The sequence below is a fragment of the Brachypodium distachyon genome, chromosome 2 (assembly GCF_000005505.3).
Source record: "Brachypodium distachyon strain Bd21 chromosome 2, Brachypodium_distachyon_v3.0, whole genome shotgun sequence".
Taxonomy (NCBI): Eukaryota; Viridiplantae; Streptophyta; class Magnoliopsida; order Poales; family Poaceae; genus Brachypodium; species Brachypodium distachyon.
The window spans coordinates 45979834-46255183 of NC_016132.3; the positions used below are offsets into that span (position 1 = coordinate 45979834).

The window sequence follows — 275350 nt, forward strand, 5'->3', positions numbered from 1 at the left end:
CCCAGTGCATGGGCACCTCCTGCACACCCCCAGGGCCGGGCCTACGTTCACACTTAAACAAATTTGACTCACTTAATATGGGACGGAGGGAGTGCGTGCACATCAGAGCTATGGAGACATTGAAGACGCAAAAACGTTGCATACAAAAGGAGAAGCCCAAATATGCAATGAAAAATTTAGTGCGGATGGGTGCTCACGCTTGCAGGCCTCCTCGCTCTCGGGCTCTATATTGACTGGCCGTTGGGCTGGGCCAACAATTAAAAAAGCTTCACATATCGATCCGGGGTCGATCGACTAGCATGGGTTCTAGGCTAAAAAAAAAAGACTAGCATGGGTTCTGATTCTTTGCCCTAAAAAAGGGTTCTAATTCAAAAAAAAAAAGACTAGCATGGGTTCTATCTTTGCTAGGGTTTTCCGTCCGAGCCGTTATGTCGGTTTGTACCTTAGGCATGATGGGCAGGGTACTAATTTGAACGTGAATCTTTTTTTTGGCAAAAAATTGAATTTCAATTTAAAAACCATGTAAAAAATTATGCAGTGTGTTCTTGTCGACTATATATGTATGTTGGTACCAACATTAGCGCAACAATTAATTAATCTTCTTTGTCTAAAAATCCAATTATGTTAATGGGACCAATTATGTTAATATGTGGTTAGGATGGGAAATGTGAGTTTAGAAGAGGAATTTGTGAAGGATAAAACATGGAAATTTGTTTTAAGACTCGAATGGGATATTGACGACAAATATATTTGGAAAATGGTGTAGAATGTTTATACGCATACGTGTTTGATCGGTTGGAGTTCATAGATAGTTGCAAGAGAGGATAATGGAAGTAAGGATAAACGACCGAGATCATTTCTAACAAACAATTCATTCTGATGCACACGCGCCTCCTTCATGTTATTAAAATTGTTCAAATTTCATATCCAATCTCTTCTAGATTCCGGTTCCCACGAAACCAAACAAATGATTCGGTAACCCATCTTCCATATATGAGAGAATTAGAGAGAGGGAATTGGTTCCCTCTCCCTAATTCTCTTACAACAAACAAGCTATAAGATTGTAAATGGAATACATTACTAATTGGAATAACATCGCAACATAAGTCCTTGACATGCGGACCTTTGCTCTTATGTTGCTTCTGTGAGCACGGAGGGGTAATACTCAAAACGACAAGATGTTCATCACAAGCATTTGACCCTCCTCAAGTCAACACTTTGCGCAATGCTCTCCCTGGATATCCCGGTAAAAACTACCACATGCATAGACAAGATCTGTCGTGGCTTCTTATGGAAAGGAAGGACGAATGTGATTGGAGGGCACTGCCTTGTGGTCTGTGATGTGGTTTGCTCTCCGAAGGAACTGGGTGGACTTGGTGTTCCCAATCTGCGGCTGATGAACTCAGCGCTTCAGGCTTGTTGGTGTTGGTTAAGCCACACGAAAAAGTGGAGGCCGTGTGTAACGCCCTGGCAGCTCTCCAGGCTTCAAGACTGGCCCCACAGACCAACACATGTCTTTCCAACGCACTTTGTCCTCACTCATGCGCTCCCGGGAGAAACTTCCCGGTCGGTCACCCATCCTCAAATTGCTCTTTGCGGTTACCGACATGTGCGGGTCAGGTGTACGGACATGAGGACATGTGCCGGCACTGGACGCATATGGGCGTGTGCCAAGAGGGGACAATCTGGCTTGGCATGTGACTGACGAGGACGTCAGGTCCTTTGAGGAGGGGTGTGTGTGACACACTGACCTATGGCTTAATAGGATTGATAGAATACTCATATCAACAAGGTATACCTTCTTTTCCGGGAGCCCATCCGAAAGAAACCTCAAGGTTAAGCGTGCTTGCCCGAGAGCAATTTGAGGATGGGTGACCGACCGGAAAGTTTCTCACGGGAGCGCATGAGTGAGAACAAAGTGCGCTGGAAAGACATGTGTTGGTCTGTGGGGCCAGTCTTGAAGCCTAGAGAGCTGCCAGGAGTGACGCTGGGGCGTTACACCGTGGCAGGGTCTTGCGTTGGACGTTGCGACTGTTTCAGTTGATATATTCGAAGCTGCAACGTCAGTGACGCTACGCAGTGGGCATGAGACTCATTTTTGGGAGGATTCGTGTATTTAGGTCACGAGATTGTAAGACTTTTGCGCCTCTTCTGTACGTGGCAAAATTACCATATACATGGTTTCTTTCGGTGGCGGAAGGGATCGAGGGGCACCCGTGGGTGAATTCTGTCTCACCTAACTTATGCTCCAAGGGCATCATGGAGTTACTCTCCCCGTCGGAGCTTGCTGGTCAGATTAATTTGACGGATGGCGAGGATTCTTTTGGTTGTACTTTGTCTCCCTCGGGCACCTTCTCGGCAAGATCAACCTACCTGGCTTTCTTCACCGGGTGGTTCGGCATGGATCGTGCGGACCTCATCTAGGAATCGATTGCGCCGGTGAGATGTAAATTTTTCATCACGCTCGCATGCAGGCGGAGATGTTGGGCGGCAGATCGGTTGCAGAGATGTGGTCTTGACCATCTTGCGAGATGCCCTTGTGCGATCAGGAGCAAGAAACAATTTACCATCTCCTGCTTGGTTGTGTCATGACTCGAGTGGTCATGGATCGAGTGGTCTAGACGCAAATTCGGACCAGTTGGAGCAAAGAGAGATGGATTCCGATGGCCTCTTCCTGCATCTCAAATTGGTGGCATGAGGTGGATTCTTCGGGCAATGAGCGAGTAGACATCGCCACTGGAGTTCTTTGGTGTTTTGGACGATCTGGACGCATAGGAATAGAGTCGTTTTCGATGGTGCTAGGCCGAGCCCTAATGTTATCCTTGTCGATATTGATAGAGTACTTAGTGTTTGGTGTTCGGCTAGGCTGTTTCTAGCCACCAGTAGTGACGGGGAGAGAGAGTGGAGAGACAATGGATGATCATGCAACCAAATCTTGTACTGCTGCATCGCAGCTTCCTTCTTTAAATTGATGGTGCACCAGCCTGGTGCACTCTTGGAAAAAAAATACAAGCATTTCAACAAACACCTCGTGTGCATGGAACAAATCTGAATCAAATCCAACAAATCTGCAAAGACCGAGTTGTCCAACCTGCACACCATGATAACAGATGCAAGGATAGTTTACTAGAACATCAATCCTCAACATAATCATCCATATATAAAAAAACACAAGTATGATTTGCCTCAAGTGCCAACTCAATCAAATATTATCCAACTTGAGAATAGATGCCAATAGCAAGTATAGATGATGGCCAACAACATATATAGCAAGAGAAACACCAAATCAAGAGAAGACATAAGGATTTACGTGGAAACCCTTTGCAAGGAAAACCACGAGCGGCGGCGAGCAGATACTTCAATATGGAGATGAAGAGTACAAGATGAAAGCCAACAAGGATGGAGAAACTTCAAAAACCCAACAAACTCTCACAAATTTAGGTTGATTTGGTAGATCAAATACATGTCCTCTCATGCTATCTCTAGAGCTCTCAAGAACAAGAAGACCAGGGCCGTCTCCAGGAATTGGGGACCCCGGAGCGAAACTGAATTTTTGTTCTAAAATTGAGACAACTTCATATAATTAAATCATATTTGCGTTTACTTATATAACTTCACGATTATAATATGCCTTATTTCACACAAAATCTAAAAATATAGCAGAAACATAATGATAGTATAGAAGAGAAGATCAGTCTGAGCCTGAAATTAAGACCAAAGCAATAAATCCCGAGAGATTAGCAGATCAGTGCAGCTGCAACAAGCCAGGGAATCGGTGATTATGGCGATGGCCGACGGCACAAAGAAATCGACGAGTCGACTCAGACGAGAGCCTAGGCGCCCAGGCCTGCGAAATCGGGGATTATATGGACGCAGGATTGCCAACTGCGCGGATCGTCGATCGGGTGCAGGCCGCAGGCTTTAAGCGTGCGTGCAGCGCGTGCAGCCAACAGGGAGCAGACCAGCAGGGCCTGATCAGGAGGAGGCGAGGCGGTGGGCGAGTCAAGCGAGGCGATGGAGAGTCATCGATTTCCCGTGCAGAGGCAGTCAAGAGTGGCCCGATGGCCTTCCCATGCGTGATGAGCAAAGGCATTTGTTTTTTTTCTCGATTAATAGCATGACTACATGCCAGAGTTGGGGGCCCCACAATTTTGGTGGCCCTGAGCGGTCGTGCATCCTGCTCATGCCCATCGACGGGCCTGAAGAAGACAACGAACTTTCTGTCGTAAATTGTCAAGCAACAAATATTTTTTTAACCGGCTCTGATTATGCGTTAGTAAATAGTAAGATGAAAGAAAATTCAAAATACTAGGTACAATAGCCCCTATGGGCCCGAAAATATCTCGAATAGGAATTTTAGGATTCGATTCTTTTATTGCATTGGGATGTTTTGAATTCTTGAATAAACCAATTCGAAAACAGTTGGATGCCGACAAAATCATCAAAGATTGGTAGTCTTTATTTCGATTCAACAAGGTGCCAATAGTTTGACTTTTGATCAAAGGGAGAAGGCTGTAAAGGAAGTTTTGCAAACAACCCACTCAGCTTCCTAACATGTGCAACAAATCTCACTTCAGCCCCCACATGACTAAACATTGTTTTACATGATAAACAAGCCAAAATGACTCTCGATGATGATTTTTTTAGGTGTGGTACTCAAATGGTAAAATTAGGAGCCGGATATCATAACTTCTGTACCTGCAAACAGGGCGGCGTCACTTTCTGGCTCGCCTGAATCGGTTGGTAGGGGAAAAAGGAAATGCCTCTCTCATGGCTAGCATCCAGGATTTCCATGGATACATGGCCACTAATAAAACGTACTGAAAGGCTGTCAGATTTGGACGCTCTAGGAGGGTTGGTTTATAAGCGGATTACACCCTGTACAGTAGGAATATATATACCTTTCAACTTTCATAGCACCTTCCCGAATTCGACCTCAAGAATCAATAAGAACGACGCTCCATACATATGATCAACTGTACAAAAGTTTATCCAGTGTGGCGATGAGTACATGTATCATCGCCAAAAAAAAAAGTGATTGCATGCCGTATCTTGTAGTAGTAGTACTTAGATCATTGCAGTACGGTACTGGATGCGAAATGCGCAATCTCTGGAAGAGCAGACGGCCGGCGCTTCTGATCTGCCGATCATCCAGATTTGCCGGTGCCGACGTGCATGCGTGCCAACTGCGAACAGGTTTGCTCAAACCCTCTGCCTCCACGACGCACGAGTGTTGGAAAATTAAACAATTTTGAGAATAATATTTCAATGAATAATTTTAAAATATAAATCATGATGACAGTAGCAACTAACAGATGCATCTCGAAAATACTAAAAGTATTAAACAACCCAACGAACAGCAATATGAACTCGCAGATAATAAGTAAACAACAGATCGAATCACAATGCACGTACTGTTGCAGTGGAGAGGAAACCGTTGCTGTTGTGTTCGCTTGACGAAGTTGTTGACAAACAAGACGGTGGCGCATCACGCACCCGTCGGTTCGAGAAGACAGACGACCCGTGGTTGCAGGTAAGCGAGCAGTCGCACGGAGCGCTTCCCAAAAACCTTATTCGTCCTCTCCCGTACATGATCGCAAAGACGAAAAGTTCCGGAGACCTGCTCTCCCGATCGCTGGTGCACACCGGCGCTTGGGATGGAGTAGACTACGACGACGGCGCAAAAGCGAGAGACAGGCGAAACCCTAACTCGGTTGTGGTTCGTACGGATCGGAGGAACGGGGCGGCTGTATATATAGTCACGCAGGTATAGGTCGGTTCGGTTTAGTAAACCTGAACCGACTCCACAAAATCTGCACGCGTCCGTAACAGATTCCAAAAATACCTCGTGCGCGTGACAAAAACATAAGAAGCCCGACCTCGGCATGGCACAGCTCGAATTCGAAATCGATCCACGAAACGCGGCGCGCGTCGAGGCGAGGCGAGGCGAGGCGAGGAGGAGGAGGAGCGCACGTGGGGATTTCTCTTGCTCACTTGCTCAATGGGTGAGAAGTAACATCTCTTATATGTTGGTCTCACTCACTCTAAACTAGCAAGGTGGGACTATTTCCATTCCCACTCTCCTCATCCCACTTCATGAATGAGCTTTTGAGATTTTCAGAATTTATTAAAATTGGGCTTGGGCTGATCAGGCCCACAGCACCAAATTCTAACAATCCCCCACCAAATCTCAAATACCCATTTAGAGATTTACCTGTTCTCGCTAGTTGATTATATACTAGTGTTTCAGCAGAGACTGTTAAGTTGAACTTCTGCCTAAAACTTTAAGTTACATCCATCCACACTCACAATGGACTAAGCCTTGAATTGCAAGTTGGCGTGAAATAGTTTTCACTCAAAGTCAACTAGTACTGGGCTATCAGTAGTCTACCCCGCGGGTGGAGCATATGCGTCGTACTCCGTGATCTCTTCATGAGTTACTAGAGATCACCCAAATCTCATAGACTGCGACGTTAGATAGTCGGACTCATATAGGTGTGTTCTTTTAAGAATACTCTGTAGGACAGCATCTTTCGCTACGCATAGCCGCAATGAACACATGTAGGTGTGTAAGGCATGTCGCCAACCTGCCTTACAGCAATTTGAGAGTCGCACATCTTCACATAGAGACGGTTATAACATACTCTACTCTGTTATACCGATAGCTTCGTTCTTCCCATATCCTATTTCACGGGATGTCCGATCACATAGGTTGGGTTACCACTATGGTACAACATTCATGGGTCTCAACCCCATCTCCTCGATGCACTCTCTATCACATTACGTGATAGTCCCTTGGTAAAGGAATCTGCCAAGTTTTTCTCTGTTTGAATATATGTGACAATTATCACTCCGTAGTTTTTCAATTTCCTGACAGACTGCACACGTCTCCTCACGTGTTTTTATGACTTCACGTTATCCTTTGAACTGTTTACTTTAGTAATAACCGTTTGATTATCACAGTTCATCAGAATAGCCGGCACTGGTTTTTCAACCACCGGCAAGTCCATCAGAAGATCTCTCAGCCACTCTGCCTCAAAGGTGGCTGTATCTAAAGCAGTAAGCTCCATGATACTACACCACCACTAAGTATGAAGGCATACCCGATTGTGGTGTGGAGATCATCTGCTTCAGAGATCCAGTTCAAATCACAATATCCCTCAAGCACAGCCGGATGCCCTGAATAATGTATCCCATAACTCATCGTACCTTTTAGATAGCGCAATATCCTTTCTAGTGCATGCCAATGATCTATGCCCGGGTTTGTCGTGAACCTACTCAATTTGCTCACAGTAAAAGAGATATCAGGACTCATAGCGCTAGTGCTACCTCCGTCCAACAATATGAGGCATATTAGACTTCGGTTGACCAAGCCTTTGACCACAAATTACTTCATGAATGTGTGACTAATGTGATCAAAATCATAACCATAAGCAAATATCCTTGAGCAGGAACATAATGAATATGAATCTATACCATATAATTATATATTAATAGAGTAATTTGTGGTCAAAGCATTGGTCAAAGTAAACCTAATACGCCCAATATTGTTGGACGGAGGGAGTACATAAGGGAATCGATTATTTGAGAGTATCTCAATTGATTTTTCCCTCCTCCATTGTTCTTTCTGAGTATCACGCTAGGGTCATACAGTGTTGGTGAAGGTTTGCTGTCAGTAAAACCGAAGCGACTCAAGACCTTCTCAACATAGTTGGATTGCAACAAAGTAATTCCACTCTCATCTTTAACCAGCTTAATGTTAAGAATAACATCAGCCTCTCCAGATCTTTCATATCAAAGCAATTTACGGAAACGACTTGACCTCATTTATCACTTTTATGTTTGTACCAAAAATCAGAATATCATCCACGTACAAACACAAAATAACACCTTCACCCTCACCATGGCGATAGTACACACATCTATCAGCCTCATTACTAACAAAGCCTGCAGAAGTTAAAGTTCTGTCAAACTTCTCGTGCCATTGCTTAGGTGCTTGTTTTAGTCCATACAAAGATTTTAGTAACTTGCACACCTTTCTCACTTCACTCTTTATCACAATTCCATCTGGTTGTTCCATGTAAATTTCCTCTTTCAACTCTCCGTTAACGAAAGCCGTCTTTACGTCCATTTGATGAACGACAAGACCATAGGAGGCAGCCAGGGATAGTAGTACTCGAATGGTAGTAAGTCTATCAACGGGTGAATAGGTGTCAAAGTAATCTTCGCCTTGTTTCTAGGAGTAGCCTTTCGCCACAAGCCGTGCCTTATACTTTTCAATAGTACCGTCAGGCCTTAGCTTCTTCTTGAACACCCACTTGTAGCCTACTAGCTTACAATCGTGGGGTCGTTCAGATAGCTTCCAAGTCCCATTAGAAAGAATGGAGTCCATCTCACTCTGGACAGCTTCTTTCCAGTCATTTGCATCCAGAGATGCATATGCCTCTGCAATGGTTTTAGGAGTATCCTCTACAAGGTACACAACGAAGTCATCACCGAAGGATTTTGCAATCCTTCGTCTCTTACTCCTGGAAGGAGATTCGTTGTCATCCTTCTCAACATCATCCTCATGATGTTCAGATTCATTATCAGATGTATTACATTCAGGTATGCTAGACTCAGGTAATATTTCAGAAGAAATTCTAGCAATGCTATGCATATCTTTCATAGGAAAAATATTCTCAAAAATGTTGCATCACGAGATTCCATAATAGTATCAACATGCATATCAGGTACCTCAGATTTAACTACTAAGAATTTATAACCCACGCTCCACTAAGCATAGCCTAGAAAGATACAATCCACTGTCTTCGGTCCGAGCTTGCGTTTCTTGGGAATTGGAACGTTGACCTTGGAACTACTAAGATCATGAGTCGGATAGTTCTGTGTTTGTGAAAACGAAGTTGGCGAGACGCATACGCCACAACTTATTTATGATCTTGGAAGAGAATGGCGCCTAGACCTTAGTGAGAAACATCTCAAAAGATCCGAAAAGAGCTTGAAGAGTCTAAAGGAGCTAGAACTAGAGAAGGGTATCCGAGTTAGGTTACAATTCTGGGAAAAACTGTGGATTAGGAAGCTTATCTTTCAAGATATGGAAACTCATCGCACTGTGAGGTCCAAAGGAAACAGTTATCCTTTTTGAAGATAATAGCTAAAGGAAGGCGACCTTTGGGAAGTTAGAACTTCAGGAAGCCAGAATTTACCTAAATTAAACCACACATCGGTCCAACGTAACAAGAGCTAATAATAAGAGTGGTCGATATGGGGGCCAATCCATCTCGCACCCAAACTATCAACTTTGTACATGAATAGGTGGATTGAGCAACTTAACTCTTGGAATTTACAAAGGCAGAGAGATGGTGCAAAAAGCTTGGATAGAACAATAAAGAGATCTTCAGCAAGATATGATGTTCTTCGGATTGGAGTGCTTGAGGACGTCGTTGAAGAGGACCACGAAGAATGTCTATTCCAAAAAGACAAAGTTCAAGAGACAGTAGAAGGTTGATGAAGCATTGGTGAGACCAAAAGACATGAATGTGTACTCGTAAAGACCAAAACGAGTGATGGAAGGAAGTCTTTGGAATGTCCTCATTCGGATTTTGAGTTTATGGTAACACATTCTCAAATCAAGTTTAGAAAGAGATTTATGCACTAGACAGCTGATCAAAAGATCGTTGATGCGCGGGAGATGATACTTGTTCTTAATTGTACGCTGATTAAGAGGACGATAATCAATGCACATGCACTTGGTTTTATTCCCCTTCTGCACAAACAGAGTGGATAAATCCAAGGATAAGAACTAAGTCGGAAGTAGCCTTTAAGTTCGAAGTCTTCTAATTCATTCTTGAGCTTTACAAGTTATTGGGGAACATCTTGCAAGGCCGATTGGAAAATTGGAGTTAAACCTGATTCTAGTTTGATAACAAACTCGACTGCTTTGTTAGACGGAATGCCTAGCAAATCTTCAAGAAAAACATTCAGAAAGTCACAAAACGCCGGTATAGGTTCAAGAGTTGGAAAAAACGAGAAGCAAGAAAGTCAAAGCAAGACAGATTCCAAACGGAGGTTAAGCTTTGGAAGTCTTGATCTGAGCTCCGGGTGAGAACAAAAAAGAAGCTTGGGAAAAAATCTAGATGCAATTCATACACAGAAGAATGCTCCAGGGATTGGAGAGGTTTGTTTGCCAACTTTTGCATAATGCATGAGTGACAAAACAAGAAAGGAAAGCGACCATAAGTGACATTGCAAAAAAAAAAATGCCAAGTTATAGTCTAGTTCCAAGTTGTACCACTGATACAAAGTCGTACGCACAAGGTTGAAAAGAAAGATCCGAGTTCATCAAAAGATAAACTTGATCCATAACATCAATTATGCATCACATCTCGCACGGATAGTAGTACACAATTGCTATGGATACATGAATCCCAGTAACGAGGATCAAGCGTTACGCACACATTTGGAATTGGCTGTGGTCTCATGGTAAAATGAACACCGTAAGGCGTTTACTTGCCATAGAAACACGAAAGATGATGGGTGTAGCTGTGAGTATGGTGAGAAAGCCACGCTCAAAGATAAAACCACCAACATCAAGCAACTTGTTGGAAACGAGAACTAGGGTTTCTCAGGGTAAAACACATCCTTAAAGAAAAACCCGACGTCTATAGTAAATAACAATCAAACAGAGCATTCCATTGTCGTTCACGGGTGTGACCAAGCTAGAAATGCAAATTCTGGTTGATCCAACCTTCATCATGTGCAAACTTAGCTATGCTCTCAACATAGATCAGATGATCCTTAGCCTCTTTGCACAATCTGAAGTAAAGTCTCCCTTCATGAATGTATTTCCTAGGAATGCATTTTGAAAACTGACTTCTCCATACTGAGGTACTTCGTACGCAGCAGGGTAAGGAAGATGTGGATGGCATGACAATAATCTCAACGATATGATCCAATGCCACGAAAAACATGAAGTGGTGTTGCGTCAGACGGCTAATCGTCTTAGATGTAAACCACTACACAATACATATCCTGGTTGAGATCAAGGTAATCTTCGTACACAACGTACTAAGATTTCCAACAAAATCCGATGTAATCCAAGGCATCGCAAAATGTAGCTGGATGACAAAAGATATTGACTCAACGGGCAAAGGAACAACATGTGAAACAACCAACCTAGAAGAAGGCGATCCATGAAGTCGTTAAAAGGAAGGCAAAAGCCAAGGTAGAAAAGCAAATTCTATAACAAATATAGAATGCCAGAAAGAGGCTGGAAAGAACAGGTTGATGTACTCATTGCGTTACGCGGCATGGCGAAAAGACCAGCGTTGTTCTCGCAGCGAGTCGAATCGGACAACCTGACGAAGTCAATTAAAAGAAGACGAAGCCATCTAAAAAGAAGGCAAGTCGGGGAGTCAAGAAGAAAAGAAGGAGACGAGCGAAAGAGAAGAAAAGTTTGGTCTATAACACCTATAGAACCACCAGCTAGAAGAGGAAGTAGAAGGTCTTCATCTGTCTTGAAGCAAAAGAAGAGACGAGAAAAGACACCACCTTAGGAACTACAGGAAAAACCAACAAGATACTTATTTTGCAAAACTTAGGCGAGAGGGAACTTTTCGGAAAACAAGAAGGGTGGGTGGGTGGGCAAGAAAAAAAATATAGCCTATTTTCACATTTTTAAATAGTTTAGAGGAACAAAATAGATTTCTAGACTAAACTTCGACCAAAAGTAACCAGGGAATCCTACAGTCAGTTTAGCTCTGATACCAAGTTGTAAGACCCCGGGACCGGAATTATACAATTTAGCCCCAAATTGCTAACCTTTGCATAATTCAAGGCTCAGGTTCTTAACCTACTATAAACACTTTAATACATACATGCATTAATGTGCTCATCGCAGGGTTTTGCAACATGAATATCATTACCAAAACTCTACAGAAGACAGTAATTACAAAGCTCATACAAGGAGCAGAATAACAATTATTACAAACAGAGGACACATGTCCCAACATTTCATCATTACATCAGCGGAAGTCGAATTATGCCCGAGTACGGACAAGAATACAGCATGGCCTGAAGAGGCTGGAAGCTGGAACAAAACCCGCCACGAGTCTCAGAACCCTGATCTGGATCTCCTGGCTAAACATCGAATCCAACGTCGTGCTCCACGAAGAAGCTAGCGGCTCACCTTCTCTGCTGGAACCTCTGAAGAAAACAACGTTGCAAAGTAACTGAGTACAAAGTACTCGCAAGACTTACGGGGCGAACTAATCTAATTATGCAACAAGTCTCAAAGGATGGATAAATATGTTGGGGTTATGCAGCAGCAATATATCTAGAGAGACACACTAATGACATCATCTAAGTAGAGGATAAGAAGCGTCTACTAAGTGAGGTGATTAACCTATTTACTAAACACCAAACAACACAATCCTCATATCACCCCCTCAATACCCTGTCAGGAAGCAATCCAAAGGACACTCACACTTAAACAGTTTTAAGCATATCCATGATTAAGGCTAATTACTACTCAAGTTTTTGAGATTAAGTTGGTTAAGTTCTCTATGATCAAGTAATGACCAACCAAGTCGTCCATAACTGCGGACACGGCTTTCCGAAATATTTATCCCTGCAGGGTGTGCCAATTACCCGTACACGTTCGTCCAACCCTTATTGCCACTCGAGTAGGAACACACAAAGACGTGTGTCGGCAGGATTGGACGACACGACGTTTCCAAGCCCCACAACTAATCCAGGGGACCAACCCAACTGAGTCTATCCGAAACGCGAGCCCGGCCGAAGTGTCGTACGGACTCAAGAGTTGCGTGGACAGCTGGTAGTGGTTCAGGGCCCGCAGGATGACCACTCCAGACTAGTGCCGCAATCCTATATGAATGCAAAGTCACCAACAAGTCTCCACGAATCTCTGTGTGCATGCAATGCAAATGTCAAATGGAACGTCCGAACTATGTGGCCCCTGGAAGAGCTGAGGATCAAGTACTAAGTCGAGAGGGAACCCATATATTCTCCCACGAGCGGTTAGCGCGAAGTTTCTTGGATCGGCGAAAACGAGAACTTAGTCCTTAGGTCGACGCAAATGGAACAAATCACCAATGCGTTAGAGCACGGCCTCCTATCGTTGCCTTGTTACAGTTTAATATCATATCACAGTTTTAAGAATGTAATTAAAACATAAAGTAGCATGTGGATGTAGCAATTGTGGAACCCCAGATATAAGGACAGTAGACTCGCAACTAAGCATGACATCTAATGACCAACTAGGACAACAACAAACATGTGACATGGTAATAGGACAAGTAACAAGACATAGGGCAATAAGTAGCGCTGACTAATAAGCTATGCAACCTAGAGGCATCGTGACAAGACTGAGATCGTAACTTAATGAAAGATTGAGGGAGAAGCAATATGTAGAATCAACATGGTCAAGGAATAACTGCTTGCCTAGAGTACTCAATTGCCCGGAATTGAGCAAGAATCCTGAAAGAAGAACACAAGTGTAGTCGTCGTCGTAGGAACCGAAGACTAGCGAGGAAGAAGCAAATACACCACATAAAGGAAAGTATAAGCATACAAGATACACATGGTAATGTTAAATGCGCAATCCAAGGATGATGCATGACATCTTAACAGCAAGTGAGTAGATGATACACTAATCATATTAAATGGATTGGAATTCCTAAAGCAATGGAATTCCAACTCCATAAGCAGGAGGTAAGGTGTTTCATACTAAACAGTAGGTTACAGTTGCTCAACCATGAATGACAATGCCATGAACAGGTTCGGCAGGTCTTGGTGATCAAAATGCATATAAGGCTTACCAATTTTGGAGTTAGAAAACAACTTGTATGAATTAAACAAGTTTCAAATGGATTTAAACTACTGTTTATACAGATTTGAAGATATCAAGTTCAAATGGAAAAACAAATGCCATATTAATATTCCTTGCATTTTTCTGATCAATTTACATATAAAGTTTTCATGATTCGGACAAGGTATGCAAAAGATATGATTTAAACAAGAACACTACAAAGAAAAAACAACTCGGTCGAGGTTGCACACGCCGGTGGCATGGTTGCACACGCCGGTGGCATTGACGTACCTGCAACTAATATTATCGATACAAACAAGGACATCTCATACAACACATGCATATCATCGATCGCAACCTACGAGCCTACACCATGGGACGGTCGCTCGTTATACCTTGGACACGTGCGATGTCGCGATGTAGAGAAAGTAGCCAACGTAGACGAAGTAGTTGTAAACAATGTAGCCGTCGTAGGCGAAGTAGTGGTTCACGGCAAGTGGTTCAAGGCGGTGTTGGTCTCCACGGTGTCGACCAAGTGCGGCAGCAGCAACACGCGTGGACGCAACAGCGAGGCGACTCGACACGGAGCGACAAGCGATCAGCAGCACAGCGGCTGACAAACGGGGCCCACACATAAGGAAAACATTTTTAGAAAAACAGAAAAGAAAGGGAAAAAGAAGAAGGCCACGGGCATGCTGTACTTGGGCTTGGAGACGGCCAGAAGGGGGCTCGGCTTGGGCTTGGCCACGAGCAAGCAGAGCAGCACACGGGCAGCAGGACAGGGAGGGGCTGGTCGCGGGCAGAGCGCCTCAAGGCAGCAGGCGCGGCGACGGGGAGAGGCGGCGTGGCGCGCGCGTGGAGGTGGCGCCGGCGCATAGGGGTTCTGGGGCGCTGGAGGTCGGCAGCGAGGGGTGCTTCTCGCCGGCGGGGTGCAGCAGGCAGAGGAGCAAGGGAGGCGGCGCTCGGGGAAGGAAGGCGCGCGGGCCGGCGAGGTGGAGGTGCGGGCAGGCGAGCGACGGGGAGAGGCGGCCAGGAGCAAGGGGAGGCGCCGGGCGCGAGGCGAGGTGGTGGCGGCGGAGCTCGCGCAGGGGCGATCGCCGGCGTGGTGGAGAGGCGCGGGCAGTAGGGCTCGCGGCAAGGAGCTAGGCGGGGAGGAAGCTTGGCGGCGCGGGACAGAGGAGGCGCTCGGGCGGGGGAGAAGGCCGCGGGGAAGGGAGCTCGACCAGGGAGAGAGAGAGAGGGGGGGGGCGGCCATGGAGATGGAGCAGTGGCAGAGAGGGAGGCGCCTGGGTGAAGGAAGAAGAAGGGGAGAAGGCTGGCGGCGGAGGAGGAAAAGAAATAAAGAGAAAGAAAAAGAAAGAAGGGATCAAGATAGCTTTACGGTGGGTTTGGCTTAGTGGGCTTTTGGGCCAACAAAAGTCTCAAACAAAAATACGGGTTTTATTAATTTATATTTTCGTGACAAATTAAGAGACGAGAGGCTAGGTCTAATAAAACTCGGAAGTAATTTGTTAAACCAAAATAGAATTTCTACAAAAATAGTTTTAGGCTTTCGCACACGCGAAAAGGCAAGCACATTAAAGACAGCTTCGTGCAAATGAATATGGTTTCATGTGACATGATGCTAATGACATGGCAATATATCGATGATGACATGAGCATGACAAGATGATGAAGATAATTAAATTACAAAACAGTCTAAAAGAGCTTAAAAGGAAAATGGTTGGTCTCGGGCCGTTACAATGCATCACGTATATCGATGATGACATGAGCATGACAAGATGATGAAGATAATTAAATTACAAAACAGTCTAAAAGAGCTTAAAAGGAAAATGGTTGGTCTCAGACCGTTACAATGCATCACGTTCCTTAACCGTACGATCTTCCCCGAAGTAAACTTCAGATCGACCGTACCAACACCACGAACAGCTGCATGCGACCCGTTCCCCATCAAGACGGTTGAATCTCTTCCATGCTGGTAAGAAGTAAACAAAGAGATGTCCGAACATACATGAACATTAGCACCCGTATCAATCCACCAACATGGAGATTGAAACACTGAAAGAACAGTAGGTAAAATACCGTACGTGTCAGTGTTGCTAGCGGTCACGACGTTGACAGTCTTCTGCCCCCTTTTTCCCTCTCCGATCTGCACGATCAGGATAGTCTATGGAAAAGTGGCCGAGCTCTCTACAGGTGAAACAATTCATCTCGCCTTTGTTTACTTTCTTCTTCTTCTTGAATGTAGTAGTCTGCGCAGGCTTGTTGTTGTTAACAACAGCGGATTTCTTCACTTTGTTCTTTCCGTTGCCGCGAAAATTCCTCTGTACCATATTGGCGTTAGACGGAATATCAGCAGCCTTCTCAGTGGTGTCCTTAGCCCGAGCTTTCTCTTCAACATCAAGAGACGCTATCAGTTGTTCAACTTATCTCCTGGCTCTTGTGTTTCAGAGACGTGGCAAAACTTCTCCACGCAGGAGGTAACTTTGCAATAATGCATCCAGCCGCGTACTTGTCGGGCAATTCACACTTGAGAAGCTTGAGCTCTCTCACAATGATCTGTATCTCATGCGCCTGTTCAACTACAGAATGGTTATCCACCATCTTGTAGTCGTTCAGCGACTCCATGGTATACAGTTCACTGCCTGCATCAGTTGCACCGAATTTAGCATCCCGTGCATCCCACAGCTCCTTCCCGTCTTCTATGTGCGTATACACATCACAAAGACGGTCAGAAAGAACACTCAGAATGCATCCTCTAAAGGCCACATTGGCATTCTGGAATTTTTTTTGAGTTTCCTCAGATAAATCTCCCTCTGGTTTGCTTTCTGTCACGCATAATACTTTCAGAATCTGCAACCAGAGCATGGCCATTAATTGCCATCTCTTGAAGTACACCCCGGAAAATTTATCCGGCTTCAATGCATCGGCTAAACCCATAGTTAAATCAAGAAATTGCCTACAATAAGAATTTTGGATTGTTGGAAAATTAAGAAATTTCGAGAATAACAATTCAATGAATAATTCCAAAATATAGATCATGACGACAGTAGCAACTAACAAATGCATCTCGAAAATACTAGAAGTATTAAACAGCCCAACGAACGGCAATATGAACTCGCAGAACATAAGTAAACAATAGATCGAATCACAATGACATACTGTTGCGGTGGAGAGGAAGCCGTTGCTGTTGCGTTCCCTTGATGAAGTTGTTGACAAAGAAGACGGCGGCGCGTCGCGCACCCGCCGGTTCAAGAAGGCATTCCCAAAAATCTTATTTGCCCTCTCCCGTACAGGATCGCAAAGACGAAAGGTTCCGGAGACCTGCTCTCCGGATCACTGGTGCACACCGGCGCTCGGGATGGAGTAGACTACGACGACGGCGCAAAAGCGAGAGACAGGCGAAACCCTAGCTCGGTTGTGTTGCGTACGGATCGGAGGGACGGGGCGGCTGTATATACAGTAGTCACGCAGGTATAGGTCGGTTCGGTTTAGGAAACCTGAACCGACTCCACAAAATCTGCACGTGTCCGTAATAGATTCCAAAAATACCTCGCGCGCGTGACAAAAAGATAAGAAGCCCGGCCCCAGCACGGCACGGCTCGAACTCAAAATCGATCCACAAAACGCGACGCGTGTGTTCAGGCGAGGTGAGCGGTGGAGGAGGAGCGCGTGTGGGATTTCCGTTGCTCACTTGCTCAATACGTGAGAAGCAACATCCCTTATATGTTGGTCTGACTCACTCTAAACTAGCAAGTTGGGACTATTCCCATTCCCACTCTCCCCATCCCACTTCATGAATGGGCCTTTGAGATTTTCAGAATTTATTAAAATTGGGTTTGGTCTGATCAGGCCCACAACACCAAATTCTAACAGTGTGTACGCGACAAGAGATGACCGAAATTATAGAGTCGGAGTTTTAGGGCTGGTTTGCTTTGTGTCCCAACCCACCATGCCCAATCGATGGCTCCCCAAATCCTGGGCGAACGAATTCGTCGTCAGGTTCTCGCCCGCATGTGGGCACAGAAATGAACTGACGCGGGCGAAATATTGCACACCTCGCGTAAACCAAAGGACAGCCCAGGGAACCGCGGGCGTACCGAATATTGACTGGGCTGGCATAGTCGCTAAGGAGCTGTTTGGTTTGAGCTCATAGTAGCCTTGTCAAAAATTTGGTTGAGGATTTACTTACCCATGTGTTAGCCAATTTTGATAAAAATAATGAATTAGAATTGTTACTGGAGATAGGCTTGCTAACGGAGCGTGCCCGCGCAAGAGGCGGATGGCGCTGCGCGTACCGCGTGGCGCGTGCGCATGCAGGAGGTGATGGGAGGGACTGAGGGAGGCACCACGAACGCAGGACACGGCCTTCACTTCACGGGCTTCCACGCGGCCCTCTCCCCACATGGACATGCGGCGTACAGGAGCGGATGGGACCATGCGTGGGCCGTGCTACTGCCGGTGCCTTGGGCCTTGGCTCTAACCACGTTCCTTGAGCATCTTCTTACAGGTACGAACGGCGCGTGTACGGACGGCGTTTGTGAGACCTGGAAAAACCGTTGGAGTTTTCAGCTCGGATCAGCCGTGGTGTCATCGCTGCGCGCGGCCCTGCAGCTCGTGCGTGTGGGTGCCTGTTTATCGCGTATAGAATGGGGCGCCGGGTGCGCAACCAAGAGCAAGTCGGTTGGATTAATTGGTTGCAACCAACGACCTACAGTACGTATACCAGCTAGCTACAATGTCGGCACGTCGTTCCCATCGGCATACGGCATACCGGGGTACAGGAGTACAGGACGTACTGCCTCTCTTTTCATTCCGATCTCCCCATGTGCCTCCACATGCGAGCCAATGAGTTTCCGTCCACGTATCTTGGTTTCAGAGTACAGGAAGCTTGCCACGGCCAAATGGCTAGGTACTACAGTTAATCCGGCTTCGGCATTTGCGTAGAGAATGTGAAACGATGCCTAGATGGCTACAGTTAAGCATCATCAATTGCTGGTTATAATACATGCAAATGCGTTCCTTTCCTGATACGCAAGAGAACAGATTAGTGCACCATTGCTTTCTCATACATACGACTTTGCTGGGAAGATATGGTATAGGCAAAAACTAAATACATGGAGTGCCGGAACAAACTAACTTTTTCAGGGGATGCATCATTGCTTCATCGTATATCAGAGAGGGCAAGGATGGTATAATTGCTTCCTCATAATCTCATCGGCTGGTTGCGTCATCGTTGACTTGGATGCCATCTCCAGCGGAAGACCCATTTAGCGCGGACTGGTCAGTTGGATCTAAACGGAGAAAAATACGTTCTAACGCGGCGATCTATTTCGGTCACCGTCCGCTTTTTTGTCCATCGCGATCCATTTCTGACTCAATTTTGGTCCAGGTTTTGAGTCTGGATGGACATAATCTTTGCACCGCGTTTGTCCTTTTCTGACCCGCATGTCTGTGACCAATAAAGTGGACCAAATGGGTGACCGCGTTGGGACACTAGCAGTAACAAACGGACGGAAACCGGACAACTGGTCCACACCTGTTGGGGTCGCGACCCAACTGATCTTGACCACTGACTTAGGTCCCGTGACTGGAGTTGCCCTTGTCTCTTGGTATAATGTTCTTAGAGAAATAGGAATCCTCAAATTATTAACAAATAAAAAAAATCTTAAAAAATGTCTATAATGATCGATTGAAAACACCAATAAATTCGTATTGTCCCCTTATTATTTCTTTAATATATATAGTATTATATCTTTAATATATTTCATAATATATATATATTTCTTTTCTATGTATTAGATTATTCGTCCGAGCTATATCAAATTGAAAACATCTGAAATCAAATTCAATATAGAAATTGGAATCAACTCTTAGAAAAAAGATTTGCGAATTAGAGAAATAAAAAGAAAGTTCAATAAATTCAGATCGAGGAAATGAGGATGTACTCGTTGTTTAAGACGTGAAATGAGGATGTCCGGTAGGAGCTCCATTTTGTGGCTCCCGAGGCTCGAGATAGATTTGGTAACACTGCCGATGCAACCGTACCATCATCTTCTTTCCTTCCCATGTGAGGTGCCAATAAATGTCCTTCTCTCCTTTCCCACCGACTTAACTAATCACAACTTTATACGGTGCAGCTACATAGTATGCTCACAGAAAGGGGCATCAATCACTCACTGACAGTATTACTGTTACTCTGCTCGTAAAGCCTTGTGAGTTTTGATCCATTTAAGCACCCACCGAGCTTCGCCTCACCACCATTGCCATCCAGAAGAGAGAGCCTAGCTAGCAGGGAAGCACAAAACACCGAGAAGAAATGAGGCTTCACCATGGAGCAGTTGCTCTGCTCGTGCTACTCTGCGTCCATGGAGCAGAGGCCGCGGGAGGCGGGTTCGTGAGGGCGCAGGGCACCCGCTTCGTGATCAACGGCAGCCCGTACTACGCCAACGGGTTCAACGCCTACTGGCTCATGACAATGGCCGCCGACCCCGCGCAGAGGGGCAAGGTCACCTCCACGCTGAGCCAGGCCGCCGCCCGCGGCCTCTCCGTCGCCAGGACCTGGGCCTTCAGCGACGGCGGCAGCAATAATGCGCTGCAGTACTCCCCCGGCAACTACAACGAGAACACCTTCAAGGTCTGTCCGTAGCAACATTGTTTGCTTTATTTACTGAATCGTTCGTTTACTTGGATTATTTGACACTTCAGTTATCGATAATTTGGCACTTTGTATGTTGCCCGTGAGTATATATCTGTTCTTGGGGGGTGCTTGTTTGAGACTGAATTTTTTTGCCCTGTTTCTGATTCTTTGTCCAGGGCTTAGATTTTGTGCTGTCCGAGGTAAGGAAGCATGAGGTTAAGGTGATACTAAGCCTTGTGAACAACTATGACAGTTTTGGAGGGAAGAAGCAGTATGTGAACTGGGCAAGAGCGCAGGGGCAGGCCATCGGGTCTGATGATGAGTTCTTCACCAACGCTGTTGTTAAGGGCTTCTACAAGAACCATGTCAAGGTAAACATGAATAAATTAATCCTGAGTAATTTCCAACGGGTCGTTAGATATAAATTGGCACCCTACTAGTGATTTATCGTATCTTGGCTAGGACCATTACGAGAGTGAGTTTCTATCTTCCTTTGTCAAAGAAAAGAAAAGCTGGCAGAAATTATAAGATTAGCTCCACAATTGGAATACGAGCTTTGATCTTGGGAACTGTGCTGGCAAAATATTCAATTACAGTAATACGGAGTACTGCACGATGGCATTGCTCGAGGTCGCGATAACGGGGAGACATATAAAAAACTGGTCTTTCAAATGGCGCGTGATGATGCGCAGGCGCCGCTAAAAACAGTTCACAAGAAACTTTCAGAAAATATGGTATTCTTATTTCTTATCCAGACTCCAATGCAGCTGCTTTGAGTTGTACCAGTGCTTTTTTTTTGTGCGGACAGAACACGGTCACAGTGTTCGTCGGTGCACAGAATGAACAGTGCAAGGGGTGTGGGGGTACCAGTACCACGCTGCAAACCTAGCTAGTACCCCCACACCACGGTACCAATTGTTGTAAATTTCTTTCTGAGAACGTTCCACACCACACGCTAGTACTTTGTTTCGAAAAAAAAAATGTTGGATGCGTCTGGAGTCTGGAGTCTGTATCTCGCTGACGACTAGTCAAACATCACTGGTTGGGTCAGCGGTTCAGCACCGTCAGGTGCTCTACTGTCGCGGCGACACCATGTTACGCTATCTCTGAACTTTATCGACCCTCCCGGCAGGCTCATGACAACTTTGCTCTGCTTCTGACTTTTATGTTTCTCTTTCGCATCATGGAACCGAAGACCGTGCTGACCCGGGTGAACACGCTGACCGGGGTGGCGTACAAGGACGACCCGACGATCCTGGCATGGGAGCTGATGAACGAGCCCCGGTGCCAGTCGGACCTCTCGGGCCGGACCATCCAGTCGTGGATCACGGAGATGGCGGCCCACGTCAAGTCCCTGGACAGCAACCACATGCTGGAGGCCGGCCTGGAGGGCTTCTACGGCGCGTCCTCCTCCGTGAACCCGTCGGGGTACCTTGTCGGCACCGACTTCATCGCCAACAACATGGCCCCCGGCATCGACTTCGCCACCGTGCACTCGTACCCGGACCAGTGGATGCCGGGCTCGGACGACAGCGCGCAGCTGGGCTTCCTGGGCCGGTGGCTGGACGCGCACGTGGAGGACGCGAGGGCGAAGCTGCGGAAGCCGCTGCTGATCGCCGAGTTCGGCAAGTCGTGGAAGGATCCGGGGTACAGCAGCGCCGTCCGGGACGCGCAGTTCGGGGCCGTGTATGCTAAGATCTACGAGTCGGCGAGGAAGGGCGGGCCCATGGTGGGCGGGCTCTTCTGGCAGCTCATGGCCGACGGCATGGACTCGTACGGGGACGGCTACGAGGTCATCTTCGCGGACGCGCCCGCGTCCACCACGGGCGTCATCACCACGCAGAGCCGGAAGCTCAAGATGCTCGGCAAGGCGTTCGCTAGAGCCGAGCGGGAGCGGAGCGCCAGGGGGAAGGGCGCCGGCGGTGGTGGCAATTAAGTTCGTGTGTGTGTGTTTCTTTTGTTATGTGAGTTAAGTTCTCCTCGAGATGATTCAAGGTTATTCATCCGGGAGAGAAGGAGTAATACTCCATATGTGTCATCCTCCCGACGTCTTAAAAGGGCATGCTATTTTATTCGTTCTTGTGGATCAGGAGATGCCAATCCTGTAGCGAGTCATGGTGTAATGCTGCCGGTAGAAGGAGCAGCCGGTGTTATACTAATCGTACCGTCTGTTGATTTTATCGTCTATCTTAGTACAAGTTGCTCGCTAGGCCAACACAAACCTTATGGACCCAACTGAAGAGCCTGCCTTCATTTCATCATATCCGACAAACCAAAGCAGGCTGGTTTATTACCTCACACATTATTAAGCATGGATGACATATGCACATACATGCTCGACGAACACCAAAACAAACTGAAAAGCTGCATGCTCTGTGGCTCATCCGGTCACCATGGGGACACCCCGCCGCTATGCAGCCTCCGCGAAGCCAACTTTCAGATTGCCATAGTCAAAGACGGTGTGGTAGGCTCCCATGAATATATCGCCTAAGATCCTGCGACGGCAACTTCTCACTGTAAGAGTCAAGCACAACAAGTTCTTGGAGCCTCTTCAGTATTCAGGACGTGTTAGCACAACAAAGACACGCAATAAATCTCAGAAAACAAGAAAAACCTTTTTTTTTGGAAGGAAAAAAGAAGAAAAACTTGAACACCTCTTACAAATCTGAAACAGTCGAATATCTTACAGTGCTTGTGCTAGTAAAAGGAAAGAAACCACGAGAACGTAAAAGGTGCATAATTTTACCAGAGAGGACCACGGGGAGGAGGAATGTCCACAGCTGTGAATCCACTAATGCACTGGGTAGCAACTCCCTCACCGACCTTCAGGATGTACTGAATAACAGAAATTAAAAAGTGAAATAAAATCAGTTTGGTACAAACAAAATGGGAGTAATAAAATATGCATAAGGTAATAAACATAGAGAAGAACCGGTACTTGTTCTGGTGTGAGCACAAACTGTTTACCACCTATGGAGAAGGCGATGTCAGGCATGGATGCAAGTCTGTTGCAGTCCACGGATGATTCTCCCATAGGGCTAGGAAAACTATCACATAGCTGCAGAGTTGGACCAGTTTGACAAAGTTTACAGAGCTATGTTACAATATTATTCTTGCATTGTATTAGAAGATAGGAGATATACCTGATTAATGTACTGCAGTACAAACTCCTGAGTTTGATTCTGTGCAAGCTGGTGTTGCATCCATACAACAGCCATCTCGCACATATTGCATGTAACTTTGCTAAAGATATCATTCGACCCCCAAACTTTATCATCTACCACACTTTGAATACCAGCGCTACCATTCCATTCCATTACATAGAACACAAGTCAGCAATGAGTAACACTGACACCCATCAGCCATCAAGACGTCAGGAAAAACAATGTGAATGGTATAAAACACACAAAACCAACTTCATGCAATTCAACACTTTCACGATAAGATTGTACATTTTCTCAGAACCAACAATGGCAGCACACGAACTCAAGTGACCACTATTACGTTACTGCGGGTGAAATACTTTATATCAAAAGCACATGAGTTCCACAACTCATACCTTACGCCATGTGCACCGTCAAACGTACATAGACCGACTGAAGAACATATTTTTTTCCGACTGTATCTGCATCGAGACCGACAAAAGACTGGATTATATAAGGCAAACATATGAATAATCAAACCAAAAAGCAAGCTAATGAAATGCGCAAACCTGCTTTAGCAGGAGATCTAGGATTTGTTTCCCATACTGAGAAACAACTGCCTTGCACTCTTGGCTAACTACCCCAGTTGCACCAATCTTTTTATTTATCTGAGTAACTATCGCCTGCATATTTTCATATTGCTTCACTATGACGCAAAGATTATGCTAAAACTGGAAAACACACCAGAGCAGAAAATATCAGGCATAGCCAAGGATAGTACAGATGTTATGCTTTAGAGGTTCTTTCAGGTTCTGTTTTACTAATCTTCACATTATGTAATGTACCTATTGAGTATACAGTGCTTTTTAGGAGCTTGCACGCAATTGCTAAAGATATTTTTACATCGTTTAAAAGTAGTTCGTCATTCCCACAAAAACATCTAGTTCACTATAGTACGCTTGCCCTTCAAGCGTGATTACCTTCATTTTCAATCAAAGAGTACCTGCAAAGGATACAGTTTACTTGTTACAGTACACATTTCGTGTACGAAAAGGTAAAACTTGAGGCCGAAAGCGTAGTGACCTAAATGATTGCCAAGGAACGTCTCATTTATGTTATCAATAAATCAAGGGTTATATGCAGTAAAGCCCTTTTATGGGCATAAGAGCTCACAACATACTGTGGGACCAGAAAGCAACGAAGTTCCTGAATCTGCCATTGCTGCGCATCCATCTTTACAGAATCCTAATAACACAGAGGGTATAACCAAAATGATTATAAACATTTTGCATTTATATACGGGTATGCTAAGATAAGGATTTGTTTTTGTTTACTTTTTGGACAAACCAGTACCTGTGGAGTTTCCTCCAATCAAGACATCACTCATATCAAACTGCAGCAAGTGAGTCAAAATTTATCAGCACATACCAGTTACTACTGCTTTTGCATTCAGAATTTCGAAATTACTAAACTAACTGAAGGAGGTTAACCTGCCAGTATCCCTTTTTAGGGACAGGGACATATGTATGATTTCCCTTGTGATGACTAGGATCAATTCCCCCAAACACAATTTCTCCTCCTTGTCCTTCACCAGCATGTCGGTTGAACCAGAATGAGAAAATGAGGTCACCAACCAGACCTTGGCTAACCATGTTATACCTATAAATTTGCTTCTGATGTCAGGTATAATATAATATGGTTATATGCTTCACATCTAAGGGGTCTGCAAAATATGCAATTCTATGATGCCAATGAATTAGTAGAACCCTCGGTGGTCGGTGCAATGTTGCTACTCTGGCCTTAATGATAACCTACACAGATAAAGGAACAATATGCAGTGCACATGAAGGAAAATATTCATCTCTAATGTTACACCATCACCAAATAGGCAGAACTGAGATACTGGGATAGACAGCCTTGCTCACCAGACAGGTACAACATCTCCTTAAACCCAAGACCTAGAATTCCGTCGAATTTTCCAAACATGAAAGTTATACTTGGTTCTCCGGTAGCTTCAATAAAATCCTAAAGGGTAACACAAAAAGCAATAAATTCTCAGATGGGGCGCGTGAACACGTAAACTCAGATAAGTGTGCACTAGTGTTACCGGCACTAACCTGTTTTTTCACTACTACACCACCAACTTGCACACTGTCCTGGCTTAAATAGCCAGAAATCGCACCAGTCCCATAATGAATTTCCACATGTTTTCCTGCCAAGGGGTCAAATGATTATATCCATGAACTAAATTTGATTGCTACAATTTAATAAACAAAGACATTTTGCTTGCCTGGATTCTAACTGAAGACAATACATGAACATTGTGTTAGGGATTACAGCATGTTATGCCACACCTCTCTCAAGGATAACCGGAAGAGATACTTGATTTTTTTTTTACTCTTCTAAATAAAGGTGGTGGGTTATTAATTCTCCTTAAGCACACTCTACAAAAGAGGTAAGCTGCACTCTTAGCAAACATGCAAGTTTCTTAACGGCGAATTTTTTGCCTACAGCCTACCACAAAAATCTTCTATGTTATTAGTTTTAAATTCCAAATCTGTCACGGTTGAAATAATGTACTGACTGCAAAAGAGCTGAATAAATGTTGAAAGAGCAACTTCTTTGTAACCAGAGACACAGTAATCAGCAATGACGATAATTCCAGAAAACCAAGACATATGTACCAATGACAGTTATTATGGCTGAACACCCCATCAATACCTGCATACATATTTTCTGTCTTAGATGTAACATCAGGAAGTTTCAGTTGTACAAGAACATCGGTAAGAAAGTAAACTTAGTTTCCATTCATGCGTAATTGAGATAATAAAAAACTTGTGACAATAATAATTACTGATAGTAGCTAGGCAGATAAATTAGAAATATAACACCGATTGCCAAAAATAAACACAACGTAAACAATATTGAGCTCGAGAAGATATTAGTAGGAAGGCTCATGGCACAAGCCATTCTTCTTATACGTCTTGGACTGACCGGCGTTGTACCTCGGGTGGAAGTAGCATGCAATCTGCAGCAAAATCATTTTTTCAGACACTCCAAATTAGCACCGTAACAACCAATCTGAGTAAAGAAGAAAACCATAAGCCGCAGCAGCAAGCAAACACGGGGCGCACCGAGAAGTAGCAGTTGGAGGAGGGCACCCAGAGGTTGGCGCTGCCGGTGTCGAAGATGACGGTGAAGTTCTGCGGCGGCGTGCCGATGCCTACCTCGCCGTAGTACTGGGCGTTCAGGCAGTTCTTCAGGGTCACACTGCCGCCCTTCGCGGCGGTCGACGGCTTGGAGGAAGCACCGGCGGAGGCGTCGTTGAAGACGTGGCCGTACCGCCGCAAGAGAAGGCGCTGGGCTTCCTCTCCGGCGGCGAGACCGTGCTCATCGACCGGATGCTTTTTCAGCGCGACGCGGACCAGGCCCTCCGCCGGTGCGGCGAGGAGGGCGTGGAAGAGCACCACGGAGAGGAAGAGAAGGAGGAGATGGTGGAGCGCGACGGCACCGGGGCCAGTTCCCATGGTTGCGCTGCGAATCACCATCAAATGCAAAATTTGTTTGGAGTAATAATAGATTAGATTAGATTACATAATGAAATGTTCTCCTGTCGCAGCAATTTCACCAACGGAGATCGAGGGAGAACTCACCACGGGGAAGATGGCAAAGGAGCAGAGCAGGCGCCGCGGAACACACTGTGAGCTTGCGAAGAGTGGAGCGCCTGCCTACATGCTACATGTGACGATCTATAAACTCGGCGGGTTGCCATAATTAAGCCCAGAACATTGCGACATAATTCGTCCACGCCGTTGGATCCTCCAAGAGCGCCGAGTGAGCCGTTGGATTGGGATGTTTTGGTGATCAGGCCCACGAGTCCATCGTGATCGATTGGAAAAGTGAGTAACTAGACCACCGTGGAGGTCACTCAAGAAACAAGGCTTCGAAGTTTGTACTATCCTATCGTCCGAAGAGATCAAAAGTGTTATCCAATGATCCGAAGAGATCAAAAACAGTTCATGACCCACAAGCAAAAGGAAGAAGACAATACCTTTAACGTGTACTTGTGGTCGGAGAATTGGAAAAACACAAAGTTCCAACAACAAACTCTCTTCGCCTTCGTGGTGACGATCAGCGGATCCTCCACGTCATGTCGAGACAGAGATAAAATGAAGGATGTGGGCTGCAGATAGACTTTAGAGGAGGGGTTGGCCAAATTGTGGCCTTTGCCAGCTATGCATGAGGGAGCCAAAATCAACGACGCATCTTCTCTTCAATTGCAGGTTCTCGAGGCAGATTTGGAGCTAGAATAAAATGTGGCTGGCACTCACATTTTATTAAATATGGACCGATGGAACGGCTTCGACTCGGACAAAGATTGGTGGCCCTCAGTTCTGAACATTCATGGCAGGCTACATGTTTCTTCTTAATTAATGAAATATGGCAAAGTTTTTGCCTTGGTTTCGACAAAAAAATCCAGTTGAGTTTGAAAACCATTTCAGAAACTATAGGTTGATAAATTGCATCTTTGTAAATATAATTTCAGCACCAACAATAGACTGAGAGTTGATTTTTACAAGGTTAGAGCATCTCTACTCGTCCCGCCTGGCAGTTTTTTCGGCCGTATGGGGGCGCCGACGCAAAAATTAATTTGAGGGCCCCCCGCTTCCCAGCCACGCCTCCAATACTAAAAATTTATCTTGGCAAAAATTCATTGAATTTGCGAACATTCTTCAAACTAGGCGACATTTTATTAAACCCGGCGACATTTCATTGAAATTTGTAAAAAATTACAAAATTTAAAAAAATTAAACTTAAACCCTAGTCGTCGAGGCTTTTGATCCAGGAGCTGTCACTGCTGCTGTCGTCGTCAAAGTTAATGTCGCCGTCGTCGAGGACGATGACGCCGGGCTCCGGCTTCACCTTCGTCACCACCGCCTTCTTAGCCGCCGCCGATGCCTTCTCCTTCGCCGCCTCGTCCTCGCGCCAGGCTTGGATGTCGGCCATCGCCTCCTCCTGGCGGGCACGCTGGGCGACGCGAAAGCCCGGGAACTCCTCCGGGTCGTCCTCGCGCCAGTACTCGAGTGTGGCACTCGTACTCGGCCTCCGACGCCCATTCTGGCTCTGGCTCTAGCTGGACTAGCCGGAGGTGGTCGCGTGGCTGCGATGCGGCCTTCCACGCCCGGGAGGAGGAGCCCGAGCCGGGGTGCGTGCCGCCGAGGAGGAGGAGGAGGAAGAGCCACTGCCTAGGTAGCGGTGCCGGCCGGCCGCTATACGAGGTGCCCCGGCGTCGAGGCGCGACTCGTTGCCGACGACGACGTGCGCCATCACCGCGTCAAGGGTCCGGCCTGGCTGTTGCCAGAAGGTGCGCCGGCCCTCGATGTTGTTCCGCACCGTCGGGTGCGGAAGATCCTAGACGCGGCGCCGTTGCTCCGCCTCAAAGAACGGCGCCTAGGCGGTGATGGTGTGGCGGTCCCGCTCCGACATTGCCCGCTGCGCCTCCGTCCGCACGCCATAGTAACGGGCGGTGATGGGGTCGCGACGGCTCGCTCCCTGCAAGGGCAGCACGACGGGTCGGCCGCCCAGGCTAAGGACCCAGCCGGTCGTCAGGCGATAGTCTGGCCGCGCGGGGTAGCCGGCCCGCGCCAAAGCCTCGGCCTCGTCGACGCGCAGCCACTGGCGGGTCCATGGGTTTTCGTCAGCCATGTGGAGGGGAAGGGGGAAGGGCTAGAGAACTGGCGAGGGCGGCGAGGAGAATGGTGAGCTCTCCGGTCCGGCGCTGCCTTTTATGGGCGCGGAAGATAACCCGCCAGGGGTGTGAAAACAGCGAGAAATGGCGTTGGGAATGCGCGGGGACGCGCCGCGTGGAAGACGATGAGACATGATGACGCTTTGACTCGGCAACCGTCATAACTCGCATGGGAAGTCAAGGCAATGCCGATGATTGCGATAAATGGCGTCTGACAGGGCGGGCCCGCTGCAATAAAACGCTTTGCCGGCGCCCGCGCTCGCCTCCCCGTGGGTTGAGTTCGTCTTGGGGCCGCCGGCAAATTTATTGGGCAGTACCGGCGCAATTTTGAAAATGAGGGACACGGCTGGATCGGTTTTTGGGCGCCGACGTCCTCAAATTTTGTTTGGGGGCCTTTGGGACCGCCGGTTGGAGATGTTGTCTGACGCCGAGAGCAGACGGGGTCATAGGGAATGGTTTCGAGATAGGGGAGAGAGCTCTGTCCCGTCTTAGTGAACAAAGAATTCTTAGAGCATCTACACTCGTCCCCCCCCCTCCCCCATAAATCATCCGGCGCATGGCCATATGGGGGGCGTCAGCACAAGCAATTCGTTTGGGGTGGAGCCGGCACCCAGCCGCACCCCCCAAATTTGGTTTGTCTCACCGACAGAGGTGGCACGCACTGCCTTTTAGCTTCATCCGGTGCCCCGCTAGCCCCCCTTTGGTGACTATTGGAGGTGCCGACTAAATTGATGCGCCACGCTGACGAATGGGTGACTTTGACAATGTCCATATTGGTGGACTTGTATCTAGGAAAGATTTCGAGTATATGTGTTGGCGAACTCGTCGGCTAACAAGGACACAGGGAACACGGTTTACCCAGGTTCAAGGCCCTCGATGAGGTAATACCCCTACGTTCTGCTTGTCCGATCTGTATTGATGAGTCGGTTACAATGGGGTGCCGCGGAGGCTAGAGCCACAGATTCGATCTGGCGACTGTGTCTAGGCGACTTCTAACTAAGTTGGGTGTCTCCTTGGCCCCCTCCTGGTACTTTATATATGCAGAAACCCAGGTCTAACGTAGAATTCAAGTCGGTTACAATAAAAAAATATACTCTAATTAATCTTTCTTATCTTGAGTCGCAAAATTTAACATGTAAACTCCTGAAGTAGTAGTAGGCTTAATTATGGGCTCCCAGCTGGACCGTAACGGGTATACTCGACTCGACCGCGTGGTCAGCTACCGCGTCACACGCCGGGTACTTTTTGTTTTTAATGTGACGGGCTGGGATGTTTTTTCGGCGCCGACGCCCCCGTAAACCGAAAGAAAAATCCGCTTACATCCGGAGACGCATAAGGCCGACTTTCCGCCTCCTCTCCCCAAATCGAGACTTCTCTGCGACTCTGCCCAGTCGCGTGCCCTGCCACTGCCCAGCCCGCGTCGCCACCGATGAGCCGCCGCGCTACGATGCACGCGCGGCTCCTCCTACCGCTTCCCTATGTATGCGAAGCGCGCAGTGATAAATTTCCTGGCAGTTCTGTGTGAGCATATCATCGAACACCTCCCGTGCGCTATTAATCGGCCTCATTCTAATGCCTGTGCAGGCAAATGCAGCTGCCGCTTCCAGTCGATCTCTCGCCCCCAAACCGCTCGGCCGCGGACGGTACAGGTAACCTGTTTCTTTATAGAATTTGGTGGCCTTACTCTGAATTCTCGACAGGGGTCCGTCCTGTCGGGGGATGGTTGTGGATGTAGCGTAAGCTTTGATGATATGCCTAGTAATTCAGAGCTTTCAGTAACATCAAATTGATAGATGTATTGGTGTATGGCTAGTTACCGTGGCAGGGTCATAGAAATTTGGCACCTTTTCCCAATCACCTAGAGTTGCAGTCCATACCCTTCCTTATTTACGAAGTACGGAGTACTAAAATATGCTCGATGTGCTTCTGGGCACTTGTTCTGTTCATATTGCAGATGGAACTTGCAAACAGATTTGCCCCAGTGAGTATCCTGTTAGTTCAGGGTTTTAGGGAACATCAATGTTGGGCTTTTAGCTAGCAAAATTTCTCAAGCTCTGCATACGATTTCGTGAACTCATGGTTAATGACCAAAGCAATTGTTCTCTGTCCAAGCTCCGTTGTTAACTGACTTAGTTTGATAGCCTCATATCCTTTTATTTATACTTAGCATCATGCTGATTTTTACGGTTTACCTATATTTGGCATCATGCATAACTGAGTGGAGACATTGCTATCTATGCAGTCCTCATTATCAGATGTACACGCGAGGGCAAGATGAAATCAAAATGAGCAGAAGATGGTGCCATGACTCCCCTGAGAATCAAGGTGATATCCTGATGCACTAGCCTCTTGAAAATTGCCCCCCAACTGTTAAAACCTAAAGGGATTCATCTTGAGCTGATTTGTTGAGAATATTATTATTGATGCTATGGGACATGGAAATATCAAGCCAGCTAAATTGTCTATGATATCCTTCTCTTGGTCAATTCAGATATGAATAAACTAGTTTCAGTTGAATTCTTATTTACAATGTAAAATAATATAATGAAATCAAGGACGAACCTGGTCCTAAGTAGGGAAATAATATAATGGTCATGGAAACATCTATCATAAAAAATGTGAACAGAATGTTTCTTTGCTATTTATGGTTTTGGCACCATAAGAAAATTCCAGAGTTACTTCTAGGCATTGCTGAAATAGCATTAATATTTCCAGCGAAGTTGATGAGCCTTTGATGACATCTTCTAAGTTGGTAATGCCTTTTGATCCTTTTCCCCACAGTGTGTCCTTCATAACATGGTGGGAATGATTATTTGCCCATCACAAATGAAGGAGGTTTTTCTGGACCTAGGTCCAGCTAGGGTAGAAACTTTTAGAAGTACCACACACTATTTAGGGCTAAACAATGAACATCAAACTAAACTATTATACAGCCCTAGGCGGGCAGATGCTTTTTTGGATATCAATAGGCTACACAACGCCGAGGTGGTACAGTAACAAAAAGCTCGGGACAAAATTAAAAAATTATACTCCCTCCGTCCCATATTAAGTGTCGCAACTTTGTTTAGATACGCATGTAATAAAGCAAGTTGGGCTACTGGCACTGTTTCATCATCATCTTCCTTGTTTGATGTACTTGTGTCTGCCTGAACCTTATCTATTGCCATCATCGTTTGATTTCCGCTATTACTTTGGCTGTTATAAGAATTGCCAGCGTTCTTTTTCCGGTACCATAAGATCTATCGCTGGCCATTAAGAAATCGTTCCTGAATTAGGATATGTCACACTACCAAAGTATCCCTCTGAACCTTATCAAGTGAATGTTCTGCTAGCCTACGCTGAACTATTTGGCTAAAATCCCAACTAAGAAAAGGGTTATTATTAGTACTTGTGGTATTTTCAGAAAATATACAAACAGTTCCACATCTTCAGCATTTTTATTGACGCTTGCTAAGTTGCTATACTGAACTCATATAGAATGACTAGAGAAAGGACAAAGTTGGTTTCAGAGAATGATTTTCCACAGCCGCGCACCTTTGATCTGAGCAGTATCCCTAGGTGGATCGATGGTTGATCGGACTCGGATCTAGCAGCAGCGCAAACTTACCGAAGATAAAGGGGTGATAAATTCACTTCGGCATCCCTGCCTCGACACCTGCGCGTGCAGCCTCCTCTATTGCAGCCTACCGCCCACCTCCTGAGCCTGTGAAGAACCTCACCTCCTCTACTCCCGTCAGACTCAGACCAAATCACTCCACCGTGAGCCTCACAACCCTCCTCAACATGGCGGCTCTGCTGCTGCGTAGGCTCGCCGGTATCCACCATGGCTGCATGCCGCTCACAGCCGCCGCCGCCGCCGGTGGAGTCGCGCTCTTCTACTCCTCGTGGCTGCCCACCTTCGTACGATGCCTACTCTTGCCTCGCCTCCATTTCTCCTCCACTGTTTGCTTCGTCCATCCCTAGGCGTTGCTAATAGGGGGAAGAAATTGAAGATTTTGCACTCCTCCCGGTGTCCCATGATTGCAGGCGCACCTGGAGGAGAGGGGGGAGGAGGCCACTGCTAAAGTTGGTGAGCTGCAGCCCATTTGTTTTCGATCTCTCGATCTAGGTCTCTGGGTCACAAATAATGTGTGCATCCAGTCCAGAGGAGCAGAACTCTGTCCACTTACTTAGGACAGCATGAATTCTAGAGGCAGAGGAACATCCATAGTGTAGCAAAACCAAAAAAAGGGCAAATTCATTTTTCCATATGCCCATTAAAGAGTTAAGTGATTTAGTTTTATATAAAATACCTGTAGACATGCAAAATCATTGAAGTGGACAATCAACAATATAATCAAGGCATATCAACTTGAGGGATGCAGCGGCCGGGAGGTTTTGCCTTTTCAAAAAAAAAATCAACTTGGGACGGAATATTATCAAAGGCTTGACAACTTTCGGGGGAAACAGCAATTCTCAGTCTTGTGATTATGCTCCTAATATCGTACTTTGTGATTCTTCAGTAGGAAAGAAAAATCTACGTGAGGACTGCATATTCCTGTCTGCCCTTGCTCAATGCTTGTCTAGTTAATCTATTGACTACCTGTGAAACTAATTTGGCTGCACTCTGCAGTCCTGTAAACAAATTGAGTGTGCATTTGTATTATTGCAGAATTAGCAAAGAAGAGTTGTGTTCCATGCAATTCAAAGGATGTACATTCCATGTCAGAGGATTCTGCTAAAAAGTGGCTAGATCAGGTTTTCTTCTATACGTCATTGTAGTAAAAAAAACTTGATTAAGATCAGTGTTCTTCCATTGACTGGCCCTTAAAAGCAGGTGAATGGTTGGGAACTGAAAACTGAAGGTGGCATTCTGAAATTACACAGAGCATGGAAGGTGAAGAATTTTGTAAAAGGGCTTGAGTTCTTTCAGCTTGTTGCTGCTATTGCTCAGGAAGAAGGTCTCCCTTTACTGTGCTCTATTCTACATATTGGCATTATCTCATTATTCACTATTAAAGAAAATCAATGGGAACATTGATTGTAATGGTCAACTGACTTCACTCTTACAGAAATTCTTGAATTGGTTGCTCTGTAATTGGCCTTTTGGTTTACATGCCTTCTGCATCCAGTAAACATATAAGAATATTGTTAGCACATTACACTATTACAGAAGACAGCAAGTCGAGGTATTACTAACTATTATATGTTTGCTGTACGGAGTATAAAACTATTATATGTTCCGTATGGTAGTATCTTCACAATGGCAGTAATTGCTTGTGCTCCTAACTGAACTCGACATAGTAGATAACACCCTCACCAAGCTTGGGAAATTATCCTATAACTGTTATGATGATCAACAAATGACTCCAAGGTTTCTGAAGATATATTTCCCCTGATATATCCCTGGCGTCACAATCAAACTATTTTTGTTCCAACTATAAACATACAAATTACATTAGCTCTAGTTACATGCTGCAGTTATACTTAGCATTACGGAGATTTTGTTTTATATGTCTCAAGGAAAATACTATCGAAACAGGTCATAAAACTGTATTAACAGAGTCCAACAAATTTTGGGGCATTCATTCTTTTTCAGTATCAGTGAGCAAAATATTGTTAAATTGGTATGCTTTTCCAGGTCACCACCCAGATCTTCATCTTGTCGGTTGGAATAATGTGAAAATTGATGTTTGGACTCACTCAGTCAGTAAGTGTTTCATATGGTTATTTTTGCGAATTTATTTTGATTTCCATGTGGTCATTTAGACAAATTAAACTTCATGTTTCACCTGTACGATTTGAATATCTTATCTTAGTGAAATCTCTTTAAAAACCGAGGCATTTACCTTACAGCCCGTTTGGCATCCATCATTTGGACTTGTTTGGTTGGCACGGAATTGGCCACATGAATTCAATCTCAAATTCCATGGAATCACATTATAACTAAACTAATCCAATTCCTCTCTAAAAGCCATCATTTCTCTGGAATTGTTTCTCACTCTACAAATCCATGTGGTAGACAAACATGATTTTTTAACCCAGAATTCAAATTCAACCAAATGAAATCCTATAAAAAATTGGATTTCATTTCATTTCTAACGAATGAAATGAAAGGATGGATGCCAAACGAGTTGTTAGTATTTTTCACAATGAATCGTACCAAGAACTACGTCAGTTGATTTTCGAGAGAAAGGGGCAGAGCTGTTATATCAGATTCTTAAATCCCTGGGACCCAAAAAAACAAATTTTAGCTGCACTTTTATTTTCATTTTGAACAATGATGGTTTACTAGTTGATTCATTTGCTGTTTTAGGAACCCTTGCTGCTGAACAGTATGAACGATTTTAAAGCTAAAAGACCATGTACTATGCTGGAACACTTTTGCCTTTTATGCTTCAGAAGTCATTGTTATGGTTATGAGATTTATTGACATCTTGATAAGATAACTGAGATGTTAGAGGACTGTCTGTCTTGTGTCGATGAAAGGAAATCTAATCAGAAGTCATTGGATCATGGAATTTTTTTCCCTACATAACTAGGTGCTTACTGCATGTTGGCTGTTGGCCTTTGTCATGATAAAAATTTCTAGGGAAATCCAGTGAACCTAAAATGATTAGGGACCTTCGTAAAAATGCTGAGTGGAGATATCAAGTATTAAAGGTTTATAATCGATTGTTTAATGCGTCTGCAGGAGGTTTAACAGACAATGACTTCATCCTTGCTGCAAAGATCAATGATCTCAAGCTAGAAGGCCTTTTGAGCAAGAAAAAAGCTACTGCTCAAGAGTAGCTCTGATGAGTCAAGCAAACGATCCTTGAACTTCTAAGGCCCCGTTTGGATTGCAGTATTTTCACAGGAAAAACGTAGGATGTGTGATTCCTATGGAATTGAAACATTTGGGCCGTTTGGATTGAAGGAATAGGTATGAGAACTTTACAGGATAGGAATCCACTTCCTTTGCTTTCACGGGAATTGCACAGGAATATAAACATCCACTGGCATCTCTTTTTTTCACTCGTGAGTGTAAGACCGAGGCTGCAGGTGCATTGTGGGCTTGTGACATACAGAACCAGCCCGTACTGAGAGGAGACAGGAAGAGAGGGAGGGGAAGAGATGAAGATGTGCCAATTAATAAAATATGATTGTGATTCTATCAACTTGATTAGGAAATATGTCCATGATCTTCGGGTTAATTGGATCTATGCCACTTTCCATTTCACCGGTTGGTGATATGTCATTACAAAAACTTGACTTAGAGAAATGCCACTCTAAATTTCTTATACCTTCATCAATACCATTCTGTCCATTTAAGACCAATAAGTGTTCATAAAATACATGTATTTCAGCGTGTACAACAGTATTTATCATAATACCCCTATTTACAATGTTTAGCATCACGTTCGAGTCTTCAGGCGTCATAAAGGTTAAAAAAAATCAAATTTCGGCACAAAATTCAATCTTCTCAGAAAAATCTATAAAAATTACAGAAAATAAAGAACAGTAATATGAGTCTATCGTTGGGGACGAGATATGAGGAATGCGTGGGGAATAAGAGAAATAAAACTATTTGACTTGGTATGGAAAAAAAATTGTTCGTATGGAGCTATGTCTATACGTATTTAGACAGTATAAAAAAAGGCATGAATAGAGGTATAAAAAAGTTAGAGTGGTATTTCTTCAAGTCAAATTTTTTTAATGACATATCTCCAACCGGTGAAAATTATAATGGCATAAATTCAATTAACCCATGATCTTAATATATTTTTTCATGTGTTCCAAACTTTCATGACAAGTTTTCTATGCAAATGCAATCATTATCTAATATAGGGAAAATGAAATGATTAATTATACCTTATTTTATGCTTATGTAGATATATTACCGTGTTTTCAGTTTTCTGAGTTCCAAACATGTTTTTCAAAACTTTCCTCTGTTTTTGATTTCTCTGTTTTGCACATGCATTCCTTTCTTATCCCTATGTATTTTTCTCTTCCCGTGTTTTGAAATCCTTTGTTCCAAACGGGCCAACTTGTTTACCCCAAGGAATTCCTGTTTATATCCCTTTGAAAAGTTGTGGAACCGCCTTTCCAGAATACAAAATTTCAGGTGCTTGGACTGAATGTGACCTACTATCAGATATTCGGATGCATCCTAACTCTGTTCAACTTGGGTACATGTCTGCATTTTTTCCTGCTGAATAAATTCAGTATTTCGATGGCGGCATGATTTGTGTGCCAATGGTTTAGTGTGTCACCAAGTATTTTTGCGTTGTGCGTTGTGAATCGCACACAAGAAGATGTGGTAAATAATATGGAACCTGCTTAGTTTACCAGTTCACCTTTACCTTAGTAACCTCAAGTATGAGTATTCATGTTATTTATCGTGCAATTGTGTCACTAGATATTACATATATGAATTCTTGTGATTGTAAGCGTAGCTGTATATATTTTGTAGAATTGTGTGGTTTTACTGTATACTGCACCTGCGTGCTGAGGCAGGAATATTTTAGAAAAGAAGTCTGCTTTCACTATAGCTGGAAAATCTGGAATACCTATAGTGAGTTACATTTGCCAATTCATGAGTAAGTTTGCACTAAAACAACGACAAGTATTTAGAAACGGAAGGAAAACAACGACAAGTATTTAGAAACGGAAGGAGTACTGTATAAAGTATCAGAGCTGCAAAATCGTTTGTGTGTGTAGGTCGTCGTGCTATCTCAGCCTCTTCTTAATATAAAGACTTTCTTCTAGGCACTTTTGGAGCGTGAAGCAACTGGAGAAGTGAAGAGCAACACCCTGAAAGCCTGAAACCCTGCAGCTAAGCTAGTACTATTCTGCAACTGAGCAGCAGGACCTTGACTTCAGAGACATGTTCGAGATAAGCAGCGGGGGCAGCGACAGGTAGAGTGAGGCAGCCATCAAGAACACTCGCACAGGGTATAAAAAAGCAGCTCCTGTTAGATGAGTTAGTACTTACCGTTACAAGACAGCAGCTGTAATCAAACGACAAGCTGAAACTAGTCCCGGAACACACTCAACAAGTGAAAAGGAAGAAAACAAAAAAACAAAAAACTGACACGCTTCCAAACTATAGAACGCGTCATCCTCTTCTCGGCGCTCAAGACGGCAGGTCAGCTAGTCTGCTCACTTTATGGCGCATGCCAAGCTAGATAGCCTGGCAGCTTAAAAGAGGCTTCTCCCGCAGAGCACAGATCCAGGTCCTAGTAGCTGTGCTGCCATATCTGGTGTGATGGCTGAGACGGGGTGGTCTGGGAGCTGTTCAAGCTTCCCTCAGTAGGGTTCTGCAGGCGCTCCTGCGGCATGCCAGTCTGCGACTGGTAGAAGCTTGGGTATCCAAGACCACCATACTGAGAGGGCTGCTGCGCCTGCCGAAAGCCACCCTGCGTGTTCTGGCCTTGGAAGCCATAGAAGTTGCTAGGTGGAACGGCTCTTGAAGCAGCAGCTCCATGAAGCCACATTGCAGAGTTGTCGCTCTGGAAGGAGTCACAAACAAAGAATAAAATGAACAATTCCTCAGGGGTACAAAAAAATAGAAAGTGCGCCAGAATGTTAGAAGGTAGACAGAAAGAGTGTAGTATAGCACCGTTTACCTGCTGTAAGGCCATGTAGTGATTGGCCTCTTTGAACTGTGTGCTTAAAGCTTCATCAAGTCCCATAGTTGTGCCTGGGGAGGAGGCACTCTGATTTTGGCCGAAATTCGGAAAGTTTCCAAAGCCTCCATAACCAGGGACCACAGACGAATGTTGTGGTGGGCTTGTAGCAGGAAGGCTGCTCTTGTATTGTGGCATTGAATATTTCATAGCAGATCCAGGCACAGCAGCAGCAGCAGCACCGCCAGATTGGTGGAAAGGTCCATTATTAGCATATGCTTGCTGGAAGGCTGGTGGTGGCACGTAGTAGTTTTGAGGCAAATATGGATAGCCAACTAAACTCGCAAAAGGCCCCAGGGCAGCTGGCTGAGAGTAAGGATGTACAGGCAATTGCTGAGGGTGAGGTTGCCCTGACGGAATGCTTGTACTGGGAAGATTTTGTGTAGCCTGAGTGTTGGAGAAACTCCCTGGGTTCAAACTCTGCCAAGACATTTAAGAAGAAATAGAACTCAAAAATAATAACAGAAATTGAAATGTCAGGACCTCAATGTCAACAAAACACTATGATCAAAATGAGAGCAATCCATAAAACCAAGACTATGCCTAACCACTGATCCTTCACACACTTCAAGCAAAATAATTTCTATAAACATACTGCAAGTTCATGGAGTAAAGGGGTTGGTCATGGTCCATGTAACTCAAAGTCTATACTTCAATGGATTCTCCAAATTATCATGGAGGTGTACAAATGACTCAGATCGTGTTATTTCTCTTTTCCCTGCTTGACCACCTCTTTTCACTTGACGTTTGGAACTGCTCCTTTAAATTACAGAAGATGATTGCAATATAAAAAACAATATAGGACAACCTTTCAGTTATGATATGAGAAAAATCGGTTGGGCAGTTACCAACTACGTTATGCTTATTCCTACCAAAATGTTTTAAGTTCTACACAGAAAAGATGCCTCTTGGCGCTCTCACTGTATCATATCCATTAGATTTTGCTAAAATAAAGAGCACGAGTTATTGGTAGACTTTTTTGAAAAAGAAGCTCTTACAATCTAATATACTTACTTCAGAATAAGCGCATCAACATAAACGTGGAAGCAAAGTCAAGACTGAAATTACCTCTTGCATGGAGATTGGTAAACTGGTAGTTGGGAGAGCTGGGTTATAGTTCATAGCTGACTGTGTCGATAGAAATGGTGAGAAGTCAAAATCCCGGTGAGGGGTAAGATTTGACCCCAGCAAGTTGTTTTGCAGGGAGTTTGCTTGCTGTAAGAATAAAACAGGAGGAAAATAAGGAACGTAAAAGGCAGAAGGAACAGCTTGAAATTTAATAGAAAGACCACAGTAAATAAGTAAAATATATGAAATCCCATCTCGGTCGTTACTGTAAGAAATTGGATGCTGAGTTTTTTTTTGAGGGAAAGACTGTAGGGGAAACCCCTAAAGTATAATTGTGAGCACTGGGATTTGAACCCTGGTGGGTGGAATTGTTCACTCACAACTTTACCACCACACCAAGAGGTGTTTCTCATTGGATGCTGAGTTTGAGGACTGATTTATTTCCAGCTGCTTTCGTATATTAACAATCATGTTATTTAGGAAGCAGAACAGCTAAGGTAGAGCGAACAAGTAAAGAAACATGGCCAGAGCAGCCCACAACGACAACAACATTAGAACAACTTTTACCAGACAATGTTGACCAGGCAGACAGAAAGCCTTCACCATTATATGTTCCCACTAGTGATCCAGTAGCGCTAGCGTTTACATACTACATAGAGCTATCCGTGCACTAATTAATGTGTCACATGAAACTAAACCAGCATTTTTTCATCATTATTTAAAATAGGCCAGAATTCACATTAGTCATTGATGGTAAAGTAGTAAGTCTTGTACAGGCAAAAATCTGGTTTCATGTCCAAGTGCAATAAAGGTTTCGTATGCCAAAGCTAGAGTCCAACATTTAGTTTACAACATCAAGAAGGTGAACATGCTAGGAATGAGAAAGACCATTTGTTTAGTTTCAGTGCTAACTGCCAAGCAACCAAAACAAGTTAGGATCAATTTCCAACTAATTTATCTAGGAATCAGAAAGACCCTCTGCAGCTTACATCTCTACTCTCGTTTTCCTCAGTAATAAGCTTATATTAGTGCCAGACTCCCAGTTCATGGAAGTTCTGCCATGCCAACTTCAGCAAGTCCCAACTTGATGAAAGTTTTATATTAGTGCCAGACTCCCAGTTGGTACATATACTAACAGAAAAAAGGTGAAATAAAAAAAACTGCTACCATGTGAAAAGATAAGTTTTATTTGTTTCCTTTTAGAATGAAACTACCCACTACGTATCCGATCCAATTTTTGGGTAAAAGACAGTATACCAGCAAGTTTGAAAAATGAGAAAGCTGTTGTGCTTGTGTGTTTCCTTGTTCCATTAGAGTTGGCTGTGTTGTGTTCGGATAAGCATGATCCGAAACTGATTGCATGTTATACTGAAGACCGGACACATCTAGAGCACCCTGTCTCAGCGTATCAGGCTGTGAAACTGAAGGTACATCGATATTGTCCATGTTAGTACCAACTCTGGTCTCAGCATCCTCATTTGGTGAGGAATGTAGAGTACCATTGTCATAGTAATCTTGATTCCTGCAATAAAGGTCTCATAAGACGAAATGCATTGTGTCATGAACAGGGAAATCAGCAGGAAAATCATTTTTACCTGACATCTATTTGATCAACTGAGAGTGTGTCATTTGGGATAGCCACCTCGTCCACATTGTATTTAGGGACCTTGGATGGAAGCAACCCAGAGAAAGCACCAGATCCAAAACTACCAAAGCTCAGATGTGCGCAGTCTGTATTTCCAAGTTGTAGATGATCGGGGATTATAACAGCTGGATTATCTTCAGATGAATTAGCTGTAGTTAGATCTTCGCTTTGCAAGTTCAGATGCTGAAAGTTTGTTGTAGCCGATTCGACATTAACAGTGGACACCTCAACTGCGGAGTATTGCGTCAGAGTAGCTATTAGTAATTATATGTTGAAGTCATACAGAAGGCAGTGTTAAAGGCAATAAGGGTGTGGCATCAAAAGTTACTTTTGAGAACAGGCATGTAAAAGGGACCAAGCAACAAAGCCAGCAAAGCTATATAGAACATTTGTGTTATTGTGTATGCAACATGTAGGAGTGTATTAACACAACTAGAAGTTCAAAGGTCCTAAGAAAGAGAATGCAATTTTTTTTGGAAAAGGTTACTTTGGCAAGAGGAACAGGGGGTAAAGAAGTACTCCCGCCGTTTTTTAATATAAGGCGTGTATTGTTATTGTTTAGCGCGATTATTAACGCAACTCCCCACCGCGCGGCCTGAAACACTCCATGCACAGTCAGGCGCACGCACGGTCTCAACTGCCGCATGCAGTTGTGCAAGAACAAAAATCTGGACCACTCATCAATGACCCACCGAGCATGCATGCAACCAACTGCCCAACCTTTTCTCCATGGGAGCAGGGCAGGTGCGACTTTTCAGTTAGCAGAGAAATCGCGCGCGCTGATAATTCGCATGCAAATTGCGGCAGCGCGGGGAAGGCAGTTGTGCGCCTTATATTTAGGAAACAAGATGAAAATTTTATACGCCCTATATAAAAAAACAAGGGAGTACCATTTAGTTAACTGGTAGGCTGTTTGCAAACCCAAGGACCAGGGGTCTCTATGGCTTGAAGATTTAGGTATCGTGAGCATCTGCTCGCTGTGCAAGTAGTTGTGGGAATAGAAAATGGGGTGAGTATGGAAAGAGTTAGTTAGAAATAAATATTGGAAGAATTTCACCCTTACACAATGTAAAGCTGGTGCTGGTTAGTCTCACTTCTGGCAGGGCTTGATGAAAGTAGAGGATCTTTTCTTTCATTTCTGTGGGAAGATAGTTGGGAATGGTCTTTAAAAGTTAATGAACCAGTTCACCCAAAAGATCAAGCTGATGGGGAAAGCAGGGCAATCCATTTAGGGTGTGTTTGGTTTGGTGCCAAGATGTGCCATGCCACATTTTTAGTCATCGACCAAAATTTGGTAGTTGTTTGGATGGTTGCCAACTATTTGGCAAGCCAATTTTCTTTAGCCAACTCTAGTTCAAATTTTTGGCCAAAGTTGGCCAACTCAAGGGCAACCAAAACTACAACCAATTATTTGGCTTGCCAAATTTTATTAGGGCAAGTGTGGGCTCAAACCAGACACACCCTTATACTAACACTCCCCCTCACTTGTGGCTCCCTCGGGCCTAAACATGGACCGAAAGTGGGCTGCAATTTAATTGTGCCAGCCGGGTCTTGAACTCAAGACCTCTTGGCTCTGATACCATGAAGAGTTTCATGAACCAAACCAGTTCACCCAAAAGCTCAAGCTGATGGGGAAATGAGGGCAATCCACTTATAATTCAACAGTTAAGACCAGGTTCTGGGAGGATCTTTGGCTAGGTGAGGTAGCTCAAGACAAAGTATGCGTGACTTTGTAATTAAACTTTTTATCAAAATATTAATGTAGCTGTAGTTTTGAAGGATGGACAGGGGTGCACCCATTTTAGGAGAACTTTGCCAGATTAAACTGCTGCTATGTGGCTAGATTTACAGCAGCTTTGCAAGTCTGCTTCTGTTGCAGCTTTGAAATCTAGTCAGGTTGCTTGGCCTCGTAGAAAATTCTGGTTTGTAAAAGTCCCACTGAAAGTAAAAGCTTTTTCTTTTCTGATCCCTGAGGAACTCCTTTCTTAGTAAGTACAACAATGTAAAAAGAGGCTGGGTTGGTAGCACTAAATGTATACTCTGTGATGCTACGGAGACTGTAGATCATATTTCTTTTTTTCCATTGCTCCTTGTATCGACATGTGTGGGGCGTAGTCAAGTGGACTTTTGTCATTATAGCTTGCCTGCTTCTTTTGGTGATATTTGTGGATGGATAGATGGTTATTGAGTAGAGTGAAGGCATCTAGTTGCTGCAGGTGTTACTGACCTAGTTCGGTCCATATGAAAAAACTAGAAATGCAGCACGTTTTAAGCAAGTTTTTCCTCAGGTTCCTACTAATGTTGTTTATAAATTCTCTCACTGGTGTTGTACTGTGCTGGCTGGTTTACAGAAACAAGGCCGTCCAATGCACCAACGCAAAGGATGCAATTGCTATCCAAAAGTAACAGTTCATGTTTTTCGCAGGCACCAAGGTGATCGAAGCACTGGATTATAGGCTTGGAGATGGCAGAGAGGGAGTGTCGGCTTGACTGTGGTTTAGACTAGTGTCTTTTGTGCACTGTGCCTGAGCTGGACTTTTTTGTTCTCTCTCATATCACCGAAGCCTCCCTCTGGTTAAACTGTCGAGCCAAAGCCAACTACCGCTGCTGTAACGCCACAAGAGATCCAGCGAAGTGGACGGTTCAGGTATGGTCCTCCAGGCAGCAACCCCAAATATTGCACATGGAATACTCTTCGTGCTTACAGAGTGAGACCACCCCATCTCTCCCACAGATTCTTGCCACATAATTGGCTAAGTGAGGGTTGAGGAATCCTTGGCCAAAAATTGGCAAGCCAATTCTTGCCCATGTTTAGTAGGGCTAGATGCAGCATCAACCAAAAAAACCTTACATTCGTGAACTAAGGTTTAGGTATTGCATGATCAATTAATTCATACTTAAGTTCAGTTTACGCTGAACCATGTTGTGCTGAACTTGTTCTATAGTCTGTTGCAGTAAAATAATCAAAACAATAAGGAAAAGCTGGTTAGCCAAACGACGAGAAGAGCCAAAAAGCTGGTTTGGCAAAAAAGATCACCATAATTTACTGTTCAAAACCATAATCTTATTTATACATATATCTATTTAAGACTCCAAACAACAAGGGTCGTTCCATGTAGCTACAGTTGTAAACCCTCAATCTGTAAATTCTAACATTACTTTGAAATCATTGGTCTTGATATGAGAAAATAAAGTGCTACAACATACTCATGCAATATCAGTTTCAAGGTTGATTCTCATCTATCTAGTCAAAGCGAAGATAAACTTCACAAAGAAAACAGTAAAATATACTCATGCATTGCCATTGTGTTCAATTTCAAACATTTCTTTTAACTCAACATTTTACTGCTGTATAAATTATAAACAACTTTAAAACATTACAGCGGACAAAGCCGAAAGTGCAAATTTGAGCAATGAGACAATGACTGATTTGGTTTCTTATGCAAAGGCAATGCCACTACAAAAAAGTTGGCCTTGGGAGCCGTTATAGTATGCCTGAGTCCATGTTATGTGTTATCTTACCACAACAGCTATACACTTCATTCTCCAAGCACTACAGGTGGTTGGATGATTTGGGTAGGGGCACAGAACATCACACTAGCAGTTGGAGGACTATTTCATCATTTCCTACTTCCTAGGACAGCTATAAGACAAGAGAACACATAAAGGATACTGAGATCGTTCTCTGTATTATGGAACCTCCAAAAAGTATGGGTGTTTGTGATGGAAAAAGTTGGAACACGATGGTATTGATTTTATGGGCAGAGAATTCCAGAGGGAGTACGCTACGGAAGATATAAGTTTAATTCGGAATGATATATGTTTAGTTAGGAAAGAGATTAGTTGAAATAGGAAAATAAAGATACGGTTTGTTAGGGAAGTGGGGATTCTATTCTTAGAAGTCAAGCCTTTCCAATAAAAGGGACAATATGTACACATTATCAGTTAAGCCTGAAATGGTCAAAGGAACAAACTAAGCCTCAGAGCCTCTCATCCACATCAAGGACAAGCCCTGTCAATGGATTGTTGAGGACAAGCGCCCTAACCCAGCCTGTGGACCTCTACCCTACCATAATTACCTTGTTGTGGATCAACGTCCATAACAATATGTTTGTCACAAGATCTATTTATTTATTGAACAGACACCATGGGTGGGAAGGGGGGTGGGGGGCAGTAAATTTCAATTAAGCACGCAATATTTACAAGACTTGCGAGTTGAGTTTCATACTAACCTTCGTCATCATAGGAATGCACTTGAGATTGGTATGTCCTTGAGTTCTGCAATAATCCATCACTGAATTGACTAGTGTCCTGAAGACTTTCCAAGTGTCTCGCAGAAGGCATTGCTGTTTGCATTACAGTTGAAGTGTTATCTTCTGCGTGAAAATTTTCGTGTAAGTTAATAGCATCAGCAACCAGCACTGATGACTCCAATGATGCCACAGACAACAATGGGTCACCAGATGTCTCAGGGAGTGTAAATTGACTTTGCGATGGTGGTTCATCCTGTGGAAACCAAACATTTTCACGTGTTTGGTGGCTATCAGCAGAAGCATGACTAGAATTCACAAATTGAGGAATAGGATCTTGAAGAGACAGAAATTCCTGGTCAACCGTTGTTGGGAGCGCTGTGCTTGCAGATTGGTTTGTGTTATGGTTTGTTTCACATGAAAAAGACAGGTTTTGACCAGCAAACGCTTTGTCTGTTGTAGACACAGGCATGCTAGAAGGCCTTCCTTGAGGTCTGCCCATTTTAACAACATCAGCCATTGACATCTGACCAGGCACCCCATACCAATTCTGCTGAAATCCTGATGATGATTGCAATGATCCATCAGGAACCACATCTTTGTTAGAACTACAACACATAAAGCAAAAAGGATTAGGTACCCATAATACAAATAAAACACAAACAGATGCAGCAGAAACTTAATACATCTAGAACCTTTGTTACCTTGGAACTGTTTGCTTTTGAGCGGCATTGCTTGATGGCACACCCGGTCCTAATATAGATGACCTTGAAAGCATGTTATCTGGTTGGATTGAAAATGACAAATAGATTATAGACAAGAAATAAGTCCATTTTACCCCCCTTAACTTATCGCAAAGTCCAAAAAACACCCTGGACTCTGAAACCGGGTATTTAACCCCCCCCCCCCAAACTTTCAAAACAGTGCACCCGACCCCCCCCCCCAACCCTCCTCTGGTGTTTTGCTGTGTTGAAGGTGGTTTTGACCCATTTGACCCAGCATCTTCCTCCTCTACTTCCTCTTCTCTCTCCTGAGCCACCCTCCCCTTCTCTCGCGCGAGCCCCTCTGCCCCTCCCTCTCGCGCGCCGCTCTGCTCCTCCTCTGGCGCCGCCTCTGCTACTGCCTTCCTGCAGCCCCCTCAGCTCCTCCCTCTCACTCGCCCCTCTGCTCCCCCTCTCGAGGAAGATCTGCCACGAGTCGCTGGAGGCAGCTCCGGCCTGGAGGCGGGTCTTGACGGCGTCGATCGGGAGCAGCGCCATGTAGGTGAAGGCCCTCGCTGTGGCGCCCGCGCAGGCCTTGATGGCCGCGCACGTGACCGGGGTTGGCACCTGCGCCTCCGCCTGCGCGGAGCCGCAGGGATGGAGAGCGAGGAGGAGACGGCAGCTTGAGGGGAGGAGGAGCGAGGCCAGGCCGGCGAAACGGGAGGGGAAGTCCTGGGAACAGCCGCCAGAGGAAGGGAGCGTGAGGTCGGCTTGGACAACGCCATCTCCGCTTGCCGCCGGCGCCACCCGTGTGCTAAGAATGTGAGAGGAGTCAGGCTCAGTGAGGGGGATACATGGACGACTTGTGCCAGCGTGGTAGTTAACGGGTCAAACCTGTAGCTACTAGGGGGACTCTCACCTTCTAATAGATGAGCTTCACACTCACCTTCCTCTCTTTCTCTTTGGTATGTTAGTGTCTCACACACTAACACACAAGATATGAAGCTACATATATTCTTCTCTAGGCAATACAAGCTTCGCTTTCTTACAATGGGGATACATCCTTCTATAGGCTTTCTAGGTCGGTTACTGTTCACAGAACAGTAACATCTAGAAACTACTACAGCCTGCTCCTTTACCTATTCAAAACTGACTTGAACACTGCTACTCTTACTCATACTCTTACTTCTAGAAAGACTCCTACATACCCTGGATACTTCTAGACTAAGCTAGCTCCATCTACTAACAACTACTAGATTCTTCTAGACACCACAACTTAATTATGACAAGATTAGTACTAATAAAACCCACTTTCAACACAGCAGAACAGCCAGATACAAGGCAGAGGGGGCTCAGGTGCCCGGTTTCGAAAGTTCAGGGGCTAAAATGCCCGGTTTTAGACTTCAGGGTGTTTTTTGGACTTCGCAATAAGTTAAAATGGACTTATTCTATAGTCTATAGACAAATATAAAAACTCAAAGATAGAAACATTTTTTTATCTTACCAGCTCCGCTGGATACAGACTGAACTGAACTGCTTCGGCCAGTACGATCTGCGCCGCCTCTAGTAGCACGACTGTTTGTGTTAGTTGCTCCTCGAGATCTTGGCTCAGATGTGGCTTTAGGAATCTGTGTGAAATTTCAGTACATACTATTGTAAGTTCTCAAGTCTAAAGCACGGCATGGTAAATCAACAATTAAGAATTGAGTTGCATGTATAAACTTTAAACACAAAAAATTCTATCATCAGTCAATAGGTTAAATATCTGACATATTGACCGATTTTTATTGCTTTTATTCATCCTAGTAAAATGAAATTATATAGTCAACAAAATAATAGCTACACTCCTTCTTTCCATTTCAAGAGCTGGGAGGGCCTACTAGATAAGATTAGCTACAAGGTAATAAATGGCACAAATAAAAGTTGAGTAACATAATCAACTGACCTCCTTTTTCTTATCGCGCTTGTTCTTTACCTCTTGAAAAGTATCTGGAGAAAAGATGGGCAATATGTGATGTGTCGCATATAAGAGTAGAGGACTATAGGGACCATTGTATAAACATCGTATCAACCTCAGCATGTTGCTCAGAAAAACATTGTATTGAACAGAGGATACATGTTTTCAAATTGAAAAACCTGCATCCCGACATTGTACATTAGACTGAACAGGGGGATACATGTTTTCAAATTTCACTGCCTGCATAAAAAAAAATTATACCATCCAAAACATGCCAGGTAAATCAAAGAAGATTGTTCATGTAATTTAAAACATGAACTAGATCAGACAACAATTTGCTCTCAATACATTTTCAATGTCCGGTCATACTCTTGCATTATCAAAGATTTGGTGATGTCAATATTTCAACAAAATTAAAAAAATTGTGGTAACTATCAGTCTGTTATTACAACATTGACACAAGATGCACCAATGGATTAACTGGACGGAAGTCTCAAACCATATGTCACTTTAGCCTCTCAGCAGCAAAGAAAAAGACCAAACAAGGGAGCAGACAAGAAACTTAAATATTTATCCACAATTCTGGTTCTGTTTTGGCCAGGTTACGGGCATGTATAAGCTTTGTGTGCAACATAAACAGAGGAAACTTGAACACCTTAATGAAAATATGAACTTCTGGTGTTGAAGTACAAGACTAACCACAAGACCCACAATATGTTTCATTCCAAAAAGAAAACTGAGACAAAAAGACCTGTGCAAGTTCATCTAAATTCTGGATGAGGTGAAAGATATGGAATTACGGGACAGAAAACATCGAAGAGTGGAACCAAATAGTTTAAATGATATGCAAATCTAAGTGAACTCGTCAAACTTTCTGAAAAACTGTCATGATTCAAGGAGATCCAAGCTTGGCAACCTGCATGGCAGTCTTGTTTTCAGATGTTGTTAAATGTTAACCATTTTTGTTATCATGGATTCCCCCTACCCTAGTAGGACAAGGGTTTACGTTGTTAGGCCCTAAGTACAGGTCAATAAAATCTGGGTTCTGGCCGGTCGTGGGTGTTCCATTCTCCATTGCAGTCACTTGAAGGCTTTGCCTTCCATTGTCTTCTCATCAATCAAGCCTTTTTTCCTCCTTTACCCTTAGGGTAAACTCCATAATCCCCATCAACCAAATCCACTTGCAATGCAAATAACTTACAGATTGTGATTTCTCCTATTTCACTGAGGAGGCACCTACCAGTTCCCTATTTACACCAGCGCTTGCAAATATAAGCATATAATCCATCCTCTGTATACAACACAAATATCTGGGACTGCACTTTTGCTCAACAACTCTAGGATTTTATCGGCCTGCAGTGACATCGAGATATCTTCTTGGCAATGGGAGAAATTCAGAACTTAAAATATGCTGCTCAGGTGCCTTTTTCCATGGAAATCCTTGTCCTCTCCACATGGTGCATCAGATAAACTCGCAGTGACAAGGTACTCTAGGATGCACCTCTATCATTGGGAGCTGGAGAATAAAACTCAAGCTTCTTACTGGAACACTCATAAATAGAATTTAGCCCAAGTACAGGCAGCAGTTCAAAGAGTGGCAGGACCACTATTTGTAATTTTGATTTTCTGTTACTTAGTGCATAAACGTTTCTTAATTTAACACAGTTCGTCAGTTCCTACTGCTTTCCGTTCAAAAAACTGAAACGCAAAAAGGAGCGGAGCACATAGCAAGAAGAAATTTGTCTTAACCGGAAAGGATCTACCCCATCCTAAACGAGAGGCCTGAACGCAAAAGGTACAGTGCAGAGGAACAAATCTTAGTAACAGCGGTCCAAACTGGAAAGAAAAGCACTAGCCTTTCCTGCCACTAGCGTGCAGTACATTCGGTGACGAACTCCATCAGCACAGTAAAAAAATCGCCATAATCCATGTGTTAGAACTTAGAACGGACAAGGCACGTTTCCTCTAATCCATTCGCACAAACACTAACCCAAGGACTAACCAAAGCAACCAAGACGCAAAAGTGAAACTTAAGGGGTGCGGGGAAATTAAGAGGAGGGGAGCAGCAGGAGATGAGACCTTGGGAGAGGAGGCGGCTGACCGCCTCGTCGGGGTCCATGCCGCAGTCCCGCAGCGCCGCGTAGATCTCCGCGTCGGGGCGGTTCACGATCTCCTTCAGCCCCTGCACTAGCTTCCTCGCAGACGCCGGCACCGGTCCAGCCAGCGCCGCGGCCGGCCCCCTCCCTCCCACTCCACCACCACTCATCCTCGCCGCCGGGAACCGCCGCCAAAACAGTTCCTCCTACGAGGCGCGGCGCGGCGAGCGCGAGTGGACGTGGGCTGGGCTCACAGTAGCAGCCAGCAGCGCTTCCTCCGCTTCGGCTCGGTCTCGGCTCTACTTCCGCTCGGACGCTCGGTGCTCGCTCTCCCTCACGCAACGGCGGCTAAATTCCAAAACCCTCCGTGCCTCCCCTCGCCTAGCTTTATATACCTAGATGGGGTGCGATGCGGGGGAGAAGAAATGGATTAACTCTATTAAAAAGCTATAGTTTCCCATTTTTGTCCGCGCCTAAGCTTTGCTCCTCTTCTCTAATCTCTATCCATCCGCTTGTACACCTGTCCCAGAGACGTGGATGATTGGAGAATTTCTTAACCTGGCAAGTGGGGACAGATACACAGGGTCCCACTTGCAGTCTCTGTTTCGGTGGGTGCACCACAGTATTACGTGGCTGTTATAGTGGACGCGAAGACTCAACGTGGACGGGAAAGTTGCGCTCCGAGGCAGGCTACCATGTGGGGCAACCAGTCAGTGTCCCCACGCGTCACTGAATCGTGAGATAAGCGTAGCTGTGGGCTTATTCTTGGGCAGATGACGATCGGGCCGCCTTGGCAGTGTCAGACTTGTACGAAACTAAACATTTTGGGCTCTTTTTGGGTCAGCGTACGAGAGATGGGGAAGTCAGCGAGATTCTTCCCCTCTTTCGTTCCTTGCGGGTGTGATGAGAGGGTTTTATTGACGAAAAAACGGTGGGCACTGCGTGCATGCCCCTGTAGTGTGCAAATTAGATGAGTTTCTTTCCGAATTTGGTCAGATTCCCCTCTGTTCCTTGGGCTCTTTCTTCCTCTATTTCCAAAAAGTGTTTGATGCCAATAAACATTAGTCTTCTGTAAACAAAAAACAAATACAAAACATTTTGACATCGTGTGAAATTGCCGTCCCAAAACATAATTTATGTGCTTTAGGGACTTAATGAAAAATAAAGATTGTGTGGAAAAATAGTGTTCCTCTGATCCTAAATTGTTTAATTTGAAGTAAAACAACGACAATAATTTATGATTGGAGGAAATATTTTATTTCTTAAACTTTACCCAAAAAAGTATTCCTTTTTTCAACCATGCCATCAGTGTTTGCACATTTCCAACAAACAATTGGCATGCATAGCACGCAAGACATATTTTTTTAAAATGGTTTGAGGTGTTGAGTAACTACTAGCACATTCTGGATTAACTATTCTCCTTTAGAGTCCTAAATTACTGACACCGCCGCCCAAGAGGTACTATGGTAATATATCTCACCCTGTGTCATTGATATGTAGGGTCAAACAAATTACAAGGATAGAGCCAATCTCTAGCACTACAATGTCTAGTCGCTGGGAACATGCGGATCGATCGACCGAAGGGAGATAAATGGTAAGACATCCTTGAAAGTCCAATAGAAACTACATATGTCAATTCAATGTCATGGCATTGCTTAGCCCAAGAGCTAGCTTGACTCGATCTTCATATGCGCATAGATGACGGTGCTAGGTTGACTCGATATGCAGCTAAGCAATGCCATGACATTGAATTGACATATGTAGTTTCTATTGGACTTTCAAGGATGTCTTGCCATTTATCTCCCTTTGGCCAATCAATCTGCATGTTTCCCAGCGAGTAGACATTGTAGTGCTACATATTGCCTCTGTCCTTGTAATTTGATTGACCCTACATATCAACGACAAGGGGTGAGATATATTTCCAAAATACAAAGTAAAATGAGGCATTGATTAAATTTCCCACAATTTTGTTCCAATCTGATGTTCCCTGAGTAGCCTGTGGCAACCAGCGGCGGAGCGCCCTGTATGGCAAGCTATGGCCTCTGCCACACCTTGATTGGGCCGGCCAGAGGACGCAGCTCCAGTCTCGTACGACCCGGTTGTTGGCTCAACGCTATTAACAGGCAAAAAGACCTGTCCGGCTGTCCCAATCCCTGAATACAGAGACCTTCCTCTCAGTGGTTCTGCCTCCTCGTTTCGTTGTCACTGGGTCTCTGCGTGGCTGCTGCCGGGTCTATCCCTCTGTCCGCAGATGAAGGTTGCACACACGCGCACTGCGACAGGGCGTGTGATGTTTTACAATTTTCTATGTATGAAAAGTTAGTACTATATGTGGGGTAATCAGCTCTGTATGCTAAAAACAAGAGGTTTACACTTTGAATACCCAGTGCTAATATTCTGAGCCCGCCCCTCGCTGTAATTGTTCTTCGTACCAATATATTCGATAAATTGGCGGTGAGCGTTTGATTAGGCTTCACTTAGTTATGTATTTTTTCTATCAAAAATATGTTTGCGCACGGATTATATATATTGCCACGTCAATGTAATATCGTGTCATATACTTTAGCGTATCCGTGAGGCATTGTTCACATCCCGTGTTATCGGTTTCGCCACACCAAAATTTTAGTTCTTCCTCCGCCACTGTTGGCGACGTGGCACTCCTGTTCATTTTGATCATCGATGGGTACAAAAATTTAGCTTGGTAAGTTGAGAATTGGATCACTAAGCCTGTCATGAAAAGCACTTGCAAAATATAAACTTTTCATAATTTTTCACTTACGGTAGCATAAAAAGAAAAACAATGTCAAAAATACTGTCGCACCATGAAGTATATCTGTTTACCAATGGAGGAGCAAAACGTACTGCTATATTTTTCTCCAACAATTTTTTTTTGCTGGGCAAACATGATAAGCACACTAACGTCAAATCAAAAATTTGCATGGTGCAAAAGAAAGGGTATAGAATCTACGAAAAGAAAAGCCAAAAGATCCAAAATTCCTCTTCCACTGCCTCCGCCCGCGGTCCGCCTTTCGCAACGGCCAACCCACATATCCCACATCCGCTCTTTCCTCCTAGCACGAAGCAGCGGAGGTGGAGCCAGCAGCCCAGCACCATCATGCTACCGCTCTCCTACGCGCCACCGCACGGGCGACCGAACCGCAGCCCTAGCCACAAGCCCAAGCCCCAGCAGTTCGCTCTCCCCTTCCCCGACGCCCTCCGCGCGGCGGCAGCGGCGGCCGCCATCTCCCTCTCCCTCCTCGCCGGCAACAACGCGGGGGCAGCGGCGGCGGCGCTGGAGCAGCCCGCGGAGATATGCCGCGGCGGGGACGGCGGGGGGAAGGCAGAGGTGAAGGCCGAGGCGGTGACCAACGAGCAGCTCGTGGAAGAGGCGTGGGAGGTGGTCAACGAGGGCTTCCTCCCCGACGCTGGCAGCCGCCCGTGGTCACCGGAGCTGTGGCTGGTAATTTTCTCTCCTGGCAATGCGGTGAACCACCTTTTCAGTTTAGGGGTTCAACACCGAGTACCATAATTAAAGTTCCAATGCACATCGTAGCCGGAATGCTCAGATTATTGATAGCATACTATTCTTCTTAGATTTCATTTTAATCTCTCTTAATCTGATGCAGCAACGGAAGCAAGATATTCTCCAAGGCTCAATCAAATCCCGCTCTAGAGCCCATGACATCATTACGAAAATGCTAGCTAGCCTGGGTGATCCGTATACAAGGTTCCTGCCGCCTTCGGACGTAAGTTATTTACAAGTAGTACTATGCTATGCTATTGACATGCATAGGGCGAAACATGAACCTGTTAGAGGACTAGCACCTATCCTTTTTAAATTCATTTACGGCTCAGCATAGTTTATAGTAATGTTTAGAGCCAAATTCAGGATGAGCTCGTAATTTTGCCCCCCCAATCCACTAAGGTCATTACCGTTTAGTCCTTCGTGATCTATGGCAGCGATCAACAGTGCCACTAGCACTCTAGTTCCATGACATTATTAATTACAAGTGCCAAAGTAGATATAAACCAGACATGTTGTTCCCCTTAGATGCAGTGGCGGTGTCAAGATTTCAATATGTGTTGTCAATTGAAGCTTGTGATATTAAATATGCTTAACATGAATGTTGTACTTTTGGTTTTGCCAAAAAGCTGTGTGGCCAGTTGACCACACAGCTTATACGTAGCTTCGCCGCTGCTTAGATGTCAGCACAAAAGTATCAATACAGATCTTCTAGAATAAAGTATGGATACAAATCAGCATACAGTTTTGTTCTATCATTCAATCTGGAAGCAAGAGTGTCATGTATGTTCATTTCAAAGACTCATGTAGATCACATTGCCAATCAACCATGCTCCACAATAAAATGTGAATTGGACCCTTAGTGTCATTTCATGTTTTGTATGGTTATTGGTTGGTAACTTTGTACATCCTCTGGTATAGGGAACCTTCGGTTTAGACGCTCTAGGAATGCAGTGCCATCTTATGTTCCTTACTCCCCTTGCTTTTGCAGTGATGATAATGCAAAACTATATCGTGTTGCCTTTCTTTGCTTTACTGTTTTCACTCATTGCTGTTTTTGTTGCTTTACTGATGTTATTTTGCATATGATAAAACAATCTGCTGAAGTTCTCAAAGATGTCAAAATATGACATGACGGGGATTGGATTGAACTTAAGAGAGATTTCTGATGACAATGGTTCTTTAAAGTTGATTGTATTAGGCCTAATTCTGGATGGTCCTGCTCACTCTGCCGGCGTTAGGCAGGTATTAACTGCTAGACATTTATACCTTTCTGCATTGATACTTTGTTTTGTTTTTATATATGAATTTTCTTTCTCTGTAATGCTTACAGAACCAATCATGTCTCATTTTTTGTTCTGTACTTCTACTAATGAACCTTTTTACAAAGATGTTCTCTTAGCAGGCAGTCAAACTGCATCATATGTGAACAATTGGATATGAGCAGTATTTGACTATATATTCCCAATTTAAGATGCTCAGTTGATGAATAATGTTGACATATGCATGTGCTTATACCTTATGGAGTGACCAATGGTGCCTCTTTTTTGTTCTAAAAAATAGCGAGTAATAACACCTTTTAAGTTGAAAAGGGTTAATTGGATGGAACCCAGTCTGTTCCATATTATGTATGTGCGAACTTCACTTTCAAACATGGTATATCTAGCTTTAGCTGCTTTTGTTCCACTGCTAAACTTGCATGTGTCGCGAAATGTTAACTAATGTCAAGTTTTGTTTAGACTGTTCTCAAAATTTAATTTGAAAATAATCTTTTTTGGTCATTCCATACCAGATAACACTGTACTTCTTACTGTTTTCGGTTGCTGGTAGCCTGGGAGGCTGGGATTATCCTATAACCTAGTTGACTATGATTATTTTTTCTCGTATACACTTATGAAATTTGGTACTCCCTCATCTGGTTTTGATAATATGCACACATTATCTAATCCTTTGAGGTCATTTTATCTTTTATTTAGGGTGATGAGCTTTTGTCTGTCAATGATATTGATGTAAAAGGTAAATCCGCATTTGATGTGTCATCCATGCTGCAAGGCCCAAAGGAAACTTTTGTTACAATTAAGGTCAGGAATAATCTTATGAGCACTGTATTTGGATCTGTGTGGCATCTCTTTGTGCTCCTTATCTTCTAACTATCTTATTCTTTCTTATATTATGCTTAGGTTAAGCACAGTAACTGCGGCCCTGTTGAGTCAATGAAGGTGCAGAGGCAAATGGCTGCACGCACTCCAATTTTCTATCGTCTTGAAAAAAGAGAAAACGAGGATTCTCCTGTTGGATATATTCACATTAAAGAGTTCAATGCAGTGGCCAAAAAAGATTTGGTCAGTGGTGTGTTGCTGGTTTGTTAACCTTATCATCTGTCATTTTTATATCTGGCTATTGTTATTTTTATAGATAATTATTGATATTCTAGTTTTTGCAAATGGGCGTCTAGTGTCAAATTCTTAGGTATAAATTGATATGTATATATCCAAACATATAAATTTGTAATTCAAATTTCAAATTGAGAACATTGGGGGAATTTAGAATACTGCTTCCCCTTTTGCAAAATGAATATTCGCTAAGATGCTATTTCTACTTACTATGCATCTTTGGCATTCATGTAATTCTTTTGACAATACGATTATGGATCTTTCTTGTAGATATAATTGATGTTGCTAGGGGCATATGGGAAGTTATGTCCATTTAACATTACTTTGTCTTTTGCAGCATTAAAACGTCTACAGAATTCAGGTGCCTCCTATTTTGTTTTGGATCTGAGGGACAATCTTGGTGGACTAGTGCAAGTATGCCATTCCCCTCCACTCATAAATAGATGTCATTTGAGCACAGCAACTAAGGAATGTAGATCCAAGACTATATTACTTCCTCCGATCCATAAAAAGTGTCGCCCATTTTGTACTAAGTTAGGACAAATTTTGTACTAAGTGGACGACACTTTTTATGGATCGGAGGGAGTACCTTCCTTCAGTAGGTCACGAACTGCTCTCGGATGGTGTGGGTTACTCTAGTCCATAATTATAGATGACCCTGAAAACAACCATGTATGAATGTGAATGAAGGAAATAAACAGTAAAAAGGTCACCTCGAAGTTGTAGACTAGCATGTATTTGGGAACAAAGTTTGAATGCTAGAATGGTTGGTATGTCTTTAATCTGTTAGAACTAAATGGTGTTTCGTGGCGTGTCCTATTCTGTTGTGAAGCTCATGAGTTACCGTAACTTCCTTGAAATAGTTTGAGAATTGTCCACATGGATTAGGAAAGAAACTGTGAAGATATTATTATTTTGGATGGGTTATGGTTATGCCGTCTGATATTTATGTTGATCTTGAAGGCTGGGATAGAGATCGCAAAGCTCTTCTTGAACAAAGGAGACACGGTATGGATTCTTCTTTATTTTTCAACTTGTGGTTGCTTTCCTGCCATTCTTATAATAATGGTGCATACTTATCTTAATTGAGTCAAGTTGGTGCTAGATCATTGGTCATTGCTTTAAACTGCTCTTCTTGTATCCACATAACTATTCAATTAAAAACCTCTGGGGCTTGTCCGGAATGGAGGAAAGTGGAGGTAATATTTGAGGATTTAAACCCTACAGAAAAATTTGCTATGCATGTGTCTGGAATGTAAACTGGAATGAAGGAATGCCACCCTAGGATTGCTATGAAATTCCTATGGAATTACTCATTCCGAAGGAAATTTGGACAGAAATAAGAGCTTTCTGGGAACTCATGAAATAATAAACGGGAGTAGGAGAAGTAGAGGAATGGTAGTGGATGCCCAGACAAATTGAAGATCGAGGAATTGCGATACAGCTGTTTTGCTGTTCTACATGAATTCACAAGAAAATACTTCTTGACTACATAAAGAAGATGCAAGAGAAAGAGTGATCTTGCTTTGGAATGAGGTTTAAGCATGCTAACAACCCTACAATACCTAGAGGATCCAGTTTTCAGTTTTTTTTTAAAATGTGCCTTGATAGTAAGAACCGCCTGGTTTCGGGTGCAGTAAGTTTAGTTCAATGGTTGACGCTTTGATCATGTATAAAGGGAAAATGTATACTACCTCTGTTCCAAAATATAAGGTGCATGTCATTTCCTTTGACCAAGAATTACTCTAGTGGTGAAAGACTTATGCCCTGATGGAATTTTTCAGATCATTTATACTACTGGCAGGGATCGTCAAGTCCAAAATACAATTGTTGCTGACGGTGAACCTTTGGTTACCACTCCTCTGATGGTAATGTTTTAAATTTTACTTATGTCGATAGACCTTTTAACACTTGAAGAGGCAGTAGCACAACATATCTAAAGAAGATACCACTTCTTACGCTGTTTTGCTAAAATGTGGAAGTTCGAATACGTGAGTTTACTAATATACTCCTCACTTCCTAAGACCTCACCACACTAAGGTTGCCAAGGTCACTCTATCGCAATTTTGCCACTTTGACATACTAAACTTGACAATGTGAGGATCCATCAGGCGTGGATTATTTCCGAGTAAATTCCAGTTTTTACCCCCTTTGACTTTTTGACAACAATTACCCCATTTAGTGAAAATTCCTTAAACTTACCCCATTTAGTGCAAAAGTTTTGACATTTTACCCCATTTAGTTTTCGTTGGGTCTATTCGCCATGTTTGAGCTCTAGGCTAGCTTGTCGCGATTGTAGGCGATGCAAACATGATGGCACAGAAGCTGAGGCTGAGCGGATCGAGCTAGCTACATGCAACATCCATCGATCAATGGCATGCGTACATAGCAAGACCTAGCTACGCTGCTGGCTTGCTGCTTTCGCTGCGGCCACGTGACAACAGCTCGCTTGCGTTGCCGGAATGTCGTGCTGCGCAGGGACGTCGCCACCATCGTGAAGATGGCCGCTTGCTTGCTGGAACGTCGAACAGGTTGCGGTTGCGGCGATAATTCGCTTGCTGCCGGTGCTGATGCCGGACGAGACGAAGTTGGCTGCAGTGCTTTCGTTGTGGTAGTGAATTTCGCTATAACCCGCTAATCCTAGGCTGCGTCGGCCAGGTTCAAAGGACGAGCCGGCGATGAACCAGCCTAGGTGCCCTTGATCACAGCGTGTGCGCCCAGCAACACACTCCCAAGTCGCGACGATGCGGAGGCAGGCAGGCACGAGGCCCGCATGGGACCAGAGCACAATGAGCAGAGCGGCCAGCAGCGTCAGGTGGAGCGCCAGGCGGCCGGCGTGGAAGAGACGGTCATTCTGCATGTGCCTGCAAGTGAGCCCAACCTGTCAGAATGGGGTTGAAAAGAACTAAGTCCATTTTACCCCCCCTCAACTAATCGAGAAGTTCAAAAAACACCCTAAACTATGAAACCGGGTATTTAACCCCCTCGAACTTTCAAAACCAGACCCCTGACCCCCCTGGCCCTGTTTCCGCCTGGTCTGGGAGGTTTTGACCGGGTTGACCGCCACGTTGGCTGCCTCTCTGGCACTGCCACGCTGGCAGGCGGGCTATCTGAGCCTGTCTTACCCCCCCCCCCCCACACACACCCGCGCCCGAGCCCGTCTCTGTCTTCTCTCTCGCTCAATTCTGTTCTTTAGCTCCGACGACCAGAGGAACCCTTGTTCGTCGCCGTTATTCGATTTGGTTTTCCTTCTCTTTCCTCTGCTGGTTTCCCCTTTGATTTGTATGTAATCGATTTGATTTGCGGGTAGATGCCTGACTTCCTTGAAGAGGGGGAAGATTGGCCTGGAGCTGGGGTATTTCAGATGATGGATGAGCGTCTCTGCGGTGGTTCCAGGAAGAAGACAGAGGAGCATGGCCTGAAGAATGAACTGAGGAGGACTGAAGAAGAGAAGTTGAAGCTGGAGTTTGAATTGGCCTCACAGGACCTGAGGATTGAAGAGCTGGAAAAGGAGGTCAATGACCTGCGAGTTGAACTGGAAGAGATGAGCAAGAAGTTCATGTATGCTGCGACTGTTGCTATTACACTTGCTGCAGTTCATGTGTGCCTCTTGAAGCCAACGTTGTAGTGCCAGAGAGGCAGCCAATGTGGCGGTCAACCCAGTCAAAACCGCCCAGACCAGGCGGAAACAGGCCCAGGGGGATCGGGTGTCCGGTTTTGAAAATTGGGGGGGGGGGGGTGTTAAATACCCAGTTTCATAGTTTAGGGTGTTTTTTGAACTTCTCGATTAGTTGAGGGGGGTAAAATGGACTTATTTCGGTTGAAAACCTTAAATGGGGTAAAATGTGAAAATGTTGGCACTAAATGGGGTAAGACGAGGGAATTTCCACTAAATTGAGTAAATGTTGTCAAAAAATTCCAAACCAGGGGGTAAAAACTGGAATTTACTCATTATTTCTTGATTTTTATCCATACCATAATTATTTTGCACTTTTTTTATCGGACTGATACTAGGAATGGTTAGAACTAAGGAGTGTCAAAGGGTACCCTGAGGGTCAAAAATTTGCAGCTCTAGGAATGGTATAGTGCAGATTTAGTTTTCTGTTATAGCAATTCCACTAGGCCCTAGTTAGCTGTATACTTGTATTTTACTGAAATTTCGCCGGATCGTGCCATACATTTAATATACTATAAACAGATCTTCAGACTCTCATTTGTATCTCACCTGTCAGCCCACACCTTCTGTCACAGGTACTAGTGAATAGCAGAACAGCGAGTGCCAGTGAAATTGTAAGTATGAATTTTGTCTCGCTGGTAGTATTAGAAATCGTAACAGTAAGAGCTCACCAAGACACTTGATTTTTCTAGGTTGCTTCAGCACTTCATGACAATTGCAAAGCTGTTCTTGTTGGTGAAAGAACTTATGGCAAGGTCTGAACCACTCAAATAGCAGATCATATAGAAATGTCTGCTGTGACCAACAGGCTTATACCATGTCCTTTAATTCATATGTGACCGAAAGTGTCTATGGTGTTTCAGGGATTAATCCAATCTGTATTTGAACTTTATGATGGGTCCGGTATTGTTGTCACGGTTGGCAAATATGTGACACCAAATCACCAAGACATCAATGGAGATGGAATAGAACCAGATTACCACCGTCTTCCTGGTGCTATTCACATCCAGATTTTCTTTTGTTACACTCAGCATGCAATGTAGCTTACCCCTTGGCTACACTTTCTCTTATGATTAGGTCTAAATGAAGCCAGAGATTACCTCTTGCGTTGCGAAGGCAAGAAACTAAGCTAAGTGAAGTACTGTGTTCTGAAGCTTTTCACGCAGTAAGAGAAACTCTATTTATGCTTGCCTATTTGGTTTTATTGTGTGTTCCCTTGTATATAGTACTGTACTATTTAGGATCGGAGGGAGTAAATAGAAAAGACCGACATGATACTTATTTTTTTTCTTTTGAAAAGGAGGATGAAACCTCCTGCCTTTGCATCAAAATGATGCACACAACCACATTTTATTGAGTTATTAGCAAGCCTGACAAAAAGAATACATCGATCAAACAAGCCAAGCCACCAAACTATGCCTACAAGCCTGATGAAGGGGTGGCTATTATCGGGGCTGCATGCCCTGACCGCATACCACCTCCTAACATCGAAATACAGAGGCGACAAAGGCACAACCGGTCTAGCAAATCATCTGCGTGTGCTGTCTGCTCATGCTTAAGAATTAGCCGCCATCGTCTTCCACCAACCCATCTTCAAGACAAGGAATTACAACTTGCAAGGCCTGGCATCGACGATGCAAGATAGAGCCACCAACCAACATGCGACCATCAGCCGAGTTGACTTCTTGCGACGCATGATACTTATTCCTGCCTAGCATAGCAACAAATATGAATCCAACTGGCCGAGTTGACTTCTTGCGTTGTAAAAGTTGTTAATGGGTAGATCATAGAGTACACACCCTGGCTGTCCATACTTAAGAGCCACATGTGCCCACCCTCCAACAGGCTCTAAACTGACGCAGAAAACCTGGCCTGATTCTCGACTGGCTGTTGATCGATTGTTTCCATCTCATACAATATCTCTTTCTACCTTCTTGGTACTGAGTATGTATCTAAGGATCAACGTAGCTGGTGCTTATAATAGTGTTTTGAATGCCTCTCTTTCGCAGGGTGGATGAACCGACACTGTTTAGAAGTACGATATAGAGCATTATGCTTGAGGGATTGTACAATGATGATCTCTCGGTGGCGCGCTGATATCACACGCTCTGTATCGACGCGTCAATGCAAGCTTCTGCAGATTGAGCATGCCCTTGAATTCACTGGTGCTGCAGCTCGGAAGAGAACTAGAGAACGCTTGGAATGCATAAGTGGCATGTCAATCATGATTGCACTGGCATGTGCTGGATTATATCCAGCAACCAGTCTGTAAATAACTTGCAATCTGTGTACCATGGATGGCGTTCGTTATTAAAAAAGAGCAACTCGGATTAAAGCATTTTGCTAAGATCCCATCTAGAAAACTTCTTACCTTGTTTCTCTAAAGTAATGAACGTCATTTAGCATGGCTGGTTCATATATGCCCTCTTTCAGTCTTTCTTCTAGCCTGGTCAAGTTACGACAAACAGTAGTTTGGCGCTGACATAGGGTGCCTGTTCATCCTAGCGTCCGGCAGCTCCAGCCTCGACGACGTGATGGTGACGGACCTTGGGTCCTTGGCTGTCCGCGGTTTTCCGTGAGCCCGTCGGTATTTTCATGCCCTCTCTCCAGTTATGCAGAGGATGTTTTTCTTTTCGAGGTAGACGCCCGTGAATTATACAAATCACACTTGCACCACCGCACACGAGAGTTGTTGACAGTGCTACTGTGCTAGGTGGCAAGCAAATCGTGCTTTCTTCCATCTCCCATTCTCGAAGCACCCACTCCAGTCGTGTCTCGGTCCAGTCGAGTCTCGGGCCACTGGGCCGTTCCTCCCTTCTTCCGCGATTCCCTCAACACCTTCTTCCGCGATTCCCTCCCCCGCCCGGCCGCCCCCCTCGTGCTCCTCCCATCCGCGGAACCGGAAGAAGAACTTAATAAGAAGTGCCTGAGTTGACATAAAGGGGGCGGCAGAAGCTTAGAATGCGATTATCGCCGGGGCAGTTGTGGCGCGGAACTTGAAAGGTAGAGTTCGATTCTCCTGTCGGCAGTGTCATGTTCTGAAACTCTGAAGATCATGCCAGGCGGCAGCGCTACTGGTGTTGTAGCCAGTGCCGCGATCTGGTCCCGCCGAATTCTGCAGCACATAATCTGCTCGATTTTTATTTTTTACTTTTTGCGGGGAAGCTGCTCGATTTTATTTTTTTGCTGGGAATCTGCTCGAATTTTGCGTTACCTAGTAGGAGTAGTACCACTTCGAAGTGCTTTTGTTTGGTTGCACAGCAATAACCCCTATTGTTCTTTGAGCATTGCGAGTGCCTGTGAACTGATCAACACGCTGTGTTGTATTTCTCCGAGGAATCAGTATTAACACATGTCACATATCCCCTGATGAACGCACATTTCCCCCCTTTTACAGGCAGGTAGAATTGAAAGGAAGATGACTGATGTGGAGGGGCAGCCGCCGCCTCAGATCAGCAGCAGCATGTCTAAGGTGCAAGACGGCAGTGGTGGTAATCCAAATCTTGCGAAGGAATGTCACATTCTGGGGAGTGAGCTTTGGACCAACGGGCTCATCTGTGCTTTCGAGCTCGTCAAGGGTCACAGGAAGATAGTTCATCACAAATCATGGCCAGCAATTGAGCTCGCGCAGGAGAAAGTTGTGCATATGAAGAAGCACAGAGGTAGGGATGGGCATCATGTCGTGAACCCAACACCAGATGAGAGCAATGTAGTAGAAATCCCTGGCCAGACGGAGTTAGGTAACGATCCTTCTGTGCTCAAAGATAGGCCACCATATCCTGCGGAGATTCTCGATCACAAATGGGTGCCGATTGGATGGTCTAGGATTGGCGAGCTGATCCAAAGGGTTCAATCAGATGCAAGCTGGGAGAATGAACAGGTGATGATAAGCGACAGTGAGGATGATTACACTGTAGCTGATGTTGCGGCTCCGTACTGGCAGCGTCCCGGGGGGCCTACATGGTGGTTCCATGTCACTGCAGGCCATCCTTATGTCGACGCATGGTTGAGTAGTGCTCACTGGATGCATCCGGCTATCAGAACTGCACTGAGAGATGAAAGCCGACTGATAAGTGATCGGATGAAGTACCTTCTCTATGAGGTTATCTTTCTCTTTCTCATTCTAATATATACAGGTTTTCTCTACCTGCAATCTGTTTGTGATACAATAGCTTCTTAATTGGTTACAATTGAATATCCTGCTGTATTCTCTCAAAAAATAGAAAAATAAATACCCTGCCGTCCCTGCAGCCTGTAATGTATGCACATTTTCTGCCCGCAGTTCTATACTTGATATAACTATACTGATTCCCTTGATTTTTGAAGTGAATGCAGTGTTCAACATTTTTTTGAGCTAACTATTAAGTTCTGATTTTTTGTTGACATAACAATCAAACTGTCGCCTAATTGGGTGGCTCAGTCCAGCTGTGATATAGCTAAAGAACTCATTCTAGATTTTTCAGGATCACAGGAGACAAGTAAAGAACACTTGGATCGAATTACATCACAACTAAGGTTGCATTGTGTCCCACCTACTATGCCGAACCCAGTCTGCAAATAGCTTGAGATCTGTGTTCAACAAGTGGTCTTCACTATAAAATAAAAGCTTACAGTAGTGGCTCGAATTCAAGTAATTTTAGCTTTTTTCACAGGTTTCCATTTGTAGTAGGTTCTATCAAACTAGCAGTCTATATTTGAAAATATTGCCAATACATGTAACATTATGAATTCTATGCATCTGGTCTTCTGAAAACTGTCCATAGACAATCTTGGGGAAAGGCAAATTCACATGTTTTGGTCAAACTGTTCCACGTTGTTTTCTTCCCAAGTTCTAATGGCTGATGTCAAAATTAGTACTTTGCTGAACTATATTGACAATGCTGTTTTCAATATATTTAATCCACTTCATCATATGTTACAAAGAAGAGTGTTACTCTGATGAGGATGTGTTTAATAGTTCAATGTCTAGAATATCCTATGTTGATATGCTGAATATAAGATTTATTGTATAAATTCTGTTTGCTATTCAGGTCCCAGTTAGAGTTGCAGGAGGACTGTTATTTGAGCTTCTTGGACAGTCAGTCGGAGATCCGAATCATGAAGAGGAAGACATACCCATTGTACTTCGGTCTTGGCAGGCCCAAAATTTTCTTCTAACTGCAATGCATGTCAAAGGTCATTCACCCAACATAAATGTTTTAGGAGTGACTGAAGTGCAGGTACCAACTGAAGCTTGTTTGCTGTAAACTTTCATCTTAAGATGCTAATGGAAATCTTGTCCAGGAGTTGCTTATTTCTGACGGAAGTCAGACGCCTAGATCAGTTCATGAAGTAATTGCACATTTGGTCAGTCGTCTTTCACGATGGGATGACAGGTACTTTTGGCATCTTATCATAACTTTTCTTTTTCTCAGTATGCTGGGTTTAGGATTAATCAATATCAATAAACTAAACATTCTTCCATGTATAAGTGTGACCATATGGTATTATTTTTTTACCAATTTGAGCGAACGATAAGATAGGTTTTGAAAAGAGACCCCAATAGATTGCTTTGTCTTCTGTTTGCAAATGGTGTTAAACAACGGAAATCAAGCCCCTCTAAAAGAACCCCGTAGCATTATCTTAACCTTGGATTGGTGATTAGCCTATGGCTGAGCCACACCCAAAGGTCACATGGTTCCCTTTATTTTCATAAGTAAGCATCCAATTCTAGACAGGGACTTGAAAACTAGCTATTTGATCATACATTCTCCCTTTATCTGGTAATCTTGTTAACATTACTGAAATGGCACTATCTAGTTTCTTAAAAAGGAAGATGATTCTTTTTTTTGCTTCAGAAAGATTTTAGTTTCGTGATAAGATGCTATGATAATTTGGTAATCTGCGCATTCCTGAATATATGTTTCTTTATTAAACTGTATGAGATGCGTGATTGCAACCCGACAGTATATAGATACATATATTAATTTTCGCAATGTGAGGCACCAGTATGCGACCTTCGATGGTTGATCCCTGGTAGGCAGCCAGCATACCTTGCTGGGATGACCACCCGACCTGAGCTCGGTTCTCTTCCTGAATTTATGTCATTCTAGATTTCGAATTTTTGTTTTCTCAAATGCATGCCCTTCTATGTTTCTGCTACAAGTTTGCACCACTCTTTCCTTCTATTCTACTTCCCTGCGTAATGCCATGGTATTTAATATTTTGAATTCCCAAGCATCATTATTTCTGAAGGGAATTCAGTGGTGCAGATCATGCACAAACTTCAGGAACATTAACTAGTACGCACCTTCTTCATCCAATCCAAAGGACATGTTGCATATGCATGGTGTGAAAATTGAAACCAAGTACCCATGTTAAAGAAGATATTAATTGCGCTTGGTAATGATTAAATAAGACCAATTTGGTTTTTTCAACAAGTGTCTTGGTTGAAGTGCAAAATCCTAAAGCAACATGCTTTTAGGAACGGAAGGCATACTACTAGTGTTTTATTATTGACCAAAAACCTGCTGCCTCTGTTCCTAAATGCATGCCGGTCTAGGGTTTTTGTACTTCAACCAAGACACATGTTGAAAAGACAAAGCTGCCCTCGCTCAGTCATTCACTAGTGTATTTCCTGCTGAACATAGGCAGCTTCACTTGCCACACGCGCGCAACATATCCTTCGAATTGGATGGAGAAGATGTGCAACTAGTTAATGTACCTTGGAACTGAATGGTGCACACTAGTAAATGTCCTTTATTTCAATCATGCCTCGGGAGTGTAAAAATTTCACATGCCATGGCGTTGTGAATGAGAAGGGTATAAAAGGGGAAGAACATAGATTGGCATGTATTTATGAACAAAATTTGAAAGCTAGAATGACGTATATTCAGGAACTGAGCAGGTATTTATTTTTTATTCATCCGGGTCTTCCTATTCCTGTACCCGCAACTGTATTCGTTGTTATATATGAAAATACTGATGTCTACTTACTTTAAAGATACTGACAGGTGTGTAACTTATGTTTGTGTTCTTCCTCAGATTATTCCGTAAGTATATCTTTGGGAAAGCAGATGAAATTGAATTAAAGTTCGTGAATAGGTAAGAAAACCAAATGAAACATGTTTCAACTGTCAATGCATTTATTTGAATTTATGTGTCGGCATCCTAAAATGGGATGATTTATAAAATTCTAAAGTAACAACTGTTATTTATTGATTAAATTAATATTCAAAAATCCTACTAACAGGAGAAATAGTGAAGATCTGAACCTAGTCAGCATCATATTGAATCAAGAAATCAGAAGGTTAGCAAAACAGGTAAATATGTTAGTACCCTACTTTGCATTTTCTATATTTTGTATCATCAAAATGCTCACTCAACATTCGCTCAAACAACTACATTGGAGTGGCCGTTAATCCCTTACTATTGTGTTGAAATGTAATACTCCCTCCGTCCAGAAATAAGTGGCGTCGATGTGTATAAGAATCTATACAAATCCAAGTCACTTACTTTTGGACGGAGGGAGTATAAAAGTTGGATCAGATGAATCCTATCAGAAATTAGGATTATATCTGGAGACTTCTGATTGGATACTGGAGGATATTTAACATATGGTTAGCATATTTAACCTGATGAAGCTCTCACAGACAACGTGCATGCTTGGTATTCCCCAATTGCTGATATTTCCCTGATCTGGAACATATAAGAACATAAACATCGCTGCTACAGGTGATCAGAGTTAAATGGTCGCTACACGCAAGGGAAGAGATCATACTTGAGCTTCTCCGACATTTAAGGGGAAATGCCACAAGAGCCATTTTAGAGAGAGAGAGGAAATCTGCACGGGAGATGTTGGAGGAGCAGGAAGCTGTCCGCGGTCGTCTGTTCACTATTCAGGATGTCATGCAGAGCACAGTTCGTGCATGGTTGCAGGTACGTGAGTTCTTACATATTTCAACACTATAATTTAGCTATGCCTGTGTTCTTCAGGGATATCTGATCTGAAATTGATATGATGACAAGAAATTCCCCTTCTATTTCTATAGGATAGAAGCCTTCGTATTACCCACAATTTGGCTGTTTTTGGAGGTGGCGGCATAGTTCTATCCATAATCACTGGCCTTTTTGGAATCAATGTTGATGGCATACCGGGAGCTCAGAATACTCCGTATGCTTTTGGATTGTTTGCTGGACTTCTTTTCTTTATCGGAGCCGTCCTTGTTGGCGTTGGACTGATGTATCTCGGGTTGACAAAACCAGTGACCAGTGAGAAGGTAAACGTGAGGAAGCTGGAGCTCCAGCAGCTGGTTTCAGTGTTCCAGCGAGAAGCAGAACAGCATGGCAAAGTCAGGGAAGGTCTCAGCCGACATGGCTTGTCATCGGGCTCGTCTTCAGCCTCCCCCGGTGAAGGCTATATTCTGATTTCCTGAGGGGACAGATGTTGCCAAGGGGGAAATCCATGCTTGAAACTTTGAAAGAGAGGCTTAGGCCACCACCGTTTGTAACCTGGCATTTTTTTTTCACTTCTTATAAACATCATCGCTGATTTGTTTTACGTCCTCATTCGTTTTTGTGGCCGTTGATTCTGTTTTCTCCGCTCGAATCTTGACACCCCCCCTCGGTGGCTGCTGCTTTGTCGGCTCTTTGCATCGGCCTGTTGCCCATGGGCGGTTTTGGGCTGGACTGGATATTTTCGTTGTGGGTTTGTGTTTTAGGGTGGGCCTGTACGTCGCCTTCTTTTTTGAATAGTGCTGGCTTCGAGAGCTGCAGCGGTGGCTAGGGGCGGTGGCTTTGCCGCTTCGGTGTGGGTTGCTTTGGGTGGCGGCGGCGGTGTCTCTTTCACGCCGGGAGTTAATGGCGAGATCGAGGGGAAGGGATGCCGCAAGAGAAAGCAGCTTCGTCGCCTCGTCCATGCTCAAAATGTCCCCTGAGCTTGCATGTGTGTTGCTACTTTTTCTCGTTAGTGTTGAAGTATGAGTGGATTGTCTCATCTTTTTCATGTCTTTTGGTTGTGTTGACCAGTGCATGAAGCTTTTCATGTTATCAAAGCCACTTTCGATCCATGTTTAGTCTTGAGGGAGCCACACGTGAAGAGTGTTGAAGTATAAGTAGATTGCTTGGCTTTTATCATCATATCGATCTTTTGGTTGCGTTGGCTAGCATAGTCAGGTCTATTTTTGTCCTCAGCAGGTTCCTAATCCTGATTTGATTTCTGTCGCCGGTGGTATCTCCATGTGCATCATGAACTGGTCAATTTGACGAGAACTACTGTTTAGTCAATTTTTTAGTCCGTAGTCTTCAGTTTTAATTTTGAGTTCCCAGTTCTATTATTTGTCATTAGTCTTCAGTTAAATTATTTCAGTCATTTTCTCAGTCAGTTAGTCTGAGTATTTGTTTCTTCCTTAGTCAGTGTTAGTATCATGTGATACTTTAACTGAAACTTGTGTTTCAGTCGTAAGTGTTAGCCTATCATTTTCTTTTCTCGGTGTGAGCATTGAGTAATAGTTTGATTAGCAAGTGACTGTACAAGCTGTTAGTTTTAGTTTTAGCATTGAGTTTAAGTTTCAGTCCTCACACACACAGCACAGACAATGTATAGTAATCACTGATTATCAGTCTTCAGTGTGTGTTTGTCAGTTTTCTTTTCTCAGTGTCAGTCCTAGTATAAGTCCTAACTGATTATCAGTTTCAGTGTGTGCATGTGTGTTTGTCTCAATTTGTTTGCCCTCGTCTAGTATACAATTTTTACTTTTTAGTTGCATTGAATTTTGTTGTTTGGGTCTGCTTTCTGCTTCGTCGGCCTCCGTTGTTTTCCCTTCGTTTGATCGGTCCTCCCCTCTGTCTTTTTTCCTTCTGTTTTTTTCCTCTTATCGTTTTTTTTCTCCTTTTCTGCAGCAGGGGGCTTTTGTGGTTTCTTGCGGCTAACATACAGGCCGGTAGCTGTGTTTTGGACGAGAGACCGGTGCGTGCCTTTGTTTTTAACGACCCAGAGGTTGCTGGCGGGCCGGGGGGAACAGTATTTTTGCGGGCCTGGACGAGTGTTGCGGGCCGGGGCACCTATGGCCGGGCACGAGGGGGTGGGATACGTGGAAGAACGGCAGGCTGTCCAGCTTGGCAAAAAATCTGACTGATGCCCAAATTTAGACTTCTTTTTTTCTGTTCCTGTGGGAAGTAAACCGATTCCTGCGAGATTCACATGTTTCCATCGGGCCGTTACGTAGAGAAATAGACGTGACACACCGTTATAATTGATCTAATACATATTTTAGCTGAGGAAATCGAGATAAAAATAATAATAGAAATGTATCGGTACGATATGAGCAACAGGTTGGTTCCTTTTCTTCGGGTAAATCAGCCAGAAGACACCGTTATTTTCCGGCCTTTGGTGAAACATATCGTCGGATTGTGCCTTTGTCCAATATCTTTATAATTTCGTGGTCATTTGCCACAACACACCGCTTAGTCTAAAACGGAAAGTTTCATTTATTTTTTTCTCACAATACAGCTAGACCTGAATATTAAACCTATGATTTTATGGACTGTTATGGTTCGACTTAAGGCTAAATGCTGAATAATCCTGTAATCAAATAATCTCCAAAATTAACACTTATGTATTGCCTTTTGTGGCCGAATTTTCAATTAGAGATTTTGTTCAAAACAGTCATCCTCCCAAGGAAAAGGCGTCCTCCAGAGAAAAAAAGTCAAATTTTACGTTATGAGCTAGACGTTGTGTCGTGGCAAATGACCACAAAATTATAATGATGCTGAGGACACATAACCCGACGGTTTGTTTCGGCAAAAGTCAAAAAATAAAGATGTGTTGTAATCAATTTTCCCTTCTTTCTGTAGTTGGCGTTGCCTGTTTCTTATTGCTGATGGCTGATCGACTGATGGACCGGAACCCCAGCCTGGTATTATTCTGGCCGGGAATTGATTTTGTTATCCAGCCTCAGATTGGAGCCAGCGTTGTCGTAGCTAGCTCCAACGGTTTGGTTGTGGTTACAGGCTTGGACCTCGTTGCCGGCTGCTCTCTTCAGAGGCGGTGTTCTGGAAATGGTATTGTGTGATCTTATTTATTTTTGTTACTCTCGGGGTTCGGTCAAGGTGACAGAGTGGCAACATTTTTTTTAAGTAAAAGGAGCAGATCTTCCGGTTTCATTAGGAGAGTTTTTACTGTCCCTGGTAGTCTTTGAAGGAACTGAGTACCTAACAAATCTGGCCGTCCATATTGAGAGGGGTAACTTAGTCCTTTTGACTTGACAGATTTGGTAGTAGATTAAATCGACCGCATCACACGGCTTGCAATGGACTTGATCAGCCACCGCCGCCGTCGACGCACTGGTCCGGCGTTCATGCATCGTCTTGTTCCCCGACCAGTCGACGTTCACACCTAGCTAGGTCACCTGCGTCCCGTGGCCTCCGTGTGGCCGCGAGCGACCGCAGCCGGCAGTAGACACATACTATCGTCCAGCTCTTTGATCAATGTCTGTGTCGGTCACCTGCTTGCCCCTGTTCCTGATCGATCATTCGTCTTGGTCATCGGGCGGGGATGCAGTCCCCCATGATTTGGGGATTAATTAATTAGGGTTTAACACAGCGGACCCTTGACACAAAACGATGATTGAGAAAGATCTCCAATTTTTTTCTAATTAAGTGAATTATAAATTGGTTTTTAATTAATTACTAGACTAAAATGTTAGTCAAATTGCGATTTTACCCCTAACATCAAGGTAATCTTTAGTTTTTTGAAAAGATACTCCCGGAGACTTGTGATGGAGTACCATGCGACGTTAACCATTAGACTGGGAAGGATGGACGGCTCATATTCATTTCGGGGTACCGTAAAAGAGCTCTTCGTTAAAGAAACCAGATGTATCATAGTGGTTCATGCAGTTTGTGCGCCTGAAAATAAGGAGCCTGGCTTGCTTGAATAGTTGAAATGGTGCGTACATTTTAAGGAGTGCACGTTGAATGGGTGCGGCAAAAAAAGCGACACCAATAGTTAAACACCAATGATTAGCAGCAGTCCTTCAGAAAATGAGGATGGTGGCCAAACTTACAAAACAAGCAGGCACTCATCATTGGCATCTGTAATCATGTTGAGAAACAAAAACTAATCACCAAGTGCAAGGACCAAACAAACATATGCCTTTCAATTGTAGCAAGAGTGAAACATGCAAATGATTAGTCACTGGCTGGCGCCAACTAATTTCCATTCCCACAAAAACTAACTGGTGCGCTCCAGGTGTTTCTGCTTATTAGGTTCTCGAGCGGAAGATCACCCTGCATGCGCATTGTGTGAACACTTTTCATGAAAGTAAACTATACAGCTTCTCTCACATGGCACGCAGACGAATTTATGCTCTTATGGTAGAATTAAAGACCAAGCTGCTATACACGGGCAACGGAATCCGGTATCTATAGTCATGCATTTGAAATCAGTTCCTCCTGTCAGAGTGATGAAGTAAGGCAACGAGAGCGCTTCTATGCTCCCCTGAAAGAAGACTAAGCATACGCTAGCGTAAACGAGTTGAAGGACGACTCATCCACAGAAAAAACAAACAGTGAGGTAATTCTTTCAGGGGAGTATAGAAGCAATCCTCTAAAAGGAGGAAAAGAAATATACAGAAATGAGCAGCTTGCTCCTAACTGAATTTGCAGCCTGCAATATTTGCAAATTGTCAACCTGTTTGACTCACTCTATTGAAGTATCCAACATCGATCAAATCAGCTGTTACTACCAAATGACTTCAGGGGTCCTATTTTTTTGTGCTTGTTCAGAATTGTAGCTTCAGACGTCGGCACTGTTTGACAGCTCCTCTAATGACTGCTGCGACTCGATATCAATGCTGCCCATCTGGCTGTGCTTTTTCAGGTCCTTCCATTATCAAAAGAAACATGTAGTTAGTTATGTACTGATACGAAAGTTAAAAGCTCCAAGAATGAAACTAATTTGTGCTAATTAGACAGTAGAAGAACAGAGAATATGGATTTGAAAAGTACTTCGTGATATGCTTTCTGAACGGCCTCAAGCATTTGGACAACATGGCTCATCTTTGGCCTCTTGTCAGCATCAGGATCAACACACTTCAGGCCAACCAAGATAGCTCGCTTAAGGGCACGTTTAGGTGGTTTAATCTCAAGGTTTGGGTCCACGACCTCCTCTGCCCTCTTATTGCTAACCATCATTTTAAGCCACTCTACAAGATTCGCCTGAGGCAACAGAGAAAAGAGGTGTAAGAACTAATACAGAGGCCGATTTGACCAAATTACTTGAAATGGGAAAAGTTCTAAGCTGTACCTCATCTGCAGGCTTACTGTAATCAACTGGATCCCTAGCTGTCACACATTCCAACAACACAACTCCAAAACTGTAAATATCACTCTTTTCATTCAGCATCCCACTATTCGCATATTCAGGTGCAACATACCTACCATCCAATTAGGAAGAAAATCAGATGCCTACAAATGAACAGTAGATAAAATTTGTAGTGGGGGCAACGAAGAAGGGGGTAGAAAGGGAGCTATACCCATATGTTCCCATCACTCTTGTATTGATATGGCTTGCATCGGAATCCAGAAGCTTTGCTAACCCAAAATCAGAAACCTTGCTACTGAATTCATTGTCAATTAAGATATTACTTGACTTGATATCTCGGTGCACGACTTTGGGGTCTATGGCTTCATGAAGGTATGCGAGCCTGAAAATTCATGAAATAGGCATTAGCCTGTAATAATCAACAGGCCCAAGCAAACATTTGACTCCTGTTATTTGTTAAGCATGATATCAGGAGATAGTTGTGAAAGAGGTCCACATCTACGAACTTACGCTTTTGCTGTCCCAAGGAGAATCTTCATACGGCTTTCCCAACTAAGGATGCCATGTTGAGTCATGGCTCCATGAAGCCATTGCTCTAGGTTGCCATTGTTTACATACTCGTAGACAAGCATCCTACAGTTGACAAGAACAATGCTTATTATGGTTTGGAGTTGTTTATTTGGCCAAAAAATGAAACTACAGGTAGAAAACGGAGTAGAGTCATGAACAATGTCCTCATGGCATTGTTTATCCATTCTTCATTGTGATTATTCAGAGCACAGAGTCTAGTACAGCTATGATGATGAACTTGCACAAGGTTGATGCATTATGCATAGGAGAGCTCAGAGGCGGAGCCAGCAACAATCTGAACCACGGACTAAGTTCTCCTATGCAATAAATTTTGATGATCTTTTTTGGATTTTCGAATAACCATTCTACATGATTTTTGCTCAGGCCTACGGCTACAGTCCCAGCTGCCCTAGGCCTGTCTCCACCACTGGGAGGGCTAGTTCTAGTAATTTTCTATAATATTTCAAGACGGAGAGCAAAATAAAAGGAGGAAATGTGTCACCTATGTATCCCTTCCACACAGTACCCCAGTAGCCGCACCAGATTCTTATGCCGAACATGACCTATGGCTTCAACTTCGACTCTAAATTCCTTCTCTGCCTGCCCTCTGAAAACCAAATTAACAGGTTTTAGCTCTCTAAGTTAACATCACAGTAATTCACTAAGATAACATACACTTACACGTTGTTAAGGATCTTCTTCACAGCTACCTCAGTCCCATTCATCAGTCGACCTTTGTAGACAACTCCATAGCCACCCTCTCCAAGGATATTGCTCTTGGCAAACCGATTTGTTGCGAGCTCAAGGTCCCTCAAGGTAAACCAGTGGCCCCAGCCCAAATGAGATAACTCAGGCAGGCCAACCAGCGGTGAAGCTGACGCATGTCCATATGGTGAACTGCCTGCCCTCTTTGGACCTGAGCTGTTGTAATCTTCAGAGTACGAGCTTCCAGCCTTCTCTATGTTGTACAATGAGCTGCATTGGCTGAATGCATCGACATCAACAGATCTAGTCTCTGCCAAAGGTGGTACACCCTTCATTTGTGTATATTTATCATGCACTGGCATGAAGGATACTTCGGTGCCATTCAGACTTTGTGCATCAACTCTATCAATGTTGATTTCCTTCGACACAATAGGTATCTCTGTTTGCGATGTGTTGTCGAATCCTTTCCCTGTCTTCTTTTTCCTTCTGATGGAAAGCCACAATACCATGATGAACAAAATTGCCATCAGGATCCCAATGCCAATGGCAATCAAGACCCATACTCTCAAACTAAACACGGGTGTTGTCTGTGATAATGCTTCACTGATGGAATTGTTGGGTGACGACATATTCTCTTCAGTGAGTCTGATGACCAATTGTTGAGATGTTTGCGTAATTCAGAATCCTGTGCCGATTTGCCAGCAGAATTTACAAACTTATCCTAATTGATTTATCTGCATAAGAAAAAGTACATTAGCCAACCCTGGAATCTGAAGTAGCACATGCACAAAACTACAAAAGCAAAGGGTAAAATTGTCTCTACGAGAAAAGCTGTTGCACATGATAGCACAATTCTTCCATTCTGGGAAAGAAATTATGGTTTGCATATTACTAGACAAAACTAAAAATGTTTCCAAGAAGCAAACTAATCAACCAGCAACATGGTCATTGCAAGATGAGAGACCACCAAGTACTCATGATGAACTCTGAAGTCTGGACTGTTCATTCAACATTCAACAACCACGCACAAATAAAATAAATAATAAAACCAACTGCAGCATCAGGGTGTCTGAAACAAACAATCTGGACAATGTACACGGAATTTCAGTTCTGCCGACATCCCAAACATACCATAAATCACCAGACCCAACACAAACCAGACGAACAAGTCAAATCCTTAAGAGACAGATGCGGATGGGTCCATGAAACATGAACGGGAGAAGAGATTACCTCCACAGGACGTCTAATCCAGTCCCACTGGACAAGGATTTCATCAAGAACTCCAGCTTCGCCCTCCCCTTAGAGCTAGAAAAGCCGGGCGCTTGCCGGTCGCTGCTCCCCCCTGTGTGGAGTGGTACCGAAATGCGGAGACGGGAGACGGGCAAGTGACCTTTGCTTCTTTGCGGGAGAGAGGAAGCCGGAAAGACGAACACAGCACACACGCTCACACATGAAGAGAGAGAGAGTAAAGGGGAAGCAAAGGTTGAGGGGAGGAGGAGGAGAAGAGGTTGCAGTGTTTGGAATTAAAGGTGAGGTGGGATGAGGAAAAAGATGGAACCCATTAAAAGGGAGAAGGGGTAGTTATTAGGAAATAAAAATTGTGGAAGGGAGGAAATTAATGCCGGGGAATGCATGTGGCCGGTGAGGTCAGATTAGAGAGGGGAAGTCAAACGTCCAGGGGCTTTGCTTCGCTGGCTCCTCCATGGAGACGCAAATCCTATTGGCAAAATCCCATTTCGGAGGCTTGATTTTACCACCACAGACTCTGGTTAATTATGGGGACAATAAATGGCTTCCTTTACTGGTCTTAAGACATACAGTATGTCGTTTACCAGACGACTTCATGAAATTCACATATGCGTTGTTGTTTTTCTTTCTTGCCTGGGATTCTATTAGTAAGTACTTGCACACTTCCTCACAAGTACAAAATTATTGGTCTGAGAAAAATAACGGTTTAATTTGTCCAATTTTAGAAAGATATCGAACTGAAACGTAAAGAACGATGAGGTGGTCAACATTTTGGTCTCCTATGGTCAAATCAAGTTTGAGTTGGGTGAAAAAGAAAAGACTATATCATTAATTCATTATGCCCTCTCAAAATGCAACCAACGGGAGGAAAACACTCTCCACCCGAATGCATCGTAGGGTCTCTTTGATTCACATGGTTTTTAGTGCAGAAGTTTGCTTGAAAAATTAGATGTTAGCTATGGTCACAAGAAAAATAAAGAAAAAAATCATGAGGTTGTTTGCAATCTTGTAAATCAAACGAATTGTATATGAAATTTTCATAAGATTGGAATGCTTCGATATTCCATTGAATAAAGTGGTCATAAAGAAGCAGCAATGCCACTACTACACTACTCTTTTCATTCCTAAATATAAGATGTTCTAGTTTTATCATAAGTTTAAAACTCTAAATTAGTTTTATTAAATTCTTTAGTGTATATATCTTCATAATATATTTATTTGATATTGTAGATATTAGTACATTTCTCTATTACTTGGTCGAGCTTTAAAAAGGTCTGACAAAAAAAAGAGTATATATATCTTATGTTTAGGAAGAGACCGGTAGCATTAAGCTTTCCTATTCCGTTAATCAGGGCGACTCCAGTGTACGGACGCAAAAGGGGCACATTTTGTGTCTGTTTTGGTCCGTTTGGGTCGTGGCCGGATATAAATCCAGCCATTGTCCATTTGGGTCGCAAGGTGCGCCCAACTGGGCAACCTATAATTTAAAACTTCATAATTTATATAGAAAATTCGAACTTACATAGATTTAGCTTACTACGCCATCTACTCGGATTCCGAATCCAAGTTTATGACCTCCTGTTTCGGGGTCTAGATCTCTGACGATGGCGGCGCGTCATCCTCCGCCAACCATGGAGACCATTGCTCCTCCTTCACGTGACCCTGCCGCCCCCTCGTTGGCGTGATGCGGAGCCGACCTCGTGGTCGTTCTTCCTCGCCAGCCACATCTTCTTGGGAGCCATGGCGGTGACGGTGTAGGGATTTGGGGGAAGGGAAAGTGTGTCGGTAGGGTGGGGAAATGGGTCAATGTGCCGCTCAATGTGGACCGAGAAGCGAAAAGGGTTCGACCAAAGTGTACGAGCGGATGCGGCGACGTTGCGTTTATCTGTCCGTGAGGACGCAAACCCTACACAAATTTGGAGCCGGAATGCGTCCTCGGTGACACAAAAGCGGACGCACCAGAAAATGAGTCCAGCGCAACGTTTTGGTCCGGGCAGACCGAAATGGACCAGTCCGATCAAATACTCGCTCCGTTTTATAATTCTTGTCGAAATATTACATGTATCTAGACTTCATTTTTAGACAAATTTGAGACGAGAATTATAAAACGGAGGGGCATGTACAACGCTGGAGACGCCCTCGCAGCATTACGCATTTTTCAGCCTACACGGTCCGATCCGATCCGACCCGATCGATCCTACCGTTTTCAGTTGCTCGTCTCGAAAGGCGAAGTGATCGACCGAGCTGGGGATTGTAGGTACGTGTCGTCGGGGTGCCTGCGCATGCGTGGTAGCTAGGGTGCTGTGCTCTCATGATTCCGGCGGTTACAGGGGTCAGTACAGCATCTTTCGGTGCGGCTTCAATACGCCTCTCCATGACCCTTTCCCATCACCCCTTTTGCCCATCACACAACGCAATTCGCAAGGACCTGGCTCCATCGCCTCTCGCTCGCTGGGCTCTCTGGCTGCTCCTTTTTCCCCTTCTCTATCAGTCTTGGTACTCGACAAATGTCGCCCTCCCATCGAAAGCTCGCTCGGTTAAGGTTTGTTGCGCTCGATATATCACACGCTCGGCTCGTAATATGCCTGTAGCTGTCCTCACTTTATTGCCAGACCAGATCAGTGCCATGCATGCGTGTTTTTGCTTGGATGGTTACTCCTCCCATCATGGTCCCTTTCTTAGCCATAGCCATAAGTTGCAGTTGCCGTAGCACTTAGTCCCGGATGCAATGATCGATAATCCTGATAAAGGGATGACATGCACTACAGTTCATAGCCAGGGGGGGCCCGGGCCGGCCGGCCGGCCGCCCACCGTGCATGCATGGCGCGTTGCCTTTCTGGCAACAATGCAGCTAATCATCGTCGCCAGTTAGCGAGCTACAGTAGCTCGTACCAGCAAAATCCAATCCTAAAGTATATCGTTTATACGAACTCTGTTGTCCACATCACCACATGCTTATCGGTGGGGCAGAGGACGTACGGACCTGGTCGTGGATGGAGCTGGACGCGTACTCCTTCGTTCTCCATGTGTTTTATTCTCCCTTCTTGCCCCCGAGCCCCCGTTTCCGTTATGGAAAATGTGCAGGCCACGGATCGCGGGAGTTGGTCACCTGCACGCTGCGGTTTGAGAATTAATTTTGTTGTTTTTAAGCGGCGACCGACGGGAACCGCGATCGAATTATCGAAATGGATGGCAGAGAGCCCGGCCGGTGTGCGTGTACATGCATCGACAGTAACATAGCCGGCGGGCGACCAGAGATCGGTGTGGGCAACATGTCCATCGCGCGCGCGGACATCGATCGTGTGTCGCACCTCGATCGATCTGAGTTCCCGCAATCGTTCCTCGTGCCAAAAAAATAAATCTCTTTGTGTAGGCCATCAGACGCCAACACATAAATAATGCTAGTACTCAACTAGTTTTATGTTTGGAGGCGTACTTGATTCGACCGGTAGCCATAGCTTAATTATCCGCCGACGGTTTATCTAGCATGCAAAGTCTTCCCATGACAGCCTGCTTGTTTAGGGAAAGAAAGACCATGACGACTAGCGAAGCAGACCTAGCTAGGTTAATTAGGTTAGGTGCATGCTTGTTGATAATTTGAGATCGACGGTATAACGATTTTAAACTAGTCCATGGACAGACAGTTCGCGTCCAGCTGATGGACGCTTTTATAAACAAACATGGACTGGAATGAGGCCAGTTAATTCTGCGCTCTTTCCCCGCCATGTGCCGGGGGGAATTTTCGGCTTGTCGCCGGCTCTTATTACAGCGCCATCTGATCATCACCGATCTCTTCACATGCCACGCACCGCGGTTAGTTGAGTTGGCATTGTTTGTTTATTGGGCTGCTTGATCTACAAATTGAGTTGGATCAAGCTGGTGTGGAATTTAGAACGGTTTCACTGGTAGACAGCATCTCAGTACAGTATAGTATACTCGCAAAAATAAATAAATTAGAGTACAGTAGAGTAGTATGAAGCATTCTGGAACAAGAAAAAAAATGTCATCCGTAAATCACGCGAGACCGCAATTATAAATGGAAATGAGGCCCACGTAGAAGCCCATACGGAGGCCCGTGAATTTGCCTGGCACGCACCAGTCCGGTCACCGCCGCGTCCCAGATTTCGATAAACGGGCTGCCACGCGGCCTGGTCCTTCGCGGCTCTCGGCTACCGTCGCCCCAGCGAAGCCTCGACGGTTGCCACGTTGTTTTCCAGACGGCGCAACCTGCGCCCCGCCGCACGTACTACTGCTCCGTTGTCGTATAGTCCGTAAGTTCGAAGAGTGTGCAGTGACGAGTTAAGCTGTCCACTTCCCAAAGTTGCATGCGATCGTCATCTCACCCATCTTTCTTCGAAATGTCCATCTCGCTCCGCCTCGCCGTCCCGCCGTCGGCGGCCGCGCATGCGCCCACGCTACGCCAGCCACTGAACACGAGATCCGGTAGCAATGCCATCGCCACCGCCATCGGCCCGGTCGCGTTTCAGCCGCCGCGCGCACTCAGGTCCGGTCCTCCTATCAAATTTCTTATTGTATGTACCACACGGGTTTCGTCGATCGCGTCGTCTAGCTCGACAACAAAATGCCGCATAGCTCGCGTCGCCAAGGCCCAAGGGGGGTCGATCGGTCGATTTTCCTGGATCGGAACTTCGGAAGACACTAGTAGCCTTACGGTTTCCCCATTCGTGATGGGTTTTCTGGCGATATGCAGGGGAGCTGCGCCTGGAGCGTCGTCGTGGTGGCGCCGCCGGGGAGACGCCGCCTTGTGCTGCGCGTCGGCGCACGTCAGCGCCGAGACGATGCAATGGGTGTCCTTCGCTGCCGCAGCGTGAGTACTCAATTCAAACCCATCTTATAATCTTCGGATTTGCCAGGGAGCAGTCGCCTGAGAAATTTATTTTCTCAGTCGACGCCGGAAACGTACATATATAAGTAGACCGAATGATCCAATTAAAACAGCAACATTTAATTGGTCTGATGGTTTGTGGCTATTCAGTCCCTTGCATAGGGCGCAGGATCGATTCTCACCATGGTCCTTTTTTCTTTTTCTATTTTTGTTTTCTAATTTATAACTCGTTTCGTTTCTGTTTTTAATTTTCATTCTTTCTTACCTTTTTTGTTTTCAACTTTATATATGTGCACTAATGTAAAGTAGTAAGAGTGAAATTTTAAAATTGCACGTGAAATTAGGTGCAATTCTAAAAATTGCAAGCAAAATTTTATGGGCAATTTAAAAATTGCACGTGAAATTTTATGTGCACTTTTAAAAATTTCATGTGAAATTTATTTAAAATTTTATTTTTGGTTTTTAGTCTATGGCTTCTTCTTTTTTGTTTTCAAATTGAGCGTCCACCCCAGGGCCAATTCGTATGTCAACAATATGAAATATTTTTTATTTAAAGAATATTTTTTTGCGAAAAATATTTCTCCCATTTCACCTGCAATTTTAGAATCGCGCATAAAGTTTCACCCGCAATTTTTAGAACCGTTCATAATGTTTCACCTGCAATTTTTAGAATCGCGCATTAAATTTCACCTGCAATTTTTAAAATTTGATTGTTACTAATTTTTGTTGTCTTTTTTCCTTTCTCCGTGGCGTTGGTTGTGCTGTGCAAGTGTGCTTTCGTCAGGATCGATCATTTTTCTAATTTCAAATTTTTAGCACCGTTTTAAATTGTGTAACAATACACATGAGAAGCATATAAGTGAGGGCTGGAATTATGTTACTATTACGACGAATACTCAAACTCCGAAACACGCACGCACTCACACACACAAAAAAAAACACCCATGCATGCATGTATCTTTGCATACTTGCATGCATGCGAAGAATTCTGAAGCAGCAATTAAGCTCACCCTCGTTAAGCACGGACGCGGATGCTAGGCTGTCGACCGAGAAATAAAAATTCTCAGTCGACTGAGCCCTAGTCAGTCTCACATTCGGATTCGGACGTCCCTGTAATCTTATTTAGGACTACTCCATATGCGGTATATGTATATCTGTAGAGTTATATGGGATCTTGATAACATGGGTTCAGATCGTGCAATCGATTCAGCTGGTTCGAAAACGGTGTTAATTTCGATTTATTAGCCACTAACTCAAAAGTTGCAAAAATCACACGGAAATCAAAAAATAGTACTCCCTCCGTGTCATATTAAATGACTCAAATTTGCCCAAATATCAATGTATTTATGCCTAAAAAGCGTCTAGATACATGTAATAGAAAGTCATTTAATATGAGACGGAGGGAGTATTAATTTCGATTTCAGTTGCAAGCATGGTTCTAGCTTCAAAACCGTAACATGTAGGGTTCTAATTCTAAGAAGTGTTATTTTTGTCTCGTCCTCTGCAGTATATTGATGCTTGCTAGAGGCACAACCATACAGAAATCGTACCTTGTCCCTTTCATTGCTCTACAAGCACCTGCTGAGGTCATCTCATGGATCAAGTAAGGTGCCGCCACCATTGGCAAAAGATAAGAATAATTTCACTTTTACATTTGTCGTAGCGTCTCTGCTGCCGAGAGACATGACCTGCTTAATTTGTCACATCAACTTTCGTTGCCAGGGCTGATTATGGTCAGTGGACCGCTTTTATTGGGCTTCTTCTGCGTTTGGTATACTTCATTCCAGGTACAGCAATAGCACTACTGATGCTTTTACGATATATTGGATTTAATATGAGTCGTTTATTTATTCTGATCTAATGGTTAATATTAAGTGTACTCCATTCTCAATCCCACGGAGTACTAAGTCAAAAACCATCGGAGTACTGTGAGTGGGAGGACAAACTTGTAATTCCGTGAAGGCATTTGGATTTTTCTCATGGTCACTGGATTTTGGTTTGCAATTAAAAAACTAATGTGTTCTGTCCGTGACCTAATCAAGTCGCCGCCATCCACAGCAGTGCCGGCGCTTGATTGGGTCTTCGCTGCGCCGGCTGAGGGGACGAGGCGGCCGGCGCCGCTCTATTGTGCAGCCGCTGCATGGCGAGGCGGCCACACCGGCGGAGGGACGAGGGCGCTGCGCCTGGGGCAGACGAAGCGGCCGAGCCGCTCGATTGGGCCGCTGACGCCTCAATGGCCGCTACCCGCGTCGTTTCCTTGCAGAGATCAATAGCCCTATTCTGCACACAAACTTCATACGAAGTAGTACTCCGTACTAATTAGCTGCATGCAAGTAATTCAACGGTACATAAGGATTGGACAAGTCAAGAAACCTCAGGAGAAGTCAGATTTTCTTGTTTCTGCTATTTGTACTAATTCGCACCAGGTAGACATGGAGATCTCATCGCTTCATCCAGAGTGTCACTTCGTCCAGTGTCATCGCGCCAGACAAACAGTGTCTAACATGGCGAGCGGACGGCCGCGACGAACGGCGGCAAGGGCGCCGAGGGCCGGCGCGGCTGCTCAATTGGAACGCGCGGGCTGAGGCGATGCTGGAGATGGGCTGGGGGCGGCGAATCAAAATTCGATGGGGTTCGTCTGACTGGACGCAGACGCACCGATTAGATTAGAGGGTAGATTAGAGGGGAAAAGACCAAATTAATATTTTGCTATCAACGGTTAGATACGTCTGGTACGTATGGTTTTGGAATACCGGGTACCGTAAAAAAACTCTTGTTTGACGTGTTTCCTTTTGATCGTGATGCTGTGTACCTGTGTTTAAGAATTGTTTCAACATATGCCGTTTTCTTGATGATACTGCCTTGGCCTTCCCTCAGCTTCTGTTAGCCAAAATCCATCTATGGAGTATTTGACTTGGTTATATACTACCTGCAACTTTACTGTTCCAGGTGAACTGGAGCTCCCATTGTTGACGATGCTGTTTGTTAGCATTGCTCCTCACCGATTAGCCAGCTTGAGGTATGTATGAACAACTTTTCAACCTGGGATCTCTCCCCAGGTTGAAAAGTTGTATGCTGTCGTGACTTGTTCACAAATACAATTCATAGAGATTTCTCACATAACCTGTCTGATCTCTGGACAGGGGAACTCAAGACTCTGTAATAGTGTCCTTGGCAATAGCAGCTTATCTCGCACTTCAGCATTTCACCGCCGCCGGAAGCGTGAGGAAGGCCTTGGATCGTGGCACGGTAGTAGCAACCTTGTCCGTCATCTGCATCACGCTTATCCCCCTCTTCTTCTTGTTGTGATTCCGGTCAGACTGTGAAGCGCGAAGCCTAGTTTGTTCCTCAGGCATGGTGCAGATGTTGGCTTCTCGATCTTCTGAGAGAGGATAAATAATGTGATCACAGTTACCCGGGCCTGCAATTCAGTTCTTGAAAAGCCATTGCAGTGTGGAGATGTCTTGGGACGCTACCGTCCCAATAAAAAGTTTTTGTGCTAGCAGAATCAGGTTCTGATGTATATATTGGTGGTTATCAGTATACGTCAGTTCAGAAGAATTTTTAATCGCTACACATCTCTGGGAGAAGAAAATAGAACTAAGACAAAAGCAGCAACATTGTGATTCTTTTTTGTGCTTCGCGGATGTTAAATTGTTAATGGCTTGCTGTTTGAACCAAAATCACGCTTATAAACGCGGCAGAAGTACGAAGTAGTAGTAGTAAACAAGAAGCAAATACACCATATAATCCAGGACGTCTAGAACCAAACAATTCTTTCTCGAACGTGCTTCCACAAGAAGACGGCAAGATAATGCAATGATTAGATTACAGGATTTGGTATGAGCATTGCACCCTCCAACGGCATGGTCAGGGAAATAAAAACAATATTATCCTTGCCAAACGACCAAAGAACAGGTGAGGAGGGGCCGGCGTTCGTTCACTCCTAAGAAAGTGAGAGATACAACGGTTGTCAAACAAATAAAAATGCTATCCAGGTCTAATTACCAGTCTTGAGACGAAATTCGGGGAAAGATGACAACCAAGTACCAACCAAACGAGATCGCAAGTTCGAGCACGAATCCACTGCTCAAATCGATCCAAAGGGCGAAAGGCAAGTTAGCTTTCCCGCGACGCGACGCAACGCAACGCGGAGTATAATAAAACACGGGACTGATTCGGGTTGTCGTCTTGGGGACCCATCCGGACCAGATGGGCACAATGGCAGATCCCCACGCAGCGTATATCGAGATGCCACCACCGCCACCTCTCTCGCCCTGTGACTCCCCCACTCTTCGTATCCGTGGCATCTCGGCTCCGATCGCCCGCGCCTCCCCTGCCCGCCTCAACGCCGCCTCCCTATCCGGTAAGGCCTGCGTGCCTCGTTTCCTATCCATCCGGCGTTGCTTGTGTTACTTGTGCCCGCGGCGGCGCTAGGGGTGCCGATTCTGTTGTTGCCACCGCCCACCGGGATGGATGGATGATTAGGGAAAGCCTGATACGCAGGTGATAGAGCAATTACACTTTATAAGTGATAATGATCCTCTGGACGGCAGCTGCTAGAGTTTGTGTTTCATCTTCCGTGGATTCACGGGATACAAGGGTTCGTTGTTGACTGTGGTTTCTGCTCGAATTTGTTAGGGTTCCAAGTGTGCTTCCGTAGCACACTACTGTACTTGTTTTGTTTAGGGTATGCAGTGTTAGCGAGCAACTTGAATAACAGGGTTTCCCTTTCAAAAACAAAACAAAAAACTGGGTTGGAATTTGAAAAATTGAATGCAATACCAGCACTTGCATTTGGTATCTCTGTACCGTACCGTGCTTTTCCGGACTATATGAAACTGTTGGATTCTAAAAATACAGGAATAGAAAAAACATAAGATTGGGATGTCATGACATGAGTCAAAAACCCAAATCATAGGAATTTCTTGAGATGACGATGCTTCATACGAATTTTGCAAAAAATGTAGTGAGAGAATATGCTTGCAAGAAATTAAGGAAAATTTCCACGAGATGTAACCTCTTGCTACATATGAAACTGGGGTGTACGAATAATGGTGCTCTTTGTCTTAATCCTTGGATCCAAAGGGCCTACTATGTAGGAGTAACAAATCCTATTGAAATCCTACAAAAATCCTGTAAAAATCCTTCAATCAGAAAGGGAGTATACCCAACTTGGAATACCTCCTTTGGTCCGTATCTTGATATCATCTATTAAGTCAACATGCTGCAAGAATGGGAGTGCAGTTAAGTGCAGTCTGGTCCAGGTGAATTTGTGCTACTTTAGGAAGCCATGTCATGCGTTTGGCTTGAACTCCAGAACTTGACATGTTGCCATGTCGTTTGTCGAAATTAATGAGATGCTCCGGTGAGATGTATGCTTACTGCAATTCCCCTTTGCTGAATTAGGATAGAGGATTGACAGGGTGTTAACCATGCCAACTGTTTGGTCTTTGCAGTAACAAATAATGAAGCAAGGCTTAAAATTAGGATTGCTAATACTTTGTCTAGTATATGGAAAGAACAACGAAAATATAATAAGGCTAGTCATCCTTCTTCACATGTTCTTTCAATTTCTAAAAATGGCATCTAGTGTTAGTGTTAAATTAGTACTACCATTATTTAATCCATGACAAACTTAAGTTCTGTATGCCCTCGTGTTATTTTTTCACCGAAAACTGCAGGAGATGCTCTTGTGTTATTTAGGAAGCAAACAATGTTGATGACCTAAAACCTTAATTTTGTTGCTCCATTTCTGGCCAAGTCTTCCTATAGTGAAGTTGCCTTAGAATTTACACCCCCACCCCACAAAGAAGGTGTCGTAAAAAGATCAAGTGCTCAACCATGGTAACTTTGTGATCCATATCAATGGGTTTATCCTGAAAACACAGTTTTTTTAATCATTTTCTCTTAAAACTATTATTCCCTCCGATCCATAATAAGTGTCTTCGATTTAGTACAAAATTGCACTAACTTTGTAATAAATCCAAGACACTTATTATGGATCGGAGGGAGTAGTGCTTAGTGAGTAGTAAATCTTTAAAGGCTGCTTTCAACTAAATGTGTTGCTGATGTATGTTTTTTTGAATCAGTTTGTTCTGTGCAGTTAAAATTCTCATCAACATACCACAAGAAGGCAGTATGGACCTATGAAGATATAACTACGTTGCTATTTATAGAACCCCGTAGTTCTCCGTGTCTTTGATTAAATGTGTAACAATCTTGCTGCGACGAACAGTAATCTGACACTATTATTAGCCCCCTTATTTATTGATGTTTACCTGCTCACCTTTTGGAACAAAGGAAACATCTGCTTTGTTATTGAAGAGTTAAAATATTTTATTCCTTGTATATATATGTTAGCTAGTGTATATGTCTTAAAAAAATCTGGTTTCTACCATATATGTGAACAATAAATCGCAAAATTGAAAAATCTTATCTGGCAGCTTAATTTCACCATGTCTGGAACGCCATCTGACGTTGCAACTGATCAAGCGAGGCTTGCGGGGGATGTTTCTGATGAAAAGGTAGAAGAAACTCAAGACCATAATGAAGGGACGGGCATGCCCTCACCAGAAGAGGAGGTATTGTCTTTTCGTTGTGCCATTTATTATTTTTAGTGTGTATATAATATTCATGTGATCTTTTGTCAAAATTGTATGGCCGCTATTTTTTTAGGTTGGTGATAATTGTATGACTATTTGCAGGAGGCAGCGATCAAGAAAAAATATGGAGGAAAAATGCCCAAAAAGTCGCCACTTATATCTAAGGTCAATGATGCTCTCGTATAGTGTGCACATAGTGTCTTTTTTTTTCTCCAAGGAAGTAGTGTCTTTGTTTTCACATGTAATCTTTATTTAATCTTAAATGCAAATATCAGGACCATGAACGGGCTTTCTTTGATTCTGCTGATTGGGCTTTAGGAAAGGTAAGATTTTAATTTGTTGAAAAGCTAACTGAACACGGTATTAACTGGTCAAGAAATGTAAATAAGAAATGCATTTATAACCATTTCCTTTTTTTTCTGCCTGCCACAGCAAGGTGGAAGCGCCAACAAGCCCAAAGGTCCCCTTGAAGCTCTTAGACCAAAACTTCAGGTATCGATACTAACGGTCGCCAGATGCAAAACTTCTGTTTATGCTTTCAGTATTCTGTTCTTAGTATAAGATGTGTGGTTCAAAGATCTGATGCTCCTTACAATGTAAAATAAGTGGATAACAACCAGATCATTCAGTTTAGCACAGCTGTGCAAAGTAGATTGTGGGGACTGAGGAGGTAGACATGATGCATCCAATATGCTCCCACTTCTTGCTTGAGGCTTAACAACATATCTTTCATCACTGTATGTAGTAATGGTGAAGTCAACTTGCAGTACTTCGTTGTGTTCATTTTTTCACTTCACTTTCTGAATCCACTTTCAGCCTACTCAACAAAATGCACGTGCCCGTCGATCTTCTTATGCATCTGGGGACAATGACGGTACTCCTTCTCTGTACATCATGTTACATGGATTCCTTGTGTTTGTATTTTCAATGCCGTCTGTTACAGAGTTTTTCTATCATGTAGAGACTTTGAGTTTGCCTGCTGAGGAGTTGATCCAGAACGATGACCCCATTGAAGACAAGAACAAGGAATAAGTATAATATTCCCCGTGCTTCTTATACACCAAAAAAACGCCATTTTGCTGTCCCCGCCAAAACTGTTGCCTTGGCAATAAGTAGCGCCGGTGCTCCTGGGATTGTCTCTTCAGTTTTACCTGTGGTATATCTAACGTCTACCACATTCAGCTGTTCAGTCTTTCCGATACCTGAACCAGCTAGGAACGAATATTTTTATGATGGTCATGTTGTAGTACTAGATGTGTAAGAAAAAATAATGGAACTTCATGGGAATCACTATGATACTGTTGATCATTCAAATGAAATGTCACCTTTGCTATCATATGCTAACGTCCTTCTTTTGTGGGCTCGCAAAAAATGACATGTCTTTGGTTTGGCTTTGATAGTGTGGCATTTTATCAAACAAAAAGTCATGGCATTTTATCAATTTTTACTCTTTGTGACCATAGTTTGGTTCATGCCTTTTTGTTTTATCAAATAACAAACTACAGTAAATGCCTTCTGCATGCCCCGGGCCTTCTTATTAGACCGTGTGGACTACTGTTATCTTCCAGGAACAACTCCATAATTGGGCTGTGTTGAGAGTGAAAGTCATCGTACACCCGAGAAGAATAACACCCTGATGTTTTTTAAATAGATTTGGTCGCCTATGTTAGAAAGAGCAACTAGTGTCTTGCTCGACTAGTTGCTCAGGCCATCTACGACTTCTCGAGTTAACCTTGTCGACAACTTCTCAAACTTAACACTAGGGGGTCCCAAGGTATCTCTTGGGTCCTTCCTAGGCTCTTTCCGTCAAGTTCATTCAAGTGATGATGGAACGACTCACACATCCCTTGTGAGGTATTTATAGTCTTCAGTATCTACTCCCTCCACTCCTAAATTCTTGTTGTTGTTTTAGTATAAATTAGAACTAAAACAACGACAAGGATTTAAGAAGGGAGGGAGTATTACAAAAGACCATATATGTTTTTTGGGGTGAAGGTAGAAGCGGAAGATTTCCTAAATCATTTTGGAACCCCTCTTATTCTTCAAATGCTTGAATCTTTTCTGGCGTGGCTTGATTCCTTGACGGGAAGAGACGAGATACAAAATAGATGGGCCTTGCTGTCAAAATAAAATGAAATAGATGGGCTTGCTGTCAAAATAAAGTAAAATAGATGGGCCTTGAAGAGTGTTAAAAAAAGACGAGCATGTAACCTGTTCGGCTTCGTAGGCTGTCAAGTGAGATGGTCGGCCCAACTAATCTGTTCCGTCCCGCTTAACGTAAGCGAGCTCATTGGGGCATGTACAATGATTGACAAAACTGTCTTATCTTAGGTGTTCCACGTCATTTAGAAAAGACAACAAAACATGTTGTACAATAGGTTATCTCTTAATGTTATATCTTAAAATTAATGCTTAGATGAATAAAATTAACTAAATAAATGCTAAGAATAGGTGAAATCTAGTACAATGGAAAAATTGCATTATATTTACCTTATCATTCTTGTGAAGAGATCAAAGAGATCATCTCTTAATTAAGAGAAGGCTTGTGTCTTTTCTTCATCTCTCTCTTTCACATCAGATTTTATCCTATGTGGCACCGTTAAAAGAAGGCTGACGTCACCCCATTATACACGCCTTAGCCATTACAAAAGAGATAGACAGCCATCAACATTTTTATTTTTATGAGCAAATGGGAGAAAGACCCAAAGAAACAACCATTCATGGGTGTGGTATGATTTTTCTTTGCCATAATCTACTAAAACTTGCGCCACCTTATTATCCACCCTGCAAATCAGGTGCCATTTTCTCCTTTTCTTTGCCAGACCAAAAGCAACTGTTGATTTCTAAAACTCCTTTTCTCCCCCACCCTATCTTGCTTCCCTGCTTAGGGAAATCCTTAGGTCATAACAATCCACTCGCACCGAGAAAAACTCCTTGGCCAAGGAAAGGATGCGTCGAAAAAGAGTACTACTCTCACGAGTGCTCGTACAGTGGTACTCCTCTGTATATGTGGCAGACAAGGCCACACGTCGCGCCTAGGCAAGCAAAAGCGCACGCCCGCAATTGCGTCCGTGTACCCGCGTTATGGCCGGGCCGGGCTCCGAGAGTGTATCGATCCATGCATTAAGTAACTTGCTTTCGATAACTCGAGAACGCATTATCGTTCCATCATTGAGGGGCGATAATCGACGACATGTGTGGTGTGGCTTCGACTCGAAGAAGGTTTCAGCTAGCGTTGGCGACGCGCGTTGCCTGCATGCTAATTTCACAGCGATCAGTTACTCTCAGCCTAATTGCACGGACAAGTAACCCGGCCGTATACGGCCACGACAACTTGTTTCTCGATCGTTATTGATCGCGTCCCTTTCTCTTAGAGACTTCCAAGTAATCATCACACACAAATCATCCATGCGTGACGGCTACACGAATGGACTGTACAGGGAAAGAACTCTTCGAAACTGTCAGCTAGGACAATAACCGAGGGAAATCGCTCTTTTTCCTACGCTTCACAGTTTAATCACAACGATATCGTTCTCCCATCTGATCCAGACATTAGAAAAAAGCCATAGGTATATTGGTCGCACTGCTGGGCCAGTCGGCAGATGGATCCCCAGGAACCCACAGCAGGCCCACAGACTTAGCAAGGAAGGAATGGAATTAATCATGCCACGAAAAGCATCCACCAACGTTTGTGCCACTAATCTAGAAAAGGTGAAGGGCACTTTGATGGATGGATTGTCCTGTAGCCATCAGAGGAGTGCGGCTATTCTAAAAGTACAATACTGTACATGGTTACATGGGAAGAAAGGAAGATCGAATGCATAAGGCATGGCACCAATCAGCGAAGGCAAGTGGTAGATGCCTGCATGGGGAAATTGTAGCGAGGAACATGCGTGCCAATGACACCGGCCGGCCGTGTCTAGCTCCAGGTGTCTCTTCCTTCGTGCTATATATTTGCGCTCGTGCACCATAGCATTTTCCAAACTCTCGAATTGCCCATGCCGTTGCTTGTTCTCAGTGTCCGGCCATTTTAACGGCAGAGTTTTCGTTTTACTTGCAACAAACGGTCCCGGGAATCGATGGAGGGGAATCGCATGCTGTCCATACAAGGCAGCCAGGCAGGCAGATGGATATGGATAGGCTCGCCGACGTGGATCCCATGCTACTATAGTAGTATCTGCATGCTCTGCTGCTCGATTCGATTTGCTGTCGCTGTCGTTTCCCTTTCATTTTGGAGCCCCACTGTCGTAACTGCCGTGCCTGCCCGGGTGCGGCAATAATTTAGGGGTTTTGACTGACGTTGATCTTGGGTCTTGGTTCGGGTTAGTGTGTGTGCATTGTTTACAGGTCACTGTCCCTCGTGTCGAGTTGTTTTCAGTTTATATTTGTTGAGTAACACGTCAGAGAATCGCTAAATTATTTAGGAGTATCCGGACGAACCAATGAACCACCGTGAGTCCATGACAATCAATCCGGCCCTGCACCCAGTGTCCCAGTCGATCAGCAAGCCAAAGTATACCTTAGTACGACTTCTTCACCTACCCTGCATACCAATTCCTGAGAAAATGGAGCTACGACTGCGGGGACTCGTGTAATTACACAACTCAGTAATTGTTTCTTTCTGCTTTTAGGTGGCGACGGAGACTGCACGAATTCATTCGTTTCAAGGACCTTTGAATCTTCCAGATGAGATGTGGCGCCTTCCCTTTGGATCTTGTACAAGTGGGGCGCTCGTCTTTATATATATGGCCCGTCCATCGGCCCCATGCTAATGTCCTGGAGTACAATGTAACACACACCATGCTTGTCACTGGAAGCTCCTGATGGCGTATTGTGCCTTTATTAATTTATTTTCTTTCTTTCTTTTGTTTGATGGGTACGACTTTGAATCTGACTAACTGATTTGCCCATGTAATCAAATGTGTTATTGGAGTCCCTGGAAATTAGTTGCGCTCCTTACATTCATTAACTCAAATGTATTCTTGGAGTCCCTGGGAATTAGTCGCGCTCCAGACATTCACGTGAGGATAATTTACGTACTAGTACCATCTAACTCCAGACATTTCACAAGGGCCCCTAACCACCGATCTAGGCACCCTTCCACTTGTTGACGATAGATTACGACTTCACCTCTATTTCATGATATATTTTTTAAAACATTACTACACACAACCATGATCGAGTATTAAGAAGTATCAGTTAATCTAGGCACTTAGATTAAAAAGGAGCTCTAGAATCGAGGAATATCAAACATCGTTTACTTGTGTATCGTCACATTCACATGCCGACCCTTTTATCTAAAAGAATCTTCTAATACATTCACATGCCGACCCTTTTATCTAATAATTCATCACAGAAGCTCTAGAGTAGTAAGATTGCTATCAATAAACCAATAAAGGCAAAAAATTGAGAAGAGAGTTGAAACCCAAGACTTGCTTATGAGATTATGATTTGATCAATCACATAAATCACGTGTCCATAGAGTTTATTTTTTGTCAAAATCTTGATTAAAGAATGAGCACCACTTCACGTGCTACATTTTTGTATGATTTTTATACAATTAAATATATCGACCGTCCATAAATAATCTTTGCAGCACTAGGCACCACTCATCATGTCATGGTACGGTTTTTGTAAGGCATGCTGTAGTATGCACATATAGTGTTTTTGTTAAAAAAATTTGAAATACAACATTTTATATTGGGGGGAGCAGCATCTAATAAGCATGGTGCACTGGTGTGTGCATTTAAAGAGAAGCTGCGGTTTGGCAGACAACTATTAGGGCACGTTTGGTTCCTCGCATGGGACTTGGCCCGCAGCCGAGCTGCACAAACGGGTCTGTTTGGTTCCCTGCATGGGCCTCGGCCTGCACCCACACTGCATTGCAGCTGCAAAAAACAGCCTCTAGCCTGCACGCTAGAAACGTCCGATTCGGACGTTTTTCTTTATTGCGGTTACCAATGTTTGATCTGACAAGTTTTTTCTGTTCTTTCGCTATTGCTTTCTTTTCGTAAGATTTACCCTAGGAGACTCAATTTTCGCCTAAGAATTACATGATAAATCAAGTGTCTTTTTAATAGATGATGTGTATCTATTATATACGAAAAGCAATATGAGGGGTACCGAGGGGAGGCTTCACGTTGATACACATCACCCCAATTATGCCGGTCGTTGGATCTTACATCTAACAGTCCAGATTTAATGAGAGGGTATGTTTGATGGGCTATCAATAAACATTAAATAGTTTCAAGCCCAAGTAGGCCCAATTTGTAGAATTAGCGATAATTAAATGTATATCTGATGGGCTATAATAAACATTAAAATGATTTCAGACCTATTGGGCCCAATATGTTATAATCGGTGGCAGTTAAGTTAAATTTGTTTTTATGGTGCCAAAGGAGTCTGTTACGCGACGGCATTTCAACATTATTTTTCAGTGTTTTTTTTCACATGTCATGAAAATATTAAATAATAAACTAAGTCTATTAGTCATAATATATATATATATATATATATTATATTAAAAGCAAAATGAGGGGTGCCGAGGGGAGGCTCCGCGTTGATCACATCATCCGAATTAATTTAACGTGAAGCAAACACATCATGGAAGCATCTTTTTTAACCTAAACGAACTCTTACATATCACGTTTATTTTTCATAAAGTCCGCGCTGCGTGCCTTCTCTGGAGCCGCCACACTCGCTACTGGAGCCGCCGCATGCTTTTGTTGGTAACGAGATAGGCCAAGCTTTGGAAGGGAATCGTTGAGGCCACGTCCATAATGAAAATGTCTGCAAATATGCATGAACAAGATTGCGGTGCAACAATTCATTGAGATCAAACAAACTAATACTACACCAAAGTCTTATGCACTTTTGGTGTCCTATCATCATTAACTGGATCTTTTACATTCGGTAGTAATTAGCGATTTAACACAGTGCCATGTAAGAGTTCGGTGGTAATTAGTGGTCTACTCTTCATCTCTGCGTGGGTGGCCCATGCAAATACTTGCAGCTTGCACGGGCGCACTCGGAGCACCGTTGGCCGCATGGTCACTGATGTGATCAGCCGCCCCAGCGCCATCGTCCGCTGCTGTCATGATCCGTCATCGTTGAGACGCCATCAGGTCTTGCTGTCGTGATCCACGGCTGCCACAACGCTCTATCAGCCGCCACCTCGCTCGCTCGCTGCACAATGTGCCCGCTCGCAAGGAATGCTTGCCGCATCATCAATCAAAAATAATAATTAAATATTAAAAATATATAAGTTTGTGATCTACGTTTAAAAGAAATTTAAAAATTATATAAAATAATATCACACAAAGTAAAATGTAGCAAACGCATAAGTTCCTTATTCAAGTTCAACGCTTTTATATTGCAAATAATGTTAATAAAACACAAATCTGTTGATAAAAATTAATGACAACCTAATCTACAATATAATGTGTTATTGAATCAATCTAATGATGCAAAATGTTTCATCTTATCATTTTAGAAGATTTGTCTTCACGAAAAACAAATAAAAAAGCTATACATATTTTGGTTAAGTAAAATATATAAGAAATCAAATATTTCATTATACAAGTTTAACCGCGCAATTTGCGTGTGTCACCCCAATTATTTCCAGCTGTTAGATATGAGATCTACGACTCCTACAAGCAATATGAGATGTACGGAGGGAGCCTTCACGGTGATCCATATCACCCAATTATTTCCAGCCGCTAGATATGAGATCTACGAGTCCAACAAATCGTTCGTTTGATTTTACGTTCGGCTGAACCTCTAAAAAAAGCACTGAGTACAAACTAACAACAGGAAGCAGTGGCGGGAGGCGCCAAGCACAGCAGCAGCCGAGCTACAGACGAGGGTGGGAGTATGGGAAGGATCTCACAATTTAGGTACTGAAACTATATCCCTTAGAGCCTCAACTGTGGCGCTGGGCACAGGGTTAGGCAGTGCAGGGGTGCGCACGGAGGCGCTGTTGGGCAAGCGCGACATAGGGGCACGAGCAGAGCCGGTGCAGGGACCACGTGCGCAGGAGGGGCAGGGGTTGTGCAGAGGGCACGTGGCGGAGGAGCGAAGGAGGTGTAGGGCCGTGAGCGGAGCCGGTGCAGTGGTCACTGGCGGAGTTGGGGTTCAAGGATTTGATGGGAAAGTGAAATTGGAAGAAAAAGAGACGATGAAAATGAGTTATCAATTCATTTTTTCGTGGGTCCCATCTACGTGCAAATTTGACATCATTGCAGAAAAACTAAAATGTAGCATCAATGTCAAATTGGACCTATGTGGCAAATTTGGCTTTTGTCACGCCGTGGAAGCTCATAGGTATACAAATCTCATGTCTTCGATTTTAGAAAATACGATGAATAGATACGTATTGGACAAAATTCAATATCAGTGAATTATACTCCCTTCATAAGACCTGCATTGAATTTTATGCCAAACTTTGACGAACAATTCTAGAAAAATGTAGGTATATAAACGTTATACTATTGATTTTTTACAATATGAATACAACGATATCTCTTTTGTGTCGCAATAACATCGTATTACCAAGTAATGTTTCGTCAAAATCCCTTATAAAATTTCATGCAGGCCTTATAAATCCGACTAGTGGGAATATACCAGTATAGTATGAAAAGGAATCAAAAGAGATACAAAATGAAAAAGTCATTAACACACGTAAAAGAAATAATACATCAACGATCAGTGGGTCTAGAAGCGCGGGCTAGTTATACTAAGAGCAGGGTCTGAACTCTGAAGATACAAAGCTCCCAAGAAACGAAGTCAAATCACAAGTACTGTACATAACCAACCGGTCATTTGGCCCACCTTAACAAATCACATAACCTGCCGCAACAGCTACCACCATCTACTCAAGTGATCGACGGAGGAGAATCGGCCATGTAGTAAATTAAACTCTGCCCTGACTCGCGCTGCACCTGCAGTCACCTCGAGACCAACTTACGCTGTCCCGTCGTCGCTCTCGGTCAATGCGAGCAACAACAAAGCAGAGGACATCGAAACCCAACTTGGAAACACGATCGATCCAAGGATGCAGCCGCAGCGCATATAGCTCGTCCGTCCGTTTAATTTGCACCAGTTTGTGCAAGTGGCCGCACCCGCACCCACGCCCTTCCAAGGCGCCGGTCCTCTTCTGCAGGCTTCGCTGTATCTAGCTCGCTCGTCGGCACGTTTCGCCTCGCGGCCGGCGGCGTGCCCTGCCGGAGAGAGACGGCGCGCGGAGGTCAAGCATATTCACGTCATTTGTCGCGTCGCCCGCGGATCAACGGTGAGAGCAACGTGACGCTAAAGAAATATGCTACCGGGGATGGGGACACGTACGGCCACTCGTCCGGGGCCTGCACTCGCTCCCAGGCCGTGCGACGGTAATGACACTCGAGGGCAGGCCAAAGGTGGGTGAGATGTGGTTTGTTAAGCCAAAACGCACCGGATCCGGACGGGGACATGGCCTTTTCAGCAAAAGCGACAGCTCGTCTGCTCCGTGGTGCGGAGACGAGAGGAGAGGAGAGCAACCGATTTGTCCGGTTCTTGCCAATTGCCATGCGCATGTGATAGTGTTGTACGAGAGCTGTGGGTTCGGAGAAACAGGGGTTTCGGTGCCGGCGGTCACCAACGGAATGGACGGACTAGAGCTGTGGTGCTGGTGAACCGGTGATCCATTTGCAGGAAGCTATGCAAATCCACCACGTTTCTTGTAGCACGATCCATGTTTTTAATTTTTCAAATGGCTGTGGGTTAAAAGAGGCCGTTTTCGCTTTGTCGCGTGGAACGATGGAAGTCGGACCAACGTGCAGCCGTCGTACTTTGTCGAAGTTACTAGTACGTATCACAACATATATATACAAACTTTTACTATTCCATGAAACCAAAACTCACACACGTGTGGAAATGTATTATATACGGAGTACATACGGTTTCTAGTGTCTACATGACAAAGTAACTTCAACTTTGGGTGACCGATGTAGCTATCGAACAGAGGCAATAATTCCTTGAATGATTGCTTCTTCGTAATGTGACAACATTGAATTCTTAGTTATATTTAGTCAGACAGAAAATGCCCGTGAAGACTTGATTCGTATGCCACCGCGAGCTAAACAGAAAGGACTCAAATTCGAGTGATGTAGCTGTAGGTATTGAATACTTTGATTCGTAAACCCTATTGAAGAGGGACAATAACTCTTTGACTGATTAGTTCTTCGCAACTGATCACTAGCCAGACTTCGATTGATATAGGAGTCGAGTTAGACGAACAACATTTAATACATTGATCTTCTGCTTGAAAAAATACTTCTTCTCCTTCTTCCATTTCAGGTCTGAGAAGCAAAGCAGCAATTGGAATCTTCATGCACGATCAAGGAGGGACACAAACAAGCCATCTTCATCCAAGCCTCTTCTTTTGCAGAGTCCCCATTGCAAGCTAAAACATAGGCTCTGAAGTTAGCGGCGCGGATTGGAGCAGCTTTGGGAGTGAGCCAACCTAATTTCCTAAATGATAGCCAAGTTCTTGCAGAAGCTGCCGCGAGAAAGGATCCTAGAATGCAACCAGGGCGTTGGATCATAAAACCAAATCTGTTTCAATTTCTCAATCATACTCAAGGAAGTGATGCAAGAATCTTCAAAATCAGAAGAGAGAATAACAAGATAGCTCATAAGCAAACCCAGGATGCCTACAACTTTTATGACCCAGGGAATTGCTTATACCCTTGTCTAGGATCAAAGCATAGATCTTCTGATTGCCCTGTAAAAGCTGCTATCGGAGCTTTAAATGTGCAATGTTGCACATTGTTGTTAGTGACGTGTCTTTGGTGAGTTAATAAATGAATGTTTTAATGGTAAAAAAAAGAGTTGGACGAACATATTAAAAAAAAAAACAATAACGTGTCACTTTGTTGAATGTGCGACGTCCATTCTAATTGATTATGTACACGCACACTAGCAAGCACCTAACTCAGCAGGCATGGACACGCCTAGTACAAGTGTTGTCCCACGGCAGCAGCAGACAATTTAATTTGTTTTGTGATGCAACACAATTCCTTTGTGTTGCAAAACATTTTTTTTAGTTACGTAGTAACCGAATTTATTTACAGGCCCTGTCGAAAAAATTATTTACATGGAAATACTCCATATTAATTTTGGATCCGATTATTTTTAAACTGGATAAAGCTTCAATTGAAAACTTTTAGTGGGCCAAATACTAGCTGATGCTAGCTATGCTTGCAAAAATGATCATTTAGGCGATAGCTAATGTAAATTTCAGTAAGCGAATAAAAAAGTAAATTATGCGTGCATGTATGTAGCCAGATTTCAGAAAGCTTTTTTGGTCATACCTATTTCTATCGAACAAAAAGTATCATCATGACATGTAAAATATTTTTATATTACAAATTCCAATACATAAAAAAAAACTTAAGATGTTCTCAATGTGTATTTTTTAATGCTTCCTATGTTTAAACATGTTTTCTTCTCAGGGTGAAATGTTTACACGGACTTCCAATTCCTAGTCACCCCACCAATAAGAACAATGAAACGAATATAGCACGTGCATGCATGATTAACACCACATGCCACGCCCGATTATTTTTGCCATTTATATATGTCGGTGATGCTAGACACCTTATCCTGTTAGGAGATGGAAGCAATCCAGATCTACCAACCGATAATTGCGATACCTTATCACCAGCGCGGCACACGAAACTTCCCACGCAAACCGGCAAATAGCAAAAGGAGATTTCCCCTGCGGAAAAAGCTTGTAACCAGGTGAGATGAAACAAGCAAAATTGGTTGCTTGCGTTCCACGCCTTCTCGCACACTGAAGGAGTCTGCTTCGCCGGGCTTACCGGGTCGCCGTCGACGCACCGGCCAGGCCAGAACCAAAATACTCACCACGAACGTCAAAGCGCCCCGCCTCCGAAAAGGAACCCGAACCACACGCGAAGCGACCTGCCTGCCCACCACGGCACGCACTGGCGCCCCTCCAACGCAAATCCTGAGCCAAAACCAAGCTGAAGAAGCTGCATCCAAACAAAAACCCTCGCCCGGTCTCCGTAAAAGCTCACATGGCGGGCCACGGAACCGAGAGCTAGACATACCCCCACCGCGCGGCTGCTGTATAAATTAGAAAAAAGATCTCCTTTTTAACGCCAGGCCGTAGCGAGAGGGCAATCAGCGAGAACCCGATCGAGACGAGATAGAGGAAGAGGAGGCAGGCACACGGCACGCGGAGCTTCTTGTGTTGTGTACTTCTCTTTTTATTGACCACCTTTGCCCACCCCGCCCCCCCCCGCCCCACACACAACTCATATCACAACACCCCCCATCTCAGGCCCGCGAGTTGCTCAGTCGCAGCGAGGCCGAAGGCCACAAGAGCGGGGCGAGCGTTCCGGTTGGGGGTCGCGATCCGTACCGGGGAGAGGGATCTCTCTCTTCTCACGCGCGCGGGCGGGCGGGCTGGCGTCGCATGCGGCGGCAGCGCCTGGTGGCAAATGCGGGTAGGTTCGCGGTGGTGAGGAGGCGGCCGAGGACGAACGATGCAGACGACGGAGCAGCAGCGGAAGAAGGTGAGACACGCGCAGGGACCCTCGATGCGCAAGGCGGACTGTGGTGTTTGTTGCGGGGTGGTTGGGTTTCCGTGACGATGTGGGTTGTTGGCGTTTGGAAACACGGGGCGGGTTGGACCTTTGGGGGAGGATTTGGGCACTGGAGTCGAGGGTAAATTGAAGTTTTCTCCCCTTGATTTGTTTTGATTTGGACGCCCACGGCCGTAAGGATTTGTTCTTGCCATTGTTTCCCGCAACCTTTTCTTCTTTTCTTGCGGAACGCTCCGTGTATTGAGGTTAATTTGAGTGGATTTCAGCTTTCTAGTCGCCTTGGATTCTATGTTCCATGCATCTGCGGAAAGAGCCTTTTTTTTTTTGCACTCCTGTTCCTGGATCAGAAGTCATCTGAATTATCAGAAGGTTCTCTCTTGGATTTGCTGGTGGATGCGTTCCTGATAATATCTGAAATCTTCTGGCGTTGAACAGCGTCTTCTTTTGTGCCTCGGAAGGAAATGATATTCTTATGCAACTTTTCATGTTAGTCGAGTACTCATTGCTCCTTGCTTTTATCCCTTGTCTAAAAATCTAATTGCTCCTTAAAAGCTTGGCGAGACTTTCTTTCAGCCTCTGATAATCAATATCAGAAAAGAGGATGGTTCAGATGCAAATTAAGGGGTGCCACAAATGCGGTATTAGATTCGCTGAGTAGATATGTTTATCTAAACTCAATTCAGTGGTCTTCTTACCGTCCTTTTTCTTGCAAGAAAATGATAGCCAATCATCTTAATTCTGCCAGTGGATTAGGTTGTCAGTATATTCTATGCCCACTCGGGAGGCATATTGATATAGATGGTTTTATGCCCAAAACACTTCCTTAAAGAGTCATTCTTGGGGTTATGTGAGCATCATTCACCTTTGCGTTTAATCAACCCTGTTTTGCTCATTGCTGGAGACCAAGGAGGCTTGCACCGGACGGGGAGGTGTAGCTATCCTATATACGATCGAGTCATCCAGAAGCTACCGAAATCCAGTTCTTCGTGCTAGAATCCCTGCGAGTTAGGTGAACACAGATGATGATTCTGCTGTTTCAGTGGTTCGTTTGGTAGGAACTAGGAAGTAAGCTTCTATACAAAGGATTGCACGTGATCTAGCTGTTTTATTGTTGAGTGTTATATTGAGGACTAGCAATTCATTCGGACACCCTGGGATTAACTTTGTGGTATTCTCATCAAATTTGTTTCATGCAAAGCTTTGTGTCATGAGTATGTTGGGTATTCGATGTATTATCAGTTTATCACCCGAGGTTTTATCAAAGAATTAATAGTCTGAACCATTTCTCATCAAATTTCCTAGTATATTTTTTGGCAGGCTGGGCCATCTGACATTTAGCTTAATGCTTGAGGCAGATGTTACTCAGTGAATTGGGCCTTATTTCTATCCAATGCTTGTCTTTTGTTTGTTTTGTAAAATGTTTTTCCGTTCTACAGTGTTAACTCGATTTGTTGTGCTTCTCTCAGGGTTCATCGGAGATGGACTTCTTCAGTGAATATGGTGATGCTAACAGATACAAAATTCAGGAAGTCATCGGTAAAGGGAGTTATGGTGTCGTTTGTTCAGCTATTGACCAACATACTGGCGACAAGGTGGCAATCAAGAAAATACACAATATCTTTGAGCACTTATCTGATGCTGCTCGGATACTCCGTGAGATCAAATTACTCCGGCTATTAAGACATCCTGATATAGTAGAGATCAGGCATATAATGTTGCCTCCATCCAGGAGAGACTTCAAGGATATTTATGTTGTCTTTGAGCTCATGGATACAGACCTCCACCAAGTCATCAAGGCTAATGATGACTTAACCAAAGAGCACCACCAGTTCTTTCTCTATCAGATGCTTCGTGCTCTGAAATATATCCATACCGGTATGCTACTCTAGAGAAATTGAGACCTGAGTTAGCATATAGTTCACAATATTTGTGTTACAAGTTTTGCTGAGTGTCCAGGGATGTTTCGTTCTAATTTACAAAACTTCGGGACAGAATATCCACACTTGAGTATTGGTGTTTTCTTGTGCTCCATTAGGGGCATACACTTTAGTATTGGTGCTTTGTTGTGCTCCATTATGATCATACACTATTTGTAGTAGTGCAGTCAGAGATTCAGACACAAATTCCACAGTAGTGCTAAGTGCAACCCAATAACCAAGGCCAACATACTTGAAATTTGCCCTTCCCCATTAATTATGTACTTTGTTGGTAATTCTACCTGAGATTCTGATATGTTGGCTAAAATTGACCTAAAAATATCTCCCACTTTATTTTGCACCTTTTGTTGACAAATGTACTCTTTATTCGCATTTACCTTTCAGGCCATCATGATTATTTTCTACTATTCATTGTTGAGCCATTAACATTATTGCCTTTTGAAGTCTTTTACTTCCAGTTTAAACTGCATGCTCATACTGTTGTCTATGATCTGACTAATAAGTATGTTGGTGCAGCTAATGTTTATCATCGTGATTTGAAGCCAAAGAATATATTGGCAAATGCTAATTGTAAACTCAAAATATGTGATTTTGGTCTAGCGAGAGTGGCATTTAACGACACTCCTACAACTGTATTCTGGACGGTATGTAAATGTTGATAGAGAACCATGTACTGCGTCGTCTTCCAGATTAGATTCGTATCCAAGGATACTTCTTTTGGAACTTAATTTTCATCTTCTATTCATGATTGTTGCAGGATTATGTTGCTACTAGATGGTATAGGGCTCCTGAGCTGTGTGGGTCTTTCTTTACCAAGGTAATTAGTCTGCACACCTCTGGTGTTGTTTGTTAGAATATTGGGTACACTATTTCTTCAAGCAATATGCTCCGTGCCCTTACTGAACATGCAGTACTGTTGAATATCATGTAATATTCCTATTTGCATAATAATAATAAAAGAAGAAGAAAAAACATCGTCACAGCTTATAATGTTCCATTCAGGACGCTAAATTGGTTTTGTGTGCAGTATTCACGAGCTATTGACATATGGAGTATTGGTTGCATTTTTGCGGAGATTTTAACTGGGAAGCCTTTGTTCCCTGGTAAAAATGTGGTTCACCAGTTGGATTTGATGACTGATCTCTTGGGTACTCCATCACTGGACACTGTTTCCAGGGTATGCCTTTTCATTCACGCCTAATGATCCAAAGTAAGTTCTCCCTAAATGTCAAGCGTTAATATTCCCTTTGTAACTGCAGATTCGGAATGAGAAGGCAAGGAGGTACTTGAGTAGTATGAGGAAAAAACAGTCGGTATCGTTTTCTGAGAGATTCCCCAAAGCAGACCCTGCTGCACTCAAACTTCTTCAGAGACTTTTAGCATTTGATCCCAAGGATAGACCAACTGCTGAAGAGGTAAGTGTCTTTTAGTGAAACGTTGGATTCAAAAAAAGGTGTTGAAAACATTTTCATTCTAACGATCTTTTCTTGATCACATAATCAGGCGTTAGCTGATCCATATTTTAAAGGTCTTGGGAAGGTAGAGAGAGAACCATCCTGCCAGCCAATAACAAAAATGGAGTTTGAGTTTGAAAGGAAAAATGTGACCAAAGCAGACGTAAAGGAACTTATATTCCGGGAAATACTGGAGTATCATCCTCAACTTCTGAAAGATTACATGAATGGAACTGAAAAAACAAACTTCCTATATCCTAGGTTTTTGCGATAAGACCTTTTGATTTTTCATTCCGCATTACCCTTTTTTATTCACATCTGCTGCCAATTTTCATAACTGATCCATTCTTTGTTGTGCCTATGTATTATGAAGTGCCGTTGACAATTTCCGGAGACAATTTGCTAACTTAGAGGAAAATGGAGGGAAGGGTGGAGCAGTCGTTCCACCAGATAGGAAGCATGTTTCGCTCCCAAGGTGACAAGAACTTTTACCTTCGGTTTACAAAAATAAGATTGCATATGCTGCCATTTTCTGCTTCCGGTTTAAAAAAAGATTGAACTAAATTAAACAACTAGCTCATCTTTGCATGGCTAAAAGATGTACTTTGGCCATCTCATAGTACTTCAGATTTGCTTTACATGACAAAAACAGGTAGTCAGGAACATCACAACAAGCTTGATGATTTGGGGTGATAATAGTTACAGAGTCTGCCCTTTTAAATTTGCTACTGACAATTACTTTGCAATTTTCAGGAATACTACCGTTCATTCTACACCCATCCCTCCAAAAGACCAAAAATATTCCCAAGTTCCCCAAAGGATTCCAACAGGTAATAGTTCCCCCCAAGTAGATGCCTAGTGTTGCATTCTTCAAATGAAACCAATCCAATATGTATTCCTTCATGCAAAATTCCCAGGTAGACCAGGAAGAGTGGTTGGCCCAGTAATACCGTTCGAGAATTCAAGCACTATGGATCCTTACAGTCAACGAAGGGTGGCGAGGAATCCAGTACTGCCTGCAGCTGCCACCAATCTATCAGCATATGCCTACCGAAACTCAGACAATTCAGAGCGAGAGCTTCAGCAGGAACTTGAAAAAGATCGGATGCAGTACCATCCGATGCAGCGGTTCATGGATGCCAAGATGGTATCCCCTGACTTGAGGTCTACCTCATATTACATGCCAAAGGGTGTCCCGAAAGCTGATGTAGCAGAAAGGAGTGCCTTACAGTCTAACATGATGCAGGGCATTGCCCCGTTCAATGGCATTGCCACAGTTGGAGGTGCCTTCAATAAGGTCAGTGCTGTTCAGTATGGAGTTTCCAGGATGTACTAGTGCAATGGCCACTTCCGAAATGCTTGGCTTAGCTCTGAAGTAATAACATGGAAGAATCGAAATACTTCCTATGTTACCCTATCAGCCGAAGATTCAGACAGTGGATGGATGGTCTCTCATCGAGGAGGAAGTTGATGTCTGGTAAAAGAATTTTTATGCAAGGACAACCATCCTGCCAATTGATCCACCTGTTCAAGAAAGGAATGGCATCAGTTATTTGGGGCTGATGCGAAAAAGGGGAATTGAGGTGAGAAGACGTGTGGCGTCTATGTATTCAAAAGAAAGGGAACATATGGAAGTAATAAAAATGGTGATCTCCTGTACATAAAATAACTTGATTTTTCGTATTACTGCTGGAGACAGCTTTCCTTGTGTTCCACATTCGTGTGGCCGGGTGATTTTGTTTTTCTGGGTTTGAATTACTTCTAGAGGAATTCAGTGTTGTAATACTTTGGAGTTAGTTTAGATCTGTAACAGAATAACAAAACCAAACGCCTCTAAGATAGAATGTTGATGGCCGAACATTGTTCTTCTGAGTTCTGACAGTAATTTGTATGTGGACTGAATTAGATGATCCTTTCAGAGAACATACACTTGCATGAACACTCGCATCACACTTGGACTGCGTCTTAAAACAGTAGTTGCAGCATACAAACAAAAAGATACCTGATCTATAGTGTGTGTGAACTTCTTTTGAAATTTAACTTTGACCATCAATTATGTCAATAATATGTAGGTCATATGAAATAAACAAAATACTCTCCGTAGAGGGTAGTTTTGTTTTTCCTAAGTCAATTTTGTTTGAGTCTGACCACATTTATCGATAAAACTTGGTACGTACAATACACTAAATATTGTGATCAATATATTAGTATTGATTTGATATTGTAGATTTTGATATTTTTTATCAATGAATATAATGACATTGTAGATATTGATACTGCAAAGGACAAAACTAAGATGTCTACCTTCACGGAAAGGAGGAGGTATACAAGTGGAACATCTTTTGAGTATAAATTCAATGATATAATTATTTTGGCACACAAATATGTATCTTTGGTCTAATAATAAGTGGTCAAAATCCTCTAAAAAATGGTCAAAATTGAATTTTGAAATGCATACACGTCCACTAAAAATGAACGAAATGAATCTAAATTATATAGCTCTATCATAAATGAGTAGATCTATCATATAGTTGTAGCAACTATAATTATTTTCTCTAGAGAAGAAACATAAATCTAGGTTGTGAACCAAAATTAAAAGGATGTAGATAAACAGAGGGATGGTAGAAAGAAGAATGAGATATGTGACCAATAAGTATGACCTTTCAATTGTGTCGTAAAAGGCAATGTGATAAAGCATCAATATACAAAAAATAACACGGAGTTCACAATCATATTTTGAAAACTAAAATTTTAGAGCAATAACTAAAGAGCCACTCAGGTTAATGAGAAGATTTACTCAGAAAGAATTTTTGGGAAGCTCCATTGCACTTTGCAGAGTTCAAAACTGACCACTTAAGGAGAAGCAATGGGAACGACACAACTTATGTCTTTGTAACGTATGCAGTGCAAACTATCCACGCGGACCATCGGATCTAAAACGTGTGAGCGGATTAAATGTGGAAATCATAACATCCATTTAAACATGTTTTTCACATAACCCTTTGTATTTACCTCATGATGTCATATTTTTTATTCTCACCTCTCATCTGGATCACACTTAATAGATTTGATGGCCCAAGATGAAAGTTTGTAATCAGCTTTCCCCGAAAAAAGAGTAAATTTCAAGAAACCACAATTCTCGGGCAAGTTTCTCACAAAACCACACATTTCGTTATTTTCTTTGGAAACCACATTTCTTCGGACTGATTGTCTGAAGTGTGGTTTTCCAAAAAAATTAACGAAATGTATTTTATTTCATAGCAGACCACGTGCATTAAATATGCCGGACATACGGTGTCAGTCCAGTACACCCAATAGTTGTCGCGCGGCGGAGCTGGTTTACAGCGTCTGGTGGAGTTGAACCCAACAAAATCCATCAAATCATTCAGTAAGTTAGCTCAGTCATGCTTTGTTAGTGCAAGATTACACCCCTAGACAGTAAGCTGAACCCAATGGTTCTCTAATCTAGCATCACTACTCCTTCGACACCCGCACGGTAGATGCGGCTAGCAGTCCAATTCGGTAGCTCTTCCATAGCAAATCATGCTTCCACTCTGGTGTGATATGACAAATTCTTGATTGGCACATTGTACCACCAAATATATATACTATTCATTCCGATCCAAATTACTTGTCTACGTACGTATGTAGATAAATTTACACAGCAGCATAAGATGCCGGCTTTCCAGCCAGAAGACTACTTAAGAAGCAACGTCAAAATCATTACGCATGAAAATTGCGGCCCACCGTCCCACAGACGACCATGCCAGCCAGTCAAAACAGCATGAACATCAAATCAACAAAGTTCCCCACACATTGCAACGAAGAAATTTGGAGGTTCATTTTCATTTCTAAAAGGTTTCTATGTACAACATTCTATAACAGAGTTGAAGATATATACAATTCACGAGGAATAGCTCTGGCACCAAAATTCTTGATCCTATGAAATCAACTCGCTGTAAATAAAATAAGAAAAAAAAACAAGTCTCAACTAGTGCAGTCAACGTGTCATGTGAGTTCTTGTTCCTCTATGTGAGTAACAAAACTATTCCTAACACCCGCCAGAAAACCTTAGCAATTATCCTTTGTGTCGCCAAACTTCTTCGAAATTATGGGTCGAACGTCATCCGCAACAGCAAGTCTCTCCAGAAATGGAATCAGCTGAGGTAACCCCTCGTCGGACGGGTCATTATACCAGCTCTGTATAGGTATACCGTTATTCACTTGCAACTGGAAAACCTGCATGAAGCACAGAAGTAGCTAGACAGTTATCAACCATTGTGACATTGCGTAAGCAAGGCAGTGAACAGGAGATGTAGGTTCGACTATTGTGACATTGCATAAGCAAAGTACCAAACATATAATGCAGCAGTTTTTGAGACACCTAAGTACTTCAAACAAGTGGAAACAGAATTAAAACCAAGTAAGTGCAGAACATTTTATCACAGAATTTTACCTGTGGAGTGTTGTCAATGATGACAACCTTTGCAAGGTCAACCCCAACAACAGTCAGATCCTTTGTGTAGCCACTTTCCGTAAATACACACGACTCACGGAAAAAACGCTTACAGAACAATGTCTTCTCTGGATCAAGCCTGTCAAGCAGCTGATCTGCATAAACACTTTGGCTGGCTGTGAATATAACAACGTCAAACATCTCAGCCATCTTTTGGAGGAAAATGTGGAGATGTGGCCTCTTCCTCACATATACAACATGTTCTTTCATATCAAAGAAGACTGGAAAAGTAAAATCAGCATCACTACAGTGCTCCATAGTTGAATGAACAAGGGTTTCTGCACAGTAGGAAAAAACAATAGATTATTCTCAATGCCAAGCAAGAAAGTTAAATAAAGATACTAACTCCTTGCATGCCAGTAACGTACCATCCAAATCAAGCACAAGAGTGACCTTCTTAGTCCCTTGCTCTTTAGATACACAAGCAGCATCTGAACTCAACTCGCTATAATCAATAAGATTAGGCAAGTCCTCCTCGTCCACATATGGATTAAGCCACTCTAACACCTCCGAGCTACTAAAGCACTCCCCAGCAGAGTTATTATCGCTCACATTCCCCATTGATGAGCATGTTTCATTTCCAATACTGGCTTCTGCGGTGCTCTCATTAAGTGGGAACACTCCACATCTGCCAGTCATGTCTATCAATGCATCAAAGGGTACAAATTCATCACATAATGCACTGTAACTGGCCAGGAGATCAATTGGAACATCAAGTAAGAAAGGGAAAGCATCATCAGGATTATAGATGTCCAACAGGCTGCAACCCTGATTTAGGCCCCAGCTTCCTTCATTATCATTAACAGTACAAATATCGTGCAGTGAATAATTGGCATCTTGATCTGCAAACCCTGCAATGCAAAATTATAAATAAACATACACATAACAGGTTAAATCTTGCCTTTTGAGCAAAACATGGGTATTCTTATAAAATATCGCATTCGAAGGCTGTGTTTTTGCAAACATGGATAAATAGACGTTGCGTAACATAAGAAGCATATACGAAGTATTAGATTTCCCAATTTCCCGTAGAAATAATTTAAAATGAAGTTCATTAGGGGAAGAAAATAGGGAGATAACATTTAGATTCAGTTTATACGTCACTGTCGAAATAGGCAGATAGATAGATAATGTACAAGCACTACATGAGAAGTGCTTAATGATGTATGGTACTCCCCAGTTCACAAAAAGATGGAACTTTGGACATGGATCTAGTGAAACTCTAGAAGTTCTGACTACCTACATCTTTAAAGCATATTTTAGATTAGTGGCTGAGAAAAAAATAGATTAGACACCTGGAGATAATATGTGCTGATTTGTCCAAGGTACTTCCATGTATCATAATTTTGTTAGCTTTCCTAATATGTTATAATACAAAACGATTGTACAATTTGCATTTTGGAGACTGGTGATGTAGTTTTCTGAATTGGAGGGAGCATAAGATTCTCTGAGATGATATTTCCTTAGGAGTTAGGAAAGATAACATCATTCAGATTCAGTTGCAGTCAACACCCGGTCACCATGTGGTGTTTAATTGTTTTCCCTCCTCTAATACAATGGACAAGCAGCTCTTGATTGTCAGAGTTTTAGGTGAAGACCAAATACATGTGGACAGTGTTAGATATAAGATAAGCTTCCTAGTTTTGCTCCACTATATAATGTTGAGGAACACTGAGGCCACCCTAAGACTAAATGGCTTCACAAAGGTCAAATAGTAAAATGCCATGGTAAAAGATGTGGTTCTGAACAGGTGAACTTATCCTGACTGCTGATCTGGTGGGCCGTATCAAGGAAAAGGTATGATCTGCTTCATTAGTTGAAAATTTGAAATTAGAATCCTCTTTCCCCAATGCACATGCGCCAGCGTCAAGTTAACTGTCAAAATTTAACCCTGATGGTGCTAGATGCAAGCTCTTGTCGTTCTAATGCATAAAACCACACCAAGGGATACAAAGTACATTGGCTATGAACAAAAAGTATCACTTAGATAAGCCTGATTCATGCACCTAACAGAGGTATACCACAGACATGTGGCATGGATTTTTCAAGCAAGAGCTGCAGTGAAGCTATTTTTTCAATAATAATTTTAGTTACTCGATGACCATGAAGTATATATGTGAAATATACATCAAATGTACACCTGTTAACCTCATGATATCTCCGGTTCTATGATCCTAGTGTCATACTCAATCCCAGCAAAGATACAAACAACTGGAGAGGCAAGGGTTCTACTTACCTTCGTCAACATTATTTACTGCATTCAGCTGAGATATGCTGCCATCATTATCAGACGTAGAATCAGCTGGCGAAACCACCGCTTCAGATATTACATCCTGTAAATCAATCGAACAATTATACTTTGCAAGAGATGCTTCCAAATGATAACAACATAACGATGCTGATATGAAGTGTTTTGACTTCTACAAGACTGAACATGAGAGAATACACAAAAGTAACAAAGCACTGTACAAACTGCCTACACATTTATTCAGATCATAATAATACCAAACAAAGGTGATGCCTTGTATCCTTTACAAGTACCATTAAAGAAACTTTATCATTTAACCGTAAAAAGTTGAAGAGCAAGGTGCAATGACAACATGCAGGAGGTAAATTACAGAATCTATTATCAAACGTTGCCGGTTAGAAGTTGCACTCTTTTTCACCGGACATGGAATTTGTCAAGACACTAAGAAAGCAATCATCCAAACATATTTACAAGCAAAATGAAATGAAATTCAAAATCCTGTAATAAGGTCGTCGAGTGTGCCACGCCATCATCAGTTGAGATGACAACACAGCATCATTAACGCAAACACCTAATAATGACGCAAGTGTCAATAGTACAAACAGGGAAAGGAATGTGGTCCTTCGGCAATTGATCAAGAGACCACCAAACGAAAGTATTGAACCCTAATGATTAAACACAAAGTTATGTGTAAATTATTTTATCAATGAGTCTGAGAAGAGATCAAACGTGTCCCAGAACCTTGAGCAGATCAATAGATGTTCCTCCAAGTACAGCATGCAAGCCAGCAGCTTCCGTGATACCAGTACCCTGGCCAGCTAACGGAGGTTCCGGATCTGCATCTGGAAAAAGGAGACTGTCAATCCATAAAAAAGATACAGCAATTCCCTAACCTTCAATCACCAAACCATGCATGACATAAATTTAATGTTCTTCTTTGTTAAGAAATATCACATGTAAAACCACCTACACAAAGATAACACACTAACACTACTCATCATCAACTTTTTACCCTATAAATGTCGAAGTGAAATTTTCCAAATATCCCTATTAACTCTCCTTCATGTTATACGACAATTTCGTCCAATTTTATTCAAACCATAGTTTTTGTATTGGTCATAAATGCCAAGTATTTAGAGGGTAATAGTTTACAAACTGTTGAGGACATATGTAGTACCTAGAAGAATAGCAGTGAAAGGGCAAAAATTCTTGAGCATAAAAAAGAACTAGAATAAACTAGTACAATATACGTGCGTTGCTACGGACAAAAAGAAAATAGACTGCATATTTAAAGAGAATGTAATCGATATTTATTCTCATCTCACTAATTTGTGCCAAATCAAAAAGTGATACAGTCTGAAGGTGTGAGGGACCACCGCCACCAGCTGAGTCTTTTTATAGGAGTAAAGAGAATGGAGCTCCATTAAAGGGATTTTTATTCAAAACTTGCAGAAAAATCTATGCTCATAAATTTATTGATGAGAACAAGACAATGCATGCAGATGCATTCACGTCTTTATTTGAGAGAAGACCATGCAGTGACCTACCATGATGAGGATCATTGTAAAACGAGTTCATCACAGCTGCCTGCTCTAACTCATCAACTTCAGAGTGTGAGATTTTCATAGATTTCATTGACTTGGTGTCGACCTCATTTCCAAAAATGTCATCATCGAACTTCCTCTTCATTATGAGTGCGGGCATCTTGATCAGTGTTATGTTCAGAGTATCAAAACTGTCTGCACATCCATGACAGAAGTTAATAAGGACTACTTCCATAAAGATATAGTACACAGAGGCTTTTCATACAAAAATATACAAGCAAATGGAAGCATAACGATTCCATGAATAAATGCTAGGATGTGATTTTTTTTATACGGAGTACTCCCTCCGATCCATAATAAGTGTCTCAGATTTTGTACTAACTTAGTACAAAGTTGAACCAAGTCTGAGACACTTATTATGGATCGGAGGGAGTATAAGAGTTCAAACTTCTACCTATCCCTATTCAACATGAACCACTGAGTTGGTACATTGATGCCAACAAAACACTAAACCACAGTAACTTTGCACAATAAACTAAAAAATCAACACCATGCTCCTGCAAGACTGTAACATCCACACCTAAAAGTGAGTAAACATCTTTAGTAACTACTATGTGCAAAGCAGGTTGATCTGAAGTTACTTGGAAGTAGCAATCTGGACTCTTTCAACCTAACGCGTGCGCATCACTAGTATCAGATTCATCACAGAGCACATCATCGACCCCAGCATCACAGATACCATGAGGTGTGAGTAAAGATATAGTTCTGTGTTACCATACAGGTTAGCTGGTTCATACTTGAGTAAAAGCAACCGTGTCACTGCTAGGTTGTGTACATGTGAGTTAATATTGTGCAAGCCAACTTCTCCTTACTCTCCCTCCTAGCCCATACAAATAGTGTATTGCCAATAATTTGAGTGCAACAAATAAACAAATAATAGTTGAAATGTCCAAAGCATCCAACCTTGGTTGATCACATCAGTGCAACCAAATGAATCTAATCAAGAAGACTGCTACCAAGAATGTAACCAACCAATGTGCATCTACCGCAGCACAGCTCACTAAAAGTGGCAGCATTACAAGTCTGTACACACATTAATACCCTCAACATTGTACAACCCTCCTGGTGCCCATACTGAACCTGGATAGAACTCGTGATAGCATATAGTATAACGTAAACCTCAAAAGGCCTGCTTTTGCGCGAAGGTGTCGTCTCAGACAGTTTGCACCCTTCATTAACATATTTCCGTTACTGCTCTTTTGCTTACACAACATGGCAAAAGCAGTATCCTTTTACCAGCAAAGGAGGAGGAACCGTAGAACTGGTTAAATTAGTATAGTTTGTTTGTTAAATTGCACTAGTACACAAGTATACACATAAAAACCTAGACATATTAGACATGATTAAATCAACCAATTATTTTGTGCTGCGCAGTATCAAAGGGCAGCAAAATGTTGCATATAACCAACAAGCTAGAGTAAAAGATTTCGACACAAAAAATCATGTGTTACAGACACAGTTTGGAGGAGCTAGATCTGTAGCAAAACATCTGTACATAGAATCAATGAACGGCATGTGCCTCAAAATTTCATGCAACGGAATTTCATCACAACAAGGTAACTATGTAGATCACATAAAACCAAAACGAGAACCTATACCTGTTAGGAGTAAGTAAATTCAGGCACGGACAATTGTTCAACCGAATTATCTTTTTGAAGGGTTATTCCAATTAATTTTTTACAATCCCCTACCAAAAAACAGCTTTTAAATTGAAAAAAAAGAGGAGTGGAACTCTAACAAACAAACCCTAAATTACTGCTCAGAACACTCAGATCACAGCTCTGCACTAGAACCCCACAAGCTCTTGAGTCAAATGAGAAATCTAGCTAGAAATTACATGCTCGGCGCGATTCGACAGACAAAACTACTCCGTAGGTAGACAAAGCAAAACAGCAAGGTTCAACCCGATGGAGAAAATAGAAATCACAAACTAAACCGAAGATGGGAGGAGAAAACGAACATCGCAGCTCCCACAGTCTAGCGAGTCTGGAAGAACCAAACCCCCCAAATTCCCAATCTGATTCAACACCCAAATTCACCGAAATTGTTCAAAAATCTCCACCAAAACCCAAACCCTTCCAGCTAGGACAAGGGAATCCCCGGCGGCATCCTCGCACCACAACCTCGAGAAGAACCCCTAACACACCAGACCAAATGATTTCTACATAATCGAGCAGAGCTACTACCAGTTGCTACCGTCTTTAACAAGGCCAGACCAAATCCAGGAATCTAATTCCGCGAAGGGGGCTGCGAAGCTTACAGAAATGATAGTAGCGCAGGTCAAGCTGTCCCGCGGCCCCTCTCTCTCCCTCTTCCTCTCTCTCTCTCGACCTCTCCCGGAGGCGGACGAGGGAGGGGAGAGGGGGAGGAAACGGAGGCAGAAGAGGAAGAGGCAGCACCCAAATCACAAGAGAGGAAGAAGGGGAGGAGAATTATGAGGGCTCGGTCTCGAATTTGGTAGAGACTAGAGAGCAATTGTCCCCCACCTCCACTAGTCTTACCCAGCATAACTGACCTGTGGACCGCATATGTGCAGCGGGCCCATATGTCATTGTGCAAAAATGCAGCTGTGGCTCGCCGTGTTGGGTTTCCCCGAATTTACCGGCTTCCTACGTGCCCCACTTCGCTACCTGGGCTAGACTGCGAGAATTTGGGTTCCGGGTCTCTGATGCGCGGGTCCGACGTGGAGTTCGCCCGTGGTGTCAGTGAGAGAAAAGGCTGGGCGAGATGTGTGGGTTGGATTACGGCGGGTCTGAGGGCTTGCGGCTCGGAGTAGGGCTTGTCAGGGCCGACATGTCATAGGAAGGGTTTGCGTGTCGGGGTTGGTGAAGAAGGGTCAAAGCTGCGGGGGCACGCGGATGGACTAGATGAAGCTCTTGGGGGTGGAGAGGGGTGATCTGAACCGTTGGTGTGCGCAGTGCAGGTGACTGAGGTCTGAGTCATCGTTGGTCTGACCCCATCACGTCACCCCTGTGGGAAGAAAGACCAGGGCGCGTACAATGGCACAGCGTCAAAATTTTATTAGCGATGTCACGTGGGATAAAATCTGATGTGGAAAAGAGAGAAATGAAAAAAACCAAAATCTTTTTCTTAATTAAGAGATGATCTCTTCACAAGAATGATAAGACAAAAATAAGGCAAATTTTTCATTGTACTAGATTTTGCCTTTTCTTATCATTTGTTTAGTTAATTTTATTCATCTAAGTATTAATTTTAAGATATAACACTAAGAGATAACCCATTGTACAACATGTTTTGTTATCTTTTCTAATTGAGTGACACACCTAAGATAAGGCAGTCTTATCAACCATTGTACATGTCCTAAGCGGTGCGTGCGTTGGGTCCGTGGAGCTCGCAGTCAGTGTAAAACCTTCCAAATGATTGTTCGTTAACTCTCATTTCACTTCTTTTCTCGAAAAAGATAACTCCACTTCTTTTCTCGGAAAAGATAACTCTGAATACACTTCTTTTCTCGAAAAGAGACTCTGATTACACTTCTTCTACCTCTGTAATCCTTATTTTCACCATCTACACCACGCGCCATGGATGTCCTTCGGTCCTTAACACCAACCCCTTCTTCTTAGAGCGCATCCCCGCCACTAGCATCCTCACAACACCTTAGCAGTTCTCGAGCCATTCCGGTAGCACCTTTCGGACGCTAGATTAACTCGCCTGCAATTTCTGTAGTGCCAAACCAACAGGTGTCCCTCCTTCTTTCTAGCTCATCTCATTTGGTGCTTTTTCCTTTATGAGCGTTAACCCAGCTCCGCGCTCGAGATGTTGGCCCGACTGGCACACTCTTCTCCAAGGATTTCTTTTCGGAGCCCTTTGCATGTGCGGCTTTGAAATGTTCCACTAAAAAAAACATGTACTCCCTCCGTCACATATTAAGTGGCTTTCTATTACATGTATCTAAAAACATTTTAAGCATAAATACATCCATACTTGGACAAATTGGAGTCACTTAATATGGGACGGAGGGAGTATATGTCTCATCCGTCTTTGCGGCGGTCGATGCACTCCTATCCTTGATACGCCACTACTGTCAGATCTGCATGCATCTTTTCGAGCCTCTTCATGCATTGTTGCAACAAGATCTCTTTCATACAATCAGAAACACATGTTTCAATCAAACACGAAGACATACCTCGATAAACCGAGACAATATGAATCACAAGTTTTTGTCGTTGTGCCTTTTGCCCATGAGAAACCGATGGCTATGATTGAAAGCGCTAGTGATTTGCGGGTGATGGGAGAGAACGTATGTCCCAAGTCAGACTTTCTAATGTTCAACTAAGTTTCATAAGGAAACAAATTTTCAAATAGAGGTAATTGCACCACTGGCACGACAATTTGAGAGGTAGGAGCATTTCAGTCCGACAAGTTGCAAAATGAGCAAAACTAGTCTTGAGATTTGGGAGCACTTTAGTCCAATTAGTCTGAATGGACACGTGGCAGCAACATAGAGCCCGTGAAAAATTCACAAAAATGTCCATTGAACTGGAACAATTTGTACCATTAATCACCTCCTGATAATCGCCAACAAAAATCGATCACTCAATCCCCATGGGCCGGAGCAGGACATCGGGGAAGAGGCGGACAAGGCGGCAAAGACGGCGAGCGCGTCCCGCAGGTCGAAGCGCGCGTGGTGGTCATCGGAGGCGGCATGCGTGGTGGCCGGGAGATGGTAATGAGGAGCTCGCGGCCGGACACAACATTTTAAATGACCGCAGGGGGTTTTCAGCAAAAACACAAACTGTTGGGTCAACTAAACATGACACGTGTCAACATCTGATTGGTTTAGACCTCTAAGCAATTCGAATCTCAACTTGTAGGACTAGTTTTACTCACTTTACAGCTTGTTGCAATAAAATGCTCCCACCTCTCAAGTTGTTGGGCTACCAGGCCCGTATATTAGCAAGGGCAGAGTGGCCGACGGAACAGGGCCTCTAATTTTTTGGGCCCCAAAATTTCGTTAAGTATATGTATTAATTAGCATGCTGGGTTTTCTAAAAAATATTAGCATGCGCATACAACCATTTCAAGCTCACGACTAAAGAAACTAACTATTCTAAAAAAAACTAAAGAAACTAACGCATATGCTTCCTAATCGCTTGCTAAATCTCTAATATGATTTCTTCATGCACATTGGCCTATGCTACAAATCAATCTAGCGGACACCAATCTCTACTCTAGTTCACCAGCATTTTTTTTCGTAATTCCACTTTCGAACATTAGGATTTTCCAAACATGTGGCCGCATTTTATGTTTGGCACATGGGCCTCTGAATTCTAGAGACGGCCCCGTGGGCTACTGGTGCAATTACCCTTTTCAAATACATAGTATTATCTTAAAAAATTATAGACGTGTATATATTCATGTGCTTCGTGCGCACGCATTATTATGGGAAAATGATGAAATCGTGCATCTGTATGAAATTTTTTAATGATTCAGAAATTATGTTTCTCACGACATTGATTTTTGTTCCGACTTAACAATTATGATTTTAGTGTTTAACGGACGTTGCTTTCGGTGAGAGTGACGTACATGTCAATAACGAGACGCCTATGATAATTTTTGCAATCTCAAAATGATCTGCCGACCTTTTTTTTAAAGGAAATGATCCGTCGGACTAGTCTCTTGAAAATGTTAGTAGTGATAGGACGCGCGTTTTCCGTCTAAAAAAATGAAGACGAAGGAATCCAAATCGCAGAAACAATGAAAAAAATCTGATCCAAAATTAGTCTGACAGGTCATCGTCGTTATCTTGTGGTAATCTGATCTCAAACAACTCCTCTGCCGTTGACTCCGTCCTTTATCGACTGCCGAGAAACACATCGACGACACAGCTGAGCTCCCGCGTCTGTCACCCATGGCTCTCGAATCGCGCCTCCGCCTCCCACTCGCCAGACCAGCTCCGGCCACCGCTTTTCTCTCAGGATCCGTCTCTAAAGCCAACCACCTACCTTTCTCCCTCAAACCCGCCTCCACTTCTCTCTCCGCCGCCAATGCGCCACCGCCCGTCGTCGTCGTTGGCTCCGCCAACGCCGACATCTACGTCGAGGTCGACCGTCTCCCGCTCGTTGGCGAGACGGTTGCCGCGCGTGCCGGCCACAGCCTTGCGGGCGGGAAGGGCGCAAATCAGGCCGCCTGCGGGGGGCGGCTCGCGCTGGGGCCCACCTACCTCGTGGCCCGCGTGGGGGACGACGCCAACGGGCGCCTCCTCGAGGGCGCCCTCGCGCACGCCGGCGGCGTCCGCCTCGACCGCGTCGCGCGCGCGCCCGGCGCGCCCTCGGGCCACGCCGTTGTCATGCTCATGCCCGACGGACAGAACTCCATCATCATCGTTGGCGGCGCCAACATGGAGGGCTGGGCCACGGCGGTCGACCCGGAGGACCTGGACCTGATCCGTCAGGCTGGCGTACTACTGCTGCAACGGGAGATACCCGACTGGGTCAACATTCAGGTTGCTCAGGTGGTTACTCTTACTCTAGCCCTCTCTCATCTGCCCAATTCTGAGGTGTTCATCACGTTAGAATCGATCTTATCAGGGCTCGTACTTATTAGAATTCCGTCTACTAGAATGAAGATATGATCAGTTGAAACTTTATTCTCTTTGTGCATTTAGTTAATTGCTTTCAACTCAATATTTGAACGATTGCTACTCCTCCAGCTCTTCTGGAAATTTGTGAATGCTTCTAGCTTGGCAGTGTTTTGGACACAACAATTAGAGGAAATGTGATAGTGTGTTAGTATGATGTGCTTATTAAATTATTACAGATTAGTGACTTGTATTTCAGTGAAGGAATGTGTTCGGGTGCTATTAGTTGTAGTTGCCTAGTTGGTATTTACTCTGTTGATTTAGTTCGATGAGTGTTTTGATGTGCTATTTTCTTGTTTGCGATTTTAATCTGTCGATCTAGGCACACAAAAAACCTTCAACTGTATCAAATGAATGATAGTACTTCCTCCGTCCAACAAAGGATGTCTCAACTTTTGACTAAATTTGAATGCATCTATACACTAAGTCATGTCTAGATACATCCAACTTTGACAAACTTGAGACATCTTTTGTTGGACGGAGGGAGTAGCAATTTATGAAACACAATGAACATGAGCTATGTTTCCTGAGTGGAATACACAGTCTTCAATAGAAAAACCATGACACAGGATATAAAATAAGTAACTTTAAATGTTTTTGCAAAATTAATTAGTTCAGTTGAACAAGTTGATTACCGAATGAGTGTCAGCTGCAGAATCAAATAACATGAGATAATTTCACTCGTAGGACCGGTCGAATTAATGAAATTCAGAACTGAAACAATTGATGGCAACACTATGGTGTTAGTCAAACGTGTGTCACACTATGACTCCTGCTTTCATTTGGAACTACTTTACTGCATAAACCTAGAACGGAAGAGCAAGTGTGAGATCAGATAATCTCATCAACTATGCCCAACAACAAAATGGATATGACATTGTTAAGGAGAAAAGGAAAATCGGAGGGGTCCAGGTTACCATGCACCAAACATGGCTATGGGACACCTATTAAGGTGATATATCATAATGTGAAGGTCAAGGTTTATTTTACTACCATCTCCAGTCTTCAAATAGTTGATGTTTGGGACATTGATACGATATACGAAATGTAAATTATTAGTTTCTACTACAATATAGTTGTAAAATTTAATAAAAAATGGTGTATCATGCAAGTATTTTTCAAGACAAATCTTTTCTGTGATTTTCACACTTGCAGCCAAAAGAATTTAAAAGTTTGACCAAAACTATACCCAAAATGTAATGTTATCTTCATTTGTTGTTGGGTATACCTATTAAGATTTCCCAGTGCCACAGTTGCTCTCAATTTAAATGACAGTAGAGTAGTTTCACTTAAGAGGATGAGCCATGGGACACATGTTTTGTTAGTAAATCTTGTGCACACAGCTGTTTAGTTTTCATTGTTTCTGTTTAGAGTAATGGTCGACCAACGAACTCATGGGGTGTGCGAGTCTTAGGCGTGATTGCATGGGTCAATGATGAGGTTGTTCACGTTGTGCCGACTGCCGAGTCCAAGTCGTAGGGAAGCGTCGCACCAGCGCATGCATGAAAAAATGAAATCGTGGGATGGCACGATGTTCTCAGCATGTGATATGTGGGCGCGATCCAAGTTTTTGGGCAACGCCATTGTGCGTATAAATAAAGGGAAAAACAGAAAAGCCTTAACTTTTTACGTGGCACAAATCCACCTCGCACAGAGTCTAATCATCGCTGAAATCCTGAGTTGGTCTGACATGTTTTACTAGCACCGTGGCATTGCCATCACATGTTTCAGTCATGGGTCTAGTATTGTGATGGCTTTCCACGTAGTATCACATTTTTTAATGTGTTGGATGTTACAGATGGTACCAAACATCAAGTCTCGCTACACTGGTTGTGTTTGGCCTTGTAGCAGCTCACGGCATGTGACGTGTACCAAGGGGAATTTCTGAGCAGAATGTTGCCCATGTTGTCATCCCTTTAGGGCGCGGGGTAACACCCAACCTGAGGTAGCATGGCACCAGTTTACCTATAACGCATGATCGCCAAAGAGTAGCACTTCTGTATTAATCCTTTCAGGCAAAGCGAGGGCAAGAGCTCGAGAGAATTTGTACACATTCTTGACCGCCTCTCAGTGGGCTGAGATTTTAGTGAATTTGGAAACATAGGGTGTTACACCAAATCTTGTTGTGAAAAGTTGAAGGTGCTAGCTGTCCCATCCTCACCTTGTTCTCTTAAGTGACTTTGTGTTGTGCACTTGTGATTGCTGAAAATACTACTAAATTTGGGCATTTTTATATGCTTGACTTTTTGGGTGGGAATTAACCTTACATTGGTGTTCTCGTGCTCTTCTCATAAATCACATGATTTCGAAGCAAAATAATTTCATGCATGCTGTTTGTTAAAAATGGCCTGGTATAAGTTAGGATACATGGGAATAAAATAGGGTGGTTCACTGAGCTTATATTTGGGCTAACTGTGATCTCTTTGGTTCTGACCCAGCTATAGTCCTGATTTGTTCACATTAGTGTCTGACACCATGGGCCGCATTGGACTCGTGCTTCTAACCTGGATGATGAATAGTTAGATCATTCTATCTACTTTGTCATCTTTGACCTCCACTTCCTCTTCTAATCTGGATGATGAATAGTTAGATCATTCTATCTACTTTGTCATCCTTGACCTCCGCTTCCTCTTTGAAAGCTGCAATCCTGTTGTGCACACACATAATTGCTCAGCAAGGGCTATCACATTGCCATCCACAACTTCATTGTTCTTTTTGTCAATTTATTGGACATCATCCTGTGCACCAGACACTTGAAAGAACACAATTGTTCCAACCCAACTACCCTCACTACATCAACTTTGATTCATTTAGGAATTGTCAACTCGCTCAGTCACCCTCCACCCTAAGGTCCCTAACTCTGTACGTGTGTGTCCTTATGTTGGTGTGATTGTGTGTGAGGGGAGGGTGGAAGAACTGGAACATCAGCTTGAACAAAACAAGAAGCACTTAAGGCTGGTGCATTGTTCATTTGTTAGAATTGTAGCATGTGGCTTTCCATGGCCTGGAGGGTGCCAAAGGCCCTCTGACGTACAGCGATATGTAAATGCTATCATGGATCTGGTTTGTGGCAAGCCCAGGCCCTCTGACGTAACAAGGGTTGGAAATGGAATGTGTGGAAAGTGGAAGCTTAACTCACTTTAGACTTACAAACCCACGAAGCCTATTGTATTGACTTGGCATAATGTATTGTGCAATATTTGCTTTGGCCCTAAACCATTCAGCACAATCTTGTCGTGCTAAATAAAAAGTTGTTAGCATGTGGAAAGAGCATCCAAATATGTAATATTTCCACTGAAGTCCATAGAGGCAACACAGTTAAGTCTTGGTACTGTAAGAAGTACCAATATTTTGTACTTGGAGAGGGAGAGCTAATCGTCATATAGGATAGCATAATTTTGGAGAAACTCAGTTTGATGTGTATGTTGTCACGGGGCTTCTTCTATGGTTTAAGTTTGTATGTTTTCTCCTATTGGAAGGCTGTCTTCTAATTGCCTTCAGTTGAACATTTGTGTTGCTTATGTGTAGTCCAAGATATACAACTGGGTATGTAGTTCTAGGTATTATCTAATATCTGCTAAAGTGCTAGTCGAGTAGGTGGCCCATGTTATTTGAATGTAAAATAAACTTGAGTGAATGTTATGTGACTTGAGATAAGAAGTGAAGTAACTTGTCATGTTCTTTGAGTTTCTTTCAGTCTGAACTCCAAATGTAATGGTCTCTTTGTTTCCATGACCGAGTCCTCGGTGAAAAGCCTTCAGAAAAAAAATGATAGTGGTGCATAAGGAATGATACTTTTATTTTTAGTTCTTGATATCTCGAGCATGCTTCCATGCATGCATATGTCAAATGGCAAATTCCCGTTTAAAACAACATAATGCAATTTTGCCTTTTTCTAGCTTATGATCTTAAAGATTCCATTTGGATCAATTGGTTTGTTTTCCAAATATTAGTCCTCCATGTCGACATCCTTAATGCTGATCCATTGCATCGCATTTGTAGGTGTATCTAAATGTATAGACAACATTACAGACACGACATTCAAAACGCATGGTATCTAGCAATGATCATAAATCTGTTGTGCATTTGTACACTTCCGTATTTAAAGAGATCCAAACTTTTGAATTGTAAAGTAGATTGTTTGAAATGCAGGAACCATCTTATGTTTTTCCCTTTATTTATGTTATGATTACAGGGTTCCTTGGTAACAAATTTAAAACTTCTGTTGTCAGGCTGCAAAAGGTGCGGGTGTGCCTGTTATCTTGGATGCAGGTGGGATGGATGCTCCTGTCCCCGGAGAACTACTTGGGCTGGTGGATATTTTTAGTCCAAATGAAACGGAGCTAGCACGCTTGACTGGGATGCCTACAGAGACGTTTGAACAGATCAACCAGGCTGCAGGAGCATGCCATAAAATGGTGAAACGTTTAAATTCAATATATTTAACTTAGTTTCTCTTCATTTCCTCTATAGTCAACAATACCTTCTAATTTAGGTGCCTCGTGCAGTTGTCACTAGTTAGTTAGTGCTTATTGCTCCCTCCTTCCAGTTATATAAGGCTCCCGCTCATTTTGAGATTCAACTTTGACCGTCAATTGGACAACTAATATGAAGTTATTCACCATAAAAATTATACCATTGGAAACTTCTTTTGAATGCAAACTTAATGGTTCGATTTTGTGCACATAACTCTCATTTTATTGGTCAAGTTGAGGGTCAAAGTTTCTTGAAATGCATGGGTGCCCTACAAACCTGGAAGGAGGGAGTTTTTTTCCTTTTGGTTAGTGATGACTGTGGATTTTAATATTTATCTGTCTAATAACCTTTATTAATGATGTTATGACATATATATGAAAATAACCATCTCTAAGGAGTGTGCCACCTTCCTTTCTCCCTTCCTGTATGTCTGTGTACATGTGTTTCCCATACACCTGTTAGGACAGCTGACTCCTATCGTTCTTGTTGGATACAAATATCAAGGGTGTTGACTGTACCTACAGATGAAAAAACTGCTAGATAAACTGTGAACATATATACAGTCTACATACAAGTGAATGTTGCTTATTTGCAAAAACTATATGGATTCTGGATCTTTATTTACTAGTTTACACGATAGTGTGCTAATAAAATAGTCCCTCCGGCCTGAATTACTTGTCTCAGATTTAGTACAAAGTTGTACAACGACAAGTAATTCCGGCTGGAGGGAGTAATAATAATTCAGCAAACTCCTGTAATCATTTGCGCACTTTGGCCGTGCCTAGGTGTTTTCTTTGATGCCAGTGGTCCACAACTACTTTAAGTGGCCCTAGAGCTATGGAGTTGTAATAATTCTGGTCTGCTATCTCTTGGCTTTTTGTATGTGCACAAGTGAGTTTGGTGAAAGTAGACTTCTTTATCCTTAATATAATGGGAACATGTTACATTAGTTACTTGGTTTAGAATGCCAAGCTAACAAATGGTAGTGGCTAGTATATAACCTTGGTAGCACAATCAGAAAAATATCAGCAGCATCTGATCACAAAGTGCTACTGGCCAGAAGTTCCGTACCAAGTTTGACCCACGGAATCTATGTGGTTAGTTCATTGGATTCTGTCTGGCTGATGTATAAATAGGTCTAAATTAAGCAGTATAATTAGACAGGATATTGAAGAAAATAAATGTAACTTATAACTGATCTAGTTTTTTTCTTTTTACATAGCCACCAAGCGATGACCTGCAGTTCTCTGTGTTTTAGGTTATAAAATTCACCCTCGTTCTTGGTTTTACATTACAATACTGAACGGTATCCAGGCTTCATATTCCACTTTAAGCCGCCAGTGCGAAGATTTCAACTGATTGTTTTCCTGTTAATTACCTGTCGTTATTACCTTGATTGTGGTTTCTTTACTAGAACTTGTCAAATTAGTTCTCTTGTTGGCTACAAAGAGGATAGATCTCCTCCATATGTTCTGCTGACGAGATGCACTATTATTTACGATGATGGTGATCTTATACGGAAGTTTTGGATGCCTTAAACATGAGCTAACAAGAATTGATGTTATTTTCTGTATGCAGGGTGTCAAAGAAGTTTTGGTTAAACGTGGCTCACAAGGATCTGCACTGTTTGTTGAGGGAGAGGACCCAATTAGGCAGCCCATAATACCTGCCACAGAAGTTGTAGATACTACTGGTGCCGGTGACACCTTCACCTCAGCTTTTGCCGTAGCTCTGGTTGAGGGAAAGCCTAAGAAAGAGTGCATGAGATTTGCTGGTACTAAACGCACCGTCATATCAAAATTTGATTCTGATTCATTAATATGTTGATTTCAAGCTCTTTTTTCCCCTTGAATTTCAGCTGCTGCTGCCTCACTGTGTGTTCGAATAAAGGGAGCCATTCCTAGCATGCCTGACAGGAACGCTGTGATGAGCCTTCTGGAATCTGCGCAAGTTGAATAACTGCAGAAATTCTTGATTGCTTCACTATATCCATAATCATCAGCAATAATGTGAGTTGTTGAGATTCAATCTCCTTACCAATTAATCTCTGATGTATATCCGTAGTGTCAGATTATGGTATAGGAAATACAGTACTTTGAACTACCGAAAATAGTATTGCTTCTGCAGTCCTCCGTAGAAACAGGAACACTGATTCAGGAGTTATAGGTCTACTGTTATTCTTAGGTCTTCCCGGTTATGCCACAGCTCAACTATTAATACACATTTCTGTGTCCTTGTCGACCTCAATCTTTCCTGTGGTTAGACCTCATTAAATTTCACAGAATCACAACACCCTGAACGTACCAAGTTTTGGAGCCCTGTCAATTCCAGTATCCTTTTGGTAGCAAACATTGCTGAAGCCAAAGTGTTCGTCAGGTGTCACTATCTACCCTCAAATCTAACCAGCATTTATTATCTTTCGCAGGATTGCTCGGGCACCCGGAACTCGATAAGCTTGCTTCTCCGATAGTACCCTCTTGTGCTGCCCCCAATAATATGTTAATCTTGAAATGGAAACGCATTTCCCGGTGCCCATCCAGAGTTAAAAAAAGAAGGAAGGATCCCATGTGCGTTCATCTTCTCTTTTCACATAGTACCCCGTAGTGTAGCCTGTAGGTATTGACGCGTTGTGAATACAATGAACAGTTTCACATTGGCGTGGAGCTTTCAGACGGTGACTCTGATACAAGTCAATTCATAATCTTAAGCCGGCCGATGTTAACCACTCGCTGCTGCTGCTGCTGCGAAGATGGATCAATCTTCATCGTTTCAGTCAGCAGCAGCCATCGTGGCCCGTTGCAGATCACCGTTTTTTTGCTCCCTGTCACGGCCAGCTTCGCGCAACTGACCGTTGAAAAGTCTCGCTGCTGCACTGTCGCTAACGGAGAAGCAAACGCACGCACGCACGGCTCTGACCGACTGTTGGGCCGATCTTCCAGCATCCGAGGGATCCATCCTGCGTCATCCAACGTTTGATGCGGCCTCGCCGTACGACGCCGACAGCCCCATTTCTCTCGGCCTCATCTCTCTTTCTTTCTTTTTCTTTACTTCGCTTTCAATCGAGTCTCAGATATCGATCGTCCTGGTACTGGGACTGGAAGGGAGGAGAGGAACGGATCGTGTCGTTCCTTTCCTTTTCATTTTCTGCTACTGTTGTGACGGAGCCATCGCACGGCTGCTCGCAATTAAGCTCCGGCCGGGGACGGCGGTACCTTTGATGGGCATGCATGGTGGCCACTTTAAGTCTTTCTGAAGGCTGCAACCCGGAACGAAACCAAACGAAAGGAACGAATGAAATCGCCGTGGATTCATAGATCGATTGATGCATCCAACAGGCCAGGCCACGTCGCTTTCGCAGATGGCTTAGAGATCCAGCTTCCTCCTCTTGCAATGCAACACCGTCGCCTAGTTAATGCCCCTTGTCTTGTCACTACCTATCTATCTATTTATGGGACTCGACGCCTTCGTGTCTACTGGAGTACTAGCAGCTAGCCTTTGCATACACTTCCGTGCAGCCATCGCATACGTGCAGCGGCACGAGATGGAATCCGGTCAGACGGTCAGTGTAGAGGGGTTAAAAGGCGTACAATATACTTGACCGTAGAGAGCTGTGCTGCTGACTGCTACGAGAGCCTACGGTACGATCTCTTCTATGCTGGAGTACTTTGTTTTGGCATTATATACTGGGAGAGCAACATTGTTTGATCTGATCGGCCTGGCTTAATTGGCTGGTCAAGTTTCCGTGTCAACGGCGACGCGAGAGCTCTTCTAGCGGCCGCCCAAAGTCGACCTTTGGACGTATATACGCCGTCGACGCCGATGGCCGTTGAGGAGTTATAACGGTGGGCTTGACTTCCCTTGCGTTCAAAGGTACTACTAGCTCCTATTGTTGAACCCGTTTGTTGAAGCTAAGCTAATTAATGGTCGACGCGACGGCTGCTGCCATCGGTACGGTGTTAATTGCTAGTACTCCCAAAATAGTTTCCAACTTAACTACCCCATATACAATTACAAACACAGATAATGCTCCGTACGTCGAGTGAAGCCTATACCTAAAAGTTTTCTGGAATTTTACGAATTAGACGCCTACGAATTTTGGAGTTTTCTTCAGCCAAAAAGTGATCAAATTAAGTACAGCTGGAGTAGTGCTCGACGAGTGCACCTTTCTCCGGTGAGTAGTATTATAGGAGTAGTACCGTATAGTAGTATACTATTTTTGTTGTACTATTCTTGTTGACGTACACGGCTATTGGGGTGTGGACTTTGAACACGAGTCTACGCCGTATTTATTTATTTTGTGCCGGAGAAAAAGAAACGATCCACCGATCGCCCGCAAGTTGGTGCACACCTTGCACCGTGTCCTTTAATGCTTTTGACCTTCTAGTAGTCCGGCGGGTTCTGGTATCTATCAGCGTTGGCCATGTTGCGTCCCTGGACTTCCAACCAAACCCTCGCTAGCTCATCTCTAATTGTAATCTTCCCACGCCTGGGCATATCATGAAAGCATCGCCGTCCAACACAAATGTAATTGTAAGTTTATAACGACTAATTGTACCATATCTTACTTGGAAATTAATTAAGACAAGAGAAAGAAATTAAGAAAGATGTTCACGAAGCGGTTGATCAACCGACTGGCAATTCAAGAACAGCCTCCATCACATGCAAGATCTCACAGCGTTGAGGTCTTGAGGAGCTAGAGTACAGACTACAGTTGCACTCTCGATCCGCCAGTACATAAAAGGTACTTATACGTATACATAAATGCGAAAGGAAGCCATCAGAATCAGCTGTGGTTAGTGTTCAAGATGCCAAGACTTCGTCAACTGACTCAACTTTGCATCAGTCCACGGAGATTAATATAATTTGTCCATCATCTCCTCATCTCCTTGATTAATTACTAGTGGTAAAACAAAGGCATCAGAGAGCGATCATGCATTGCATCGCCTTGACGAGTTCAGTCTCTCTAAAGTACAATCGGATATGTGCACTGTGCATGCAAGCATCCTTGCCTCGCCAATTAATGGGATGGTCACCAAAGTAGATTTCCTCTCGATGGAGATCCTTTAATTAAAGAAAGGTGAATTCTGTCACATGTGTATTAATGTTTCTTCCTAGACCAAGTTTGCCGAACGTACTGGTACTTATCCCAGGGAATTAGATACTCTAAAGAATCTTTGTGTCTGAGACCGTACTCTCGGCCTTTGCTAGAGCACCAAGCAGCGCACCAATTATAAGAGGTGCCGGGTTTGTCCAGCTGTTTTTTTTTTGGCGACTTCCAGCTGAAATTTTTGACTTTGTACAACTACAAACCAGCAGGTTTCTTTTTTTCCCTCGAGGAACCGACAGAAGTCTGCCTTTCGATTAGACAAATAAGCAAGTTTGTGCAATAAGGCCTTGATAAAGGTTAAGCCAAAGCTTTAAAAATAACGCGAACAAGTCGCCGAAGAAAAAACTACAAGAAAAGCCACATTATAACCAGAGTAAGTTCAGTTTTTTTTCGAAAAGGGGGAGCTCCCCGGCCTCTGCATCGGAGCGATGCACACATCCATTTTATAACCAGAGTAAGTTCAGTAACCTCCCGAAACGTGAGTCTCTTGCCCAAAGACTCATCGATTATGTTCTTTCCAAATGTTCCATAAGGTGTAGATGGATCACTACGCTTACCGGGACCGCTATCATTGTATTTGGCCGCCAGGTTCGCATACCACAAGGAGTTGGTGGATTGGGGAGGCGCCACAGTTGGGGTAAGGGGGAGGCGCAAGCGCGTATGACCGGCGTCCAGACAGCCCTGTAAAAGGGGCAGTCTATGCAAAGGTGGGAGACCATCTCGTCACAAGCCAAGCATAAGTGGCAAGTAAGCCCATGCATCCATCTTCGGATCTCAAGGTTCTTCGCCGTTAGAATTTTTCCCGTGCTAGACCAGCCACAAGAAAAGCTTATTTAGGCTGAGTTTACCCTCCAAATCTTATTCGGAAGGAGAAAAGGTGTGTGATGGACAAAGAATTGTGTAGAGTAAGCTGAGCTGGCAGAGTTTTTGCCCGATCGATGACAGAGGACGAATGAGAGCGTCTTCGCGAGCGCGAACGCGCATACCTTCGCAGGATCAAGTGTGAGGGGCGAGCGGATCAATCCATCCCTGAGAGAGATGACGAGGAAGGTCGCCTGGTTACTGATGATTGGATTGCGAAGAATCGGTGGGCGAGGCAGTCATGGGTTGCGGATCATGCACCTATGGAAAACTTCATTCGCGAGTGTCTTCGTAATGATACATCAGCGGGCTCCGTCGATCTTCCGTCCCGGATTCCGGAGGTGATGAAGGATCCCTTTGGTGGTTCATCTCAAAGTGCGGTGGAAGAGGCGGCGGAGGCGAGGGCGAGTACTAGGGTTGGTACCCCGCCAGGGATCCATCCAGGGACTTCACCGGTTGTTCCGTCTCCTCTTCCTGTTGTTGATTTTGGTTTTTTTCCTCGTATTCCTCGTATTCCTGCTGGGTGCAGATCGCCGGTGATTGTGGAGCCATGGACCTCGCACAAATTGGGGGAAGATCCACCATGGAAGCGCTCCGAAATGATGGCAACTACCTTGCGCGGAAAGGAACATAGCCCTACTTTTTCGTCTTTGTGTTCTGATGGGTTATGGCCGTCTGAGCCCAGCCCATCAATGGCGTTTGCGGACGGTCCAGGGCGGATCCATCCCGGGTCGCCAAGGCATAGGACACATGTGGTGGATGGGCGACACGTTGCTGTTGACCCGTCTACGATTTCTAACCCCAATTCGAAGCTTAGTTCTCTTCTCGGTTTCCAGCGGACGTGCGATAGTCCTATCCGGCAGCAATTCAGAGGGGGTTGGTTCATCCCACAACAGAAATTCGTCGCTCCTGATCTGGATTTCGAGGGAGATACTGCTAGGTGGCCACAAATTGTTGGACAGCAGGGTGGAGTTTCGCCAAGCCCTCCCGTTCCACATCCCGCGTCAAGCTTCGCCACAGTGGTGCGGATGCAAGGCGATGGGGATTGGCGTGGCAGCAGAGGTGGCGGACAGATAGGTGGTGGATCTATGGCTGGAGGACCGGGCGGTTGCGACCATGGATGGGACGGTTGGCGGGGACTGCCGCCTTCGCAGTTTCCCATGGAGCCGCCGTTCGGGGAACAACAATTTGGACGTGGTCAGCACTTCGGCGGCGATGGCTACGATGGACCATACCAATATCTTGATCCTCGTGCAGCACCCTCGGGTATGTTCCCACCTTCGGCTCAGGATGTGCAAGGATCTGGACCATGCTTCCCTCCTGCTCAGATGGGAAGAGGGGGGAATGGGCCGATGAATCAGGGGCGGGGAGAGGGGCGAGGGGCCGACAATGGAGGAAGGAATGGTGCTGGTCGAGGCTTTGGTCCAGGTTCTGGGAGAGGAAGTCAATCTGGAATTGGTTCGAATCGCTTTGGGGGATCTTCTTCTTCTGATGCTGATCAGGCTTCAGCTATGCAGAACAGGAATTTTGGGTTTCCACAGGGGCAAACATCTAGTGGAAATAATGCGCAATTCGATCGTAAGAATGAAGGTGGCAGTTCTAAACCTCTGGTTTGCTATAGATGTGAGGGGACAGGACATGGGGTTAAAGATTGTAAAGCTGCGCTGCTGTGTGACTTTTGTACCAAGACTACCCACTTGTCAAGCAAATGTGCTCTGTTAAATCAACCAAAACCAGTGGCAGCTCTTGTAGGCTGGGCTAAAGAAGGACTTCAGTTGTTTGCTGCTAGAACTGAAAAAAAGTGGATAGCGATGTTAACAAACAGCCATTGCTCTGGTTAGTATTCACTCTGGGGATCAGACTGGGCTTACTGTACAGCAGCTGGTGGACAGTTTTGCCATTATGTTTCCTTGGGGTTGGAAATGGAAAGCTAAACCTTATGCTACTGGCAGCTTCTTAGTCAAGTTTCCATCTGTTCATCGCATCATTGAGTTATTAAGATGTGAGTATATTGGGTTGGCAGGTCACAAGGTTGCTATCAAAGTGACTAGATGGACTAACACTTCGATGGCCAAATATAAGATGTATGTTGCTTGGGTAAGAGTTAGTGGGGTGCCTGAATCCTTATTGCACTATGAAGTTTTTTGTGAAGTTGGTTCACCATTAGGGGTTGTGAAAGAGGTGGATATGAGCTTATACAGAAAACAAGATATAATCAGGATGAAAATTGCTATTAGGGATCCTAGTCTTATTCCCGGGTCACATGATATTGAGGAAGATGGATATATTTATGACATCTTCTATGAGATTGAGAGCATTGTTGAGATGGGGGGGATCATGAAACATGGAGTGCTTCTAAGCAATGAGGATAGAGATGCATATGTTAGGGCAAGGACTGAGTGTGATGGGTTGCAGAAAAAACAGAAAAATGTTGAGCAAAGTGGGGGTAATGTTAGTAGTGATGGGGTTGCTGCCTATAACACAAGTGGTGGACAGGGGCAGAGAACATTTGGAGCTAGTGGGCTTAAACAAGTTTCTGCTGTTCAGATGATGGATGCATCTCCAGTACTTACTGTAACAAAGGATAAGAAGGCTGACAAGACTGGACATGGTCAGACTACTGAGGGTCCTCACAATGTTAACCCTGTTACTGATGAGTCACTGTTACACAAGCACGTTGATGTTGTGCATGAAGTACCTTCTATTCCAAAGATCACTTCTGATGTGGTTCCTAAGTTATTTGCCTCTGAACTGAAGATTGTTGGAGATCATGCTGACGATAGGGCTAAAGAAACTGATAAGAAAACTAAGAGTGTCAAGTTTGTAATGGCATCCCCTGGAGCTAAAGCTGTAGATCTGATCAATAAAAAACATAACAAGGACTGTCACATGTTGGAGCAATTCCATGACACTGACAAGGAAACAGAGGAAGAGGTAGAAGAAGAACTTGATTATGGTGATGAAAATGATCCTGACAGCTATGCCAGAAAACTAGATTTCAGTACTCAAAAGATTAGTACTTTACAAAAAGAGTTTGAAGCTGGCCTTGAAGAAGGCAATGAGGAGGGTGAACTGAACATAACTGATTCACAGGAAAACAAGAAGAATCAGAATCCTGAGGTGGTGATCCCTACTGATACCCCTTTTTCAGAGCTGGGCAAGTTTCAAGTCAAATCCAATGCAACTGGATCTGGGACTGCATATGTTGACATAGTTAAGAATGGTCAGGGGGTTGCTCCAAAAACAGGAAAAGGCAGAACCAGACTGTTAGAGGAGGGGAATAGAAGGAAGAGTGGAGAAACAGGCAGGCTGATGATGTACCACATCAGAACAGGGCAGAGGAGCTTCTGAAGAGAAGAAACCTGGAGTTCTCACCTGGTAATTCTCATGTTCCACTTCCTAATGTTTTGTTAACTAATTCTACTCCTGTTCAGTTTCCTAGTGTAGATACTAGTGTAAATATAGATAATAATGCTGAGTTACAAGATTTTTTGGTAGATAAAAATGGTGTAGCACTTCCTTCTGTGCTTTATACCAAAGATGAAACTCCGGTAGACATAGCAAATAAACTAGGAGTTAGTTTGGGACGATCTGAAAAGGAGGTTGATAACTGTATTAGTGTGATTAAAAATCTAGAAGCTGCTAGATGTAATATCTTTATGGCTAATCAAAAAAATTAGACTTTCAGGCTGTTAAGAAGAGAGCAAAGCTGGATGGCTTTGATCCTAAGGATTTTGAGGAATTATTTTCTGATGGGGATGAGGCTGATGATTTAGAACTGGATAGCAGACTAGATGATCTCTTAGTTTTAGGATCTAATCAAAAAGTTCGTAGGAAAGGTTCCCCTGGGATTGCCAGTGTGAAACCAAAGAAAAAGGTAGTTAGGAAAAAGAAGAAAAATTAATTATGATAGGGATGTTTTGGAATGCTAGAGGCTTAGGTGAAATAGAGAAGAAAAGATACCTGAAGGGTGTCATATTCGATGAAAAGTTGGATTTTTTTTGTATTCAAGAGACTAAAAAAACTGTTTTTGAGGATGTTTGGCTGAACAGTTTAACTTGTAGAAATGTTTTTATTTGGTACTGGGCAGCATCTAAAGGAGCTTCTGGTGGTATGCTTATGGGAATTAGGGAAGATAAATTCGAAGTAGGTAACTTAGAAGCTAGGGACTTTTATACACACATGGTTGTGTTAGACAAGGAGACTAGATTCAAGTGGAATCTAGTCAATGTTTATGGTGCACCCCATAGTAGGGATAAGAAGAACTTCCTTCTGGAATTATTACAAGTTGTCCGTAGTAATGATTTCCCCAAGATTATTGGAGGTGATTTCAATATTATTAGAAGAGTCAATGAACGTAATAAGACTAAAAGGCTGCCAAAATGGACCTTCCTTTTTAATGCAATCATTGAACATTGGGGGCTAAAAGAGCTTGAAATTGCAAGTAGGAATTTTACTTGGTCTAACAACCAGGTTGACCCACTTTTTCAAAAATTAGATAGGATTCTTGTGAGTTTGGACTGGGAAAGAAAATTTCCTTTAGCTACTGTCAGGACTCTGTTAAGAGGAGTTTCTGACCATGCTCCTATGATTTTAAATACTGGGGACGTAGTCCCTCTGAATCAGAAATTATTTAGATTTGAACTAAGCTGGTTCACTAGAGGGGATCTGTTAGAGGTTGTAAGAAAAGTTTGGTTGACAGAAACTAAAGGTAAAGATAGATTGGATATTTTTCAAGGGAGGCTCAGGAATATGAGGAGGACTTTGAAAGGCTGGAATATTAACTATGAAAGTTTCTTTAGGAAAGCCAAGAAAGAAATTGGAAATCAGTTAGATATAATAAATAAGAATAGTGAGATCTGGGGACTGTCAATTGAAACATATAACTTGAGAAACCAGTTGCAAGCTCAGTACAACCACATTATTAGAGAGGAAGATATTAAATGGTGTCAAAGATCTAAAGAAATTGATCTTTTACAAGGTGACAGTAATACTACATACTTCATGGCTAAAGCAAGCGGAAGGAAACGTAGGAATAAGATTTTTCAACTTGTACAGGATGAGGGGAATATCCAAGGTGACAAGGAGATCCTCCTCTATGCTACAAACTTTTATAAAGAGTCGTTTGGTCCAATAAATGACTTACATATTACTTTGTCACAGCCTTTAGATATGGTGCTTAATGATGGGGATAGGATCATGCTTAGCTCAGATTTTACTTTAACTGAAATTAAGGAGGCTGTTTTTAATATGTCTCATAATAAGGCCTGTGGTCCTGATGGATTTCCAATCGAATTCTATCAACGTTTTTGGCCACTTGTTTGCAATGACTTGCTTCTGCTTTTTAAAGACTTCAGCACCGGGCTCCTGGATATCTCTAGACTCAACTATGGCATTATTACTTTGCTCCCCAAAGAACAGGGGGCGAACAAGATTCAAATGTATAGACCAATTTGCTTATCTAATGTCAGTTTCAAATTTTTTATTAAAGTAGTTAATAATAGAGGTGCTTTAGTTGCTGATAAAAGCATTGTAGATACTCAGGCTGCTTTTATCAAGGGTCGATACATTTTAGACAGTGTGGTCATGCTACATGAAATTTTAGATGATTTACATCACTGCAAAAAACCTAGGGTCCTATTTAAAAAAGACTTCGAGAAAGCTTACGACAAAATTAATTGGACCTTTATGTTTTCAGTTCTTAGAATGAAGGGGTTCCCAGACAAATTTGTGGATTGGATCATGAAATTGGTTACTGATGGGAAGGTTGCAATTATGGTTAATGATCAGTTAGGCCCCTATTTTAAAACTAAAAAAGGACTTCGACAAGGGGACCCCCTATCTTCTTTAATTTTTAATTTAGCTGCTGACACATTAAATGTTTTAGTTCAAAGAGTGGAAGACCAAGGTTTGCTCAAAGGTTTAGCTAGTGATGTAATTGGGAACGGGATTTCAATTCTGCAGTATGCAGATGATACCATCTTTCTGATGGAAGATAATTTTGAATTCGCTAGAAATCTAAAGTTTATTCTCTGTATGTTTGAACACCTGACTGGATTGAAAATTAACTTTCATAAAAGTGAGGTTTATTGTTTTGGAGAGTCTGTCCAGAGACAAGATGAATATGCTAAAATGTTCTCTTGCCAACGTGGTCAGATACCTTTCAAATATTTGGGGATTCCCATCAAAGATAAACGTTTGTGCAATACTGATTGGAAATATATTGAGGATAGGGTAGAGAAAAAGATGAGTGGCTGGAAAGGTAGCCTCTTATCTATGGGTGGTAGGCTCATTTTAGTCAAAACTTGTCTAAGCAATGCCCCTAGTTATATGATGTCCCTACTTAGGATCCCCAAGGGGGTTAAAAAGAAATTAGATTTCTTTCGTGCCAGACTTTTGTGGCAGGAAGATAAAGGTAAAAAGAAGTACCACCTTGTGAATTGGGATGAGATATGTCAACCCAAGGATCAAGGTGGTTTGGGTGTTACTGATTTAGATGTCAAAAACATTAGTCTTCTCTGCAAATGGCTTTGGAAACTTGAAAATGAGGAAGGAGATTGGCAGGAGGGTCTCAGGTCAAAATATGTTAAAAAAGGTTTGTTAGCTGCTTGTAAGCCAGGATGTGGGCAATCACATTTTTGGCAAGGTCTAATGCAGGTTAAAATATCTTTATGAATTGTTGTAGAAAGATAGTGGGTAATGGAGAACGTACCTGCTTCTGGGAACATTGAATAGGAGATATGCCTCTTTGTAAAACATTCCCTCGACTATACAATTTAACCTACAAACACTTTGTATCCATAGCTGAAGTGGTCCATTCAGATTGGGGATGCATTCGTTTTAGGAGAGCTTTACGAGAGGAAACTAGGATGATGTGGATTGAATTATTACAGCTTTGTGGAGATATTGAGTTAAGTAATGAACATGATAGATGTTTCTGGAAGCTTACGAAATCAGGGATGTTTTCAGTAGGGTCTTTATATAAATTTATTAAAGATCGACAGGTACAGATCGCCTATAAGGATCTATGGAAACTTAGGATACCTCTTAAAATTAAAGTTTTTAGTTGGCTCGCTATCAAGAACAGAATCTTGACGAGGTATAACTTGACCCACAGGGGCTGGGCTGGATCCACAGGTTGTGAATTCTGTGGATCGATGGAGACCGTAGATCACCTTTTTTTCCAATGTCCAGTGGCTCATTTCTGCTGGTCTGTGGTGGGCTGTGCATTTGGTCTTAGCAAAGTGCCACAGAACATGTTAGAGTTAACTGAGTTCATCCTGGAAGGGAATAGGGGAACGATTAAGAGCCTTAAAGCATGTGGTGGGGCTGCTATGTGCTGGAGTTTGTGGAAAGCTAGGAATGCTTCTTATTTTGATAAGAAACAATTAAGCAATCCTATTAACGTAGCGTTTTCTGTATGTCATTGGATGCTGGCTTGGGCCGGGCTTCAAAAGGGAGGTGATAAAGACAAGCTGAAGCAAATGGCGCATATCCTGTCGACGGTAGCTCATGAAGTTTACCAAGCGCGATATGGCAGGAGACCAACTGTCAAACGTATTGCATCCTGAAGAAAGTGGATGAGATATGAAGACCTTTTTCAACTATTTTTCTGCCTTATGGCTAATCCATGTAATAGGCCTAGCTTTTGTTTTGGCACTATCAACACCAATGGTTTCATTAATGAAACCGGGAGCGATGCTCATTTTGCTCTAAAAAAAAGAGTATTTGCCCGATGTAGTCTAGTTCCAGCAGATGAGTTGGGTGTGAGGGGTCCACGGGGAAGTCCTACGATAGGCCCCAAAGCTTAGAAAATCCTCGAAGTTGGGCAGGGGCAGAAAGCCTGCAACCGACAATGCAACCCATCTGTTATTTTGCAAGTCTTGGTTAACCTATCTGTGTTTCATGGAATTGATTTTGAACAGCTTCATGTCCCGGTTGCCCTAATCTGTGTATCTCGCCACAAGCTTGTCTTGTTTCCGTCAATGGTGGTGATGGTTGTAGAGGCGCAAAAGAGGGCCATGGAGGTAACGGTAGTAGTCGGTAATTCAATTCAGACCCTACGTAAGAGCGCTTAGGGCCGGTCCACTGCGCAAGATAGGGTTTTCCCTATCCATCTCTAGAGTTTAGATCAAGATCACGTGCGGCGTCCATTCTGTTCCTCACTTGCAACTCAAATTAGACGTATGTATATGAAAATTTTAGAAGTATACGGAGATGCTGTACTTCATCGAATAACCACGACTAAATAAATTAGTACTCCGTAAAAAAAACTAGCCATGACAATATTGTTGATCGAGTGTAGCATTTGGGGAAGGGGGAAGGCTTAAAAAACGACGTCCCATTCCACTGAAATAGCGAAATGTCCTATACCAGCATATTTAATTGGCCTACTCCATATAGTAGATCGACCACAAGCTAAAATATCTGTGAATTAGTAGGAGTACTATATTTCATGCTACGTCCCCTGTATATGTGACCGGTGCACATTGCATGGAACCAAATTGGGAAAACGTCAATCATTAATTCAACCGACGAAATAGCAACGCCCATCAGTCTGCTAACTACTCCAGTATTCTAAATCGAGCTTCGTTAATTAGCACGCGTAAGTCACACAACATCGATCACACACCCCAGCTTGGTTCGAACTCCTAATATAACGCCCAAACCACGTTCAAATTAGGTGCATGTATGGACTCTCTCTCTCTCTAACTACCATATAATTCTGGCAAGCATGGAGACCCTAACGTGCATGCATCAATGATTCTATGTCTTTGGGTCTGGGTATTTTAGTTAAGCCAAAGAAAGTATACGTGCCCGCACACGTCGAAGTTTTTATTGCATCAATAATATGTACAGTAACTTTCACACCGGTCCATGGTAGGCAGGTTCACATCACTATGGATGAGTAATGCTGTCTAACTAGTGGTAGCTAGCTATAGCTTGGAGCGACCTGGTCAAGTAGTGATCTGTAGTACTTGCAAGAAACAAGCAGCAAAACGAAACCTCACTGCTTTTCAATAACAACTCTTCGTACCAACCACACGAACAATCCCATCACGAGTTCATGACATATGCTAGCTAGACAAGATATATCGTTGTGCATCTTCTTCTTGCCACAGTTGCCACCAATGAGCGAGCAGGAAAATCTACCAATTTTTGGTTCACCAACGCAGGACTTCTCCATGCATGCACGGTCGATCGGTCAACATGCAACAAAACCTTAATGCTACATACCAAAGTACTACTCCAGAGTGCAATATAATGCACGAGAGCTGGGGAATTAGGAGTAAATTAATTAATGGAGCCAGGAGAAACTAAAGGAGAAGCATAAAATTATCATCAAGCTCATGCCCACGGCAACAAAGTGCAATGCACGAGAGCTGGGGAATTAGGTACTTACATGTACAAGAACTACTACTACTACAAGCTAGTCACTAGCTAGATCCATGGAAACGATGCGAGACCCAGAAAAACCCCGTGCCATCTCGCCGCACGCACAGGATCGATCAAAGGGAAACAAAACAAGAACACCAACCCAGCTGATCAAACAGGTGACCAATCAAGCTAGGAAAACAAGACCGATCATCTCGATCGGGGTGCAGGTGCTGGTGGCCGGCCGGGATGTTAATCGAACACAGCAAGAAATTAACCAAACCTCTGCTTATAATTATGATCTACTATCGGATAGCTAGTTAATCAATGAAGCTTCCCGTATGGCGACGAAGGAGGCTGGTTACTGTTGGCGCCGTGGATGAATGAGGGGAGCATGTCCTGGAGGAGCCCGAAGTCCTGCGACATGAAGTGCTGCATCTGGAGCGACGGCGGAGACGACGAGGCGGCCGTGGCGAGCGCGCTCCCCACGCTGGTGCTGACTGAGCCGCCCAGCTGCTGCTGGCCGTGGCTCATGGGCGGCGCCATGGCGCCGTGGTGGTGGTGCGCGCGCGGCTGCAGGAGGCCGCCCAGGACATCGATGCCGCCGGCGCCGGCGTTGCGGACGAACGGCGAGCCGGGGGCGCCGCCGAAGCCGAGGTGGCCGCCGGCGCCGTGGAGGTGCTGGTGGTGCAGGTGCGCGGCCTGGGCGGCGAGGAGGTGCGTGCTGCCGCGGAGCGCCGAAGGGATCGGGTGCGTGTGCTTCCCCTCGTACGTGGTGATCACCACCGCCGGGTCCTGGAACGACCGCTCCACACGCTTCTTCACCACGCACTTCTGCGTCGTGCACCGGTAGTAGCTCCTGCACCAAACCAAACACCGTTAATCATCATCGTTATCAGCAACGCCAGCCACTCTCGGTCCCCTCCATCAGCGGTGCAACTTATACGTACCTTGGATATGGGCTGTTCTTGACGGCCTTCTGACCGTACTTGCGCCACCGGTAGCCGTCCTCGAGGTGGTCGACCTCGCTCTTGGTCATGAAGGCGAAACGCGGCTGCCGCGGACGCTTCTCGCCCTTGCCAGCCTTGCCGCCCTTGCCCGCCGCCGCCCTGAAAAAAGATTTTGCACATATGTACGCGTGCCGTCAGAGATCATCATCAGATCAATCATCAGCGCAAGCAAAATGGCGGAATCGTATGCCATTTCGCTTGCTCGCTATCTGCGCTCGCTGCATGTGGCAGCGGCATGGTCGTCGCATGCATCCAGCTAGTACTACGAACACGCTAGCAACACGGCCGGATTCGCTACGGATTTTGTTCATACTGCTACGACTCTACAAGAGATATACGTGCGCGTCCCGTTCAAATTAGCATGGTTGTTGGCGAAACCGACGTTTGCTGCCTCGTCAGGACGAGAGCTAGCTATCGCACATGGTTTTTAGAGCTTCACACCGTCTGCCCGCTGCTGCCCTTTTTTGCTGACCCCTTTTTTCGCACTTGGGATTTTCTGGCAGATCGATCGATGCGTCGAGACTGTACATGCTACGTCTACACGTAGTGCTAGGTTGCACCAAAAAGGAATCTGACCAAATCCTTTGCGGAGGGAGGAGCTAGGATCTCGATTCTTAATCGGGTCTGGCTTTATTGGGATATTTTCCTTTTCCTTTTTTCCTTTTTGGAGGTATAGTATGATCTTGGCAAGAAGATGCGCGCATATGGCCGTGGAGATCGAGAGAGAAGTAAGACGAGCAAATTAAGAAGGAAAAAATTACAAAAATGTAATTGGTTCTTGATGATCAAGTTGGAACTTGGAAGATCAAGCAAGTAATCAGGAAAGCAAAGCGAAGACAAAGATCAGTGTTTTTTATTTTATTTTATTTCTGCGGCGTATGAGGTAAGTGTGAAACCCTAACTATGTTCACACCTTGGCCAGCCAAACTACCTTAAAAGAGGAATAAAGAACACAGAGAGAACAGAAAGAAGAATGAATGAATGACCATGAAGCAACGCAAGGAAGCAAAATCTAGCCCCACACATAAACCATCTGCTACCAGCACCCAAATCATGCCCCAAGAACACACACAAAAAGTGCTCTAGATAATCTGATACGGAGTACTACTAGATCAGGAACTTGCCGCCCACAGGACCCAAAGATTTCAAATCAAACACAGAAAAAATCAACAGAGAAATTAATGCGGTCCAACTCACCCTTTCTTGCTCTTGTCACCTTCATCGTCGTCTCCCTTGCCGCCCTCCCCGTCGCCTTCCTCCTTCTTGCACCTCCCCGCCGAGTCTCCCTGATCCCCCGCTCCGCCGCCGCCGCTTCCCCCTCCGCCTCCGCCGCCCGCCTCGCTCGATGACGAAGACATCGACGACGTCGTGTTGGGCGTCCCGCCGCCGGTGCCGCCGCTGGGCGTCAGGGCGCCGCCGCCCGCCGCGTCCACCACCTGCTCCATCTTGACGACGTCCTCGACGACCGGGAGCTCCAGCGCCCGGCACAGCAGGTCGTAGTCCATCGCCATGGGCGTGCCCGCCTGCAGGTAATCAGCGAACCACGACGCCTGCTGCTGCTCCTGCTGCTGATGCTGCTGCATCCCGCTCCCCGGCCGCTGCGCGAACAGCGACGCGAGCTCGTCGTGGAACTGGAACTCGCCCGACATAGGCGCTATGCTAGCTATTTTGCTGCCTCCCGGCCTCTCTTGGAATGAGGAGATGGTCTTTGGTGATTCTTTGCGCGCTGGCTTTGCTCGCTCGCTTATGAAACGGAACGGAGAAGAGGGATCGAGATGGAGGAGGAAGCAGGGCTCTACTAGTAGTGGTATGGTGGCCGGTGAAGCTAGCTGCGCAGTGATTAGTGAGCCAAGCCAAGACAGCGATGGGGGTGTATGTGTGTATGTGTGGGTGTGCAAGAGAGAGAGCTCCTAGCTATATCTTGGTGATGCACGGATAGAGACCTGCGGGTGATGTATAGAGAGAGAGGAAGATTTGTTGGGTGGGGGAGAGGATTTATTTTGTTTCCCTTAGCTTTTTGGCTTTGCTTTTGTGAAAGAAAGAAACAAACAACTGCTAGCTAATTGATTAGGCCCAAACGAGATGTCCATCGCTTGGCCTCTTCCTCCTCCCTTTGGTCTTTTCCTCTCGTTTTTAGCCACGAATAATCTATGCTTAGACTTCAGACCTAGCTAGGACAGCGAGTATACTATACTCGTATAATGCTAATGTAGAATTGATAACGCTGTCAAGGTGGGGGTGGGAACGGTCCACGGTCACGGGGCGGGGGGGGGGTGAGTCAGCGGCGTGCACCGGCGGCAGCCGGTCACGTGGGTCAAAGCGCGGCGCCGCGGTCAATCGTTCAGACGCACCGGGCGTGACACGTGTACGTCGCCCTTTGACTGGGCCCCACCCCCCGCGACGTGGACCGGCGGCCCACGCCAGCGTGACGCTGCCTTGTCTGTCTCCCGTCCGATCACGAACTGACGGCCGCTGATAGCTGGCGGTGTGGGTACGACGGGATTGCGGGGAAGGCTCCGAAGCTGCTGCGTCGACGCATGCGATGATGAGACCAGGGGGAATAACATGTGGTGGGCCAGGCTGGCAGGTGGCGTCCGGTCAAGCTGGCAGGTGGGGCCACGGTCGCGCTTTCCGTTCCGGAGCCGGTGCGTCGCTCCGAGCGTCGGAGCATCGGGAAATGCCTTTCTCTCATAGTTTACGGCAAGGTGTGGTTTAAATGGAGCAGTAGTGCTGGAAATCTAATCATTCAAAAGGGATCACAGTGACAGGGGACCTAGCTAAGACTGTTTGGTCTCTGCTCTCGTTATGTCCTGCAGCCGGCGCGCGGCAATTATGGATAAGTGCATGCTACGCATACCATGCACCGGCCCCGGCCGGCCGATCGCTAACCCCATTTCCGTTCTGTTGGAGCGTGCTATTTAGGGACAAAGCACTATTTATGTAACCAAACTTTAAGAGTCCATTCGTTTATCTTGAAGTGTTCGTGGAGTAGTAGTAGTATCTCATTGCAGGAACAAGATTCATCGGGCCCTCCATGAAGTGTGTGAATCCGAAAAGAAAACGCCAGATGTTCAGCTCGTGCACCGCCGGAAAAGCGCCGGCTTAGCTGTATTGTATACGTGGGCAAACAAACGGCGTGGCGGTGCACCTGAGGCCACTCCGCGGCACCCCAACGGAACGGCCCGTGTGAAAAGCTAGCGCAACCCGCAAAGCATGGAATCCACGGCGTCCACGCTTATACACGCTAACGCCCGTAAACACCGTGTCCTGCTAATAAACCAGGGTATACTAGTACGAAAGCCGCAACGGCGGCGTCTGCGCGTGAGCGAGGTGTGAACCGGCCGGCCGCGCGTCATTCAGATCGATCCGGTGCGGGCACTTGGCCACGGTGCACATGCCCGATCGATCGACTTGGATCTGATCTGACGCGGGAGGGAGGCCGGGAGCGATCGAGAACAGGAAGCCCACGCAGCTAGACGCAGACAGCGTGGTGGTACGGTACGGGGAGGACTGGGCTCGGGCGAGGCCGGCGCGGTGCATTTAAGGCGAGGCCGGTTCGGTGTGGTGGGGGCGGTGGTTTGGTGGGTGCGCGCACCTGCTTTTTGTCTCGGAAAGCCCGGTCCAGCCGGGGGACTGCGACGCCCTGCCGCTGGTCGGTCCCTGGTCGGGGTCCAACCCGAACGTACTGCCGCTGCCCTACGTCACGTTTCTCTTTTTTTTTTTTTTCTCTATACTGCCCTGCTCTGCACTTGCTGATCGGTAAATTCGCCGTGCCGTACTGCGGCCGTAGTTTTTATGTTCGTTGAGAGGCCGGGGGGACGTCGACGGGTAAGCGCGATAGATAGAGATTTGGGTTCAGATTTGTTTCGCAGCAGGTTTTGACGAGATGATGACACCGGTGTTTGCGTCGGGTTAGGCAAACACGTGGTCGAGCACGGCCAGGTGTATCGTTCGCCAGATTGGATCTTCAGTTGTCCTAGTTTTAGTCAGGTCCATTCTATCTGATACGTGGGTCCCACCTGTAAAGAATATTGTCAAATCGCTTAATCATTACGGGCTTGTTGTTACGTTGTGACTGAAAATGTGTGCTTTTCCGAGCAAATTAGCAAAAGTGGTGACTGCGTGAGAAAACCATCCCGATATGTGTGGTTTTGTGAAATAATCATCATTGTTACAAGACTAAGCAAAAAGAGGCAAAAATATACATATCCGTTCAAACATCATCGAACTCGTTGCTAATGCGACATTCATATAGGTTGAAAAAGTCCCCGTGAGATAGTACTCCCCCCAATTTGTAATATATCCCATATGAATGTCTGCACTTCGAGGACCACGTCCGCTCGAACCACGAGCGCAACGTATGGCGTGTTTGGACACCCCCAAAAATCAATTTTTTTTGCTTGGCTTCTCCTCCATGATCGCCTCTGGTGCGCCGACCGTCTCCAGCGCAGGGGCTGGCCCAACGACTACTTTTGCGCCCTTTGTCGCCGCAACTTAGAAACCTCGCATCACTTGTTCGTCGAGTGTCCCGGTGCCCGGCAAATCTGGTGCGAGGTGGCTCTCTGGCCCAACTGTTCCGGCATCATCACCGCTATTTGACATGCTTCGGCTTCCATTGACTCCTTCCACGAGAGGATGATCTCCGCCACTCAGAACGAGCATCACCAAGGGATCAAATCCATTTTCATCCTCATCTGTTGGGCCATATGGCGCGAGCACAACTCCAGGGTGTTCAACGACAAGGAAATTTCGTTTCGTCAGATTTGTTGTTTCATTAAGGATGAGGCCCGCGAGTGGGCTTTCGCGGACAGCAAGGGCCTTAGGAAGTTACTTTGGGAACCACCTTGATTTTCTTAACTTTTCCACGCCTCGGGTTTTCTTTTCTTTTCTCTTACTCATTTGGCTCAGGGCAGCCTTGTAATTATTCCCTCTGTCAATACATCGAAAGCCAGCGTTTGCTGGACCTTTCAAAAAAAAAAGTTCGAGAGGGCGCATTTATGTTGGTAGGAAGCATGTCGCTATATTTGGTGGATGCCATGACAACAGAAGTTTAAACTTATCGGAAAGAGCCAAGCCCAAGTCAAAATCGCAAATCTGAACATGCACAAAGGAACAAGCGCCACATGATACAAGGTACTTTTGCGCCCAATAAATTTTCATTTGACGATCCAATCGATAGGCGACTACAAATTCGTCAAACGAGGAGGCAAAACCAACCAACAGCTAATCTGCATAATGTAAGTGTAAAGCATATGCGTACAGCTGCGACCCTGACGCGGGTCTAAATCTTTTAAAATCCTGTGCAACACACCCTGTGATGACCTGCGAGACTCATGTTGCTGTCCCTGTGTGACCCGCTACAGCCTTTGTTTGACTTCCTGCAAAGTCTTTCTGGTCCTGTATATTGTTTGTAATCTGAAGAAAACGATATGAAAGTCTGATCCTGATCCATCCATCACTACCTGTACTTTACTCCAAGTTGCTAGCTTAAAATATCGGAGCATCTCACCTGCTCCTCATGCATCCTGACGTACGGGGACGATTGAGTACCGGTCAGTGTACTGAATTTGAATATGTGTCGCGAGCCACGCACCGCAAAAGAAAGAGTGTACGTACGTAGAAAAGATTCTAGTGCATGTTTTTAATTAGCTAGCAGTACTCCAGAACCCGAATATAAGAAGGAAATATCGACCGATCGATGTCTGTGGTCTAGCTGCTATAGTTCAAAATATGCACTCCACTGTATTAATTAGCTCCACGCAGTTTGTGTATCGACAAAGACAACCTGATCTAGCTCGATCTGCCCCAGGCTGTGGCCCGGTCACAGTCGTGAGTCCATTCCTGGATGTGCTCTTGCTAATTTGTTTCGGTATACGCCTGATAATGTTGACTCCTATCGAGGCGGTCGCCGGTCGAGCACCGTTCACCGGCAAGAAGCCCCATGAGATATCGGATACCTCTCCCATATGTCCTCTGACCGCTTGACCGATCGATCGCCGATCGGGTTAATTGGGCACAGGCACTCGGGCAGGCTAGCAAGCGTGCGGCTCCTATACATTTGGACTGCTGCATGCGTCCCTCTGGCGCGCACCTCCAATCCAGTCGTCCGTACGCCCGCCTTTCCCTAGATCTGCCATTGGGCGCTATCGATCGATCCTCTTTGCGCCGCGCGCCGGCCGTACCTGACGGCAGTGCAAGCGCCTCTCGTAATCTATCGGGCCGGGACGCACGCAACACGTGGTTGGTATCCCTGCCGCGCGCGGGCACCATTGGCAGTAACCCGCCTTAAATTCGGCCGGGCGTGACATGCGCCGAAACCGAAATCAGCTCACGTGCGTGCGTTAATCCTTCTCCCTCCATCTCAAAGGAAAATTTGCTCGCAACCTAGACTACGTACGTACGACCCGCTAGCTTGGAGTTTATGCTAATGTTCATGGTGGTGTGTACTGCCTCGACAGTTTGTAGTAAGTTAGCACCTCGAGTATTTGGGTTAGTCTAATTAATAGGCTCCCTCGGGATGATTCCGACTGTTCTTTAATTTCCTTCTCTCTTCACATGTTAAGAGAGAGATGTATAGCCATCGAAAAACATGCATGCATGTGAAGAGATCACGTACGCAAGGCGGCCGGGTGAGATATGTTTTGCCGCGGACACGAATGACTAGTGCACTTGGTTGTGCGTATAGCTAGCTAGCTAGGTTGCCAAACGCAGCAGATAGCTAGCACTCGATGTTTGGTGGTAATTAATTCGTGCATGCACATCCGTGGCGGCAATACCTCCGCAATCAACTCTGATCGTTGTACTTATTCGGCGAAAGGTTCATCAGAGGAGAAAGTTAAGTGGTATGGAATCATAGCGTCAATTAGCAACTTGATAAATTCCGCCTGCTTCTAGAGGAATTAGTCGATTGATTGGTTAATCAGATAATAACCATTACTTTTGTTTCGGTCGTGGGAGGCAATCGGCAGGGGATCCTGGCTTTACTTGTGCCCAGTCGATTGAAGTAGACTAGTAGATGCATTGCTCACGGTCACCCTAGTGGATAGAACTTTGATGCTTGCACGGCATGAAAGAATCAACAACTGGAGAGTTGTTTAATCTGTATGGGCTTGACTTGATCTGGTTAGACAGACCTAACCGGGTCAAACGCAGCTCTTGGACCGCTAACAAGTTCAACTTGGACCAGTGACCTCGGCCACACATGAGCATGATGCCATGCTGCTATGCCATCGTTAATCCAGACTTTCTTTGGTATACTACCGTTTAACCCTTTCATGTATACGTACGTTTGACCATGTTTCACATTTACTAGGAACGGCTAGCCGTGCAATTACCAACATGCCGGTACAAAGTGTCAACCAATTGCAGCTAACCCTACATCGATCGGTAAAGCATCACTTCTTAATTGCTGCGGCAAAAAATAACTACGTTGCAATCTTGTTGGTTCAAGATTCACATGATACACAGCCATGTACTACGTATGTACTCCCTCCGATACTAAATTGTTGTCGAAATATTTTATGTATCTAGACGTTTTTTAAAAATAGATACATCCATATTTGACCAAATTTGAGTCAATTTAGGATCAGAGGCAGTACTATTTCCGTCTGCGCGAAGTTACGCTGGCTCGCATAATCACTCGAACCTTCCCACGTTCAAGCGGCACTCCCCTACGGGCAACGTACCAGGAACCGTATTCAACGATGACAACATCGGGACATTGCCATTTTTCTCTCTTAGAAGCACGTTTTGATACCGTCAATCAAAAGATCCAAAGCTAGCCTACAAAGGTTGAAAAAAATGGTCATGTCTGGGTTTCACCATGCATGCCGCTCACTTTTCCGACTAGAGACACCAGCTTGACTCGGTCAGAGTTCCGGCCCTAATTAAGCTAGCCTCGATGGTCATAGAAAAGGAAAGGTGCCATGCAAGGTATATAAGCAACCATGCAAGTGGTGGAGTCTGATAGGCTGGGAGACTCCAAACCCGCTAGCTAGCTTACCCCCATCGTCCATCGAGATAACACATGACGTGGAGAAAGGGTGGGCTAAAGCCTTTTTGCAGTCTGAAACGTGCTTTTCTGTTCATCCTGAAAGTGATCTGAGTTGGGAGTTGGAACTGCTGGCCTTGCATGGCCTTCCCACTTTTGGACTCAGCTTTTTGGCAGAAGATTTTGCATGGATCTCTTGGATTTGGTTCCTTTTCTTTACCTCCTGGTGGTAATGGAAAATATCATGATATGCCATGCTGAATGTTGGTTTGGTCAATCAAGTCATGGGGAAGGTAAAGGGCCATGGGGCAAAGGGTATTTCTGTGCTGACCCACAGATGCACATTGTTGATTGATTCCCTTTTGCATCATCAGCCAATTGAGCCCCGACGAAGCTTTTGATCAGGTCCAGCCTCACGTGATCAATCTGTCTTTACTCCGAAGGCCTCCGCTGTGCACATCACAGCAACACAACCACACAGGCAGTGCAAAAAACTCATGTAATTAAATCATATTACAGAACTCACGAGCACACGTGAAAATGTTAATTTCTGGGGTTGCCCAGAAACAAAACGAGCTTATGCACGAAGCTGCTACATGAGTATTACTGTATCAGTTGTCAAAGATCGTTAACAGAATAAGAGTGGACTGACCACTGATCGTGTAGTTTCTTTTAATACGGGTAGCAGGTGCATGGTGTTATCACAGATAGTACAATTTTGTTGGGACCCTTTTGACTTGGTCTGAAGATCAATTGGGTGCATCAAGGAGGGACAGTGTTTTTATACACATAAAGCCATTTGTATTCGGTGTCTTTCTCTCTCTTTCCCGGTCACAGAGAATCTTCTCACATAAGTCCCATTCAGTCTGTTCACACTTTACCGGGGGTTCCAATGATGACCTGTGCTCAGATCAGAAAGTTTAAGAGCAGAAATGGCTTCTCTTTTGTTTGTGTCCTTTTCTTTCCTTCTTCGATTCAATGCAAGATGTTTCGCCCTATTTATATGTTGCCTTCCTAAGATTATGTGAAGCACGAACTGATTGTATCACTGTAAATAAGATTGCCCAAATTCAAAATTGATGTCAGTTTCGAAGTCTTGTTAAGCTCCAGGCCGTTAGAACGGACATGCGTAATGGGCTGAGGAACCTTTTTTTCTTTTTTTGCGAAGGTATGGTAATGGGCTGAGGAACAACTACTAGTACTAGTTGCAAACTCCACTGCGCAATCATACTGACCTAGTACTGTGTGCTGCAGGGCTACCTTCGGCTTATCACGTACTCCTCCAATTCATGAACAGCGTCAGATGATAGGCATGGCTCCTAGGCTACGACCTCCTTTCAAAGAAAATGCATGTCACTCGATCGCTCCTGACTTGCTTATCTTTTCCCATGCACGCCCGGGAAGGCAGATTACTCGATCGTGTCTCGGGTCATCATCGGCAGAACAGCGATCCACCACAGCACTACCAAATTGTGAATCGGGCCGGCTTGCCGTATTACCGCCCAACCACTCGATCCGATCGTGAACAGCATCGGCTGAGCTCCCGGCCAAACCACCGATTCATTCACACGAGAATGTAGCTGTAGCGAGTAGTACTTAGTACTTGCCTACGATGACGCCAGGCATGTCCTGTCCACCGGCGCGCGCGCGCAGACATGCAGGCGCAAGTTGTGCGCCATAATCCGACGCGAAAACGCGTCCCGGCGCGCGGGGATCCATGCATGGCAGACGCGCATGCTGCGGGTCCACGACGCACATGCATGCCGCAGCAGGCGTCCACGCCATGCCACGCTACGCGAGGATGTCAACCCTAGCTATTACTCTCTCCGTTCCGAGTCACGCACTCATTCTTTAAATCGTCAATTTAACTAACTAAATATAAATTAAATAATAAAAAAAATTATATTATTAAAAAGTTCTTTCGACAACCATCTAATGATGTATTTTTTGTTAAGAAACACATATTTAATTAATCAAATTAATGATTTAGAGACGTTTGGGTGCCAAATATTATGAGACGAAAGAAGTACCGAAGGTGATATGCCATTGCAAACTGCAAGGTAACAAAAGGAGAGGAGAGGATCGATTGAGTGGATCTGCCTTCTTGTCCGGCCTGTGAGTTGGTGCCCGGCCCGCGTAATTCGTGGCATCGTGCATCATTTCGTTCTGCATTGGTTTCTGGAGCGCTTTGCAGCGGGTATCTGGTCGAACCGTCCGATCAGCACGTAGTGTACATAGCTTTGCGGCACTGGAGTATACTCCAGTTTTTTTGCAGGTGTGGTGATGGGCAAGGGGATTGGGTACGCTGATCGAAGCGAGTGCGAAGTCAAATGCCCCAGTATTTTAGTACACGCCGTGCTTTTGCCGGTTCGTAGGGTGTTTTTTTTAGAGAAGAATCTTGCCTGCTTGTACTGTTATGCAGGAAGTTTGGTGTTTTCGGAGGGCATGATCCGGGTTTGCAAGTCAAAGTGCTGTCAGCATGATGGTCGTTTCCGGCCTCGTTGGTTTCCGTGAAGTCTTTTCGACCATGTCTCCTGTGGTTTCCTCTGCTGGCACATATCCTCCGTGTAGTAGCAGTGTATTTTGTTGAGTTTTGACATTAGACAACCGAGGTCAGTTTACACTTTACACAGACTCACATAACCAAAAAAGAAACATGGCTGTCCATATTCTACGGGATTTGCTCCGTAGGAGTAGTAGTACACCGGAGAAACGTGGAGCGGGGAGACGAGATTTGTTGGTAAATGATGTGTTTCTGCTATACTGTTGAAGTGTTCGGTCATAATAACCACTGCTCAATACTGTATATAAAAACAACATGCAAGATCAACCTCAGTACGAAAATCATAACAGAAATGAGGATCCAATTCCTGTGTGGACGCATACTACGTCCCCGACTCTTTTTTTTTTATATAGAAACACGTCCCCGACTCTTAAGCATGCTGTGTTTTAAGGCCTCACCACGTCGAGGATCAAATTTCTGGAGGATGGGCCAGAAGCCCAGAACGGCATAAACATTAAGGAAAAGTTTTATTGGTCTTGGCCCATACCATACCTCATTGAGAATGGCGATGCTGGCCCAGTCGTTCTAAGATTAGTTAACACGAAAACGAATTAAGATATCTTTCTTTTTTTCGGATAAACGAATTAAGATATCAATGGAGCCCGATCACATTTTGGGATTCCTAAAAGAGGACAAATGTGAATTCAGTTTTTGAATACAGAAGAGATTGCTTACCACGATTCCTACGAGTGGAGACGGTGAGAAACGTGTATCCGGTTTGCAAAGAAGGTGGGACTAGAGCATGCTCCAGCAGAGGTATCAAAGAAAACCAGAGCACGGTGCACGCCTGATTTATAGGAGCATATATTCGACGAGTTCATTCATAGTGGACGGATAGAAATATGCTTCCGCTAGATTGATGCGTGACATGAGTCCTGCCGATCATTGCCTGTAGGCCGCAGTTCGTTTATTTCACTTTCAATCTTCATCAGTCGGTGGCACGGCCCAAGAATCCCCATGTCCGCCCGCCAGCTGAGAATGCACAACTTTGGACTTTCGACGATTCCTCCGGTGCGCGGCTCTCGGGCCTCCGCGTGAATGTCTGGAGGTTTTGATGCGACGCGAGTAAGAAATCTGCACCGCGGAACGTGTCTGACGGACTGTAGCTGTAGCTGGCACGTTGGAACGCTATACCGCCCGCGTGTGTCTGATTTGACCCGATCTGAGATTCTGTTCGATGTTTGGGGTGCATATGCGACTGACTGACGACTCAGGAGGATTTGAGTCTCGCGAGTTGAAATACATGGCATATTTGCTTCCAAGTCCTGACTGGCAGGCGAGTCTCCGACCTGGCTGGTAGCGGTTAAGGCTTTCGTATCGAATCTTCCAGTCTTTTCGTTTCTAAATAAAAAAAATCTTAAATTTGTACTAAGTTAAAATTATTAAACTTTAACGATTTTATAGAAAAATATATCAACATTTAGAATATTGAATAAGTATATTATGAAAAATAGATGTCATAATTGGTAGCTCACTGGCTATATACTTGGAGGCTGCTACTTCGAACGGTGACCAAGGAATCTATGAAGTCCCTGGCCGGGTGCAATCGGCCAGAGACAGTCACATGAGAATTCTTCAACTGGTTTAATTAGGTGGCACATCGGTTTTAGGCTAGAAGTTGTTATGATCTATCTTATTTCTCATTCTGGACTATAATCATTGAGTTTTGTACGATGAATGGATTTTTAATGATATAATGGTTGTGTGTATTGATGAGGCCGAGAGAGTTTCCTCTTTTTAGAAAAATGATGGATTTAATAAAGCTAATTTTGGTAAGTTTTCCATAATTTTTAAGAAATGTTTAACTCAGAATAAACATAAAACGTTTTACGTTTAGAAAACGGAGAAGGGATTACAAATTGTACTGGACTGTAGAACGTAATAATACTTTGCGGCGGACAAGAGTCACACGACCCCGGTACCTAGACGTAGAAAGATTTGTTGGCATGGAAGAACAAGCCTAGTTAACCTAATTATCCCGTCGAGCTAGAAATCACAAGAGTCGCTGTCAGGCTATTATAGCTGTAAGTATGCGTCCATACATATGCTTCGTGCTGGTGTAGCTGGTTCCAGCTGCTTAGACATCGGTCACCGATGAAAGACACCGGCAACAACAGATGGAGGTGTTTGTGCCGCGCCAGCGAATTCTCCATGGAAAACGGACCAAGAGCATGCACACATCTTTCGAAGAGGCGAACGGGCCAGTTATGGACTTATGGTTACGTCAGTGACAAGGAGATGGACGTGCAGCCATGTGAGCGGCCGGGCGGCCCGCGCTGTTCTTTGCGGTGATGAGATCCGAGTTTTACGGGCCGATTTCGATCTGCCCCGAGATTATTGCTGATTGATCGCGCCACATAGCTTCAGATATGTTGTTAATAGGGTGCTGCTCTGTAACGAGTACATTCGGGAGAAGCAGAACCAGCCACTTGCTTCCTTCCGGGGCATGCAAGTGCTCCCAAGCGTGGTTCACCAACGGTTATCGTCGCTCGAGGCTACCTAACCTAACCACGACACCTTTTTTTTTCTTTGACCAAACTACTCCCACAGAACTCTCTGCCCCGACAATAGGCAAAGCCCCGGAAAACAATCGCCGTGCACAAATCGCGAGAGAAGGAGAATATAAAAAGGTACTGTGGGTCTGCGTGCACTGCTGTCGTGCGCGGCCAGTTCGGCTCCAGCCCGGCAGCCGCCCTGGCTGAGGAGTCCAGCGCCAGGCAGCACTCGAGAACCATACCTGGTGATGCGGCTGACCTGCCGCCTTCTGGCCCAGCTTTTCGGTTGAGAGTCCAGACATGCCCTGGCCGGTGTCCTTGAACCTTTCACCTGTAGCCGTCCGGTGAACAGAGAGGAAAGTGGTACAGTATTAGTGCAGAGTGCAGCTGGTCGATTTCTAGAAGGCACGTATGTGCGATATGACAGCTGCATGAGTATTGCACCAAATCATCTCGACGTGTTGCGTCGAAATTGTGTATGTTACCAAGTAGGAGTACTATGTACATATCGGACTTGGTTCCAGTTGAGTTGACGGTTGCGAATAATACCAGCAACAAAACCCTTTACAGCAGGAGATGAGCTGTATAAGTACATCTGTTGCATATATGCCTTGCACACAAAGCAGCTCAAATAGTAATAGCGGTCTTCTTAAAAGAGCACCAAACCACGGTGGGCTTTGTCACGTCCTGGCTGGGATTGAAACGGTCTCCTTTATATTCCCGGTCTCCACACGTCCATAACCTGCACGTCGTCCCAACACCCCCACGTCTCCGTCCCGTATGATACCCGTACTTGAAATCTTCTTCGCCTAGGTCTCTCCTCCCACTCTGCCACGGCCATGGGCGACGGGCCGGACGTAGCGCCGGCGATGGATTACGACACAGCCACCGGCGCGCGGCGGCGCAGGGGTTGGCTCCGGCGGATGATGCCGCTGGGGCACTACTCGCCCATGGGCCTCGAGCTGCACGGGGAAGCAGCGGCGCCCACGGTCGAGATGGCACAGATGCCCCAGGCCGCCGCTGCCGCCGAGGGCAACAAACCGCATCGTCGCGGACTGCTGCGGCGGCTGATGTCGCAGGAGGGCGTGCAGCGGCGGTGGAAGAACCTGGGAGCCGGCGGCGCCTCGAGGATGGCCGCGCTGTCGCGATCGCTGCGGTGGAAGCGGCTGTCGTCGGGGCTCTCCGTGGGCCTCAAGGGCGGCTGGGCGACGGCGCTGGTCGACACCGTCGCGTTCCGCGTCATGTACGTGCTCGAGGCCATCGTGCTCGGCCTTGCGCTTTCCTGCTTCTTCTGCTGCTGCGGCTGCCAGATATAGATTAGCCTTGCCTTGCTCTGCTCTGCCTCTTCCTCTGATTCTTGCAGGCCTGCAGGGCCCTTCTGCTTGCCGTTGGGCGTGTAATCTTGTCAGATTCCTTCGATCATTCTTTTGTTTTGTTTTATTATGTTGTAAAGTCTCTGTTTCTTTGCACTTCCGTTTCAGCTTTTGGTGCTTCTAGCAATCTCAAAAACACTTTTCCCGATTACACATGAAGCTGAGAAGCACTTTCGGACGTGCTTTTGGTGGGGCTTCTAGCTGAGAAGCATGCCCGGAGATGCTTCTCAGCTTCATGTGTAAACGGGAGAAGTGTTTTTGAGATTGCTAGAAGCACCAAAAGCTAAAGCAGAAGCCCAAACAAACATGACCTAATTATGTTAGTTCTCATGGACATGAAAACTAGAAATAGAGTAAATTGTGAAAAAATATAATTTTTCTTGGGGTGGGATTAGGTTGGGAAAGCACACCGCTCTGAATTTTTATTGTACAAAACACACCTTTGGCATAAATTATAGCTCCGAGTCCAAACGACGGAGTTTGGTCTTAAGCTAATTTCTGACAACACGGGCGCACCGGTAAGGCCCGTAGCGTCATGAACGACATTCCCACGGTGGTGTCGGCGAGCCCGTTTGCCGCCTCCCCCACCCTTGAACCGAGCCCGGAAGCCGTGCCATGTTTTGGTGCCCCGAGTACGTGGTGTCCCTCCCCGGACCCTTCTCCATCTCTAGTGCAGCGCCACCACCGCTCTTGCCGCTGTTCTGGCCACTTCCCGGTCGGTTTGTCTCGTCCCAGAGAACCGTGTAAACACCCCGCTCTGCCGCCTATGATGTAGTCGCTTCGATTCGGTGCTTGTGGAGCCGACTTCGCTGCTTTGTTGAGGATCTGGGCGACAAGGTCCCTTCCTCACATGGTGACTAGAGCTCCGCTGCTATGTCGTTTCCTCCTCTTTGTTCTCTTTCACACCATCAAGGCACAAATAGCCTTGCCGGCGGGCCCACATTGTGAGAAATCGGTTGAAACACCTAAACTCGACTGCTTGGGTTCGGAGCAACAGACTACCCCAAAAGTGGTGGTTTTGTGCAATAAAAAATCAGCGTGGTGGCTTTCCAAACCTAAGCCTCAATATTGGCGACAGTTTGATGCAATTTACTCTTGGCAATAACTTATCATGGGGTAGTGTTGCAGGTTGCTTTATCGAAGTCTAAATGCGATGAATCGCGTTGATTGGAACTTCCCAAGTTTAGATCTTTGTTAAGGGTTATCTTGTCCTATCCCAAGTTTAGATCTTTGTCAAGGGTTATCCTATCCTCATGAAAGACAATTCAACATTCTTTTATCTCATACTCTCCGTGTTCCGTCAAACTTGTTCAAGTTTGACCAAATGTATAGAAAAATATATTAAAGTCTACGATATCAAATGAGTATACGGTAAATAATACTCCCTCCGTTTCATAATTCTTGTCGAAATATTACATGTATCTAGACACTTTTTAGTAATAGATACATCCATTTTTTTTGGGCAAATTTGAGACAAGAATTATGGAACGGAGGTAGCATATAATGTCGGATCTAATTGAACTAATTTGGACTTCTAGATGTTGATAGATTTTTTTATAAACTTGATCAAACTTGAAGAATTTTGACTTCAGACAAAGTTAAGACTTCTTATGTTTAGAAACGGAGGTAGTACTTTTTTGCCGCTTGTTGAGGCAGGTTATATGCATGTCCTTAATTTAGCCTTGCTCATTCTATTAGTATTCCTATTTTGCTTAGAAAATGGTTGGCTGGATTAAAAGGTTCGGTTTGCGGTTGTTGAACGGTGGCATGCTGAAATTATTTTACAATCTATTATGAGAAAATACACACGAAAGCAAATAAATATTGGTTGGGTTAGTTTATCATAATTCACCTCAATGCCAAACTCAGCCTGATTAGATCACTCAACTCGTTTATTCTAGTCTAAACAAGTTTGCCAAAGTTTTTTGTGTGTAGGTTATCCATATGATGTCTCACCGATGGATCTGGATGTGGTCCCTAATACATCATGTGTAGGCCTCGGATCTTTTTTTGGCTATTTGATACAACCTTAGGAGTGATGGTAAGAAATATGTATGATTTAAAAAAATAAAAACTACTATTGATTTCAAACTTATATCGAGCGACAATCACTACCTGCTTTCCTAAGTATAAGATGTTTTAGTTTTTTACTAAGTCAAACTTCTTAAAGTTTAGCCAAGTTTATATAATATACAATATCTACAACATCAATAAACATATTATAAAACTATATACCATAACAGATTTAATAAAACTAATCTATAGTTGTAGATGTTGGTATTTTTTCTATACTAGCAGATGTGTCCGTGCGTTGCTACGGAACCTTAAAATTGACCTCAAGACAATCTAACTATGAACCTCCAACGCGTCTGCTCCTCTTTGAGAAATTTCAAACACTGTCTCCTTCGTTGCAAAAAATTGACATGTCGCTTGATATGAAATTTGGTAAGAACAGAATCATGTGATGATATAAAATCAATTTTTCTTATACAACTATCAGGTGAACATACAACCAGACAAGCAGTCAGGCATGCTGGTAATTTCGATGAACATCCATTGGTTATACTTAATTATACTTAAGATATATACCTAACAAAATTATACTTGAGATATAAACATGTCTTCCATTTGCTTTCCTTCCCAGCCTTCCTCGCCATCGGTTTGTATCTTCAGTTTAATTTGTCCCCATCGTATCTTGAGAAAAGATATATAGGTAATGAATTTATTTCACAAACGTTACTTCCAAGCACAACGCAGCCGCCAATTTCAATTACGTACCTTATTGCAGATGTAGACACAACCAACTATGTCCTTCACATGTGTCCCTTTACTACACACTAGCTATGCTCTTCCTCCCTTCCCATTTTTTGGCAAATTTTTTGTTTGTTTGTCGGCAACTAATGCATGTACAAATCCGATTGAGATCCAGTAGAGACCAGTGATCAGTTCCCTTGTATACTGAAGAAAAAAATAGCAGTTGCTGTCACAAAGTTCAGAAAATTCAGAAAAAGGCGAGCAGACGGAAACGCTGCCGTTTCCTTCGCGAAGCAGCTCGTGCTTCTCAAGCCGCTGCCGATTCGAGGCAGCCGCTGCCACCGACCGTCAGTCCGTCACCGTCCTCCATTCGAAACCGCGGCCGCCACCTGCCCTTCCCCACCGCTGCCGGGTGACCTGCCAGGAAGACGGCGGCGGCCTCCGTTCGGAGTTGCCCCCGCCTGCCCTTCCCCATTGCTATCGCGCGACCTGCCAGGAAGACGGCGGCGGCCTCTCGTTCCGAGCAGCCACTGCCTCCAGGCCAAGGCTGCCTCTGCCCGGCACTATGCTGCCACGCCCCCTGCCGGCGTCACCACGCCATCCGCCGCGGCAGCTGATTCGGTCCGTTGGGACTACCAAGGTGAGAGAAACCCTTATTTCATGTGCGAGCAACATGGTGCAGCCTGCAGGTGCGGGGGCGCTGACCGACGATCGACGGGATCGGACGGGGGAGGGCCATGGCCATACATCAAGGCCGTCGCCCCGCGTGCCGCCAAAGCCGATGGAGACGCAGGAGGTGCAACATCCATCATGGATGCGTCGGAGCAGATGCGCTTGAGAAGGGGATCGGAGAGAGGTGGGGCGTTAGATTTTTTTAGTGGGGCTAAGGGGGTACGATCAGGCGGGCGAGCACGGTGGCATATCTGGATGTACTGCTGAGGCGAGGGAAGGAAAGCTTAACAAAACGCGTGATGAAGAGAACGGTCCGTATTTTTTAGATAGGTATAGATATAAATTTAGTCAAACCTGAAAATGTTATACTTATGATAAAACAAAAGCATACTGTATTTAGGAATGGAAAAGTAAAACTTATGGAATTTATCGCCTGTTCGTTTTGCTTACTCTCCTAAACATGGATGTACTAGAACTACAACTAACTTTGACTACCTTTCCCTTTCCTCATTCTTGTCTTTATCGCCTGTTCGCTTTTGTGGAAGTGATGGAAGTGGTTCACTGGTCTGTCTCTTGTGCCGTAGTAACAACGTAATAAAAACTCAGGGTTTCAGTACTGCTACATGACAAAACACATTGCTCTGATATTTGTGATACTTTCACTGTCATCGTCCAACACCCTATCCTATTCAAAACTGGCCTAGTGAAATATCTGCCCCGCTCGGTAACGGTCAAAAATTACAGTCCAAGTCCATGTCGCTACACCTGAAGAGTGGAATTGAAACCCCAGCAGAAGAATTTACGACACTACTCCCTCTTGTGCCAGGACAAGTCCATATCTACTAAAACAGCGACAAGTATTTAGAAACGAAATGAGTATATACAGAGGCTACCGCTTCTCTCCAGTATCCGGAGAAAAAGCACTCCTTCCGATCCTAAATTGTTGTCGAAATATTACATGTATCTAGACGTTTTTTAAGAATAGATACATCCATATTTAGACAAATTTGATTCAAGAATTTAGAATCTAGTACTAGCAAAAGGGTTTCCATCATTCGTAACTACTTGAGTGAATGTTGCGAAGTGTCAGTGAGCAGATAGCTTCGTTTGAGCCACCCAAAGTATGCCTTACTGTCGGCAATTGCAGGTTTCAATAGTTTCATCCTCGAGTGGATTTACAATTTTTTAGATGATTGTGGATTTACAGTTAAGATACCAAGTTAACTTATCCAGAAGGCAAGGACAGGGAAATTGATTGATGGCAAATCGTAGAAAAAAAAACGAGATATATACATCCGAAGCGGTCTGCGGTCGGCATATACAGAGAGTGCAGAGTCATTGGCCTGTCCTACGGCTACCTCCGGCCGGCTTCCATGGCGTCCAACGTTCCGCTCGTGTTTGCCCCCGTCCGTCCTTCCCAAGGGATCACTGCTGTTGTTGCGCCGACGTTGCTGCTGTTATTGATCAGTTCGTTAGCGCGCCGCGTTCGGCTCGCGTCTTCCCTCTCCGTGACGTACCTCAAGTGCGCGTGAGGCCACAACCCTGCAGCAATTGATTGCAGCGGTTCGTTAAATCAAAACCAAATTCACCAACCATGCACGCACATTAGCTCGCATATTTCGACATTATGTTTCAAGATTGCACAGGTTCAAGGAAGTTAACATTTGCTGCATTACACATTTACACTCGCCGTGGTGTGTTGAGAATGCACCAAAAGATCACATACGCTAGCTAGTTACCTTTCTCATCAGAGGGTGGTGGAAAGAACTGCAGGTAGCAGACAGAGGCGACCACACTTCCTACAGCATGCACCAAATAGAGTTCAGAACGGTGATGACAAGTACACCCTGTGATCCTAAATTTTTGTCGTTGTTTTAGTTCATTTAGGATCAGAGGGAATAAAAAAAACCGCAGCAGCTTCGTGAAACACATATACCAATGATGCCGCCCGTGAACACGTCCTGCCAATGGTGCCAGTAGTCATCTACCCGGGAGATCGCGATCATCGCTGCGACGAGCAGAGGCAGGATGACAACGCACAGCTTCGCGACATGGCCCCGTCGATCAAAGACGGTTATCTTCCCGGCGAGGTACCACGACAGGAACCCCAAGCCGGCGAAGGACCCTGCCACGGCACCACGAATTAAAGAGCTTAATTATTACCCATCGAGCACAGTCACGGAGGCAACACTGTTGCTGCCATCAGTCTGTGACAGTAACCATGTAAGTGATCGATCTAATAAAGTGAGTGACTTGGCTGCGTTCATCGACCGATGCAGAGGTTGAGGGTTGTCTTTCTAAGAAAAGTAAAGAGAGTAGCGGGCACGCTGGCACGGTGGCCTAATCGAGTGAGCCTCACATGAAGTGTGACCACTTGGGAAGCTCTTGTGGCCTTCTTTGATCACGCTCGCCTCGCCGTGGCATATGACTCCAGTGGTGATGTTGTCGTACACCTGCACATCAGGCGAGGAACTCATTATAAGTTGAGTTTGGATGAGATGATGCAGCGACAGATTAGCATTTGAAGTTCTCTTTTAGTTATAGATCGACTTGGTAAAACTGGGACAAATTTTGGATGCGAGTTGTTACGTACGGCGATTCCGTCAGGGAAGCAGCGCCAGAAGAAGTTGGGGCGCGGACGGCCGACGGCATCCTTGATGGCGTCAGTCAGGACGCCGGTGATCAGCACAGAAAACAGGATCCCTGCTTGCGACGATCATGTAATGCGCGTTAAATTAGGACATGTATACTGAAGAAAGTTTTGCTTTCCGAGCACTGCATTTAAGGTTTTCATCAAGAAATATGCACGATGCAGGTACCGAGTATCGCATGGTGCAGATCATAGACATTCCTCCTCCGGATGTAGATGACGACGAAGATGATCATAGGTCCAATGACAGCAATGACCTGCTTAATTGGGAGGGAAATAACTTGGTATAGATCACATCGAAACTCAATTAGGGAGACAGAGGGAATCAACCGCACGCACCGGCACGGCCCAGACGGGGACGGTGTTGCTCTTCAAGGGGTATCTGAGGTCCGTCATCATGCCGGCGCCAACGAACCGGTGGAACGGCTCGATGGCGTTGAGGAGGACCTCGACGGCGACCAGCAGGAGCAGCGCCAGCCAGTCGTAGGCATGCGACCTCGCGACGCTGGCGCCGTGCGACCGTATCGTGGCGAACGCGCACGCCGGAGCATCAATGCCGGTTGATGAGGCCTGCTGCATCTCTCCTCCGTCCATCAACACACTACTGCTTGGTTGTACCACAGGACGGCAATGCTGATTATGTATGTGTAGATGTATGCTGCCAGGCACGAAGATATATATCGACAATGCCGTTGAGGCGTTGAACAATTGTTCTTGCCTCAGGTCCCTTTTTGTTGTAACGGGAGGATCTGGATCTACATCTGGCGCAATGCATCAACCCTTGTTTATAGTCTTACAGAGATGACAGGACTGAGAAGTCAGGACATCATTTAGGGTGGAGTTGCTGAGGGGTCGCTGACCAGTAAGGCCCGCCCTGTATCTTGCCTTAATTTTGGTTGGAAACCGGGAAAGTTTAAACGACAGCTCCTCCCACTGCACGGTTCTGGATATATGCTAAGACTTGACCGCTGGCTGGCGAGTAGACTTGCAGTCACGCCGCGTCTAGGCAGCGTCTGTACCGCGTAAAACTTCCTCCCCCACGCGGTTGGCAGCGCGACAGCTTATATAGCTCACGTTTCGACGCAATTGCAGCAATCGAATCTCAAGTACGTCTGTCGTGCTCGCAAGTCCTTTCAAATTCATCATCCTTTACTAGCGATTTTAGCGGACCGGAGAAATATTTACCAGTACAGACTAGTAACACGGTTCTGAAACTTGCGATACAGAAGCAAGACTCATCGAACATTTGGTCAATGTGGTGTCTGATGCTTTTTTTCTCGCAAAAAAAAAAGTGGTGTTTGATGCTTCGTGGGGTAATTGGGGACGGAGGCCCCTGCAGCGTTCCGAAGGATCGTCCCTGATGAGGAAAATGCATATACAGTCTGCCGAGGGCGATCTGGAGGGGGGAAGATTTTGTTCGACTTTTTTTTGCAGCTGCTGCACAGCATTTTTGGGGCTAGCATATTGCAGACAGCTTTACCAGACTTGATGATTTTTAGGAGCCGATATCGCAATGAACCAAGAAATTTTGATATTAGTTTTGTGGGTTTTAGCCTCACGAGGAGGGAACCCTTCCAGAAATTCTCAGTGGCCCATGAGGGCCAAAGAGGGGGTTTGGAAATAGTTTTCAACCAGCAATTGACGCGCCTCGGTATAACCTCACTAGCTGCGTCATTGCCCCAAGCGCAAAGATGGTTTCAAACGTGCCCCCGGCTCCGCTTCTTATACACGGTGACGTTTCAAACCCGCTGCTCAACTGCCGATGTGGGACAATTAACCAAGCACGGAGCAACAAAGAGCAACAAACCTACTCACCGGTGAATTGGACGCCAGGCGGGCCGAATGAAATCAGCAGCTCCCTCCTTCTTGGGCCGTCTGGCCCACGGAAAATCGGGAGCTTAGCAGCCTAGGTGATCCCGAGTCTCCTCTGCGCTGCGCTTCTCTGCTTCTTCTACCTCCTCCTCTTCCTGCAAACCAACCTACGCTCGCTGCCATCTGCGCTCGGCCAGTCCGAGAGAAGTAGCCGCGGGATGAAGACCAGGTCGCAGACGGGCCCGAAGCCCCTCAATACCGTGCGACTGCCCCCCGTGGCGAGCCCCAGGACGAAGCCGAGGCCGGAGCCGCGGAAGAAGGGGACAGTCGGCGACCCCCGCCGCCCCAAGAAGCCCCCCACCGCCTTCTTCTATTTCATGTAACTATGCACTCGACCCTCTCTATCTCGTTTTACTCCGTATTATCTTTATTTGGATGGTCCGAACTGAATCGCATATCCACTACTACCTCCGTCCAAGGATTCGGTTGACCAATCCTTTGACCACAAATTACTTCATGAATGTGTGACTAATGTGATCAAAATCATAACTATAAGCAAATATCCTTGAGTAGGAACATAATGGATATGAATCTATGGCATATAATTATATGTTAATAGAGTAATTTGTGGTCAAAGCATTCATCAAAAGAAAGCTAATATGTCCCATATTGTTGGACGGAGGGAGTAATTGGTAACTGCCCTGTCCGCTGGTAAGCAATTGCGATGTGGTATGAGATGCTTTCCGGCTGGGCTGCTCGCTCGCCCGCACTAGTTAGAGAATTTCCTTTGGGATTCGTGGGATTTCGCTTGAGAAAATTCAAATTGATGCATGCCTTAGTTGTGTTCGAGTGCCGCAAATTCACGCGAGTCCCTGTGTCCTGAACTGAAAGCCTGACAACATGGTACTGTTCTGGAAAATTTTATCTGAGTCTCATAGATGCATTTGCTTGTTCAGTAGTCGCTGGCTGGACTCACTGTTGTAGCTTGTGTAACCATACTTTTTTCTTCCAAAACATAGCTATGCAGCCATGTTTGAACCAAGGTTTATGTAAAATTGGAATAGTTTGCGGTTGTTTTCCTGGTGCTAGAAGCTTGAAGGTATGGAGTGAGGTGATATGAAATTTCATGGATCTTTGCCAGAACCACTCATTTTGTCATAGGCTAGAGATAGTTTATTTTGTAATCCCGTTTTGGGAGTTGAAAATTGAGACCATCCGACACTGGTATGTCGTTTGGAAAGTGTTCCTACTGGCTACTGCACCATGTGTGGAAGGCACCATCTGATAAATGCTTTAAGTTCGGGAACACGCAATGCTTTAAGAACTGATAATAATACCTGCAGTCTGCAGCATTACACTGTACTCCCTCCAGCTCACAAATGATAAGTGATGTTTTGGAAATTGATCACTAGTTTCTATTGTAGTATATAACCCAAGAAGATTATAATATTTCTGAATACTATTTGAGATAAATTTATACATACTTCCTTCGTCCGACAAAGAATGCATCTATACACTAAGTCATGTCTAGATACATCCAAATTTTGACAAACTTGAGACATCTTTTGTTGGACGGAGGGAGTATGATTTTTGAGTTTTCAATCTAAACGTTTAAAATGATATTGGCAACTGAAGTCTTAAAAGTTTGATTGATGGTATGCCCAAAACGTATCTCATCTAAAGAGTTGCTGCACTATCTAAATGTTTTTTTACTTCATCCAATCATCATCAGTGAACATATTGATTAGTTATCCTTTTTTTTAATTTGTATCATTCACTTGTTGAATTTAATATTATATATAATCAGCAATATCTTTATAGGACATGTTTGGAACATAGTTTTCCACAAGAACCCATTTAATTCCCAAAGTAGTAACATATATATTTATGTGACCATTTTACAGCCCTTGTTAAGAACTTTCATCTCTTGCACTAAGACAATATATACTGAAGCTGTTATGCTCTTTTGAAGGGAGGATTTTCGGGACAAATTTAAGGCAGAAAATCCAAGTGTAAAATCAATGCAGGATGTAAGTTTCCATCACTTTAGTGAGTATAGTTGCACATGCCCTAGTCATGTTGTAATATGTTCTACACTGCAGATAGGGAGGGCATGTGGCGAGAAATGGAATAAAATGGCATTTGAGGTTAGTATTTCCCTCTGAAGCCTGATGGCTCTGTCACACTAGGTAGCTAGTCACTATAAAATTGTATCTTCCTGGTAAGGTAATATGGTTCATAGGAACAGATGGAGTGGATATGTATTTTGGCTTGTTTATGAATCACTTGTTTCGTGAAATCGTGATTTCTTTATGAAATCAATAGAAGCTCCTGTCCAAATCATCAAGAAGCCGTTGTCTTGATATTTAATTCAGTAACTGTCCATCTTGAAAAACGAAAATGTTGTCCTTTCTTGCCTCTCCTGCGTCTTGTCTATGTTCCCACTAGCCAGGGGTGTACTGACAGTCTGACATGCATTCTGTAGGTATCCCTGATAACTGTGGAAGTTTCATGACCTGTATGATCGGGATGGGTTCGCTACTAGGTTCATTGTTCTACTTGCTAGAAAAAGTCGAACTACCCACCTGTAGACAGGTTTAGACATATTGAAATTGATGATGTCAGTGACCGATCCTTGCTATTATTGTTTCATCTGTACCACAACTATATGGGAAAACGGAAACGTCTCATTGGTACAACGCATACAGATCCAGTTCCTAAATTCTGATCATATGATTAAAATTCCCATTTAGAAAATGTAAGTTGTCACATAGTTATGTACCAGTTCTCACTTGTCCTCGACTTGCGTAAAAACCCCTTGCATGATTTGGTCAACTCTACAGTTATGACTTATGGTTGACTTGTGTAAGACCCTCGTGCATGACTTGATGACTTATGGTTGACTTGTGTAAGACCCTCGTGCATGACTTGATATTGTGCAGAGTCTTCTAAATCATCAAAACTTCCATCCATAAATATGCTTGCTTACAAAGGAATATATGTTGCTAGACTATGAGACAAGACATTATACCACACTACGTTCGTACCCTACTGATTTTAACATTTTCACCTTGTTCATCGTACCAGGAAAAAGTGAAGTATTATGATCTAGCTACTGAGAGGCGTGCAGAGTTTGAGAAGGCTATGGCTCAATATAACAAGAAAAAGGTTATTTTGTTTTACATGTTTATGGCACATGTGTTCCCATTTATCCTATTTTATCATGCATATGGTCACATTTTATTGTATTTCTTCAAGCAGATAAGTGGTGAACTGTCGGAGGAATCAGATTATGAGTAGAAGTGAGCATTAGGTTGCCCTGAACTCCTGATGATTCCGCAAGTAATCGTATGATTCAATCAATTGTATATTACAGGACTGAGCTTTGTAATGATTTACTGCTCCTGCAACATTGTAGACTGGTAGTTAGCGTTAAATTGACACCAAGTCTCGTACTGGTGCTATTCACCAGGACACTATTTGTGCTTCAGGTAACTTATCTGTCGTGCGTGGTTTCGCAAATTATGATCATGTGGACAAGAGCCCCAGGCAACTCGAAAGTATGTTTATTGTTCTCCGGTGCAAACATTTCACTTAGGATAATCTTAAACGGTTAAAACATAAGCCAGGCTCTCCTCAAATATAGGATCTTGACGTTTCACATGAAGCAGATTTAAAAATATTTGCGTTATTATATAGAAATAAAAAACCTTTATATTTTTCGTCGGCCTTCATCGCCAGCGACTTAACATGGGGTCTTGGTTGACGTATCTACTTGAGTATAAATAAATATGGTAGTAATGATGGCATCGAGGACTCCGTGGCCCAATGGATAAGGCGCTGGTCTACGGAACCAGAGATTCTGGGTTCGATCCCCAGCGGAGTCGTCGTTGCAGTAAATTTTTGCCACCCTTCCATTTGTTGATCAAAGTTCTGGGCTGACCAGCCCCCTCCCGACGTTAAGAATGGGGTGGCATGTCAAGTTATACACACGATTAAAAAAAAGTGAGTGGTTCAAAAACAAACACTGTCCACTAGTTCCATGGTAAATCGGAGAAAGAAGCAGGTTCCATATTCCCCTGTTCGGATCATGATAAATAAAGAGCAAGGATAAAAATTCCCGACGCACTTGCTGTGATTCTCAACTTTGAACAAACTATGCTTGCCGATTGAATCACATAACATCCGAAGTGCGAGCCGTTTTCGTCTGCGTGCTCTCGACTTGGCGAGGGAGCAATGGCCAACAAGGCGGCGCCAGACCAGAAAGCCGGCGAGGCGGCAGCAAATCCGTTGGAGTTCCATGTGTATGGCCCCCGAAGCCTGTCCTCCACGAGCTGGAGAGATCTCCTTAGCTCAAGCTGGTCAGTAGAGGTCATCACTGATCAAGTTCACAATTTACCACGGTGAATACCACGCACATTCACATACACTTGCGGACTTGCACGGTTCCGTTGCGTGCATATATGCAGGAAGAACTCCAGCTACCGGCGGATGGTGATCGCGTGCTTCATCCAGGGGGCGTACCTGCTGGAGCTGGATCGCCAGGAGAATCGCGACGGGGGAACCGCCCTGGCGCCGCAGTGGTGGCGGCCCTTCAAGTACAGGCTCGCCAAGCCGCTCGTCGACGACCGCGACGGCTCCATCTACGGCGCCGTCCTCGAGTGGGATCACCAGGCCGCTCTGTCGGGCTTCGTCCCGTTCCGCCCCGCCCGCGCGCCGGCCGCCGTCGTGGTGCTGCGGGGCACGGTGCTCAGGGCGCCCACGGTCCGGCGCGACGTGGCGGACGACCTCCGGTTCCTGGCCTGGGAGAGCCTCAAGGGCTCCGTGCGCTTCCCGGGCGCCCTGGCGGCGCTGCGGGACGCGGCGCGCAGGTTCGGCGCGGGACACGTGTGCGTGGGCGGGCACTCGCTGGGCGCCGGGTTCGCGCTGCAGGTGGGCAGGGCGCTGGCCAAGGAAGGCGTGTGCGTGGAGTGCCACGTGTTCAACCCGCCGTCGGTGTCGCTGGCCATGAGCCTCAGGGGCTTCGGCGAGCTGCTGGGCCGTGCGCGCGCGTGGATTCCCTTCGTGGGCGGATCCTCCCAGTCCCAGCAGGCTGCGGGGGACGCGGGCGGCGAGAGCGAGGCGAGGGCGGCGCTGGCGCAGACGGGGATGGGGAAGTGGCTGCCGTACCTGTACATCAACACCAACGACTACGTGTGCTGCTACTACACCGACACGGCCGGCGGGACGGCGACGGTGGCGACGGACGGCGGGGGCAAGGCAGGAGGAGGGGTGGCCACGATGCTGGTGGTGTCCAAGGGGCCGAGCAAGTTCCTGGCGGCGCACGGGCTGGAGCAGTGGTGGGCTGACGATGTCGAGATGCAGGTGGCGCTCAACCACAGCAAGCTCATCGGCCGCCAGCTCTGCTCGCTCTACGCCTAGGTTTATTGTTGTTGTCGTGCCCGGCGGCGGGAGCAAGGATTACTCCTAATTTCGAAAACTTCTGAACAAAATTCATGAATAACATCTCGTTTTCTTTTGCAATGAATAGAGAGCAGAAATTGGGGAAGAATTTAATGTTTAAAACGTTTGTGCTCCTCTGGAGTGCGTGCTCTTATTCGTTTTGAGTCACCCCTACAATTTTTTAGAATGGATGTGGTTATTTCAGATGTCTGGTTTTCAAGAAAAAGTTTAAATCTCAGTTGATGCATCAGATCTGTTAGATTAAAATCTGAGTGTCATCTTGACTCTTCATTCTATCACATGTTGTCATTGGATTAAGATCGATGGCCAAACACGTCGATTAATTTCTAATTAAAAAGCAAAAGACTTCTCAATAACAAAAAGTGTATAAGAGTATGTCCACGGAAGCAGCATAACACGTGAAAAAAGTAGTCTAAAACGAGGCCAAATGATTAGAATTTTCACCCTTCATCTAATTCTTTATTTTAATTGCAATGGTTTTAGGATTGAAATCTCTAAAATTTTAATGCGCGTAGGGTTTCGTCCATCCTATACGTGTCCAGAATTATTTACCCCAACCTTTTTTTCCTTCGACAGTTACAACTCAGGGTGGGGATTCAGTTTTAACCGACCGAACGGTTCGATTCCTCGTCTTCTTTTAAAAAAGTTATCAAAGTTTCATTTATGTAGTGTTTTGTCCATCCTATATGTGTCCCGCATTATTTACCACAACCTTTTTCCCCTCGACAGTTACAACTCAAGACGGGCATTCAGTTTAACCGACCGAACGGTTCTATACCTCCTTTTTTTTAAAAAACTTTGGTTTCTTGCAAAATCATAAACGATCAGTTCTCAGCAAAATCAGAAACTGATGTTTTTCAGAACCAAAATTTGGGTTCGGTTCTCGGTTCTAACCGAACTAAACCGATCCGTGGCTCCTAGAAGATGCCTTTGCGCACTAGCCCTTCGTTATCAGGGACTGTGACTTTGACGAGAGAAAAGAGCTGGAGAGGAGCAAGTCGACAGTGTGGCAGTGTTCATTTTCTTAATGCACAAGCCCAAGGACTGGAGTCTTCTTTACGAGCTGTTGGATTGTTTCCTTTACTGATCGTTTGACACCCATAATTTGGGGCTAGAATTATGTAATTCATTTTGAATTTCAGAAACCAACTTATTTGGTTTGCACGGAATTGTTCATAGGAATTCAATGAAAGTTCTCATGAAATCAAACTACAACTAATTCAAATTTCTCTGTAAAAGTCCATCATTTCTCTGGAACTGTCCCCCACTCTACAAATCATATGGTAGACAAACGTGATTTTTGAACCTGCAATTCAAATTCAACCGAATAAAATCCTATCAAAAATTAGATTTCCATTAACGGAGGGATGCCAAACTGAGTTGAAAATCATGAATGTTGGTTATGCTACATCTCATCCACCTGCAAATTTCCATGAAACACCACCGTTCGACTTGTGTAGCATTATCACCCCAAACCTTCTCGTCCTCGACGACAACGGTGACAGTGTAGCACTGTTCATTTTTTTTTATGCATAAACTGGAAGATTAAAGTCTTGTGTATAAAACACCACCGGTGGCACACAAGCTAAGTGCCGGCGCCCGTTGCAGCCGGCGGCGGCGCGTAGAGCGATCTGAGCTGGCGGTCGACGAGCTTGCTGTGGTTGAGCGCCACCTGCAGCTCGACGTCATCGGCCCACCACTGCTCCAGCCCGTGCGCCGCCAGGAACTTGCTCGGCCCCTTGGACACCACCAACATCCTCGCCACCCCTGCAGCCTTGCTGCCGCCATTCCCGCCGCCCCCGCCGCCGACCGCCACGGTCGCCGTCCCGCTCGCCGCGTCGCTGTAGTAGCAGCAGATGTAGTCGTTGGTGTTGATGTACAGGTGCGGCAGCCACTTCCCCATCCCGGCCCGCGCCAGCGACGCCTTGGCCTCGCTCTCGCCGCCATCGGCATCCGCAGCGGCTTGCTGGGTGCCGCCGCCGCCCGCGTAGGGGATCCACGCGCGCACGCGGCCCCACAGCTCGCCGGCCGTCTCGGCGAACCCCCTGAGGCTCATGGCCAGCGACACGGACGGCGGGTTGAACACGTGGCACTCCACGAAGACGCCCTCCTTGGCCAGCGCCTTCCCCACCTGCAGCGCGAACCCGGCGCCCAGCGAGTGCCCGCCCACGCACACGCTGCCGGCCCCGAACCTTCGCGCCGCGCCCCGCAGCGCCGCCAGCGCGCCCGCGAAGCGGACGGAGCCCTTGAGGCTGTCCCAGGCCAGGAACCGGAGGTCGTCCACGACGTCGCGGCGGAACGTGGGCGCGCTGAGCAGCGTCCCGCGCAGCGCCACGACGGCCGCGGGCGCTCGGGCGGGGCGGAACGGGATGTAGTCCGACAGCGCCGCCTGGCGGTCCCACTCGAGGACGGCGCCGTAGATGGAGCCGTCGCGCTCGTCGACGAGCGGCTGGACGAGCCTGTACTTGAAGGGGCGCCACCACTGCGGGGCCAGCGCGGTGCGGGCGTCGCGCTTCTCCTGACGGTCCAGCTCCAGCAGGTACGCTCCCTGGATGAAGCACGCGATCGCCATCCGCCGGTAGTTGGGGTTCTTCCTGCATGATGAATCCACATTGCAACAAACGAACTTACGGAGTACTTTTCTGTAATTAATTACCAGGAGCCAAGCGCGGAGTACTTTAATTTTGGTGCAATGCAACCGTGCGAGTGAGTGTATTGTATTGTTACTGACCAGCTTGAGCTAAGGAGATCTCGCCAGCTCGTGCACGACAGCTTGCGGGGGCCGTACACATGGAACTCGAACGGACTTGCCACAGCAGGCGCCGCCGTCGTCGCCGTATCACTGGCTTTCTGGTTCGCCGCCGGCTTGGCCATCGTTCCTTCCTCCACTGTGAAGTCGCGAGCAAGGCAGTGCTGAAACGGTTAGGACCGACGCCGAATGATATGCAGCCTGGGCAAGAATTGATTGCTTCCAGCTGAAAAGAATCGGAGAAAGCGCCTTGGAACTTTTTACCCTTGTCTTTGTTCCATCATCAGGCTCAGGCCGGAATATGGAACCTGCTTCCTTTTTCCTCAGTCGCGCATTTCTATACTAAGTTAGAACCAGTGGATTACAGTTAAGGCGCACACGATTCGCCAGCTTTTGGGGGATGCCAATCAGTCTCATCCTTGCGCTACAGAAAGATACGCTCAACGTCGACGAGAAGCATCTAAACGAAACTGCCACTAGCACAGAATGTGCATAAATGAGGTACTTGCATGATGGAAATAAGGCTGCAGGAATCTACCCAAGACCCAGCAAATCACTTGAGGATCAAAGTGTCAAAACTCAAACTGCCTCTGCACTGCGTTAAATTTGTACAATATGGTGACGACAAACTGTACATGCCAAGACCATTTTCTGAATTTGATTTCGCCAGGTCAGGAGATTCAATTGCAAAAGAATATATCATGATCATTTGCATGAACCATGACCATATGAACTACAACTGCTATCTGAACACAAGTACACCTGATAACTTGTAAAAGAAAATTCTCACAGCTACCTGACATACATAATCTCCACTAGCTGCTAGCTGGTTGGTCATCATTGGCTGAAGATGCCTGTTTTTCCGCAGTCAACTTCTCTAGGCGTTTCTTGAGGTAAGCTTGCCTGAGTTTCTCTCTACGAGCCCAATCCTGCTCTTGTCGCCGGGATTTCATTGTAGAGGCCTTATCCCTTGCCTCACTCACTTCCTCGTGAACCTCCCTGCAGACATGCCATGGTTCAAGTTAGTGAAAGACCTGAGAGAGATTATTGTCGACGAGAAACAAAATTGTTGAAGTCGGAAGTTCAATGATATCACTAGTGATGGCATAATGTGGTACATGCAAGTGAATACAGGCAATCAACGGATCTAGATGAATCCTTCGTCTTAACATTTATACTGATCTACGAAGCATCAGATTTAAATTTGGGTATACAGCTTTTGTACTATTTTGTATTTTCCCGCTTAAACAATTCCTGGAGCAATGTGGATCTTTGAAAATCATCCCAGTTTCTACACAAGATACATCTCTCTTAATTGGACCGGTATTGTTCACTCGATTCGCTCCATGGTCTCAACTCCTGCACATCTCCTGATGTATCTGGATCTCTCCACACAAGGTCTGCAACAAAGCAGATTTCCCCAGGCGTCTGCAAGCTCTTTAATTATTTTGCATTTGATTGATCCAGTATTCCAGGAGGTGCCCGAGAAGTTGGCACTTGGCATGGCTCACTGTATCGTAAATATTCACCGCTACGATTGTACGACTAACTACTATTTTTAATTATACTCTATATCCCAGTTTACAAGGCCTCCACATTTCCGAGGTTCAACTTTACCCATCAATTTGACCAATAAAATGTGGATTATGTGCACAAAAATTATACTCCCTCCGATCCATAATAAGTGTCTCAAGTCTAGTACAACTTTGTACTAAGTTAGTACAAAATCTGAGACACTTATTATGGATCGGAGGGAATATCACTGAATTTGAAAGTCTCCAGTGGTACAATTTTTATGCCACATAACTCATATAGTCATAAACTATTGGTCTAACTGATGATTATAGTTAAATCTTGAAATATGTGAGCACCTTATAAACTGGGACGGAGGGAGTACTTAGACAAATTTTAACTATGACAACAGATTAAGGAAAAAATATGACACATAAGATCAAAGATCATCAGAAGGAACGAACAGGCTGAAAATAACAGAAAATTTTAGTTAATGGTTACTTCGACAGAAAGATGTTGCAATGAGGGAAAAAAAATCAAGGAACATAAAAAATTAACATATGCAGTTTTGTAGTCGCACCTACCACCACGATGTGCAATGCACCCCTTACTAGTAAACAGTTCTGGTACTTTATAGACTACAGTTACCGGTAGTCTACACATAAAGCAGCTAAACACAGCTTGCACACTAAAGCAGCTAAACACAGCTTGTACAGATTTGCAAACTGCCTTACTGACAGAAAGAGGATACTAGTCAACAATGTGTTGCCTGTTCGGTTTAGGGGCATGAATGTTGTGATGGGTTGCAACAAGTCATCTATGGGCTATTGGGCATCTCATGCTAAACAAAGCAATTGTGCACGATATGCCAGCATTAAAAGGCACAAAATGGAAACTGCGACTGGGAGCCCAATTCATGTTCAGTGGTATGCAAGCATCAAATACTTACATGTGTTAGGGATACCAGTTCCAACCTTTTTATACATATCTGCTAAAGCAACACTTCCATTTTGGTTTCTCAAGAACAAACAAGGAATGCCAAATAACACATTTCATGGATGATATAAATAACACAGAAGTTTAGTGGTGTCAACGCAGCAACTGTTCAAAGAGAACTGTATGTCCATACCTGACAAAGCGCTTGTGCTCATCTTGGTCAATTGTTGTACCAGTTCGTCCAAGACCCATTGGTTTGGCATTTGGCATAGAATCAACACACTCATTTTCTGGTTCTGTGTTCTCAGAGACAGCATGGCTATCTGGCTGCCGAGGCTCATTGACTTGATAAAAACTTTTCTGGAAGAAATCAACACAATATTTCTCTTTGTCTTCTTCATCAGGTAGCTCGCCTCTTGATAATTTTTCATACAACTCTGCCTTCTTTTCTAGGGCAGAATAACACACAGAACCATCTTTCACAGCTTTCAGCTCCAACTTATCTCTATTGCAAAAGAAAATATTAGAGAGATATCAGTTAGGTCAAGAGCATGTGTCAGAGCAAATTGAAAAGAATTGTAGAGCAAATGAAACGAGATACCAACGCGTGACAACAGAATGAAAAAAAAATGACACGTTGACATTACGAAATGAAGATGCTTAGAAAAAGTTACATGGAAAGAAGAAAAGAGTTCGGCTATTATTGGACGGCAGTCCTGTATGTTCATACTTCATAGTACACGAGCAACTGACCAGCAAAAATCAAATAGCTGTTAGCAACTTAGCAGGCGTCTCATTTCAATTAGATTCACTCTTAATTTCCAACACATGTTGCTAGGGAAAACCAAACCATTTTGTAGTGGAAAGCCAAACAATGTACCAGCACATGCAACCATTCCTTCCCCCGACAAAAAAATACAACAGTTCCCTCCTTTATTTTCTAGCGGTACCACCGCCAAGGAAATGATTATAAGTGTTCTTCTCATTCAAGAAATAATTCAATGATACCTTATACAAAGAGACAGCAAACAATGATCTCGACTAACTACTATATTTAATTATACTCTATTTTGTAAACAACAACAAGAATTATGGGACGGAGGGAGTAGTACTTTTTCTTAAGATCCAGCTTGCATGTTAATAATAGCAAATATGAACCTCCTGCAACTTTTTTTGTCACAGAATCCAATATTATTATCATGGAGAAATCCTGACTTACGACTCAGTCCTCATACTAGAGCAACAAGCACCTAATGCTGATACAAATGAAATTCTTCCTTCCTAACACAAATCACAAAAACAATAATTGGTAAGAGCATCTACAAAGATAGAGTCGGATGCTATCTCTTGTACACATGACACATCCATGTCACACAGAGTCACAGAGTAGTAGAAACAAAAAGATAATGGTTTCTCTCTTAAAATGTCCATACATACTTAATGCTTGCACGGAATAAAAAATATTGTGATCAACACTGAATTTTATCTTTGTGAACTATTTACGATTTTGTGTTGCCTGGTTGCAACAATTGGAAATTTTCATTATATGCAATCTCCTGAGAAAAATGATTCGTGAACGTGTTTATATTGATTTTTCTACTCCAAACATGATTCCCGGATTTAATCATCTATTCATGCATCGTAGTTATTGCAGCTAGCAACACAAATAGCCCAAAAACATAAATTTCAATGTTGATCCCACATTTGTCAAACTCATGGAAGCATTGAGTACTATAAAGACAATTTAAGAGGCAACCAATTAATTAGTTGTATCTAGTGTTGTCACTAGATTGTCATTGAGGAGTAGAAGAGAAAAACAGCTGAATATACGTCTTTACCTCTTGCTAGAGAGGGTACATATAGGGAATCTAAACCAAAGGGCATGCCATGGATGTAAACTGCTCTTGTGGTTTGTTTTGGCCAAAAGCACATGACAACCTAATCTCCTGAAGCAGTGGCAGTTTTAAAGTCCAGTACAGTATCAAATTGCACCCGCATGCCTTCACAGATAAAGATTAGGGCTACTTAATTCACTTATGCTCTTGCTAGAAAGAAACCCTATCGAGAATCTAATACCTAACCAAAGGGCACGCCATGGGATTGATTCAGTAATTATCCTCAAAACTAACATCAAATGGCCACGCCGACGCTGCAATCACACAGAAGAAATAGCATAAGCATGATAACTGTGGACGTACTTGTGTGCACGTGCGTCTACGCCGGAGTTCTTGGCGCCGAGTGGGTCAGCAGGGCCGGAGCGCTTCTTGGCGCGGCGGAACTCGCCGGTGGCGTCATGGGCGGCGGCATTTCGAGCTTCCTCCTGGGTGCGGTAGAGCTGGGCCTTTAGGTCGAGCAAGGATGCGGCGCCGACGCCCTCGATGGCCTTGTGCTTCTTCGGCATCACCGCCGACTCCGTCAGCCATCCGAGCGACTCCGTCCGCCGCTCCTTCGGACCACTCTTCTGCGCCGGCGGCTGCGGAGCGGCCGCGGAAGAGGAGGAGGACGGCGCGGTATCTGCCGGCGACGACATCATGGCTGTGGCGATTTGGGGAGGACGGGACAGGGGATAGTTATTTTTGCGGGATAGTTGGCAGAGGGATCGGTATTCGGTGGGGAAGGGAAAGGGGAGGGAGGTCAGGAGGTGTGGGCTGGGCCGGCGGTTTTTGGGAACTCGACGTTGGCCTGTGGGCTGGAGTTCAATATTTTGGGCCGACCAAGTAAGCAGAATCTAGAATGTTCTTCCGGGCCCGCCCGCCGCGCCAGGACGAAAGCCTCCAACATGTGGCGCACCGTGCCCTTCCGTCTCTCGCTGGCCGCTGGTCTGCTTGTGGTGAAACGCGACACGAAAATTCCGACCACAGCCGTTTCTTCTACGCAGCTTTTCTCGGTTGCTCGGCCAACTGCGCAGAAGCCATAAACCCGCGGCGGTCCATGGCGTGCAGCTTCTCCCCTTCCTCCGCCACGAGGCTGCAGGCCTTGGAGGCGGCGGCGGGCGGGAAGAATGCGAGGATCCCTCTCAAGGCGTCCGTCTCGCCCCCGCTGAGATCGCTCGGAAGCTGCAAGGCGGCCCGGCAGGAATTCGAGGGCGCTACTCAGGATCCCAGCGTCTCAGGTACCACCTGTCAGCACTGCTTGCTTTCTGCGCTAGAAATTTATGTCTCGATCCAAGGTAGAAGCAACTTTGTAGATGAACTACTTCATGAAACCTTTTTACTGCTCTTGTTCTGTTATTTCGATAATGGAATCCGGCTGCTGAATCGCTCATGCGGGCGTTTGGAATGATATATGGCTACTGTTACCTGTGGAACCGTTTGATGATATAGTGAAAAGAATTGCACGACAATAGAATATAGGGTAAAGTATGCATGATCTACTTGAAATTGCAATAAGCTTGTGTACAATTGAAATAAAGAACTACGAGAATGTTTTTTTTCAAGGAGGAAATAACTACTCCTTCCGTCCCATATTAAGTGCCGAAATATTACATTTATCTAAACATATTTAGTATATAGATACGACAATTTTTAGAATTTGAGTCACTTGATATGGGACGGAGGGAATACATATTTGACTTGTCTCTCCAGTAATATCTGGAACAAGGTAGTGATGTCTAACTGAAGCAATGCACAATGTTCTGATCGAATGAGATTGTGTTGCAGTCTTGCAGATGCTTTAAATCTGATCAGTACTTAGCAATCCGAAGCCAAATTTAGAAGTTATGTATTTCCCACGTAGCATCCTTGTTCTGAACTTCCGCTGCTACTGCTACCTTAGTTATTACCACTAGGTGACTGACATTGCCATCTTGTCTTCTAAAGTTTCTTCGGCACGAACCCAGTTGGATCTCCTGGAGCAACTAACATCATCCCCTACATCTGATGGCATTGGTACCTTACAAAATCACCATTTTTCCTTCTCGTTCCTGATCCAACTCTCATGTCTGTGACAACTAACAACAATGTCTCCTTATGCCTAGAGAGTGGCGCCCCTGTAGAATCCCGCCCGCTCACTACCATCCGCGAGCAACTGTCAGCACTTTACGGTGAAAGGGGCGGTGAGTTCACCCTCCCTATGGGAAAGAAGCTCAAGGAAGGCCTGAAGGCCCTCAACTCGATGACCGTGTCGCAGAGGAGGAACATCAAAAGGCAAGCCATGCTCACCAAGGTAAGCGGGCGGAATGACTCGGTGTTCTTTGCAACTGTCGGGGCATTTGTCCTTGTGCCGCCTTTAGCCATTTTGGCTATTGCTGTCCTAACTGGTTATGTCCAACTATTGCCATGAACAAAAAGGTGCAGGTTTTTAGTGGCCATCTTCAGACTTATCATACACATGAAGGTACTTTTGCTCTGCAAGAGAATTGTATTTGTGTATATAGTCAGAACTTGTATATGAAGTAGGGATTGATCGATTAAGCGCCTGGTATGGCGTGAGTATGCTGTATCCATTAGGCACGAGGAACATCAATAAAAACTTAAAACACAACAAGGAAGACAAGTAACAAATGTAAAATGTCAACAGAAAGAAGGAATTGAGTAGAAATTGTTATCCCGTGCAGTGCATATGTAAACAAATTATATTTCTGTTACATGTTCAGATGGCTAATCTCTTCAGAATTAGCAGTGAGAAATGTTGCACATGCTTGCTCCTGACAAACCTGAAAAAAATAGTTTGCACAGAGAACATAGGCATCACAATTCTGAATCTTCCAATCATTTTTCTTCTCTGAAGAAATGTATCTGCATCTGTCTGCACTCAAGCAGTCCAAAATGGTGTCTTGTAAGATCTAAAATCCATCCCACAACATACAACACCAGAGGCTCCAATCCTCTGCAATCTCAACAGAAGTTTAAAAACTGTACAATCTTCTTTAAGGCATGCCTCTCAAACCAAACAAGTTACGAAACAATTTAGCAGCGTTGCCATCTCCCCCTTTACAGATTTCACAACACCAATCTTCCCGCAGTCTTTTTTATTTATTTGGGGACTTCACTCTTGCACCATGCCCAATTCCTTCCGAAGAGTGGTCGGATAGGTCCTGTGATTATCGGTAGGTCTTAGCTGCTCAACCGGGAGGTGTCCTTGTTTCATCATGTAGCTCCATCTATCTATCAAGAGGTAGAGAAAAGCTAGGATGGAGACCTCAACAGTGAGGAGACCGGTCCACAGGCTCACGCTCTTGGTGGTTCTTTCATGGTACGTACGGAGGCCAGTGTAGACGTTTGCGATGCCCGTGGCACAAACGGTCACGCCTAGAAGCCAATGGGAGAAGTACCACAGACTCCTTGCCTTGACACCTCTGTAGAGATAGAAAAGGGATTAGGTTCAGGTCTGATCTTTGTATGAAGCATGAAAAGGTTGCCAATTTTGCAAGCTACTACACCCTACCGGATATCAGCTTCCTTACCTTTCTGGTCTGAAGAAACCAATGAGGGGCTGAAGCCACATGAATCCATACAGTGCCAATCCTACTCTTTGGTGACTGTTACTGAAGGAGTTCTCAAAGTTCATCACGGATAGAGCCACACCGCCGGTAGCAAGAAGTACTGCTGCGATCTGCAAATCCAATCGAGCATGAAGAATGAATCCGGCACTGTATAAAAGAACAAGGAAACAGAAACATCTCCCGGAAAATTCTATGTCCAGTGGAAGATACGAACCTGAGAAATGACATGGCAGTAGAAGAGGACTCTGATGCATCTGCCGCTTTTCGATTTGCTTGACATCCTGACCAGCAGTATCCCTACGGGCATCAAGAAACCAAAAGAAGACCAGTGGAACAGTGCGTGCAGCTTGAGCTGAAATGACTTTTTGGGCATCAGCTGCAAGAGAGTAAAATCTTGCTATCAGTAGCTGATTGGCAGTATAACACCTCTTGTTCCCAAAACAAGTTGGTCAGTGTGACAATGATCTGTTCCCGGATGAATGTAATTCAGAATCAAGTATCTTAAAATGCGATGGTGAAAACCGGAAATTAAATGCAAGGTAACCACTCTGATTACCTCCAAAGGATGCGCAGTCTTGTTTCGGCTCTGATCGAGTTCCTCCTTGGAATTTGACGAGCCATGGGATGGCGGTATAACAAGCGAAAGAATCACGAAACTTGCGAACAGAACCAGCAGTCCTTTTCTCCCGGACACCAGCATTTGTGCTACTCAATTGTGGTTCCTAAACTGGAGAAGCACTAACCAGGAAAAAATTCTTACAGTGAACGATGAGAATGAGCGGAACTGCAGAAAGAACAGCAGAACTGGATGCCTTCCGGTCCTCTCTATTTTGATATGAGGCTCCCTTTTGCTTGGTGCCCTGCAATATATTATGCCTGATCGAAATGAGAGGGGAGAAAGAGGCTTTTGAGCGCATTTCGGCCGAGCTTTTGTATATCTCCGTGGTGGTGGTTATGATGGTGTGGGGTTAAGCCGGTTAGGGGGAGGAGAGAGGCTTTTGCCGCTCCGTGGCCGGTGGCGCGGTTGCGGTGCGGCCCGACGCGGCAAGGAGAACTGCTTGCTCCAAAGCGTCGGTGCGTCACAAGCTGGGACGCAAAAGCCGGTTCCAAAGCTTTGGTGCTCGTCTGACGGTGTGAGTGCCCACCTGCCAGCACTTCCTCTGCTACTCGTCCGGGCAGACCAAAGTTCCAGAAACTCTTCAAAATTTATGTCCTTTGAGCCACCCATGAAAGCAGCCGATTTGGTCCAGAATTCAAACTTTGAGCTGAATTTCGCTGAAAATTCAAAAAATAAAATAATTTCAGTTAATATCGTTCAGAATGAAAAAAAAAACAAATTCGTCCTTTGAACGAATTTGTTAGCAAAGTTTCAATTCTTTCTGCTTGGAATCGATTTTTATTTACCGAGAAAAGTTTGCCCATCCTGGACAGCTGAAATGAGTGGGCATTCTCAAAGCTACTTAGGCCTCTCCCAACACCTCTTGCTGGTGTCGTCAATTAATCATCTACGCCAGTATTTTGTCTACATTCCATCGAGATGATGAGTATTAAGTGACATGCAAGCTTAGATGCGGTTAATAAGAGACGCTGCATCAGGAGTGGCCTTACAGCGTTCAGTCTTCTGGAGTTTTATCTTTATACTGGGACATTCATATCCACGCCGGTGTCCAGCTGGAAACTGAACCCTACAAAAGTATCCCCATGGTCAGTTCACCACCTACACGTCTGCACGTCTGGTGCTCCAATAGATCAGTCCATGCATGCATGGCCTCGTCTAAGATACCTCCTGGATAGCTAAGCCACCAGTGTCTGATCAGGACAGGAGTAGCTTTCACTCCGATTCGTGTGGTTTTTGGCAGCAAACCAAGAGGAGGGGGCATTTGAAGCCGTGGAGATCGAAGATTGCATGACTGGGAGATGTGGTCTTCATGCATAGCGTAAGAGGCCGCAAAGCTAGTGGTCGTTGCTAATGGGAGCACCGGTTGACGAGTCCCTGTCATCTACCATACCCGCACAATTTCTTGCATGTATCTGTCGCGCTAGCCGGTTCCGTTACACGATCATTAGATACGGCGATGTGCGGGTCAGTTGGTTACGTTTCTTGATGGAGTAATGAGTGAGCATTATGACATCTACGTACCGTGGGAAGTGGCAACTGTATTGTATTTATTTATCTAGACTAGATGGTGTTTATGATCAACATGCCTGAATCAAGCAAAATTAACGTTTATGATCAGCATGAACTCATCATTGTAGGGTAGGCGAATCCAGAATTCCAGATGAGCAATAGGAAGATAATTTTGCGCATTCAGCTCAGTTTCACAAACGATGGTTAAAAATTGTTGTAAATTTCAAAGAACCACCTTTTTTGAGGCAGTTGTCTCACCGAGTCCTAGTTTTTATAATTTGCTCGCAGAACCACACATTTTCGGTCAGACTGTCTCAACTAGCCCAAAACACAGGTTTACTGGGTCGGGTCCGATCTGGTCCGACGTGGCACCTGACAGGTGGGACCCACCAATCAGGAATCTTGTTAAACGGGCTTAAACCAGTCTTTTGGGCTAGTTGGGACAGTCTGACCGAAAATGTGTGGTTTTGCGGATAAATTAACGGAAACTGTGATTCAGTGAGACGACTGCCCAAAAACTGTGGTTTCTCTCAAATTTACTCACACTGTTTAAATATAGCAAGGAGATAGATCAAGATCGAGCTGACAGACCTGATGACAGCCATTACGCAACACACTTATATAGTGATTAGTGACTGGCAATTTTCTACACCCAAATGCAATAATTTCCCCAAGCTTTGCCCGTAAGGGAAACAGCTAAGATATACTGACAACAAGCGAGATTATGTTCTACAAATCTCCGACCAAACACACACATCTTAATATCTTACGGCACACGCTGGTGACGAAATCATACACCTTTTTGCATGCATGCTATGAGGTCCGTATATACTTTGTTTGGAACTCACTATATCGTGGACCAGTCACAGACACAGCCTTTGGTCTCCACCATTATGTGATTATCTTGTTCATCGTAAAGCTTTTGGTCTTCGGTTTATTTTTTCGCAGTGAATCGGTGATAAAGTGTGGACATTGACGAGTCAATTAGGGCTGGCAGATGATCATTCACAGAATCACAATCGGAATGCAGCTCTTAAGTCTTGCTGATGTGTTCCGGAAATATAGATTCCTTTGGCAATCCCATAATCTAGCAACACTACGGAGTACTAAACTTTCTTCAGATGTTCTACCGCCGTGGAAAGCTTCTGCTCCGTACATATTGTCGGAAATATGCAATAATAAATTTGTTATTATTCATATTTCCTTGTTCTTCACGTGTGGGAGATGGTAGGAGGACGCTTTTCTGGTCTGATCGGTGGCTGCGGGGAATTCTCATTCGTGATGCGTTTCCCAGGATTGCGAGCTTGGTCCGGCCCAAGTGGATCCAGGAGCGTTCGGTCCGCGACGCACTCCTTGGCGCTTGGCTTGAGGATGTGGGGCCGGACTTGGATGCTACGGTTATTGGGGAGTTTCTCACGCTCTGGGAATGGATCCAGGAGGTTCATTTGGAGGACGGGGTGGCTGACACCGTGGTTTGGAACTGGTCTAAGGATGGGATCTACTCGGCTAAAAAACGCCTACGCAAACCTGTTTGCGGGGCGGGTGTGTGGCCTGATGGCGTCTGTGGTCTGGTACACGAGGGCTCGGGTGCCGTGCCGGTTCTTTGCATGGCTTGCCGCACGGAACCGTTGCTGGACGGTGGACCGGCTTGCAAGATGGGGTCTTCCGCACTCGGCGAGATGTCCTCTTTGTGATCAGGGGGAGGAGACCATCTCACACTTGCTGTTGGGTTGTGTCCTCTCGAGGCAGGTTTGGAGCCGCCTACTCATGCTTTGGGGCCATGGCGATTGGTGTCCGGATGCGAACTCCAACTTGCGCGAGTGGTGGACCTCGCTTCCCCTTCCACGGCGTGCTCAGCGTGACGTCCTTTCGGCGATCCAGTTGGTCTTTTGGACTATTTGGCGTCATCGGAACGATGTGGTCTTCAACGGCACAACCCCTTCAGTGCACTTGGTCATTTCGACTATCATGGATGAGTTGACGCGATGGACGCATGCCGGGCTGCTTAGGGGTGGTACCTTTTTGTCGGCCCATGGGGCGAGTAGGTGGCTTACTAGCACGTAGTCTTTTTGTGTTTGGTGCCACTTGGTGGCGTTGTACTAGTCTTCTGGCTCTTCTTCTTTAATTGATGATGCATCCGCCGGGTTGCATTCTTGAAAAAAAAAATCCTTTTTCTTGATAAAGGTTATTATCCATGCTATGATTGTATTAACAGGAAACTAAATACATGTGTGGATAAATAAACAAATACCGTATCTTTAAGACGCCTCTACTAGATTAGCTCGTTGATTAAAAGATGGTTAAGGTTTTCTAATCATAGACATGTGTTGTCATTTAATAACAAGGTCATATCATCAGGAGAATGATGTGATGGACATACCCAAATCTAAGCATAGCTTTTGATCGTGTCACTTAAGTTTAAATTGCTAATGCTTTCATTATGTCAAGTATCATTTCCTTAGACCATGAGATCATGCCACTTCTTAGTACCGGAAGAATACTTTGTGGACATCAACCGTCATCTCATAACTGGGTGATCATAAAGATGTTCTTCAGGTATCTCGGAAGGTGCTTGTTGGGTTGTATGGATCAAGACTGGGATTTGTCACATCATGTGACGGAGAGATATCTTTGAGCCCTCTCGGTAATATAACATCTTAATGAGTTTGCAAGCCTGTGACTAATGTGTTTACGTGGATATTATATTGCGGTACGGGTAAAGAGAACTTGCCGGTAACGATATCGATGATCAAATCTCGGGCAAGTAATATATCGCGAGACAAAGGAAATTAGATACCGGATTAATTGAATCCTTGACATCGTGGTTCAACCGATGAGATCTTTGTGGAATATGTGGGAACCATTATGGACATCCAGGTCCCGCTGTTGGTTATTGATATGATCATGTCCACATGTTCTCGAACCCGTAGGGTCACACACTTAACGCTTAATGTCGCTAGAGTTTGATGAGATAATAGATGGTGATATCGAATATTGATTCGGAGTCTCGGATCGGATCTAGGACATCACGAGGAGCTTCGGAATGGTCCGGAGATAAAGATTTATATATGAAAAAGCTGTTTCAGGGTTCCGAAAAAGTTCGGGGTATTTTCGGTATTGACCAGGAATATTCTAGAAGGTTTCGGAAGTTCTCGAAAGGTTCTGAAATATTTCTGAGAATTTAATTGGGGCTCTATATGAATTAATTGGAGCAATCTAATTAATTATCCCCTAATGGGGCCCATTAGGGGAGAGGAAACGTGGGGGACTCCACCACGTGGTGGAAACCACCATACGGTGGAGAACCACGTGCGTGGGGAGGCCGGGCAGAAGGAGGAATCCTTCCGGGACTCCCCTAGCCGGCCCTAGCCTCTTCTTGGAGGAGGGGCAAACCCTGACCACCACCCTTATATAAATAGAGGGGAGGGGCAGGGGGAGAGAACACACCAAGCTCTCAGCTGGATCTCTCTCCCCTGAGCCCCTCTCCTTCTCTCCCGTGCGCAGCGAAGCCCTGCCCGCGGAGTTTTCCACCATATCCTACACCACGCTGTCGTGCTGCCGGGATCTCGTCAACCTCTCCCCCTGTCTTGCTGGATCAAGAAGGAGAGACGACATCAAGCCGTATGTGTGGATACCAAGGAGGTGCCGTACGTTCGGCATTGAGATCGATCTTATCAAAAGTACCACTACGCCAACAACGATCCCGTGATCGTAACGCTTTGTGGTCTACGAGGGTATGATGCTCATAATCCCTCTCATTACTTACATCTAGTAGATATTTTCTTGGATTTCTTCCGCACTTTTCGTAGGAAATTTTTTGTTTTTCATGCAACGAACCCATCACATATATCGTTCAAGATGTCCAGCGTAACATGCTCTGAATCTTAACCGCGCAGTGATTGAAATTGCAAGCACAAGGTACCACTGAGATCTGAGACCAACCTATTCACCTATGTTGTATATGCAATTATGCATGTTGCATGGTTCCAAGAATACAACTATTTGTGTTGCTAATCTTGAAGTGCAGTGCACACAAAACTAGCTACGACGGTTGAGAACCAGCGCGCAGGCATTGCGGAACCTGATGCCCAAGCAAATATTGTCGTTGCAAGCATTGATCAAATCTAGTCTAATAGGCTGACAGTTGCTGGCTGCAGTTTGATCACCTACTTGCTTCCTTAGGATACAAGGCTATCTGATGGCTCTTGGAAATGCAGTTCATTTGAAGCGTAATGATGCCTACGATGAGATCTCGGCCTCTCCAACAACCGTAACCCACCGATGATCGCCACCGGAATATACGATGAAGGCTATCTGATGGATCTTGCTGGGGTCCGGCGCGGGAAGAAATTGCATGCGAGGTCACAAAATGACCAAATTAAACCAAATTAAGTGCCCCCTGATTAGCTCCGGATTAGTTTTGCCGGTGGTTGATGCTGCAACTAATACGCATCCGGGTCACTGGGCGTGGGACCCACAGGGTCCAGTTATAGGGCCCATCCTCTAGCGATCCGGTATTTTTTTTAGTTCAAGACGGTCGATTTCCGTCGCTCGATTAGAAGAATAGAATTGACCGTGCTTATAAGCAACATCGGGCCTGAAAACCGATACAAATGCATGTCTTATTCTATGAACGACAGGTGAGAAAACCTGGCTACGGGCAAACACAAAGCAAAACCGAAAAAATAAGTCACCACCGACAAAGCAAAACCACTCCCACTCCAACGACGCCGTACATGGAGCAGATCCATGCGCTAGAAGAAGGTAGGCGGAACTGGCCTTCGTCGGCGACTGGAGCAAGAGGCTGCCCCGACAGTAAGAGCTCGCGTCTCAGCAAACCCGCCATCCCTGGCGAGGACACCTGCAAGAAAACTCCGCCACCAAACGAGAGCTCCAGAAGCAAGACCTCCAAGGAGGACACGTCGTCCGAGTATGCCGCCGTAACCCGATCCGGACACTAAACCTAAGCTTTCGCTCGGAGAGATGTGACTGAACTGCACGAAGATGCCTTCAACAAGGGAATGACGTCCGAGGACGCCGGCGTCGCCAGCACCGGCAACGTTGATGCAGGGTTTTCACCGGCATCCACCACACCGAACAAGAGCAGACAACTCTGCAGCAAGCCAGAGAGCCGAGGTCCTGACCAGAGGCCACCTCAACACTGCGAGCACCGACGAATCCCGCCACACGCAATGCCATCACTGCTCAGGACGCTGCAACCACCCCACGCCGGGGCGCGACCACCGGAGGTGAGGTCGACGGGGTCGCCCTTCGAGTCGCCTGCGCGGAGCAACGCGGGGGCTGGTTTTTCCTCCGTCTCCTGCGATCGGGTATATATGGATGTGCATTTTAGCCCTGAATTAGCTTGCTGCCCCTGGAATACTGTGATTTATGGACATGATGGTTGATTTGCAAGCCGTACAGGTCACCCGCAGTTTCGAGTTTTGTGTCCAATTGATGCGCCTCATCTTGTACTCCCTTGGTCAAGTGTCGAAATATTACATGTATCTATATGCTATTTAGGTGTAGATACATCCATATTTGAACAAATTTGATACATTTAAGGCATTAATGAGCTCTTCTACGGTACCCTAGAATTAATTTGGACCGTCCATTTTTTAGATCTAAGGGCTCAGATTTGTTACTACTCCCTAATACTCCAATTGTGAAGTGTGGAGTAGTAGGATGGAGTAATCAGAATCAAGGCCAAAGACGTAATTTCGTCAAAGAAAAAAAACCCCAAAACACACCCCGATTGACACCGGAGGCTCCCGTGGCAAGGGAGTGGAGGGCGGAGGCGGCGGTGCATGCTGGGCGAGGGCTGGTCGAGGACGGCAGCGGCATCTGTCAGGAGGAGAGGTGGCCGTAGGCCGGGAAGGCGTCTCGCGTGGCGTCGAAGGCGCGGGCTGCAAGGATGGAACGGGGAGCCGTGAAGGCGACGGCGGCGGCCACGTGCAGGGAAGGCGGCAGCGCGCCGGGCAAGGACGGCGGCGGCCGCGCGCGGCGAAAACGGTGGCCGGCCGCACGCAGGGAAGGCGGCGGCAGCACGGCAAGGGCGGCAGCGGCCACACGCATCGGGACTACGAGAGAGACGAAGGAAATAATTCTAAATTTATTTTTATCCATGCGAAAATGTGAAAAGACAAAAATGCCCATGTGTAATACTCCGTTTAATCCTGCTGGAGTAACAGGTACGGGAGAATTTGGCTCTACACTTAATATGGGACGGAGGGAGTAGCATGTAAATCTGAACTCCTGAATTTATTTTGCCGAATAATATTTATTTAGGTAATTACATTGACCGGTCCTTCAAGAAAATACTGGTTTTTTAGAGTTCATTTTTTGTGTGATTGTTTTGCACTGGCGCCTGATAATTCCGGGGATGAATCCAAAAGTACGTTACCAGAAATGTGCCCTTTCTGCCTCCAAAGTAGAGGTGTAACACGATAACCCTCAGGATATCCTTTAGTCCTCCTTAGTTCAAACAAATGAACTAGTTTTTCAAAAAATTGTGTTATTTTGAAATTTTAGTTCATTTGGTTGAACTAAGGAGTGTCAAAGGGTACCCTGAGAGTCACAACTTTGCAGCTCTACTCCAAAGTTTGACGTCCCAAGTGTTCCATTTTGTTAGATAAGATAAACTCAACATGCAATATATAATTAGTTTATCTTTTGCATGAAATGACAGGAGATCCATTCAAAATGAGAAGCTATCAATTTAGCTTTATCCCTACACAAAGAAAAGGGAAAAGATGAACACCATAAACATTTGTTAGAGAGAAGTCTATTTGCTATTGCTTTTCAAGAGAAACCTACCAACTTTGGATTATATAAATTAGCCCTTGAAGAACAGCGGATTTGTAGATTAGCACTTGAAGAACAGAGGATTTGTCCCTCAAATTTTCTCCTCGTCGGGTCTAGTCGTTTGAGTCTCTCTGCTTTACAAGTCAAAATGACAAGGGAGGTCCAGTAATCCAGACATTGACTTATACTGTAAGTTTTATCCTCACGGAAATGTACCCGTCACATAAATTTGCTCCGACTACCATTTTCTCGTTTGGATCTATGGAAAGTATCAGGACGTTGTTAAACTTGAGATCAACTGAGCTAAACAAAAATGCACTTCCTGCCTTGAAGAAGCGAACGTGCAGTTCCATCGATTCAATTGCTGATGTGTATCGCCCTTTTGTCATTGCGTTGGTTGACCTTTGCTCTGCCAATCCGAAGATGATGAAGAGATTTGATAGCCCAACAACCGTTTGCTTAATTTTGTCTTTCTGAAGGAGAAGGAAATTAAAGGCATTCTTATGCGCAATGATGGCAATCTCAAAAGCTCAATCACACATCTGTCACACGATAATCTGTCGATTCAGAATTATACAGTGGGCATCATGCCCTTTTTGAAAAAAACAGTGGACATCATGCACGGCCTCATTGATCGTGCACTTCCTGAGGATGTGCTTGACCTGGTTGTGCCTAGAGCGGTCTCCGGATTTCGATGTTGGGCGGTGATATGCGGTCGGGCATAGGGGGTACAGATGAGTGGCTTTTAGGTTGTTTGATCGTTGTATTCTTTTATCAAGATTGTTAATAAATTAATAAAATGTGTCTGTGTGCATCATTGATGCAGAAACCGGAGGTTTCAGACTCTTTTTCGAAAAACATTAATCGTGCACAACCGAAGTTTTTTAGTAGTACATGCTTGCAAAGTCTTCTCAAAAGAGAAAGCTCAAGCCTCTAAATATAACCAGTCTAAAAAATTGCAGATTTGTTTTGCTGATATCTTGCACTTCTTTCCTCTGCAAACTAATTTAGAGCTTCCTCCAAAAAAGTTACTCCCTCTGATACTAAATTCTTGACTCAAATTTGCTCAAATATGGATGTATCTATTTTTTAAAAACATCTAGATACATGTAATATTTCGACAACAATTTAGAATCGGAGGGAGTACTACTTATACTAAATCAGACACTAAATATAGGTCAGAGAGTAGATTTTTTTTAATATTAAACTGTTCTTTTCTATTGTAGGAAAGACCTGAACTTGTGGAAGGAAATTGCAGAAACCACCCATCATTGGAAGGGTTGTTGCGCAAAACACCCACTATGAGTTTTTGGTGTGCAAAACACCTACTATTCGTCTGATCCGTTGGACATAAGTCCTAACCGAGTTTCAGCACATCAACGACGTCTCTGACCGGTGAGTCCACAAGTCAATGCCAACATGGTAGTTGGGCCTTGCCAGCATGGATCGGGTCAGGTTTTTAGTCATGTCCCGTATGGTGCCGGCCAAATAAATGAAATAAAGGCCCCAATTCGCAGACAAATTTATGCCAACTTTAAGACTGCTGGTTACCTATGAATCGGGGTCTTTATTTCTTTTATTCGTGCTCCGACACCCATGCCTCGCAGCCCGTCCGCACGCCTGCCGTGGCCCGCGCGTCGCTCTGCCCCGCGCCGGGGTTTTCTCGGCGGAGAGCAGGCTGCGGTGCCAAGAGCCCACGACGTCGATTAAGTGCTCGAGGTGGGTGTGGTTGCGGTGGGGGCGAGATGGAGAAGGAGAGGAGATCTCATCGAAGCCAGAGGAGGGGTGGCTCGGTGGTGGAAGAATTAGAGGAGAGGGAGAGAAGGGCACTGGAAGGGGAAGAAGAAGAAGGGGCGCTCGGGGAAAATAAAAAATTATGATTAGTTTTTGTTTGTCCCTTGATTTATAGCTTTATTAGTGGAAGGGTATGGCTTATGCCATGTTTGTGCCACACGCTCCAATCGTCATCGTACGGTGAATTGTTACCGCACGACACAAAAGTAGTGATGATTAGAAACGATTAGCAATTCTTGATCTGATCTTGAACCCTACCCACAAAAATAGTACTGATTAGAAATGATTAGCAATTATTTCTGGACGGAGGAAGTACCTTTCTGCAACTTACTCAAATCCAGACATGCATGGATTCTCTCTTAAGAGAATATGGGCTAGCTTGTACTTTAGAGGAATTAGCAATTTCTTTGTTGAGAACATATATCGTCATCCATATGGTTACTCTTGCTAACTACCGTATTTTCATGTTGCTAAGCGCTACTGACAGACGTCACGAAACGATGAATGCCACTCTTGGCAAACACCCTCCTCGACTTGCCTGACTTGACATCAACTGTGAGGACTTCCACGTCAGTATTTGGGACAACATCATCCTGTGCTGCTGCTTGCACGAAAAAGACACCAAGTTCCGCCAGCAACCAAGTATGTGGTAAATGTCTATCGGTGTGCTCAAGGTTAACAGAGCAGTAGGGGCCGAGCAGCGGCTTGCACTCGATAACTCGAGGTTGCCCCCACGGCACAACTCCATCAGCAGCGAATAGTACTTGAGGTCAGCAAACCCTAGTGTCCCGTCATCCGCCACCACGCCGAGACCCAAATCGCAGCCGACAGTCGGCCCCGTCCGTAGATCATCGACAATTTATCACTAACCATATCATCTGTGGTGAAAAAACGCTGGCCCGTAGACCCAAATCACACCGAATCCTAGTGGTGCAAAAACGTCTCCATGAAGCCCAAACTTTTGAGATATTACTGAGAAGTTTCAATATATTCTACAAAAAATCACAATTACATACGAATGTACAAGACACATATGTCTAAGATTCGAGTGTATACCACACATGTGTAATGTTTCAAACAAATATATACCACACATGTGTCAGATTTCACACTATGTATACCACACATGTTACGTCGTGAAAAAATTCATACAGATGTATACCACACATGTGTATGATTTCATACATATGTAAACCACACATGTGTACGATTTCATGTGTCTACCACACAGTGTAATGTAAGTTTCATACGAATGGATGCCACTCATGCGTAAGTTTTATACAAATGTATCCGGCACGGTATAAGATTTCATATGAATGTATATCACATATGTGTAAGATTTCATATGAATTTGTATACCATACATGTGTATGTTTCATACGAATGTGTATACCACACATATGTAAGTTTCATATGAACATGTGCTACTGATGGGATCATTGCATGGAAAACAAAAAATTTCCTATGAGAAGTGAGGAAGAAAACCCAAGATCATATCTACTAGATGCTATTAACGAGGGGATTATGAACTTCATACCCTCGAAACACAAAAGCGTTACGATCTTAATATTGTGGTTGATGTAGTCGTACTTTCGTTGAGATCAATCTCTGTGTGCCAAACGAACGGCACCTGCTTGGTAGCCAAATGTACGGCTTGATGTCATCTCCTCCTTGATCCAGCAAGATGAGGGGGAGAGGTTGACGAGATCCCGGCAGCACGACGACGTGATGTAGGCTATGGTGGAGATCTCCACGGGCTAGGCTTCACCGTGCGCATGAGACAAGGAGGTGGGGAGAGGAGCATGGTACAGGGGCAGCCCCTCCCCTCCTTATGTAGGTGAGGAGACCGACGGCAAGGCAGGTAGAGGAGAGGATCCCCTCTTTCCTTTCTTGCTCCTCAAAGAATAGGTAAATTCATCTCATAGGGATTACTTCCAAAATTCCTTCACCAAAATTTTCCCTTCCTTTTTCCTATACAGGTGACCAGCCAGGGAGAGAGAGGAGTCCCGAGACTCCTCCCAAAGCCCACATGGGATGGCCCTCCTTGGCAGCTATGGTGGTCGGAGCCTTCTGCGGCAAAAGGCATTGCCACATTGTAGCACTCATAGTTCTCCAGCAAGAAGAACGGTTGAGGCAAATAATGCTGCTCGTCCATCGTTGGGTCCCAGACAGTGAGGCCAAAATCCCGATCCTTGGAAGATGAAACTGAAGATGAAGAAGTGGGCGCGACCATGGCAGGAGTCAAACGTGCGTCAGCCACGTGGATGGTCGGGTTGTGAGGAGAGGACAGAGCAGGTTGGGATGAACCAGTACTAGTCAAACCGAGGTCCTTGGATCTTGTGGAGGAATCCTAGCAAGTGAGAAGTAGAAGATAAAAGACACAACATTATATTAAAGATCCATGTACCTTTATTTTCCGATGATCATGGACCTCACTAGAAATTGGAGAGGCCACAAAGAAGACAAGGAATGCATGATTCCACTAGGAATAGCTAGTACATGTTTGGAGACAAATGTGGCAGTCTTCGAAAGGGTTCAAGGAGGAAGGGGATGGTTGCGTCATGTGGGTGGAGTCTGGAAAACCTAACCCATTGCTTGCCCCGAGTACCATCCAAGGAGGCAACTAACTCAACTCCTGAACAACGGAGAAAGGGGGGGAAACTGCCGCCAAGCGAGCCAAGCTCTGCCCCACCGAAGCCTAGCGAGAAAGGGGGGAAGACAATCTCAGCGTGATGCCTGACGACGTCTTCTTCCACATGTTATACACCATCGGCAGCGCCGAAGCCACCGGACGGACCAGCGTAGTCTCTCGCCGCTCGCGCCGCGTCTGGGCGCTCCTCCCGGCGCTCAACTTCTTCTTCGACGCCTGCCACAAAGGGTGCCTGCCACCCTCGCCGGTATCGATGCCGCCCATGCCGCACTCTCGATGCCGCCCTCGGCGATGATGAGGCGACGCCGCTGCTCCGCATTCTCGTTGTGTTCGTCTTGCGCTCCTCCGCGGAATCCCTGTAGGCCTGATTCCCCATCGCAATAATAATGAGGACGAGGAGGAGGCGGATGAGGCCACCCGCGATGGCGGCGCCTTTGAGCTGTCCTGCTTCGAGAGAGCCACTGCGATCTCGCTCGAACTGGTACGAGGGTTTCATAGGCTCGCCTTGCCACATTATGACGCTATCGTCTGAGCTTCACCTCGTTCATCCAAGACATCTTCATCGAAGGGACTGGAGTGAGCTCACTCCATGCACCGGACTCCAATGAGTACATGCGGGCGGATGTGATTTCATTCTTCGCAGACACGTTACAGGGGATGGCCCTCCTTGGTAGCTACCGTGGTCGCAGCCTTCCATGGCACAAAGCACTGCCTTGTAGCACTCGTAGTCCTCCAGCGAAGGGCTGAGGCAAATAGTGTTGCTCGTCCATCGTTGGGTCCCAGACAGCGAGGCCAAAATCTCGATCCTTGGAAGGTGAAACTGAAGATGAAGAAGAGGGTGCGACCATGGTGGCACGTGGACGAATCCTAGCAAGAGAGAAGTAGAAGATAAAAGAAACAACATTATATTAAGGTATGCGTACCTTTATTTTTCCGATGATCATGTACCTCACCTGATAGTACGTGGTTGGAGATAGATGTGGCAGTCTACGAAAGGGTTCAAGGAGGAAGGAGATGATTGCGGCGTGTGTGTGGAGGTCTGGAAAACCTAACTCATTGCTTGCCCCGACTACCCTCCTAAGAGGCCACTAACTCAACTCCTCATCAATGGAGAAAGGGGGGAAACCACCGCCAAGCGAGCCAAGCTCCGCCCTACCGGTGCCTAGCTTGGAAGGGGGGGCGGGGGGGAGACGCCTCAGCGCGCTGCCCGACGATGTCCTCCTCCACATCTTTTACACCCTCGGCAGCGCTTAAGCTACCGATAGGACCAGCGTGCTCTTCCACCGCTCGCGCCGCCTCTGGGCGCTCCTCTTGGCACTCAACTTCTTCTTCGGCGTTGAAAAGGCATTTCTCCCTAAGTAGTTTTGGTGGTGATGACAACACGTGTGATGATCTTATCTTGTGCTATGTTTTTCAGGTTTATAAAGAACTCGACACAAGATGAGTTGTGGACCCGTAAAAAGGAAAGAAGCGTAGCGGTGTTTAGCGGCTTTTTCGGTTGATTTGAGTCGTAGGACATCCGTACTATTAAGAGGGGATCCACAAGGAAAGGTAACGGGTGAATCAATTTCACGTACCCATCTACACCAAATTGCACCCACTAAAAAGCCTACCCAAAAAGGTGTGAGTTGAAAAACACATTTCAGGAAGTGTTCTGGTTGTTTTGGATTCCAGGCGGCGGAAGTTCCGGGTGAACTTCCGCCCGAACCTTCGGGTGCTCTCTGTTAGTCCCGGAGGAATATGCGAAACTTCCGGTGAATTACCGGAACTTCCGGTCAGCCAGAAGTTCCGGCTATTTAGCGGAAGTTCCGGCCTATCCTAGCGCAGTGCATAACGGCTCGATTTTTGGGATCCCTTATAAGTACCCCTTCGTCCCCAACGAGCCAATAGACCGTTTCCACAGCCAAGAACACCCCAACACCATTCAAGAACACCTCAAGCCTAAATCTTTAAGATCTCCCTCCCTAGCCACTCCCTACTCTTGATTCTTTGAGGATTGGAGGAGAAGATCTTGCCCTAGGGTTTCACCAAGTCAAAAAGTTGATTCCCCTTGTTTTCTTTGTGGATTTCGTTTCTCTTGGGTTGTTGGGAACCCTAGACGGAAGCGGTCACCTCGAGCTCTCCCTTGGTGTGAGGAGCTTGAGGATTGGATTGTGAGCCTCCTATTGAAGCGTGGAGTTTGCCCCGGTCAAGTTTGTAAGGGTTCGACGTTCGCCCTCAAGGAAGCCATTAGTGAAACTCACCTCACCTTTGTGATGTTGTGAGAGCTCATCTCACCTTTGTGGTGTGGTGAGTTGGAGAATAGAGTGAGCCTTCGTGGCTTCTCTACCTTTGTGGTAGAGCACTCCTCCAAACGGAGACGTACACCGATCCCAATAGGTGGAACTCCAGTGAAATCTTCGTCTCCATGTGTGGTATCATTTCCCCTTTACATTCTTGTTATATGTATTGTTGCTTCGGCTATTGCATTTCATTCTAGGGTTGCATTCACTTTAGAGAATTTAGATAACCCTAGGATTAAGTGTTTGTTTCATTCAAGAATTGAAAAAGAAAAGCTAAAATTTGTTAGTCTCCTATTCACCCCCCCTCTAGTCGACCATACCGATCTTTCAATTGGTATCAGAGCCTCGTCTCTTAATTAGGGCTTTACCGCTCTTAAGAGTATGGCCGACGATGATGGGGCACCCACCGTGAAACCCCAAGAAACCGAAGTGATAGATGATAATGCTCCACTAACCTTTAAATCCACAAAATTGCTTTTGGATAGCATGCAAAAAGTTATTCTAGATAGTGTGGACAAAAAGATTAGTGGGCACCTACCTAACAAAGCCTCTTCGTCCACTACCGAGCCTTCCTATGTCAAGCCACCAAGTGCAGTGGATTTGACTAAGGAAGATTCGGATGCCAAAGCCCGTAACAAGGCTAAGGCTAGCGAAGAGAGTGCTTCCAAATCCCAAGGTAGGGGTGGCTATGGGTTGTATAGTGAGGTGGCACCTCCACCTCAATATAATCATCGCCACCATAATTTGCCACCTATGTATAATCAAGGTGAACCCCCCATGCTAACCTCTACTAATTACGTTGATTGGTTTCATTCCATGAGGACTCACTTCAAGAGCACATCAACGGAATTGTGGAGAATTGTTGAAGAAGGTTACTTTGTTCACGATCCAAAGAACTGGTCACCAAGAGAGTATGTGGACAATCAACTCAATGAGCATGCCATTGGAATACTCCTAAAGGTTCTACCCTTGGAGTATAGAACATTTGTCCGTGGTGTTGATTCCGCTAGAGATGCTTGGAAGCTCATTAGTGATCACTTTGACAACAATGAGAGTGTTAGGAAGTCAAAGTTTGAAGGGGTCATCAGTGAGTGCAAGAACTTCTTCATGAAGGATGGAGAGGTTCCCGATGAGCTTTATAGGAGAGTCATCACCCTTGGAAACAAGATAAAGGACCACGGAAGTCGTGACATCAATGATGAATGGCTCAAGCGTCTATTCATAGAAGCCATCTCCCCACACTGAGAGATTCATGCCGCAATGATAAGGCAAAGAACGGACTACTATAGCTTGACTCCAAGTCAAGTGATGGGAGAGTTTGTAGTTATGGATATTCTCAAGAAGACCTCCGAGGACAACCTCATTCGAGCCAAGTTCCTCTCACAAAGCTCAAGCTTTGCATTGAAGGCCAACGTGACTCCCACCTCAACTCCATGTGAAGCACCCCAACAAGAAGAGGTTGAGATCACGAAAGAAAATTGTCACTATGAGTTTAGTGATCACATGGCTCTTGCGGCTCAAGCCTTTTGGAAGAACAAGAAGTTTGTCAAGACCAACACCTTCAACCCCAACAACTTCTACAACAACAAGGGAGCTTCAAGCTCCAAGCCCAAAGGTCAAAGATCTCATAAATGTTATAATTGTGGTAACAATGACCATTTCGTTGCAGAGTGTATCTATGAGAAGAGGGAGGAGAATGGTGGACGCCTTATACTTAAGGGGAAGACCAAGCCCTTCTTCCAAAAGAAGCCAACGAAGAAGAGGCAACCAAGAATGCTTCTTGTTCAAGAAGAATATACTTCGGGTGAAGAAGATGATGATGATGAAAAGTCCACGGAGATGGCGAACATTGCCATTGCTCCTTCACTTCCATCTATATTCGACTCCCCCAATGAGAATAAGAACCGCTCACCCAAGTGCCTTATGGCCAAGACCTCTTCGGTAATCACTCCTCCCACCAAACATGTCATTCCTAAGAGTTTATCTCTATTTGATTGTTTGGAGGAGAGTAGTGTTGTTAAGCATAGTATGAATGAGTTCGAGATCTTCATGGCAAGCTTGGAAGGTGAGACCAAAAAGAGGTTTGAGGACCTCTTGGAAAAACTAGGTGAAGCTCAAGCTATTATTGAAGAACATGATGAGCTCATGGATGAAAAGGTAAGACTTGAGTGCATTGCCCCTCATGAAATTGCGGAGCTTAATGAAGCTCTTGAGGAAGAACAAGCAAATAGGGAAGCAATTGAGGAGTTACTTTCTAAGGAACTTGCTAAAGTTAAAGATTCCTATGATAATGCTATTTCCCTTGCTAATGAGTACTTGGGTAAAATATGTGAAGTTGAGAATGGTCATAGGAACATTCTTGATGACTTTGACAAACTTGGAAAGGATCACAAGTCCTTGACAAGTGAGTACAAGTCTCTCAAAGAGTCTTGTGATCATCTCCTATATTCTCTTGTTAAGGAATTAATTTCTAATGATAAAGATGCTTCAACTAACCCTTATTGTAAGCATACATATATGATTGAGAAAAATACTAGGTTGAAGACTCAACTTGAAAAGGGCCTGGCCACTTGCTTCCAAGGCGAGAAGAACCTTCATGATCTTTTGAATGATCATAGAAAAGCTTTTGGATTGGAGGGAATTGGGTACAACCCCAATGAGAAGAACAACAACAAGAAGAAGGCCAAGGCACATCCCCGCACGAATGCTTATTTTGTGAAAGAAGGGGATGCGGCCAAGGAGAAGCCAAAGAACAAGAAGGGTGGCAAGGCCACCTATGATAATAGTGCCGGGGATTTCAATCCCTCATATGTTCTTTGTCGTATTAATGATGGGCATGTTTATGCCAAATTTGTTGGTTCTCCTTATGGATATGCTCATTGGTCTATTTGGGTTCATAAGACCCTTGTTGCTAACGCTAAAGGACCCATTGAAAAATGGATACCTAAAACCAAAACTTAAACTTGTAGGAGGTTGCTTCCGATGGATCTTTATGGATAATGGATAGTGGATGCACTAATCATATGACCGGGAGCAAAGAATTGCTTGTGGACGCCAAAATGAGTACATCGAGGTACAAGCAAGTTACATTTGGAGATTCTTCACAATCAACGGTATTGGGACTAGACAAGGTTGTCATCTCTCCGGATACATCCATTGAGAATGTCATACTTGTTGAGTCCCTTTCATATAATTTACTTTCGGTACTCCAACTTGCACATATGGGTTTTTATTCTTTCTTTGACACAACTAGTGTGACCCTTTTGTGGAGCAAGACTCTTAAAGTAGCCTTTGTTCGATATGTGGAAAATGGTCTCTATGTGGTAGATTTCGGTAAGAAACCCACTAGAGAAGAAACATGTCTAATGACAAAACTTGATGTGGGTTGGTTATGGCATCGCCGTCTAGCCCATGTCAATATGAGATCTTTGCAAAGCCTCCTCAAAGGTGAGAATGTGCTAGAACTAACCAATGTTTCATTTAATAAAGACCGTGTATGTAGTGCTTGTATTGAACGGAAGTTACATGAAAAGGCACATCACCACAAGACAATTATCACATCAACGAGTCCCTTGGAGCTCATTCATATGGATCTCTTTGGTCCTCCTACATATGATAGTATTTGTGGTAAGAAATATTGTTTGGTTATTGTTGATGACTATTCTAGGTACACTTAGATATATTTCCTCAAGCACAAGAGTGAGACCCAACAAACCGTCATCGACTTTGCCAATGAAGCTTAACGCCAATACAATGCAAATATTATGACTATTAGGAGTGACAATGGCTCCGAGTTCAAGAATTACACCTTGATTGAGTTTTTGAGTGATGAGGGTATCAAAAGACAATATTCCGCTGCGTATACCCCTCAACAAAATGGTGTAGCAGAGAGGAAGAATAGAACTCTCATGGATGCGGCAAGGACAATGTTGGCGGAGTTCAAGTCTCCATACAACTTTTGGACCGAAGCAATCAACACCGCATGCCATGCTACTAATCGCCTCTATCTCCGCAAGATATTGAACAAGACACCGTATGAAATTCTCATGGGACGCAAGCCCAACCTCAAGTACTTTCGGGTATTCGGTTGTAAGTGTTTCGTGCTTAAGAAAGGTGTTTGTTTATCTAAATTTGAGCCTAAAACTTATGAGGGCATATTTTTTGGCTATGCATCAAACTCCCACACTTATAGAGTCTACAACAAATCCACCGGATGTGTTGAAATTTTTTGTAATGTGGAGTTTGATGAGAATAATGGCTCCCACGTGGGGCAAGTTGATGTTGTGGATATAGATGATGAAATTTCTTCACAAGCCATACGAAGAATGGGCATAGGTTAAATTATGCCCGTTGAGGATCCTCGTATGGAAGAAGGAGAAGGACAATGCTCTACTCAAGTGGAGCCCTCATCTCCACAAGATCCCTCATGTTGATGAACAAGTTGACCAAGGACAAGATCAAGCTAATGTTGATGTTGGTGATTCTTCACCAAATGATGTTCAGGATTAAGATCTTCAAGATGTTCGAGCTTCCATTGAGCCTCAAGATCAATCTCAAGAAGCTATGGAACGTCGGGCCATGAAGATTGCCTCACGACTTCAACGTCAAAAACATACCTTGGACAATGTCCTAGGAAGTGTGAGAAAAGGGGTAACTACTCGTAGACAATTAGCTAACTTTTGTGAACATCATGCTTTTGTCTCTTGTGTTGAATCCCAAAAGGTACATGAAGCACTCAAGGATCTGAATTGGCTAAATGCCATGCATGCAGAGTTGAATAACTTCGAGCCCAATAGAGTTTGGTCATTGGTGGAGAGACCAAAAGATTGCAAGAATGTCATTGGCACTAAATGGATATTCAAGAACAAGCAAGATGCACTTGGACAAGTGACAAGGAACAAGGCAAGATTGGTGGCTCAAGGTTTTTCCCAAGTTGTGGGTATTGACTACGGTGAAACTTTCGCTCCCGTTGCACGCCTTGAATCTACTCGTATCTTGCTTGCATATGCATTGCATCATAACATTACTTTGCAACAAATGGATGTGAAAAGTGCATTTCTAAATGGTCCACTAAATGAGTTGGTATATGTCAAACAACCACCGGGGTTTGAGGACCCTCAATTTCCTAACCACGTGTACAAACTTGATATGCCCTTTATGGCCTCAAACAAGCACCTCGAGCTTGGTATGAGCACCTAAAGGAGCTACTTGTGGATCGTGGTTTTGAAATTGGGGTTATTGACCCCACTCTTTTTACTAAGATGGTTGGTGGTGATTTGTTTATATGCCAACTATATGTTGATGACATCATATTTGGTTCTAATAATGGTGTGTCCAATGATCAATTTGCTAAGCTAATGACCGAAAAGTTAGAGATGTCTATGATGGGTAAATTGGAGTTCTTCCTTGGTTTTGAAATCAAGCAATTGTGAGGAGGAATCTTTATTAATCAAGCCAAATACAGCCAAGACATGCTAAAGAGATTTAAGATGCTTGATGTCAAGAGTGCCAAGACCCCAATGCCTACATCAAGCTTTCTTGATCTAGATCCCAATGATAAAGATGTGGATCAAAAGGTATATCGTTCTATGATTGGTTCCTTGCTTTACCTTTGTGCATCTAGACCGGATATTATGTTAAGTGTGGGTATTTGTGCAAGATATCAATCCGCACCAAAAGAAATCCACTTAGTGGCGGTCAAAAGAATATTTAGATATTGGGTTCATACACCAAACTTTGGCTTATGGTATCCTATAGGATCAAGTTTCAAGCTCATGGGATATTCAGATTCGGATTGGGCGGGAGACAAAGTGGATAGGAAGTTAACTTCCGGGACATGCCAATTTCTTGGTAGGTCCTTGGTGAGTTGGTCTTCTAAGAAGCAAAATTGTGTGTCTCTCTCCACGATGGAATCCGAGTATGTTGCCGCCGCAAGTTGCTGTGCTCAATTATTATGGATGAGGCAAACATTGTTGGACTATGGAATCACTTGTGAAAGTGTGCCTCTTTTGTGTGACAACGAGAGTGCAATCAAGATAGCCCACAACCCCGTGCAACATAGCAAGACGAAGCATATTGAGATTCGTCATCATTTCATTCGAGAGCACGTGGCCCGTGGTGATATTGATCTCTCTTATGTTGCCACCGGTATGCAACTAGCGGATATTTTCATGAAGCCACTTGATGAAGCAAGATTTCGGGAGTTAAGGCATGAGCTAAATATCCTAGATTCTAGTGTTGTGGTTTGATAAACTTTCACCCGTATCCACGGTTAACATTTGTCTAGTTTGGATGTGCGCATGGATGTAGGGGGAGCATAGCTCAATTCATGGGCAAATGCTACTCTTACTATGCTAACATTAATCTCATACATTGAGTTTCAATGTGAGTTTTGAGTCTTGAGCCCAAGAATCTATATTCGTGGTGTCAAGCTTCTACATATTCAAATATGGTGGCCTAGGCCACCGCCCTCACTGTTGTGAGGTTGGCATTTTAATTCATTGCAAATCTTATATAATCAAATATAACATATTGTGTATCTATGGAAATGCACTCATAATTGGTATTTTGAATTTGCGTCTTGCAATTTGAGTGTATAATGCCATAATATATTTGCAACCTTGTTTGATCTACCCAAACCATCTTATCTGAAAACCATCTATTCTATTTTGCTCAAAAGTTCCCACTTTGAATCTTTTGTCTGTGCCTGGGTGTACCGGAACTTTCGGCTTCCAGGCGGAACTTCCGGCCAGCCGGATGTTTCGCCAGTTGACCGGAACTTCCGGTGAGGAGATTTTCCTATTAAAAAAGGGGGGGGGGGGCGACCGGGTGGGGGTTCTTTTCCCCACTCCAGCCCGACCCCCCTTCTTTCTTGCTCCCTCCTCAAACCCTAGCCCCAAGGAAGCCTCAAGCTCTTTGGATTCAACCGGAAGATCCGGTCCCTCTCTTCGGATCTGCAACAAGGATGCGTCTCTCATCGATCTCCACCATGGTGAAATCAAGTAATCCCCTTTTTCTCTCCTTCTAGGGTTTGTTTGAATCCTTGGATGAATGTGAGAACTTAGGGCAAGTTTCTTGGTGGAATTCCCTTGTTGTGTAGAATGCATGGACTAGGCTAGTTGGATTTGAGGTTGTATGGTTCGATTGTTGAGGGATTGGAAGTTAGGGTTTGTCCCGTTTCTGCGGGACCCTGGAACTTTCGGTCGCGGCCGGAACTTCCGATACCTGGACAAACTTTCTGTACAGCCTCGGCTCCAATTAATCTATTCTTCAATTCTACAATCCTGAGCACTTATCCTTGTCCCTCGTATCACTTTTCTGTTCACAGGGAGCACTAGTTCTCGTCAAGATAGGGGAAATGATCCAATTATCACTCCGTCTCCCAAGAAGCTTACCACAAAGAAGAGGGCAGAGATTGTGATCAAAGAGCGCCAGCGTGAGAAGCTTGACCTCGCCAAGTCCAAGTTCTCTCGCCGAAAGTCTACTTCCAAAGCACAGCCCAGCAAGTTTCCCATCAAGCATTGGCCCGAGCAAGTGTTTGCGGAGGAGAGGTTCATTAACCCATATTTGAAGGATCCGGATTCAGATCTCAAGGATTGCAACCATCACTTCCATACCAACTTTCAGATTAGGATCTTTGAAGAAATATATTTGCCTCCCAAGACCAAGGTTGTTCCTCAATGCTCCATCAATGTTGAAGCTATGCAAGCCGACAAGAAATACTTTGGAGAAGCTCTTTCTATTTGTGAGAAGCTCAACCTATTTCCCATCATGACGTTCAACCAAGCTTATGATGAGACTCTTGTGGCTCAATTCTATGCCACGGTGTTCCAAGAAGAACTAGATGACTAGAACGTTCGCCGTGTGTCTTGGATGTCAAGGAGTCACTTTTGCACTGCCACTTGGGGCGAGTTTGCCAATCTTCTTGGATATGAGAATGCTGGACATTGCACCCCTTCAGGCTTTCGCCCACATGACAATGATGCTGCTGCCAAGAAGGTGTTGAAGCCACTATACTTGGAAGGAAGAGTCACACCTGGAGGCACCAAATTTCTCAAGCCCACATATGACATCTTGCAATGCATCTACCGAGAAACCATTGCTTGCAAGACGGGTAACTCAGATGAGATACATGGATTTGGTGTAAATCTCATGTTGGAAACACATAGGAGAAAGAATGGAGATACACCTTTGGATGTGATGGACTACTTATGGCATGGGCTTTACTTTTCTATTCTTCATCGAAGAGTGCCTCCCTATGCCCCCTACATCATGAAGCTTATCCTTGGCAAGGCACCCCTCATGCATGATGTTGACTTTGTGGTTCACCCCTCCAAGCAATTGAAGAAGAAGAGACACCTTCCGCCACCTCTGAACAACTTCCAAGCCCCGGTTGACTATGAGGAGGATGAGGATATTCCTTCAGATTTGGGTTTGGGACCCTCCTCTCACACTCGTGGCTCTAGCAAGCAAGGTGGTTGGAAGGGCATGCTAAGGAAGATATTTTGCATGCAACAATCCAATGAGAGGAAGTTGTACAAGGTTGAGCAAGTTAATCACCGCATTCTTCGTCGTCAAGAGCGCATCTTGAATCATTTGGACTTGCCTAGTTCTCCTGTGTCAGATGTTGAGAACTTTGAGAGTTGGAGGAGCACCCATGGAGATTGGAACCGCAATGATGGTCATTTTCCTTCTCCGATACGTGGTGATGAAGAAGATGAGGATGATGATGAAGATGAAGTGCCCGCTGCCGAGGGTAGTGAAGATGAGGATGAGGAAGAGGACACCGATGATGACTTCTCCGAGTGATTTGTCTGTTTCTCTCTTGGGACGATTCTTCCCTTTTTGGTGTCTTGATGCCAAAGGGGTGAGAGTGTAGTTGTAAGGGAGAGTTTAGGGCCTCAGGGATTTGCATGGTTTAGTCACAAGCTCGTTCTTATTTATGGAGTTTTTAGATGCTTGTGCTACTTATCTAGCGTTGTTGAACTATTTAAGTTTGTGGTTTGTGTAAGACTTGTTAATTTTGTGTGGTGTAATAGCTAGATTTAAAGCTTTATGTGATGGACTATTTGTTCTAGATATATTCGTAATGCTTATATCAAGTCTTACTAATCTTGTGTGGAGATGTGATACTTTTGTGCCCTTAGATATGCGCTCCATCACAAGATCTCATTGCAAAAGGTATATGTTCAATTGGTTTAACTTATCTAACCCTTTATGCTTCATGGAAGCCTTGCTCGATATTTTGTTGGATAAGTCATTGTAGGTTTCATTCAAAATTGTTATGCCTTGTGGAGGTATGATCTATCTTCTTTATGAATGAATCCTACATATCCTTGCAGATATCTTTAATCCTTTGCATTTGAGTTGCTGGTTTATAAAATATAGGGGGAGTGTTGATCCTAGTGTGTGTACTCTTTGCATGTCAAACAAATCAAATTAGTGCATACACCTAGGGGGAGCCCGTCTATATTTTATATTCTTTGCATCTAGTGTTAATTGATTATCATTATATGCAAATCTTTGTGTTGTCATCGTTCACCAAAAAGGGGGAGATTGAAAGGGCATTTCTCCCTAAGTAGTTTTGGTGGTGATGACAACACGTGTGATGATCTTATCTTGTGCTATGTATTTCAGGTTTATAAAGAACTCGACACAAGATGAGTTGTGGACCCCTAAAAAGGAAAGAAGCGTAGCGGTGTTTAGCGGCTTTTTCGGTTGATTTGAGTCGTAGGACATCCGTACTATTAAGAGGGGGATCCACAAGGGAAGGTAACGGGTGAATCAATTTCACGTACACATCTACACCAAATTGCACCCACTAAAAAGCCTACCCAAAAAGGTGTGAGTTGAAAAACACATTTCAGGAAGTGTTCTGGCTGTTTTGGATTCCAGGCGGCGGAAGTTCCGGGTGAACTTCCGCCCGAACCTCCGGGTGCTCTCTGTTAGTCCCGGAGGAATATGCGGAACTTCCGGTGAATTACCGGAACTTCCGGTCAGCCAGAAGTTCCGGCTATTTAGCGGCCTGCAACCTAGCCGGCGACCCTGAACTTCTTCGAGATCCCACGGCGGAATAATAATAATGAGGACAAGGAGGAGGGAGACGAGGCCACCCACGATGGTGGCGCCTTTGATCTGCCTTGCTTCGAGAGAGCCACCGCGGTCTCGCTCGAACTAGTACGAGGGTTTAACAGGCTCGCCCCGCCGCATTCCGGCGCTATCGGCTAAGCTTCACCTCATTCATCCAAGACATCTTCATCGAATGGACCGGCGTGAGCTCACTCGATGCACCGGATGTGATTTCATTCTTTGCGAGACACGCTATAGGAGATCACCCTCCTTGGCAGCTACATTGGTCGCAGCCTTCCGTGGCACAAAGCACTGCCGCATTGTAGCACTGATAGTCCTCCAGCAGGAAGAAGGGCTGAGGAAAATAGTGCTGCTCATCCATCGTTGGGTCCTAGACAGCGAGGCCAAAATCCAGATCCTTGGAAGAGGAACAAGAGGGCACGACCATGGCAGGAGTCAAACGTGCGTCAGCCACGTGGACGGTCGGGTTGTGCGGAGAGGACAGAGGAGATTGGGATGAACCAGTAGTAGTCATACCGAGGTCCTTGGATATCACGGAGAAATCCTAGCAAGTGAGAAGTAGAAGATAAAAGACAGAACATTATACTAAAGATCTGCGTACCTTTATTTTTCCGATGATCATGCACCTCACTTGAAGAAATTCGAGTGGCCACAAAGATGACAAGGAATGCATGATTCCACTAGGAATAGCTAGTACGTGGTTGGAGACAGATGTGGCAGTCTATGAAAGGGTTCAAGGAGGAAGGGGGTGATTGCGGCATCTAGGTGGAGGTCTCGAAATCCTAGCTAACCCATTGCTTGCCCCGACTACCCTCCTACCTTTTATTCCACTAGGCAACAACAACCACCTTTCCGCACTAGAAAGGAAAAAACTACATCCCTAAAAAACAACCGCTTTTCGGCACTAGGATGGACTCCCAAATCACTAGACTTGGGTGTACGTACATACTAACCTAAAAATGTCATGGTTACATACAACTATGCAGTTATCTCCCCCAGCAATGTTTCATGTTTTATGATGCACCCACATCATCCAAATTATATCTACCCTTCTCGTGCTTAAGCACCAAGATTTCCAAGCCATCATCTTCGCCTCAGCCCATTATTTTATGCTCGTGTTGTCATCCCCGAATTTCATTTGGTACTTGTCCGAACAAGGAAGTGTGTGCACCCTTCGCCGGCCCGAAGAATTTAATTTCGTGTCCATTTTATCATATAGGCGCGCATGAGATTGAACTTCAAATATATTGATTAAAATCATAGAAATATAGCCCTCTTGACAAGGGGTTTGGCTTCCTTTTTACAGACATGTATAAGGGGGTTGGTATATATGCGACTTAAGAAAGCATTGCCTATCATTAACTGAACCACCGCCGGTGGTGTTCCGTGGTATAACTTTTACTTATAATCTTTTTTTGAGTTGACGTTTGGAGCTAGGGCTCCATGGAGCCCAATCTTTTGAAATTCAAAAATTATTTAGAAGTTTCAATATATTCTCTATAAAAAAATTTGACATGTACGTTCGAATGTATACCACACATGTGTAAGATTTCATAGAAATGTATACCGCACATGTATATGTAAGATTCCACACAAATGTGTATACCACACATCTATAAGTTTCATACGAATGTATACCACACTTTCGTAAGATTTCATAGGAATGTATGCTACACTTTGTAAGATTTCATACAAATGTCTACCACACATGTGTAAGATTTCATACGAATGTCTACCACATGTGTAAGTTTCATGCGAATGTCACTACACCATGACCCCCCCTTTAGCAACGCATCGATGTGTTGCCTAATGTCCATATAGGTGTTGCTAGTGTCTGCACCAACGCACATTGTATGTGTTGCCTTTTGTGGCGTTGCAAGGATCCCGTGCAACGCATATACCTGCGTTGGTAAAAGGCATGAAAAAGCGTTGGAGGATTGCAACATATATTTGGTAACGCTTCCGAATGGTTACTAGTGGTGCACCAACGGATTTGCATGTGTTGCTTTTGGTGGCGTTGCACGGGTCTGCTGCAACATATATTTGGTAACGTTTCTGAATTGTTGCTAGTGGTGCAACAACGGATTTGTATGCGTACCTTTTGGTAGCATTGCAAGGGTTTGCTATAACACATATATGCGTTTCTAAGGGACATGAATGCGTTGATGGTTAGCTTGTTGGATGGATTTGAATATTCAGTGCAATGGAGATAACATATCATCGCCACACTTAGGAGCGTTGTTACGTTACGTGTTATATTAATGATATTCTAACATAACAAAAGATAAAAGGGATCACAATGTAGCAAATAAAAACACCTCATATATTAATAACGCCATTATTGCATTACAAAGGAAGTCATCCACTCATCACATTATATGTATATATATTGTTTTGTGTCCTAAACAAATATTCTAAAAAGTATAGCATCATCCTCCACCTTGCGATCAACATCTGAGACTTGCATCATCCATTTATTTTAGCAATCTACAAAAATAAAATGTGGAGATAAGTAACATAGCACTAAAGAGAAATGAATATACTAAGTATTTAAATTTTAAGAGAGGAGCAACATACAAAGGTTGAAGGCCATGCGATAATTGTTCCTACGGCATGGTCGATAATTTTAACCTTTTTGAGTGGTCGTATCAACTCATTGCATTTTGCTAATGCAGCCTCAACACGCACTGCCCAGAACTCATTTCCAAGTCTAGCACCTTCAATTTTATATTCTGGATCACTACTTATGAGAGTAGCAAGAGCAACATTCTTGTTTGCAGTTTCCAAGCTCTTCAGAAATATTGTAGTGCCAACCTATTACATAAATTTTAGTATGAGAAAATAATCTGGAAGGCAGTAATTTAAAACTTAATGCTTATACCATCATCAAATTAGCACCCAACAAATTCATTCTACTGCCTTGTTGCTTCTGCAGAAGAAATTATGTGCAACATTAGTATATCCAATATACTTAAAACCTATGCAAACTAGAACATAGAATAAAAGATTTAGAAGGTCTATGTTACTACATTAGCAAGCTTTGTCGCGTTATCCTCTTTCGAAATCCTTTTGTTCTGGCCACCATGCTAATAACAAGAAGACAGTTAGAGTTTCTTTGTTTGAGAAAAGATTCTGTAAGATAGGCAAGAAATATAATAGATATAAAAATTGCAAAAATGAATGGGAAATAATAATTTAATGCTCAATCAAGCTTTTACTATACAGTATACAAATAAGCATACCTTATTGTAGCAGGACGCTTGTTTGATCGATGCAAATCCGTATCATCGACAACATTTTGTTTAGTCTGTAGCAAAAGGTAAGAGATGGATTTTTAAAATACCTCATGTGGAAGATAATAAATGTGTCCATATAGATTTATTATCTTCCATTAGTTAACAGATACCAGAAGCCATAACAAATTCCAGTTCACACTTGATTCGATCATGTTAACAGTGAAAGATCCAGCAGCTTATTAGCTGATAAGGATCAGATACAGTACCCCAACGATGGTGGTCACCCAACAATATATAAATGAGCATACCTTGTCTACAGAAGGATATTTGCTAGGTACTTGTGAATCCATATCATCAAGAAAGTTTTGATTGCTCTGTATCAGAAGATAAGAAATGATTATTTTCTTTACAATAGAAATCTGAATATAATTATGCATATATACTCTACCATCATATCATTTCGCTGCTCAACTGTATCATGTTGTTCACGAGGACAATCACCATATACTCTCTGGTGATAGAAAACCATAACATTCAGACCATATTTATTTGAAATGAACATTGAAAATGTTTATTAACTACTTCGTACAGATACGCATACCTTCTTTTTTGAACCTGTCCTGTCAACATAAATATCATCTTGGTATATAGATATTTGATCCAAGGTACCCTGTAATGCCAACTAAACAAATTAGTACATGTAATGAATAATGGAGAAGTTATTTAAATCTACCCGTCTTTCGAAGTTTTTTTGTCTTTTCTTGAAGTTCCAGAATTCTGTCATCTTGATTCTTCATATGTTGTTCATACTTTTCCATCTTAAGTCTAAGTGACATAATATCTTCACTGGAGGTATCATTCAATGAAGTAAGATTCATATCCTGAAAGTGACGTGAAGCTGATATACCAAAGACTTGATTTGGATTTGGAACACGTCCCAGGCCATGTACATGTCTAGGCTTGTCTACTCCAAGTATTTTATTCAAGGCATCTCCTTTCCAAGCTGTCTGTCCGCGAATAGTATCTGCTAAATCTGGTTGCTGCTCTATAAGTTTCTTCAAATCATCCTATACATTAAACAATGAAATTAGGAAGAACGAATTAAATAGAAACAAAAACTGTAAATAATCAAGAGCTGGTACCATACCACGTGGCTGTTCATGTTCTTGTCACTTTTATGCTTGTGTGTATGGATGTACAGGACAGCTCTGTGTGGGTTCTTCTTTTCTTGATCTTTTTGCCTCTGTTCATTATACGTTAAGCTACCCCAAAGTTGGCAATGCGAATATAAGGAGTAAGATATGAACATAGATTTATATAGTTTGAGTAAATTACCAGCTCTTCTCTATTTCGAGCAAAACTTTTAGTTCCAACCGTGTGCGTTGACTTCTTCATGGCACAATTTTGCCGGTTTTGCTCACTTATATCCTGTCATAAGATTGGTAAATAATTTTTGAACATTTAATTTCATAATGTCTTGGAAAGAGTGTATACTTACTCGTGCTTTTTGGCTCATCCAGTTCGTGACAAGAGTGATCCACTGGTCCTTAATCACACCCGGTGGAACATTGTTGTTATTATCTTCCATACTCTTAGATTCATCAAAATACATTGATTTTAGATTTGATTTATGTTGTCTCCATCTATCTCCAATAGTCTTTAATATATATTTTTCCATGCGAGCAGGATAAAGGAACCTCATCTACATATCAAACAAATGATGAAATGTAAAGCAAAACGAATTTAGCATAAGAAAGTTGATAAACTCACACTTACCTTCACTTGTCCTAGTATATCCTTCTTATTTCTTTCTTCGTTGGTAGTTTTCTCTGTCTCCCTTATTAGTTTTCTCCAGTCCTTGTAGCTTAAACTGCACAATTTTCCATTCCTTGCAATCATGCCAAGAAAACTACCTAGACGTCCAGCTTCCTTCTCAATCGGCTGATTTAGGTCATTGTAGTTAACTACAATTCTCAACCCTTTTGGAAGATTCCGTGTTTTCCTCAGCTTTGTCCCCTTTCTCTTTTTTTCCCCATTTTCAACTGATCATTGATACAGTTCCAAAAAAATATGTTATACAAATGAGTTATCAACATATAATTACTAATCATCATCAATATTGAATATCTCAAAAAATTACCTTGGAGATTACCATCACTACCATCCACGTTGTTGTTATCCTCAGCATCACTATCTATCAAGTCTTCTTCATTAGAAGATACAGATTGAGAATCAGATGAATCATAGTCTTTATGTGTACCATTCTCATGATCCATATTTTCCTCTTTCATATATTCCTCGTGGCATTGAACGACACGGACTTTATTACGGCATTGAATGATACGTGTTTTAGTCGCCATATCTATTGCACAACAACAACCAAAATGTTAGCTGAATATCCATGTGCAGAGCTGTAAATTGTAAATTAGATTAAACTATGTAATCTCACCACATGCTAGCTGCAAATCAACAGCAAAGTAAATAGTCAATTAGTGCACTTTGTAGGACACATCTGACAGACAAATATGTATCTCATGGCAAGGACACATAATACAAGTTGTAGATCATAGACAAAAATTAAGGCACAAGTAACAGCAAGGAAAACAACATTTTAGAAACTTTTATGCCTTTGTAATTTCTCTCTGGTAGCCTATGCCACTGGGAGCAGATTACAAGTTCTTAGATTGAAAGAAAATGATTTTTGGGTGCACAATTTGAAATATCTCAAATCTGAACAGAGTAACAAATTAGTAAAACTTTAGATGACAAAATAGATAATATTTTTGGTGGTTTTCTTTATGAGAACAACAGATCTAATAACAAGATGCAACACAGATCACAAGCAAACATCTAAGGATGGGATAGGAGCACTGTAACAAGAATGGGACACATCAGGCACTAAATAAACTCTGAATATCACAATCAACAGTAACTGAATTTGTATGGGTTTTCATATCCACATAAAGATCACAAAACAGAGCATCCACTATTTTCTAATGCAAAACAAACTCAACTGTCGGCAACAAGGGATTGGATGGATCTCAGATTTTTGCAGACAAATACACGAACAAGATCGAGGGCGATGGTGCAGATCAGCGGTGACACGAGTAGTATGTTGCCCAGCCGCTGGATTTGAGAATTTGATCAGTAAAGCTAAATGCCAAATAAACGTCAAAGTAAGCTCTCAATTGCTATAAACATGATGGTCATCAACATCCATGGTAAATTGCACGACACGAGTAGTATGTTGCCCAGCCGCCGAACATGGCCAGCCAATCGCCATGGCTGGGGACTCGGATAGGGCGCAGTGGCAAAGGCGGCGGAGTGGGGCGACGCTCCTCTGTTAGGGGAGAGGAAGTCGGGATGAAAGATGATGGCAAAGAGGAGAGTCGGCGCTGACCTGTAAGCGAGACGCAGAATCACCGGCTGCAGGCCGTAGTTCCGTGGAAGTGTCGACGGGAAACAGGAATGGCTAAATCTACAAATTGGGGATCTTTATAGGTAGACGAGGAGGCGTGGTGATTTTTAGGGGTAGTTACCTTAATTTGTTTCTTTACATTCTGAGTAATCGAGGGTCACAAACTCTAGTGTATGGAAGGTGGGGTTACTAAACAATACCATGTGTAACAAATCAACTGATTGGTTTACCCACGAGGAGAAATAGCCGGAAAATCAATCGAAGTACCAAGGAATGGAGGGAAACAAAAAACTGGAAGGAAATAATGGAGGGAACTTAAAACCTGGTATGAAAAATTGGAAGAGGTAAAAATTAGTGTTGAAGTGCCACGAACATTCATGTGATTCGAGATTTCAAATTGAGTAGATGAACTAAAATAGAACATGAAATTGAGCTGAGCTCAGGCGCCAACGATGTGTTTTGCACGCACAATTTGAAATCATAGGTCAGGTGTCTATATGATCGGCAAAAATCATATCATACAACTAACCCAGCAAGATGTATCTAACATTGTTGCTCTCACTGTGCACCTTGGAGTAATCCACACACAATATTACTCTCTCACCTCATTTATTATCTGATACAGAGCCTCTCAGATACATCACCAAAATATTTTACATGGCAGATTTATGAACAATCATCTTACAACTATTGGAGATGTCTTTAGAGCACACCCGTGATTCCGATCGGGACGACATGTGTGACTACTATCGGACGGCATCCATGATTCCTATCGTACAACCATGGGTGTTTGCACTGTGAAGTTTTAGGGAGTATGTAATCTTATAAAAATTACCACCTCCGTTCATTAATATAGGAAGTTTTAGTTTTGTCTTTAATCAAAATTATTCGAGTTTGACCAAGTTTATAGAAAATTCATCAACATCTACAAAATTAGTTTCAATAAATCTATAGTTATTATAAATCTTATTTATTTGATGTTACTGTAAACTTGGTCAAACTTAATTTTTTTTTACTTCAGACACAGTTAGAACTTCTTATTTGACGCTTTTTTTTTCTAATATGAACAAACCTGCATAGTAAAATGTGTCTAGATACATCCATATGTGGCGGGCACGTTGCGTGTTTAAGCCTCGCCGAACTGTTTTTTGACTAAAGTGACACAGTAGTCCAGTTTAGGGGTTTAAGTGTGCATTTTTTGAGTTCGTGGACTAAAGTGTTCATTTTTACCGAGTTCATGGACTAGTGGTGTATTTTACTCTATCTCATCGGGGCTAGACTTTGTGAGCAAAAATTGAAAAGCACTCCATGATTCATCAAAATTTCAAAACTTTTATGATTTTAAAATATATTTCTAAGTGGACTAATCCTCCCAGCCGCCACCACTGGAGCCATAAGATCGACGCAACCCCAGTCCTCTCAGTCTCAGACAAATCCGCAGTCTCTAATCCCCAATCCCCAATCCCCACTCTCTAATCCACGTAATCCACCACCGCCCGTGCCTCTTGCACCTCCTCCCAACCGAAGTACCAGGCGATCCGCTGGCGGTCGAGCATCGCGAGGAGGAGGGGACACTGCCGCCACCGGCGAGAAGGAGGTTCTGGTGGCCTGGTAACCTGTATCATGATGTTCGCGGACGTCAGTATCACCATTGAGGACTGAATTTTTTTCCTTACTGAACTGGAAAGCGAACATAGGGGACAGATCAAATGAAGAACTGACTCTTCTATGCACTAGTATTGAAGAAATTTATTTGTTTGCTGTTGTAAGATTTTTATGGTTAGCTGTAAGGGAATCAGGCAGCGATGTAGATTTGTTTTGTTTCAGACTCCGGACAAAAGCTTGTCTTATGTAAAATTCTGGACATATGTACATGTAAGTGTTATAACTGGAAGAAAGAACTATCAATACACAGATTGTTTAGTTGGTGATTGGAATTTCAATTAATTGGCAGTCGAATTGTTGTTTTCTGCTTGTTTACAGTCCGTACTTATAAAGTCTAACACTTTGCACTCAGCATGTATGCAGTTTGCCAAGCATATATACAGATTCAGTTTCAGTACAGAACAGTCCTCTGGCTTTTTAATGTTTCTCTTTTTTAAATTGGCAGTACACCTCTGAAATTGATAATGCTGTACACAGAACTAGTAGACAACTGAAGCATTATATTGCCAAATCAGATTATCAGGTTCATCGAGGAGAGTAAGATTACGAACAATCTGTTCCAGTTGCATAAGGGAGGCAGTGAAGTTCATCTGAAAAGTGAGTTTATATCACTTAAAGGATGCGTTGTTCAAATTACAGAAAATACAAAATTCTGATGCCACATCTCAAAAATAGAGGATACTAAGTTTATATCTCATAAAACAATTCAACATAGAAAATAGATGTATCTGAGTTCACTTCTCTGACATTAACACAAGTCATCACATCTCAGAAATTAACATAACACCTTCTCTGTTTCTCAATGAAGAGACAACATAGTAACTATAAAACAAATTATCGTGATGAGATACACAGCTGGCAATGGAGCTCCATTCAATTATCCTGCGAGAAATAATAATTGGTGTTGTGAAGCTAATTTGCATGAAACAATAGAAGAAGAGAGGGAGAAAGATAAAAATAGAAGCAGGCCTTCATTGAGTTACTAATTTTCATCATTAGAGCCTGCAATAGGATCTACTGTTGTTCCTTCTATATCTCTATCAACAGAACCTGCAATAGGATCTACTGTTGTTCCTTCTATATCCCCTCGCATCCATGTCTTATTCTCATTTGCAGTATGGAGAAAATCCTCCCCAAGGTTACTCAGATGATAAGGTTCCATCTCTACATCATTCCATTCTTCACCCATGTCAAAATCATCTCGAGGGGTCACCTTCCTCACAAGTGACCATCCTGGATTTGTACGGTCTTCCACATAGAACACTTGGTCAACTTGACTAGCAAATACAAAAGGTTCATGCTCTTTTTTTTCACCGTTGTGGATCCCATGTGCAAAATTCACAAGCCTAAAACCATACTTGTCTGTTTTTACTCCTTTTTCTTTCTTTTTCCGTGGGCAATTTTTTATCCCTTTTTCTTCATTACCCTCAACCCATTCACATTTAAATAGGACCACTGAAAATTTTCTATAATAATCTAACTCAATTATGTCAACTATCCTACCATAGTACATGACATCTCCAAGGATAGGGTTAGTATCACCTGCAAAAGAGTAGCCTGATGTTTTTGCGGTCACAACAACTCCACTATTCTGATTCACCTTGTCATAACGCTTGGGTCTAGATCTATATCCACGGATGCAAAAGGCCCTATGTTTTCTTGCATCTTGAAGTGGACCATGGGCCAACCATCTAAGATCCTCATCAATGCTGTCAGTACCTCTTTGCTGCTCCAGCCGCATGATCTACACCAAAGCGAAACATACATAAGCTAAGACTCAAATTAAGAAAAAAAAACATAGCATGGAACTTACATGATCTCTAAACCAATCAGGAAATTTTTCATGCTGCATCCTCTCTATGGTACTAAGTGATAGGCGACTGTTGCGATTTCTCCTTTTCAATTCCGCAGCATGCGCTCTAAAAAATGTTAAATATCAGTTTAAATGAAAACAATTATTTAACATGTTACCAAGCTATGGCTGAAAATTACTTGAGATATGGAGTGACAGCATCACAGTTGTACAACACATATCTATGTGCTTGCAATGTTTCCACGTCATTCAAAGTGTAATCGCTAGGTTTTCCCAATAGATTTCCAACAGGAGGAAATAACTTGGATTCAGCATACAAGGGAGATTCATATTCCTGTGGTTCATCATGATTCCTCAATGGCTGGTTATGCTTAGTGAGGAAACCCTCTAAGTATCTTGAACAGAATATCATACACTCATCCGCCAAATATGATTCTGCAATTGAACCCTCTGGATGAGCTTTGTTGCGAACATACGATTTTAGTTTACCAAGGTACCTGCAGCACATGAAATTTTAGCAAATTATGTTACATTAGTTGTAAAATTAAGAGAAAACATGTCTTGAAACATTACATTGTTACCTTTCAATAAAGTACATCCATCGATAGCACACAAGTCCAGCAATTTTACATTCAGTTGCTAAATGGACGACTAAGTGAATCATAACCGTGAAAAACCCAGGAGGGAATATCATCTCCATTTTACATAGTGTGATTTTAATTGATTCTTCCATGCGGTCAAGCTCGTCAACATGAAGAACTTTTGAACGTATTCCTCGAAAGTAAGAGGACAAATCAAATAGTACCGCTATGACATCATCAAGAAGAATATCTCTCAAAGCAATAGGCATGAGTTGCTGCATTAGGACATGACAATCATGTGTTTTTAGCCCATAAATTTTTCCATCAGCAGAGTTCACACATCTGGATATATTTCCGGAATAGCCATCGGGAACCTTTATATCCTCAGGAACTTTGCAGAATAATTGCTTCTCACTTTTAGACATGGTAAATCTTGCGGGTGGCAAGTAAAACTTGCCTGAAGCTTTTTTTTTCTGGATGTAACTCCTCTCTAATCTTCATTTCCTGGAGATCCAGACGACTCTGGAGATTATCTTTTGACTTTCCATCTAAATTTAGAAGCGTGCCAATAATATTATCACACACATTCTTCTCTATATGCATCACGTCAAGATTATGTCGAAGAAGATTATAGTCCCAATAAGGTAATGTGAATAGACTACTAACTCCCTTGTAAGTTTTTGACTCCTCAAAATCATCAATCGCTTTTATTTCATTCTCTACCTGACGCCCATAGTAAGTTTTAGGCTCTGGTCTATGCTCCATGGTTCCATCAAAAGACTTTTTATCATTACGAAATCTGTGATCAGGTGGCAGAAATCGGCGATGCCCCATAAAACATGATTTCTTCCCGTGTTTCAAGCGTTTGGACCATGCATCCGGACCACAAGGTAGACATGCAAATTCTCCATGCACCTTATTGGAAACAAGCATCCCTAATGCAGGCAAGTCATTTATGGTCCATAACACAATTGCTCGCAGAGTAAAAGTCTCATTTTTGGATGCATCATATGTGGGAATTCCATTCACAAATATATCTTTTAGGTCATCCAAAAGCGGCTGGAGAAAGACATGAATATTATCTCCAGGACTTTTGGGCCCAGGAATTATCAAAGATAGAGAAAGATGATATTCCTTCATACATAGCCATGGAGGCAGGTTATACATGACCAACACAACTGGCCAACAACTATATTTAGAACTCAACATCCCATATGGATTAAATCCATCGGTAGCCAAGCCAAGACGAATATTACGAGTATCGGATGCTATTTCTGGGAACTTTTCATCTAAAGCCCTCCATGCTTGGGAATCGGCGGGATGTCGAAGAACGCCATCCTTTGTGCGTCCTTCGTCATGCCATCGCAACAGAGCTGCCGTTTCTTTGCACATTAACAACCTCTTCAGCCTCTCCTTGATTGCAAAGTACCGTAACACTTTGTGTGGTATTGCGCTCTTCCTTTCTTTCTTTGTCAACTTGGTTTCAGGTTTTTTACCTTTCCACCTAGAAGTCTTGCACACTGAGCAAAAATCATCATTTTCTTTGACTTTCCAGAACAGCTGGCAGTTATTTGGGCATGCATGAATTTTTTTATAACCTAGACCAAATTTTGAAACAATCTTCTTCGCATCATAAAAGTTTTGTGGTAGTTCGTTTCCATTTGGAATTGCCATGCACAAAATATCAAGCAGATCTCCAAATGACTTACCAGACCATTTGTTCATGGATTTGGCATTAAAAAGAAGCACAAGTAAAGATAGCTCTGACAACGTACATCCTGGCCAAAAAGGCTTCTCTGAATCTTTGATCATTCTGTAAAATTGTTGTGCTTCTAAACTGGGTCCATCTATATGAGAATTTGGTGAATTTGTACTACCGGCCATAGACACATCATCATATAAATGTCTAATGCATCATTAATTAAATCATGCATGTTCACATGTGTAACATCCCAAAATTTCAAACTTTTACATGTGCATTGCATCAATGAGCATCATGCCACAATTGCATGTTTGAATTCAAATTTTGAATCACAAAAGGCTTTAAGAGATTTTGTTTACATCCCTGTAACCTTTGGATTTTCAAACCAATAGGGTTGATGTATAAAAAGGGTTTAATGCATATATGAGCTATCCCATAATTTTTGGATAATTATTTGGAGTTGAAAAAGTATTTTATTTAAATGGATATATAGCCCTAAGGGCATTTATAGGGCAAATGTATTTTTATATATTTTATTTTGAAGAGAAACTGCTTCCAAAATATGTATCATGGTAGAAAATGATTTTACAAATTTTCTGGAATTCATTTGGACCAATTTGGAGTTCAAACTCAAAAGATATCAAAGAAATGGGAAAAACAGAAAAAGAAAAGGTCTAAAAGAAAAAAAAAAGGGGGTAAACGGACCGGCCCGGCCGAATTGGGCCGAACCGGCCCAACTCCCCCGCGCGCGCCACCGCCCAGCTGGCCCAGCCGCCCGCTCGCGCGCGCCCGAGCCACCGACAGGTGGGGCCCACCTGTCGGGGTCGTCCCCTACCTCGGGCAGGCGCCCGAAATCGCGCCGCCGTCCCCGCGCGTGACCGCCGCGCGCCATCACCGGGATCTGCCCCTCCCGACCTTCCCGAACCGAGCCGCTCGCGTCCCTTTAAAGACCCGGCTTCCCCCTTCTTTTCCCCTCTGTTTGCCCGCACCCGCACGCGCCCACGCCGCCGGTTTTCGTCGCCGGAGTTCGCCCGCGCCGCCGCCGTTCTCGCGCCGCGCCGACCACGCCGGTGAGCCCTCGCGCACGAGTCTTCAAATTTCCGGAGCCCCTCGCGCTTGCGCACGTTTTGACACGCTCGATTTGTTGTTTGATGCACCGTAGCGCCGCCCCCGTCACCGCCCGAAGCTTCGCCGGAGCCCGCGCTCGCCGCCCGCTCGTCTCCGACCTCGGCGAGGCCCCCGACCTCCCGACGCCGCACCGACCCCGTCCCCGTCTCCGCCGTGCCGCGCCGCGCCGACCCCGGCCATCCCCGCGTCGCCCGCGTCGCCGGAGCAGCCCGCGCCGCCGCCGCCCGTGCCGCGCCATCGCCGGAGAAGGTCGCCGGAACCCTAGGTAAGCCCGAGAGTCCCCGTCCGTCCGATCGTGATCAACGGTCCAGATTAGATCCCGATTTTTTTTCATTTAACCGAACCGGTACCAACGAATAGGAATGCGCCACGTGGCACCCGGTTTTTATAAAATAAAAATGTAATTTTAATCCTCCGGAATTAATAAAAGGCACTTTTGCAGATAGGCCCCTGTAACTTCAAATGATCATAACTTTAAATCTGTTTGGCCAAATTTAGTGATCCACACCTTTTTGGAATCCTTAGGAAATTTAGAATCTTTTGGCACTGTCCAATTTCAAATTTGAATAATTGAATCACATTCAAATTACAGATTAGTGTTTTATGCCTTTTAAATCATAACTAATTATCTAGAAGTCCTTTTTGAATGAAACAAGTGCCCAAAATTTTGTTTTATTGTCCTCTGTCCAATGGGACAGAGAGACAAATATTTTGAACTAATCTATCTGGCTGATGCCAATAAAACCTCATTTTAGAGTTTAAACCCTAGCCATTGCAATTTATTTAAAAACCCTAATTGCATGTGCTTAATTATCAACGCCTTGGACCAGTAGATCGCCCAAATAAAACCAACCCACTCATGTCACATGTTTTGCATCACATCATGGCATACATATTTTTTTGTCATGTTTGAATTGTGTGTTTATGTGTGTGTATATGTTTGTTGTTTGTATAGTATTCTCGGAGAGCGAACCTTGCGATTGTGACGAGTGTTTGAACTCCAACTACTATCAAGGCAAGTACACTTTGATCATCTACCCTATTATCTTATTATGCACTAGATTTTATTAGTTGCATTGTCAGGATTATTATTGTATCTATGCTAGCTATGATCTATCCTAGTAGTATAGGATACCTTTGCCATGACTTCACCACCAATTGCCATCGTAGTAGTAAAATGCTATGCTATGATAATATACAAGGGTGGTATTATTACAATGTGATACTATTGAATTACAAATATAGTTTTCCTAGTGTATGGCAAAACAAGTAATTCAATGAACCGTCCTGGGTGGGCTGCTTTGAGTTTTCGGATGTCGTGACGTTAGGTCCATTTCTATGGGGCCCGCTGAGTCGTCTCTCCGTGTGATTCGGGAGCGTCCATGGTCGCCTCCCCGTGCGATTCGGGGAGCGCCTGCGTCACAATGTGGGATGCCACCCGGGGTAACCAGAGACTGGACTAGTTTCCTGTTTAGTAGCTTCCAGTACAACCACATGGTATTATGGGCTCTGCCAGGATGGATGTAAGAAATATGAACCTGGATCCGAGGTGACATCGGTATGTAGCAGTGTAGGTTGGAACGCGTCCCTCAGGTGGTTTGGGGGAATATGTTCTGAAAATTCCTGTAATCGATGCCGTTGCTACTCTACCCTGAGGACAGCAAGGGATTAACACGTCGATTTCTTGTGGGTAAAGTGTACCACCTCTCGAGAGTGTCAAACTAAGTACTTAGCCGTGTCCCCGGTTACGGACAATTATGAGCAACTAGATAATGAAGCTGTAAGGAAAGTCTCACTCATTCAAATTTCCTAATAAAATGAATGGTTTGAACTGGGTAGGAGCATTGATGTTCTACTCAATGTGCCTAGGTTAATAGGAGCATGGGTGTTTCTACCCCATGTCCAATAGAATTCAAAATTATTTTGTCTAAAAATGATAGGATTTGAATAATGATGCTTTTATGCAAAATAGCCAAACCCCACCTAGCCAAACTATGCATGTACTTGGTAGGACCTTTATAACTCTAGTGAGCTTGCCAATACATTCAAATGTATTGACCACGTAGTGGCTGCAATTAACAATGCAGGTGGATCCGACGATGAGTGAGGTTCGTCGTTTTGTCATGGGTCATGTGCTTACATTCCAACATGCTCTCACCTTGGAGTAGCGTGGCCCTTATGTTCTACCCTTTTCCGCTGCAGTATTTTGAAATATTGTTTTATGATGTCGAAACAGTATTTGTTTTATGATGGCCCCAGAGGTCATGCGAGGTTGTAAGTACTATTAAATTCTGGATGACGTGATGTAATAAAGTACTTTGACCTTTGTTTCTGTATATCTCATCATGAAACTGTGTGTGCTAGTGAGTCGATCCAGGGACTAGCACGGTGAGCACAGAGACCGAACCCTTGGTGAAGGGGGGGGGGGATCGCTTCAACATGCATCTCTTCCTTACGAGGTTGTGCTGGCTCATCATCATTCTTTTCGTCTAAAGACTCACCATGAAAAACCCATTTGTCATAACTCTAAAGAATTCCATTGCAGACCAGGTGACCACGAATATCATTCTTTGATAGTAGAGAAGTGTGCACACAGCTTTCACATGGACATAGGATCTTGGTATCCTCTGGCTTATCTTTATATGCAAATTCCAGAAATCCATCCACACCAGCTACGTACTCCGAAGTTCCTCTTGGATAACACAAAAGCAACTTGATAGCTTCTAAAACCATATCAACACTGTATAAAGAGTTTAGTCTAAATAAGCGATCTAACAAAAAAAAAATCCAACCATGCATCAAACAAGATGGCAGTATTATCAAGCATCTCAAACAGTAACATGAAAATCAATAATACTATGCTAAAAGTATTATCACCAGCATAAATTAGAAAAGTTGCAAAATAACAGATTTTCCCCCCAGCTGTAACACAAAGCATTGCCACAGCAAGGTGTAGCCACGATACTAGTATTAAAATCCACGAAAAATTAGATAAAGGGGATAGACTTTCAACACATAACCAAATTGGCATGCACAGCGAAACAGAGATAAAATTGCTATGGCTGCAGCAGCCATTAGGAGAACTTACCAATGGGACTCCCATAGACAGTAGATGGCGTTAGCAAACGGAGGAAATCCTGACAAGATTGATTGAGCTCAGACCTTCGGACGGTGGTAGGCCGCATCCAAATCACAGGAGGCAGCGGAGACGAATCTGGAGAATAAAAACGATTTAGAGATTTATCTGATTATGGGTGAAGCTAGGTGGACAAAAAAATTCGGTACTCAATCTGCCTGAGATTCTTACCTGCGTCCTGTTAAGGATTTGGAGAGGACGAGGGGTTTGGATGGAGGAAGGAGATGGCTGTGTCCTGTTAGGGATCTGGAGAAGATTGTGGGGGATCTGGAGCAGAGGAAAGAGATACCTGGAAGGAGGAAGTCGTGGAGGAAGAGGAATTTGGAGACAACTACAGGCAGTTTGGATCGGAAGGAGATCTCTTCTCGGTTTGTTTCGCGCGACTTTTTTTTCAACGGTGCTTTCTCGGCGATTATTTCTTTGGTATTTATACCTTCTCTATAAATATTGGGTTAATGGAAAAAACAATTCAGAACTTAGCACAAAACTTTTGCAGTTTATTGTCATTTAAGAAAACTAGATTAATCGATGAATAGTTTAATTATTTGTCAGATTATGACCGCGATACTGATTAGATCATATAAGTGCATATGAGATTATTTGCAATGTATAATTTGCAACAAATATATGTGTTGCTACGAAAATTAATTGCAACATACAATTTGCAACACCTATATTTGCGTACCTATGAAAACTACTATTAGCGAATTGAGTTTTCAACGCATATATTCGTAGCTATGAAAATTATTACTAACACATATTTAAAGCGTTGCAAAGTATGCATGCTAAATAGGGGTAGTTGTTGTAGTGTGTATGCTAGGCTCTGTAAGATTTCATATGAATATATGCTGCTCATGTGTAAGATTTCATAAGAATGTATATTACACATGTGCAAGGTTTCTTATGAATGTGTATATACCACACATGTGTAACTTTCATACGAATGTATGCTACACTATGTAAGATTTCATATGAATGTATACCAGACATGTGTAAGACGTGCATACCACACATGTGTAAGTTTCGTACCAATGTATGCTACATTGTACGTGTAATTGTATGTTACACTATACGTGTAAGATTTCATATGAATTAATGTATACCACACATGTGTAACTTTCATACGAATGTATGCTACACTGCATAAGATTTCATATGAATGTATACCAAAAATGTGTAAGATTTCATACCAATGTGCATACCACACATGTGTAAGTTTCATACCAATTAATGTATGCTACACTGTACATGTAATTGTATGCTACATTGTATGTGTAAGATTTCATATGAATTAATGTATACCACACATGTGTAAGATTTCAAACAAATGTTTATACCACACATGTTTTTTTTCGAAAAGGGGAGAATCCCCAGCCTCTGCATTAATCGATGCACACATCCATTTTTATTGCGAAGTGTGTTCAAAAACTTAAGAATCACTGATCAGAGATTGTGGATACAAAAATAAGCCAATAGAAAATATCTAACATAGCGAGTCTATGCATCTAAATGTCTAGTACACCGCCAAGTAGCCCGGCTGAAGAAATCTCAAGCGACCATCTCCAGACGGTTGCAACCAGTATCCAAAAGGTCCCGCTGGGACACGGGAAACAGGTAAGCCCAAAGTCGAATCCAATGGGTAACTCTGAAGATAACCTGCAAAAAGTGAGAAACTCTGGCTCTGTTAAAAACGACATCATTCCGACAGTTCCAAATATATATATATGAATGTATACCACACATGTGTAAGTTCATATGAATGTACGCTACACTATGTAAGATTTCATATGAATGCATGCATACTACTCATGTGCACTCAAGATTTCATAAGAATGTATACTACACATGCATAAGATTTTATATGAATGTATATACCACACACATGGAAAATGCGGCAATGTTAGACGATATAGACGTGTACAATTTTTTTAGGAAGGACGTGTACAATATTTAATTGGTCAGTGGATATTATTGTGTTCCTCCGAAAGTTCTGCCGCTTGCCCGCCCTTGCTCAGGTTCGCTTCATCGAGATACAAGCCACAACGCTTTTTAGCATTCACCGTTGCTTGAAATTTACGTTCAATGCGGCTAAAGGAAGCTCCTCTTGCCGGCGTGAATTCCACCTGATGAGTCATGAGTCCTCTCACAATGTTGGTTGTGGTGGAATAATGGCCTGCAGATTACGGGGTGCTGACCCGGCCTATGTCAATCGAATGTTTATTATCACATGACGATTGCCTATTCTCGTGTTCAATTAAAGCCTTTGCATGGTGACCATTAAAATTTCTACGCTTTTTAGAGCGTTGTCACATTGCTCCTTTCTTTCTCTAGATGCTTTGTTGGCAATGGGATCTAAGCTTCAGCAATCAGGACAGCGTGTGCGAAGAATGAAATCGCATCCGCCCGCCTGTACTCAGTGGATTCCGGTGCATGGAGTGAGCTCACTTCGGTCCCTTGATGAAGATGTCTTGGATGAACGAGGTGAAGCTCGGACGATAGCGCTCTCCACTAACCAGTCTTCAACGAGTATACAACGGTGGTATGGTTGCAATCATCTCCATTTGATACCAACAAAGAATGATATGAAAGGCCACCTCATAGTTGGTGGTATGGTCGCAACCGCCAATGGCACAATGTCCGAGAGCATTGGGCTTCAGAAACCGAAAAATGCCTCATCAGCCATCAGGGCATGTCCCATCTCTCTGCGCTAGTCCTTGGGTCCTAGACCACGAGCTATGTGGGCATAATTCCCTAGTTGACGAGGAGGACATAGTAACGGTGTCAGCATCCACGCCTCCTCAGTCTCTGCAAGCCGTGGCACCGCATCTTCGCCAACCGCGGATTCCGCCGCAGCTACCGCGAGTTCCACGGGACACCTCCAGTGCTAGGATTCCTCCACAAGATCCAAGGACCTCGGTATGACTACTGCTGGTTCATCCCAACCTCCTCTCCCAACCCGACCGTCCACATGGCTGGTGCCCGTTTGACTCCCGCCATGGCCGAACCCTCTTGTTCACCTTCAGTTTCACGTTCCAAGGATTGGGATTTTGGCCTTTCTGTCTGGGACCCAATGATCGATGGACGAGCAACACTATTTGTCTCAGCCCTTCTTGCTGGAAGACTACGCATGCTACAATGTGGCAGTGCTTTGTGCTGCGGAAGACTGCGACCACCGCAGCTGGCAAGGATTCCGGTGCATGGAGCGAGCTCACTTCGATCCGTCACCCCGATGTCTAGGCCATCAACGTAACAAGTATCCTCGTGTGCGGTGCACTCTACTTTGCCGGCATGCCGAATCACGTCATTGAGTGTCAGATAGGTCCCCTTTGTACTTGTTGGTATTAAATAATTGAAATTTAATATTTTTTGGTATTATTTTCTTTTTACGATTGAATATGGAGTTTTATCAACAGAAAAGGTACATACTACAGTCCTTAGCTAGAAGCTCGGCAATGCTTGGGTTAAGATGGCAATGGATATCCACAAGAGCATCCACGGATATTTCACCCATGGAGCGTGGGTATATATGGAATAAGGTTTCGCTCCACCGATATCCGCAAACGGATACCCACCAACTCATGGAGCGGGCACGATAGATTGGGGGCGACTAGAGGCACAACGCCGTCGCTTACACGCCCTGCATGGAAATTTCTGCTAGCTATGCTATTACACTCCATCCCTACTCACTACAAAAAACTCAACAGGTATATCAGAAGAAAGCAAAATCGGCAAGGGTTGAAGGAGATGACCAATACTCGAACTATGCTAGAGTGAGCTCTTTAGCCTCGAGATGAGTGTTGTCCCTGTGAAGTCCTATTCAATCACAAGGGTATGTTCACCCAAGTTTTTGCTAGGCGACACCACACGACACAAGCGAGAATCCCCCATCCTCTTCCACCGACAACAGACAACACTCATGTTCCTGCCAAGGTGACTAAGAAAAGTTATCCTTGGGAATTAGTGATGACACGGACCACTATCACGGCACCCTGACATGGGATCAAAGATAGCATTGAGTTTAATTTATCCCAACCCATCTTTAAAGGGCACCAGATCCTGGATTTCACTATGTCGCTAGCCTGTGTACCTCTTGGCACTAGCTTTTCCCCTTTCCATTAATTGTTGGTATTTCCAGGTACTCGATTGGCATCATTTTTTATCTCTCTCTGATTCCAACTCTAGATCGCTAAAGCACATCATGGTGATTGTTTACATGGAAGAACAAGGGAGAAAAAGACAGAAATGGGGAACCGGTTGCGCGTGGGAAAACAATCCCATATGACCCAGCACGCGGTAACCCAACTCTCGTTGCACACCCTGTCGGTCAAGATCGAACGATCGGGTGTCCCAGGGATGGGTCCAACTCTATAGATCGTTGCAAGATATGAGTCATAAAGGTTTATTTTCCTTGCACCTCCGCCAGAATGTCTTCTTTGCATGGCATTGAGCCCGTATAATAAAAACTCATTCGGCTTTGTTTGGATGTAGATATTCAAGGTGTGGAATTGAATTGAGTAGGAATTCCAATTCTGAGTCTAAATAGAATTGGCCTACAATACCATTGTAGCTGTTTGGATTTGCATATAATTGATAGTTGGAATTGTAAAGTACACTCAATTCCAATTCATGTTTGGATGTAGAAACAACGGAATTGTAAATTAAGAAACTGTACAATGATTATATACTACTTTAAAAACAGAAAAACATGAAAAATATTCTAATAACAATATCCATTACAGTGGCAACATTACAAAAAAAGTGAAAACAAATTCCCCATCCAGAAATTTCTCCATACAGCAGCACAACTTCTCTGTACAGCAGAACAAAAATCAAAGAGGAAAGGAGACGAGTGAGGGGAAATTTCATGGCTGGGCTCATGGCTTCCGTCGGTTGAAAGACAAAAGGAAGGAGGCGTGGCCACGTGGCACCGGGCTAGGCCAAAGCGGCACGGCGAATCTTGCCGGATCCAGGGAAGAACGGCGCGCTGCCAATGAGGTAGCAGCAGGCGGGCCTCCGGCCGTGGATCTTGCCGGATACGGTGAAGAACGGGGCGGCTGAAGGATGGAACGGGGTAGCAGCGGACGGGCCAGAGGCGGCAGCGTCGGATCTCGCTGGACAAGGTGAAGAACGGGGCGGCGGAAGGATGGAACAGGTATCAACGAACGGGCCGGAGGCGGCAGCGCCGGATCTCGCCGGAGACGACGACGGCGGATCTCAAAAAGGGGATGGGGCGGAAGCAACGGGCGGGGACGGGGAAGAGGTCGGGCGCAATGGCAGCCTAGAGACGACGGCGGAGGGTCTCGCTGGATCCGGGGAAGGAGGGCCGCTGGAGAGCTCAGGCGGCAGTGAGGATGGGGGCCTCCTGTTTCTCCTCCTCTTCTTTCTCTACCGGCTTCTTTTTGCTATACAGGAGCGAGCGAAGAGGTATAAGTGAACGCACGTGGGGGAGGGTGCGGGAAGTGGGCGAATTCAACCCAAAACCGAGCGGAAGAGCTCGGAATTGGTTGAGGGCGCTCGTAGTTGCGAAGGGTACCGATTGGAATTCGAAGGGAATTCCAGTCACTGATTCCGAGACCACCCAAACAGATGAATTGGAAGACACTCAATACCAATTTCGAATTCTGGGGTTGAATATCTACATCCAAACGGGGTGTTCTAGTAATTAAAAGGGTGTCATTTCCTCACAGTGAATTTGCCTGGCTATGAATCAAACAGATTTTGCATTTTTGTGTGCTCACCAAGTAAGTGTATTTTACATTTTCAGCTTTGACGAGGAGAATGCAACTCACCAAGTGAAAAAGACCCTTTTGCCTTTTTCATAAGGCTTACCATGCATTTCTAACTCATGGGTTCACATTAGTATATTCACTAGTCTAACCATTTCTCACTCATGGGGTTCACATTTTCCACACCAAAAGAGTGAAAGATTCTTTCTTATTTATGTCAATGTTATTTCCTCCTACCAAGGGCAAGATTGTTTTTTTCGAAAAGGGGTGGCAACAATTTCTGCCCACCATGATCACGACACCTAACGCGGGATGAATGCTAGCAATTGAGGTTAATTTAGCCCAACTCACCTTCAAACGGAACCAGTTCCAGGCTTTGACGGTGTCGCTAGCCCGTGTCCCTCTTGACACTTGCTTCCCCCGGCGCCATAGGCGGGGCCGATGATGATGAGCCCGATCACCGAGGTGACAACAAGCCGGACCAGCTGCCACACGTAGAAGTAACCGCACTTCAGCATGGCTAGCTAATGGGCGATGGCTTCTCATCTCCTCTCTTCTCTCCGCCGTTGTACATGGAGTGTGCTGCTCTTGCTACTGCTCCTTTGGCACAGCTCGTGTGAGTGAACTCTAGCAAGTGAGGCCTATTTACGATTCCCCTAATTTGTACGATACAAAATTAAACCAGGAGAAAACTTGTATTCATCATTTTATTTGTGCGTGGACCCATTGTGGGGCTAACACGGGAAAGGAACAGCCGGTGCACGAGGACATCGTCCACGCCGCCTAGGAAAGACGCAGCTGCTAATCCTGGCCATCGGGTCTGGTTCTTTCGGGCCAGCCCGAGGCACGCAAAGAAAGCACGGCCCATAAAATGGCACGGCACGGGCCAAATTGTGCCGGGCCAGGCAGGAAGCCCACCTCGTGCCAAGCTTTTCTTGAGATGCGGCCCATGGGCTCGCACGAGCACGACACGACAAATCGCGGTACGAGCACGACAAGGGAACAAGGCCGACACGGCACGGCCAGCACGAAATCGCCTGGCACGATTTCGGTAACGAGAGGTATGATTTCCACAACCAAAGGCACAAGGCACAGAAGCACGATCCTATTTTACCGTAGCTGGGACGTCCGCGCGACCCAACCGGCCGAATCGCGTCAGCGGCATCACCCAATTGACCTTCCGTCGTCCACTCGTCTCTCTCGGTCGCTCCCTCTTCTCGGTCGCCCGAAGGCCCGAACAGTGGAAAACAGGCGAGCGGGCCGAGCCAGGCACGAAATCACCACGTGCCGGGCATTTTCCTCAGATGAGGCTAGTGGGCCAAACTGGCACGTCACGGACCCATTTCTTGCCGACCCGTGCCGGGCCGGCCGTACCGGGTCGCCACCTCCTCGTGCCCGGACCGTGCCGGGTCAGCCCGATGGATAGGAGTAGTAGCTGCGTTGGGCTTCTCCGATAGAAACGCGTGGGCCGCAGCCATCATTGGGCTGGGCTCGAGAATGAGCGGGAAAATAGGCTTGGAATTTGAAACTCCTTCCAAATTCCTTTCAGCCTATTTTTTAATTTTCTGTGAGTGCTATTATTGTGTGCTTTAGAAAAATTGGCATTGCAAAAAATTTCAGCTATATTTTTTATTTTCCATTTGTAAATAATAACAACAACAATCTTTTTTTTCTTAAGAAATAAGCCTTTTGTCCCAAACAAGTATGGTATTGGGGTAAGCTAGATATGAAACCCATGCAAAAATTTGCGGGAAACAAAAGTAAACACAACAACAGCAAAATACGGACGACCACATGGATAGCGGATTTCCGGAATCCAGATCTCTGGACACGTTCCAGTCTTGTCTCCCTCTTGTCCCGCTGCTTCTGCTTCCGTAGCCGACGAGACCACGCCGCCGCCGCCATGTCCTCCTCGTCGGATTACATCAAAGGAGTCGGGGAAACGAGCGCCAAGACCTGCTAGGAAATAGCTGTGGGCTGTGGACCTGTGGCCCTGTGCCGTGCAGCAACGAAGATGATCAAGCCAGGCCGGCCCGGCCTGTCCTTCACCTGTCAGCGGCCTATCCGTCCTACAGTACTCCGTAACTCGGTTCCCCAGATATTCTAAAAAAAAACTCGGTTCCCCAGTCAGTCCAACTCCAACCCCCCTTCCTCGGTTCCCCCCCGGTTCGCGAGCGATCCGGCCACGCTCCGACCTCGCCGCCGGCCATGTCCTCCTCCGTCTCAGTCGCGGCGGAGTGGGACCTCCTCTCCGATCGTTTCTACCGCCGCATCACCATCTACTCCCCGCTCCCCTGGTCCTCCCCGGCCACCACCACTGCCTCCTCCTCCGGCGGCGGCACTGGCGGGGTCGGTCGCCTCGACCTCTCCAACCACATCGTCGCCGCCGCTCCCTTCGGCGGCCCGATCGCCGCTGTTCGCGATGACTCCAAGATCGTGCAGCTCCACTCCGAGCCCTCGCGCCGCCGCCTTCTCCTCTTCTCCTCCTCTGGCCACCCCCTCGCCTCGTCCCCGTGGACGCCCCACCTCCCTCGCCTCCACTCGCTCGCCTTCTCCAGCTCCCTCAACCTCCTCGCCCTCCTCTCCGATGGTTCCCTCCTCCGTTTCCGCCTCCCCGATCTGAATCCCATGCCTAGCTCTAGCCCCGTGCCCCTGCTCCCGCCCGCCTCAGGCGGCGTCGCCGACGCTGTTTTCTGGGGAGGTGGTGTGGCTATCCTCACCGAGGACAACCGCGTCGTGGTCACCACCGACATCGAGGTCGACGACCCGCACCCGCGGGAGCTTGCTGACCCGTGCGTTGGCGAGGATGAGCAGGTGCTATGTATGGCAGTGGTGGAGCCACAGTTCGTCATGTCCGGGAGCCCAGAGGTTCTACTCGCAGTCGGCGATCGGGTAGTGGCGGTTGATGAGGATGGCGTGCAGGTACTCGGAGAGACCCTGGAGATTGGACCCGTGCAGAAAATGGCGGTGTCACCTAACGGGAAGCTGCTTGCAGCGTTTGCACATGATGGCCGCCTGCTCGTAATCCCCACGGATTTCTCCAGGGTCATATTTGAGTACGAGTGTGACGTAAGTTTCTAGGTTTACTGCACTGTCTAGTGTGATCTGTTAGTGATTTTTGGCTAATATTGGTGTATTTAATCAGTTGTCTAGGCATGAATTACTGGAATACTCTTGCACAGTTATTCATTAGTATCTTTAATCTTGTAGTCTGCGCTACCACCGGATCAGATAGCTTGGTGTGGGTTGGACAGCGTGCTCCTTTACTGGCCTGAAGTGCTTTTGATGGTTGGCCCCAATGGAGATCCAGTGCAGTATAATTATGATGAACCCATAATGCTCATTCCAGAGTGTGATGGCGTAAGAATCCTCTCAAATTCAAGTATGGAATTTCTACACCGAGTCCCAGATTCTAGTACATTAATTTTTGGCATTGGAAGCATGTCCCCAGCAGCATTACTGTATGATGCTAGAGATCACTACGACAAACAAAGTGCTAAGGTACTGTTTAGTTTCCTTTCTTATGTAGATAATGTATGCCTCAAAATGTATAATCCGTTTGTCTTTTACTGCTGTCATCCACTTGTTGCTAGCTTAGTGCATTGTGTAATCACTTGAGAGGATGCAAACCTTGATTCATGCCAGGATCACTACTTGAGAGATAGCAATTATAGGAGGCAGTGGTTTCTTCTTGCTTGCCATAATAAGGACTGGTCTTAACATACTTGGAGTTCAGTTAACGACTAGGAGTCTAGGACTCCAAGTAATCCCCAACCACTTGCCTAATTCTGATCCGAACTCTCTCCTAGCTCTTATAAATTGTTCTCCTGGTGTTTTAGCCTGCCTGTTCTCTCTCCTCATCGTCTGCTCCTCCCTTGATTGGATTCATGCCATGCCACAAACTGTCATGGACTGTAATGAATGCTACAACTCTTAGCTGAATATCACAAAGTCTAGGTGTACTTAAAAATTTCAGTAGTGTTAGCCTTTTCTTTTCTTATAGACATCAATGACAAGAAAATAAGGGTATATCCATCCACACAAGTATATGGCCCAATATGGCCTTGAAATTAAACATAATACAAATATGGCTCCATGTGAACCAACTACAGAATTAACATATCCGTCTCAACAATATAGCATAAACATCGAACAACTTATAATGAGCAAGATTAAACTAGTTGATGTACTTGATGTATATTAAGAAGTCTAGATATGTATTAGGGTAGTGTGTGTCCCAAGCATTAGAGGTGCTCATCCCAATCCCATCCATGCCACTAGGATTTGTTACCTGAAAACCAAATAAAGAGTTAACGGCTCCAGGTGTTGTGTCACTTGTTGCACCTCAGACCAGGTATTGTCAATAGTTGCACATAACTCCATCGAGCAAAGGGGTACTGCTTGCCTCTTCTCTTCCTCTGTTCGTCTAGGACCTAAGGCTGGAAACAGCAGAGGAGTCAATGGTGAGTCATCACAGTCTGTATGGATCACAAAATTTGTGGATTAGCCAACATTGCCTGCCTCAGTACTCATAAGGGAGAGAGGAGGGGGAGAGGGAGAGGCTAAGTGGTCTATCTATCATTGTACCGGCAAGCTCAGAGACACTCGATGATCAATCATTGTAAGGATTGGAGTAACATTTTGAGATCATCGAACCAATCACATATAGGGTAAACACCAAACATCCATGACATGGGGTGTCGTACTAAGCTTCCAGGACCAGCAATAATCCCCCAAACTGGCAATAATACCACATTTTGGGCTCTCTGCTTATTTCACACTTTATTTTTGACAGTGGCTTTATTGACATTTTTGAGTGCACAACATTGACATTTTTCTTACAGTGTACTTTATTGCATTCACCATGTGGAACTTGTGAATTATATCAGGGCTGTTTGATATCTCTGTATTATAAAAATATTATTGATCATTTCGGAAATTGTTCTTTCGTCTCATCTCATAAATAGGTCCTCTTTCTCTTGAAAACCAAAGATAAGACAATAAAAGTAATCTACACTTGCAGGCTTATGATAACTATCAGCTAATATCATCCTCCTTGCCCGAGGCGATTGAGGCTTGTATTGACGCTGCTGGGCATGAGTTTGATGTTTCACGCCAACATACGTTACTGAGAGCTGCGACTTATGGGCTAGCTTTCTGCAGGTTTCTTTCTATCTTTAGGATGCTGCTTTTTTACATCTGTGTTTTTCTTCTTATTTCCAAGTAATCACTTACTGTCGTGGAACCCGTGCACATCACTTACTAGTTACCAATGTCAAGCTGAAACCATATGAGTACTATATAGCCTTGACATGTAAAATTGCTGAATTTAAAATAACATATATTTGATACAGTATGAGGTCACCGGTTATTTTGTGCTCAGTTGATTCTTTCTCATGTCTAACATAAGCCCTTAATCCCTAGTGTTTTTTTGGACTCCGGTGAAATGCTCAGTTGGATTATTCCCTACTTTTCCTTTTACTGGATTGTCAAGTTGGGTGACATCATTTGCTCCAGCATTTCTTGCCTACACTGCTAGGGAATTGCTGCATAGGATAAGATGAACACATTCAACTAAAAAATGTGCATGATGTTGTACTTCTTAGAGAACTACTGATCATTGACCAAACTGTAAAACAGAGCTTGTATTATGCCAACCCTCTCCAAATAGCTGCATGCAAAGGTTAAACTGTAGTAGATAGCGCTGTTATTGTATGCTAAAACTTCTGGCTACACAGCATCAGTACTTGTTTGGCCTAGCATATCCGTATGAGATATCATATCCAATACTGATACACGCCGACGTATATCGGTGAAGTATCGAGTATATCACAATATAAATGCCGATATGTTTCCGATACTTGTTTGATACATGCTGGATACGCCCAACCCTGGAAGTGTCCAGTAATGCTTATCTTACCCTGCCTCTCCTGATCCTCAACCTCTGTCCTGTTCCCCTGCCTCTGTGGTAAGAGCACCAGCAGCAGCTAGCGAGTCAGGGGCTTGACAGCGAAGTTCTCACTGCTCAGATTAATCTTGGTACTATACTTCTCTACAAGTGAATCTTCGTACCCCAATCGGCTCTTGCTGAACAACAAACTTGCTCCCTCTTCGTGTGTCTTGTCTGGAAGAGGGCAGTCTTCTGGAGTAACTTGACTAGCATCGATAACATTCCCAGCTCTAAACCATGGACACCCTGGCACTCCTCTAGGAGGACTTTATGGATGCACTAATGCTCAATGGGTTTCCCTTTCTACTTCCTGTCGTTTTCTGGCGAAAGAATGCATGTCTAGTGTCTTGGCTGTAGATGCAACAATAGTTGAGAAAAAACAGTATTTGAGAGAAGCCCTTCCTTTTCCACTACAATAAAAGCTTCTCAACTTGGCTGGGGCATAAGGTCTTCTAGGAGCCTACATAGAAGCTTGCTTAATTTGGCCAGATTGCCCAACCAAGAGCTTTGTTTAAAAGTTAGGTTAGATATGTTGCTTATTGCTTGACCTTACATATTTTGACTTACTGAATTTATTGGCCACCTTTTTTTTCTGACCCAAAAACAGTAGGAGAGAGGCTCCTAAAGTCCTAATGTGATAAAATTAACAACACACCAGAGTTACATATGTACATAACGGAGAGGGAGAAAGTTTCCTTCTCCCCACCGAACCTTACAAAAGATTAAAAGTGATTAACTACAGAAGTAAGAGTACTGGACAGGGAATCGGAGACCCTAAAGCCTAGCAAAGTAAGATCAGCCTTGACTTTTTTAAACTTGGACAGCAGTATTATGCCTTGCTGCTACTGCCACACCTCATGCATCTTGCAATATTGGAATGCTACAAGAGTATGTTACTAATTTTTTTTAGACGAAAGGCATCATGTGCCCGACTTTATATATAAAGCTAACCGGCCAAATAGAGTGCAACAACGCTGGGGAGACCAGCTTACAGTGGATTACGAACTGAATAAAAGGCACAGCAAAAAGAGCCCCATCCACAAAACAGCATCAGCTTGGAGGAATAGTGGTGGGCTTCAGGGTCGCAAGGATGCGTCTAAACTCTGTTGCAGCTGTCGGAAATGCCTGGGAGTCCATCGAACTTGCCATCGGGGACCTGAGTTGAAGAAGCAAAGCAGTATTGAAATTACAGTTAGTGGGGTGGGAAGGGAGCTTATGTTCAATAGTATATTTACTCCTAATCCCCCAAATAGCCCAACATTGCGCAGCAACAGACTCCCAAGCAATTCTGCGAGAAGCCCCTGAAAGCCCATGGACCCTGCCAAGGAAACAGGCCAAGTCCCTAGGATCCCAATCATAGAGGAGAATCTCCCGACCACGTGCCCACATGAGTTGGGCTAAAACACAGCCAAAGAAAATGCGGTCTACTTTCTCAATATCCCCGCAAACACAGCCAAAGAACATGTTATTAATTACCACTGTTGACCATCACTTTATTTGGAACACTTTAGGTACTAGCATTCTTCTATATAGAATAATTTATTGCTGATATTTGAACTTGGTATTGATACCCAGTTGGCTTTGGCAGTCGATTTCCGCATGGACGCTTCCAAGAAATGTGCAAGACGTTACGAGTTCTAAATGCTGTCCGTGACCCTGAGATTGGAATGCCGCTTACCATTCAGCAGTACAAGGTTTGTATTGCTTTCAGATTCTGAATTAAACATTTCTCTTATCTTCGTTAGCTTTTATATCATATCTTATGGTTCTTGTTTGTTTTCTGTGTAGTTGCTTACTGCAACTGTGCTTATTGGACGTCTGATTAATGCTAATCAGCATCTTTTGGCACTTCGCATCTCTGAGTACCTTAACCTGAATCCGGTAACTGCTTTTTTCTTCTCCTTCACTTTCCGGGTAAATTTTACTTCAACGTGCATAAGTGCTGTCTTAATTGTTGCATAATCTTGTTCTTAACTCACCATATGCATAATAAAGTTATGTTTGCTTTTCTTTGTTATTATTATTTTGGCAGAAGAACAATACAAAACACTAAATTTGTTATTACTTATTTGAGTTTGTATGCAAAGTGACTGGTAGTCCTGTAAGGTCTTAACAGTACCAGAAGGAATACTTGCCAGTTTGACGGTAAAAAGGATAGACTGTTGTGAATTCTTGCACTAATTGCAATTAATGTATTTGGTTAAGTGATACCAGCTCTATTTGCACCTTAAAATATTTTATAGGAGGTTGTGATTATGCATTGGGCATGTGAGAAAATAGCAGCGTCAGCTGCAATTCCAGATACAGTCCTTCTTGAAGGTCTACTTGACAAGGTTTGTGTTTCCTATAGTCTGACTCGATATTTGATGTTACCTGCCAATACTTAATAGTGTTTGTTTTCCCATGCTTGGCATGTTCTTACCGTTGCAGCTTAGGTTATGCAAAGGCATATCATATGCTGCAGTGGCAGCTCATGCAGATAACAGCGGCCGGCGAAAGTTGGCTGCAATGCTCGTTGACCATGAGTCCCAATTCTCGAAACAGGCAAGTTTTCTTTTGGCTTTTGAGTAAGGTGTATAAGCTTCTTTTGGCTAATGAGTAAGGTGGATAGTTCTAACTGATTGAATTAGCAATCCACTGTTTCAGCACTTTCTTGGACTTTGGATGTTTTAGGAAATAGCTTTGATGGTTCCTGTATCTTGATTATCTTCATATTTTTGCACCATACTTCCTCTATTCCTAAATATGATAATGTACCTACGGTAGTGTTTCTTACCATAGTTCACTGAACATTAGCATCTTAGCTTGAATTATTAATGTTTCAAATTGAAGTATGCCCTGTAGGTAGACATGGGAATGGAGCAATATCCAAGTCCAAACTTGAACTACCCAACTGTTATCTGAATATGCTAGATCCATTCCACATCACGCGCTTGTCAGAGCAGAGGCCCAGGACAGCCCTGGCGCTAAGCTCGAAGAGCTGCCTTCATGGGCATTGATGTGTGCCGGTGCCACAGGCACATGTAACTGATGTTGTATCTTCCATGTGCATAAGTGCTGTGTTAATTGTTGCATAATCTTGTTCAGAACGTGTCACAGCTGCAGCTGGTCTTGTATGTTCCAGGATGCTAATATACTGTAAGAAACAGGAGACATTTGTCGGGAACTGCACAAAAACAAAGAGGAAGAAAGGAATAAACACTAGTAGATGCCACCCTCTCATTTCTTTATTTATTTTACTTTCAGATTCCTTTGTTGCTAAGCATCGATGAACAAGACAAAGCATTACAGAAGTCAATTGAGAGTGGTGATACTGATCTTGTGTACCTTGTGCTTTTCCATATCTGGCAGAAGGTAGCTGTAGAAAAGGTAAGTGGATCTCCCTTCCTCTCCTAATTCCATTACTGTTCCAGATAAGGCACTGCTGCTGAGAATCGATGGAAACCAACAATGAGCATGCTCTTGTCTTCTGACTACCTTTTGGGAACTATAAAAAATTTTGGTTTCCACTCATTATGTCCTTGTTAATGTTTGTTGACATAATTTTATTTTACAGAACGCTCCTTTGGATTTTTTTGGTGTAATCAATGCAAGGCCTTTGGCTCGAGATTTGTTTATGGCATATGCAAGGTGATTTATTGTGTCCAGTTCCTGGTTCTTCTGTTACATGTATTGCTCTTGTTGAATACAGTCCATGTCTCTCTTGTGCACAGACATTCTAAGCATGAAGCTTTGAAGGACTTCTTTCTATCAACGGGGAGACTCCAAGTAGGTTCATACGTGATGATCTGTCTATTACTCTCTATTATTCTAACGTGTCCTACATATTGCCTTCCATACTATTTCAGTTGAGTCACTTTTAGATAAGCTCAGTAAGATGTGCTGGAAGGGATACAAATTTGGTGTGCTACAATCAGTAGTATCCCCTAGGATGAATTGCTTCATTACATGCAAATTTCCTTGCCTAAAATATTTAGAGCAATTGCAGGATGCTGCCTTTCTTTTGTTGAAGGAGTCGAGAGAATTGGAGAAGATCCCAGTTGCAAGCAAGGGGTCTCCTCTCCATGGTCCACAAGTGAGGCTAGTTGAGCAGGCCCACAGGCTTTTTGCCGAGACAAAGGAACATATTTTTGAATCCAAATCTGCTGAAGAGCATGCAAAGTTGCTAAGGTATATGATGATTTATCAGAATCCCTTGTGATGTGAGGACATTATCGCCTCATTCTTAGAGAAAGTAATGGATTTTGGTCGTTAGCATCTGCGAGGTCAGTGATGACTGATGAGTATCAGAAAGATCTTAATCGGAGTGTGCAATATCCACACAAAAAAGGTTCACCAAATGATGAAAGCTTTGGGACACCTGAAAATGAGGCAAAGTAAATTGCATATTCCACTTTAAATGTACTTAAACATGGTGCATATCCAGTTATCCACTCAGACTCAGTCATCATGAAACTAGTATTTGCTTCCCAGCTTGTAGGATAGGTTCGCACTTATTTCATTTTCATCTCACAAACCCCATTTGCTTCCATGCTGTAGCCAATTTTAAGTGAAATCCATTGGTGGAGGTTGGGGGTGATATTTCTTTGTGCTTATGAGCGGTATAACTTAACCATTTTCTGATGATTTTTCCCTTGCTTCCAGAGTGCAGCATCAACTAGAAGTTTCCACAAAGCAAGCAATATTTGTGGGTTCTAGTGTTAGTGATACAATAAAGACTTGTATAGCAATGGGAAATGAACGAGCTGCAGTCAAAGTGAAGTCAGAATTCAAGGTACTAAGGATGCCTTCGAGCAAAACAAACATGGCTGATGAATATTGTAACCTCATCTTTCTAATGTCCACAATGCTGCTAGGTTCCTGATAAAAGGTGGTACTGGCTGAAATCGTGTGCTTTAGCAACAGTTGGGAATTGGGATGCGTTGGAAACATTCTCGAAAGAGAGGAAACCACCAGGAGGTAGGTTTTCTTATCTGAGTTGGATTTTCGTGAGAAATGAACTTGTGCTGAAGAAATATCAAGTTCATGTTTCTTCCATGCAAATTATAGTTTTCATCATAACAATATTTGTTCACTGTACTGAATATGTTGTTGTCCTCTTTTTACTTGCAGGCTTTAAACCTTTCGTTGAAGCATGCATTGATGCTGGTAAAAAAACGGAAGCTCTCAAATATGTCCCAAAATTAACAGATCCCGGTGAAAGATCTGAGGTATATTTTTTATATTTAGTTAACATCTCATCTAACAATTAAGGGATCATACAGTAAGCTTTATGCATATCGGAGAACCTCTTGTTTTAAATAGCGTGCTATAAGATTTAGCGGCGGCCTGCTGCAGATGCTATACATGCTATTTCCTGCTATAAGCCCATAGCGTTGCGCTATTTCAAATAGCGTTTTGCAAAAAAACAAAACTAAAATATAGCCCAAAATAAATATTTTGTGTAGAATCACTTGCTAAAAAGTTCAGTTGTCTACAAGACCAAATCCATAGAGTAAACATAGATGTGAGGCATAATTAAATATATAAACTGTCAAGATTAAAGGATTGAACAGTTTTAGGTTAGATCTGGAGTAGTTTTAGGCCTGTCTTGGGACTTTTGGTCGGTGCTATAGTGTCGGGTCTTTAGATAAACCATAGGTGAGCATTAGGCATTCAATAGTATCTTATGCCTTGTCTCTGGGATGAAATTTTGGCCAAATAGATGAAGTGAAAGATGTGTAAAAATCTCGAAAAATTTCAGTACTCCCCCGATCCATAATAAGTGTAGCTGATTTAGTACAACTTTAACCCTGGCTTTACTTGATAGTCTGTATGCTATAGAGCAACAGCCACGTCTGTTTTACCATGAGCATTACATCATCATGAAACATCTGAGGCGATAGTTTAGGAACCTTGAACTATTCAAGTTTGAACTAAAACGAAAGCAGAACCAAGTAATTTTTTTTCCCGCATATGCTCTCTGATCTTGCCATCGTTCTTCTCTAGGCATATGCACGTCTCAAGATGGACAAGGAAGCTGCAGAGGCAGCATCACAGGCCAAAGATGGCGATGAGCTATTTGGTCGTCTAAAGCTTACACTAGCACAGAATACAAATACAGCCGCAGCTTCTATTTTCGATACACTACGGGATCGACTATCGTTCCAAGGAACCTACTGAGATATGTACACATATCGCGATGCCTTCGTTTGTGTTGACTTCTGTGATTGTGTATTTTTAACCCCCACTGTGAATACACCCATAGGCCATATCCCTAGAAACTGAAGACCTCTGCGGCGATGGAAATGTTGTAGACGACGCCGGCCAAATAGGAGGTTACGAAAATTCTGACTTTGAATATAAACGTCTTGATTGTTGATCTTGCAGATTTTCTCAAAGCTTTGTGATATTATTCTCGAGTAAATCGTACTCCCTCTGTTCAAAATGTAAAGTATACTTTGGTTTGATAAGACAAGATTTTGACTAGCAATTGGTTTGATTTTTTAAGAGAATAGCAAAATGTTCGTGCATTGCCACGGTTCAGGCAAGCCACTTTTAGGTCTTCTTTTTTTTCTCTTCTTTTCTTTTTTTTTCCTCTTGAGTCACACTCGTTCTCCCTCTTGAGTCAGCTTCCCCGGGAACGCTCAGTCCATGCCTGGACGAGCGGTCGTGCCCATCTTCCTCCTCGTGCCAAAAGCAGCACACACACGCGCCGGCCGTCGCAATCTCCGCCCTCGACGATGCCTCCTCGGCCTATGACCGTCCAGGTACTCTGAACCGTATCCCACAGCCTTTCTCTTCCTTTTTCCCTCCTCAATCATCTCCCATAATCACGGCTGAACCGCCTTAGCACACGTTGTCGGAACGGCTCCCTAGTGATCGCCGACGTGGCGAAGACACGAAGTGTGACACTGAGGAGTTTACCCAGGTTCGGGCCACCCGAAGGTGCAATACCCTACATCCTGCTTTTGTGCTTGGATTCCATTGATTTAAGGGTGTTTACAGGTTGCCGGGGGTGGCTTCCCAGCTAGCTACTTGAACTCCCAAGAGCCTCTTAGCTCTGTCTATCTTAGTGTTACTATGTGAGGGTCTAACCTAGTCCGAGACGAGTTCAGTCCGAAAGGAACCAGTGGGATGCGAACTGAGTCAGAGTGACTCAGATCAACACGGCGGGGATGAGGACTGAGAGAACGAGGTTGTTCCCCTGTTTTCTCTGGAATTAAACGGTGTATGACAAGATGGAGCCTGCATGCCAGATCCACCGACTCTCAGATGCAAGGAGGCACAGCATGCTGGACCATATGCTGCATCACAGGATCAATCTGCCATTGCACCTACTGCATCGCAGGATCAATCTGTCGTTGCACCTACAGATAACGAGCATCACCAAAGTAGGAGAGTAAGGTCGAATGTATGAAGAGATATCTTTGGGCTTTTAATTGTGTTTTCTCCGCCGCGTCAGGGGAAGTATTTTTGTTGGATTAGGAAGGGTCTCCTATTGGGCTGCGCCAAGAGAGGGGAGCTCGGCCGTCTGGAGCGGACGAAGGAGTGGTTTGCGTGCAAGTGGACGAGGTGGGTCTCGGGGGCGCCACTTCATCGGGAGGCGCGTGGCTCCCCTGCAGCGGCGCTCGCATCCGGCGTGGCTGTACACCGGGCCCGACGACCGGACCCGGCTGCAGCGCACGGATCTGCTCCCGGAGGAGGTGCAGTTCTGGGTGAAGGGCATCACCGGGGAGGACGAACCTTGCCGGTTGCTCCCGCCCAGAGCGCACGCGCTTCACGCCGGGATCCCGAACCTGGGAGCCCGGGATCTCCCACTCTGCGAAAAAAAAAGGGAGGAAAAAAGGTGGAACGGTCCGTATTTTTTACATTGGTATATATAGATAGATTCGGTGCAAGTAATGAGCCAGCCGGGTTAGTATGTCTAATATACATGCAATTTTGGGGGCGCACAAATTTTATGGATATATATAGATAGATTCGGTGCAGGTAATGGGCCAGCTGGCTAAATAAGTCTAATATACATGCAATCTGAGGGTCCACCAACTTTATGAGAAGTTTGACAGACGACGGTGAAAAGAACGGTCCGTATTTTTTAGATAGGTATAGAAAAACAATTATTTTGGTAATCAATAATGAGGTGTGTATTAAATACCTATGATTGTATTTTTGTATCAACAAACCATATATCATTGGAATGAACGCTCTTCAATTATTTTTATTTTTTGTGAAATACTCTTTCCGTTACCCGCACCAATCTTTATGAAACAGAGGGAGTATAGATTACATTGCATTGAGCGGGGGAGTATAGATTACGTTGCATTGAGTGGGAGGACGCACTCATACAACACTTAGAAGGCTGGATTAGTGACCCTTGAGATTGACTATGTTGCGTGCCAAGAATAAACGGTCTTAAATGAGACACATATGGCATTTTATCCTTCGCGGGCTGTGGGGTTATGATCATTACCCTAACCATGTCGATTCTCAACGTCGACTTGTCTTGATAGGTCAAAATGTCGTGTCCTATTCCATGTAGTCAGTAGTTCTCATGACTCGTCTTTTGGTATTTTTTTTTCCTTGTCAATTCATCAACAGAACAGCAATTTCACAGCTTGCCTTGTAAGGGTCTGTCTCTGGACGTGGTGCGTTCAACGACTTTAGGTTCCCACTATTTGAGGACCGCGGCTCATGCGGTTTTTTTTTAGCCTAAGAGGTTACTTTAACACGGTGTTCTACAATTTTGTTACATGTGATGCGGAAGATGGATCTAGAGATGTTGATTTCTAAATGTCATGATAAAGCTTTTAGTTCTATAGTGGATCCTCCGTGCTTATTTTCGTTTAGATTGTATTGATCAATTGTACTACTTTTATGAATCAATAAAGGAAGACTGGTGTCCTCAACAAAAATAAACTACTCATACATGATAAATATAAGTAAAATGTGGCCCCATATTTTTTTCGGGGCCTTGTCTGGTCCCCATTTTGTTTTTGCTAGGCACTGTTGATGCTCAAACGTTCTACGTAACTACATAGAAAGAATAAATTTCACAAAACCACACATATTGAGGCAGTCTTCTCAGGCAGGCACCACTTTTGCTAATTTGTCCGGAAAACCACACTTTCAGCGAGCCGATAATTTTCCTTACAGGTCAGGCCCACATGTCCGTTAGCCCGGTAACCACACCCTTGGAAGATGCAGTCTCCATCAATGGCTCCAGGAGCTCGTGGGCAGGCGGCGGCGGGGGCGCGCGGGCAAGCGGCGGCGGGGACCGCGTGCAGGCGGGCGTGCAGAGCGGTTGCGGCGGCTCGCGAGTAGGCGGTGAGGCGGGGGCGCTCGTGGGCGGGTGGTCGCGGCGCTCGCGGGGCGTGTGGGCAGGCGGCGGCGGCGCGTGGGCAGGCGCGGGCGCGCGGGCCGACCAGGGGCGGCGCGGCGTGCGGGCAGGCGGCGGCTGGGGCACGTGGTCCAGCTGACCCGCGAACTGGGGCTCAAGTCGGACGGCCAGACCATGGAGTGGCGGCTTCACCAAGCCGAGCCTTCCATCCTCGCGGCCACCGGCTCCGGCACCACCCCCGTCGTCTTCTTGTGCTCCTCCGCTCCATCAGCCTCCGTCTCCCTCCTCGGGAAGCGCCCGCGCGAAGACCAAGAGCCGGCGCCATCCTCGTTCTGGGAGGCGCAGCTGGCGCGGCCCATGGCCTGGGGCCTCTCCCCGTCGCAGGAGGCGCAGGCGTACGTGTCCGTTGCGCAGGGCCACGTTCACCACCACGAGCTTCGCCGGAGAGCAAGAAGATGAACGGACATAACTGGCTAACGGGTCTGACAGGACATGTGGGACCGAGTGGTAAGGAAAGCGGTCGACTCGCTTAATCACGTCATTATGGGCTTGTTGTTACATTGTGACTGAAAATATGTGATTTTTCGGACAAATTAGCAAAAGTGATGTCTGCGTGAAAAGACTGTCTCAATATGTGTGGTTTCGTGAAATTTACTCACATAAAAACGAACATTCACTATTTAGTCTTCACGTCCATACAATAAACACATTTGATCAGGTGAAACTTTTAAACTACGCGCCTCCATCGGATAAGTAGAATCCCTTTGGCTCAAACACACCGCTCGGTATAGTTCGGACTTCGGACCGGAGCGGAGACGGTAAATTCGTGGCTGTGCCTACCGAACCGTCGACGTGCCCGTTGACGCGCGTGATCGGGACGCCAGACAGGAACCCGAGTCCGACCATTCCTCGGACCGTTAGGCTACTCTAGATTGATGATGTGATACTGTAACATTTATACCTGTATGTACTATTGTGTTCTTTTTTGTTCACTTTAGATATTGATCAGGAATAAATAGTGATCGAGTTGTTCAAAAAAAAAAGTACAAGTGATGAGTTGTTTCAGAAAAAAAAATACAAGTGATGAGTGGTTAGAAGATTTGACGGTGGATTGACGATAGAAAAAGGAGACCGATCGGCAAGATGACAAGATAGCCGACCGAGAGTTGCAGCCTGGCGAATTGATCGACGATCTAAAAAGAAAAAAAGGAATGAGGTTTGGAGGGAAGGCGACGGAAGGTTGCGCGTCCCGTGGCAGCGCGTGATCGCGACGCGAGACACGAATCCGAGTCCGACTAGAGTTTCCTCGGTCGATTATTTACACGTGCCGATGCCCGAAGGGCCATACCCATATGTGCGTCAAGGGTCGATTCTTTCCTTCCCGATCAATTGTCCTCCCGCGAGCCGCCTGTGCTCTCCGCCCCGTCGACATCGGCGTCGCCGGCGCCACCTCAAAGGCAGCTACGTCGTCAAAGATCGATCTGCAACTGCAAGACAGCAGGATGTCGACGCCCGTCTGGAGCACCGACGACTACGACCAGATGGCCGTTCTCGGCCGCGGCTCCTTCGGCCTGGTCGTCAAGGCGCGGCACTACGACACCGGCAAGAGACTCGCCATCAAGACCCTCACCGAAACCACGCAGCACGGCCACGACGAGCTTCTCCGCGAGGCCGAGCTCCTCCTTGCGTGCCGCGGCCACCGCGCCGTCGTCCAGCTCCGCGCCATGTCCGTCTCCCCCGACCCGCTCAAGCTCTCCGCCGTCGTGATGGAGTACGTCGGCCCGATCCTGCGCCACGTGCTCTCGAAGCTCCGCCGCGGCCGGCCGTTCCAGGAGTCCCAGGCCCGCTCCGTCATGCGCCAGCTCCTGTCCGGCGCCGCCCACATGCACAGGAAGGGCGTCATCCACCGGGACATCAAGCCGGAGAACGTCCTCGTCTGCCTCGACTCCGTCAGCGTCAAGATCTGCGACCTGGGGCTCGCCATGTCCTTGCGCGACTCCTCCCCGCCCTACGGCCGCTACGGCACGGCAGGGTACGTGGCGCCCGAGGTGCTCATGGGGAAGGCCGACTACGACCACAAGGTGGACTCGTGGTCGCTTGGCTGCGTCATGGCCGAGCTCCTCACGGGCAGGCGGCTCTTCCGGGCCGGGGTGGCCGACGACTCGGACCAGATGCTCCGGAACTTCCCGCCGCCGGGCATCCCCATCGCCAACAGGCTGCGCCGGGTATTACCCGAGGACCGACTCTCCGGACAAGGGCTCCATCTCTTGAGTGGCCTCCTGTTCTGCATGTATCCCCATTTCAAAAGAAATATAAGGAAAATGCTATTGTAACTTTGCAATAATTATTCATATGATGTTGTGCAAAATTTCACCCCAGAATACCTTGTCTTCTTCCTCCATCGTCCAATTGTTTTCTCAACATGGAGGTCCAACCTCCACTTTGGGCCCCTATTCAAGCTTGTCTTTTCTGGTCTCTCGTTGCGCGATGTTCGTACACGGGGAGTTTTTTCATCATCTCATAATCAGATTCCATGTTCCATCCGGGATTTAAAGGGTTTTTGATCGTTTTTGTGTAAGAGTTCGAAAATGGAAAATAAATAGTATCAAAGTTTGAACCCCAGATCCCAAGCGTTACTTCCTTTGAAACTCAATTAATCTCTAGAACTTTCAGACGAGGTTTGAAAATGAGATCCAACAGGTCATCCAAACATAGATCAGATCCGTCCCTTTAGCTGTTTCGAACGTTGGGTACTGGGCATCAATGAAGTGTTGATGCCCAAACGTTCCACAAAACTACATAGTCCAGATGAAAGGCAACACGCATGTATCAACCGTTACAACTAAATAACTGAAAGGAGTTTCGACAAGAACACAATCAGATTTTGATAAGATCATACTAATAAGGTTCGCAACCATGTTTCAGAAAGATAAATAAGCTAACAAAACTTCTCAAGTCTTAGCGCTCCAACAAAGAAAACAGAAAGTAACTTCTTGTGCTTCTGGTAACCGAAATATCCTCCACAACCGATCAGTAAGGTTTGTGCTTCGTTAACCGAAATATCCACCACCACTGATCACATGAACAGGTTAGCCCTCGTTGCCTTGAACGTGGTCTTCAGCTTCCTGGTGGGTGGCCTGACCTTCTTGTACACGAGGGACAACTTGATCTTTGAGTTGTGGAACCTTTTTTTTTTAAGGCGAGTTGTGGAACTGCTTGGTGTTGTCCCTCTTGCAGTTGGAGAGCCTGAAATGGACAGTAGCTGTCTTGATAATCTGAATGCAGGGGATCTCAGACGCACACGTTGGCGAGAGGCCATCTTAGTGTACATCTGCTCCACAGCACCATTCAGTGTGGTGTCAGTGTTAGTACATGTTATGGTAGCCGGTTCTGCTCTGGAGCGCAGCCAAATGCCAGAGTTCTTGACTGTTGTCCGTGCTCCGACACTCAAGCCAATCTTTAGAACTTTTAGAAGAGATTGTAAAATGAGATAACAACAGGTCTTCTAAACACGATCAGAGCCTGACCCTTTCTAAGAATGTTTCAAACATTGGGTGCTGGACATAACTGAAGTGTTTTTCTTTGCGCAAAAGGGCATAACCGAAGCGAAAATACTCTGCATAACCGAAGCAAAAATACTCTGCATACTACTCCGATTAGCGTCCGACGGTCCATGTGTTGCATCGGACGAGAATCGTAAAACAATTCGTCGTACATGTAGCAGGACCCTGACTGAAGTGTTGATGCTCAAACATTTCAGAAAACTGAATATGGCGGATGAAAGAAGGTAGTAACACGCATGTATGCGGAAACAGTTACAACAAAATAACTGAGGGGTTTCAACAAGAGCACAACCATATTCTGATAAGATCATACTAAATAGGTTCACAACCATGTTTAAGAACTACAAATAAGCTAACGAACTTATCAAGTCTTAGCGCTCCAACAAAAGGAAAGTAACTTCTTGTGCTTCCAGTCACCGAAATACCAACACAACCAACAAACGGAAAGAAACTTTTTGTGCACAACCGATCAGTAACTTCTTGTGCTTCTGGTAACTGAAATATCCACCACAACCGATCAGTAACTTCTTGTGCTTCCTGTAACGACAACCAATCACATGAACAGGTTTGGCCTCGTTGCCTTGAACGTGGTCTTCAGCTTCCTGGTCGGCGGCCTGACCTTCTGGTACACGAGGGGGAACTTGATCTTTGAGTTGTGGAACTGCTTGGTATTGTCCCTCTTGCAGAGACTGAAATGGACAGTAGCTGTTTTGATGATCTGAATGCAAGGGGATCTCACACGGTGGCGAGAGGCCATCTCAGTGTACATCTGCTCCACTGCACCATTGAGAGTTGTGTCACGGTACTCCTTGTACATGTTGTGGTAGCCGGTTCTGCTCTGGTAGCGCAGCCAAATGCCAAAGTTCTTGATTGTGGTCGGATTCTTCTCAAATATCTGACACAGCAAAAACAATTATGAGCAACAGCACAAACAAAAGGTACACAGGACGTCAATATTGCAACTTCCAAAAGTTAAAAAAAGAACACATGCGAGTAAAACAAATCTCTAGAGAAATGGGACATGAATCATTTGTTCAGGGCGCCGAATTGGTTACCAAACCCATTTTAATTTATGTCTTAGGCAAGTCCTGCAGATTTTAAAATACCAAGGTAACTATGAATCAGAACTGGTAAATTGATTTTAGTTATGAACTACTCCCTCCGTCCCAAAATAAGTGATGTAAAATTGTATACATCCAAAGATTCCAAAGAATTCTAAACCCTAAACCCTAAACTAGTCCAGTTCTTATGTTTTGCCATGGAGACATCCAAACAAGAAACCTTTGGCGTATCAGGACAGAGTGCCAGGCCTAAGATACAAATAGATAACTACAGATCCATGTTTTGGAGAGGGAACTGCGTGAACCATGATCTCAGCAATAATTTGGTGATGCAAAGTAATGAAATTCAGGATATGCAACCATGACTAGGGTGATAGCCTATATGGAAAAAATTAAACCAATAACAGCACTACTTAGTATCATACACTATTAGTGCAGTAGTAAACACCAAACGATCGCGTCCTGACAATGGATTTGTTTTCTAGAGCAGCAGTCGGACCCAGATTTCTATTAAAGAAACTAATTGACTGATACAAGTACTAAACAAGCCGCTCCCTGTTCTACAGGTAACAACCACAGGCTGGATGAAAAGCCATGTCCATGGCAAAAGATAAGACGAGAAAGGTGGATTACCTCGTTGATGGCGAGCATCTGGCCATTGCTCTTCTTCACCTTCTTCAGCTTCCTCAGGAAGTACCTGCACAAAGGCAAGAACAGCCATCAGGGATACCGCATCGAAGACGAATGATTCCTTCAGAAATCCAAGACGACAGAGTGCTCACCAGAACTTGCTCTTGGCGCGCACCTCGTTGGTTGCCCAGAGCTTCATGCGGTAGATCTTCGGCTGCTCATCGCCGGGCGTCGGCAGCGCGCGGCCCACCACCTGGTACTGATGAAACTGCAGACATACACGCAGCGAGACGAATAAAAAATACGGATCAAGCGCATGAAGACGAACGCGGCACACCGGCGAAAGGCTGGACTTACCCTAAATGCCACCATTCCCGCGAGCAGATCGAGAACCTTAACCTAGCCTATCCGAGGCCGACGAGGAGAGCAGGTGCGGCGGCGGGCGAAGGAGTCGTCCGTGTGAGGGGGAGAAAGGTTTATAGGTGGCGAGTTTGGCTGCAAACCCTAATGGGCTTTGCTGCTGCTGTCGTGGGCCTTTTGCCAGAATGCTTAGTACTCGTATTTGTCATGGTTGGCCCTTTTACTCTACTGTAACTCAGCCACGTGTACTCCTTTCCTCTCTCAAAAAAAAAAAGAGCCACGTGTATCCCTTCTCTCAAAAAAATAGGCACAGTGCTTTTCGCAAAGAGCCACACGCGTTTGCGTTGAGACGGCTGGAGAAGGCCACACTGTAGTTTTGAAAGAGACATTGCTTCATCACTTTGTAGTACCTCCGAGTTTAAGCTTTCGTGAGCCCTAATCTCGTATTCCTAAGCGTGCTATAGGGGTTTGAGTGCACGAGTACGTGTGTGAAGCGAGCTACGTGTGTTAAGCTGTAGTATCATATACTCTGGTTTTCTCAAAAAAAAAATCATATACAGAGTACGCAGTGTTTTTTTACTAGAAAAGGTTGACGTGGCAGAAAACACACCCGTTTTTAGCGGTTGAATGAATTAGGACTAATTAATCTGGAAATTAAAGGTGACGCACGGTACTTGCTGCCGCCTTTGACCAGGATCCGCGAACGTGACAATGGAACTGCAAAATACAAGGCTATCAAATGTCCTCCGCATCGAGACCCCACACTTGGATACTTATGAGTGGGGCCTAGCTAGTTGTACTGTGTCAATATTCGAATTTCCGCTTCTTCAAATGCTTACTCAACTTTGATTAGAGGAATTTAAAATACGTATACGATATCGGATGATATAAGTAGCTGATTTCAACCTACCGTCTTTCGGTAACACACAAAACATATCTGCGCATGCAGGTTACAGCATACCAAGTGGCTTTCCATTCTAACTACACGTCAAATTAGGACAAGTCAGCAACTACAACATCGTTCAGTCGCACAACATCACAACAGTAAAGGCAACAACACCATGTACCTACCCTAGATCGATCCTAGCTTAACCGAGTTTCTCATGTCTTCCGCGAGCTCTTTCTCCCAAGCAAAAAACTCCCTGACCTGCGGCAGCGCGTACATCTCGTCGAACGTCAAAAACATGATGACGGGCTCCTGGGCCCTGTCGCGTCGGACGACGACGTCGGGGTCTGGGATGGAATCAACAACCGTCGGCCACTCGTCCTCGTCGTCCGGCCCGTTAAGGAGGAGCTCAGTGAAGCTCGAGGGGAGCGACGGGTCTTGGACGATGACGTTCTCGGGCGGCCGGTCGTAGTCTTCCTCCACGATGATGCCCCTTTCCTCCCGCAAAGAGACGAGAAACCTCTTCAGAGCTCCAACGACGCCCCCGGGCTCGTCGTCCGCCGTGCTCGCCTTCTCCGGTTCGCCGGGTGGTGCCACTGCCACCACAGGATCGTCCACCACCATCTCGCTTCCTGACGACGCAGCCGCTGCCTCGGGCGTGCCGTGGCGGCGACGCTGGCCCGCCGGCGCGGGGGTTGTTGTCTCGGCAACCTTCCTCTTACGCGTGGCGGAGGACGACGACGACGACGACAATGCGGGCTTCTTCCGCTGGTTCTTGGCAGCGGTGCGCGGGCTGAAGTAGACCTTGCAGATAGTCACCTCGTCCTGGCCGTCGCCGTGCAGGCCGAGCTCCACCATGAGCCAGCCGGACCGGACACGCACGCCGTCCTCCTTGGTCACGAACGAGAAGTTCTGCCGGTGGCCCAGGAGACCTCCCCCGCCGCCGCCTCGGAGGTGGGCCGACACCACGGGCTTCGACCCGGCCTCGGAATGCCAGCACCCTTCGCCGGAGTCCACCGTCCGCGCCCTGCGCCCGCTGCCTTTCGCACGCACGGCCGAGAAGAAGTACCACGCCTCCTCGCCATTGCTCGCGAGCGCCGCGCCGTGCCGCCGCGTCAGCTCCGCGGGGTGGGCAGAGTACACGTCGGCTTCGTGGATGAACCCGCCACACGACGAGTTCTTGTCGGAGCCGGCGCCGGAGCTGACGCGCTCACGGAGGAAGGAGGAGAGGAGCTCTTGATCGGAAGGCTGGGCGTCGAGGGCGAAGGCATTCCGGCGCTGCGGCACCTTGGGGCGGCGGGAGGCAACCATGGCGGGAGAGGGACCGAGCTAGTTATATTAGCTGAGGACGGGGAGCGGATCGAGTTTTTGCTGAGGCGTGAGAACTTAACGAACTTTTTGAGACAGGACGGGATCGGACGGATTGGAACGCGCGAGCGTTTGCTTATAACCGTTCCGGAGATTGCCGCGTGCTGCTCTGATTCCGTAGTCGGCTCGGGTTGTAACTAACCGTTCCAGAGATGCGTGCGACCGAGTTGGAGACCGAGTTCGTGCTGGATGCCGGACTCCGGGTTTCCTTGTTTGGTGATTCTCGACCAGGCCGGATCCGGGACTCCAGGTTTCCTTAGCTGATGGTTGGACCAGGCCGGATCGGACAACAAGCTGATCAAGGGCAGACGTGCCTGTCCTTCTCGTATCACAACAGTGCGAGGTTTTCACTTTCCTATTAATTAAGGGACTTCCTAAATGCTAACGATACTGGTCCCTAGGATGTCGAGTACTACTAGCAGCGGCCGGCACGGTCCAGCTCACTGTGAAGCTTAAATTACCTTGACCAACAAGTCAACAATGCTCAATGCTGGGCCATAAAACCCAATCAACACAACACCAATAGAGAGAGGTATCGACACAAGTTTTACCGAACAAATATAATCACTGCCATTCGACTCTAGAATCATAGGTCATACAACAAATATATGTCAATCGGCCTCCTCCCACAATATCCTTTCTAAGCATACATGTACAAATAAGAATACTCAACACAGCAGGGCAAGAATGAACATTTATAATGAGAAAAACCGCTGATAATGTAACACAGTTCACCACACCTCTGCTCCTTTTGTGGCACCAAGCAGCATGGCAACTGCAGCAAGTGAAGCCTGTTGGTGGCACCAAATATTCAAATCACAGTTAGTCCAAGTTTAAGCGTCCAGTTTTAGGGGAAAAACAAATAAAAGGAATAGATTTGCATTGCGAGCTGCCAAGACTAGTAAACGTTACAGGAGCAACTATTCATTTTATTATTTCCATGCAATGACTAGCTAAATATGCACAGAAACATATGTATAACTGTTAGTCGAACACCAGAATTCACAAATTATTAGTTGGATAAATGCAGACGATCATTGAGTTGGAGTGCTGCCAAACTATGAGTGATGTCAAAATCCTTTTTTAAGCAGTACATTTCTCTTTTATGAAAACATAAGGAGGATGCACAACTATGCACTTGCACTTAATCTTTCAATTGAATTATCACTATTCAAAGGTAATGCATCTATTATAGGTGCTAGTGCTAGAATGCAACAGCAGGATTTTGCTATTGTCTTTGTGGTTTGCATGAAATAACTATTGAGATGAACCTGATATTACAGATAAAATCTGAAGTTTCAGAAGAAGAAGAAATTAACATGTTGTTCATCAGAAGTTCACAATGAAAACTGGAAGAAAAGTAGCTGGCAGTTATTCAGACACTGCAGCTGGCAATAGTTTGGAAATTGCAGAGGATTGCATTGGTAGAAAGGACTTACAGCAATAGTACAAGCAACATATCCTGGTTTCTCCCTGTAATCGTGTACTCGGACGCAAATCAGAACAAAAGCTCCAATATACCATGGAATGGCAGCAAAGAAGAAGCCAACAATAAACCTTTTCCAAACAGTAGAAGCAGCAGTTTGTCAGGGTCCAATCCAAGTTTCTGAAATGTGATGTAAAATATAAATGTTCAGATAAACTTACAGAAACCACCCCATGCCCAGTCCACAACATGGAAGACGTCGCATCCTCACAGGCCTTCCTTCAACAACAGGTATGTAACCTAAGAAACAGCAATATGGACATGGTAAACAAGTCAGAACCAATTTCCAGTTAATCATTTATTATATTTTGGTCCTCAAAGGAAGCTGCATACAAGCATTGGAGCATTTCACGGCATTCTTAATTGTATTTCTTTACAGAATTACATTGGATCATATTTTTGCACAAACATACTCCATCACAGTTTATAGACCTTATATTCTGGAATGGAGGGAGTATATCAGACAATAGCACAAATATGTTCCTTCACAAACTTGAATTTGATTTTTAGATAACCCAATTACTATCAACCATTTGTTTACTTGTTCTATTTGTATGTTCCTGTATGTCAAATTTTCTGCTAATTTACTATAAGTCTCCAGCACATTGGAACACTAAATCCTTAAGATTTCACCTTTTCTCTGTTAACCTCTAAAGCTTCTTTAAAGACATAGTTAATGTTATTGACTGCAATTAGAAAAGAAATGATGATTAAATATGCAACTGAAAATACTAATTAGGGATCCCTCAAAGTTCACATAAATCTGCAGCAATGTGTGTCACACACCATTTCGGCCCAGAATCGACATGATCAAGCTGCCATTCATTAACTGAAGGAGGGAAACCTAGAAGTTCGGAGACACAGGAAGACACAAAGGCGAGGTACATGTTATATGCTTGGTTACCCCACAACAGTAGAACCTTAAATTCAAGCACTAAGCAACTCCTAACGCAATAATTGTTTTCAAAATGTGTCCCCTCATATGTTAGAAGGTATTGGAAGTTCGGAACCCTAAGTGACCAAAACGATGTGTGAGATCAACTTGTACACCATCTACAGTTTTCATTGTAGTTAAAAAATTTCAAACTGGAAGAGCTGCCGATCAGACAATGAGCACAAAACACGATTTCCCAAGGCTTGCAGCTTACACTAAATCAATAATAAAAGGCGAATTCTCAAACGGAAAAAACAAGCACCAGATCATTCCTATATATGTGTCAGCCAAGAGAAGCACATAATCGCATCGTACAACTAGGGTTCGGGTTCTTGTACCTTGCACAACCTGGTAGCCCTGGGCGTAGTACGGCGCGGCGGCCGAATAAGCCTGCTGAGGAGGGTACACCGCGTAAGACGCCGGCGGCGGCGGCGGGTAGCTCCGGAACCCAGGCGGTGGAGCAGGCTGGGGGAACCCGACAGCCGGCTGCGGGAACTCGCCGGAGGCGGACGACGGCCCAAAGGTGCCGTACTGGTGGTGGTGGTGGTGGTGCTGCTGCGGATACGGCGGCGCCGACGGCGGGAACCCGGGGGCAGAGGACGCGGAGCGGCGCTTGCCGTCCGCGCCAGGCATCTCGTCGGTCATGGTGCGGGCCGTGGGGAGGGTTTGCTCGGGTTGGGGAATCGGGATTTGGGACGCGGGAGAGAGATGGAGACAGCTAGGAGGAGTCTAGGACCAGACTTCCAACTTTCCGAGGATTAGTCGGCTCTGTCACGGCCTTGATTTCACGTTTAAAAGCTCGGTTTTTTTTTTGACCATTAAAATATTCATTTATTAACTCACCAAAGACACGTCACTAACAACAATGTGCACATTTAGAGCTCCGATGGCAGCTTTTAAAGATCTATGTTTTGATCCTAGACAAGAGTATAAGCAATTTCCTGTGTCATAGAGGTTGTAGGCATCCTGAACTTGCTTATGAGCTATCTCGTTATTCTCTCTGCTAATTTTGAAGATTCTTGCATCACTTCCTTGAGTATGATTGAGGAATTGGAACAGATTTGATCTTATGGTCCAATGTCCTGGTTGCCTTCTAAAATCCTTTCTTGCGGCAGCTTCTGCAAGAACTTGGCTATCAGTTAGGAAATTAGGTTGGTTCACTCCCAAAGCTGCTCCAATCAGCGCCGCTAACTCCAGAGCCTGTGCTTCAGCTTGCAATGGGGACTCTGCAAAAGAAGAGGCTTGGATGAAGATGGCTTGTTTGTGTCCCTCCTTGATCCAGTGCATGAAGATTCCAATTCCTGCTTTGCTTCTCAGACTTGAAATGGAAGAAGCAGAAGAAGTATTTTTCCAAGCAGCATCAGTGTAAATGTTGGGCCCTGCTGAATCCTTCTCTTTCAATACAAACAGAGATTGAATCATCTGTGGTGTTAGGCTTGGGAAAGTTAGATCCTGTAGTCTGATCCTTCTTGGTTTCATCTGCATTTAAAAGGGCCTTTACCACATAAAGGACCTGCAAGGGATTACAATGCTTCTGATTGAAGCGTCGGTTATTTCTCGCTTTCCAAATTCACCAGAGAATTAAAAATATTAGAGCAAGAGAGTTTTCAGTATTGTAGATCGTCATCATGTGATGGATTGCATCCTCCACCTGGTTAATTCCTTGCCTGAGTAAACCTTCAACTCTCATACCTAAAGGGGAAGCAAACCAAACAGCATGCACAAAGTGACAAGAGAAAAAAAGATGGAAGTCTGCCTCTTCCATACCACATGCGATGCATTTGTGATCTATATGTGAAGACCTAGCTGCAACTCTAACTCCCGAAGGAATGGCCTTCCTCACTAAATGCCATCTAAAGACCTGCACACGAGGGGGAATATCCTTATTTATCCATACAGAATGAATTATGCTCCTAACTTGATCCGTGAGGCTTGATTGGGAACCTGCATTGTGACCATAAAAAGAAGGACTAAAGATTTGGTAAGCATTTTTGGAGGAACAAATGCCGGAGGAGGTATGTTTCCAAATAAGAATGTCGTCATTGTTATCATTAGAAACTGGAATTTGAGAGATGATAGTAGCATTGTGAGAACCAAACAAATTTTCCAAAAGAGGGATATTCCAGTTCTTACTATTGGGGACCCACAAATCAGCAAATAGTGGCAGGATAAATAAAGTCGGAACTCTGAATATTAAGATTGTCATGAATTTTGTCCCAGAAAATGCACAAGGGGTAGACCAAATGGAAGTGTTGCCACGAGAAATTTGGATAGTAGTAGCGTCTATAAGAGGTTCCCTTATTTTAAGAATTGAGGTCCAAAAGGCCGATTTAGGAACATTTTCAGGAGCTTTCCAAAAAGAGGTGGAAGGAAAATATTTAGCTTTCAGAATCTTAGAAGTAACACTATCATAAGAAGTAGTTATCTTCCAAGCAGTATTAACAAGCAAAGCTTTATTTAGCGCTTTCAAATTTCTTATGCCCAAGCCTCCAACTTTTTTGGACTTACAAATTTCAGCCCAAGCCTTCAAATAAAGGGGCTTAGATTGAGAACCATCTCGAATGCTGGTCCACCAAAAGTCTCTGATAACTGCATTCATCTTAGCCAACATTTTTTTAGACAATAAGATATTAGACATGTAATACACCGGAAGAGAAGAGAAGACAGATTTGATCAAGAGAAGTCTACCAGCATGCGAGAGTTTGTTAGCTTTATAACAATTTAGCTTTGCTTTTAATTTATCTAAAACAAAACAGTAAAAGCTCGGTTTGTTAACAATGACTTTTGGACAGCGTGGCAGTCCAGCCTGTAAGATTGGTTGTCAAACCAAACTAAAAGTCATGCCGCACGCGATAAATCTGTACATTATTTAGCGCGGGGCATATAGTTACCCTATAGTTACTACACTACTAAACGCGTTAAATCAGCGTACGGCGCAATCGTTTCTCAACGTAACCGTCATACGGAGTCTGATTAACCAAGCTCTAGTTTGCCTGTCTCCAGCGGGCACCCCACTAAAGGCCCCTAAACGGGCTTTGGGGGCGCCGACGTCCGGCGCCTAAATTCCGACCAAGCCGGCATCATCAACTTGTTTTTTCAGCCGGCGGTCCCCATGCCGAACCCAACCCACGGGGGACGAGCGGAGCGCCTGCAAAGCGTTTTATTGCTGCGGGTCTGCCTTGTCAACGCCATTTATCGCCCTCGCTAGGTTCCGCATTAATTTCCACCGGCTTCATCTCGGCTTTCCACGCGAGTAATGGCAGTCGCCGGGTCAAACCATCGTCCAGTCCTGTCGGCTTCCACGCGGCGCGTCCCGCGCATTCCCAACGCCCGTTTCTCGCCGTGTTCACACCCCCTGTGGGTTAACTTTGGCGCCCATAAAAGGCAGCGCTGGCACAGAAGCTCGCCATTCTCCTCCCTCGCCGACCTCGCCCTCCTCTCTGCCCATCTCCTCTTCGCCATGGTCGGCAATCGGCAAGACCGCCACTGGCTCCACCTTGATGAGGCCGAGGCGTTCGCGCGGGATGGCTACCCCACGCCGCCGGACTGCCGCCTTCCCCATGGGTGGGTTCTCAGCCAGGACGGCAAGCCCGTGTCGCCAACGCCGACGGGAGCGCGCCGGTGAGAGAGGATCGCCAAGCATTTTTTTCGCAACGTCACGCGGGAGGAGCAGGCACTGCCGGAGTGGGACCGCCACACCGGCAGCGCCTGGGCGCCCTTCTTCGAGGAGGAGCGCGACCGGCGCGTCCACGATCTTCCGCACCCGACGGTGCGGAACAACGTCGCGGGCCGACGCGCATTTTGATAGCAGCCAGGGCAGTCACTCGACGTCGTCCTGGCCCACATCGCCGCCGGCAATGAGCCGAGGCTCGATGGCGGGGCTCCTCCTCCTCCTCCAGCGCCGGCCGGACGCCACCGCTACCTCGGCGGTGGCATCGGCTTCCTCCTCGGCGGCGCGCACGCCGTCGCTCCGGCTCATCAAGGATGAGGCTCCTCCTCCCGAGGGCGGCGGGCAGCGTCGCCTCCGCACAGCCCCCTTCGCCTCGTCCGGCCGGAGCCGGAGTGGACGCCGACGCCGAACTACGAGCAAGCTGCCGTCTCGCACCGTCGCGAAGACGACCCGAAAGAATTTTCGGGTCAGCGCGCCGCCGAGCGCGCCAATGAGGAGGAGGCGGAGCAGTGGCGAATCCTGGGCTACACAGCCTTCGACGCCGGAGTCCAGGCGTGGCTGGACTACGAGGCGGCGCAGGAGGCGGCGAAGAAGGAGACGCCGTTGAAGCAGGAGCCGGGTGTCCTCGTCCTCGACGACGACGACGACGACAGTGGCTTCGACTTCGACTCCGGTAGCAGCTTGGGCAGCGGCGCCTCCTGGCTAGACATCTAGGCTAGGGTTTCATTTCGTTTTTTTAAAATTTTATAAATTATCACAAATTTCAATGAAATGTCACCGAATTTTATGAAATATGTTGCCTAATTTGAATAAATTTCACCAACTTCAATGAATTTTAAATGGTGCCCAATTTACTATCGGGGGCCCGGCTGGCCGGCGCCCCCCATATGACCGAAAAATGTGGCAGGCCAAACGCCATTTGGGGAGACGGCTGGAGCTGCTCACATGTTCTATTACTCTACTTCATTAAAGGAATGGATAATATTTAGAGCTGTTCGAGAATACCAACTAGCACTGATGTGCTCAGGTTTTCACGGTTCCAGTTAGAACCGCTTATGAACAGCCATAATCTAAGGCGTATGTTCTTTGAAAAATACTACTTTCTCCGTTCAAAAAAATATATCTCAAGTTTGTCAAAATTCTCATGGATCTAGACATGACTTAGTGTATAGATGCATTCAAATTTAGTCAAAATTGAGACATTCTTTGTTGGACGGAGAAAGTACTACTCCTTACTAACATCTTCCAAATGCCATGACATTTGTTTAGCGCCGAAAAGTGTAGCCAGTTAACATCATTTGCAATATCTCTTAAGGCCTTATTTGGGGTTGGTGTATTTTTTAGTCACTAGTGTTTTGATATTTGATGGGTTTGGGTGTTCACCCAAAATTCTCAAAAACCTAAAACACTACTCCCTCCAATCCATATTAATTGTCTCAAATTTGTCCAAATATGAATGTATTTATGTCTAGACAGCGTCTATATACATGTAATATTTCGACAATTAATATGGATCGGAGGGAGTAGTGTTTTTTTTTTAAAAAAATACTAGTATGAGAAGTGTTTTAATTTGGTAAAAAATGAAGTGTTTTGTGGGAGAAAACTAGGTATAATCCCCTCCAAATCTCTTCTACCAAACAACCATTTGAGATTTCTAGTGTTTTTCATTTTGGAGTTGATAATACGTTAATATCCTAAAAACACCCAAAAACTCTAATACCAAACAAGCCCTTAGTTGAAATTTTGAAAAAAAAAATCCCGAGGGAAATACTGAAATTTTGATGTCACGAAGGAACGTGTTGCTCGCCTAGCAGCCTCCAAAGCAATTATCGACAAAAGTTGTTTCTTCGGAGCTTGTTCTAGTACAAAAACTGCCCTGAGCTTTCCCGCATATGCTTTCTGTCTGAACGGCCCAAGAAAATGCACCGGAAGAGCAGAGAGAAAACGAGATATCGTGATTTTCTGAAGTTTATGAAGAGGCACGATTCTTTCGAAAGAGGGCATATTGGCTTTCATTGTGGCAAGAATTTGACTACAAATTACTATGTTTTAATATATGATTTACATGGCGTGAAATTAATATCACTAGATTCGTTGTCAAAAATATTTTATAATAATTGTGGTTTCGTATATTACGATCCACATGTTAATAGTGTAATTCTTAATCAAAATTTTGCCTTAATTAAACCTAATAGCCTTCTTTCAAGGAACGGAGGAGTATTTGTTTAAGAATGGTGCCAGAAATGGCTTGCAATGAACACTGTGGTGCACAGAACAAGGTGCAAACTTTATTATTCTCGTTGATCTGATCAAACGTTAGTGTTCCCAATAGGCCAACACCAAGTAGCGGGTTTACAAGGTACAGATAGAACGAGAGACTACATCAGCCAATGACCAATTATTTCCTCCCAATGTTGCAGCGAACGAATTATTTAGTGTATAACGATGCTGCAAACTTCTTGAGCCGATCGTGAGTTCACAACAACCAGGAGGAGCACCACTTGCAAAGTTTCAACAGGAACAGCTCAGACCTTCGATGGCGGATCCTGGATACCGCAAACCATATTGGCAGGTACAGCTATGTCGATCATCTTTGGGTAAGACAAGTTCAGATCTGCCCAAGGAGAGAGTAAATGTCAATTGATATTCCGTTTAGTAACGAACCAGAGGGAGATAGATAGGTTTGACATGCAACACGGCTATTCATGCATACAGTGATACTTCGGGAAAAAAGTTACTTACTGTCCATAATTGTCTTGAATGTTTCCTGTAAATGCACAAAGGAGAGATTTAGTTAGGTAAAAAATGAAAGCTTTTACTGGGTCCAAATGAAGAATTTTAGCCTATTTAATGTGCACCTTATCTTTTGTTAGTCTTGCATTATACGCAACCTCCTCTTCAACAGTGGTTACCTGCAAATAATAATACAAGTCAAACAATTGAAAGCTTGGTTGGCAAAGTTTAGGATGCTACGTATGCCACTTACTGTGAAACCTTTATAGTCATGGCTAGGATAAAGAAGGGTATCCTTTGGCAACGTGAATATCTGGTGAGGAATGGAGAGTCTTCAATTAGTTAAGACTAATGCATATTCTTACAGCTTACGATGCAGTACTTCATTTACTTGCCTGTGAATGTACTGACTGATACAGCTGATCAGAGCTTCCTCCCTGGAATCAAATCGAACAAAATGAACCATCAATGCAAAAGCAAGTACCTATGGTCAATCAGGATTTCTCTAAACGATGAATTTTTAACATTCATGCAGGCAGAACTTATGTTTGACTCACAAACTACCGCTAATATGAAGTATAACGGACAGGATAAATTTAGATGCCTAAAAACTATCTTTAGCTTTGGAACACCTCTTTGCCTTATATTTCCCCAATGTATGGTTTTCCTGTTTGTTCTGGTATTTCCTTGGGAAATGATTTTCCTGTTTTCTAGATCATGAAGAAGTGAGTGTGGTCACAATATTACCTGGAAGTCTGTTCTTCCGCAAGCACGTATAATTAAGGCATCACCAGTGAAAGCCATCCTTGGTGAAGGTTGATCATGACTATCACCTGTTACATATGTCACACAGCCAGCAGTATGGCCAGGAGTAGCTCGCACCTGGCAAGAATTTCAACATTTCTAGGTATTAGAAATTTCATTATATCAACCAATACTAGTGACTTTGGCCATCTAGCTTTATGAGAACGTTACCTGCCTGAAAGATAAATTACAACTTAAATAATTTGAGTGCTGCTCTTTCCAGCTCTTGGTTGCACTATTTTGTTTATACTTTAACAGCTCTGGATGTGTCACGATTGCAGTACATTCCTAAAGTAACTTTCACTATAAATAGAGAAAGTTGCTGTATCATGAATGAATCGATACAATGACAAAGCACTCGAAAAGGAACACACTTAATAAAATCCATACCATATAATCAGACGATATACCTTTACATTGTGTTATCGTCACTTTCTACAAACAAACAAGATTGGCGAAATGCTTCATGGTAGTCGGCTGTTGATCCCCGCTTGGACGTGTATCCTTTATTAATTAGTTTAAAAAGATCCACTGTACGTGCGAGACATGGATTATGAAGGTCCAACAGTTGTGCTTTATTAATTAGTTTAAAAAGATCCAGCGAATCAATGAGGATTACACGACTCCAGGCTGACTAGATCCCAGCCATAAATTACAGATCCAGCTAAAATAATTCACAAGATGTGGATTAAGGTGGTGCCTCAAAGAGAATGAGGACCCCATATTATGCTTTCAGTATATAATAGATTGAATATTGTTTTACACAAGTGTAACCCATCCCATAACGTTGCTCTTTTACTAACTTGAACAGCATGCACACAACAGTAGATTGTGTTACCAATATAAGTAAAGAAACACAGTTAACATGTAGGGAGTTAGATAAGCATTCTAAGATCTAGCTGCATTATGTCTGCCAAGGCCTTGTTTGTTTAGTTAGGCTCCTTAATTTTCTTAGCTTGTGGTTTTGTTGCAAGCTTTGCAGTTTTTGTGGTTGCTTTGGATGCAGATTTTTTGTAACCATGGTGCAACCTTTTGTGTGATGCTTTTCTAATACAAAATGGCATACATTAGATGTGTGTTTGAGAAGAAAAGTAAGACAAAAACGTATCTAACAGATGACAAGAATTATGTTTCTGACCTCTAAAAGCAATCTGTTCTCCCCGTATGTAACAAGGCCTTTTGACTTTTGTGATAGAAAGTGCAGAGTTTTGCATGAAAGAATGCTTATTGGATTATACTAAAAGGTACTGCAAAGGCTGCTTTGCTTCTATACTCTATACAAAAGGCAGCTGATGCATTTCCTGTTTGAAGAACCGCAGGGGGTTCCCTTTCTAAATTCTTGTTCTAGAGTTCAAGATCAACAACTTATAAAGTCGATCAAAAAGAAAGAGCTCTAAAGAACCAGCTAAAGCGCTTCTGTAATTTTGGTTAGCTGTTTCTACTTGCACACCCTGGTGCTAATATTACGACGTACAGAAAGTGGTAAATTATACACATGAAAAGTAAATGAAAGAAGCAACAAAAAGACAAATAGCCTGTTTAAATGGTACTCTACCTCAAGGAAAAGGTTGCCAAAGTATATTTTGTCACCATGCTCAACAGAATGGTCAGCTTTTGCTCCACTAGCTTTTGAAATAACAGACTTCGTTCCTGGTAGCTTAGTCTGCCAGTATATTCCATCAGCTGACCATGTATTACCAAAGTGAACAAAATGTTGAAACTAAGAGACACAAAATTCAAATAAACATCTAGACAAGTCTTGAAGTACTTACTTTTATCAATCCTGTTCCGGTGACATGATCAGCATGCACATGAGTATTCATAGCATAGATGAGTTTCAAGCCTAATTCTTTGATAAGGTTGAGATCTCTATCAACTGTTCTGTCCACGGGGTCAATCAACTGATACCAAAATCAAACAGGTTAGGGAGGTGATCGACAAGATGTACACAACTATAGAGAAAATTGAATCCACCACAGTAGCATGGCTCAAAACGAAGGCAATAACTACTCCTGCCCTGATTATTTTTCGAGAAAAATGAATGCTTCTGATCTAGCCAAGAGCTTATCCCGCTCAGCCATATCTTTTCACCAGCCTGAAGTTCCCTTTGTATTATTCAAGACATATTTTGCTAAATTTACTTTACCTTCGATTCAATTGATTCGATAATTTGAACACATGCACATCTTTAACTGTTCTCTTAGCTAACCATGGGAAATTGGATAAGCCTTGAGACCAATCAAGTAATATAAATGCACAATTCTTCAATCAAGTAGGATAGGAGATCCGCAATTGATGCCATTCGGAGTTAAGTCCAAAAATTCATGTAATCCACTAGAATAAACATCAGTAACTTCATGAGCCTGCACAATTTATCATCTCACAATAAATACAGATCCCTAACTGGATAATTGAGGTTACTGACACAAATTAAACTAACTGGACAGTAAAAGAACAAAGACTATCGCTGTGGGTTAATTGATAAAAGATTTAAAAAGGCTCAGGTAACTCGGTCATTTATTCTCTGCTTGAACCTATTTGGAGCAATTGCCCAACTTTTGTTCGTGTCTACATTCTATAGAAGTTCAGTTCAACAGACGCCGCCAGAACAGTTCTGCACTTCTGTTACTGTATCCCCGATTTGGCATCCTAATCAAATGAACCTACTCATTCACAACCACACCCAAGCAAAACACCGAATCCACAAACCAAAAATACAGCCAGCACCACCCTACCAGGGTCAAGAACTCGAGCTCACCACGGCGGGCTTGTCGGGGTCGCCGACGTCGGCGAGGAGGTAGGTGTACGTGGAGCTCTCCTTCTCGAAGAGCTGCCTGAAGAGCAGCCTCCTGTCCGCGGAAGCACCGGTGCCGTACGCCGCCATTGCGAGGGCCGGCAGCGACCGCAGGCGCCGCGAGATCGGCCGGGGAGAAGAACACGAGGCGGCGGCCGCGGGCGCGAATGGCGGCCTGGATGCAGCTGCAGAGTGCGGGATCAGTTGACGGCACAAGCGGAGCGGCACCATTGGACCCTTGTGTACTATATAGGGGGTGGGGGTGGTGGCGCAGGAGTGGAAGGAAGAAACAAGAGCGCTTGGTTCTTATCGCGTGGATTTGGACGGGGTCGCGGCGTGGGCGTCGCGGTGGTTCGGCTCGGGGGCTGGGACGGGATAATATTAAGAATTCGCGGCGAGGCGATCCGGGCGATGGCGTGACGAGATCGCCGAGACCGTCGGCGCGGAGGTAGGAGGACGGCGCGGGCGGATCAGGGGTGGTCGGGTGGAGGAGATGCCCGACTAGTTCCGCTCCTTCCGGGGGTACAAAGCTGACATGATTTGGGTGAGATTTACTACGATCGCTATACGCTGTCTTTCGAGAAAAAAAAAATTGGCAACGTTTACTGCAACGGGTATTCACAAATGTAGAGTTGGTATTAACTCCAAGAATCTATGTCACCTGATTCATAAGCAAATATTTCTTTTGGAATGTTCATAAGCAATAATTTAACAATTTACAAGTAAAACAGGGTCGGTTCTTAGTTGATTTATTTGCATCTTGGTTAAAAATCGACTCTTAGAAAAGAGCCGGTATTTTTCACTCTCCTCGACGTTCATAATTTCTATACAAGAGTTATAGAAGGCTCGACCCGTAGAAATGCTCTTTGGGCATCTCCATTGCACTGGTGAAGATGGATCTTTTGAATCCTTTTAAGACCATGATACCATGGGCTTCATGGCCAAGCCACAAGCAGACAAGAAAAAATAGTTGATGTTTAGCACTAGCACAATCAGTTAAAATTTAATATGTCATGTCATGCAAGTTTTTTCAAAATATTTTTATATTTAGATTCTCAAAGCCTAATGAATCATTGTATAATTAGCCATGTGTATGTTTTCTACGAAACTAATACCTGCATCCTATTGGGTGAGGCAAGGCATGGATGAGGAGAGACCGTAGAAGAATTAAATTAACGATTAAATTAATTGCACGAGAAAAGCGCGGAGACAACTACTCCCTCCGTCCACAGATAAGTGTACTTCTAACTTTATCCTAAGTTAAACTTTTTTAAATTCGACCAACTTTATTGAAAAGAGTAAGATTTTGTTTGGTTTTAACCCAAACCCACCTCCGCAATTTTTTTTTTGACGAAACAGCCGCAACGATCTATTTATTGCCAATAGGGGGTTGATACACAAGGAAATACAAAGAAAGTGAACGAGAATAAGGGAAAATTTAGTCCACTGGAAAAAAGAAAACAAAAAAATCAAGGCACATCGTCTGGTCCCGAAACCAGTTTGCCTAGACCGGCGCCGGCCTAGGTCCAAATGGCAGCCTCCTCCTTGATGAGGATGCACACGACAGAGGGTCGGAGAAGTTTGTGCTGGAAGATTCGCCGGTTCCGCTCCTTCCAAGTTTCCCACATGGTGAGAAGAATTAACGATGCTGTGGCCTTAGCACGTGCTTTGCCCAGCACATAAGCATACGAGGTACACTGATAAGGGGTGGCCCGATCTTCTCAAAGAGCAACGTGAACAACTTGTATGATTCTACAAATCTTCCGGCTGTTCATCCGTCGCCGCACGACGAACTTACAACCCAATGGAAATTCGCAACACCACACACTTGCGCAGTAGTCTGCCGACCACAAGCGGTTCGCAATCTTCCAATTCCCAGCGGAACGACAGATTACGCTCGAACTTTCAGTAGATAACAAACACCCTATCGAAACGAATCTGGTGTATAGGATTCCAGAGGAATGCTTCTCGCAATCAACAAGAGTCTCGAAAATAGCTAAAACGTGGTCTTCCCTAAACCTAGGCGTACCCGTTGTTTATATAGACGAGGAGTAGCCCAAACTTAATACAGACTCCGACTCAAACGCAAACTAGAATTCGACTCAGACTCAAACTAGAACTAGAATTCAACTCAAACTAGAATTCGACTCAGACTCAAACATGGACTCGCAGATCCGGGCGCTCCTTAGACGTGTCGGACTCGTCGTAGGCTGTCCTAGTGCGCCTCATATTCATACTCAACTTGTGGTGCAACCTGGGCATACCATCCTTTGTCGTTGGCCGCCCCTTGTACACAAGACATTCTTCTAACTGGGTGTGGTTCCCACAGCATTGGATCCTATGGAGTGCACTATGGAGTTGCACTATGACAACAGTGGCGCCGTGGCCCAAGCAAAAGAACCAAGGTCTCACCAAAAGTCCAAGCATATTGAACGCCGTTATCACATAATCCGGGATTTAGTCGATCGCGGAGATAGTAAGTTATGCAAAATTCACACGGACCTGAATGTGTCAGATCCGATGACGAAGCCTCTACCACGAGCGAAACATGAGCAACACCGGGATGCCATTGGTGTAACAGAACTTATGTAAAACTAGATTATTGACTCTAGTGCAAGTGGGAGTCTGAAGGGAATATGCCCTAGAGGCAATAATATTGTATTATTATATTCCCAAGTTTGTAATTGATGTTTATATTTCTATGCTATAATTGCAATGGTTCTTGAATGTGAGATTCGGAGGAAAACTCATTTGCATGTGTGGAAACATAAACCCTAATTTAAAGGTCCGTAGTCACGCCTCTTTGACTAGCTTATATATAATTGATGATTCTGTTTTCCTGATGATGTGCATATGATGCTGGTTATATATGAGAGCACATTGTTGGTTGAACAATGGTGTTGGATTGACCCAACTAATAATATACCGAGAAATCACAACGATTACTTGTTATCGGTATTATTGTTATTGTTGTAATTATCATTATCCTTAGACCATGAGAATATCGTATGATATTTATATCGGAAGGATACTTTGGTGTTACCTATTGTTTCCCGTAATAGGGTTATCATGACGGTGATTTCTGGGTATTTCCGGAAAGTATGAAATGACTCGATAGTTCAAGATTGGGATTTGCTCCTCTATCGGTGGAGAGATACACTTAGGGCCCACTCGGTACGACGATATCTATCACCGTCTGGCCAGACACAAGAATATGATCATTGAGATATCGGAGTACGGAACGAGTTAAAAGTACAAAACCGGTAACGGGGATAACTATGTACAAGTGGAACAAGGGTTGGTTCACGGGCGTACTGGAAGTCTCACCCCGGGTTTTGTAAACGTATCACGAAGCAAAGGGAAATGGTTTTTAGTAACAAATGGTTCTCTCGAAAGTCTTCGTGGATGTGTAGTAATTATTGAGAGTGTCCAGGCTCTTTAAATAATTATTGACTGGGTCATAGCTACACATTTCCGAACCTACGTGGTCACACGCTTAACGACGAATGGTTATTTGAAGGTCTAGAGTTTGGAATTTGGTCGAGAGTTGAATACCGAAGTTGTTCAGAATGACAAGACATATTTTCTGGAGGTTCTAAATGTGGTTTAGGAGTTACAAAAATGTTTGGAGTAATCACGAGTGCTTCCAAAAGGTTTTAGAAGGCTCTATAAGGATCCGATTGAAATTCTGGAAGGTCAAATGGCAAAAGGTCAAAAGTCAAAGGTGGGTCAAACACTGGTCAAAGGTTGACCATGAGGGCCGGCCATTTTGGTTTGGAGAAGGGGATATAAGACTCCTATTAGGAGTCCATATCTATTCCTATTAGAGGTAGGAGTCCTATTCCTTTTGGAGGAGGTCTCCTTTTCCTCTTTGGCCGGCCACCCTCTTATATAAGGAGGAGAGGGGTGGCTGGCTATAGTAGCACTCTCGCTAGTTGTCCTTTGCCCGTCAAGTCCGAGCTCTCTCCTCTAAAGTTTAGACGTCTAATTAGTAGATCGTCTACTTTCCGATCTAGTTTCTTCCGGCGGTTCTTCGTACTGGACGTCGAAATGCTGCTGAACTATCCCTTCGGGACGTGTGGATACGTGTGGAGAGATCGTCCACTTCGATCTTGCGGGCGGATCGTTGTTCGTCTACTTCAAACTTTCAGGCGCAGCGGATCGTGCGAGAAATATTCTCGCGGCTGGGAGGTATAACCTAGCTGCAGGAATCTGCTATAGGCTTCAACGACAATCTACTTCCGCTATGGTTGTTGGTACGTGATCAATCTATCGCATCCGCATAATGATCTTGGTTGGTTCATTCGTAGGAAAATTTTATATTTCTGCCTATGTTCCCCTTCACCATGAGATTCCATCGAATGTAATCGGCGCCTTCAGGCATCGTCCAAAATCGAAAATAAGCGAGTGAACTGAATTATATTTCTAGGGTTTATGCGATGAGCAATGTCAGAAATCCACCTGAATTGCCATCTTGCCGCTCTGATGCTGCGATGCTTGCGCCTCGCGATGAGAAACATTTCAGGGGCGATGTCCTTTGGCCGCTGACCAAACAGCCATGCATCATGCCAGAACTTGGAGAACCGGCCATCACGAACGGTGATCGTAGTGGCAGCGGCAAATAAGCACATGTCCATATCATTAAGCGGTCTAGCAACGCAGGCCCAAGGCTTGTCCGGCTGCACCCATCGCAGCCACTCCCATCTCAGGCGTAATGCTCTACCGAACTTGTCCAAGTCCAAAACACCCAGCCCGCCAAAACACTTAGGAGTGCACACAGAAGTCCAACGAACTAAGCAACTGCCACCGGAGCAATTAAGCTCGCCACGCCAAAGCCATCCGCAAAGGCATTTTTCAATTCTTTCACGAAGCCAGACCGGGAACTCAAACACCGTAAGGTGAAAGGTGGATAAAGAAGAGAGTACCGACTTGAGAATAACAATTCGCCCACCCTTGCTAAGCATTTTGGATTTATAGCCCGCTAAGCGACCTTCAATCTTCTCAAGCAACGGTTGGAACAGAATTTTGCGTGGCTTGGAAAGAGCCAAGGGGAGTCCGAGATAGCAGGTCCGAAAGGATCCAAGAGGAGCTCCAAAAGTATTAGCAATGGTCGCCGTGTCGATGCCGTTGCAGCGGATGGGAAAAATGTTACTTTTGGCAGGATTGAGCCGGAGCCCCGAGATGGCACCAAAGACATCAAGGATGGATTTCAAATAATGGATGTCTTCAATTTTTGGCTAGCCAATATTTTAGCCATGGTTTTGTTGCCCGGTATTTGGCCATTGTTGGCAACAAAAATGATTGGTTACCAGTTTTGTTGGAACTATCCAAACAAAGCCAAAAATCTGGCCATAACAAAAATACTGATAGAGTTGGCTTTGGTCATCATCCAAATGTACTCTAAACACTTCTTTAGCTTCTTTGGTGTAAAAAGTACCGCATGTACAAATATTTTGAAACGGTGAGAGAAATATATAAACCCGACTATCATGTGATGTGAACCATGTCAGCTTTGCTTAGTTACTCTCTCCGATCCCCAATGTTTTGAAACTGCGAGAGAAATATATAATTCTTGTTGACTGATTGTCAAACTTTCTAAAATTTGACTGACCAAATAACAAAAAATGTTAACATTTGCGGTGCCAAATGAGTATGTTTAGGTTGATTGTGAAATACATTTTCATGATATCTTGCTTCGATGTTGTATATGTTGATACATTTTTTACAAGATTAGTCAATTATTAGAAAGCTTGACAGCGAGACCATACGTTTTGCAACGGAAGTAATGTTTTAGATCGTAAGAGCAACTCTAGCCGTGCCCCCTAAAGGCCCCTTAAACGGGCTTGGGGGGCGCCGGCGCGAAAATTCAGACCCAACCGGCCTCTCCAATTTGGTTTTTCATCCGGCGTGGCCCAAAAAGTTAGCCGGTGTCCCCAGGCGGAACCCAGCCCATGGGGGGGGGAGCGGGGGCACCGGCGCAACGCGTTATTGCGGCAGGCCCGCGATGTCATCGACCAATTAATCGTCCCACCGGTTTCTCACCGGCCCCTCCTCGGCTCTCGAGTGGATTTTAATGTCGGTAGCCCGCCGGTTGCCACGCGCCCGCGTTATCGGCGTGTTCACACGCCCGCCGGTTCGCATTCCGGCGATATAAAAAGGGACGACCACCGGCAGTACTCGGCATTCCTCCTCTTCTCCCTCTCGCCCTAAACCCTCCCGACCGCCATGGCTTCCGACGACGAGACATGGCGCCGGGCGTCGCTCACGCTCGAGGAGGCCGAGGCCCTCCATGAGCACGAGTACCCGGCGCCGCCCGACTGCCGGCTACCGGCGCACTGGACCCTCAGCATCGGTGGCATCCCGACGCCGTCGGTGCCAACGGGCCGTGCCCGGACAGCCGCCGTCAATGCCCACGGGTGGCATGGGCTGACAGCTGAGGAGCGCGAGGACCCCGGGTGGAACAGCGCCACCGGGGCGAACCCGGCGCCCTTCTTCGCCGACCGCCACGCCATCGACATCGCCCGCTACGAAGGCCAAGACGAGAGCCTGTCGGTTCTGTCGCGGGCACTCTGTGGCGGCAGTGATCGCCCAAATCGCCGCCCATGATCACCCCCGCCTGGAGACAGCCCCGCCAGCACCGGTACGGCGGGCCAACCCACTCCCCCAGCTCCGGCTCATCCCGCAGCGCCTCCTCGCCGGCGCTGCGCATCAAAAAGGAGCCGGGGTCGTCTTCCCACCGACGGGGCTGGAGCCGCCTCACGGCCATCTCCACCTTGTCCGGCCAAAGCCGGAGCCGGAGTGGGCACCGGCGCCAGATTACGAGCGGTTGTTTCTAGAATGGCGCCAGGACGGCAACCCCGAGGACTTCCCGGGGCAGCGGGCGGCGGAGCGCGCCAGCCAACGCGAGGCCGAGGAGGCAAAACGCCTCGGCCGAAGAGGCGTGGAGCGCCAAGGAGGCGGCGAGTGAAGAGGCCAAGAAGAAGAAGGCAGGGAAGAGGCCAGCGCCAGAGGTGAAGGTGGAGCCGATCGACATCGACTCCGACGAGGCTTACCTCGCCTACTTCAGCGACCTCGACGACTAGGCGGTCGTTTTTTTTTAGAATTATGTGATGAAGAAACTGTATGTTTAATTAAATTTCATCGAGTTTAGTTAAATTTCACGTACTTCATTTAAATTTCGCCGAATTTAGCTAAAATATGCCGAAATTCAATTTTCGGAGAGTTGGTATTGGAGGACGCGGCTGGATCACAACAAAACCTTAAAAAACATTCCAGCGATGGCTCCCAAACGGCCTAAAAAACGGTTGCGCCGGACGTCAAATAGGAGGCGCGGTTGGGATGCTCTAAGCACTAGCTGCCGTATGTACAACTTTCTTTGCTACGAGCGGTTGACAAATCACGAACCTCAATTGTATTATACTGTAAAGTAATGATGTGGGACCTCATCCATTACATATAGCGTAAAGGCATCTTAGACACTTTGATAAAAGTTGCAATGACTAATTATTTAAGTACAGCAATTATTAAAGCCACACGCTGACGCTCGTTTACATATTTGTCTCTAGTAGTAGTATGCGCGAAGGAACCAAGTTGATCACTGATCAAAGTGACCAGCACGATAGCATTATTGTCGACACAAAGTAAGTACTAGCCGCGTAACGACGCACTCCCGCAGGTGCACAGCAGCAGTGGAAACTGGAAAGGGTCTCGGGCAGCGGAGTTGGTTCCACTGACAACCAGACATTTTCTTCGTGCTTTATCTGGCATTCTGGCTCCGTATTCTACTTGCAATCCGTTGTCATATTTGTGGTTTATCATACATACATTTTTATAATATATAGTCTACTCTCTTAATTTCGGTTTGTTAGACAGGTCTCAAAAATCACATCAACTAAGGCACACCTACATAAATGTTAAACCGAGTACTAATTTAACACGTGTTTTATCTCTATCATATATGTATTGATTGATTTAGATGTAAATAACATTTATGTATTATCAGAAGAAATGTTTTTTTTCATAAATTAAGATGTCGCATTAAGAATATACATCAAAACAAAGTTATCACCCGGTCTGCATAACAAGACGTAACCCAAAAATCTGGAAAAACTCTAACAATTTATTACAACTGAACAAAAGGGGGTTAAGGCGTCTCGAGTTGTAGGCTACCCTGGCGCTGCCATCCGTTGCGATGAACACCTTCCTGACCGCCCGCTCCACTTGCTAGCATACAACCATAACCATTGCTCTGTCTTTCACTTGCTGAAGCAACAGCCATGAGCAGAGCCAGTGCGCACACTGGTAGATAACTTGCATAAAAGAAGTCGACTACTGATTGTTAAGCACAATATTGTTTCCGCATAGCCAAATCAAACAACAAATAACGGCCACTCCACCAAAATTTTAGCTGCAAGCCTACTTTCTGTGCCATTTAGTCAATTCCCAAATATGTTTCGCACGCTTCATGGCGGGTTAAGTATTAGAAGCCAGCTCCAATAAAAATTAAAATTCAACACATTTTTTACTAGGGATTGATGAGAAAATGTGGCAGTCAAATCAGATACATGAAAGCCACCTTTTTTTGATGTTAAATGGTAATTTAAATGGTATTAATAGTTGGAGGTTGTGTTCTAATTGAAACTGGAGTCCACGCGGATAACTTAAACTCCATGGTTAGTTCGGGTTGTAACACGAACTTATCTCATTGAACATGCAAATAAACAGACCACCACGCTAACGTAGTACTTCTACGTATCGGAGTACATTATAATAGTTTTTATTAAGAGTAAAATCTATTTTGAACTTTGTCTTTGTAGATGTCGATAACATCAAACACTGATCTCTAAATCCTGAAGTTGGCACCATATACTCTTCGATCCACGGATAGTAATGGGTTTATGGGCTGGATTTGCTGACGTGGGGCTGGGATTCGAGTTCCTGCCGCTGGCTACCGCACAAACGCCGGGTTCATCAGCCCCCATCTCGACAAAGACGTGGACACGTCGCTCCCCTGCGCCCAGATTTAGTTTGCCGGTTCGGTCCATCTTCTATTTGGCTCCACGCCTCCCCTCCCCTCCATCTCTCTATTCAACTCCTCCATAATTCACGCCTCCACCACAAGTGCAGAGGTATTACATGGTTCGGTTCACCTACTCATCAAGATAAATGCAGAACAATTTAATGGGGGCAGCAAAGCCGTCGTCTTCTCCTTTGAAAGGCTTTGCTCTTCTGTATCCAGGTCCATGACCATCAGCCACGCCGCCGCTCACCTCTACCGCCGGCCACCGCCCATACGCCGCCTATCCTCCTCCCTCGCCGGCTCGCCCCTCCTCACCAGCCTCCTCCCTTGTGGCCGCGCCGCCCTCTTTGTCCCGGTAAAAAAATATGGTGATGTGATTTTTCTTTGCTGCAATACATGAATGCTGATGTTAATGCCCAGATTAGCAACAAGTATATGCAAGCAACACATATTTCTGTTATATATATGTATGCAATGATTAGTGACAGCAAAATTATGTTTTCTGCAGCAATAGCTCCTTTTTATTTTTTGAAGATTTGGTTCGGTGTTGCATTGAGCCGTAAGAGCTATAAATACTTCCCCAAATACGAATGCTTTCTGGAGAGGAATTATTCGATGCATTCCCTGTTGCCGGCATCAGCAAATCCTAGCTTCATTCTCGATTTCACCTCTCCGGGTGCAAAGTTGCTGGCCGATTGATCTGCCGCCGGCGGTGCAGGTCTTTTAGTAAGTATGTCTCATACATAGTTTGTGAAGACTAACCAAGTGGTTGCTACTATTTGCAGGATTTGAAATTTATTTGACCAACAACATTATTTCATTTCAGCCAGCCGAGGTATTATGCTTTTGATCTTCCTCTGTATCAATCGGTTGTCACTACAGTCTACACCACACCATCATCATTTGCCACATTATTAAGAAGCTTACGTTGGCCGTCGTCTTTAGAGAGTGAATCCACATCCATCCAGATGCCAGTTTTATCATGTAATCCTTTTAACTGACATGGTTGTTTCTATCTCCCCTGCCATATGCATGCACAGATCCAAGTTTCTAGCAGGCCGGTCGCAGAGGCTACCATCTAAAGTATTGTACACGTGTACTTCTGATTCACCGTGTCCATTTTATCCTCTTCATGGCTAGATGACAACGTCCATCATAAATTACATATCACTTAAGATAATTACATCAGTGCCAGGCCACCTTATAGGAAGTTTTTGTAAAAGGGCAAAATGGAAATTCAATTGAGGTATCCATTTTTTGTCTTCCTTTCTTTCCTTTCGTTCTTTTACCGAAATGTGTTTTTCAAAAATTTGAAATATGAATATCAGATGCCATTCGACACTTTAACTTTATAGTTAAGTGCCCGTGTATTGCAACGGAGAGACAAAAACAACAATAATGTATACATGATTAGAAATTTGCGGACAACAATAATATATACATGATTAGAGATTTGCGGCTGATGAATACGAAGAGAATCGTTTTCAACAAAAAAATTATGCATCAATAGCGAGAAATAAAACATTCGTTCATTTGTGCACTTTTCTAGGTCCATTTTGCATTTGTTCCGGGCATCTTTCAGTTTCCTACAGTGGAAGCTGAAAAGATGAACTCATCAAGTCTTGATAGCATAAAACTATTTTCCTACCTCTAAAACATGTGGCTCAAATGTACATCCCCTTCTGTCAAGAGCTTCGTACCATGACCAATATAATGAACCACTAACTTGATAGCATGCAGAAAAAGATCGCTGCTGTGTACAAGGATATTGTACAGATAAAGAGATAAATTACCTTGGAATGTTTTTGATTTTGATCAGAATATGAAGATTGTTCTATTGAGTAACAGAGAAGTGAATGAATTCTTCGGTGACAATAACTCATATACTTTTCTGCGGTCATCAAGTAGATATTGTGGCTCCAATTTGTTCACTAAAAATGGCCTGGCATTCGTGCAAAACAAAATCGGCGTTACAGAATGCAAGTTAACCGAAGAACATGAACAAACTAACCTCGAGAATTTACCTGAGAGGCTGAGACCTGTGCCCACTTCAGGAAAAAAAAAACTTCTACTACTGACAAGGCAAGGTAGTACTTATGTAGTTCTATTTTGGTAAATTAGTGGCAAAAGTATTCCTTTGACTACACGAATAACTAAAAGTACCACTTTCTCAGAACTTGATAGCATACTTACCCTTAATGGCCAGCTAGACGTACCTCTTTGATTAATGGTCTTAACTCTTTCAAAGGCTCCTGCAGTTTTGACCAACTAAGCAATCAGTTACTCTGCCAATAAGCAAGAGATGATATTTCCTAAAACATACAATTTATAGCTTTGACCTTCTAGCAAGACCATTAATCTTAAATAATTAAAACAGTAGAGCTATCTTTGGAACTTGTGCACCATTCAGCAAAAGTGTAATTAAAAATAAGAAAATCTGCAGGCTCCTGTTCTCCAAATTCCATTGTGTTTGTTCAGCAAAAGGGAACATGATTTTCATTCCAGCAGAGACATTTATTTTAATCTCCAAAGAGGACTCCTGCATAGGTAATTTTAGTTAAAAAAAAACATATGATGCCATAAATTAATTCTTGTGCGATTCTGAGTGCCTGGTGACGAACTCGTGCAGCTCGGCAATGGGAGTAGCCACTGAGGAGGCGGTTGGAGGAGCATGGAGGCGCTGGCCTTGATCTGAGGAGGCGGCTGCTTGAGTCGAGGTGGCGATCTCGACCTTTGGAGACACGGGCGGCTCGATTCCTGGAGGTCGGGCCGCGTAGAGTGAACCGGCAGCGCCGATTGGTGATTCCAGGAGGCGGTTGTGACGATTCCCATGGAGGCGGCAGCGGCACTTCAAACTCTGGAGGCACAGTTCATCAAGGCGGCGGCTTTGATAGGTGATGAGACGAATTGATCTCCAGAGAGGGGTCGGGGAAAGCCGGATCCGGCCGCGACAGGGTCGGAGGAGCCCAGTCCCGGTGACGTCGAGGCTAGGGGAGGCCGGATCCGGTGACGCGAAGTCGTCGCCATGCGCTTTTCCTCAAGGGGGACGAGGTGGTGGCGACTGGAACCGGAGGAGGAGGCCAGGACGGCGGAGCTCTCCTCAGGCGCCCATCCTCGGCGGCGGGACTGCGTCCCATGGCGGCGTCCGCGGGGACCGGCCGTGCTCCATCCCATGGCGATGGCGGCGTGGACTGGCACATGGAGGGACGGGCGCGGGAGGGATCGTGAGGGAGAGGAAGAGATCGAGTGGGTTCCGGTGGAGATGAGAGATTTAGGGAGAGGAGAGGCAGGTGGGCGGTGGCGGCGGCGCGCGGGCCGCGGGGCAGGGAGGAGCGGCAGGCCGCAATGGGCGGGGCGAGATGCGAGAGAACGAAAGAGAAGAAAAACGATTCGGGAGTTCGGACGGTGGCACAGAGATGTAATTTCTCAGAAGTTGGGACGACGTACGAGCCTACCAGCCTATCACGGACGCAACTGCAAATTAAGTAATAGTAAATATAACACCTTTGTTTCTTCGTCTCTTTTCTTCCCATGCGTACTTCTCCACAAGAGCATGATTTCCACGGTCTGCCATGATGGCAATAATAGGACCGAGCAAACAAATCTTCTGTATGCATAGTATATATCCTTTGATTTGTGCTTACGCTTGTATATATCTTCCAACTATAGCATGTTTGCACATCAATTGCTTAATGAATATAACACTTCTAGAAATTTATGTCAAGTATATTTTTACCACATTGGTTCATATAGAGCTGTCATGGTTTCGAAGCAAAGGAATACAATTTAGTTAGAACTTCTATTAGCTTTTCAGATACATCATAGTTTTCTTCAACGCATTTCCGCAGCAACGGGAGGGGTATCCTCTAGTATCAATGGAAGTTCAGCCATATACACATAAATTTCAAATGATGTATCAATGAAATATGATATGTTTTGGATTCTAACCGTGCATCTATGAATTTTCATTGAGATATCAATGAGGTTTGTTTGAAATTTGATTGTTATGGAACAAAATCAACGAAAACATCAACAAGATATCAATGATACATACATCAAATTTCTGAAATTTCATTGACAATCCAAATCTTTGTAATCCAAAATTGCAGTCCATGGTACACCACACCAAATCAATCGAAAACATCAATGATATACCAATCATACATACATCAAATTTCTGAAAATTTCATTGACTATCCAAATCTTTGGAATCCAAAATTACAGTTCATGGTACACCACACCAAATCAATCGATTTTTCAATGATGTACACATAAATTTCAATGAAACAAACATCAATTTCAATGATATTTCAATTAGTTCAATGATATACACATAAATTTCAAACTATGTCTCAATGAAACAATGACATGTTCAGATTCTAACCGTACAAATCAATGACACACCAATGATACATACAACATTTTTCTGCACCAGATCCGGAACAACCAAATTAGCAACAATATGCCGAAACAACCAAAAAAATGGATCCTGGCGAGGTCGAGCCTGCCTTTCGCCGACGCTGTAGCTTGTCGAAGAGCAGCAGGGGGAGCCGGCAGTGCAGAGAGAGAGAGAGAGAGAGAGGGGGGCGGGGGGGGGGCTGGAGGTCAGCTGGGAGGCGGAGAATCCGGGAGGGAGGAGGAGGGCGGGAGGCGCTGGATCTCGCGTAGGTTGGAGGAGGGGTGGCTGGTCGGCGCCGGATCCGGAGTTGGCGGCCCGCACGGGGGCAGGAGGCGGCGGCGGCAGCCCGCGCATCAGGAGGCGGCACAGCCCGTGGCCGGGGAGGAAGGCGGGGCGGCACGCAGGGTCCACGGCCTT

At 44.6% G+C, this 275350-nt stretch overlaps 27 protein-coding genes, 1 long non-coding RNA gene and 2 other non-coding genes across 36 annotated transcripts; 17 read left to right on the forward strand and 13 right to left on the reverse strand.

Moving 5' to 3' along the window:
* Positions 1–12151: 12151 nt before the first annotated feature.
* Positions 12152–14911, reverse strand: LOC112270802. 2 transcript variants are annotated; one of them, XM_024459049.1, is made up of 3 exons: positions 14530–14911; positions 14224–14441; positions 12152–12204 (listed from the first exon to the last, which is right to left on the reverse strand). In XM_024459049.1, exons 1-3 carry the CDS (start codon positions 14702–14704, stop codon positions 12184–12186), a joined length of 414 nt encoding a protein of 137 aa, XP_024314817.1. In that variant the 5' UTR covers positions 14705–14911; the 3' UTR covers positions 12152–12183. The 2 variants fall into 2 exon arrangements, with proteins under 2 accessions (XP_024314817.1, XP_024314816.1); XM_024459048.1 differs by lacking the exon at positions 12152–12204 and adding an exon at positions 12891–13542.
* Positions 14912–19955: 5044 nt separating this feature from the next.
* On the forward strand, positions 19956–22646 carry LOC100846205 (mannan endo-1,4-beta-mannosidase 1). The gene is made up of 3 exons (XM_003569456.4): positions 19956–20465; positions 20645–20839; positions 21664–22646. The coding sequence occupies exons 1-3, from the start codon at positions 20148–20150 to the stop codon at positions 22402–22404; spliced, it is 1254 nt and encodes a 417-aa protein (XP_003569504.1). The 5' UTR covers positions 19956–20147; the 3' UTR covers positions 22405–22646.
* A 48-nt stretch (positions 22647–22694) lies between these two features.
* On the reverse strand, positions 22695–27473 carry LOC100821194 (aspartic proteinase oryzasin-1). The gene is made up of 15 exons (XM_024459050.1): positions 27265–27473; positions 26746–27145; positions 26579–26639; positions 25729–25823; positions 25537–25636; positions 25493–25505; positions 25102–25270; positions 24965–25004; positions 24792–24856; positions 24179–24294; positions 24028–24090; positions 23612–23768; positions 23407–23526; positions 23215–23303; positions 22695–22963 (listed from the first exon to the last, which is right to left on the reverse strand). The coding sequence occupies exons 1-15, from the start codon at positions 27381–27383 to the stop codon at positions 22879–22881; spliced, it is 1692 nt and encodes a 563-aa protein (XP_024314818.1). The 5' UTR covers positions 27384–27473; the 3' UTR covers positions 22695–22878.
* Positions 27474–30630: 3157 nt separating this feature from the next.
* Positions 30631–36634, forward strand: LOC100846814 (pterin-4-alpha-carbinolamine dehydratase 2, mitochondrial). Of its 2 annotated transcripts, none has more exons than XM_014898072.2 (7): positions 30631–30840; positions 30945–31009; positions 31603–31685; positions 34012–34097; positions 34174–34300; positions 34981–35049; positions 36034–36634. In XM_014898072.2, exons 1-7 carry the CDS (start codon positions 30790–30792, stop codon positions 36129–36131), a joined length of 579 nt encoding a protein of 192 aa, XP_014753558.1. In that variant the 5' UTR covers positions 30631–30789; the 3' UTR covers positions 36132–36634. The 2 variants fall into 2 exon arrangements, with proteins under 2 accessions (XP_014753558.1, XP_003569506.1); XM_003569458.4 differs by having other exon boundaries at positions 30633–30840; positions 34177–34300.
* A 1612-nt stretch (positions 36635–38246) lies between these two features.
* Positions 38247–51157, reverse strand: LOC100846506. 2 transcript variants are annotated; one of them, XM_010233806.3, is made up of 10 exons: positions 50711–51157; positions 48620–48663; positions 48179–48302; positions 46678–46726; positions 45956–46581; positions 41674–41953; positions 41336–41600; positions 40079–40225; positions 38951–39430; positions 38247–38833 (listed from the first exon to the last, which is right to left on the reverse strand). In XM_010233806.3, exons 1-10 carry the CDS (start codon positions 50895–50897, stop codon positions 38561–38563), a joined length of 2475 nt encoding a protein of 824 aa, XP_010232108.1. In that variant the 5' UTR covers positions 50898–51157; the 3' UTR covers positions 38247–38560. The 2 variants fall into 2 exon arrangements, with proteins under 2 accessions (XP_010232108.1, XP_003569505.1); XM_003569457.4 differs by having other exon boundaries at positions 46678–46756.
* Positions 51158–53760: 2603 nt separating this feature from the next.
* On the forward strand, positions 53761–62677 carry LOC100821005 (carboxyl-terminal-processing peptidase 1, chloroplastic). The gene is made up of 13 exons (XM_003569459.4): positions 53761–54187; positions 54354–54473; positions 55358–55495; positions 56227–56331; positions 56431–56599; positions 56981–57057; positions 57607–57651; positions 58428–58511; positions 60895–60933; positions 61012–61074; positions 61183–61312; positions 61397–61484; positions 62329–62677. The coding sequence occupies exons 1-12, from the start codon at positions 53843–53845 to the stop codon at positions 61450–61452; spliced, it is 1371 nt and encodes a 456-aa protein (XP_003569507.1). The 5' UTR covers positions 53761–53842; the 3' UTR covers positions 61453–61484; positions 62329–62677.
* A 359-nt stretch (positions 62678–63036) lies between these two features.
* Positions 63037–68886, forward strand: LOC100821306. The gene is made up of 8 exons (XM_003569460.4): positions 63037–63322; positions 63717–64421; positions 65350–65538; positions 65603–65694; positions 67343–67402; positions 67551–67620; positions 68033–68236; positions 68350–68886. Exons 2-8 carry the CDS (start codon positions 63738–63740, stop codon positions 68731–68733), a joined length of 1683 nt encoding a protein of 560 aa, XP_003569508.1. The 5' UTR covers positions 63037–63322; positions 63717–63737; the 3' UTR covers positions 68734–68886.
* A 3811-nt stretch (positions 68887–72697) lies between these two features.
* LOC100821606 (probable receptor-like protein kinase At2g42960) lies at positions 72698–76446 on the reverse strand. The gene is made up of 8 exons (XM_003569461.4): positions 76128–76446; positions 74874–75631; positions 74695–74799; positions 74133–74255; positions 73834–74004; positions 73605–73734; positions 73307–73516; positions 72698–73181 (listed from the first exon to the last, which is right to left on the reverse strand). The coding sequence occupies exons 2-8, from the start codon at positions 75524–75526 to the stop codon at positions 73095–73097; spliced, it is 1479 nt and encodes a 492-aa protein (XP_003569509.1). The 5' UTR covers positions 75527–75631; positions 76128–76446; the 3' UTR covers positions 72698–73094.
* A 4057-nt stretch (positions 76447–80503) lies between these two features.
* LOC100821493 (cold-regulated 413 inner membrane protein 1, chloroplastic) lies at positions 80504–84609 on the forward strand. Its single transcript, XM_003566916.4, has 6 exons — positions 80504–80649; positions 80857–80973; positions 82499–82594; positions 82714–82778; positions 83941–84010; positions 84135–84609. The coding sequence occupies exons 1-6, from the start codon at positions 80504–80506 to the stop codon at positions 84298–84300; spliced, it is 660 nt and encodes a 219-aa protein (XP_003566964.3). The 3' UTR covers positions 84301–84609.
* Positions 84610–85172: 563 nt separating this feature from the next.
* Positions 85173–88932, forward strand: LOC100822231. The gene is made up of 8 exons (XM_010233807.3): positions 85173–85357; positions 87084–87130; positions 87438–87575; positions 87699–87761; positions 87872–87919; positions 88029–88088; positions 88413–88470; positions 88558–88932. Exons 1-8 carry the CDS (start codon positions 85204–85206, stop codon positions 88626–88628), a joined length of 639 nt encoding a protein of 212 aa, XP_010232109.1. The 5' UTR covers positions 85173–85203; the 3' UTR covers positions 88629–88932.
* Positions 88933–99764: 10832 nt separating this feature from the next.
* LOC100822541 (mitogen-activated protein kinase 8) lies at positions 99765–105505 on the forward strand. Of its 2 annotated transcripts, none has more exons than XM_003569464.4 (10): positions 99765–100174; positions 101671–102079; positions 102658–102785; positions 102899–102958; positions 103169–103318; positions 103401–103556; positions 103645–103856; positions 103969–104070; positions 104349–104425; positions 104513–105467. In XM_003569464.4, the coding sequence occupies exons 1-10, from the start codon at positions 100145–100147 to the stop codon at positions 104929–104931; spliced, it is 1743 nt and encodes a 580-aa protein (XP_003569512.1). In that variant the 5' UTR covers positions 99765–100144; the 3' UTR covers positions 104932–105467. The 2 variants fall into 2 exon arrangements, with proteins under 2 accessions (XP_003569512.1, XP_010232111.1); XM_010233809.3 differs by lacking the exon at positions 99765–100174 and adding an exon at positions 100786–101213 and having other exon boundaries at positions 104513–105505.
* A 1906-nt stretch (positions 105506–107411) lies between these two features.
* LOC100822852 lies at positions 107412–114383 on the reverse strand. Its single transcript, XM_003569465.4, has 7 exons — positions 114224–114383; positions 111907–112098; positions 111101–111201; positions 110348–110444; positions 108480–108962; positions 108052–108389; positions 107412–107834 (listed from the first exon to the last, which is right to left on the reverse strand). Exons 2-7 carry the CDS (start codon positions 112061–112063, stop codon positions 107667–107669), a joined length of 1344 nt encoding a protein of 447 aa, XP_003569513.1. The 5' UTR covers positions 112064–112098; positions 114224–114383; the 3' UTR covers positions 107412–107666.
* A 3364-nt stretch (positions 114384–117747) lies between these two features.
* Positions 117748–125767, forward strand: LOC100823162 (ribokinase). Its single transcript, XM_003569466.4, has 5 exons — positions 117748–118438; positions 122797–122982; positions 124619–124814; positions 124899–125049; positions 125466–125767. Exons 1-4 carry the CDS (start codon positions 117836–117838, stop codon positions 124997–124999), a joined length of 1086 nt encoding a protein of 361 aa, XP_003569514.1. The 5' UTR covers positions 117748–117835; the 3' UTR covers positions 125000–125049; positions 125466–125767.
* Positions 125768–138322: 12555 nt separating this feature from the next.
* LOC100823678 (probable WRKY transcription factor 71) lies at positions 138323–141370 on the reverse strand. The gene is made up of 3 exons (XM_003569468.4): positions 140591–141370; positions 139334–139492; positions 138323–139242 (listed from the first exon to the last, which is right to left on the reverse strand). Exons 1-3 carry the CDS (start codon positions 141040–141042, stop codon positions 138708–138710), a joined length of 1146 nt encoding a protein of 381 aa, XP_003569516.1. The 5' UTR covers positions 141043–141370; the 3' UTR covers positions 138323–138707.
* An 11703-nt stretch (positions 141371–153073) lies between these two features.
* LOC100821804 lies at positions 153074–153914 on the forward strand. Its single transcript, XM_003566917.4, has one exon. It carries the CDS (start codon positions 153281–153283, stop codon positions 153755–153757), a length of 477 nt encoding a protein of 158 aa, XP_003566965.1. The 5' UTR covers positions 153074–153280; the 3' UTR covers positions 153758–153914.
* Positions 153915–158381: 4467 nt separating this feature from the next.
* On the reverse strand, positions 158382–160817 carry LOC100822115 (lipid phosphate phosphatase 2). The gene is made up of 7 exons (XM_003566918.4): positions 160230–160817; positions 160060–160147; positions 159834–159943; positions 159600–159693; positions 159177–159365; positions 158980–159039; positions 158382–158782 (listed from the first exon to the last, which is right to left on the reverse strand). The coding sequence occupies exons 1-7, from the start codon at positions 160482–160484 to the stop codon at positions 158595–158597; spliced, it is 984 nt and encodes a 327-aa protein (XP_003566966.2). The 5' UTR covers positions 160485–160817; the 3' UTR covers positions 158382–158594.
* Positions 160818–161435: 618 nt separating this feature from the next.
* LOC112271226 lies at positions 161436–161583 on the reverse strand. Its single transcript, XR_002964220.1, has one exon. It is a non-coding gene; the product is annotated as a U4 spliceosomal RNA (small nuclear RNA).
* A 78-nt stretch (positions 161584–161661) lies between these two features.
* LOC100823983 (high mobility group B protein 14) lies at positions 161662–165277 on the forward strand. The gene is made up of 5 exons (XM_003569469.4): positions 161662–162081; positions 163675–163732; positions 163805–163849; positions 164790–164870; positions 164964–165277. Exons 1-5 carry the CDS (start codon positions 161921–161923, stop codon positions 165000–165002), a joined length of 384 nt encoding a protein of 127 aa, XP_003569517.1. The 5' UTR covers positions 161662–161920; the 3' UTR covers positions 165003–165277.
* A 239-nt stretch (positions 165278–165516) lies between these two features.
* Positions 165517–165589, forward strand: TRNAR-ACG. The gene has a single exon. It is a non-coding gene; the product is annotated as a tRNA-Arg (tRNA).
* Positions 165590–165814: 225 nt separating this feature from the next.
* Positions 165815–167348, forward strand: LOC100822428 (GDSL esterase/lipase At4g10955). Its single transcript, XM_003566919.4, has 2 exons — positions 165815–166063; positions 166172–167348. Exons 1-2 carry the CDS (start codon positions 165939–165941, stop codon positions 167121–167123), a joined length of 1077 nt encoding a protein of 358 aa, XP_003566967.1. The 5' UTR covers positions 165815–165938; the 3' UTR covers positions 167124–167348.
* A 1142-nt stretch (positions 167349–168490) lies between these two features.
* Positions 168491–170428, reverse strand: LOC100823055 (GDSL esterase/lipase At4g10955). The gene is made up of 2 exons (XM_003566921.4): positions 169897–170428; positions 168491–169759 (listed from the first exon to the last, which is right to left on the reverse strand). The coding sequence occupies exons 1-2, from the start codon at positions 170037–170039 to the stop codon at positions 168751–168753; spliced, it is 1152 nt and encodes a 383-aa protein (XP_003566969.1). The 5' UTR covers positions 170040–170428; the 3' UTR covers positions 168491–168750.
* A 58-nt stretch (positions 170429–170486) lies between these two features.
* LOC112270804 (uncharacterized protein At4g18257-like) lies at positions 170487–174969 on the reverse strand. Its single transcript, XM_024459053.1, has 3 exons — positions 174561–174969; positions 172556–172867; positions 170487–170913 (listed from the first exon to the last, which is right to left on the reverse strand). Exons 1-3 carry the CDS (start codon positions 174893–174895, stop codon positions 170730–170732), a joined length of 831 nt encoding a protein of 276 aa, XP_024314821.1. The 5' UTR covers positions 174896–174969; the 3' UTR covers positions 170487–170729.
* Positions 174970–175178: 209 nt separating this feature from the next.
* On the forward strand, positions 175179–176955 carry LOC100823674. Of its 2 annotated transcripts, XM_024459055.1 has the most exons (4): positions 175180–175474; positions 176181–176249; positions 176339–176526; positions 176652–176907. In XM_024459055.1, exons 1-4 carry the CDS (start codon positions 175294–175296, stop codon positions 176757–176759), a joined length of 546 nt encoding a protein of 181 aa, XP_024314823.1. In that variant the 5' UTR covers positions 175180–175293; the 3' UTR covers positions 176760–176907. The 2 variants fall into 2 exon arrangements, with proteins under 2 accessions (XP_010232113.1, XP_024314823.1); XM_010233811.2 differs by having other exon boundaries at positions 175179–175474; positions 176339–176955.
* A 95-nt stretch (positions 176956–177050) lies between these two features.
* Positions 177051–178739, reverse strand: LOC100824597 (cytochrome b561 domain-containing protein At4g18260). The gene is made up of 4 exons (XM_024459054.1): positions 178362–178739; positions 178020–178181; positions 177767–177915; positions 177051–177658 (listed from the first exon to the last, which is right to left on the reverse strand). Exons 1-4 carry the CDS (start codon positions 178503–178505, stop codon positions 177349–177351), a joined length of 765 nt encoding a protein of 254 aa, XP_024314822.1. The 5' UTR covers positions 178506–178739; the 3' UTR covers positions 177051–177348.
* Positions 178740–228009: 49270 nt separating this feature from the next.
* On the forward strand, positions 228010–238401 carry LOC100824908 (protein VACUOLELESS1). Its single transcript, XM_010233812.3, has 15 exons — positions 228010–229026; positions 229168–229458; positions 230981–231120; positions 233496–233601; positions 233696–233788; positions 234151–234240; positions 234338–234451; positions 235154–235276; positions 235464–235537; positions 235621–235675; positions 235896–236077; positions 236552–236681; positions 236764–236866; positions 237020–237117; positions 237896–238401. Exons 1-15 carry the CDS (start codon positions 228166–228168, stop codon positions 238067–238069), a joined length of 2634 nt encoding a protein of 877 aa, XP_010232114.1. The 5' UTR covers positions 228010–228165; the 3' UTR covers positions 238070–238401.
* A 2999-nt stretch (positions 238402–241400) lies between these two features.
* On the forward strand, positions 241401–241685 carry LOC100824591 (transcription factor TCP7-like). Its single transcript, XM_010235177.1, has one exon. The coding sequence runs from the start codon at positions 241401–241403 to the stop codon at positions 241683–241685; it is 285 nt and encodes a 94-aa protein (XP_010233479.1).
* Positions 241686–242578: 893 nt separating this feature from the next.
* LOC100824903 (putative cyclin-dependent kinase F-2) lies at positions 242579–243559 on the forward strand. The gene has a single exon (XM_003566926.1). The coding sequence runs from the start codon at positions 242579–242581 to the stop codon at positions 243557–243559; it is 981 nt and encodes a 326-aa protein (XP_003566974.1).
* A 1450-nt stretch (positions 243560–245009) lies between these two features.
* LOC100825205 (60S ribosomal protein L18a) lies at positions 245010–252241 on the reverse strand. 2 transcript variants are annotated; one of them, XM_014899581.2, is made up of 6 exons: positions 251853–252241; positions 250742–250820; positions 250534–250651; positions 246633–246748; positions 246484–246547; positions 245010–245684 (listed from the first exon to the last, which is right to left on the reverse strand). In XM_014899581.2, exons 1-6 carry the CDS (start codon positions 252157–252159, stop codon positions 245343–245345), a joined length of 1026 nt encoding a protein of 341 aa, XP_014755067.1. In that variant the 5' UTR covers positions 252160–252241; the 3' UTR covers positions 245010–245342. The 2 variants fall into 2 exon arrangements, with proteins under 2 accessions (XP_014755067.1, XP_003569521.1); XM_003569473.4 differs by lacking the exons at positions 250534–250651; positions 250742–250820; positions 251853–252241 and adding an exon at positions 246838–246998.
* A 5204-nt stretch (positions 252242–257445) lies between these two features.
* Positions 257446–262031, reverse strand: LOC100826131 (persulfide dioxygenase ETHE1 homolog, mitochondrial). The gene is made up of 9 exons (XM_003569476.3): positions 261480–262031; positions 260494–260622; positions 260277–260384; positions 258665–258799; positions 258313–258354; positions 258171–258230; positions 258043–258096; positions 257927–257951; positions 257446–257798 (listed from the first exon to the last, which is right to left on the reverse strand). The coding sequence occupies exons 1-9, from the start codon at positions 261744–261746 to the stop codon at positions 257710–257712; spliced, it is 909 nt and encodes a 302-aa protein (XP_003569524.1). The 5' UTR covers positions 261747–262031; the 3' UTR covers positions 257446–257709.
* Positions 262032–270545: 8514 nt separating this feature from the next.
* Positions 270546–271886, forward strand: LOC106865999. Its single transcript, XR_002963177.1, has 2 exons — positions 270546–270889; positions 271043–271886. It is a non-coding gene; the product is annotated as an uncharacterized LOC106865999 (long non-coding RNA).
* Positions 271887–275350: the final 3464 nt, after the last annotated feature.

What these genes read in the sequence shown, in the direction of transcription:
- LOC112270802 (XM_024459048.1), bottom strand. Translation starts at nt 14,704, where the DNA reads ATGCGCCGGCGCCACCTCCACGCGCGCGCCACGCCGCCTCTCCCCGTC. An exon ending in CTGGCCGTCTCCAAGCCCAA is followed by an intron (nt 14,442 to 14,529) that starts GTACAGCATGCC and finishes CCCGTTTGTCAG; the next exon opens with CCGCTGTGCTGCTGATCGCT. An exon ending in CGACATCGCACGTGTCCAAG is followed by an intron (nt 13,543 to 14,223) that starts GTATAACGAGCG and finishes CTTCCTCGCTAG; the next exon opens with TCTTCGGTTCCTACGACGAC.
- LOC100846205 (XM_003569456.4), top strand. Translation starts at nt 20,148, where the DNA reads ATGAGGCTTCACCATGGAGCAGTTGCTCTGCTCGTGCTACTCTGCGTC. An exon ending in ACAACGAGAACACCTTCAAG is followed by an intron (nt 20,466 to 20,644) that starts GTCTGTCCGTAG and finishes TTCTTTGTCCAG; the next exon opens with GGCTTAGATTTTGTGCTGTC. An exon ending in TCTACAAGAACCATGTCAAG is followed by an intron (nt 20,840 to 21,663) that starts GTAAACATGAAT and finishes ATGGAACCGAAG; the next exon opens with ACCGTGCTGACCCGGGTGAA.
- LOC100821194 (XM_024459050.1), bottom strand. Translation starts at nt 27,383, where the DNA reads ATGGCAACCCGCCGAGTTTATAGATCGTCACATGTAGCATGTAGGCAG. An exon ending in CCTCCAACTGCTACTTCTCG is followed by an intron (nt 26,640 to 26,745) that starts GTGCGCCCCGTG and finishes ATTTTGCTGCAG; the next exon opens with ATTGCATGCTACTTCCACCC. An exon ending in CTAAAAAGGGATACTGGCAG is followed by an intron (nt 25,005 to 25,101) that starts GTTAACCTCCTT and finishes CACTTGCTGCAG; the next exon opens with TTTGATATGAGTGATGTCTT.
- LOC100846814 (XM_014898072.2), top strand. Translation starts at nt 30,790, where the DNA reads ATGAGCCGCCGCGCTACGATGCACGCGCGGCTCCTCCTACCGCTTCCC. An exon ending in TGACTCCCCTGAGAATCAAG is followed by an intron (nt 31,686 to 34,011) that starts GTGATATCCTGA and finishes GTATTATTGCAG; the next exon opens with AATTAGCAAAGAAGAGTTGT. An exon ending in TGCTATTGCTCAGGAAGAAG is followed by an intron (nt 34,301 to 34,980) that starts GTCTCCCTTTAC and finishes ATGCTTTTCCAG; the next exon opens with GTCACCACCCAGATCTTCAT.
- LOC100846506 (XM_003569457.4), bottom strand. Translation starts at nt 50,897, where the DNA reads ATGAGTGGTGGTGGAGTGGGAGGGAGGGGGCCGGCCGCGGCGCTGGCT. An exon ending in GCATTCCTATGATGACGAAG is followed by an intron (nt 41,954 to 45,955) that starts GTTAGTATGAAA and finishes AATACTCCGCAG; the next exon opens with TTGAGGTGTCCACTGTTAAT. An exon ending in GTTGATCAAATAGATGTCAG is followed by an intron (nt 41,601 to 41,673) that starts GTAAAAATGATT and finishes CCTTTATTGCAG; the next exon opens with GAATCAAGATTACTATGACA.
- LOC100821005 (XM_003569459.4), top strand. Translation starts at nt 53,843, where the DNA reads ATGCTACCGCTCTCCTACGCGCCACCGCACGGGCGACCGAACCGCAGC. An exon ending in GGTTCCTGCCGCCTTCGGAC is followed by an intron (nt 54,474 to 55,357) that starts GTAAGTTATTTA and finishes AATCTGCTGAAG; the next exon opens with TTCTCAAAGATGTCAAAATA. An exon ending in TCTTGAACAAAGGAGACACG is followed by an intron (nt 57,652 to 58,427) that starts GTATGGATTCTT and finishes GGAATTTTTCAG; the next exon opens with ATCATTTATACTACTGGCAG.
- LOC100821306 (XM_003569460.4), top strand. Translation starts at nt 63,738, where the DNA reads ATGACTGATGTGGAGGGGCAGCCGCCGCCTCAGATCAGCAGCAGCATG. An exon ending in TGAAGTACCTTCTCTATGAG is followed by an intron (nt 64,422 to 65,349) that starts GTTATCTTTCTC and finishes TTTGCTATTCAG; the next exon opens with GTCCCAGTTAGAGTTGCAGG. An exon ending in TAGGAGTGACTGAAGTGCAG is followed by an intron (nt 65,539 to 65,602) that starts GTACCAACTGAA and finishes AATCTTGTCCAG; the next exon opens with GAGTTGCTTATTTCTGACGG.
- LOC100821606 (XM_003569461.4), bottom strand. Translation starts at nt 75,526, where the DNA reads ATGTCGTCACCCAACAATTCCATCAGTGAAGCATTATCACAGACAACA. An exon ending in CTCCTTGGGACAGCAAAAGC is followed by an intron (nt 74,005 to 74,132) that starts GTAAGTTCGTAG and finishes ATGAATTTTCAG; the next exon opens with GCTCGCATACCTTCATGAAG. An exon ending in AGAGTGATGGGAACATATGG is followed by an intron (nt 73,735 to 73,833) that starts GTATAGCTCCCT and finishes ATTGGATGGTAG; the next exon opens with GTATGTTGCACCTGAATATG.
- LOC100821493 (XM_003566916.4), top strand. Translation starts at nt 80,504, where the DNA reads ATGTCCATCTCGCTCCGCCTCGCCGTCCCGCCGTCGGCGGCCGCGCAT. An exon ending in CAGCCGCCGCGCGCACTCAG is followed by an intron (nt 80,650 to 80,856) that starts GTCCGGTCCTCC and finishes GGCGATATGCAG; the next exon opens with GGGAGCTGCGCCTGGAGCGT. An exon ending in CACCGATTAGCCAGCTTGAG is followed by an intron (nt 84,011 to 84,134) that starts GTATGTATGAAC and finishes ATCTCTGGACAG; the next exon opens with GGGAACTCAAGACTCTGTAA.
- LOC100822231 (XM_010233807.3), top strand. Translation starts at nt 85,204, where the DNA reads ATGGGCACAATGGCAGATCCCCACGCAGCGTATATCGAGATGCCACCA. An exon ending in CTGATTGGGCTTTAGGAAAG is followed by an intron (nt 87,920 to 88,028) that starts GTAAGATTTTAA and finishes TGCCTGCCACAG; the next exon opens with CAAGGTGGAAGCGCCAACAA. An exon ending in CTCTTAGACCAAAACTTCAG is followed by an intron (nt 88,089 to 88,412) that starts GTATCGATACTA and finishes ATCCACTTTCAG; the next exon opens with CCTACTCAACAAAATGCACG.
- LOC100822541 (XM_003569464.4), top strand. Translation starts at nt 100,145, where the DNA reads ATGCAGACGACGGAGCAGCAGCGGAAGAAG. An exon ending in CGGAGCAGCAGCGGAAGAAG is followed by an intron (nt 100,175 to 101,670) that starts GTGAGACACGCG and finishes TGCTTCTCTCAG; the next exon opens with GGTTCATCGGAGATGGACTT. An exon ending in CACTGGACACTGTTTCCAGG is followed by an intron (nt 103,319 to 103,400) that starts GTATGCCTTTTC and finishes TTGTAACTGCAG; the next exon opens with ATTCGGAATGAGAAGGCAAG.
- LOC100822852 (XM_003569465.4), bottom strand. Translation starts at nt 112,063, where the DNA reads ATGCCCGCACTCATAATGAAGAGGAAGTTCGATGATGACATTTTTGGA. An exon ending in CATCTATTGATCTGCTCAAG is followed by an intron (nt 110,445 to 111,100) that starts GTTCTGGGACAC and finishes ATTGATTTACAG; the next exon opens with GATGTAATATCTGAAGCGGT. An exon ending in TCTTGTGCTTGATTTGGATG is followed by an intron (nt 108,390 to 108,479) that starts GTACGTTACTGG and finishes CCTACTGTGCAG; the next exon opens with AAACCCTTGTTCATTCAACT.
- LOC100823162 (XM_003569466.4), top strand. Translation starts at nt 117,836, where the DNA reads ATGGCTCTCGAATCGCGCCTCCGCCTCCCACTCGCCAGACCAGCTCCG. An exon ending in TCAACATTCAGGTTGCTCAG is followed by an intron (nt 118,439 to 122,796) that starts GTGGTTACTCTT and finishes TTCTGTTGTCAG; the next exon opens with GCTGCAAAAGGTGCGGGTGT. An exon ending in CAGGAGCATGCCATAAAATG is followed by an intron (nt 122,983 to 124,618) that starts GTGAAACGTTTA and finishes TTCTGTATGCAG; the next exon opens with GGTGTCAAAGAAGTTTTGGT.
- LOC100823678 (XM_003569468.4), bottom strand. Translation starts at nt 141,042, where the DNA reads ATGTCGGGCGAGTTCCAGTTCCACGACGAGCTCGCGTCGCTGTTCGCG. An exon ending in GGTGACAAGAGCAAGAAAGG is followed by an intron (nt 139,493 to 140,590) that starts GTGAGTTGGACC and finishes ATCTTTTTTCAG; the next exon opens with GGCGGCGGCGGGCAAGGGCG. An exon ending in AAGAACAGCCCATATCCAAG is followed by an intron (nt 139,243 to 139,333) that starts GTACGTATAAGT and finishes GGTTTGGTGCAG; the next exon opens with GAGCTACTACCGGTGCACGA.
- LOC100821804 (XM_003566917.4), top strand. Translation starts at nt 153,281, where the DNA reads ATGGGCGACGGGCCGGACGTAGCGCCGGCGATGGATTACGACACAGCC.
- LOC100822115 (XM_003566918.4), bottom strand. Translation starts at nt 160,484, where the DNA reads ATGGACGGAGGAGAGATGCAGCAGGCCTCATCAACCGGCATTGATGCT. An exon ending in GCTTCCCTGACGGAATCGCC is followed by an intron (nt 159,694 to 159,833) that starts GTACGTAACAAC and finishes CCTGATGTGCAG; the next exon opens with GTGTACGACAACATCACCAC. An exon ending in GTTCACGGGCGGCATCATTG is followed by an intron (nt 159,040 to 159,176) that starts GTATATGTGTTT and finishes TGCATGCTGTAG; the next exon opens with GAAGTGTGGTCGCCTCTGTC.
- LOC100823983 (XM_003569469.4), top strand. Translation starts at nt 161,921, where the DNA reads ATGAAGACCAGGTCGCAGACGGGCCCGAAGCCCCTCAATACCGTGCGA. An exon ending in GTGTAAAATCAATGCAGGAT is followed by an intron (nt 163,733 to 163,804) that starts GTAAGTTTCCAT and finishes TCTACACTGCAG; the next exon opens with ATAGGGAGGGCATGTGGCGA. An exon ending in GGAATAAAATGGCATTTGAG is followed by an intron (nt 163,850 to 164,789) that starts GTTAGTATTTCC and finishes TCATCGTACCAG; the next exon opens with GAAAAAGTGAAGTATTATGA.
- LOC100822428 (XM_003566919.4), top strand. Translation starts at nt 165,939, where the DNA reads ATGGCCAACAAGGCGGCGCCAGACCAGAAAGCCGGCGAGGCGGCAGCA. An exon ending in GATCTCCTTAGCTCAAGCTG is followed by an intron (nt 166,064 to 166,171) that starts GTCAGTAGAGGT and finishes GCATATATGCAG; the next exon opens with GAAGAACTCCAGCTACCGGC.
- LOC100823055 (XM_003566921.4), bottom strand. Translation starts at nt 170,039, where the DNA reads ATGGCCAAGCCGGCGGCGAACCAGAAAGCCAGTGATACGGCGACGACG. An exon ending in GATCTCCTTAGCTCAAGCTG is followed by an intron (nt 169,760 to 169,896) that starts GTCAGTAACAAT and finishes TTCATCATGCAG; the next exon opens with GAAGAACCCCAACTACCGGC.
- LOC112270804 (XM_024459053.1), bottom strand. Translation starts at nt 174,895, where the DNA reads ATGATGTCGTCGCCGGCAGATACCGCGCCGTCCTCCTCCTCTTCCGCG. An exon ending in GTAGACGCACGTGCACACAA is followed by an intron (nt 172,868 to 174,560) that starts GTACGTCCACAG and finishes CTTTTGCAATAG; the next exon opens with AGATAAGTTGGAGCTGAAAG. An exon ending in GAGCACAAGCGCTTTGTCAG is followed by an intron (nt 170,914 to 172,555) that starts GTATGGACATAC and finishes GCATGTCTGCAG; the next exon opens with GGAGGTTCACGAGGAAGTGA.
- LOC100823674 (XM_010233811.2), top strand. Translation starts at nt 175,294, where the DNA reads ATGGCGTGCAGCTTCTCCCCTTCCTCCGCCACGAGGCTGCAGGCCTTG. An exon ending in TCAGGATCCCAGCGTCTCAG is followed by an intron (nt 175,475 to 176,180) that starts GTACCACCTGTC and finishes TGTCTTCTAAAG; the next exon opens with TTTCTTCGGCACGAACCCAG. An exon ending in CCCTACATCTGATGGCATTG is followed by an intron (nt 176,250 to 176,338) that starts GTACCTTACAAA and finishes CCTTATGCCTAG; the next exon opens with AGAGTGGCGCCCCTGTAGAA.
- LOC100824597 (XM_024459054.1), bottom strand. Translation starts at nt 178,505, where the DNA reads ATGCTGGTGTCCGGGAGAAAAGGACTGCTGGTTCTGTTCGCAAGTTTC. An exon ending in ACTGCCATGTCATTTCTCAG is followed by an intron (nt 177,916 to 178,019) that starts GTTCGTATCTTC and finishes TTGGATTTGCAG; the next exon opens with ATCGCAGCAGTACTTCTTGC. An exon ending in GGTTTCTTCAGACCAGAAAG is followed by an intron (nt 177,659 to 177,766) that starts GTAAGGAAGCTG and finishes CTATCTCTACAG; the next exon opens with AGGTGTCAAGGCAAGGAGTC.
- LOC100824908 (XM_010233812.3), top strand. Translation starts at nt 228,166, where the DNA reads ATGTCCTCCTCCGTCTCAGTCGCGGCGGAGTGGGACCTCCTCTCCGAT. An exon ending in TATGGGCTAGCTTTCTGCAG is followed by an intron (nt 231,121 to 233,495) that starts GTTTCTTTCTAT and finishes TGGCTTTGGCAG; the next exon opens with TCGATTTCCGCATGGACGCT. An exon ending in AGTACCTTAACCTGAATCCG is followed by an intron (nt 233,789 to 234,150) that starts GTAACTGCTTTT and finishes AATATTTTATAG; the next exon opens with GAGGTTGTGATTATGCATTG.
- LOC100824591 (XM_010235177.1), top strand. Translation starts at nt 241,401, where the DNA reads ATGGAGTGGCGGCTTCACCAAGCCGAGCCTTCCATCCTCGCGGCCACC.
- LOC100824903 (XM_003566926.1), top strand. Translation starts at nt 242,579, where the DNA reads ATGTGCGTCAAGGGTCGATTCTTTCCTTCCCGATCAATTGTCCTCCCG.
- LOC100825205 (XM_014899581.2), bottom strand. Translation starts at nt 252,159, where the DNA reads ATGACCGACGAGATGCCTGGCGCGGACGGCAAGCGCCGCTCCGCGTCC. An exon ending in CTGGGCATGGGGTGGTTTCT is followed by an intron (nt 250,652 to 250,741) that starts GTAAGTTTATCT and finishes TGTTTGGAAAAG; the next exon opens with GTTTATTGTTGGCTTCTTCT. An exon ending in CGCGCCAAGAGCAAGTTCTG is followed by an intron (nt 246,548 to 246,632) that starts GTGAGCACTCTG and finishes GCCTTTGTGCAG; the next exon opens with GTACTTCCTGAGGAAGCTGA.
- LOC100826131 (XM_003569476.3), bottom strand. Translation starts at nt 261,746, where the DNA reads ATGGTGCCGCTCCGCTTGTGCCGTCAACTGATCCCGCACTCTGCAGCT. An exon ending in TTGGCAACCTTTTCCTTGAG is followed by an intron (nt 258,800 to 260,276) that starts GTAGAGTACCAT and finishes AATTCTTGCCAG; the next exon opens with GTGCGAGCTACTCCTGGCCA. An exon ending in CAAGACTAACAAAAGATAAG is followed by an intron (nt 257,952 to 258,042) that starts GTGCACATTAAA and finishes GTGCATTTACAG; the next exon opens with GAAACATTCAAGACAATTAT.